At 40.1% G+C, this 288,358-nt stretch overlaps 5 protein-coding genes across 5 annotated transcripts; all 5 read left to right on the forward strand.

Annotated features, from left to right (window-relative positions):
* The first annotated feature begins 1,984 nt into the window (after positions 1–1,984).
* LOC145436551 (uncharacterized) lies at positions 1,985–48,949 on the forward strand. Its single transcript, XM_080313913.1, has 64 exons — positions 1,985–2,057; positions 2,725–2,850; positions 4,864–4,989; positions 5,067–5,192; positions 6,223–6,348; positions 6,426–6,551; positions 6,642–6,767; positions 6,845–6,970; positions 7,613–7,858; positions 7,930–8,052; positions 8,172–8,417; positions 8,996–9,241; positions 10,556–10,678; positions 10,808–11,053; positions 11,118–11,240; positions 11,381–11,626; positions 12,256–12,501; positions 12,566–12,688; positions 12,783–13,028; positions 13,092–13,214; positions 13,350–13,595; positions 13,660–13,782; positions 15,486–15,731; positions 15,796–15,918; positions 17,595–17,840; positions 17,905–18,027; positions 18,577–18,822; positions 18,887–19,009; positions 22,058–22,303; positions 22,368–22,490; positions 22,631–22,876; positions 29,698–29,820; positions 29,929–30,171; positions 30,243–30,488; positions 30,549–30,671; positions 30,802–31,047; positions 31,346–31,468; positions 31,597–31,842; positions 31,919–32,164; positions 32,233–32,478; positions 32,548–32,670; positions 32,868–32,990; positions 34,587–34,832; positions 35,150–35,395; positions 35,652–35,897; positions 35,962–36,084; positions 36,186–36,431; positions 36,517–36,639; positions 36,772–37,017; positions 37,085–37,207; positions 37,339–37,584; positions 37,649–37,894; positions 42,733–42,855; positions 42,986–43,231; positions 43,309–43,431; positions 44,444–44,689; positions 44,754–44,876; positions 44,991–45,236; positions 45,313–45,435; positions 45,554–45,799; positions 45,871–45,993; positions 46,131–46,253; positions 46,322–46,444; positions 48,584–48,949. The coding sequence occupies exons 1-64, from the start codon at positions 1,985–1,987 to the stop codon at positions 48,793–48,795; spliced, it is 11,619 nt and encodes a 3,872-aa protein (XP_080170039.1). The 3' UTR covers positions 48,796–48,949.
* Positions 48,950–48,968: 19 nt separating this feature from the next.
* Positions 48,969–80,604, forward strand: LOC145435027 (uncharacterized). The gene is made up of 21 exons (XM_080312302.1): positions 48,969–49,103; positions 52,689–52,902; positions 54,206–54,335; positions 55,842–55,969; positions 56,188–56,361; positions 59,256–59,345; positions 68,839–68,948; positions 70,117–70,239; positions 71,176–71,254; positions 71,573–71,691; positions 73,387–73,596; positions 73,967–74,092; positions 74,358–74,492; positions 76,543–76,652; positions 76,992–77,088; positions 77,872–77,982; positions 78,278–78,404; positions 78,477–78,637; positions 78,742–78,912; positions 79,343–79,493; positions 80,133–80,604. The coding sequence occupies exons 1-20, from the start codon at positions 49,002–49,004 to the stop codon at positions 79,466–79,468; spliced, it is 2,643 nt and encodes an 880-aa protein (XP_080168428.1). The 5' UTR covers positions 48,969–49,001; the 3' UTR covers positions 79,469–79,493; positions 80,133–80,604.
* A 15,549-nt stretch (positions 80,605–96,153) lies between these two features.
* LOC145435051 (perlucin-like protein) lies at positions 96,154–171,818 on the forward strand. The gene is made up of 7 exons (XM_080312333.1): positions 96,154–96,449; positions 101,237–101,298; positions 114,811–114,953; positions 137,897–138,006; positions 144,233–144,354; positions 169,267–169,409; positions 169,785–171,818. The coding sequence occupies exons 2-7, from the start codon at positions 101,241–101,243 to the stop codon at positions 169,938–169,940; spliced, it is 732 nt and encodes a 243-aa protein (XP_080168459.1). The 5' UTR covers positions 96,154–96,449; positions 101,237–101,240; the 3' UTR covers positions 169,941–171,818.
* A 12,188-nt stretch (positions 171,819–184,006) lies between these two features.
* Positions 184,007–199,272, forward strand: LOC145436552 (uncharacterized). Its single transcript, XM_080313914.1, has 13 exons — positions 184,007–184,019; positions 184,096–184,221; positions 184,299–184,424; positions 184,501–184,626; positions 184,703–184,834; positions 184,912–185,031; positions 185,108–185,317; positions 185,512–185,637; positions 185,714–185,839; positions 185,916–186,065; positions 186,117–186,242; positions 186,313–186,438; positions 197,880–199,272. The coding sequence occupies exons 1-13, from the start codon at positions 184,007–184,009 to the stop codon at positions 198,197–198,199; spliced, it is 1,827 nt and encodes a 608-aa protein (XP_080170040.1). The 3' UTR covers positions 198,200–199,272.
* Positions 199,273–208,392: 9,120 nt separating this feature from the next.
* LOC145435019 (uncharacterized) lies at positions 208,393–267,769 on the forward strand. The gene is made up of 29 exons (XM_080312284.1): positions 208,393–208,633; positions 226,496–226,741; positions 229,316–229,561; positions 229,632–229,754; positions 229,871–230,116; positions 230,190–230,312; positions 230,452–230,697; positions 231,040–231,159; positions 232,130–232,600; positions 238,867–238,979; positions 240,313–240,526; positions 240,816–240,945; positions 241,863–241,993; positions 244,005–244,244; positions 245,493–245,582; positions 246,038–246,150; positions 249,442–249,567; positions 253,950–254,028; positions 254,099–254,217; positions 255,655–255,882; positions 257,803–257,928; positions 257,991–258,125; positions 259,662–259,771; positions 260,138–260,234; positions 261,308–261,418; positions 262,965–263,091; positions 263,155–263,315; positions 265,625–265,795; positions 266,209–267,769. Exons 2-29 carry the CDS (start codon positions 226,498–226,500, stop codon positions 266,356–266,358), a joined length of 4,590 nt encoding a protein of 1,529 aa, XP_080168410.1. The 5' UTR covers positions 208,393–208,633; positions 226,496–226,497; the 3' UTR covers positions 266,359–267,769.
* The last annotated feature ends 20,589 nt before the right edge of the window (positions 267,770–288,358 follow it).

Here is a 288,358-nt window from a genome sequence, read left to right on the forward strand (position 1 = left end):
AACTCCGCTTCCACTGGTTGGAATTGAACCAAATTTTGTGTTACGATCGTTGATATACGCTGTTCTTTTGAATTCTCTACTAGTTGCTGCCGATTACCTCTGACGAGTGTCAACCGAAAATATTCTTGTTCATTTCAGTATGAATATACTATTCAATTGTATAATGAAGTTCTGTATCTCCAAGAAGCTTTTAAAATAGTAGTTTTAGGGTGACCTGTAAGTTTTTATATCTAAAAAGTTATATGGCACTTCACTATATTGCTGAATACTTGAAATTCGAACATGCCGTCGCGGGCCGCACAAAATGCTCTCGCGGGCCGCGTGTTTAAGTTGATTTTGATTTTGAAAGTCCAACGGTCCGCAAAATATTTTTTGAAATTTTACCGGTCCACGAGGTGAAAAAGGTTGAGAACCACTGGCCTAAAGGACTATGAGTACTAGGGACGGTGCGAACCCCAGAAAGTTCAGGTTTGGGTGAACGCGAACCTTTTTGAAAGGTTCCGTGAGATCGCGAACGTGAACCTATGACGTCATGTGACGTCATATTGCTTATCCTAACCCTAAATGTCAGTGAAGCGATATACAAGTGACGACTAAGGAGACAATATGCCACAATGCTGAAGTAGCTACATGCTGACTTTTTAAACGTCAACAAATCTATCTATATTAGAGCAATCAAATGATTTAATATTCGAATAAAACCAATGTCTTCCGTGTCTTTGCCAACAATTTCGACGAGGACTTGCAATGGACAATAAGCTGTTTCTACGCCAGACCGGACAATGTACTCGGCGCCTGGCTATTGCTACATTGATATGGAGCCATGTGTAAAACGGGCTTCTCGTGTAGGCTACCTATAATATTCCTTTTCTGCGAAGAATGTTTGTGACCACTTGACTGATCCGAACGATCGGTGCACTGGTTGGATTGATTTACCAGTAGACGCTATCGATGTTGCTGCGATTAGACTGAACAAATGTTTCAACATCAAAGCTCCATATTACATAACATTCATAAACACGCAAATATACCAACAATAAGCAAAGTAAGCGACGCTATTATAATTGCCTTCTTGAGATTTTGGACTTGCCGAACATGATTGAGATCTCGAGCTTTGTATTAATTGATTCGTTTTCAATGCAAGCTACGTAAATACGCTATTTACATTATAGCTTATACGTCATACGACCAATACAACAACCATATACTCTGGCGTAGTTGAAGTCAGATTTGTTGAAATCCCATAATAGAAGTAGTCAGGATGAAGATTTGGTAGCGTTCGCAATTGTGTGGCAAAAAGTGATTGGTCTCTATTTCATGACGAGAATGCTAGTACGCTTGTCCTGGGGCCACATATTTTTTTGATTTTAACGCCTTCATTAGAATAATATCTAACGCGCCGCATACGTAATATCGTAACCATTCCAGTCGAAATATCGTATAACGATGATATAGAAACAAGCCTGGCTCCTACGCAATGTTACCTCTAATTTTTCACGAATCTGCGCAAACACACCAACTCACTGCGCGGTCTCTTGGACAACAATACGTGATGACAGACGTGCGTACCTCAATTCAAGCCACATGATTTATTGATATAATCAAATTACAGCATTCGTGTCGCAGCTGTGGAACCTACATTTAGACATCGTTCATATATGGGGGGCTCATTTTGCAAAGGTCGCTACTATATTAAAATCGGAAATGAGGTCGCATTGAATCGCGACTGATTTAACGCCCTACACTGCACAGTGGCCGCATTCCACGATTAACGTTTGCAAAGCCCTGTTGAGAAACTATTATGCGCACATTGCGCAGCAATGAATTGAAATTCGCAGGCATACACAATAGCACACTGTCCAATTTCGAACTACAATTAAAAAGACTAACACGAAAATCACTCACGAATTATTCTAAACACGGGAATGCGACGCTCATGGGCGCAAATACAATATATTTTAGAGAAGAGGGACTTGCTAGTCCCATGGAGACAGGAGATGGTGTTTCTCAGGGCACTCGGGTTGAAATCGACGTTTCTACCGAGATGGAATCGCTTTGTCGGATTACGAATTACTGATTATAAATTATTGATGTACATTTGTTTATCTGAAATGCTCTTCAGTTTGGTCAGATAGGCATCAGTGCCTTCTGTGAAAGACATAGTGATAATTCGGACAGATTTGGTTTTTATGATACAGTGAGAATATCAAGTAAAGATGGATCCCGTCTACGCATGGTAGATTTTTTACATTAGACATCGATGCATTCTATCTATCAATTTCGTTGATGTAAATAATTGATTGTTTGACTAAGGACATTTAGCAGACTTTCCACAGTTAGCGTGTTTCTTTCTTACTATCGAGTGATAGAGTGCAAAGCCAGAGTAGTGTGTCACTAAAAATTCAAAAACTGAAAGCTCAACCAAATACGTTATATTGAAGCGAAACATTTCATTACATGAAACAGGTTCACATTGCAAAACCTAACAAGGTTCGTTTGTGAATGCGAACCTCCAAATTCTCAAGGTTCACACACAGAACGCGAACGTGAGTTTCACGCTCACCCCATCCCTACTGGCTCCACTGTGAACATCTGAACTATGCAAAGATAAATGCACCGATGTGGTTCAAAGGGTCAAATGAAGAGGCTCAAATCGAGCCACAAGAGATTGTGTCACAGGCCGCTCTTTCGGCGCCCCTGATATAATATAAATTGCATTTTCAGACAAAGACGAATGTGCGTTGAACACACATAACTGCGATCGTTCCACAGCTATCTGCACCAACACAGACGGATCTTTCACTTGTGCCTGTATTAACGGCTATGCTGGAGATGGGGTGACTTGCACAGGTTATTCCACTACAGTGGTTCCCAACCTTTTTCGACTCATCGCCCCCTTAGAAATCCCAACACACTAATTTTCGCCCCACCCCTATATTTACGGCTCCGAAGTAGAGGACATATAAACGGAAAATTTATACACCAAACTCTGATCGCTGTTGAATTTACTAACATATGGTCATTTTCCGAGGCGGTAGGTGCCCAAAAAACTGGTTTCCACGTCTACTTTCCGGTGCGTTGACCTTTTTTCGTTTCATATGTAGAATAAACCGTCTTCGCGTGCATTCGTGGCCGGTTTAATTAAATATATCTAATTGAACGTTGTAACATTTTTGCCCCCCAGTCGCCCCCTCTGGTATATTCGACCCTTGTTTCTCAAAGTCGCCCATTGGGGGCGATATCGTCCACGTTGGGATTTGGGAACCACTGTTTTATTACATTCTCTCTCCCAAAAATGGGCCTACCAATTACATGACGTTTCAGATAAAAACGAGTGTGTTCTAAGAATCAAGCCTGGTGCACACATCCCGTAAGATTTGCCGTGATATAATATATCCAATTGTCTATAGCACATATCTTGAGTCAATATTGAAAAGAACTAAACCGCAATCAGGCAATTCAGACATTTGTTTTGCAAATTCACTTTGTTATCCATCCGATCTCTGTTACAGCCCGTCGTGACGTGATTGCTAAACACCGGTGGCGATATGGACGAACGGATATTAACACCTATTAACTCAACAATTCCCTACCTTTTTATGGTCGCGGTCAAATTTCCAATTTGAAAATATTCCGTGGTCCATCTCTAAACTGGAAAACTGTAGTTGTGTATCTGTAACTCGGTAGCCGTGCGTTGATGCCTGTTTCCGGTTAGCGCATCGAGTGCCATGCCCCAAATTTGATGTATTATATATTCCTGTTCATTCCATTTTTTAAAACTTTCTTGTCGACATGGGACACACTGAAAACTGCATGAATCATCTACCCTTGAAGAAGTTGTTCCAAAAGAGGGAGATGATGACTTAGACAGACAGGGGTGATTAAAGGGCGAAAACGCACGAGGTTGACGAAAGAGGGGGGGGGGGGCATCACAATGCTCAGTCAGTCATGTTTAACTAACTGATTGGTTTCTTGCTTAGGTGAATATATAATCGATAGACGTTGGTAGAAAAGCGTTATTGATTGACTCATCGCAGGCTGCGAAAGGTGAAAAGATCAAATCTGCGAAACTTGCTTTACATAAGGATACACCAGTGGTTCTTAAAGTGTAGGAAGTGACCCCAACATATTTCGCATACGGCGATCGTTTGCCGTTTGTAATATTTCCGATTTTCAAGTCGAAGTTTGCGCTTCACGCGGACTTCTTCGGGTGTTCAAAGTCTATTGTTTTAGGTAAGATAGTCAAAAAATGAACGTATGAAAGGTTGTGACGATATGTATTGATCATAGTAATGTAACCATTCCAACTGTATCACAAGAGTCATTTTGACGTCATAGTAAGATGTGTCTGACATTTCGTTTCTACTGAAACCTTCAACTAACCCAGGTAATTGGTGCCCGGCAGACAGGGTAAAATGAAGAGAGAAAAAGTTGGTATCCAACATGCTGAGGTGGAATCACCGATATCAAAGTAACGTTATCCAGCTGGTCACAAGCGAGTAAAACAGATAGAAAAAATAAACCTGTAAAAGCCCTATTCCTATAAGGGTGGACTATTTCTTCAATATTTATTGCTTGGTTTTGTGAAATCAATTGGAAAATTCGAGATATTGGGGGGTTCTTGAGCTTGAAAAACTTTTGTAGGTAGCTGCAGATGCACGTTTCGAAACTACTTATTTGAGTACTTTTAACATCATCATTTCCACTTCTACTTCACGTAGTTTTGAAATCCCTTGACAATTGCTACCTTTACTTGTAATTGAGTAGAAATTTGGGGCTATATTTCGACTTCCACTGGAGTAGAAACACTGACTTTATGACTTTATTGACGACCTCTGTTGGAGTCTTAAAAAACCTTTCCAGATCAAGATGAGTGTACGTTAGATACCGATAATTGTGCCGAAAATACCGCAACATGTAGCAATACCGCTGGGACGTACACGTGCGGTTGTAATGATGGATATAATGGGGATGGAGTGACTTGTCAAGGTTTGCTTGAAATATGCGGTACCTTAATCTTCGCAGATGCCGTTTTATACCATGGAAATCTTGAATTATCTATTCAGATGTAGATGAGTGTGCGTCCGATTCAGATAACTGTGCCGAAAACACTGCTACCTGTACCAATATCGATGGTTCGTTCACTTGTGATTGTAATCAAGGCTATTCCGGAGATGGAGTGAATTGCCAAGGTTTGCTTTATCATGTCATATTCTTTCCTTGATATATGGAGTTACGTAGTATTCTAGTCATTAGTCATCTTGAAGAGTGTGTATTCGAATCTGATAGCTGCTGTGCTCCAAATATTGCCACCGGTAACAATCTTGCTCGGGACTGCTGAGCTTGTAATGTAATGGTCGCGAGTTATTATGATTTTGACGATTGTCAGTAAACCTTGGACGGGTATGAATGCAACAGACGGTTTTCATGTCGACATGACTAACTGACTATGGTTACCTGGCTTTTTTTATACATGGATACATGGTAATCAATTTTTGAAACAATTATTGCAACTTAATATGCTATAATTATCAGGACCCCAGAAGTATCCGAACCGTATTTTCATACCTATTGCACGACGGACGAATGGAACTGTACGCTTTGAAACAATTTGACACCTATTCGTTGGCTAATATTTGGTAATTGGAGAGAACGCACGAACCGTGATCGTATAGAATTCCCAGGCGTGTCTGCAATGTGCAATGTGCAATCGTACATGCATGACTTCGAAGATATCATCCATTTATATCTCGGCCGTCCAATGTTCCACTCAAGTCACGAAGCAAAACAATCTAATCCTAGCGTCCACGGACCCCGCTCGCTTGACTAGGTTTTTAGGTCCAGTATGCTGGGGGAAAAGTCAGATCTGTGATATCTTAATGGCTATACGGGCTACAGCTTCAGCCTCAAACAATTTCTAGCATGTTTTCTGTATATGGCATATGGGAGGAAAGTGTAGATAGGATATTTATTATGCAAGCGGTACAAAGTGTACTTATGTGTTGTAACTAGTTACGTGCTATGCCATAACATTGACCCCAGAAACACAATCAATTCATGAGTACTTTCAGATCTGGTCATAGTAGTCAAGAAAACTACTCTAGCAGAAGTAGAAATAGAGACGCAAAATCTAATCTAGCAAGAGCTGAAGCAAAAAAATTCAAAGGACATTGGGACAATTCCATTCGTTCCATCAGTTGAAGTCCGAAACTATCTTTTCAGATGTAAATGAGTGTGCGTCAGGTACAGATAATTGTGCCGAAAACACATCAACATGTAGCAATACCGTTGGCTCGTACATATGCAGCTGTACTTATGGATATACTGGAGATGGACAGACTTGTCATGGTATGCTTGATTAGTGTCTTGAATATTTCTTGGCAGATGTCTTTATATACAATTAAGCTTTATTATTATCTTTTCAGATGTGGATGAGTGTGCAATAGATACAGATAATTGTGCCGAAAACACATCAATATGTAGCAATACCATTGGCTCGTTCATATGCAGTTGTATTGATGGCTATACTGGAGATGGAGAGAACTGTCAAGGTTTGCTTGATTAGTGTCTTGATTTTTACTTCGCAGATGTAGGCTATTTATATACAATCGAGCTTTTTTGCTTTATCATTATCTTTTCAGATGTAGATGAGTGCGTATTAGATACGCATAACTGTGCCGAAAACACTGCAACGTGCACTAATACCAATGGTTCGTACACATGCGATTGCAATGACGGTTATTCTGGAGATGGAATGATTTGTGAAGGTTTATTTGAATTAAGTCTTTCTTCTTTCTACGCAGATGTTGTTGTATGCAATTGGCCTTTTATATTGGCTTTTTAGATGTAGATGAGTGTGCGTTACATACGGATAAATGTACCGAGAACACTGCAACATGTAGCAATACTGTTGGCTCGTACACTTGCAGCTGTAATGATGGCTATTCCGGGGATGGAGTGACTTGTCAAGGTCAGCTTATATTTTGTCTGCTATGGTAGCGATCGAGACATCGGCATGGATTTTGGAATGTGTGAGTAGTGTAGCTGACATCTGAAGCAATACCATTGGTTGATGTGATTGTAAGGATGGTTATTCCGGGGATGGAGTGAATTGTCAAGGTGTGTTTGTGCATGAATCGTGCCATACTAGTGATGTGGCGTGAAATTTCCTTGTTAGGTCTCTATGGCTGACCACAATTTCTTCCAGCGCCTGAAAATCAGCAGCGTCACTATGAACATGTGTACGACACTTCCAGTGTTTTGAAAACGATTTAGAAATTTCATACGATGTATTCGATATTCTCAAGCTCTTCAGAACGTAACCCAAATTTGAGTTATATCTCACGAATCGCATGAAATATTATTTTAATGTTACGTTTTCGTCAGCTTGTATAAAATAGAGATGTTGCGGACAAAGTATGTCCGAAAAACTTTCACCTTTCAATGAAACATGCTTTTTTTTGGCGTGATTACTGTCACTGAAATTTCACCAAATCCTCGACTTACATTCACTAGAACAATTCGTCAAATTAGTGTTCGGTATTTTATATGGTATTTTGTGGAATAATTCACATTGTAATATATTCATTTTAGTTTTCTCAACTTGTTTTAGATGTAGACGAATGTTTAGAAGGATTTCATAACTGTCATTTCAACGCGACTTGTGGCAACACCGATGGTTCCTTTCATTGCGATTGTGTTGTGGGTTATACCGGAGATGGTGAATCGTGTACTGACATTGACGAATGCGTGGAAGATTTTCACGATTGCCATTATAATGCAACATGTTCCAATGATGAAGGATCCTACATTTGCGAATGCGACAGTGGATATTCGGGAAATGGGAAATCTTGTACAGGTATCATAAATGTCCATTGTCCATTTAAGAATTTGTTATACCTCATTCATTGCGTAATCTAATTTTCTCAGATATCGATGAATGCGGCAACAATATGCATAATTGCCATTCAAACGCCATTTGCTTCAACGACGACGGATTATTTGTTTGTGTATGTGACCCTGGATTCACTGGAAGTGGGCAATCATGTGATGGTAAATTTTTGAATCACGTCACAACTTCGTTATACCAATTTCTAAAATTTTGTTCAATATTTTATAATGCATTTAATGGAATAATTTGCATATGTAATTATTCATATAAATTTTCTCAGATGTAGACGAATGTTTAGAAGGACTTCATAACTGTCATTTCAACGCAACTTGCGGCAACACTGATGGCTCCTTTCTTTGCGATTGTATTGTTGGTTATACCGGAGATGGCGAATCGTGTGCAGACATTGACGAATGCGTCTTCGATTTTCACGACTGCCATGGTAACGCAACATGTACCAATGATGAAGGATCCTACATTTGTGAATGCGAAAGTGGATATTCTGGAAATGGGAAATCATGCACAGGTATCATAAATGATCATTTACATGTACGGAATATATATTTCATTTCGTATACTGATTTCCCCAGACATCAATGAATGTTTCAACAACTTACTGTTATGTTATTGATCTTGTTTGAACAATAACTCGTACGACGAGGTTGCAATATGGAATCACTAAATCAGTATATAGAATAACTTCGTTACAGGCGACACGACCCAGAGTGCATTTAAACGAAAGGCGAGTAGACAACAGAACACAGGGTATAAATACGAAGCACGACACACGAGGAAATAATGATTGGCGGTAATTACTAATCCTAGACAAATAAAAACAAACGATACCAACGTAAAATGCACGAACGTAACACTTACACAATTGTCATTCAAATGCCACCTGCGTCAATGACGATTAATTTTTTTTTGTGTATGTGACCTAGGATTCACTGGAAACGGGGAATCATGTCATGGTAAATTGCTGTAAATGACGTGAAGTTTGGTTGAAACAATTCATCAATGTATTATTCAATATTTCTTAATGTATATATTGCAATGATTTGTATCCGTATATATTCCTGTTACATTTTTTCAATTTGTTTTTAGATGTAGACGAATGTTTAGAAGGAATCCAAAACTGTCATAACAACGCAACTTGTGGCAACACTGATGGCTCTTTTCTTTGCGAATGTACTGTTGGTTATACCGGGGATGGTGAATCGTGTACTGACATTGACGAATGCGTGTTAGATTTTCACGATTGTCATGGTAATGCAACATGTACCAATGATGAAGGATCCTACATTTGTGAATGCGACACTGGATATTCGGGAAATGGGAAATCTTGTACAGGTATCATAAATGTAGGGTTACCATATTTTGGAATCGGGAAGCGGGGACCCTATATTAACCCATAAAAGTTTGTTTCCCGAAATGAAAACAGCTGATTTTGAAATATTTATTGGAAATCTTTTTGTGTTGTCTAAAAAAACGTGATCAATTTGACTCGACCCTGAATGATCCGCCCGAACGACCTCATTACCTATTTCGCGTTACCTATCCCGACTTTCAGTTTATCCTATCAATTACACTAGATCAGGGGCGGGCAACTTCTCTTGTCGGCGGGCCGGATATAGGAAAATTAGGTACTTGGCGGGCCGGATTGCTGAATCGATACATTATTCGCCCATTTATCCACATATACAAGGACTGCATCGTATTTAATGAATGTATTGTAACGACAGCAATATTACTTCATCTCGCCGATAGTGACGAAGACAATGTGCATTTGAGAATAGCATTGTCATACAGGCGCCGCCATGCCTGCTACTATCTGATCAATCCACACACGGTGCAATCCTTAACTAAGATTTCAAGGCATTTGATGAGCCCCGTACCCCAGATATACCAATATACCAATTCATTAGGGTTGAGTAGGTGTCGAGATAGCGTCGTTGTTCAGCTGTGTGGCCTAGTTAATCTCGAAATTGGATTCATGCGGACCGAGTCCTCTACGAAATTTGAAAAGTGGCCCGCGACCCGTTTTGAGTTGGCCACCCCTTGCATAAGCACAGTCTTACAAAAGCCTAAAAGTGTGCCGTGCTACAAGTCGGCGGTTACGGAATAAAAAATAAGAAATACCAGTCTGGTGTAAATGACTATTGGAGTCGACAAATACCATGATTGCCACAAATGACATTAGGGTTGAGTACATCGTAAATGCCGATAACGCAAGCGTTCTCGCATCGACGAACTTACGCGTCAGCTCCACTCTCGCACGCTGCGCAGTGCACATGCACGTATATAATAACATACAGTCACTAAGATTTGACGTAGTAAGCAAGCAGTGGGGAATCTCGGCAGATTGGGGCCGCAGGTCACATTATCATGTAAGACGGAAAACTGACCGCGGGCCAGACAAAATCCCTTCGCGGGCCGGATCCGGCCCGTGGGCTGTTTGTTGCCTGCCCTTGCACTAGATGTTAAAGCTGTGAAGGAGGACGAGTTTCTAAGAAGGAAAACATTTAGGCGTTATCGGAAGACATTTTGGATTTCCTGAAATAGGAGAACAAATCCTCCTAAAGGCGGACATATAGTAACCCTACATAATTGTCCATTTAGGAGTTTATTATATATATCAGTGATTGCGTATTCTGATTTCCTCAGATATCGATGAATGCGCCAGTAACTTGCACAATTGTCATTCAAATGCCACCTGCATCGATGAGGATGGATTCTTTGTCTGTGTATGTGACCTCGGATTCACCGGAAGTGGGGATTCATGTGATGGTAAATTGTGAATGGCGTCACAATTTCGTTGTAACAATTTATCATCTTTCGTTCCACACTTTAATATGTATATAGAGTGGAATATTATGCATTTGAAATATTCATACAATTTTTCTCAATTTGTTTTAGATGTAGACGAGTGTTTAGAGCGTCTTCATAACTGCCATTTCAACGCAACTTGCGGCAACACCGATGGCTCATTTATTTGCGAATGTGATAATGGTTTTACTGGAGAGGGTGAGTCGTGTACCGACATTGACGAATGCATCGAAGGTTTTCACGAATGCCATGGTAATGCAACATGTGACAATGCCGAAGGTTCTTACATTTGTGAATGCGACGGTGGATATTCGGGAAATGGTAGATCATGTACAGGTATTATAAATGACCATTAACGTACATGTAATATGTATTTTACTGCGTATCCTGATTTCCTCAGATATCAATGAATGTTTCAACAACTTACACAATTGTCATTCAAATGCAACCTGCATCAATGACGATAGATTCTTTGTCTGTGTATGTGACCTAGGATTCACTGGAAATGGGGAATTATGCGATGGTAAATTGCAGTGAATGATGTCATGATGTAAACGTTGGTTAAAACAACTCATCCATTTATTGTTCAATATTTCTTATTGTATATATTGCAATGATTTGTATCCGTAAATATTCTTATTAATTTTTTTCAATTCCTTTTAGATGTAGACGAATGTTTGGAAGGACTCCAAAATTGTCATTACAACGCTACTTGCGGCAACACTGATGGTTCCTTTCTTTGCGAATGTATTGTTGGTTTCACCGGAGATGGTGAATCGTGTACAGACATTGACGAATGCGTGTTAGATATACACAATTGTCATGGTAATGCAACATGTACGAATGATGAAGGATTCTACATTTGTGAATGCGACACTGGATATTCGGGAAATGGAAAATCTTGTACAGGTATCATAAAACTCATAAAAGTTAGTTCACTGAAATTGAAAACAGCTGATCTTGAAATATTTACTGGAAATGTTGTTGTGTTGACCGTAATAAATGTGATCTCTTTGACTCGACCCCGAATGACCCACTCAAACGACCTCATTGCCTATTTCGGTACATTTATGCCGATTTTCAGTTCACCCTGTCAATTAGCCTAACTGTCAAAGCTGTAAGGGAGGACGAATTGCCAAAAAGGAGAACATTTTAGCGTCCTCGGAGGACATTTTCGATTTCCCAAAAAAGGACGACAAATCCTCCTGAAGGCGGACCTATGGCAACCCTACATAACTGCTCATCTTTGAATTTGTTATACATCAGTCATTGCGTACTCTGATGTCATCAGATATCGATGAATGCGCCAAGAATTTGCATAATTGCCATGCAAACGCCATTTGTATCAACGACGATGGATTCTTCGTTTGTGTATGTGACCTCGTATTCACCGGAAGTCGGCAATCATGTGATGATAAATTGTGAATGACGTCAAATCTTCGCTATGCCAATTCATCAATTTCTGTTCAATATTTCATAACTATTTAGTGGAATATTTTGAATATGTATATATTCATACTATTCTCAACTTGTTTTAGATGTAGATGAGTGTTTCGAAGAACTTCGTAACTGTCATTATAACGCAACCTGCAGTAACACAGCTGGCTCCTCACTTTGTGAATGTATGGTTGGTTATACCGGAGATGGGGAATCGTGTATAGACATTGACGAATGCGTCGAAGATTTTAATGAATGCCACTTCAATGCAACGTGTTCCAATAATGAAGGTTCATACATTTGCGAATGCGACAGTGGATATTCAGGAAACGGGAAATCCTGTACAGGTAGCACAAAAGACCATTTAGGTATATGTATTTAATATTTCATTCCGCATCCTGATTTCCTCAGATATCAATGAATGTTTCAACAATTTACACAATTGTCATACAAACGCCACTTGCGTAAACGAGGATGGATTTTTTGTTTGTGTATGTGACCTAGGGTTCACTGGAAATGGGAAATCATGTGATGGTAAGTTATTGTAGATGACGTACACGTTCGGTTGTATTCAGTGGAATAATTTGCATCTGTAAATATTCATATTATTTTTCTCAAATTGTTTTAGATGTAGACGAGTGTTTAGAAGGACTTCATAACTGCCATTTCAACGCAACTTGCGGAAACATCGATGGCTCTTTTATTTGCGAATGTGATAATGGTTATAGTGGGGAGGGTGAATCGTGTATCGATATTGACGAATGCATCGAAGGTTTTCACGAATGTAATGGTAATGCAACATGTGACAATTCTGAAGGTTCTTACATTTGTGGATGCAACAGTGGATATTCGGGCAACGGGAAATCATGTACAGGTATCATATATGACCATTTACGTATATGTAATACATATTTCATACCGTACCTGGTTTTCTCAGATATCAATGAATGTTCTTACAATTTACACAATTGTCATTCCAATGCAACCTGCATTAATGACGATGGATTCTTCATCTGTGTATGTGACCTAGGATTCACTGGAAATGGGGAGTTATGCGATGGTAAATTGCACTAAATGATGTAAACGTTGGTTAAAACAACTCATCCATTTATTGTTCAATATTTCTTCTTTTTGTATATATTGCAATAATTTGTATCCGTAAATATTCTTATTAATTTTTTTCAATTTGTTTTAGATGTAGACGAATGTTTGGAAGGACTCCAAAACTGTCATTACAACGCTACTTGCGGCAATACCGATGGATCCTTTCATTGCGATTGTATTGTTGGTTACACCGGAGATGGCGAATCGTGTACAGACATTGACGAATGCTTGTTAGATTTTAACGATTGCCATATTAATGCAACATGTTCCAATGGTGAAGGTTCTTACATTTGTGAATGCGACAGTGGATATTCGGGAAATGGAAAATCTTGTACAGGTCGCGTAAATGACCATTTAGGTATATGTAATATATATTTCCTTCCGAATCCTGATTTTCTCAGATATCAATGAATGTTCCAACAATTTACATAATTGTTATTCGAATGCGACCTGCGTCAATGATGATGGGTTCTTTGTCTGTGTATGTGACCTGGGGTTCAGTGGAAATGGGGAATCATGTGATGGTAAGTTGTTGTAGATGACTGCACGATTGGATGTAACAATTCATCTATTTACCGTTCAATATTTATTAAAGCATATTTAGAGCTGTGTTTCTAACCTTTTGTCGGTCGTGGCTCGTCTTCCGGTTCAAAAATGTCTGTGGTCTGTGGTCCTCTTCTCAGCATCGTAATAATGCTCAAAATAATTCAGGAATTTTGCTCTTGTAATGTCGGCAGTTATCCAGTCGCGAGTTATCATGCTTTAGAAAATTTTCGGCAAGATGGGACTATAGGGTGAATTGAAAACAAAACAAAAAATTGAAAATATTTTTTGTCACATCGATGTGACTGGGGTTACCTTGATAAGGCGTATATACAACAACAATAAAACAATTCTTACGTTAGTATCAGGTAGTTTGAAATAACGCATGATCCGTTCTCATGACATTTTCGTGCGTGCCTGTAATATGCGTGTACAATTTTCTAGTTCATTATGAACGTACGATGTTCCGATCAAGTCACGAAGGACAACAATCAAATCCCCGAATCCAAGGAACCCGAGAGCGCGACTGCGGTTTAGGTTCATAATGGTGGTGAATAAGCATAACTGTGATTACAAAACGATTATTGGCCTGTTTCATAACATTTCCAATGTTGTTGCGGTGAATTGGATACGGGAGAGAGGTGTAAAAAGAACTTTCAACATTTAAAGTGCGCATATGCCTTAGCTACTATGCCAAAATATACCATCCAGTGATACAATCAAATCATTTGGCTCTTACATTTGGGTACAATGTACATGTACAATGGTTTCCAATTAATGAATTCAATGCTAGAAAATTTTTAGCCTGACTCCACAGATTAATGCACTGCGCTAAATCAGCGATTCGTTACAATTCGTTATGGTGGTGACGCATATTTTCTCAGGAAGTCGAGAACAGACCATAAATAGCAATTTTTAGGGCTATTTTCATGTTGCAGTAAAATGTCCAACCGCAGTAGGGTGCACGCACATACATCAAATAAACTTCAGTACCGACCTTACCAAATACCCGTTTAACGTTATATTCACATGAAATATGAGCCTGCCGGAATACCAGGTTACTCCTGCATTAACTTCCAGTTATTATATAATCGTTGCTGTTTTCTGAATATCTCTGCGGCCCACCTTAGTATGCCTCTGCTGCACACCGGGTGAACACCCCTGAATAAGTGGTATAATTTGTTTCGATAAATACTCTGAATTTTTTTCTCAACACGTTTTAGATGTTAACGAGTGTTTAGAAGGACTTCATAACTGTCATTATAACGCACCCTGCAGCAACACCAATGGCTCTTTTCTTTGTGAATGTATTGTTGGTTATACCGGAGATGGTGAATCGTGTACAGATATTGACGAATGCATGGAATATGTACACGAATGCCATATTAATGCAACATGTTCCAATGACGAAGGTTCTTACATTTGTGAATGCGACAGTGGCTATTCGGGAAACGGGAAATCATGTACAGGTATCATAAATGACACTTGACGTATATGTAATATCTATTTCATTCCGTATCATGCTTTCTTCAGATATCAATGAATGCTCAAACAATTTACATAATTGTCATTCGAATGCCACCTGCATCAATGGCGATTGATTCAATGATTTTTAATGTATTTAGTGAAATAATTGGTATGTGTACGTGTAAATATCGATTTTAAATTTCTCGACTTATTTTAGATGTAGACGAATGCTCCGACGGACTTCATACCTGTCACTACAACGCAACCTGTGGCAACACCGATGGTTCTTTTTTGTGTGAATGCGATGTTGGTTATATCGGAGATGGTGAATCGTGTACAGACATTGACGAATGCGTCGAAGATTTTCACGAATGCCATAATAATGCAACATGTTCCAATGATGAAGGTTCTTACGTGTGTGAATGCGACAGTGGATATTCGGGAAACGGGAAATCATGTATAGGTGTCATGACTGAACATTTACGCACATGCAGTATGTATTTCATTCCGGATCCTGATTTCTTCAGATATCAATGAATGTTCTAACAATTTACACAATTGTCATTCGAATGCCACCTGCATCAATGACGATGGATTCTTTGTCTGTGCATGTGACCTCGGGTTCACTGGAAATGGGGAATCATGTGATGGTAACTTGGAAATGACGTTAATGTTACGTTATAATAAGATCAATTTTTTAACTAAAGCAAGAAAATTTTGATATTTTTTTACCTTAGAAAACCTAATTTTCAAAATTTGGACCCCACGTATGTAAACTAGGTGTTTTCGCACATAATGTTAGAATATTATTACTTATTCCCATTTCCGTCTGTTCTTGCGAAGTAGTTTGGCCTGAAAAAACATTTCACTTAAAAACTGACAAATTGTTACATGAAAGAACTTCATTTTAACGAGATCAGGACCTATGAATTTTGCAGTAGTCGCATCAATCATTGCGGTAGAAATAATTAAAATTTGTTGTAGTACAACGGAAGATACTTTCCTGCGTTCTCGGGTAGAAAGTGTCTGTCCTTACTAAGTAGCTTGACAAGAATGGAGAAAAAAAGTTCAACAGCAGCAGTTGTTGGCTGGCAACACTAAAGTTGTACTTACGCTGCTGGTGCCATATCGTGTTGCTTCTCCTGACAATGTTGGCAACATCACAATTTTTCATAATGCGCTTCTTGATGTAAGAAGGAATGTCCACGCAGTCTTGCATCAGTTCATGTCAACCTATTTGTTTCATTCATCATATGTTTATGATTCGCAATGAGCAGACAATGGGTCGTCAACAATAAAGTAGGCTAGAAGATGTCAAATGTCAAATGATAAGCTCACCGACTGTGAAAATATATACGATATAAACGAAATGCAGGTTGCAAAATAATTTTGACTTTGTAGACAATTTTGACATTTTTTGACCTATTGCTACAATTTTGACAAAATTTAAGTTTTTTTGAGATGTCTGAAAAAATCGTCCTAGTTATAAAAACTCATCTAATTGCGCTGGTCTACAAATTTCAAAAAAAAAAAATTGGGTAAAAATTTTGATGTTTGAGTTAGGCTAATTTTTTGTTGCTGAATCAAATTCTGAGCTCAAAATTGCTCTATCACGCTGTGCATCTTTCCCAAATTCCTAGATTGTTCAAATTTTGGTTTTTTTTTACTGGGTTTTCGTCAATGGCATACCAGCAACTGATCAATGTATTCATTGAAATAATTTTTGATCGAACCTTGGCCGTTGTAGCACAGAGTGAGTGGCAAATTTTTCGGTAAACTTTTTTTTTATTTGAGCACTATATCTTTTTTCAACGAGGACCGGTTCTCGACTCTCGAAAATATATGTGAATGCATTCATATATTAGATCGTAGCAGATATTTTCTTCATACATCTCGCTTGATTTTTAAGTTGCGTTTGTGTAGCTTCTACCATCGTTTTCCTTAAACATCTAACCTACCAACTTAATCATCTAAAGATTTTGTGAGAGCACCCAGGTCTGTAGTAAAAGCAAAATTTGTGAGCAACTACATTACAATAGTCATATGTATCAAAGAGAAGAAAATTATACGCTCTGGTAAATGATCCGAACGTATGAGCATAAGCATTCTTTGAGACACTAAACATATCACAGGATGTCGGCTTATCCAAAGAACCAAACTACTTATCATAAACTTATCATATCACTACTTTCATGAACGTGCTGAGCATCCCTTATCTGCTCATTGTAGAGCAAGTAACGCGTATTAATTCACCCCAGTTCAATGTATGTAGTGGAATAATTTGTATACCTACATATTCCTAGTATTTTCTCTCAACTTGATTTAGATGTACAGGAATGTTCAGAACGACTTCATAACTGTCATTATAACGCAACATGCAGCAACACCGATGGCTCCTTTCTTTGTGAATGTATGGCTGGTTATACCGGAGATGGTGAATCGTGTACAGACATTGACGAATGCGTCGAAGATTTTCACGAATGCCACTTTAATGCAACGTGTTCCAATGATGAAGGTTCTTACATTTGTGAATGCGACAGTGGATATTCGGGAAACGGGAAATCATGTACAGGTTTCATAAATGACCATCTACGTATGTGTATTATATATTTCATTCCGTACTCTGAATTCCTCAGATATCAATGAATGTTCCAACAATTTACACAATTGTCATTCGAATGCCACTTGCATCAATGACGATGGAGTCTTTGTCTGTGTATGCGACCTCGGGTTCACTGGAAATGGAGAAATATGTGATGGTAAATTGCTGTAAATGTCATAAACGTTGTATTATTCGATGTATTTTGTGAAATAATTTGTAGCAGTTGATATTATTAACAATATTTTTCTCAACTTGCTTAAGATGTAGACGAAGGTCTAGATTCTAGAAGGAATTCATAACTGTCATTACAACGCAACTTGTGGCAACACCGATAGTTCCTTTATTGTGAATGTATTGTTGGTTATACCGGAGATGGTGAATTGTGTGCAGACATCGACGAATGCGTGGAATATTTACACGAATGCCATATTAATGCAACATGTTCCAATGATGAATAATTTTACTTTTATGAATGCGATGTTGGCTCTACGGGAATTGGGAAATCTTGTACATGTATCATAAATGATCATTTGCGGATTTGTTAGGATTCACCGGAGATGCGCGAATCATGCAATGATAAATTAGAAATGACGTCAACGTTGTCGTTATAACCTTTCATCAAATTATTGTTCAATGTTTTTTAACGTATTCAGTGGAATCATTTTCATTTGTAAATATTCATAGTCTTTTTCTCTACTTGTTTTAGATGTAGACGAGTGTTTAGAAGGACTTCATGACTGCCATTTCAACGAAACTTGCAGCAACACCGATGGTTCCTTTCGTTGCGAATGTATTATTGGTTATACTGGAGATGGGGATTCGTGTACCGACATTGACGAATGCGTCGAAGGTTTCCACGAATGCCATGTTAATGCAACATGTTCCGATTCTGAAGGTTCTTACATTTGTGAGTGCGGCAGTGGATATTCGGGAAATGGGAAATTATGTTCAGGTATCATAAATGGTCATTTAAGTATTTGTAATATATATTTCATTCGGTATCTTGATTTCTTCAGATATCAATGAATGTTCCAACAACTTACACAATTGTCATTCGAATGCTACCTGCATCAATGACGATGGAATCTTTGTCTGTGTATGCGACCTGGGATTCACTGGAAATGGGCAATCATGTGATGGTAAATTGTTGTAAATCACGAAACGTTTGGTTATAACAATTCATCTAATTACGATGGTCTACAAATTTCAACATAATTGTGCCACAATTGTGATAAATGATCCAGGCTAATTCTTGGTTGCTAAATCCAATTCCAAGCTCAAAATTGCTCTATCATGTCAGGATTTGTCACTGTGAAATTTTTCGAATTCATTTAATTAATAAAATGTTGTCTTTTTTCGTGAGCTTTCGTTGGTCGACTGCAACTGATGAAAATCTTTATTGAAATACTATTTTCTGATATAACCTGAGTAACTGAGTTTTTGGTAACACAGAGTAACTGAGCTTTTGGTAAACTTTAACTTAATTTAAAAATTCACAAGTCGCCGCAAAATAATCGGTTTGTTCTCGAACACAACCAAGCCACCAATCAAAAGTCTTTCATCGGCAAACACTTACCGCAAGATCCAACGTATGCTGTCAATTATAGTGAGGACAAATTCTATATTTTGGGAAAGGGTCGTAATTTATTACATTTGTCTGTTCTTTAATCCACTGTGCGTCAACCTAGTCTATGCAAACGGAAGAATTCGTGTATCATTTAAAATTGCATACTAACTTGTTTTGTTTCGTACTCTCCGTGCTTGAGCTATAGTTCTCTCGTTTTTGGAATTTTATATTTTATCCAGTGTGACGTCATGATGAGCGATGCTCATTGTTGGTAAACATAGTTCTTTGAATGCTCGCGTTATTGCTAACGGTATCCTCTGATGAGTGTCAGCCGAAGAGCGTCGGGAATAAATTTGAATATAATATTCAAATGAGTTTCAATTTTTTGCTTCGCATTTTTTTCGCAGCGCGATTGGTTTTTACAATGCGTTCTTGTAGCTCCATAATTAGTTACCATCGTTATCCATACACATCAACCTGCAGACTTAATCGTCTAATGATTTTAGTCATAGCACCCAGATCGTTATTAGAAAGTAAAATTTGTGAATATTGACATTACATAATTCGTAAATAAAGTAGAAGAAATTATACGTCGTGGCAAGTGATCCAATTGTATGGTCGTATAAGCTTGCTTTGAAACATTAAACGTCACAGGATGTCTGCTTATCCCAAGTACTAAACAGACGTCTTATCATGCTTGATGGACGTGCTGACGATCTTTTATCTGCTTATCGTACAGCTAGTTAACGCGTGCTAATTCACCCCAGTCTGGATGTCACATTAAATCGGAATCGAGAATAGCTGTTTCTGAACTAATCGTCTTGTAAAAGATCTTTGGTGTATTGCCTTGATATTAAAGGACTTTTTTGCCTTTTCCAATACCATCTATATGAATGTAGATTGCCCAGTGCTCATCACCCCTGAGAACGAAGACTAAAGTACTTTTTACGCCACAATGGAAGTAAATATGCATCGATTCTAAAAAGTTCGATTCGACTCTATAGGATATTATGTGATAATCGAAAAGACGTACCAAAACATTATGGGTGCGTTAGAAACGCTGAAGTACAGTGATTATTACTGGAGATCATGTATATACCTAAAAATTATGATCGTTATGTTCGGACAACAAGGGGTATAGGGCTGATCCCAACACCCTTATTTTCTTTATTGCTGATATAACAAAGCTAAGGCTGTGTAGTGGGTAATTTCTAGTGATGTTCGTTAAACGATTTCGACTCTTTGTCTTCGTTTCGCATGGTCAAACAATCCCAGTAAGTGGGATTATAGTAACTTATATTCCAAGGCAGATTCTGATTTCCAGAAATATTTTAGCATGAACCAGGGGTGGCCAGCAGTCTGCATTGCGAACCGAGTAGAACTAGAAGTAAAGACGAAATGCTTTACTAAATTACAAGTAGCATTCGAAATACATTAAAAAACTACTTCAAGTGGAAGTCTAAAATGATAGATCTTAAAGTCAGTATTGTATGAAAGTCTTTTTTAGGGGAAGGGGCTCGCATAGCCTATTTATAGCAGTTACTTGGAGCTGACTACTTTCGAAATCACAATATGTATCTCTCCGACTAACGCAAAGTAACTAATGACACAACCCATAGGTAGAATATTCGCAAATATATTCATTTGCCGTGAAACAGGGACTATTTGGCGAGGTTCTTTTGATCATTCAACTTATAAAAGTGATACAATTTATCCCTTTAACTACTTTGTACTTTTCAAAATCTTAGTTTTTAAAGTAGTCGGTTGGCCGGACAACCTGTTCATATCGAGTGGGAAGTAGTCTAAAAAGTTACCAAATTGAGGGAGTAGTTCAAGTAGCAAAATCTACTTGGATACCCCAAAAAGTAAAAGTATTTCATAAATAATTTATTTCCGAAACGAGACGTGATATAAAAAATATTACCTGATTCAAATTCGGTACCCCCATAAATTAGGCAAGAATGACCCAAAAAGAGCCTGTCGCAATAATAATGCAGATCAATGGATCTATGCCGCCGGTTCAAGGCAAGTTTCGCGTCGTTCCGCCAAATCTATTAGAGTTACATGTCTAAATTCCAAAATGCATGAAGCTGGACATTTTTCCATTAATTATAAAAATGAAGCACAAAAATTCAAATCGACTTGGCTGTTTGGAAAATATCCATCTGCGTGGTGCCATAATAGAGAGTTCATTGCCTACTTTCAATGGTGCAAATGTTGCAAGAAACTGCTTAAAAGTAGCATGCAAGTCGGTTTACAAGCTATAATATGTGAAAGCTGCAGAGACTTTTCAATAAACTTCGTAAAATTCCAGCAACGAAATTAAGTGACACTTGGCAGTATAAACAAGGGTCAAGGCTATAGAACAGTGCTTCTCAACCGGTGGGTCGCTAAGCTACTTCAGGTGGGCCGCGAAGACGTTCTAACTGTTACACGTTCGTATTCAATTTTCCAACTATTCTAGACACTTTATATTTTCAAGATTAGAAGAGTTAATGCACATTCTCCTCCTCCAAATTAACTTTTCCTCCAAATTAAATTGATTTGCGCCCATAAGCGCCACAAGCCATGTTGCCGTGATCACAATAATTCGTAAATCAAATTTCCCAACTTGATTTAGATGTAGACGAATGTTCAGAAGCACTTCATAACTGTCATCATAACGCAACTTGCGGGAACATCGATGGCTCCTTTCTTTGTGAATGTATGGTTGGTTATACCGGAGACGGTGAATCGTGTATAGACGTTGATGAATGCGCAGAAGATTTTAACGATTGCCATAATAATGCAACGTGTTCCAATGATGGAGGTTCTTACATTTGTGAATGCGACAGTGGATATTCCGGAAACGGGAAATCATGTACAGGTATCATAAATGACCATTTACGTATATGTATTCTATATTTTATTCCGTATTCTCATTCCCTCAGATATCAATGAATGTTACAATGATTTGCACAATTGTCATTCGAATGCCACCTGCATCAATGACGATGGATTCTTTGTCTGCGTATGTAACCTTGGGTTCACTGGAAATGGGGAATCATGCGATGGTAAATTGCTGTAAACGACATCAATGTTCGGTTGAAAGAATTCATCTATTTATTGTTCAATATGTTATAATATTCAATGTATTTAGTGGAATTTTTCGTTTGTGGTAATATTCTCATTATTTTTTATCAATCTTTTTTAGATGTAGACGAATGTTCAGAAGGAATGCATAACTGTCATTACAACGCAACCTGTGGCAACACCAATGGTTCCTTCATTTGTCGATGCAATGTTGGTCATACGGGAGATGGTGAATCGTGTGCAGACATTGACGAATGCGTCGAAGGTTTTCATGAATGCCATATTAACGCAACATGTGACAATTCTGAGGGTTCTTACATATGTGCATGCAACAGTGGATATTCAGGAAATGGGAAATCATGTACAGGTATCATAAATGGCCATTCAAGTATATGTATATGTAAACTTTCATTCCTTATTTTGATTATGTTTCAATACAACATCCATTGTGATAAAATATTTATTGATCTCGAAGACTTTTCGGGTGCCCCTTTTCAAGAGCTAACGGCACACTATAGGGATTTAAACAGAATGAAAAGAAAAATCAAAAACGCGAAAAAAAACGTAACAATCAGAATTGTATACCATGAAGTCCGCAATTAAACAATGGTAACAATAACGAACGTTGAAATGTGATGTACGATAGTAACAGCCCCATTTGAAAATAAACAATTACAAACACGAATTAGAATAAACTATTGGGAATTTGGTAAGTTATAGAGAAAATCTATTTGTCTACATAAATAGGCATGGTCAACTGCATAATGGGTATTTCTAATACTTTTAAATGAAAAAGGATCTGCCTCGCGCAATTACCGTGAACATCTGTTCACTATGGTTTTGAGCGCAAGAAGGGTTTTCACTTAAATGTTGACCGATCAACGAGGCGTATGATTGATAATCGCCATAAGAGTCAGTTTTTGCAGCTAATTTACATTGGCGTTCGAACTCCGGATGGTCATTTGGATTTGCACAACTTTCTGAGCGAATCAATTAAGGGATGTATTGCGTTATCCGTTCAAACAGTCTTTGTGATGAACGTCCTACATACCTATTATCACAGTGGCACTTATATTCGTAGACGACGTTACTTGCAATAAAGGCAGGCACTACATCCTTTCGAAAGTTTGGCTGAAGCGATTTGGGTTTATACACCTAATACGCAATAACACTATTGTAACAACGGTGAACTCCCGATTTGATTAATTTTTCGAAACGATTAGACACGTTGCCCATAGCCGAGGTAGGTGTAAAAATGCCGGGCATTTTTCTGGTTCGTATCTGGGAGCATCAGAGTAGATGTTAGGTTGCGTTTTCGCCGCTTCGGGCGGAAAGAATCCCAACGGATATAATGGCCAGTGAACGTACGCTTCCTAGACACTAGTGGCTCTCAACCTTTTTGTGTTCGCGGACCCCTTTTGTACCGTGACGGACCCCGCGGACCCCATCAAATTTTAGTTCAAATTTAGCTCAATTATAGTGCAACCGTCATCCGTCTTGTGCGAGTATCAACTCAAGGCTAGTGATAAACAGTAACAATATGACCGTTCGTGGAAACCATATCATACTATCTGTATAAATATGGATAGACTTTTATTATTTTGAAGAGACTTCTGCAGCTGTATTTCTTATTTCTTGAAATTTATGGCCGTGTCTTGAAAATTCACGCCTTCGATTTGGTACAAACGAGTGATGAAAATCTATTTCCACAAAGGTAGCTGGCGGCGAATGTAATATTAACGCCTGACGCTTCTGACGACATATTTGAGCATATATGTGACACCAAAATTGAGAAACGGATTTTTCAATGCAGTTATCACTTTCAGACTAGTCATTTCTATATAGCAGTTCATCTTCAAGATACTCTGGAATAGCGGTTATGTATATCACAGGAGAAAATAGATTCCGTGATGAGGTTTCAATCCCTTATTTTGAGACAGAATAGAGAAAAAAACTATATTTATCAATCCTCAACAAAACATCTTTAAACATATAATATGTTTGTATCAGTAGGCTATTGGCAACTTGGAAATTAAAATAAGTTTGCACCAGGGGTGTCAAACATACAGCTCGCCAGATTTTATCCGGCCCGCGAAGCCATTCCGAGTAGATCGAAAAATGTTTGTATTATCCAGCACATTTGTCACAAATGTTGATTTGTTTGGACGAAAATACTTCCGGTAAATATTCCCCCAAGACAGCAAATGTCCAGTCTGTTCGCAGGCCACATGATAATCACCAGACTACGGTGTTTTGGATTCACACTTGTTACCACTATAGGAACAAATCAGTGACAGTGACACCCAATTTCGAAAAGGCAAAAAGTGCACACTGAGTTGAGTTTTATGGAATAATATGCCAAAAAGTTATTCACACAAGCGAAAACGTCAATGCCGGACCGGTATATGACGTTTATATGGATAATATATTATTTACCTAAAAATTATAATTCAAATATCAGTGCCTGGTCGCGCTGCTGTATCTTTCTGACTTAAAAGGTCCCCGGAATGTAGAGAAACCCGAATCGTGACCTAATAAGAATGCAACAAATTCGAAAGTCCGCGTTTACAGTTTAATCTCTTGTATTCCTCACAGCGCATACACAAAACACAGCTAACGACTGATTAAGACTTAAGCAAAGGAAGCATAGAAATAAGTGAACTTGTATCGTCGTTACCGTCACTGTTTTAGCATCGGTTCATAAGTATATTCAACCGACCAATCATCATAGTCAATTCACTTGTTCGCGAATAAAGGTGTTGCTACTTGCTAGAATAAAGCCCCTACGATCCGTGATGCAATTGTTGCATTTCTACCAACACTTGTTCTTACCTAATTTGGGGGCGCTGAATCCGAATCTGACCTTAGTTTTTTTCTGCAAGGTCTGGATTTTTTGCAAATTGAGATTTTTTATTTTATTTTTACTAAATTCAAATTTTCTGAAAAATTACATGATTTGTCAAATGACGTTCTTGCTTATAGTCGAATAACCAACCTCAAAATAATAATAGGTTCCCAGAAATTATTGTGTTACCACTAGCAATTGTATTTACAGACAATTAGGCACCAAATGTTTGAAAAAATGTAACAAAAAACATTTTTGCTGGTAAAATACATGTAATAAGCGAGTTTTTGTTGCAAAATGACATTGAAAAGAATGATGACAATCCAGAGTATAAACTTAAAGCTATCGATGAAAAGATGCAAAAAATTCAATTATTCTACAGCCCCGGAAAAAATTTCCTCTTATAACTTCTGCGTTTGTACGCTTTTTGAGGACAGTCACGTTTGATGCCCCAACAATAATCCGCCATCATATGTCGATCCCACCGACCTTGGTAGCGTTCTTCCACTGTCATGTGATCCTGGTGGAAACGCTCTCCCTGTTCATCACTGACAACCCCAAGGTTTTCAGGGAATTTGTCCAGGTGGCTGTACAGGAAATGTACTTTTATGCTCATGTTGCATCCTAAATCACGAAACCCTGAGATCATCTTGGATACAAGTGTTTCATAGTTTGGAGCCTTTCTGTTGCCAAGAAAGTTCTTTATAACATCTACAAAAGATAGCCATGCAGCTTTCTCCTTGAAGAAGATGACGAAAGGATTCATTGTCAGGATTTAGAGCTTTAACAAACTGTGTCATGAGACCTAGTTTGATGTGCAGGGGCGGAAAAACAATTTTGTCTCTGCTTACGATTGGGTTGTGTGTTACATTAGGCATGCCAGCTTGAAATGTTTCACGTAAGGGCCACTCCTTCTGTGTCCAATGTTTTTCACGTGCTCTGCTGTCCCACATGCATAGATAACATGGAAATTTAGTTTATCCTTTTTGCTGACCTAGCAGAAAACTTTTGAGGTCAACACAAATGATCCAGTTGTGCTCATGATATCTGAGCAAACCCATAACAGCTTTAATGTCATCATGCCGTTCCTTCAAGACAGTGGAGTGACCAACTGGAACAGCTCCATAAACATTTCCATTGTGTAAAAGGACACACTTGAGGCTGCGCTTGAAACTGTCCAAAAACAATCGCCATTCTCCTGGATCATACGAGGAGATACCCAATTGTCCGAGAAGACCAGGTATATCGTTGCAAAATACCAGCTTATTTTCCTCTGAAAAATAGGGAAGAAAGAGTTCTTCTCTTTTTCGAAAATAGGATACCTTTACAGATTGATCCAGAACCTGTTTTTCCTCGAGTCTGGAGGCTAAGAGCTCAGCTGCTTGCTTGGACAAATCTAAATCACGTACTAAGTCATTCAGTTCTGATTGATTAAACTGCTGAACAGCTACTCTGGTTTCACAAGAAGAGTGTTCAGGTTCAGATCCTGTATCTGTTCTTTTATACTCCATTTCCATAACCTCTTCCCTTTGCGATTCAGTTTCCTCATGTTCAGAAAATGTAAAACCACTAAAGACTGGAGTAGGGAATCTATCAGAGTGCGGAACAGGTCGTATAGCCGATGGTATACTTGGATAAGAAAGCATTTGTCGGCTCTTCCTGCCAACACCTTTTGTATTAACCATGCAAAAGTAGCAGTCAGTCGTGTGATCTTGGGGTTCACGCCACACCATTGGAATGGCAAAAGGCAGACTCTTCCGCTTTCCTTTTGTCCAGTCTCTGAGCATTTCTTCGCAGTTATGGCACACAACATGTGGAGACCATTTCTTATCTTGATCGCCAAGATGGATGCCAAAGTAAGCTCTGTAGGCACGCTTCACGAACGATGTTATATTTCGTCTTTGACGAGAAAGCGTGTACACACCACATATATAACAAAATGAATCAGGTTTATTTTTGCATTTAATTCTACTAGAACAGGGGTTCTCAACCCGCGGCCCGCGGGCCGCATGCAACCCGCAGACCATTATTTTGCGGCCCGCGACATCTTTCATTATAAACGCAATTACTTATGACACGGTATTTTTACAAATTAATTTTGTCTTAATACTTAGCACTTTTATCGCACCGTCTCTCTTTCATTTGATTACTCATTCTTGAAAGCAGCAGTGGTTCTCAAACTGGAGGATGCGCTGCCTTGGGGGCCTGAAAGCATCTGAGGGGGGGCGAAGATGCGGTCAACTGAATAAAAAAATTTGCTCTATGCGCAATTTATCTCCGTTTCCTAGTTATTTCTCGGTGTATAGTCAGAATTTCATATTTGAGAATTCTCTCATCAACAGCCATAACCTTCCTAGCCATCGAACTAGCCGTTTGTGTTGCTAGCATCCTGGTTGCATTTTGTTATATGACGATAAGGGGGCACTAAATTTTACCTAACAAAAACGGGGGCGTGTCTAAAATAGTTTGAGAATCCCTGCTTTAATGTGTTCTCGTTTCTTGATGTATGCTCGACTTAAGATTGGTATTGATTTGAATCGGTATTCGACTGGACTCTCTTTCAAGAGAATTCCGCAACGTAGTAGGCCTACATTTTTAAAGAGTGTTAGACTCAGTGCAAACGTTTGTTGAGATTGCCGATGCCCCGATAACCAGACTTCTTCACATATCACTCAGAGCTCAATGTGATTATGGCCTCCGTAACGCAAAAGTTACCGCAATTTTATACTTGCTCTCTCACGCATTGAAACAGAGAGTTCGGTTCTCTGGTGGAAGGGTTTGAAGTTGAATATACCGACTTGGTATCGAATGCAATGCACGCTCCGTGAAGTGATTTACTTGCGCCGCAAGAAGATAGGCCTACATAGTCTTACAACAAGCAGCAGCTGTAAACTTACGAACGCTGTCCATTAATGCTTTAGAATGCATAAAAACGCACTACATGGCCGTATACGACTGGTAAATGGGCTACATTAGCCTAAATTTAACATTAGCCCACAAATACATGTAAATATTTTTCTGCGGCCCGCAGCGTCTTCTGCTGTTAAAATGCGGCCCGTTATACAAGGGAAGTTGAGAACCCCTGTACTAGAAGAAGCCATGACCAAATCTGAAAAAAGTTCAGAATCGAAAGAAAGTCTGGTGATAACACAACCAAAAAGAATAAAAAACCATGGTTCTAATTAAGGCTACCAGCAGACGAGTGTAAAATAAAGCTTATAGAATATCCTACAGCATCTATCCGCAATACCTCACTATAATCAAGTTGCCTAACTTCTTCAAATGCCCTTAAACAGCAGTAGGCTACAACTTAAAAGAGCTGAAAGCTTCTATCTGAAACACTGGTACTGTACCATAGTACAGTCAACGCACACACAAATAGCCTAACTTTGAAAACCTGAGTAGCAGTAAAACATGCTGTTGAGCAAGCAGGCCTGCGAAAATACTCCTCCACCATGTGCAAGTCAGTCAGCAATGACCAGCAAATGTTCACAATGGTTCAGATGATGTATACAAAAAGAAAAAGGGCTGGATAGATAAAAAGTGTTCGATGCAGATCAGATTTATGCACTAAATATGTGCCACAAACGAAAAAATTAAATTGTCGATTGCATGAAAACTAGAGCATGCATAAAGAAACTGATTGCAGATTTGAAATCAGCATCCTAAAATTGTGTAGAATCAGTTAAAAAATGTCATGCAACAAGAAACGAAAAAAGATTTGTTGACCTTGGTAATATGGTGTTCAAGTGAAAAGCGAAGCGTGCGACCCGCAAGCATTTGGAATGTTTGAATCTGGCCTGCAACGTAATTTGAGTTTGACACCTCTAGTTTACACAGCAGGATGTTTAATCTCATAAGGGTATTCTGTTGATGTGCTTACTGAAGCATTAGCAGATTGAAGTGGAACTGTTTCGTGATTTCCCTAATTTAAAAAAGTTACAAATTTGTTTCCAATCATTTTGCAAATTTAGAGGTCTCGCAGACCCCGGTTGAGAACCACTGCTATACACATACGTCAAAAACATTGTCCTGATCCCTCGACCAACACGTCTAAAATGGAAGGGGTGAATCAGTTTCTTTCTCCACAGTACATTGTAGAGCCGGGCGGAGACAATTCAATTTTTGAAAGAAAATATTACACTATTACACTCTCTTAAAAGCGACAAAGGTGTCATCGATTTGCCTGAACATCAAGTCGTTGACGCTAAATTTAATGCAGCTAGTAGCAAGTAATATAAAAGTCTTCGAGTTCAATAAATATTTTATTACAATTAATGTTTTATTGAAAAGCATCTTCAAGTTCTGTACCACGAACCAACTATTCATCCTGATTACTTCAGATATCAATGAGTGCTCCAGCAATTTACACAATTGTAATTCGCATGCCACCTGCATTAATGACGATGGCTTCTTTGTATGTGTATGTGACCCCGGATTCACCGGAAATGGAAAATCATGTGATGGTAAATTGTTATAATATTACATCAACTTATTTGTCAATACTTTATAGTATTTTTAGTGAAATAAGTTGTATGTGTAATAATAAATATTATATTCTCGACTTATTTTAGATGTAGACGAGTGCTTAGAGTTTCATAAGTGTCATTTCAACGCTACCTGCGACAACACCGATGGCTCCTTTATTTGTAAATGTGATAACGGATTTACTGGAGATGGTGAATCGTGTGCCGACATTGACGAATGCGTCGAAGATTTTCACGAATGCCATGTTAATGCAACATGCGACAATGGTGAAGGTTCTTACATTTGTGTGTGCGACAGTGGATATTCAGGAAACGGGAAATCTTGTACAGGTGTCATAAATGTCCATTTTTAAGCCAACGGGTTGAAATATATAATCCATTGCGCATTCAAATTTCATCAGATAACGATGAATGCTCCAGCAAATTACACAACTGCCATACAAACTCCACTTGCATCAACGCCGATGGCTCTTTTCTGTGCGAATGCGATGTTGGTTATTCCGGAGATGGTGAATCGTGTACAGACATTGACGAATGCATAGGGGATTATCACGAATGCCACATTAATGCAACCTGCTCCAATAACGAAGGTTCTTACATTTGTCAATGCGACAGTGGATATTCGGGAAATGGAAAATCTTGCTCTGGTATCATAAATGACCACTTGTGGATTTGTATATAATTTATTGCATATCTTCATTTTCAAGATATCAATGAATGTTGCAGCAATTCACACAATTGTCATACAAACGCCACTTGCGTCAACAACGACGGATTCTTTGTTTGTGTATGTGACCTCGGATTCACCGGAAATGGAGAATTATGTGATGGTAATTTGTAAATGATGTAAACGTTTTGTCATAACAATTAATCAAATAATTTCAAATATTTCATAGTAGTTTTAATCGAATACTAATTTGAATGTGTAGTGATAAATATTATTTTCTCAACTTATTTTAGATGTGGACGAGTGCTTAGAAGGATTTCATAACTGTCATTTGAACGCAACCTGCGGCAACACCGATGGTTCTTTTTTGTGTGAATGCGATATTGGTTATATCGGAGATGGTGAATCGTGTACAGACATTGACGAATGCGTCGAAGATTTTCACGAATGCCATATAAATGCAACATGTTCCAATTATGGAGGTTCTTACATTTGTAAATGCGACGGTGGATATTCGGGAAACGGGAAATCATGTATAGGTATCATAAATGACCATTTACATATATGCAATAGATATTTCATTCCGTAATATTATTTATTAAAATGTTAACTTTCGTTAGTGAACTATCGTTGGCCGATTGCAACTCATCAAAATTGTTATTGAAATACTATTTGATGAACCCTGGGCTCTTGTAGCACAGAGCGAAAGTGTTCTCGGTAAACTTAAATTTTGTGCTTTTCAATATTTCTGCAACGAGGACCTGGTTCGACTTTCAATATTATATGTGGATGCATTCATTATTATTCGTAATTCATTGCGCATCCTGATCTTTTCAGATATCAATGAATGTTTCAGCAATTTACACAATTGCCATACAAACGCCACTTGCATCAACGAAGAAGGACTCTTTGTTTGTGCATGTGACTTCGGATTTATCGGAAACGGGGAATCATGTGATGGTAAATTGCAAATGAAGTCGAATATTCGTTATGACAATGCGTCAAATTTTTGTTCCATATATAATATATATTTTGTGGAATAATTTGCACGTGTAAATATTCAAATCAAATTTCTCAACTTGTTTTAGATCTGGACGAATGTTTGGAAGGAATTCATAACTGCCATTACAACGCCACTTGCGTAAACATCGATGGATCATTTCGTTGCGAATGCGATATTGGTTATACTGGAGATGGTGAATCGTGTGCAGATATTGACGAATGCATGGAAGATTTTATTGAATGTCATTTTAATGCAACATGTTCCAATGGTGAAGGATCGTACAATTGTCAATGCGACAGTGGATATTCTGGAAATGGGAAATCTTGTACAGGTATGATAAATGACCATTTACAATTTTTTTACATCTAAATAATTTCGTATCCGGATATACTTATCACTTGTTTCAGACGTAGACGAATGTTTAGAAGTATTTCATAACTGCCATTACAACGCATCTTGCGGCAACATCGATGGTTCCTTTCTTTGCGAATGCATTGTTGGTTATACCGGAGATGGTGAATCGTGTACAGACATTGACGAATGCGCCGAAGGTTTCCACGAATGCCATGTTAATGCAACATGTTACAATGCTGAAGGTTCTTACATTTGTGATTGCGACAGTGGATATTCGGGGAATGGGAAATCTTGTACAGGTGTATTAATGTCCATTTAAGGCAACGGGTTACATATATATAATTATTACGTATCCTGATTTCTTCAGATGTTGATGAATGCTCAAGCAAATTACACAACTGCCATACAAACGCCACTTGCATCAACGCCGAGGGCTCTTTTCTGTGCCAATGCGATGTTGGTTATACCGGAGATAGTGAATCTTGTACAGACATTAACGAATGCATGGGGGATTTTCACGAATGCCATATTAATGCAACATGCTCCAACAACGAAGGTTCTTACATTTGTCAATGCAACAGTGGATATTCGGGAAATGGGACATTTTGCTCAGGTATCACAAATGAACCCTTTTTGAATTGTATGATTTGTTATAATTCATTGCGTACCCTCATTTTTTAAGATATCAATGAATGTTCAGGCAATTTACACAATTGCCATGCAAACGCCACTTGCATCAACCACGATGGATTCTTCGTTTGTGTATGTGACCTGGGATTCACCGGAAAAGGAGAATCATGTGATGGTAAATTGGAAATGACGGAGACTTTCCGTTATAACAATTTATCTAAATATTTTGAAATGTATTATAGTATTATTAGTGGAATAATTTGTAAATGTAATAATTGGGGCTAGTTTTTATTGCACTGAAGTCGTGAGTAAGTTGTGCCTATTTTTACCAAAAGTTGCAGCAAAAAGTCACATTTCTACTGATTTTTTCAGATATCAATGAATGTTTCAGCGATTTACACAATTGCCATGCAAACGCCACTTGCATGAACGACGACGGATTCTTTGTTTGCGTGTGTGACACAGGGTTCACCGGAAATGGGGAATCATGTGATGGTAAATTGTAAATGACGTCGAAATTTCGTTATGACAATGCATCTAATTTTTGTTCCATATATCATAATATATTTAGTGCAGTAGTTCCCAAACTTTTTTCACCCACGTACCATTTCGAGGTTTTCTGCTGTGCTTGCGTACCACTTCAACAATAGTTACGCCATTAAGAAATATCAAGTGAAAATCGAGTGCGTCTCACGAATGAAAGTCATTTCTCGTACGTTCGGGCAATTCCAATAAATTTTCACTCTATCGACAGTCCTAATGGGTGGTCAAGAAATATAACACTATGCAACAAAGTGATCATGAATAATTTTGTACCCAAGTTTTTCGAAGACACCTGTTCCGACGCGTCACTGAAGTGAACGCGTGATGCTTTGTCAGGTGTCGGATCCTGTCTGCTATACACTAAATCTGGCTCGGACTATAGTCAAACCGTTGCGTATCAATCCTCTTCTGATCACAAATTCAAGCAGTCCAACCGAATAATACGGAACAGCTTGTTCAGAATAAGATATGTAAATGGCAAGATTCGCAAGATTGCTTGCTCGTCCGATAACAGTTGAATGGAGAAAGAAATAGCAGCAACAGAGCAATATAAAGGTAAACGAAAACGGACGATGCAACAATTCAATCAACCAATCATTAAATCAAACGAAACAATTAAGAGTTGTAGATGAGACTAACGGAATGAAAATAAAGGACAATTGAATTAAACTGATTCACTAAAACATCCAAACTGATTAACTAAAACATGACTCGTCAAAACACACCCCCACTTGACCGACTATGATCGGTCAACAGATTCTTCTATCATCCTAATTCCAACGATGAACGAATAGATGGAGATTCGAGAGAATACAGCTGCTCGGTCCTATATCATCGTGTCGTCGTGCTTCCACTTTTGCAGATTTCTACGCAGCGTTTTGTCGGTCGACACCAATCTTGAATGGGCCTCTCGGTAATTGAATTTGAAATCGGACAAATTCCGTCTGTTTGAATTCACCATTGTGGTTGATCCGTTCCAACCCAGTAGGCAATAATGAGTCTGTCTCGGAATGCCGGGGTGGAGGCGTCAACCGTTGAAACCATACACTTGGAGTAGGGCAATGGTTCTACAAAAACGTGCAGCAATTTGTGGTGGGGTTTCCCACAGCCAGTGACGGCACAACGCTCCTTGCATTGATGGAAGTGTTCCGGGTGACCTTTGTGTCCTTTCGGTGCCATGCATCTAAAACACACTTTCCCGGGCTTCAAAACCAAGTTCACTAAAACATCCAAACTGATCAACTAAAACATGACTCGTCAAAACAACACCCTCTCCATCAGTTACGCCTGTTAATCTGATCACGTGGGCTGAGAATGGATAAATATTTGACAGTAATATCTGAAACTACTAATATTTTCGACGAAATTCTTTCACGAGATTGACAAAAATAAACACCTCAACTATAATAACTCCCTTTGGTAAAAAAAAACAGAATCTACTCGCGTTCCACCTGGAAGACCTTCGCGTGCCACAGGTTGGGAACCATTGATTTAGGGGAATAATTTACACGTGTAAATATTCAAATGAAATTCCTCAACTTGTTTTAGATCGGGACGAATGTTTGGAAGGAATTCATAACTGCCATTATAACGCCACTTGCGTAAACATCGATGGATCATTTCATTGCGAATGCAATATTGGTTACACCGGAGATGGTGAATCGTGTACAGATATTGACGAATGCGTGGAAGATTTTATCGACTGTCATATTAATGCAATATGTTCCAATGATGAAGGATCTTACAGTTGTGAATGCGACAGGGGATATTCGGGAAATGCAAAATCCTGTACAGGTATCATAAATGACAATTCACAAATTTGATTATCTAATTCATTTCGTATCCTGATGTGCTTTTCACGATTTGTCATATATCGACGAACATTTCTACAATTTACACTATTGTTATTCCAACGCTACTTGTCACAACGACGACGGATTCTTTGTTTGTTTATGCTAATTCAGATTCACTTAAAGTGGGGAATCTTGAGACGGTAAATTGTGAAGTCAACGTGTCGCTATAACACTTCATCAATTTCTGTTCAAACTTCATGACGCATTTATTGGAGTAATTGACAAATGCAAATAATCGTTTTTTTCAACTTGTTTTAGATGTAGACGAATGTTTAGAAGGACTTCATAACTGTCATTACAACGCAACTTGCGGTAACACCGATGGTTCCTTTATATGCGAATGTGTTGCTGGATATACTGGAGATGGTGACTCGTGTGCAGACATTGACGAATGCGCCGAAGGTTACCACGAATGCCATGTTAATGCAATGTGTTCCAATGACGAAGGTTCTTACATTTGTGAATGCAGCAGTGGATATACTGGTAATGGCAAATATTGCACAGGTATAACATGAATATGAGCATTTACGAAGCTGTTATTTAGAATTGTAGCCACTTGCATAAACAATAACGGTTTCTTTATTTGTGAATGTGACCTTGGATTCAACGGAAAAGGGGAATCATGTGATGGTAATAGTACATTACGTGTACGTTTACTAGTAACGAATCATCAAGTCTTTGTTCAATATCATTTATTGCATTTATCGTGGAATAATTTGCATGTGTAAATACTCATATTATTTTTCTAAATTTGCATTAGATGTTGACGAATGTGTAGAAGAACTTCATAACTGTCATGATAACGCATCTTGTGGCAACACCCATGGTTCCTTCCTTTGCGTATGTGATGCTGGTTATACCGGAGATGGTGAATCATGTACAGACATTGACGAATGCGCCGAAGGTTTTCACGGATGCCATATCAATGCAACATGTTCCAACGTTGAAGGATCTTACATTTGTGAATGCGACAGTGGGTACTCTGGAAACGGGGAATCTTGTACAGGTTTGATAAATGACCATCTACGAATCTGTTAAAACTAATTTATTGTGTATCCCGATTTCGTCAGATATCAATGAATGTAACAACGATTTACACAATTGTGATTCCAACGCCACTTGCCATAACGTCGACGGATTCTATGTTTGTGTATGCGACCTCGGATTCACCGAAAGCGGAGAATTATGTGAAGGTAAATTGTTAATGGCGTCCACTTTCCATTACATCAATTCATCAATTTTTGCTCAATATTTTATAATGTATTTGTAATATAATAATTCGCATATGCTTTAGATGTAGACGAATGTGCGGAAGGACTTCATAAGTGTCATTGCAACGCATCTTGTGGCAACACCGATGGTTCTTTCCTTTGCGAGTGTGATATTGGTTATACTGGAGATGGTAAATCGTGTACAGACATTGACGAATGCGTGGCAGATGTTCACCAATGCCATATTAACGCAACATGTTTCAATGATGAAGGTGCTTACATTTGTGAATGCGACAGTGGATATTCTGGTAATGGCAAATATTGTACAGGTATATCATGTACGGCTAATTCTTTCCATTTGAATTTCCGAATCTCTTATATAGAATAATTCATTTCGTATCCTGATTTTTTCAGATATCAATGAATGTTATAACAATTTACACAATTGCCATACAAACGCCACTTGCATCAACCACGATGGCTTCTTCGTTTGTGTATGTGACGTCGGATTCACTGGAAATGGAGAATCATGTGATGGTATAAATCGTAAATGACGTCAACCTTTCAATATAAAAATTGGTCAAATTATTGTTCAATATATTATACTGTAATTAGTGCAATATTCTGCATATAAAACATATACATACGATTTTCCTTAACTTATTTTAGATGTTGGCGAGTGTTTAGAAGGAATTAATAACTGCCATCACAACGCCAGTTGTGTGAACACCGATGGCTCATTTTTTTGCGAATGCGATGTTGGTTACACCGGAAATGGTGAATCGTGTACCGACATTGACGAATGTGTGGACGATTATCACGAATGCCATATGAATGCAACGTGTTCCAATGATGAAGGTTCTTACAATTGTAAATGCGACAGTGGTTATGCGGGAAACGGGAAATCTTGTACAGGTATCATTAATGATCATTTACGAATATGTTTTTTTTCTTGATTCATTGCGTATTCTCATTTTTTCAGATATCAATGAATGTGTCAGTAATTTACACAATTGCCATACCAACGCTACTTGCATCAACGATAATCCATTCTTTTTTTGTGTGTGTGACCTCGGATTCACTGGAAAAGGGGAATCATGTGATGGTAAATAGTAAATTATGTCAACATTCAGTTGTAACAAATCATCAAGTCATTGTTCAATATCATTTAATGTATTTATAGTGGAATAATATGCATGTGTAAATATTCATATTATTTGTCTAAACTTGCTTTAGATGTTGACGAATGTATGGGAGGACTTCATAACTGTCATTACAACGCATCTTGTTGCAACACCCATGGTTCCTTCCTCTGCCAATGTGATGTTGGTTATACCGGAGGCGGTGAATCGTGTAGAGACATTGACGAATGCGCCGAAGGTTTTCACGGCTGCCATATTAATGCAATGTGTTCCAATGATGAAGGTTCTTACGTCTGTGAATGCGACAGTGGATATTCGGGGAACGGGAAATCTTGTACAGGTATCATTAATGACCATTTACGAATATGTCATATATATTCCATTCCCTTACCTGATTTCGTCAGATATCAACGAATGCTCCACTAATTTACACACTTGTCATACAAACGCAACTTGCATCAACGAAGATGGATTCTTTGCTTGCGAATGTGTCGTTGGTTATACTGGAGATGGTGAATCGTGTACGGACATTGACGAATGCGTAGGAGATTTTCACGAATGCCATTTCAATGCAACATGTACCAATGATGAAGGATCTTACATTTGTGAATGTGACAGTGGATATTCGGGAAATGGGAAATTTTGTACAGGTAGGGCAGGGCTGCGGGTACGGCAGGACCGAAACAGTACTTCGTTAGCCGCCCGCACCCCCACAAAATGCGATGGTCTCGGGCCCCCACATGATCAAAAACTAAAATTCTGGGCGGCTCGCCCCCCCCCCCCATCCCGAATGCCGTTCACGGAGAGCTTTTTTACCATCAACAGAAAGGCACGTTTTACTGTTATGGAGAGAAATACAGTGATTGCCGTTAGTTGCGCACTGCGCGAAAAAAATTCATACTATTGATTGACTTTTATCTATAATATTGGCAATTGCATATACTGCTAATAATTTTTCATCGTCGCCCGGTCCACGTGCTCAGATTTACTGGTAAAGCTGAGAATGGCGGTGGCCTCAGATAGCAATCGCGAGACTATTCCACGCCTGTCGCCTACGGACAATCAGCAATAGGCTAGGGCAGTGGTTCCCAACCGGTGTGCCGCGGCACACTAGTGTGCCGATTGGACTGCTCAGGTGTGCCGCGAGCAAATGTGGCAAACTATGTCGAAGTATAACAAAAATCCATATTTTGAGTGTGTCATCATTGGTTTTTCTATTGAATTTACCCGGTCAAGACACGTGATGCCAGTGTTGGGATCAAGTCACTACCTTCGAGTCACGAGTCATTTCGAGTCATTGCACATTTGACTCGAGTCAAGTCAAGTCAATCGAATTTCGAAGGTGACTCGAGTCAAGTCAAGTCACTCGATTTTTGTAGGTGACTCGAGTCAAGTCGAGTCAAGTCAAGTCAAGTCAAGTCACGAGTCAAGTCACAATTCAAGTCAAGTTGCATTTTCGAAGTATGAGACATGATTACGTCATTACGATTTGCTAGTTGTCTGAAATATTGATTGAGTGGTCATTGATTCTGAAGCGATGAACGAATATAGAGTTAAATATACACGCAAGAAGGAGCTGTATCGCTCACATATCCGTAGAACTGTTAAACTACGTACGTAATTATAGCCTCAGTTTATAGTTATATACCTGCCAAAATAGAGAAACGAATTGATAAGATGCAATCCATTACGCATTTACATATTGATATGATACAATTCGAGCCTGCGCCAATGGTTGAGGGGAATATAAACTATATGCAAATTCAATTTCAATAAAACAAGAGGTTTGGCTAAGGTAAGAACAAAGAAAAGAAATGGACATTTTGCTATTAAATTACTTTACTACTAGTTTACGACACCGTAAGCTGTAAGCTTTGATCACTTCGTTTGTGGTCTATTTATTATAGAGAGAACAATGGGGGCTCAGTAAAACACACCATCATTGGTCGCTCTCACGGGTGACACCAACGTTTCGCGAACAATTCGAACATATAGATACAGTTGTTCCCAACCTTTTTCGACTCATCGCCCCCTTTTCAAGCTCAAGGCCGATCATCGCCCCCCAGATTTTGTGAACCGAAAAATCAGTATACAATCTGTAGTCATCGGCGGGTTGACTAAAAAAAAAAAAAGATCAACTTGTCGGATCGTAGTCGAATTTTACACTTTTGCAACCAAATTTCCGTGGGTTGACCAGAAAAAAAGGTCATTTCTCCGGATTGACTCCAAAATAGCCGTTTTAACGCGTCATCGCTCCCTTCGCTATTTTCGCCCCCTGTCGCCCCCTTTGTCCATTTTCGCCCCCCTATCGCCCCCTTCGTCATTTTCACCCCCTGGGAGGCGATATCGCCCACTTTGGGAACCACTGATATAGAAGATACAGTGATATTTATCGACACCGATTACTTGGTGACTTGAAATTGACTCGTGAATTTTGCTCCGAGTCACGAGTCAATCCACATTTTTGACACGCCGAGTCAAGTCAAGTCAAGTCATTTTAGCAAACTGACTTGAGTCAAGTCAAGTCATACGAAAAAGGTGACTTGAGTCATCCCAACACTGCGTGATGCACAATTCGATGCAGTGAACAGATATAAGGATGTCGAGGCGACCGTAGTTACGGTATCTCAATCTAGTACAGGGGTGGGCAAACTTTTGAGCTCGCGGGCCGCATTCAACATCTAAATCCATTCGCGGGCCGCACTATAAAAAATTGGGATTATAAAGCAAAACGCAATATTGGTATTTGATAATATAGTGAGGACATGGAGATAATATATGTGGTTATTTAAAACAAACGAAACATTGCTTTGATGATATCGTACTCGCGTCAGAAACATAGTGGCGAGATTTCATCGGCTAGTCGACCTCAATAACCAATTTGTCAAAACTTTAGAGATGAAAGTCGGTTAGAACCGGATTGAAATTTAAGTCTGTGAGCAGCGATCTGTTCATAGATTTACCAATTCCACTTTTGGCTCAGTTCCAGGACACACAATGCTAACAGCATCATAACCATGTTAGCTTCAAACACACTTCTACTATGTGTAGATAAAATATAGATACCCCAATTCTACGCATACCGAGAACGAATCTACCTAAGACACGCGCAAATCGTTTTTATAAGCACATCACTGAGATAATTAAAACTGTAGTGGCCAATCTGAAATCCCACTCGTGATCCGAATTATGTCAATCTCGTTTAGGATTTCTCTGATGTTTAGCAGTTAAAACCTCTCAAACTGTGTGGGGCTTGAGATCGAGCTGTCGCGCAAGAAATTAAACATAAAAGTTATAATAGGAAGTATTTACCTTAGAACAGTGGTTCTCAAACTTGTTAAGCCCCCCCCCCCCCCCTTTATGATGGTGAAACGCAAACCTAACGGATAGTTTGATGGCATGGAAGGTTACGACTGTGAAGGAGAGATTTTTAACTATGAAATTCATACTAAATACAGAGCAATGATTATGAATTGGATTACAATCGCGCGGAGCGCTAAAATTTTTTCAGTTGAGCTCAGCTTCGCGCCCCCTTCAGATGCCTTCACGCCCCCAAGGAGGGGGTGCACCCCAGTTTGGTAACCATTGTCGTAAAATTATAATGGTGAAATATACTAAGAAAAACTTTAATCAAGTCCCTACATTAATTCGATATTTAGTATATATTTTATCAATATTAAAAAAAAGTTTCTTTAGACTCTCGCGGGCCGCACAGAACGGTGTTGCGGGCCGCATGCGGGCCGTAGTTTGCCCACCCCTGATCTAGTATCTCAATCTGACATCCCCATTAGGTCATGGATTGGGTCTTTCTCTGGGCCCTTTATTCTAAAGACGCTATGAGCACAGCCACGTATATGGACGGAGATTCTGATAAATCTGCGACGCTTCTTAACTTGCTACAGCACTGCCATGAATCAAACTGGCGCCTCCGCCGTCAGTGGGTGTGATCCGCTAGTTTCACATAGTAGCATTTAGGACGGTGATAGCTAAACTCGGGCAATCGAACCGTGATATTGAGGTGTGGCCGAAGTGTTCACCTTTTACTTGTCACCCATCAGAACCCGAGGCAGAACAGGGACATGACGAAGGTTGATGACCTTTTTCTGTGTCTATTTGTTGTCGTATTCTTGTCATGTCTTCGTCATCGATGTTCATTTTACACCATACCGATATTCCTAATATTGATTCCTGAGATGCCAACTTATAGCACGGCCCACTTTTTGTAAGACACTGCTTTTGCAGATCGCAGGACGAGTAGAAGCCTAAATAAACCCCCAACACCTAGGAAGGCATTATCACCATCGAGAAATGAACTCATTTGGAAGTGATGTTCACGTTTACAAATTACAATTGCCAACATAGCCATTCACATTGCGATTGTTAAGATGTTGCAGGCGACAAATATGAGAATTGAGAAATAAAGTTGATCTGATTATATCAGTTACAATTTGTGAGATCTCCACAGAGATAAAAGAAAACTCAAGCAGAGAAAACTTGAGTGCTCCGAAAAGGTAGAAGTACTTCGTCAGTGACCACCTCTGTAAGACTATGGCTGCTGCTATACGCATTTTTATAGTTTGCCTGTGCCGTAAGCCAAATGAGTTCAGAATCACTGAGCTAGTGTGCCGCGAACTAATAATTATTTTCAAAGTGTGCCGAGAGGTCAAAAAGGTTGAGAACCACTGGGCTAGGGTAACTATGTATCTACTGCATTGGAGGATTTGTCCATTTTTTTCGGGATATCGAAAATATCCCTCAATGACGCCTAAATATCCTCTTTTTTGGAATTCGTGTTCATTTACAGTTTTGGCAGCCAGGCTAATGGACAGGACAGGCACAAAGTACAAAACGCCATAAATGACGCGAAATCTGCAGTGTAGGTGTTCGAGCTGGTGCTCAGGGAGTAGAACTAGAAAATGGCGTTTTCATAGACGATAGGATTTCCCGTAAAAATCTTCGAATCGGCAGTTTTTAAGTCCGGTAATCTAACTTTTGTGATTTGGAAAAGGCGTCCCACTTTCCGGATCGCAAAATATGGCGACACTACAATAGGCTATATATAGTGATGTTTTCGGGCAACATATGGATGCAATTTTCGGCCATGGTTTTATTTGGTAACACACTTCGGAAAGTAGCATGTTGGCCGAAAATTCAAAAGTCTTGATGTGTCGTGGAGAAGTGATGGCTGACGCTGAAATGCTTATTTTCCTCAAAAATGATACGTACCCCTATTTCTTTCACGGGACACTGCGGGTATCCATATTAAACAGTAGACAAATGACTAAACTAAATCGCGCGATGCGCGATGAAAATATTGAAGTTGTTCGATATCACCCACAAAATGTTCTATAATTTATGTTGATGTTCGAAATAATTGCCCCACCCAATCGGGGGGTTCGGGGTGCGGCGGTTACCATCCTGGGCACGTGATAAATTACCACTTATGAATTTGTTATATCTAATTCGTTGCGTAAGCCAATTTCTTCAGATATCAATGAATGTTCCAACAATTTACACAATTGTGATTCTAACGCCACTTGTCGCAACGACGACGGATTCTTTGGTTGTGTATGTGACCTCGGATTCACCGGGAGTGGGGAATTATGTGAAGGTAAATTATAAATGACGTAGAATTTTTCGTTACAACAATTCATCAATTTTGCCCATTATTTTATAATGTATTTATAATATAATAATTTGCAAATGTAAATATCCATATTATATTCCATATCTTGTTTTAGATGTAGACGAATGTGTGGAAGGATTTCATAAGTGTCATTACAACGCATCTTGTGGCAACACCGATGGTTCCTTTCTTTGCGAATGTGTTGTTGGTTTTACCGGGGATGGTGAATCGTGTACAGACATTGACGAATGCGTGGATGATTTTCACGAATGCCACATTAATGCGACATGTTCCAACGATGAAGGCTCTTACATTTGTGAATGCGAGACTGGATATTCTGGTAATGGCAAATACTGTACAGGTATATCACGCTTGACCAATTATGTCCATTTACGAATCTGCTAAATATAATTCATTCCGTATCCTGATTTTTCTCAGATATCAATGAGTGTTACGGCAATTCACACAATTGCCATACAAACGCCACTTGCATCAACGACGACGGATTCTTTATCTGTGTATGTGACGTCGGATTCACCGGAAATGGACACTCATGTTATGGTAAATTGTAAATCAGGACAACTTTTGGTTATGACAATTCATCAATTTGTTTTAAATATTTTATAATGTATTTAGTGGAATAATTCACAGTATGAATATTGGGGTTGTACATAATTTGAAATATCTCAAAAATGATGCGTATTCTATGCGTATCATTTTATAGACGGCTATGCGCCCGTGATAAGCTCACAGGACATACGTTAAGATTTGACTACAAGCGCTTGAAAGTAGCTGCGACAGAGTGGGACTGCCAGCGAGCATAGAACGGCGGAAGTTTAGTCACGAAATCACGGCTATTCATTGAAAATCAGTAGGGTGATTTTTTTACCTACAAAACGGGAAAAAAGTTGAGTTTGTGAACAATTTTGACACTCATTGACCTAACGCTACACTTTTAACAAAATTTTGAATTTTTTAGACTTGTCAAAAAAAATCGCCGTAGTAATCAGCAATGATTAAATGATCACAACCGCACTTACGAATTTTCTGCTTCGCGTTCGTGTTGGCCTGCACCATCGTGATGATTTGACGACGGCCATTTAGTCTGCATTACCTTTTTTTTACTCCTCAATGCTATCCGTGGATGCTGAGCGCCAAACAAGATAGCCGTGGATACCAGTTTTCGAGTCTTTGGTCTGTTTTTTGTTCGTCATGTATTTCGTAACTCAACATTTCCTTAATAAATCCTAAATCATGCTCTGCGGACCAACCTGCAACGAGCTTACAGAATCACCGCCGTTAGCAGACTCCTTGAACAGCTGATCAGCAAGCCGCCACCGTCGTGATCAGTCAAACATAGCCGATTAGCCAATCAAGCGCCGTGATTTCGTGATTATTAGTCTAGTTCTATGGTCGGTTCAAATCTCAACGACTTTCCTGTGGACTTATTACAGGCTCATTGATTTTTCTATGGAATCTATAGAATGAGAAATGGATACGCATCAATTTAACATTTTCGAAATTTTCTACAACTATAGTGAATATTCATATCAATTTTATCAACTGGTTTCAGATCTAGACGAATGTTTAGAAGAAATTCATAACTGTCACTCCAACGCTACTTGCGTGAATACTGATGGCTCCTTTCTTTGCGAATGCGATGTTGGTTATACCGGAGATGGTCAATCGTGTACCGACATTGACGAATGCATGGATGTTGTTCACGAATGCCATATTAATGCAACATGTTTCAATGATGAAGGTTCTTACATTTGTAAATGTGACAGTGGCTATTCGGGAAGCGGGAAATCTTGCACAGGTATCATAAATTACCACATATGAATTTGTTACATATAATCCATTGTGCATTCTGCTTTTTTCAGATATCAATGAATGTTCCATCAATTTGCACAATTGCCATACTAATGCCACTTGCATCAACGAAGAGGGCTTCTTTCGTTGTGTATGTGACCTCGGATTCACCGGAAGTGGGATATCATGTGATGGTAAATTGTAAATGTCGTAAACATATCGCTATAAAAACCCAATATCTTATCATGACTTTAGTGGAATATTTTGCAGATATAAATAATCATACAATTTTTCTTAACTTGTTTCAGATGTAGACGAATGTTTAGAAGGACTTGATGACTGCCATCACAACGCAACTTGCGGCAACACCGATGGCTTCTTTATTTGTGATTGTATTGTTGGTTATTCCGGAGATGGTGAATCGTGTAAAGATATTGACGAATGCTTGCAAGATATTCACGAATGTCATGTCAATGCAACATGTCTCAATGATGAAGGTTCTTACATGTGTGAATGCGACAATGGATATTCTGGTAATGGCAAATATTGTGCAGGTATATCACGTATGACGAATTATGACCATTTACGAATATGTTATATTTAATTCATTGCGTATCCCGATTTTGTCAGATATCAATGACTGTTCCAGCAATTTACACGACTGCCATACAAACGCCACTTGTATCAACGACGGAGGATTCTTTGTTTGTGTATGTGACCTCGGATTCACTGGAAATGGGGAATCATGTGATGGTAAATTGTAAATGAAACAGTTCATCAAATTTTTGTTGCATATTTTATAATTTAGTGTAATAGTTTTAGTGCAATCATTTCCACGTGTATTTATTTTATTTTTCCCAACTTGCTTTAGATGTAGACGAATGTTCGGAAGGACTTCATAACTGTCATTACAACGCAACTTGCGTCAACACCAATGGCTCCTTTACTTGTGATTGTAATGATGGTTATACTGGAGATGGTGAATCGTGTTCAGACATTGACGAATGCATGGAATGTTTTCACGAATGTCATTTTAATGCTACATGTTCCAATGTTGAAGGTTCCTATATTTGTGAATGCGATAGTGGATATTTGGGAAATGGGAAATACTGTACAGGTATCATGAATGACTAGTGACCACATATAAATTTGTTACGTATAACTCATTGCGTATCCTGATTTCTCTAGATATTAACGAATGTTCCAGCAATTTACACAATTGCCATAAAAACGCCACTTGCGTCAACGACGAAGGATTCTTTGTTTGTGTATGTGACTTTGGATTCACCGGGAATGGGGAATCATGTGATGGTAAATTGTAAATGACGGGAACGTTTCGTTGTAACAATTCATTAATCTCTTTTTCAAGTATCATGTAGCATAAATCAGTTCTTGTCAACTTGTTTCTGATTTGTCTACCCATTTAAAGTTTACTAAAATTTCATCAGATGTCGATGAATGCTCAGAAGACTTGCATGACTGTCATTATCATGCAACATGCTCAAATAGCAAAGGCTCTTTTCTGTGCGAATGTGACGATGGATATACCGAAAATGAGGTGAACTGTACGGGTCAGTATCAATAAACCTGTATGCAAGTCCGTCACAACTGCAACTAGTCTTCACGAATATCTGTTTAGATGTTGATGAATGTTCGGAACAAGCGCATGATTGCCATCTGAACTCAACATGCATCAACGAGGAAGGAACTTACATGTGCAAGTGCAACTCAGGATATACTGGGGACGGCAAGATTTGTACAGGTGTGCTGGATACGTTTGTAGTCATACTTATAATAATTGTTGCCACTAACATATGAATGCATTGAATGGTACTGGACTACAGAACGTAGCAACAACAAGAGAGGATCTTACCTTCAGTTTGGCTATATATGACTTGAATATTCGCTGTAATTGATGCACTTGTCCGAAAATTGGTAATGGCAGTGGATATACGAATGTTCGTCTATTTCGCACATTACCCTACTTGTTGCAGTATGTTTCTTATCATAATATTGATATCGGCGGGTGTTTTCCAACCTGCGTTTGCGTATATATACATTATCAGGCCCAGGCCGAATCATTAACCGGTGTCTGGTTAGATTCACATTTGTGCAAAACCATTGTTTTCCTATAATGAAAGCTAGGTGTATGTGATTGCGATACATAACACAGCTGTAACGCAATGTCCCGTACATTGCACAGTACAGTTTTTTTTTTCGGAGTCAGATACATGAAATTTTTAGATTCGATTTGCGAAGTTTAAAGTAATGAATTGTAAATACCAAACTATATCTGCACATGTACTAGTATAAGAACGAATCGATTTAAAGTTGAATTCCACGCCAGAATGTATATTTGGAAATTCCAACTCTCGATATCAATGAATGCACGGAAGGATGATACAACTGCTATCTCACAGCATCTTGCGTCAACAACGTTTCCTTCCTTTGGCTATATATTGTAGACGGGACAGGGTGCAAATGTTTCGAAATTGATTAAATTACATCTAACCAGCAAATGAAACGTTTACAGCAGTGGTACGCGTACCACTAGTGGTACGCGAAGGTGTTCCAGGTGGTACGCGAGTAGATTCTGTTGTTTTTTTTTCGACCGAAGGGAGTTAGTTCAGGTGGGGTTGATTTTGAAGCATGTCAAAATATGTCAACATTTTGTCAAAATTGTTTACACAGCCAAAATATTTCTGACTCTTTCAATTCGTTTTAATCGTAGATTTTGCACTGTAGGTGAACTTATCATTCTATATTTTACAACTTGTAGCCTACTTTATAGGCCTACCGTTATAGACGGCCCATTGTCTGCTTATCGTGAATCATAAACGGTCAAACGAAACAAATAGGTTGACAATTGACATGGTGTTATGGTAAACGTAGCGCAATATCCTAACTGAAGTAAGACTGCTTGGGCATTGCATGGTTCTTATATCAAGAAGCGCAAAATTGTGATGTAGACAGCATTGTCACAATGAAGCAGCACGGTGTGTCACCAGCAGTGTACGCACAACTTCAGTGTTGTCAACCAACAACTGCTGCTGTTGAACGTTCTTTCCCCATTCTTGACAAGCTACTTAGTAAGGACAGACGCGTTCTACCCCAGAATGTAGAAAAGTATCTTTCGTTGTACTACAACAAGTTTTAATTACATATACCATAATACGTGGTGGGACTACTGGGATTCTTCATGGCGCCAGATATCGTTAAAACAAAGTTTTATCATGTGAATATTTGTCAGTTTCTAAGTCAAAAACGCCATTTCAGGCCAAACTACTTCGTAAGGACATACTCTCCCATCCAGAAATGAATATAAGAAGTACAAATTTAACATCATGTGCAAAAACACATACTTTGCATACGTGAGGTCAAAATTTGCTCGAAATTAAGTTTCTTCGGTCAAAATCCTCCATTTTTTGGGTAAAAAATCGCCATAGCTATTACACTCACTTAGGTCAAATACGTGATTATGACGTCATAAATGGTGGAAACATTTTTGACCGCCTACGGCGCGCGTAACTTATGTAGGTGGTACGCGAGCACTGCATAAAACCTCGTCATGGTACGTGGGTGGGAATAGGTTGGGAAACACTGGTTTACAGCGATGACCTTATGTGCAAATCGGAATTGGTTTTATGATTATGAATCTGACTTTTCCTATAAACTAGGCGTTAATTAGTAAATCACATCATTGCGGGAGCACGATCACTTTTACAAGTCATTTAATCGATATAGCATGTAACACCTATACGGAACATGCTGGAATTGATGCTATTTCTGACATTCACTCATTAGCCTTAGGCGGCTTTACTGGAATCTTTAGCACTGCGGTCTACTAATATTACCATCACGATTGGCAAAATTGAGATAACTACTATTGCCGCAACTACAGAACGTGAGACTGAAACTACCACTACGGTTCAAGTATCGACACCAACAACAGTTACTTCCACGACGGCAAGTTATACAACAACCAAACCGTTGAAAGTTATCACAACCACAGGATCAAATCCTACCAACTCATCATCGCAGCCCAACAATACCACAGGCAAGTGCCTCAATTACGGGATCAATAATAATTGTAAAAGTGCTGATTATTGTTGATGGCTTTTCTGCAACGCATTCCTTGAAACGACCTTTTTCGGTTGTAAAATGCCGAAAAAGGATGCAGTATTGTTCTGTCTAACTTCGCACATCGCCAATGTGGTTTGATTTCCCACTCCGAAGAGTTCCCTGACATATCGTGATAAACTTAGAATACCACCTACACATTAGATATTGGCAATTTATTTTCTTCAGGAACGATTGGAATGCAGTTTTCAATGACATTGGCGGCCGAGACTTGCACCGAGGAGATTTCAAATATCAATAGCGAGGAATATGCTAGGGCATTTAGCATATTTACTGAAATAGTAAGTATCGAAAAGACTTCATTCCGTATGCCTTGTGTGCATTTGTGCAGAACACGTGCGTCACGCGATGTGAAAAGCTCACCCTTAACTCATCCACTTAAGATTGATGCTGATCGATCAAAGGCCAATAATTCTGCCATCGGCAAACATCTGTTGGATAATCCGATTTGTGCGGATAATTATCGAGACGACCGATTTCGAATCGTAGGTCGAGGTCGTTCACAATTCCATTTGTGTGCCTTGGAATCAACTTTTATCAAAATACACCAACCAAAACTCTGTCAACAAAAGGAGTTCGTGTATCACCTAAAAATAGTACATTGAACGTTCTCTCATTCGAAATTTCATGCTGGTGACGTCATATTTTGTGATACGATTGTTGATATACAATGTTCTTTCCAATTCTCTACTAGTTGCTGACGATTACCCCTGACGAGTGTCAGCCGAAAATATTCGGGTTCATTTCAATTTGAATATACTATTTAATTGTATATTGAAGTTCTGTACCTCCAAGAAGCTCTTCATTTGTATAGTTGCTTCACCAGCATATAGGCCACTTTTTTCACCTGCCCTCAAGTGATCATATTCATTCATCAATTAGTGACTGAACGATATAATTCTTGTTCATTTAAACCGGGGGCTCTTAAAGTATGAGTCGCGAGCGCAACACTGTGATCTTACAATATTTTTGTAATATTTGCTGAATTTATTGTCACAAAAACATGTTCTTCGCGCTTCGCGCGACCTAATATGGGTGCCGTGTGCGGGTATGCCTATGCATGGTCATTTTATTGGGTACCATATTCATTAAGCGAGACACGAAGAAATGTGGTTACGGCAATATGAAAATGTGGCGACCTTTTTATCAGACAGATTGCTTCGATGTCATAATGAGATCTGAGATGTATCTGTCTCTGGGAATCTTTAGCTTGTGCGGGTAATCCTCGGCCAGAGTAGAGGGAGGGAAACGACAGAACCGTAACCGTGGCACTCCTTAATATAAATAATTTATAATAGTCATTCCAAATGTATTCAGAAATTGTGAAAGAACGGTATATTCCTACAGTATAGTATCGTCAGCGGAAACATTTGGGTCTAGGGCAGGGGTGGGCAAACGTTTGAGCTCGCGGGACGCATTCAACATCTGAATCCATTCGCGGGCCGCACTATATAAAATGAGATTAAAAAAACCAAAACGCAAAATTGGTATTTGATTATATAGTGAGAACATGGAGATAATATAAGTGCTTATTTATAACAAACCAAACATTGCTTTGATGATATATCGTACACGCATCACAAAGATAGTGGCGAGATTTCATGGACTCGTCCACCTCAATAACCAATTTTTTAAAACTATATACAGAGGAAAGTCGGTTGTCCCAATTCTTACAACAGGATTGGAATTTAAATCTGTGAGCAGCGATCTGTTTATAAATTTACTAATTTCACTTTTGGTTCGGTTCCAGGACACGCAATGCTCACAGAATCATAACCATGTTAGCTTCAAACAGGCATCTGTGTAGATAAAATATAAATGCCCAAATTCTACGCACGCAGAGAACGAATCTACCTAAGGCACGCGCGAATAGGTTTTTATAAGCACTTCACTGCAATAATTAAAACTGGAGTGGCCAATCTGAAATCCCACTTGTGATCCGAATTATGTCAATCTCGTTGAGGATTTCTGTGATGTTTAGCAGTTGAAACCTCTCAAACTGTGTGGGACTTGAGATCGGGCTGTCGCGCTAGAAATTAAACATAAAAACAATATAGGGAGTATTTATCTTAGAACAGTGTTTCTCAAACTTTTTAAGACACGCCGCCTACCCTTATGATGGTGAAAGATTTCGCGCTCCCTTATCGTCATATCACAAAATGCAACCAGGTTGCTATCAAACCTAACGGATAGTTTGATGGCATGGAAGGTTCCAACTATGGAGCAGAGATTTTTAAATGTGAAAGTCAGACTTATTACAGAGCAACAATTATGACATTGTTGGTAAATCGCGCAGAGCGCGAAAAAAAATCTTTTTCAGTTGAGCTCAGCTTCGCGCCCCACTTATGATTCTTTCACGCCCCCCAGTTTGAAAACCACTGTCTTAGAATTATCATGGTGAAATACACTAAGAAATAGTTTAATTAAGTCCCTGCATTATTTCGATTTTTAGTACGCATTTTATCAATATTAAAAAAAAGTTTATTTAGACTCTCGCGGCCGCAAAGAACGGTGTTGCGGGCCGCATGCGGCCCGCGGGCTGTAGTTTGCCCACCCCTGCTCTAGCGTGTGCACCGTGAAAACTTATACCACCGGCATTTCGGGGCCGATCAGTACCGCGCCAGGACACATGAAGAGAAAAATAGAGAGAGAGAGAGACATGCTGAATTGCTGAGAAAAATAGTGCACCCCAATTTGAAATCGTTTTGGTCACATATAGGCTATGTATCAAAGAACTGTGTTGCGTACAACTTGTTTTCTGCAGCTCTCTATTCCATACATGCCCGTGAAACGTAGAACACTAACATTGAAGAAGCATGTATTTCAATATGTGAGGCTTGAGTCGCGAGATGTTAACAAAACTAAAATTTGGGCCGTGGTCTAAAGATTTTAAGAACCAGTGAGTTAAACCCACTAGTTTCAACGTGTCAGCGTCAATTACGCTATGTGGGTGAAACGTAAAGGCAGGGTGTTCGGGTCTAATCATTGGTAATCTTCCATACTATCGACCACAAATAATAAATGCGACTGACCAAAATGAAACGATGCTAAATATGAAAGAGCCGGGCTAATGTAATAACTATTGGCTCTCAATAAGATTTTCAAACCTTGAACTTCTGCAGATTATTTGAATATTGATGATTTCTTCACTGTTGAAATTGATAATTAGCCTAAAACTCCTTAATATTGTAACTTTGTTAACCATGTCCTTCTGTTCTGTTCATCTCTCATTTTCTTAAAGGGGCACTGCGCTCTAAAAATGATGTGGTCTCAAATTGAAGGGCCAACCGAAGAAGCATTTTTGGCCACAGCCATTTACCTCAGAACGCCACCGTAATGGAGCTGCAATTTATTGAAATTTCCACAGGACCTTCACGCTCCAGCTGCCGCGGCTGATTTACCCGTTTCATGGCACGATGTCTTCACCGTCGCACTTGCTCGACGCGATTAGGCAGTCAAGCAGACAACGAATTTTAGATAGTTGTCAGCCGATAATATGGAGGATAATGTCTACGTTTCGTTATCTGTGTGACATGCCTTATCGCGTCGAGCAAGTGCGACGATGAAGACATCGTGCCATGTAACGGGTTAAGCAGTCGCGGCAGCTGGAGCGTGAAGATCCTGTGGAAATTTCAATAAATAGCTGCTCCATTACGGTGGCGTTCTGAAGGAAATGGCTGCGGCCAAAAATTTTTGTTCGTTTTGCCCTTCAATTTGAGACCAAATCATCTTTAGAGCGCAGTTGCCCTTTGTTGAATTCGTTTTGCCTATTACTATCCTTTCTGAGAAGTTGATGAGCAAATATGTACTATTAGTGTTAGTTTCTATCGATATAAATTTAGTGACCCTATTTTATTGTCGGTTAGATTTTAGCAATGGGAGATTTTCTGGCAATACCTATACTGGGAGTCAACAGATTGCAGTTTGAATGCGGGAGCATTATCGGATCGGGCGTCATGAACTTGCCAAATGATGCGACGCAGGACTCGACAACAGTTTCGAACGATTTCAACAACGCCATTCGAAATAATGCGATCCCGGAAATCACGAGATATGGTGTCGCTGGTTTGGACATCACCGGTGAGAATGATTGTACCAAAGTTAACCCTAGTTTTGCCAACCCGACATGGGGTAAATTGTGGGACGTTAGCATTAGTGCTAATAATTCCGAGTCAATTAGTAAAATTCTTAGCGTTTTTCCGTAAAGATTTATATTATCGACAAGAAAGATACCCTCGATGCTTTTTTCTTAACTTGGAAGCCTTGAAACCTCAATGTCGTAATAGCAAACATTGAGTCGTATATTCATATTGAAATGAACCCGAATATTTTCGGCCGACACTCATTAGGTTTAATCGTCAGCAATTAGTAGAGAATGGAAGAGAACATCGTATATCAACAATCGTATCACAAAATAGTACGACACCAGCATGAAATTTAGAATACAAGAGCGTTCAATTTTAGATGGTACACAAACTCTTTTTATTGACGCAGTCTTTGCTGGTGTATTTTGATAAAAGTCGATTCCAAGGCACCGAAATCTATGGCCATTAGCTAATCTCTGTTAGATAATCCCGCTTGTGCGAAAAATTATCGAGACGACAGATTTCGTTTGGTTGGGAGGGCCGTTCACACTCTCATATGTGTGCATTGGAGTCCGATTTGATCGAAATACACAATCCAAGGCTGTGTGAACAAAAAGAGTTCGTGCACCATCCGAAAATAGTACATTGAACGCTATCGTGTTCGTAATTTCATGTTGGTGACGCCATATTTTCTGAGACGATTGCTGATATACGATGTTCTTTTCCATTCTCTACTATTCAATTGTGTATTGCGGTTCTGTACCTCCAAGAAGCTGTTAAAATATAGCAAACATGTAGTACAAAGCTATGTATGTTAGTGTAAATTACATTTCTGTGAGGTCGTGTCAAACCACACCATTCTTGAGAGAAGCAATGACATAGGTAAGGAATAAAAATACAAGATGATCTTCACGTAGTGTAGATCTGATAATAAATTATTTGTATTCGCAACGATGGTACAGTATATTATGTTAACTTTACACATTCTCCATATAGTCTTGTGACGTCCTAATCAGTGATACCCGAAAAATGAATCCTACAACTGCTGTTGTGGCAACTTGGTCAAACTATGTTCAACCAGCCAAAATATGCAACGAGATTAGGATATTATATTATATTCTCTGGCTTCTCGCATCATCCGATTTGAATTATGAATCATACTCACTCAGAAGCATCGGGTAAATTCAACAGCGACCATCCTCTTCAACAGACATCAACAATCTTTAGGATACGTCTCAAATTTGGTACATAACTTAATGGCATCAATGTCATATTACCAGCTAATATCGTGCTAACAGATGTGAACGAATGCATTACGGGTGACGACGATTGCCATCCGTACGCCGACTGCACCAACCGTGACCCGGGATTTCTATGCAAATGTAAAGTCGGATACGTGGACAGGGGGACCGCCGACTCAGGCAAAAGGTATTTTCCACACTTTCATCAAACGACTCGTGTCGCTCTTCTTGGACCGGCAATACCTTTCTGTCAACTTGCTGATATTTTCGTTTAAGTCATCTTGCTGTGGATACACACACGTTCACTGAAATTAATTTACCATTTTGATATGAACCAGGGGTGTCAAAGTCAACTTGTGTCGCGGGCCGGATTCAAACTTTCAAGTCAAATGATTCTAAAATGTTACCTCAAAATCCATGCCCTTGTTTTTTTCTCACTTGAATACGTTATTAACAAGCTTCTACACGAGATAATATATTACATTATATTATTATTAAGAGACTCTATTCTAGCAACACCTTTATCCGCAAACAATGGAATTGACAAAAGTAGGATGATTTGCCGGTTGAATACAGTTATAAACCCCTAAAACAGGGGCTCTATCGGCGATATAAGTTTGCATAGTTATGTGCTCACTTTGTTCTAGTCGTAATCTGGCGCTAGCGCAGGATATGCGCTGTGAGTAATGCAAGAGATTCAACTGTAATCGCGGATGTCAGAATTTGGTCCATCAGAATTAAATCGAGATCCGGGTTTCTGCGGAGGCCGGCTACCTTTCAAGTCAAGCCGAATACAGCTGTCTGACATCAAATATTTGGATTATATTTTGTGACTATTTTATTTTCCATGTAACCTGCGTATAACGGTTTCGGATTACTTTTTAGTCCATTTTTTTCAAAAACCTATCACCTCAGTGTGCACATTTTATATTTCTGGAATTGGGTGTCAATGCCAGCGACTTGGTTCCTAATGGTGACTCGAGTGAAACCGTAACCCCGCTGTTAGGTGGTCATAATGTAGCCTATGAACAATTGAACATGAACATACTCGACATTTTCTGTTCTGAGAGTTTAATTGATGGAAATATTTCTTCCTAAAAATCAAGCGTTTTCTCGAAATTGCCTCGCGGACAGGATGAAATCGTATGACGGGCCGGATGCGGCCCGCGGGCCGTATCTTTGACACCCCCGATGTTAACGATGATTTACTAGCACCAGAGTGGGAATAAGGTCTGGTTTGAACTAGGTATCGATTCCAAGACGGATATTGTTAGGAATGATCGATTCCAATAATGAATATCATTTGTTCATCGAAATTATGCTCCTTGCGAATAGGAATTATTCGGTCCACAAGGTTATTATTTCGGGTGAAAATTTCCTTTTGAAAATAGGCACCTGTATACTCGACACGAAGCCCAAGATTACACACTGAATCAAGTACCTCGAGTGCCCAATTTCGTCAGGAATTGTAAAACAAATATCTCTTTTGCAACAGAATCACTCGACCAAGTGAAATCACCCTACATACACTTGACAGATTCAGGATCGAATGTTTCAATAAATATTTTCAATCAATTCTATAACACTAATTCCATGCTGCTATCAATCGAAACCACATTATAGTGGCGAATAGCACTGCCAAAGTCGTGAGTCTATAGTCATGGTAAACCTTTTACCGATGTTTCGTTCATAGCTGCGAAGAGCCATGCCTTTGGTTTGGTGACCCATACTGCAAGAATAATGGGTCCTGTATACAACAGACGGACACCATTGATGCAACCTGTATTTGTACAATAGAATTCACGGGATCTCGATGTGAAGGTAAGTTATGCCATCTGCATGCAGACGCACACATTACTTTACCTCCTGCTCATGATTAGGTCATTAGTCAACTCAACCGGACTAGATGTGAAATAAAAGCTCCTGGTTCCAAATCAGCAAATGGGATCTCATTGTAATCAATGATTCTGCTATGTTACTCTAAATCAGCGCTTGATGAAAACTGATCATTGCTAAATGCAGACTGCTTCCTGTTTCAGATGTGCGTAACGAAACATCCGTGGTGCAGAACGTGACCTCGCTGCCAGAAAATGTTACAAGTGTTTTCACATCAATGTCAATGGCAAATACTGACGAATCTAATTCAACGACAGCGGATGCAACTATTGATCGAAATAGCACGAACGTACTGACCTCGTCGCCTTCTCAACCATGTTAGTTTAGAGATTTGACTCTAATTTACTCAAAAATAGATTTGTTATTGATGAATACAACTAAATAGGTCGTAGAAATCATTGATGATAAATTAGTACTTGTAGTTGTGATTCCGTGACATATTTTCCATTTCAAATAGAAATTGGAAATAAATTATATTACATTTAGGAACGTGAGTAGACTTAGTCGCTGATGACAGCTGTCATATTTGCAAGGCTTTATTTCTTCGCGGTCTGCGCAGAATGGGTAATAATTCCATGATGTAGGTCCGGAATTTGCTTATAATATGCTGTTTTCGTGATACGGATGCTACATTGAAGTTGTATATGGCAATTTCAGACTTGGCAGTGATGCAAATCTAACCGGACTAAACCCTAAATTATACAAAACTAATCATCGAAGTAGGAGCAGTGACGTGCGGTCCAATGAGGCAGGTGAGGCAGTGCCTCACCTGTCGTCTGGATGAGTAAGTGAAAATTGTGAAACCCCTCCATGAGTCGATGATTATATTGATGTTACACATCGATGTTCATAAATAACTAAATTGGAACATTTTTTTCACCAAACATCATCAATTTGCATAATTATAATTCCCAAATACAGCGCGAAAGGAGAGGTGAGGCACCGGTGAGGCACGGGCGGGTCGTGCCTCACCTGCAACAATGCAATTCCTCATAAATAGCTCGGAATTCTTAATAACTGGAATCAATGAAATGCTATAGTCACACTGATTCCGAAAATCTTAATATTAACAGTGTCAGAGCACCAGAACCCCTAAAAATCGCCAAGGAAGGTGACCTTTGCCTTTATTACAGACAATGCCATCGTTGAGAAACAATGGCTAGGTGAGGCACAAACGAATCTGCTTCATGCACTATTCGCTAACAATTGGACAATCGTAACCGAGTGAAACGCGCTACTGATTTCGGAATCCAACAGTCTTGTAGGATTGAAGCGACGGCCAATGCGTAATGGGAAGCCAATACATTCCCTTACTTATTATGTAGCTGCTATGTATTTTGCACCCATAGCTACGTTAAATTGTGGTATGCGATAGCTATTTGCATAGGCTGCATTGTCGTTGTTTGTGTCCTTTATGCTGTGTTCGACTGCAATCCCTTTAACCGTTAATTGTGGTATGTGATTGTGATAGCCATACATACAAAGCCTGCGTTGTTGTTTGTGTTAGTGGTGCCACTCCCAAACACTAGATCTAGTGTATTTTGACTTGACCTAGTGCATTTTCTTTCGAAATTCAGCAAATCTAGTGTTTTTTTACTGAATATAATTTGTAACTGATGTTTTTTTTTCATGTTCTTCGAATAATTTATAACAGAAGGCCTACTTGAAAAGATAGTAAATATTATTTGTCTAAACATGCCCATTTGGCACAATAGCGACCAGTCCTACATGAATTATAGAATGTGAAATTGCAACGGCTACCAGGGGCGTAGACAGGGGGGGTAGAATTGAAGAACGTTCTACCCCCTTCCAGGCTCGATTCTATCCCGAAAATCCCAAGTAAACGCTACTGCAATAACAACATTTCTTCACGATATCGCCTAATTTCAATTTGCTACGCGCCGCGCCGATTGCCGACGATGATTACATGCCTTTTTCTCGTCGATCTCTCGTCTACGGAAGCGCGTCTATGCAAGCGTGAAAGGGGCATTGTTACATTTTTCTCTCGGCGAGTCAAGCTTAATCCCTTTATTCTGAATGCAGTCGTCGAGCAATAATAACATTTGTCGCGTCGTTCACGCGTTGGTTTTCTCATCAACAGTTCATTGTAAACGATAAAGAACATTAATAACATGAAAATAACAACTTATAACTGAATGAAATAATCTTTTAAAGCAATAGCATCTGATTCGTGCTTTGCCGAACTCAAGCCTGTTCGCAAAACAGCGTGAAGACACAATACATTCGATTCGCATTTTATTTTTGACGCCATTGTTGTGCCTTGTCTTGACCTCAATGACCATCTATACGTCATACTAGATTATGCCTTTCGTGATCGGTATCCCACCGGGACGCATTCAGCCTTCAATAGCCGCGCCGAAACTTGTTTGCGATTACCTCACTTTGCGAATAAGTCATTATTCACACGCCGGTACAATTAGTATATGCGCCATGTTCGAAATGAATGGAATTGAAACGCCGAGCAGACGTTACTCTTACACGCGAATTGAATCATGTCAAAATTCATGAAGATATAACTGATTCTGCGCTGTTTAGATTGTTCGTGTGAAATGTTGTTCTTGTATTGTTTCAAGGTCGATTACTTATTTGAATGCGAATAAGATCTCCTGCACTGTCACAGGCTGAGCGCGTGCGCATCGTAATATGATCCCGTGCAAATTGTTGATTGCTAACTCGCTTTCAGTAATTAGATCCACCAATTAGTTACGCTCTCTAAAGCGTACGGGATACAGAAGTCGCTATCGCTAAAGGTATGACGCATAGAGGCTCATTCTGCCCCCTTTATTCAGTTCTACCCCCTTTTTATCACGGCTGGCTACGCCCCTGACGGCTACCACTGTGCAAAGAAAATGCTCTCTATACCCGCTGCTGTTGTTATTCACATTTCAAGTCTCTTCACGTGCGTGTTGTTCTTTTGTATGTGTGTGGGGGGCGGCGTGCCTCACCAGCCGTGAACCTCACCGCACGTCACTGGGTAGGAGTGTAAGTAGACTGAAAACTTAAGTAGCACGGGCAGGCAGAATCCACTTGAATACTCCTTATAAAAAGTATATCGTAACGGACCTCTTCTGTAACGAACAAGAGTTATGTATGTTGGACATACCTCATAGCAGTTCTCTAAAATGGTGGTGTGTATTTATTATAGATTACTAACTTACGTATTTCTCACGACAAGTTTCTATATTTCCAGTATTTTGTGATGTCACACAGCTCATAAAGAACTACACGTTTGTACCGACACAGCCTGGTATTGTGTCTTATTCAGAGGACCGCTGCACAAGTGAGTATCATTTATTTAACCTTGATCTCAGCAATGGATATCACTTCTTTATCAACTGTTAGCTCACTGCAATAAAGCAGATGGAATATCATGATTAGAGCCCGACCGATTATCGGCTCGCCGATAATATCGAGTCGATATCACGGTTGGAGAGAAATATCGGTATCGGCCATTGGAGGTAAAAAAATATCGGCCATTTTCGTGACGTCACAACATGGTGGCAGTGAGTCAGAGAAGATGTGAAGTCGGTAAATTATAAAAATAAATGGTCAAGCTGCATATAGTGCATACTGCATACAGGGCAGTAGGCGTGCCTATGTGAAAAATATTATAGATCACTAACCACCGTTATGCCCCACTGACTTCGTGGGAATCCCCCTGCAGTGATCGATCACCAAAGACAGAGAGCAGCGGGTAACCCTAAAAGGAGGGAACGCGGAAACTGCGGAAAACGCGGAACTCGCGGAAATGGCCCCTAAAACGCGGAAACTGCGGAAAATGCGGGAAACCTCGATTCCTAAAGCGCTGAAACAGAGGAAAACGCGGAACAGTCGGTCATTGACCTCTATTGATCACAAAGTAGGCACTAAAACGAGGAAACAGCGGAAAAGGCGGAACGCGGGACAGTCGATCATTGACATTTGTAGATCTCACAGAGGAACTCTTAAGTCTAAAACGACGAAACAGCGGGACACCAATTTTAGATTAGGGTTAGGTTAGGGTTAGGGGAGGTGGGATATTAGGGTTAGGGGTTAGGGTTAGCTTAGGATTAGGTTAGGGTATGGCGCGCTATGGCACGCTAACTTGGTATGGACTATACGCCTCCTTCCCTCTAGGGTCCGCAACCGAGAGTCGACGAATACGTTGGCCAGCACTTTATTGTACAACATAAACTCGAACAGACTAAGGATAAAACATTGGATAAAATAAACAGCGTTGGTCGTGAAGCGTCGGTAGATCGTCAGATAAAAAGCCGGCGTGCATCTAACGAAGATCTTCTTTAAATAGTCGGAATGCAGACACCGTCGCGCACAATGATCAGCAATGATTGGTAATCGTTCGTCCGACGTCGAGAGGGTATGTGCGGTACACCAATCCGCCATAAGGGTCCCCCCGCTTGGAAAAGCTTTAGGTACCGGATGAGAGCGATTCAGATCGAGGAAAAAAATCATTAGAACGGAGTGAAATAGCATAGCAACCAAGCATGTATAATACACACATCGAATAACAACACATGTTCAGTACATACCGAAGGGTTATAAACAGTGAGACACAACAGAGCGGTAAAATAAAATTCAAATCTGCATTTCAAACACTGGTGCGAGTACGAAATTTTGCAAGTGACTGGGTGTTCTGACAACACGACCACTATTCGTAATCGTTGTAGTTTGAGATTCGGGAAGGGTTGCGTTTTGAGCGGTATCATTAGATTGGCAGTTTTCAAAACATTGCAAGGGCAACCGACCCGGAATCAAACGATCAGTTGAGGCGTCATAAGGACCTTTACTACTCTCGATAGTAAAACACTTCGGAGTGCGCTTCAACACTTTGTGCGGACCAGTATAAACGGGGTCAAGTGATCGTCGTGAGCCGTCAATCCTTAGAAAAACGTGGGTGCAAGTGGTTAAATTATTGGGAACTTGTGATTTTGGGTTACAGTGGAAATTAGTGGAGGTTTGACCAATGGTCGAAAAGAATCGTCTCATATTGCTCACGAAGGTGGGATTGTCGGTGCTATTCCTACACGGAACGGGATCAACTAATTGACCAGGCAAGCGTAATGAAGTACCATAAGTCAATTCGGAAGACGAGTACCCTAAATCCTCTTTTATTGCACAACGCAACCCCAAGAGTACTAAGCCTAAATTATGATACCAGTCGGAGGGGCTCTCCTTTGTGCGCAACGCGTCTTTCAACGTGCGGTTAAATCTTTCGACCATTGAATTTTGCTCAGGTTTACGGGCTAGGGTCGTAATATGATGAATTCCGAGCAATTGCATAAGTTGGGACCATTCGCTAGACGTAAATTGGCTACCTCGATCAGTTATAAGTTTCCAGGGTGCGCCGAATCTAGATATATAGCCGAGGTTAAAAGCGTCAATGACTGTCTGGGTGCGCATATCACACATAGGGATACACTCCGGCCAACGAGAAAATCTATCAATGCACATCAATAAATATGAAAAACCGCAACTGTTAGGCAAAGAAAGGATATCAACATTTACGGTATGAAAACGTTCAGAGGCCACTGGAAGGTTGGTTATTGGCGTTCGAGTATGTCGGGTTATCTTCGAGCGCTGACACGGAAGACACTGTCGAACAAACTCGGTTATGTGCCGCTTCATATGAGGCCATACGTACCGGTCCGTTATCAGCTTCGTAGTCGCTCTAATGCTAGGATGAGAAATGTTGTGAAGTCCGTTGAGCACTGCGTCGCGCAAAGAATGCGGTACGAACGGGCGATGTTTGCCAGGCAGCGACCTGTCGAAAATAACGGGGCCAAATGACCCTTCAACTGTTACCTCCACAAGATCCAAAGAATGTTCGTCGGAGTTAGACAGTAGATCTCGCAATTCGTCGTCGTCTTTCTGGGCGTCAAACAGCATCTGTGGAGAGATCGGTACGGTATCCGGGAAAACCACATTGACTTCTAATCTTGAAAGAGTGTCGGCGGCAGTGTTCAGCGACCCCTTGATGTGGCGGACGTCGCTCGTAAACTCCGTGATAAACCTTAATTGTCTTGATTGGCGCGCAATGAGTCTTTCAGTAGGGTTCTGCAACGCTTTGACAAGACCATCATTATCTGTGACTAGTTGAAATTTCCTGCCCTTCAATTGAACGTGAAAATGTTTAATAGCAGAATACGCTCCCAAGAGCTCGCGATCGAATGCTGAATACGTTCGTTGGGTACGATTAAGGGTCTTCGAATAAAACCCAAGAGGTGACCATATACCTTTGTGTTGCTGTTGCAGAACTGCACCCATTCCTACTTCACTTGCATCCACGACTAGAGAGAGGTCCGAGTCATGAATAGGATGGACAAGTAATGCATTACCCGATAGATCAGATTTGATGCGGTCGAATGCTGACAATGCGGAGTCCGACCATACAATACGTCTGCGTTTGTTGGATGATTGATTTGCTATATCGTAGAGCGGCTTCAATATAGTTGCGCAGTCTTTCACAAATCGATGATAGTAACACACAAGTCCAAGAAAGGATCGTAGTTGCTTTACGTTATCTGGGCGAGGGTAATTTGTTATCACATCAACCTTTGCAGGCAGGGGACGGATTCCTTCGAGACCAACTAAATGTCCAAGGAATTCTATCTCCTTTTTACCAAATTCGCACTTGTCAACGTTAATAACGAGACCAAATTCACGTAGTTTCGAAAACAGTGTTCTGAGCGTCGTCAAATGTTCCTGTTCAGTGAGGGTGGCAATTAAAATGTCATCTAAAAACACGAAAATATGTTCGATTCCGGATGTAACCTCAGAGATAAAACGGCTAAAAGTGCTGCATGAATTCGTCAAGCCGAACGGCATGGTAGTTGGTTGAAACAGTCCTTCAGGGCAAACAAACGCGGCCTTCTCTTGGTCCTGTGGATGGAGAGGAATCTGACGGTACGCTTTCTGTAAATCAATCTTGCTGAATATGCTGCAACCGTGCAATTCGTTAGTGAAGTCTCGTAAAAAGGGGACTGCCCATCGATCTTTGATTGTTTGATTGTTTAACTTACGGTAATCGACGCAAATCCTAATATCGTCTTCACCTTTAGGAACAACGGTAATAGGTGACGCATACGGCGATTTTGAACGGACAATGTCTCCGGACGCTAAAAGCTCGTCCAATCGATCCCTTACCTTTCGTCTCAAATACGGCTGTAATGGGCGACAACGCGAACGAACAGGACCACCAGTAGTTAATATCCGGTGTATAGTGCCATGCTTACCACGTAGGGACGCAATCTTCGGTGTGGTCAAATCTTTGAATTCCTTCAAGATATCGGCATATGGTTGCTTATGGTGGGGTGAGACTAAGTTGAGGCCGAAAACAGACGCAGGTTTCTTCCTACCTCTCACGAGAGTGTTCGAATTTGGGTCCAACATTACGTTATTTCTAATATCGACTACAAAAGAGAACTCCTCCAGGAAATCAGCTCCTATTATCGCAATTTTTGTATCAGCTACGTAGAATACAAAATCATACGTGTGCCCGTTTGAGAGTCGGATCTTGCGAGATTTCGTACCACGAGTCGGGATAGCGGTGCCGTTCGTTGCATACAGGTTTGGTCCACGGTCTTTGTTACGACGATCTTGCCATGTGCTGGGCATGAGTGAAACGGATGCGCCTGTATCTACTAAGAAATGAGTTCCAGAAATTTCGTCCTGTACATGTAATAGAGACACATTATGAGAGTTGTGCAAAACAACCAATGGATCTGTACGACGTGGACGAAATCCTACGCCGTACCTCTGTCTAAAAAAGGACGGGCAGATTCGTAGTGAACACCACCAGGGCGACAATTTCGTGCACGATCACCAAACCGTTCGTGATAATAGCAGAGACCGCATTCCCGGCTTCGCGGAGGGACGTCGGTACGCCAGTCACTACGAGGAACGGGATTTCGATGCCTAGGGTCAGTATGCACGTCTTCAAATCGAGGGTGGTGACGAGTCGTCGCACTAGCGGCAGAGGTTGGCCGTGGATGCACATGGACAGGGAGTGTATCCCGTACAGGCGGTCGAGATTGAAGCTGTCTAACTTCACGATTCAGGCTTGAAATTTATCTTCGCATCTTATACAAGTCAGCGTTACCGGGCCCTTGGTGATTAGTATGATGAGACCCACGGGCGTAGATATTGTCAGCTCGTACAGCCAATTCATCCGCGGTATCAGTTACGTGTGATGATAGAATATTGGCCAAGGAATCAGGCAAGTGGTGCAGGAAGGCTTCCCGGAGGTAGCAATCGACACCAGGCCCTCCATGGGACATTCCCGTCGCACTCCTCAGCTTCTTGAGTATCTCTGACGGTTTCAAACCACGGCAGCGTCCACTACATAGCTCTTGAACACGATCTCGTAGCGGGACAGTGTATTCATCTAGCAGGATTTGGCGTAAAATTACAAAGCAATCGGGGTTCTCGATGCCAGGAAGCCGTATTCGGATAGATTCAAGTTGATTTCCATCAAGGCAGCGCAAAACGTAGTTGTACCGGGCAACATCATCGTCGACACCATAAGACTGGAATCCAGCTTCTGCAGACACAAACCAGGACTCCGGTGCATGCGACCAAAAGTGCACCACAGGCATAGCTCCCCGCAGATGGGCGTTGAAAGGCTGGGCAGCAAGCTCCTGTCGTTCATCTTGCACGGCACGTCGTCGGCGACTTCTTGTAGACATCACGTTGAGCTATAATCGCGTCGTCTTCAAGAATGAATGCGTTTGGATCACGTCAGGCGGTAGATCACGTCAGGCTTTGATCACGTCAGGCTTTGATCACGTCGGGGTCACCAAAAGTATGGCGCGCTATGGCACGCTAACTGGGTATGGACTATACGCCGCGTTCCCTCTAGGGTCCGCAACAGAGAGTCGGCGACTTCTTGTAGACATCACGTCGGGGTCACCAATAATATGGCGCGCTATGGCACGCTAACTTGGTATGGACTATACGCCGCGTTCCCTCTAGGGTCCGCAACCGAGAGTCGGCGAATACGTTGGCCAGCACTTTATTGTACAACATAAACTCGAACAGACTAAGGATAAAACATTGGATAAAATAAACAGCGTTGGTCGTGAAGCGTCGGTAGATCGTCAGATAAAAAGCCGGCGTGCATCTAACGAAGATCTTCTTTAAATAGTCGGAATGCAGACACCGTCGCGCACAATGATCAGCAATGATTTTTTTCCAATAGTCTCCCTCCTGTGTTTGATGACTTTTTCATACCTGCTAAACATGTCCATTCCCATTACACGAGATCTTCGTCTAAAGGAAACGTCTACTTACCCCAACCCAATAGCAACCTAACTAAGAGATCTATCGACTACTCGGGACCTATCATCTGGAATGCATTACCATCACATATCCGTGAATTGCCTTATAATAGATTCAAAAAAGCCCTACTTGATCACCTCTTGTCGTTACACTAACACTGTTGCCCTACCTCGCCCAGACATTGCTTCATTGATCATTTGCTACCATTGTTTAATTTTTTTCTATTTTCCTTTCGTAACTAAACATTTTTTTACAGCCAGACTGTTCTGAGTCAAGTGTACCTGTTTGATGCTGGTGTGATCAGACTAGATGACCTTCACGGTCTTATCGATCATTCCTATCTAATACCGAATACTGTGCACGCATATTTTCTGTACCACCATCACTGCCGTTTGTTATGTATTTTGGTTCGATGAAAATAAAGACTCTCTCTCTCTCTCTCTCTAATCATTCGTCCGACGTCGAGAGGGTATGTGCGGTACACCAATCCGCCATAAGGGTTATGATTAGGGTTAGGTTAGGATTAGGGTTAGGGGAGGTGGGATATGACTCATTCCATTATAATTTAGCAAATTTTCTGACATTTGTAATGCATACCCTCAGAATTGTCCAATATTTACAAATGTTGTTCTTTTTTTAATTCTGGGTGCATTAAAAAAAATTAGATTGAAAAATTTCCAGCGGTTCAAAAGATAATGCAATTCAAAATTATCATGTCACTAGGTGGCGCTGCACGCAAAATTCTCAAAAATCCATATTTTTTGCTGTAATGATGGTGGAGAATCACTTAAAATGTCTAATTATACAATTTTGGGGCCAAGGAATTCAAAAAAATCAACATTTTCGCTCTAAACTCGAAGAAAAAAAAGTTACGGACAAAACAAAATTGGGGGGGAGCGCACTTGAAAATCCATGTAGGCTACCGTTTACAGAAAAAAAAATTATTGCAAAATGTACTCTGAAGCAGTGTGATTGATAAACAATTGGAATTTTAAATTAATCTCTATTCCTCAAGGAAATCACGAAAAAAAATTATCTTTGCTTTAATTGATTGCTTATTATAGTAGTTACGGTGAGCAGATATGCACTGCTGCCCACCACAACTACTATTATAATCAATCACTCAAAGCAAAGATATTTTTTTTTCGTGATTTCCATGAGGAATAGAGATTAATTTAAAAATCCAATTGTTTATCGATCACACTGCTTCAGAGTACATTTTGCAATAATTTTTTTTTCTGTAAACGGTAGCCTACATGGATTTTCAAGTCCGCTCCCCCCCAATTTTGTTTTGTCCGTAACTTTTTTTTCTTCGAGTTTAGAGCGAAAATGTTGATTTTTTTTAATTCCTTGGCCCCAAAATTGTATAATTAGACATTTTAAGTGATTCTCCACCATCATTACAGCAAAAAATATGGATTTTTGAGAATTTTGCGTGCAGCGCCACCTAGTGACATGATAATTTTGAATTGCATTATATTTTTAACCGCTGGAAATTTTTCAATCCAATTTTTTTTAATGTACTCAGAATTCAAAAAAGAACAACATTTGTAAATATTGGACAATTCTGAGGGTATGCATTACAGCCCCTGTTAAGTTATAATGGAATTCGCCATATTAGGGTTAGGGTTAGCTTAGGATTAGGGTTAGGTTAGGATTAGGGGAGGTGGGATATTAGGGTTGAGGGAGGTGGGATATTAAGGTTAGGGGAGGTGGAATATTAGGGTTAGGGGAGGTGGGATATTAGGGTTAGGGGAGGTGGGATATTAGGGTTAGCTTAGGATTAGGGTTAGGGGAGGTGGCATATTAGGGTTGAGGGAGAGGGTGATATTAGGGTTGAGGAAGAGGGGGATGTTAGGGTTGGATATCATGTCCCTAACCCTCTTCTCCAACCCTAATATCACCCCTCTCCCCAACCCTAACATCCCCCTCTCTCCAACCCTAATATCCCACCTCCCCTAACCTAATCATAACCCTAACCTAACCCTAATCCTAAGCTAACCCTAACCCTAATATCCCACCTCCCCTAACCCTAATATCCCACCTCCCCTAACCATAATATTCCACCTCCCCTAACCCTAATCCTAACCTAACCCTAATCATAACCCTAACCTAACCCTAATCCTAAGCTAACCCTTAACCCATAACCCTAATATCCCACCTCCCCTAACCCTAATATCCCACCTCCCCTAACCCTAATCTAAAATTGGTGTCCCGCAGTTTCGTCGTTTTAGACTTTAGAGTTCTCTATGAGATCTACAAATGTCAATGATCGACTGTCCCGCGTTCCGCCTTTTCCGCTGTTTCCTCGTTTTAGTGCCTACTGTGTGATCTATAAAGGTCAATGACCGACTGTTCCGCGTTCCGCGTTTTCCTCTTGTTTCAGCGCTTTAGGAATCGAGGTTTCCCGCTTTTTCCGCAGTTTCCGCGTTTTAGGGGCCGTTTCCGCGAGTTCCGCGTTTTCCGCAGTTTCCGCGTTCCCTCCTTTTAGGGTTACCCGAGAGCAGCTGGATGGATAGTCGTCTGCAGAAGATCTCAATCACTAAGAGAAATGACAACTTCAATCATGCTGGCGTCGCGTCGAAACATTTCTCTGAAGATAGTGCTATTGGTTCGGTACCAACAGCGAGAATTATACCAGTAATGTATGAAGTCGTCTGACTGAGGCCTACGGGGCCACCATGATAGGAAATATGCGAGCATAGAGGGCAAGAAAATCAAGCAACCGTAGAGTAAAGCCAATAATTGCTACGAAAATTTTTGATTCCATGATGGCATTGGCCAATTCTGGCAAACGAGCGTGAAATATTGATCAATTGATTGTTGAAATGCTGGTCATGGTCAAGACCCAAGGGGGATGGGTGGAGCAGTTGCAGACGTGGACAATGTGTGTTGTTTTGCACATTTTCTTCAGCTATTTGTTATTGATGTGCTGAAGGCTCCTGGTGCACTGCCAGAAGAATATCAATATTTGGTGGAACCATTGAAGGAAAGATCCCCTGCAAGGAAGCGGTGGAACCGAAATGAAGAAAGATTTACAATTGCTGTGTCACTGACTATGGTACCAAGTGAAAGACTGCTCACTGTGTTTAGTACTATATACATCATTTATTAAGACCACAGAAGTGCACTCCTTGGAGAAAGGGCCGAGAAATTGTGCTTCGTGAACTGTAATCTGCAACTGCTGGACTGGTGCTTTTGATATATTTTTATAGCTCCTAGATCATTTATTTCATGTTCAAGCATATCAATGGCTGTCAAGTTGTTGAAATGAATGCTCTGAGGTGTTAAATATGGGTCTTGAGCTAGATTCCATATCTTTTGAATATCGGCTGAATATATCGGGGTTATCGGTGAAGGTACTGGATATCGGTCTTATCGGTATCGGCTCAGAAATCCAATATCGGTCGGGCTCTAATCATGATATTGTCAATCCATATGATACTGCATTTTGCGACATTTTAAAATATAGCTATGAAGTTGGAGTTTGTTCTTAGACAACAAAAATCTACCTGCGGCCTCGATAGTATGCTCATCGGAAGCAGTTTATCAACTTGAATCCTTGAAGAAAGCTGAATGTAAATCGGTAGACGCCATCATTTACGAGGTGAGAGACTGAATTGTATTTATGCTTCTTTGCGTGCATCTGGTCTGAATTTAAAGTGCTACTCTTGAATTTCAACGATTTCTGATGCCGGAAAATTATAGTAGTAATACGGGATGTTGTTCACGTGAGGTTCACGTTCGCGTTATGTTTGTGAACCTTAGAAATTAAGAGGTCCACGTACACAAACACGAACCATTCTGTACTGTGAACCTTTTTTCATATATTACAATTATTCATGTCATTATAACATCTTTAGTTGAAATTCTTTGCATTTCAACTTCGGACCACTCTATGCATGGCGCTGGCAGCATAAAAAATCATCACTAAACGAGCATGCACCTTGCTAATCTCAAATATTTTACTTGCTTTGTTACAAAAGTTCGCTCGAAATATTTAGCTTTCCGTTTGTGGATATTTAGTGACTCTCTGCTGTGAGCTTGACCCGTAACAACACAACATTAAGAACGAAATATTCTACATTTGAGAAGTCACCGAATGATGCTTATTCAAATAATCAGTAAAATTTACATTAAGAATAAATCGTTGTCTAATGTGGAAAAAATCTAGCAGGCGTACGGGATCTCTCTTGATTTGATATGTTTATCGTAGCATAAAAACCAAATTCGTGCGATTGGGGTGTATGCTACTGTATAATTTGTTTATGGGGTATTATCGGTTGCAAGCATAGAAACGCTTTTACAGTCTGCCCACTACCAATGTATCAATAGTCAGATGCCGAATACATGGTCCGGTCTGGGCTAGACCGTTAAGGCGTAAGCTTATGTTCAGTTGTTGTTGTTGTTTATTAAACAAAAATATTTGGCGCTTTTCGCCTGATGGACTTTTTTGTTCCCTTGTAAGTCCTCGTCGTAATTGCTGGCAAAGCGACGGAATATATTGATTTTATTATAGCATTTATCGCTCCGGTTGATACATTTGGTGACGTTTAAAAAGACAATATAACGTCACATGACGTCCAAAGGTTTACGTTCGCGTTCGCACAAAACCTTTCAAAAAGGTTCGCGTTCACACGAACCTGAACCTTTCAGGGGTTTGCACCATCCCTCTCAGTAATCAATAATGTTCGCAGAATTCAATTACCAGTATCCATATGTAGTTTTGAGTTCATTCAGACCCATTGTGTGCGAATTATTCTGTCATGTTTCAGCCTTACACCAATTCAACACTCTCGATGCTGGAGTTCGCGACCGCCAATATTGCTGCGCTTGACGATGAAGATGTCCAGGATATCGCCGATTATCTCGTCAACATATCTGATATTGATACCAAGGTTCGTTATTGACTGTACGCTGTCAGCGACAGACATCGAGCATGTCCACTGTCTACATTTAAGACGAAATACAAGCAGATTCTGTTGCATGAATACTATCCTGCTTGAGATTACCCGACCACGACATATCGATTTCGCCTAACGACACATAGGCTACCACATCTTTTTCATTGCTCGATTTTTTAATGTATGAATTGAGGACTATTCCAAGATTTTTTTCGAACTTCTATCTTTTCACTTTATCGGAATCTTGTGATGTTTTGAACTGAAGTAGATTGATTGGTACAACAAGCGTAAATATTAAACAGGCGCCCAGGGTTGTAATGACTCGAGTCACAATTTTCTGATGACTCGACTTGACTCGAGTCATTTTCTCAAAATACGGAAATGACTCGACTCAACACGAATCAATACGTGTATTGACTCGACTTGGACTCGAGTCATTGCGCATGACTCGAGACTCAGACGGCCAACACCGACATTTCATTGTAATTTCAAAGAATAGGTGAGTAACCACCTTATTGGGATTTCGTCTATTGGTACTGGTACTTGAAAATCCGAACAGAAACTATTAAAAGTGAGGAAAATTAATATATTACAAATGCAAACCTTTCGATATCAACAAACGGAGTTATAACAGTGGGTTTAACAAGACTTTACTGGAAACTAGGCGGTCAACACAATGACTTGGACTTGGACTCGAGGTATTATCCCATGACTCGGACTCGAACCTCTGCTCCATGACTTGGACTAGGACTTGACTCGGTGGCGAATTGAAAATGGCTCGACTTGACTCGATTCAAAACTATTAAAGTGAGATTGATTTGGTTACAACCCTGCTTGCGCCCAGTACGTGTTTATTATGCTTCGGCAGTCTATGTAACGGGTGTAATGTTATGTACTCTGTCTTTTAACGCTATTGTTTACTATGCTTAGTTTTCTGAAGAGCAAGTCGGAGAGGCAACGGCTGTTTGCAGTCATCTTGTAGAACATTACAGAGGAGCAGCTGTGGCACGTGAGTATAGGATAAGTATAGTATTAATTGGTAATAGAACGGTAGTCACTGAACTTTTTGATCACTCATTTTTGTTATAAATGACAATGCCTTTCGTTGATAATTCAAGTAGACGTTGAAGGTAAACTATTGACCAAAACGAATTTGGCTGAATTAAATTTCAATGACAATTTCATGTGAGCCCCTTCCAACCCCTTGTTCGAACCCCATCAGCGATTGTCTGATATTACTTTTATAATTTCTGATATTATTCATTTTGAGTGACTACGTCTCCCAATAGAAAATTGTATTAATGTTTTCAATTTTACGCTGCTACAGCTACGGATTTCGGGAAAGAAAAACAAAACTTGGTTCGATCCCTGGCGAAGATATCAAGAAAACTGATCCGTGCTAATTCGTCCAGAACCTCGATATTTACTCCCGACATAAATGTGGAGGTAAATCAAGTAGCGTGTGCTTTGCACATTTGCAGTGTCCGATAGAAAATTAGATGCCAATGGACTGTTTCGATGACAAACTGGCGCTTCTTCGTTTCACGATCATGACAAGCCAGAGTCCCTCATGACACCAACAAATGCTTCCCATGAACACGCAAAAAAAATTCATAAACGTCTAAATAATTTCTATTATTTTTGCCTTTGGAGAGACGGACATAAGGGTTGGAGGAGGGGGGATATTAGGGTTGGGGGAAAGGGGGGATATTAGGGTTGGCGATGGGTTAGGGCAGAGGTCTCAAACACGCAGCCCGCGGGCCGCATGCGGCCCGCCAGAGCATTTTGTGCGGCCCGCGACGGCATTTGGGAATTCCAACTATTGAATAATATATTCAAGGGCCATATATATTTTTGAGGTATAAGAACTTGAATTTCACGCTAAAACTACTATACAAATCACTGAAATCTCAACAAACATCACTATCACATCACTTTTAAAAGCTACCATGCGGCAGAAGATCAGCTAATACGTCACATTTCTAATTCATGATGATAAAACCATAGTTTCCTATAGGGCGTGGACACGGCGACAATGAACGGTTCGCTGCATTTGGGTTACGTCACACTTTCCATTTGACCAAAGGCCACTTTGCAGCTATATTTGACCGGCTTGCCGAGCGCTACATTTGATAAAAGGATATCGATGGAAAGCTGCTGATGTACTGATCACGAAAATATAACTTTCATTCTGCTGATAGTTCTGGAACCCTCCAAAATCAACCTCTAATTTTGTATTGTGATGCAACAATGCTGTCTGGCTCTTTCTTCTTAGCTTCACTCTCGTTTTGCCAGACAGAATGGTTACGTCACACTGCCAAACTCGGATCACAATGCAGAAATTCGATGCTTATTTTGCGGGGTTCCAGCCTGACAATCCCATCAAATGACCGTAAACTTGCCTTTGGTCAAATGGAAAGTATGACGTAACCGAAATGCAGGGAGCCGTTCAATCTCGCTGTGTCCACACCATATAGGACACTATGATAAAACGTGATGACCCGTTGAGGATTCGTGAGTGAAATTTGTGATTTGGTTTGGAGCGACCTTTTCGTAAAATTATTCGATTTCGGATTGGCTGTGTGATTAAATAAATATGACTCGAGTCAACCCGACAGTGTTTCGACGTCATGATGCATCCTCTCGCATGATGTCTATAACTCATTAATTAAAAAGATTATGCCCGGCACAAAAACATTTTATTCAAACATTTGAAAATGTGATTTTTTCCGTGTCAAGCGTGAAAAGTACAATAGTAAATTACATTTCCGCGAAGTTTGTGGAATGCCCGTATCCAAAATCTCGTCAAATAAGGCCTACTTGGAAATTATACATTGAATATCCCTATTATTGATGCTTCGGCCCGCGGCGTCATCAAAAACTAGGAAATTGGCCCGCGAGAACATTTGAGTTTGAGACCTCTGGGTTAGGGTATCCTTAGATTAGGGTTGGGGAGAGGGGGGATATTAGTGTTGGCGGTGGACTCGGGTATCCTAAGATTAGAGTTGGGAGAGGGGATGATATGATATATATAGATGGGCAGTTTCTAAATATATCATGGGAAGCATATGCAACAACATATTGCAGTAGTTATGATATCTCATAGAAGACATTGGTTTGAATTCCTTGTGTTTTACGCAGGTTGTCGACAATTCCGATGCTTCGTCGCCTTATACATTCAACGCAAGCTTTTACGAAAATCGTACTTCATACGTTCCGCTATTTCCGATAATGATCGTCATACCTGTGGATGCACTCAACCAAGTCCGAACTGACATGTCGAGTTTGCGAATCGTATCTGTTGCGTTTCGGACAAGCACTCTTTTTCCTTCTAATAGAACTACGGACTGGGTAAGTGAGAATTGATAGAATTTGCTGCGACTGAGGCTTGGTGATCGTTTAAATGTGCAATTTAAATGCAAGGCGCAGACCTTATGAAGAGAGTTATACTTTCGAAATCAGCGGTTCTCAAACTTTTGATACACGCCCTCCTTCATGATAGTAAAAATTGTCGCGCCCCTTATCGTCATATTAAATGAAGGTTTTGATGTCGGTTTTAATGGGATATACCAGCAGTTGCCAAATATGAGAGAGATAATGAAGATTCTTTGAGTTTGTCGCGTTTTATATCTATGGAGTAATTATGTCCTTTCCATCGAATACTTTCTTCAGACCAAATGTTACATGACAATATCACATCAAGACTAAATATGTTCAACAGGTTATATCCAGCAGTATTGGAAATTCGACGCATGCCGTAGACGGACTATCCTTGAATGATTCTGTCGTTATCAGAAGCAATATGATCGATGAGGAGCCAGGGTTGGCTCGAATCGGCAATTTCAAGGTACGTTTTGTATAGATTATAGCCATAGACGTAGCAATATAAAAAGCCGGGAAGGACTGTGCGGAAATATGAGAAGAGTGAAATATTTTTAAGAATGATGCGACGTTACATATCCATCCATAGTGAGCGAGAACGATGTCACAATAGACATATCCTTCCGGGCTTCTCTTGGCTATGTCAGTGGTTGCAACGGATATAATCTAAAACTGTGCGTTGATTTTGAATTTCACAATATTTAGATACGATACGAACCCTTTTCCAACAGAGACTTGAAACAGTTCTTGATTGCGTGTTTTGGGATTTCGAAATCAGCGATTGGTCGAATGAAGGCTGTGCCTTGGTACCCGGATCACCCGCTACCTGTCAATGTGATCACTTGACGAATTTTGCGATACTCGTGGTAAGTTTTTCATGAAAAAGTTCGTGCTAACCAAGTTCGGCTTACTCCTGTTAAAAATATCTTAATTTGAAAGAAATTCATCGACTGAAGGTAGGTCTGTGTTTATTTACTGAGGTGATTATACGATATGCATACAATAAATTGCTGTGGGAACTAGATCGTTATCATGCATAGTTGAACTAAATACTATCCGTTGCTATAAGTTTGACTGGGGATGCGAAAACTTTTTAGCTCACGGGCTGCATTCAACATTTGAGTCCGTTCGCGGGCCGCACTATATAAAATCGGGATACTAAGCCAGCATTAGATATCACTATTCGATTAAATAGTGACCGACGACATAGAAATAATATATTTATGTATATTTATTAGTGATGGTGTGAGCCTTTGAAACGTTCAGGTTCGTGTGAACGCGAACCTTTTTGAAAGATCCTGTGTGAACGCAAACGTGAACCTCATGACGTCACGGGATGTCATATTGCTAAGTCCAACTCTACATTTCGGTGAAGTGATAGCCTTGCGATACCTAGCGACGACTCGGGCCATATAATGCCACGATGCCGAAGTACATATTGACGTTTTAAACGTCCACAGATGTACCAAGTATCAAATGGGGCAATCAATTGATATATTAATCCCAGAAAATCAATATCTTCCGTCGCTATGCCAACAATTTCGACGAGGACCTTCAAGGAAATATAAGCTCACGCCTTAACGGTCTAGGCCAGATTAGACAATGCATTCGGCTGAGTACTGCTACGTTGATATTGAGCAGAGTGTAAAACGGGTTGCTATACTTGCTACCGATATTATCGCATTAACCAGTTATACAGCAGTAGCCAATCGCACGGATTTGGTTTTTATGAAACACTAAACATATGAAATCAAGATTGCATCCGTACGCCTGCTAGATTTGTACATCAGACAACGATATCAATTTCATTGATAGGTTGAATAAGCATCATTCGCTGACTACTCACATCTGTAGTGTGTTTCGCTCTTGATGTTGTGTGATTGCGGGTCAAGCTCACAGCCAAGAGTCACTAAATATTTACAAACGGAAAGCTGGATATTTCGAGCAAACTTTTGTAGAAAAGCTGGCGAAATTTTTGATATGGTCAAGGTGCATGCTGTTTAGTGTTGATTTTTTATGCTTCCAGCGCCATTCCATAGAGTGGCCCGTAGTTGAAATGCAGTAAATTTCAACCAAAGAAGTTATATCGAAGTGAAAATTGTGATTTATGAAAAAGGTTCACAGCGCAGATGCAGAACCTATCACGGTTCGTTTGTGAACGTGGATCTCTGAATTTCTGAGGTTCGCACACAGAACGGGATCGTGAACTTCACGTTAACACCACCCCTAATATTTATATTTAAAAATGAACCAAACATTGATTTGATGATAATGCACACGCGTCAGAAACATCGACGAAAATTTATAAGAGGGCTGTCCTCATTGTCAAAATTAGGGATGACTGACTGTCATTCACGTTTCACTGTCTGTGATGTCTAGCATTGAAACCTTTCAAAATGCATCGGCCTCGAGGTCGCGCTATGACGCCTCAATGAAATAAAAAAAATACTATGGTAAGAAAATTAACTTATCATTGTCATATTGAAATATGCTATGAAAAAGTTTAATCAAGTACCCACAGTAATTTGATTTTAAGTACGCATTTTATCAATATTTTTGCAACGTTTATTTAGACATTTTGAGGCAGTAGTTTGCCCACCCCCGAGTGAGACTATATAGGCCTGTCAGTGGAAATATAAATCTCTAAAACATCTGTTCTTAAAGAGCGTCTTGGAGGCTGTTCAATTGTACATCTGCTCTTGTAGTTTTATGGTCAAATTATGAGAATAGCTGTAACTTTCTGCATACGTCACTGGTTTTGCTCTCCAGCAGATGGTTTATTCGAGATCGAGATCTCCGGTTTTCGAAACAAGTGGTGTAAGCTTTAAGCTACGGTGAAATACGTCGTAGAAATAAAGCTAATATCAATTCAAAGAATTCACAATATGTGACTTATTATAATATTGATATTTACAGAGTCGAACTGAGCTGACCGTGGACGTTGCACTCAGCCTGGTGACTTACATTGGTGCGGGAATATCTATATGCGGGCTGCTATGCACTCTTGTTATTATTTGTTTTTCAGAGTAAGAGCTTCACTATTTCACATTATTCTGATTTTTGGAAAATATCAGTAATGCGACGAATATCAAATCCGGCGAAGAACAAACTTACTCCTAAATCCGAATCCTAAACTGAAATCCTAGCAGAATCTGCCCAAACTCTCCCATTGGAGCCGAATCGAAATCCACAATTAATCACATATTGGCCGATTATATTATACGTCCGTTACTCCAACAATCATGCTCAATATTTATATTTAGACCTACTGCAACCGATGCATGTTGTATTTTAGCCAACAATATTTGATCGGATGTCATTCGAGCCCGTTTACAAATAACTCGTTGAATCATGTATTTTAACAGGAGATTCCGGAGGAAATACCAGATGAAGATTCTCGGAAACATATGTCTGTGTTTCGCCGCTGCTCTGATCATGTTCACATCTGGCATCAGCTCGCAGGTAGCCCACACAATCACAATACCATAATTTCAGTTTATAGTTCCATCCTCGTTCCCAAGTATTTTGATGTAAATTTAAGCTTTGAAATCTGAGTGCTGTAATTCATCCATCAACAATACAGTATGTCCCACTGTGAAAAAAACGATCTGATAAAAGCAAGTGTATGAATCAGTTCTTGTGGTACACAATTTGAACGTTGAAAAGAGCAATACGTTTTTTTATTCCGAGTACTTTCCCACAAAGATGGCGCAATAGTTCACGACCTGGTACGTGTCAGAGAATTAAGAGTTTGGTCATTATATCCGGAATGCCCTGCCTTCATCGCTTCATGCCTTTCTCAGATGATATTTATGGAGGTGGTCATAAACAAATTACGCCTGCTTTTCGGAGTATTCGGGTAGGTTTAGCCTACTTGCGCTGCTTACTAAAGTGGTTATGTTTCAAAATTCTAAAATATCCTAAATATATGTGTCTGGCATTTTCTGTGTCACAGTACTAAACAGCGCAAGATTAAATTCCAGGAGAAAACCCTTTGTTTGCCAAGATAATACAGTGGTTCTCATCCTTTTTGTCCTCGCGGACCCCCTCAAGTTTTAGTCCACTGATATAGAATATTGCGCGGTTTCTGCTGCCGATATCTCAACAAATTCCAATAACGCACATAGCGAGTAACCTAAAAAATATTTTCACGCCCAAATTTGTATCTTCAAGCTTTGTCGGGATGTAAATTCTATTAAAAATGGATATCCTGTGTTATCCATCATAGAGTGTTGTTGTTGACAGGTGAACACTGTCAATTGTACCATTTTGACGTTATTCATGCATTTCCTCTTCTTGGCGGCATGGTTTTGGACATCTGTGTACAGTTACAAAATTTACAAAGACCTCGCTCAGGTAGGGAGAGTTGATGTCAATTCTTGTAATATATATAGCCTACTTAACTTCCTTTCTATTAGACTTTCGCAATTTGTGGCATAATGTCGTATTTATGACGTTCAATTTGTTCGCAAACATTCTCAAATCCAGCTGAAAAATGCATCCACACGGCAGAAAGGTGGCAGTAAACATTAATTCCTCTCTTCTCATGTAAATACCGAAATGTTAATAATTAACCAATTTGGTTAAGTTAAGCTATCTGACTGTCGTATTATTCGGGAATGCCATATTGCATGCACTTTATGTCTTTTAGGTCTTGCATTCAGTGGGACAAAGCTTCAAACTGCGTTACGCCGCATGTTTTGCGTATGGTGTTCCTTTCATGATAGTGCTTCTGAATGCAAGCATAGCTCTTGGACACGTTGATGGCAACATTTCAGGTATGTCTACATTTATTCAAGGAATAAATATATATGATCTGTGGATAATTATCTGTGAACATTATGTTTTAGGTAATGGCACAGCAGTGTCTTCGTACAGAGCACAAAATGTTTGTTGGCTCCGGCACTATTCCTTGTATTTTGGATTTTTACTGCCTGTTTCTGTGCTGATGCTGTTCAATGTGGTGGTGTTTATCAAAGTGATCCCGCAAATCAGCTGCTTAAGGGCGCAGGTATGTGCTTATACGTGTTTAAATTATAAACGTTAATTATGGGAGATTACGGTGGTAAATAATTGTATATTTGTTTGTGGAAAACTCTGGTTAACTGTCATCAGATTCAATCGACAAAAGCAAAAAGAACAATGACGCAGAACGTTGTCACCTCCGTATGTCTAGCCACGACAATGGGTCTGTCTTGGATCTTTGCGTATGTTATGCTGTTATCGGACGACCCGACTTTTTTAACTACGATGAGCTGGCTATTCACCATAACCAATTCCTTTCAAGTAAGTGCTTTCTTCGGAATTTAATCTCTACAATGAGTAATGCCAACAACGTAGGCTAACTGTTGATCATTACCGATATGAGGATATAGCAAATATTGTTTATTTAGTATTCGTGGTGTTTTGAGTGTACTTTGGGCAAGGCAGGCCCAAATCCGCAACCGATAGTAGGTGCGGAACTTAGCACTACGTTGCACATGTAGCCACAGGATAGCAGAGACTGCATGAAGCAGTTGTTAGTGAGTATGAAAATTATGTATGTCAAGGACTAAAGTACTCATTTTTGTTTCCACATTAAGCGCACCTATGCAATGATACGCGCTCAAATAGGTTTGCCGTACCACACTTTTTACTAAAGTGTTACTCAGGTTATCATTTCATAGCGAGATTTACAATTCTCCAACTGCATCACGAATTGAATTTACGTATACAGGGAATTTTCATTTTCTACGCGACTGTCGTCAGAACAGGCGAACTTGAACAAATCTACGGGCCCGTCAAGAGACGATTCTCGAATGTATCAATGGTATCGACAGGGTTATCATCCGCTGGTGATTAATGTTGATGCATCTATCAAAACCACGGTGTGTGATGCTTTATTTAGCAATTCTTACGCAACTTCTTAACTATTACGTGAATGCGATACGACCGTACCGAGACATTTCCGATATACAGTCCCACTAACGGACATTGGATGATGGAAACTCCTGTTGTTGCAAGGTGAATGCTGGAATATAGATGGTTCCAGGTCCAGAATAAATAGAAGTTAGTTTTATCTTCGTGCCACGACACCAGAACTTTAAATGGTACACATGATAGTATAAGCAGTAAGCACGCTGGGACGACATTGAGATTTATACATGAATTCACTTTCAATTGTAGGTTATTTTTATCTCCGAGGCTGCTGAAATCGAAATATGTTTGCTTTTTGAGTAGGTCTTCTATGCTTGTGTTACTTCCTGAAGTGGTTTTGTTTTTCCGCAACTTCCACACGCAACTCCCAAAGGCTAAGTAGAAATTACATCTTGGATAGGTGCGTCTCATATTTATATTATGCGGTCTCTGTCGCCCTTTAATTGTATTGCAGGTTTTTGTTAATGAGCTTGGATTTGCAACAGTAACTCACCATGATGGAAAAAACGTGAAAGCTGTTGCCTAAATAAAGTTAATCAATCGTCGTCTCCAAATACAGTTTATTAAATGTAATCTACTATTATTTTTAGGTTTGGCCGAAAATTCCCCACCATCTTTAAATAATACGTAGCGGTCATCCTCTATTTCTCGCCACTGCTGCAGCTCTCCAGAAGATAAGACGCCTAGGGGAACCTTGTCGACGCTACATGATTGCATAACAACCGACTGATGTATATAAAAGACATATATTTCTTACAGTGAAGCGTATAGTATTTCAATTTTAAAATTCGTAAGCCTTAGATAATGTTCTCTATTATTAACTATATAGTCCATTGTATTCTACCGCTTTGAAAATAAAGTTCTTAAGGCGTATGTTTTTATTCTAAATCCAAGACCACAACTGTCACGATGAGCACGCTATGTACAGTGTGGTCTTATCATTGTTCAAGTCAAGTGTTATAATATTCATGGAAAATATTTTTGATTAGAATGAGTCTGTTGTATGTGCTTTCAATATTAACGCTGGTTGTGTGAACAGAATAAATGAAGCCGAGGAATGCAGCCTGATTGCTCAATCTTTACGTGTAATATATATGTAGCGATCCATTCATATAGATTAAGATTAGTGAAGCACTGAATTTACCGAGGATTCCGCAGACGAGGAGCGTCTAATGAACCTAACATGATTTACTTATTTGGAAAAAGTTATTTGTAGTTTTATAACGTTTTTGGGGAGTTATGTTACTGCGGGCGATTCATGTTTGTTCAAGTGGCTTCAATAATTAGGAGCCATATCTCTACACGCTAGATGACGCATGCTTTACTGTTTTTCTTGGTAATGACAGAGGGAACAATTTGGATAACGCTGTCATGAGATGGGTTGCCATTGTACGTACATTCATAACGCACAAGTGACTATCCCATTCATTTGCAATGATAACGCATGCAATTGAGATTCTCATTGAATCGATTATGTTCCCCGCAGTCGTGGTTGTTCCTTTTTCGCGATCGGTCGCTGTTCAGAGTAATACTCGACATTTACAGTTTTGTTGTCTTGTCAGAAAAATACGCCTACGCCTATCTTTTAGGTCCATTTCTAAACAGACAAATAAAGCACGCACTCGACTGTAACACCAAATAATCTTGGAAAACGAATACAAATACAGTATATACCAGAGCTGGGCAAAATGCGGCCCGCGAAACTATTCTGTGCGGTCCGCGAGAGGTTGCTTGGAATTCAAAACATAAAACTTGCTATTTGAATGACTAAAACCATAGGCTGTATCAACTCAACAGGAAATTCGTTTACCTTGAAGACGTTCAATGTTATGCCACGATTACGGTGCCCACGTACCTCACATGCGTAATCTAGATTCAAAATAAAAGCAGTGCGGAATAGTATGAGTAGCAATTAAAGTCACAAGAAATCACTCTTTCCATACAGTTTAGTCCAAACCTTCTTTGTTGCCATTGTCAGAGTACGCATTATACGGTATGTGTTTCAAATTGTTACGTGATACGTTTCCAAATCCCTAATTCATAGAACAAGTCAATCAGTGCTGCGAACACTATATGACTCATCATATCTATCACTCATAAAGGATTACCGGGCATGCCAAAAATCAACAACCGAAAACTGAATTTCAAAGACGATTTAGACTTTAGACCAGTGCTCTTCAACGTTTTTCGACGTGGTACACCCTTTTAACGTTTTCTCAAAACTGGTACACCCCTGTTCATTAGGGGTCTTCAAAAATGACTTTTTTTCTCTCAAATCGTACTGGCTACTTGATAAAATTGTTAGGTTACCTAACTTGAGCCTACACACCAAATTTGGTTCAATTCCGACCAGTAGCCGCATTGCTACGGGGGAAGAAAGTTTCTATTTATTATATAAAAATAAATAACGATAAATTTGAAATTTTTCTGTTCACCCCATGAAAGTATAAGGGTGTCTATAAAAACGATGTTCTTCAAATTTGGTTCAATTACAACCAGTAGAAGCGGAGTTATTGCCGTCAAAAAAATTGGATTTGAATAATATAGTATTTGGTCACAGAGTCTACTCGCAGCCAGTTAGGCCGCCCGCCACGCAAATTGGAATTTATTTCGTGTCAGCCCCAAAACAGCATGACATTACGAACGATAATCAACCTAAATGTAACAGTATTGGGGAGAGAGTAGGTACAGAAGCGATAATTCAGATCAGTGATGATAGCAGGCGCACCAGCCTACTGCGTATCAGGCCTGCCCCACACCACACACAGTCGATAGTAGCACATGGGCTGCAAGGTGGCGAGATAGCGCAGTGGTATAATCCGCGGCTGCATCACCAATGGGCGCGGGCTCGAGTCCGACCGAGGTGGGCCGTGCTATAAGTCGGCAGTTACGGAAAATAAGAAGAATATCGGCCTGGTGTAAATGACCATAGTAGGCTAGTCGACAATCCCCATGAATACCCCAAAACAAACAACAAACATGGGCTGCAAGAGATGTGAGTAACCAAAGATCGTATGCCGCTATGCACACTTGCACAGTCTAGTGTCGCTAATTTGCATCACTAATAACAAAATACTAAATTACAAATGTATGGCGAAATATCGGACATAAAATCGGCATTTTAAAACAAAAGGGTTTCGATTTCAACATGGAAGCTGTTTCGACCCTGACTGGCTACGTCACTTCATTTATGTGCATTGCGGTATTTATTAACGTCGGGTAGAAAGTATCGATTCAAGCAGTCTGAGCTATCACGGCGGTTTGCCCAAAAATCACCACAAGACAAATGACTAGCTGAACACATGTTTGCTGCATACTTTCCAACACCAAACGGAACCATTGGTCTGTTGCCGACGGCTAACTGAATAGGAGAAATATTTGCTTATATGACATCACAATCAAGCTGTGTACAGTATTACCCTTGAGATAACCTAGTCCTATATTGCTCATTAACCTGTGCGTCAACCTGTACTGACCCATAAACCTGCCTTTGTGATAGCTAGCCATCGGCTCATTGTAATTCGGATCTGGTACACCCCTGTACACCCCATCCGAGTGGTACACCCTTAGCAAATTCTGGTACACTCTAGGGTGTACGACAACCCCGGTTGAAGAGCACTGCTTTAGACCACTAAATATTTGTATATTGGAGTGAGGGGTAAGCCCGTTCTTTAGTTTTTGCCGGGCATGTCGCCGAGATTGAGGACTTTAATTAATGTCGGCCTTATGACAAAAACACGAAACACTGGGTCAGGGGGGGGGCGAAATTCAGAAAAACTGAAAGCTTCACTCAACATCAACGCTATTTAAGCTGAACACGGCTCGGTAAGGCGACGACTAGGAAAATAAACTTTGCGCTGTTGCATATACATTTCAGTGCAGTGGTTCTCTAATTGGGAGGCATGAGGCATCAGAATTCGGCGCGAAGCTCAAGTTTATTGAAATTTTTTCGCGCTCCGCGCGATTTACCCCCAGCTTACAGTTGTTCCTCTGTATGTTCTCCGACTTTGATATTTCATAATTCATTCGTCAACATTCAAAAACTTCCATGCCATCAAACTATCCGTAGGGAAAGCTAGCATTCTGGTTGCACTTTTTATTATTTTGTGATATCATGATAAGGAGGCGCGTAATTTTTCACTATCATGAAGGGATGTGTGCCGGAAATAGTTTGAGAACCACTGTGATATAGTCCTAATGGAAGAACGTGGATAGGGGTTTGAAGAGAGTTAAAAATGTTTCATGTTCAACATTTGTTTCGAATCATGACGGCAAATAAATATTTCTTAAATAACCTTCACTTTCTCATTACCCGACATGAAAACATTCACTGAGCAGCATTTATTAACAATATAATTTAGAAATAAAATTAAAATATGCTGGAGAATATAGCTAAAGATTTTCACTCGGCCCGCCAACGTATTTTCTACTTCTCATTTGGCCCGCGGATGAAAATAATTGCCAACCCTGGTATATACGGTATCAGGATTCATCGACAATCACATAAATGGAGGTCAATTGTATTGCTTTCGCTAGCAATCTTCTGTCGTTAACTTTTTCTCCCGTCTGTGCTTTCGTCCTACCGCCCAAATTGTCCTTCATAAAGCGGTTCGTTCATTCAACTGATTGCAGCACCTGAACAGCCAACACCGTGATATACGCTGGAAAATTATGGCTGGTGACAATTCGATATGCCATCCGACAGTGGTGTTGTGGTTTCACTCAAGTCACCATCAGCAAGGAAGAGCCGTCATTTACGCCTAATTCCAAGAAGGCAAAAAATGCACACCCAATTCCAAGTTTTACGGAAAAATGGATAAAAAGCAGTTATTCACAGAAGTGAAACCGCCATAGTGAGAAACCGGTATATGCAAGTTACAAGGAGAATATTATTGTTACACAAAACTATAAATCAAATATCAGCGAACGCACTCCCAATTTCGCTTATGACTTAACAGCATCTCTGCATATGGAGAAAAACGATCGCGATATAATAGCAATGAACCAGCATTAATATATCTCTCGTATTACTCATAACGCGTACACATGAGGTATATCGTCCTTGAAGCTACTATTTTTGCAGTTTATATTACCGTGTTTAGCCGGTATAATGTTAATTTTGCAAATTCCATTGTTAGCCAATAAAGGTGTTGAGTAGAACCCTGTGATCCATTATAATATAATATATTATTGTATAGGCTTAATAATTGAGTATTCAAGCCATAAACAACGGTATGGAATTTCAATCATTTGAATGGTCCGGCCCGCGAGCGGTCAGATGGTATGAATCCGGCTCGCGACGTAATTTAGTTTAACACCCTTGGCATATGTCTTTTGGTGTATCGTGACACGGTATTGGCTGGCACCTAAACGCTTATTACTATAAATTAGGGCAGCTTTTACAACAAAAATCAATTCAAAACAAACATATTTAAAACAAGGCCCTTGTTTAAAACATGCTTTTTATTGATTTTTTTCACGCCATGACGTCACGAATATTCAATTGTGACGCCATAGTAGATTGACATTGACAATTGAAAATATAGGGTAAATATAGCTCTTTTGACGAAATATCTGTACTATAACCCATTTCGATGAATGTCGGCTAAATCGTGTGGTTATTGTCTGTAGGCTCATAAACCATGTTTTTTGGAAAGTATTTCCACAATTATGGCATAATTTTACAACCTGAAAAAACACAATTTAGTTTTTCTTTAAAGCCTTTATTTAAAACGCTTGTTTTAAACAAAGTGTTACAAACAACCATTTGTTTCAAATGCAACGCTACTACAAATTATGTATGCTTTTTTTTTTTAGGGGGAGACGTATGAATTTCAAAATCAAGCTATCCGGAAATAATTTTCAGGTTAATTAGATCTCTCGATAATACTCTATCACTTATGTTGGTTTACGACAGGGGCGGGCAACATACGGCCCGCGGGCCGGATCCGGCCCACGAAGAGCTTTTTTTCCGGCCCGCGGACAGTTTTCCGTCTTACATGATAATGTGGCCCGCAGCCCCAGTATTCAGAGATTCCCCACTACTTGCGTAAACGTCAAATTTTAGTGACTGTATGTTATTATACACATGTATGCGCACTGCGCAGTGAGCGAGGGTGGTGCTTACTCGTAAGTTAGTCGAAGCGAGAAGACTTGCATTATCGGCATTTACGATGTACTCAACTCTAATTTCGTGTGTTCTAATCATGGTGTTTGTCGACTACAATTGTTATTTACACAAGGCCGATATTTCATATTTTTGATTCCGTAACCGTCGACTTGTAGCACGGCACACTTCTAGGCTTTTGTAAGACATCGCTTATGCCAGGGGTCGCCAACTCGAAACGGGTCGCTGGCCACTTTCAAATTTCGTGGAGGGCCGCATGAATTCAATATCGAGATAAAATAGGCCACACAGTTGAACAACCACGCTATATCTCGTCACCTACTAAACCAGGGTGGCCAACCTACGGCCGTAGAAGGGAAATTTGTGCGGCTGTGGACAATTAATTCAATCAGAACCGTATGTGTTGACGGTTGTCGACATGCAATTTGAATTCTCCAATTGAGTCTCGATTTTTTTGAGATATCCTAATTAATCTAAAATTTTCCTGGCGCTGGGCGCGATTCAATGTGACTTCGTTCATCGATTTTAATATAGTGGCGTCCTTTGCAATCATAGCCCCTCAGTACAGACGTGAACAGCAGAGGAAAATGATGCGCCTCATACAGAAGTACCAACTCGCAGTCTTGTACTCCTCACTATACGGACAATCTTGATGGTAAGTCAAGAAATAACAGCATGCAACAAAGTGACTAATTACAATTGGCACAACCGTAGATGCATCATCATTTATATATGTTCCTAAATTTTCGAAAAACACACCCTCCATCAAATTTAAAGTTGAATCTGATGACATGGGATGAGAAGTAAAATGAAAAACACTATTATTTATGACGAAATTCATAGATGAATCAAAAAATAGTTTCGCGCTTCGCGCGATTATGTACGGCTCATAACATGACCACTCCAGTCACCAGTGACCACTCACGTAGTCGGTGCGTATAGTAAGCCTATGTGATTAAATAGATAAGTCCGGAGTTCACCGGAAAAGGACATAGAGACTTTAATATGTGTATTTGGCGCCCAGATAGTTCATTACGACTATATGCCCTGGAATGCGACCGTAGGCTACATGAGTAGTCGAAATGTGGCCGTGAATGGCAAAAAGGTTGGCCACCCCTGTACTAAACCCTAATGAAGAGATATCTTGGTGAATTTGTGGTACCGAGCTTATCCAACGCCTTGAAATCTTAATTAAGGATTGCACCGTGTTGATCGATCAGAGAGAAGCAAACATAGTGGTGCCTGTATGACAATGGTGTTCTCAAATCCACATTGTCCTCTTCATTATTGGCGAGAAATGGATTTGAAGTTTCATTGCTGTCGTTAAAATACATTCATTAAATACGATTTATTCCTTGTAGATCTGGATAAATGAGCGAATAACGTTTCGATTCAGCAATCCGGCCCGTCAAGTATGTAATTTTCCTATATCTGGCCCGCCGACTGGAGAAGTTGCCCGCCCCTGGCTTACGACATACTTTTTGAGTCCCATGCGAGCTCGCTTCCCACCCTATTGGGAAATTTGGGATGCGGCAGTTGTGGCCCTGGCAAGAATGCAAATCGTTGGGTGCGATGAATTGACCTCAATAAAAATGGGCAATTGGTACATTATGACGTAACAAGCAAATGACTCATCTTTTTTAAAGAGAGTTTGTTATTTCATTAGGCCTTTTCAGCGCAATCCATATATTGTCTTCTAATATAGCTTCTAAGGTGCACAATGAATGTGATCGTGAGTAATCGTGATTACTTTTCCAATGCAATCGTAATCGTAATCGACTACTTCCTGATTTTGCTGTAATCGTAATCGTAATCGTAATCGCGTCATTCAGAAGTAATCGTAATTGCAATCGATTACGTTTATGAAGTAATCACCCCATGTCTGCCCCCAATACGAAAGATAGCCTAAGGAATTTCGGGGCTGTTTTCACGTAGTACCAACATTTAATTTTCAGAAAAGCCATGTAATACCCACAATTTTCGTTGCGCTTCGCGCACAATAGATTTGGTCTGTCAAATATGATTCAACGGAAGTATCGCTGAATATAATTTAGATACCGGGTTGCGTGGTTCCGTTCACACCGCATTGTTGCCTATACCAAATATTTCATCACAGTAAGTATGCCCCCCCATAACGTTTGAAACTATCGTTTCGCAATCTAGTAATAACCTATTATACCTAGCAGCCCATGACGTGTCCTAATCTGAAAAAGTGGACTTTGACTTTTTTAACGTTAGACCTATTTTAGCAGACCACCGTTGAAACTTTTTGGACAAATGACATGAAATATATTTTCCGCTTTTTAGAAGTATAATTTGTATTTTTCTTTCAATTACGAGTAATATACGTTGAGTTCTAATCATAGTTTCAGTTTTTTGTCTGGAAAATATTCATGTTGAAGTATAAAAGCAAGTATAGTCATGCCTTATATTTTCCGAAAATAAAGCTATACTCTACATGGCAATTTCACGATCTGCCATATTTTTAATTAACGTATACTAATTGCGCAAGTGTTAAAGACGTATCTGACACTACTTCTCCGTTTTGCTTTTCGACTGAATTAGGGGACTTATAATATGGGGGAGGGCGCCATGCCATATTCTCTAAAACGGGGTGTTGGAGTAACCAAAGAATTAGTATCGCATTCCATATCAATACTATCAGTTGCATCCCATAATACGGACTACTGCTTATTCTGTCAAAAATTGATACCTCCTGGGATACATCAATATGAATCAAGCTCTATACACCTTCCGCATACCTCAATTTGCAGCTTTTGACAGTCCATGCGAACGAATTACGACCGTTTTCAAAACTCCTTACTTACTTGAGTAGATTTAAAGTCAGTAAATTCTACTTCTACTTCAAGTAGTTTTGGGCTGCTTACGAACGAAATACCTCTACTCGTACTTGAGTAAATTTTTTCGTCGCTTCTTCTACTTCTACTTGAGCACCTCTGGACTCGAGTACAAGTCGAGTCAATACAAAAATTGAATCCTTTGCTTGAGCATTGCATCACGCTACAGACGGAACAATAAACTAGACCAGGGGTCACCAACCCGGTGCCCGCGGGCACGAGGTAGCCCGCGAGGACTAGATGAGTAGCCCGCGCGCCCATTCTGAAAATAGGTGGAATAGCAGCATTTACTAATATTCGTCAGATTATTACCAGCGAGCTTTTATATATATAGATTGATTGATTCAGCTATTCTTGTTTAAAACACACTAACATGTAACTTACATATATAAACACTTAAAAATATCTTCAATTACAATTAGTAATATATAGATGTATGTTATAGAATCACCAGAAATTCAAGATACGGCGCATTGCCTATACAGGCGACATGACGGAATGCCGTTCACGGTCTTCTTGAAATGGTGGAGGGTTCCGTTACGATAGCTTGACGACCAGGACAATGCCGAAGTAGTAAACAATATTACTATGCGGAGTCAGTACTAGCAGATTTGCAATATCTGTATACCCATAACGTATTGCATCTTTTGGCACAGCTTGTTTCTATTACACTCAACGCAGTTTAATATACCATGTTTCTAACTTTCTGTAATCGTTGCTGCTGTCCGGTATAATGAAATCTTGTCATTTCTGGATGCTGAACAGTTGGAGATTGAAATTGTAACACTGCAAAATCACCCCCACCTCAGTCTGCAGCAAACGTTTGGTGCATTGTTGATACGGAAAAGTACAGTGGTGTATGCGCAGCAGCTATGAAGGTTGCAAGCGTCTATGGTTCAACTTATCGTTGTGAATCAGCCTTTTCAGATATGAACGTCATCCAAAAACAAACACAAAACACGGTTAATTAATGCACATCTGGAACACTAGCTCAGAATTGCAGTGTCAAGTTAGATACCAGAGTACAGCGCACTAGTTGATATCATACAATGCCAGGCTTCCCACTGACTGTTATAGAAACAGATAACATGATGTCCAGTCATGCCCAGTGCTATGAATATCAAAGCGGAAATTCAGTGTGGCGCGGGTAAACGACGGGAGTAAATAGTGGCCCGCCGCTTCAATCATTACGTAAAAGTAGCCCTCGGTTACAAAAAGGTTGGTGACCCCTGAACTAGACTGATTTAAAATCCATTTTCAGATGCGTGCCATTGAAAAATGATACTTCTTTTCGGATTGATTTGCGGGCATCATTGCACGAATAACCGTCTTGTTTTCTTATAAATATCCCATGCACTGATGAAAGGATGCACATTGCAAATACCGCGTGCATGCATTGCATTAAGCCATCGACGAATGTCTAAGTTTGAACAGGTCAAGTGTCCAAATAAGTGCGAAAAATATAGTAAATATCCAATTCAGTTCTTTAAAACACATACGTTTCTTATAGTTGGTGAAGGAGGCATAACCATATTGTACACATGAGTATGTCATATTTCGTTTACAAAGTATCTGCGATATTAATATCTGCCAGATAAGATGATAATAACAACAACAACAACAGCAACAACAACAACAAATAAATAAGAATTTAAAACAGTTTGCGCCAATTTTTTTTTATCGCGGACTTCGTGTAACTACAAATAAACACACGGCTATTTCCGATAGAAACGTGAAGCAGGAGTGAGAAATAGGAAAATTGCGTGGCCCGCGGAATGACTTCATAATTTAGCTAACAGTCTGGTGTGCTTTAATAAAGCTTAAGGAACGATGGGCCAAAGCCCAAAATTACTAAACTATGCATATGGTGATTTCGCACGTGAATTTAATAGACGAAATTTTGTCGGTTGGTATTTATAAGCCTTGCCATTGACGTTCGAGATCTTATGAGATCATGGATTTGCATAAGCCTAGTGGCGGAGTGTGCAATGATTTGGAAAGGTGCCTTACTTGACGACTCACGGGGCGGAAATAAGCACTGCTTTCGCGCATTTCGAAATTATTCCCGTAACACTCCGATTCGCTACTGCAGTTTACAACGTCATCATTTGGTCGGGGAGCATTTTGGAGCTAAAGTAGCATAGGGGCAGTTTTTTTAGTTCAAATCTGAGGAAGAGGTCATATTAACCCTTCTCATGGTTACGATAATGCAGTGTGATTTGATATCGACTGAACTTTTTTCTATATTCATTCCTTATTTACAATTTCATTCAATTTTCGAATTTTTGCGAGTTCGGTAATTCTAATTCTATTCTAATTTGGAAAAAATGTGTAGCTCTAATTCTAATTCTGATCTAATTCGGAACAGCTGGAAATTCTCTAGTTGTCCAAGTCTGCCTGAAAGTGCTGACTTACATCCCACGCTATGCTGGAAATCTGATCAATTCATCTTTTTCCACCCACTGTGTATGCCATGTTATTTTAAGTCAGAGATCATCAACACGCGGCCCACCATCTGATTTCAGATTCCTGAAGAACGTTAAGTAAATTATTTTGAGATGTTGAAATGGATTTCTGCTTCAATGCATTGTTTTTGCTGTTGTTGTTTCACAATAAGCTTTTCACCTGTTCTGATCATGATATTTTTGCTGTATTTGTATATTTTAAATATAATATTGCTTTTTTGTTGGTACTATGCCTGTCGACCGCATTAGACACCACAGCGTTTTACCGACGTAACGTTTTGACGACATGGCTGCTAAAGTATGTGGCCTATTTTTATCTCAATAGTGCAGTCTTGTGGTCCGCAGACTCTACGAAATTTGGAAAGTGGCCCGGGACCCGCTTTGAGTTGATGAACCCTGCCTCAAGTGAATATGGTCTGCTCCATCCATTGCCCATCTATGTCGTACAACTGCAGCTTATCTGGACGGTATAATAGGTATTTTTTTAAATCCGGGTGTTCTAGTAAACAGAGGATTAGATCGCATTCCCATATCAATGCTATCATTTTCATCCCACGATGCGGAGGAATGCTTAATTGCTTATGCTGTCGAAAATTTATACCTACTGAAATGCATCAATATGAATCAAGCTCTCCATCTTTCGCATCGCTCAAATTTCTGCTTTTGACTGTCCACAATATATAAACATTGTAAATATAAATACTTCTACACATAAAAAGAACAAATCTATCTAACGCACTCGCGAATTGTTTTTTGGAGCATAGCACTAAAAGTAGTAAATTTTCTCGTATTGCCAATTTAAAATCATACTTGTTGTCCGAATTGAATCATTGACGTTTCACTTTCTGTAATTTTTATCAATCATTGTTACCTTTCCAAGCGCATGGGACGTGGGGTCGGGCTATCATGTCATCAATAAAATAAAAATTACTTATCGTTATCGTGTTGAAATATATTAAGATAAATTTAATCCAGTATCCAGAGAAATTTGATTTTTAGTACGCATTTTATGTATATTTCTACGTTCCTTGATGCTTTCCCGGACCTTACAAAACGGTGTTGTGTGCCGCATATGCGGCACGCGGCCGTAGTTTGCCCACCCCTGGCTCAGACGAACAAATTCAGAGTTATGATGTTTTCGCAGAATGAATATGGCTGAGTGCTTTTCTATTATGCATCTATTGCCATCCCAGCGTATGTTACTATCAATGTTTAGACAATTACCGAGGAACGAGGGATGAATAATTTTAGTTTGCGCTGTAGAATTTAGAATCGCTTCATACTTTGTGATTATGCCGATAGAAGCTCGAAAATTCAACCAAAGCGTCTACCAACTGCGTGGTCTGTGACGGCCTGCTGACGAAGCACTTTAACCATATTTAGAAATTCACTTGCTCACTTATACCCTGTGACACTGCTTCTTATGTTGACAGCAGGATCAATAGCTGTATTTCCCATTTTATTTACTACTGAATTTCGTCCTACCACATTTAATCTACAACTTTTTTTGTAATATCCTCTCGTAAGGTAGCACTACAGCTAACGAAGTAAAGGTTTCAATGTCCGTGTATTCCATATACTGATAAATAGGCCGTAAATATTCTCTATCAGTCGCTGACTTGACATGACCAAAGTTGTTTCCTTTGTATAGTAACATCGTATTCAATATCGCAAACTTGGTAGACTGTTTCGCCACTAATGTTTACACAGTAAATGGCAGGGATTGGGCGACCCGATATCATGTTGCGATTCCCAAGAATTACTTTTAAAATAACTTTGAATCCTATATACGTGAAAATTGAGAGGGGTATTATTCGCAGGGATTTTGGAAGTTAACAGTAAGGAATGTGGCAGGATTACACTATACGTTTTGCTTGTTGGTGATGCCTTGATTTGTATGATTCAGGCCTACTTGACTATATATCGCCGGAGCATATGGGCCTACCTTTGAAATGCATTTCAAAACAAGCAGTTGCAGCACCTGTATATATGTGATAAGGATCAGAAGCCAATTGCGAGATTAATAAAGTCAACGCCATCAGTTTTTATGCTATTTAACACGTTTCAGTAACAACTTTTAAAATATATATCACGTTCTGTATCCATACTCAATGGGCATATTTTTGAGTTACTCGAATATACCGCAGTACCTTGTACCTTGGAAAACGATTACGAGTAAACGGTATCAGGATTTATCATACATCACTAGTTAAACTATAAAGGTCAGTTATTCTTGTTTTCAAAATAAATCTTCTGTCGCAGTCAAAACCCTGATTTATTCAGTAAATAATGACCGCGATGCGATCTACGCAATGTGAAGTCACAACCCCATTGTTTTGGATGTAAATAACAATTACTGATAGGATGCGCGATTTCGCGTTTGTAAACATCATACTGTTCTGCTTGACACGTTCGTATTCCGGAATTGTCGCGCCATCTCACTTGTGCTCATTGGACCTTGAATTGCGTTCCCAAGTATTGATGCGACACCATATTGTCAGTGGCATAAATTCCGATTTATATTGATTTGCTTGAACGGGAACCTTTTATATTCAAATATATTTATCGCCGTCGGACGGACTGATAACGCCAAATCAATTTTGAATAATGGAACCGTTTGAAGATTTGATACAATAATTTGACTGCTTGGCTTCATATTCATGGGTACTGGTCCGGTATGAAAACGTCATTAAACGGTGTTAAGGCTGTACTTGTACGTCCATCACTACTGACATGTAGTAAAGTGCCTTCTAGTACGACTATGACGTCTTAGATACGGATTGATTGTGACGTCAGATGATTCCGCATACTCACTCAAAAGGGTGATTCGGTGCCTATTAATTTCTGTGCATTCAGACTTCGAAAGTTGTCTTAGGTTTTAAGAAAGTGTCCAAATAAATCCTAACAATTCACTAAATGTCGATCTAAGACCCTAAACAAATGCACAAATGAGTCCGTCAAATTTCGATGATAAAGATAAATAGCCAACATTACTGATATATGCCTAATATGTTGATAACCCAACATATGAATATGCTGACCTCGCACATGCATATATTTGACAAAATTTGATCAATAACCTGAACAGTTATCGCACTTTGCGCGATACATTTGTATAGCCGGTGTCAGATTTTATTGATAAGTCTGGTCAGCGCCGTTACCACTACATGATGATGGTTGTTGAAACTACTACAAATCTTATGCGCGGCTCACGGCTTCACCGAGTTCAATATATTTCGTCCTATTGTCAAATAGTTTGCATAACTGTTACAGTGTAATGAATCGTCACGAGACGGCTCACAGAGAGGAAGTATGTACCGCTTCATCGCATTTGGCATAAATTCCCATATCACTTTAATTCGCTTATTGCAGTTGTCGACGCTATAGATTGATTGGGCATCGGCTTGAAGCGAGAGTAATTTAAACAGTTTTTGTAGTTTTGTTAGTAGGAGCGAGGTAAGGGGTTATCTGATTCGGAGGTTTCTCTGGGCCCCTCATCGCCGATCTCACTACTACGGTTGTGCATTGAAAAGCCCAGACCGAAAGTGAGCCGTGCTACAAGTCGGCAGCTGAGACGACGCTGGGGACGCGCGCTGGTGAGAGTGAGTGAAGATTGATAGTGAGAAGAGAATGAACGCGATAAGCGCCACTGTGATGTATCAATAATAATATTAATAATATTAATCTGATTCTAATCTATGTTACATAAATTTCACAAGTAGTAGGAGCACAGCAGAGATGAGCGGATTTGAAATTTCTATGTCCTAATCCAATCCAAATCCGAAGCTTCAAATCCAAATCCAAATCCTAATCGATAACTTTTTCGTATTCCAGTCCATGTTCAATCCTAATCCGATTCCAACTGGAAATTCAGAAAAAATACCAATTTATGCAATGGAGGGATTCGAAAATTTTCTTTCACAACCAACGACTCACTTGATACAAGATAACTTAGTAACCATAAGTACATTATTAACTGATCTGGAAAAAGTATGTCGCCATTCGCCACACGACATTTCAATCTCCCAGAAAATAGATAAATCCAATCCAAATCCTAATCTATTCTGAAAAAAAATCTCTAATCCAAATCCAATCCAAATCCGACAAAATTTCACAAATCCTGTTTTTCAAAACCTAATCCTAATCCATGCTCATCTCTGGAGCACAGCTCAGACATATGGTAAATCATCAGAATGTCTTACAAAGTAATATATTGTTACAGCTGCATTGTCATGGTGTTGTTTTATTCACGACATTGGCTCTTATCGCTCATAAGGTTATTTGCGCCAAACACGGTAATTGCATTAACGCAATGTCTTTTGCGGTCTTGCTTCCTTTTTCTGGTCTTTAGCTGCCATCTTTCAAGAGTTCGGCTCTCTCTTCCTCTGGGCTTTTCAAGGCGCTGTATTTACAGCGGGATCGGCGATGAGGTGTGTTAGAGGTTGTATGGTCTACTTATCATGAATTATAGTCTATCGAGTACAATAATTAGACCAGTGGTTCTCAAACTGAGGCCCGCAGTCTATTTGAGGTCCTCGAGACAATTATTTAGTACCGCGAAGTATACGTCAAAATAATTCAGACAATCCAGAAAGAAATTTGGAATAAGAGGAATTTCAGAAAACCTATTTTTAAATCAAAGTCGATGGTGTCTCGACATTTTATCGGTAATCAACATTAAGTAAAGTATTTTCTGTGACAGACATTGACAAAATTCGCGCTTCACGCGGCAATAAATAACTGCACAGTGCACACTGATTTTAGTAACTATGGTTAGTGCTTATTAAGCCGATAATTACTAGGTCATTGAAAAGGAATTGAAAAAAAAGTGATAAATTATCCATAGTCAAAATAGGGGTCTGAAGGATTGTCCCACAGAGATTCGGTTGATCGCCATACCATGGCCAAGGCCACCGTTTTCGTGGTTTCGATGTGAAAATTAACTTTTTGAATTGGATTCACAATATTTCAGTGGTGATCGAACTGGGTCACGAAAGCTATACAAATGGGTCACAACCGAGCCAGTGCAATCGTTCAACACAGCAGTGGGTAATGGGTATGCTACAGCCAATAATTGATATGCGGAAATATTGCCTGATCTTAAAAAAAAATGTTCAACCTTGCGAGTCGGCCTGATGTCATGGTACGAATTGTGTAACATTTGATTGGTATTAAGTAGTCGATTTCGCTCTGCCCTAGAAATTACTTTGTTGTTTCTACTCGACACCAAAAACAACGTCGTAACTTATCTTATTGTGACAGGCGGATTTTAATGAGTTCCGTACGCCAGCGATCGACCATACCATTATTAATTAGCTCAAAAATAATACGTTTGGAAGGAAGATCGTTAGTAGGTGCGGAATATCGGTTGGATCGCTGCATGCTCGGATTACAAGTTCGAAGTCAAATTCCTTAAACGAAGTGCTTCCCAGCCGGTGGGTCGCGGAGCTGTTTCAGGTGGGTCGCCAAGCATTTCGAAATGTTACAGTTTCCAATTCAATTTGCCAATTATCCCTAACCCCTTATCTTCTCAAGATTCGACGAACAAATATACGTTCCTCTCTAAATTACTATTGCGTCCATCAGCACCTCGAGCCATGTTCCCGTGCTCACAATAATTCGTCAGTCAGATTTTCGCGACAGTCAATTTGATTAGAGCGTGGAATTGGACAGTGCGTTATTGTGTATGCCTCAGAATTGGAATTCATTCTTTCCTCCAATGGCTTTGCGAACGTTGATTTGTATATGTAGCAACCCGAAACGATTTATCCTCATTTTCAGCAAAAAAATGCTGTGACTCAATCTAGCAGTCCTGACAATTTGAATCCTATGGGACAAACGCGACCCACAGAAAAGAGACATTCCTATGAAACGTAGTGGGTGTGGGGTTCGAAGCCTAGACTAATAAGAGGATCGTGATTGAAAATGGATGGAGGATCACCGGATTAAAGTTTACTGAATACTCCGCAATGTGAAATTAGCATATACTATACAAAATCCGGAGTGTAAAAGTCTTTAGTGCATCGGGATAGTGTAGTTTTCTATCTACTTTACAAAATTCATACGATTTTTCTTGTTGCGTTCCGGGATAAAATGTAATTTTTCTTGCTTTTCCATTTTTTAATTTTATTTTTTATTATTTTCAGTTATCAGGCAAACTATGCCTTTAATACTTACTTTTTTACTGGTGGAAAATCTACACTTCCTGTACTTTAGTAGAAATTTGGTGATAATAAAATGTGTGAAGGTACTTTTTTATTGCTCTTGATGAGAGGTGTCAGTTCCATAAACTTATCCAACAGCATCAGGTATTGGTGAAGAAGAAAGCTAGGCACTAATCTAGTAGAGAACCACTCAAATTGGTATTTCCTAATACCTCATTCCCATAGGTGAAATTGCAAACCTTGATCTCAGCTAGGGGAAGAACATTAACGTTACGCAACTCGGGACTATTATTTCGAGCGATCCAACTTATTTGCCACTTGCGAACTCGCGCTTGCACTCATTAGGTGATCATCTGTTATGTTTGCTAACTGAAATAATCAATCATAGTGTAATGCCTAAGTGAGTTTTAGTCATATTCAAGCGTGTTTACATTTCTACTAAATTTATACACTGAATCTTGTACAGTAGATAGAAGAGGAAAACTATTACCATAAGGTAAGCGAAAAGTACGTAAATTTCGATGTCATACAAATACCACGAACTGTGCTACTTGTACTTCTTCAGAGTACTCAATTAGGTTACCGCGATGAAAAATAGCAAAAATGTATCGAAAATTTGACTTTTGAAAATGGAAAATGCGTGAGCTCGACTAACTTTTTATGTAGACCGAAATCGCTACTTCTATACATTAATTCAAAGTATTTTTCAGTCATCGCAGCACCGCTCATATTGCACGCTATCTATTTATTTCACGGATAACGAATTACTCCTACTTTTATCAGACGATACTTTCCTAGGGTTTGCCTACTAACAGTACTTAGTTTAGACTAATAAAAGTATAGTGATTGAATTAGATGGAGGATCACAGGATTATAGTTTACAGAAACTCCACAATTCTATGTGACGTCCTCTGATACCAACAACCTTCGAACTATTCGCCGCCTCATAAACACTTGAGTAGGCCTACATTTAATGCGTGTGGGGAAAACCTACTTAAATTTTGATATGCATTTAGTTTCCAACTCTGAAAGCAAGCTTAGTCTATGGTTTTTTGTACATCGAAATTTAAGCGAGGTGAATTTTTCGATTAGTTTCTGTTTTCAGTATACTTGACAAGATTCTGTGTAGGAGTTTAATAGAAGTAGTTAGTTACGAAATTATGTGTGCTATCTTCAAAATCGGTAAGGAACAACATCAAAATCATCACAAAACAATATCGACTTTTGCGTGACTGCTGTTATGCGTTTTACTACGTTACTATGCGCACCTGCTTACAGCCGTTCAGACGTGGGCTTTCTACTATAATCGCACCTAACATTATAGCAGCACCCGTCGCAGCTTACATTATTACGCTATAAGACCTCGCCGCCGTTTCACTGTCGGTTTAATTACCCTTATTCCAGTGACATGAAAAGGATTGAATCGTATGAAATGTGGTGACTACAAGAATGGAACCTACAACCTAGATACTCGCCTAAACCTAGGGGATCGCGTACCTGCAGCGAAAGTGTTCGTTTAATTTTAGCGCCCAGAATCGCGCGCCTGCGGCTAGTCCGTTGGTATTTTAGTACTGATTTAATTACCCTTATACTCGACATGCAAAAATTATGCAGGCAGAATGAAGTCCTATTCAGTTTATACTGCGAGCTGATAATAAGTCTTAAAATGTGGAGACCTCGGAAATCGAAACCGCGATCTGTCTGCCCTCAAAATCGCATTTTATATTAATTAATTAGAGATGATGTTGCTGCCCAATCACTATGATATATCATCATAAAAACTGCGCCTACTTCAACGTTGATGAGTGTTTTCTGGGAGCTCATATCATCTGCGAAGATACAAAGTCGGAGCTCTCGTGAACATAGATAGTCTTCAATTGGCCTAAAATCATGCGTAGTTGATCGCGCAGAATGTATGTAGAATTTTAATATAAATTCCCACAAAACCACGCATAGTTCGGTGTTGATGAGTGTCATATTGCTCTAGTGTTCCCGTGAACATAGATAGTCTTAAATACACATACAATCATGCGAAGTTGATCGTGCGAAATGTGCGTAGAATTTCAATATATCATCATAAAAACCGCGCTTAGTTCAACGTTGATGAGTGTTATTTGAGAGCTCATATTATCCGCTAATTATTTCTCGAAAGCAAGTTCTTATCATGTCTTGTTGATTTACGGAAGCGACTTAATGATTAATACCTAAGAATGATTTAATTAGGGATATCTCGACTCATGCGGATTAGTAATTTTTAAAAATTAAAATATAGTGTATCGGAACTTCGTGAATTTTTCGTAATGATTAATACCTAAAAATAATTTACTTAACGACATCTCGACTCATGTGGATTAGTAATTTAAAAAAACAGCGTAGAATTTTAATACATCATCAAAAAATCGCGCCTAGTTCAACGTTGATGAGTGTTATCTGAGAGCTCGCATTATCCGCGAAAATACACAGTCCTAAATACACATAATAGAATATCTGGCGAATATAGTCTAGCATAGACATCCTAGTTTTCGAAATTTGCTCATAAATACACACGGCAGTAGTCTAGCGGTGATCGATGAACATAAATACACACGGCGATAGTCTAGCGGTGAGCGATGAACGTAAATAGCCTGAGGGTGCGCAATAAAAGTCGATACCCCTGCTACTGGGATGATTGGAATCCTCAAAATAGTCGGTTCAACAGCCATAGTACATAGATATTTACTCAAAGGAGCTATATTCACCGTATATTTTCAATTGTCAATGTCAACTCACTATGATGTCACAATTGAATTTTCGTGACGTCATTACTTGAAAAATAAAAATAAAATAAAAATGTTTTAAACTAGGGCCTTGTTTTGAACAAGTTTGTTTTAAATGCAATCCTACTTATAAGCCGTTCGGTTCTTTGGATAAGCAAACATCCTGTGGCATTTAATGTTTCAAAGCAAGCTTACACGAACATTCATTTGGATCATTTGTCAGAGCTTACAGTTTTCTTTCACTCTATATACGAATATTGTAATGTTATTGTTCCCAAAGTTTACGTATCACGAACAAGGATGGTGCTATCACGAAAATCATTGGCCGATTAAGTCTGTACGTCAGAGATGTCAGGAAAACGATGGTAATTAAGTATGGATCTACAGAAAGGAAACGTAAAACCAACCGTGATGTATAAAGATGATATCCACATATATTCTGGAAAGCCGACGCGTGGTCCTCATTGGACAAAGATTGAGAACCACAAAATTGAAGTTCATCGAACACTCTGTAATTCCGTGTTATAACAGTCCAGGTTTCATCGAAAATTATTTTTATATTGATCTGTTACTGGTATACGCTCACCGAAAGTTCACTAATGAGAGTCAAAATTTGAATAGTTTAAGAAATTAGGCAAAATCCACAGCGAAAAATCCTGACGTGATAGAGCAATTTTCAGCTCGGAATTGGATTCAGCAACCAGAAATTAGCCTGAATCAGTCATCAAAATATTTGTCGCAATTTTTATTTTTAAAATTTGTAGACCAGTGTAATAGCATAAGAACATATCTCTGCGAATAACTAAATATTGTCAGCACCAGGTGACGCAGGACAGATTGTTCCAGATCGACCTTAGACCTGAATTCATATGTTATAAATCAGTGGTTGTCTACCTGTGGGCTATGGCCTTCTCGGGCACATGAACCTTTTTCAGGGGCAAAAAAATATGAAAAATAAATTTACTATCTCTAAGTCATTCCACTATAAATGTAAGTCCAATTTTTCAGGTAAAATGACATTTACTACATGTTTCATCGAGTTGAAAAGAATAGTAGGGCCCGATTTGAGAAACGGTTAAGAATTGCTACTCCAAATGCTACGCTTTAATGACTTTAATTACAAAAACAAGGACGCATAGCATTGGGCACTGTTTCGCTGGGAAGCAATATTGTGATATATAAGCAGATTTGTCACCGATCTGTTTATCGTTTTGCAACTGATTTTGTCGTCCTATATATATACTGATTGGTCTAGTAATCTAGATTCAGGAAAAGAAATTATAAATTTAATGATAGTTTTCAATTCTCCTGTTGCTTTTCACAGAACTATGATGGGGAAAGTTTCAACACAGTGGATCTTCTTCACATTATTTTGTATTACACTGGGTAAGCTTATTTATATTATGCCATAAAATCTTACATGAAACTTTTTGTAGGTGACAATCACATAGATTGGGCAACTATCAGTGACCTATAATTATATACTTGGTTGGATATGTCTATAAAATATTACTAATATTGGAATTTATCTTCTTATTTCTACATATCCAGTCAACCGGTGATGATAGGATCCTGGAAAGCTCCATATTCGCGTGAATAGAATTTAAGCAAATCAAAGAGAGAACCATACTTGAAATACTCGTATAGCATGTTTTTAAATCACTTCTTTGGATTTTGCGCAATACTTCATTCAAGTTGCAGTAAAAAGTTGCTTGAAAAATAGAAAAAGTTGCATTATATGATACTACAAACAGCTTAAAATATCATGCTACATAAATTCTGAGTGTAACGGAAGCTCCCGCCAGCTCTAAAATGGTGCCAAAGTTGCTAAATCTTGCCGTACTAATGAGGATTAGCAAGGCTGGAAGTTATCGGAATTCGGAAATGCCGAACCTATATTTATTTACATTCATTTAATACGAGCGTTGCTGTTGAATTTCTTTAGTCAATTGTGCGAAGCGAGACGGTAGCCTATTGCAAATGCTTCTCTCAGAAGCGTATCGATATGCTCGATAGATTTACATTTTTTGCATGTAATTTCCCTGGTCCAATAGGTATGTTGTGGGCATGTGAACAAGAATGCTGAATTTCTGACTGAGATTTCTGTCTTTAGGAATGCTGAAAACGATACGCAAAGTTAAAAATAATTTTTGATTGTTTAACTTCTGTCTTTTGAACCAAGTCTGATCGTAGTTCAATAACTTCACTAAGAGAAAACCGTAACTTCTAATTTAAATAGCATATACCACCTGAGCTATCGCGACTGCTTCTATATAGGCCTTGATTAAAGAGCGAAATCGCGAGCTCAATTGTGACAATTCACCCTGTTTAACGACAAAAGGAATCATAATCAACCGTGAATTATCAAATGTCATTATATTTGACAAATTTGGCGAGGTTTAGCCAATATCAATTGAATATAAATATGCATCGCACATGAACTCCAGACACACGAACTGAAAATATTATGTGTCATGGAATTGACTTGACATGGAAAAATTTAGGATCATTCGACGTTACTCAAGTTACTTTAACAATTCGCGTGACTTGACTCACAACTTAAATTGATATATATTGAAATGAATTGGGTAGACTGATTTTTCATGAGATCGATGTCAGCGCGTAACTCATCCCTTGGTTAGGGATATGCTTAAGGTGGGTTCTGGCTCAGGTTCTGGTTCTGGTTAATTTGGGGGCTATAACGTTACATGCTCAAATGTCACATCATCAACTGTCAGTTTTCATTGCGTCGCATAGTAGTAGTTACACCATCTATTATGGTGAAAATAATTAAAAAAAATTGTAGTACAACGACAGACACGTTCCTACATTCTCGGGTAGAAGGTGTCTGTCCTTACTAAGTAGCTTGCCAAGAATGGAGAAAGAGCGTTCAACAGCAGCTGTTGTTGGCTGTCAACGCCGAAGCTGTGCGTACACAGCTGGTGACACACCTTAGTAGGACTTTATTGCTACTAAAATGTTGAAATTTACTTTTTTCAGTGGGTCAGTGGTCTTGGTGAGTGGTGTCAGTTTCATCTATATCCTACGAAAAGCTACTTGAGTACTTTACGGGCTCACATCATCTCAAATAATATATTCTAAACATGTTTGGATAGCGAGGAGTTGTAATTATAGGTGAAAGGGAAAAATTTTATCTAAAACTGAAACTGTCAAGTACCGATAAAGTAGTCTAGAGTATTTTTTATGTTTATTCAGCTCAACGAATATCTTCATATTGGCCTGCTTACTACATTTTAAAGATTTTCTACACTAGAAAAATCACTGTAACATGATAAGTATATTATAATTAATCTTATCAGCGCGGCATAGTACATTCGAGTAAATTCCTGTAATTAGCTTATGTTTATGAAATTACTTGAATCCGAATTTTATCTAAAACTGAAACTGTCGAGTATCGGTAAAAGTAGTCTTAAACCGTAGTCACTTTTTACGTGGAGGGAGTCGATAGCGAAGTACTCGTGCATTTTGTAGTACTCAAGTATAGGTTTTTATCTGCTTGCACTATACTTAATCAAGTGATTAACTATTTACACTGCATCTACTTCTATTTCTGAGTTTTCGGCTTTCAGGTAAACTATACCTTCAATATTTACTTTTTAACTCACTCAGAAATCATCACTTCTTGTACTTTACTAGAAATTTACTGCTGCTAAATGTTGAAATGTACTGTTTTCAGTGGTCTTGATGAGTGGTGCTAGTTTCATCTCTATCCTACGACGCATTTTCGCGCTGCAGAATGACTTATCGCAATAAAAATAACAAAAATACTTCGAGAATTTGCGAACTCTCACTGCGCAATATTTGAGTTTTACGAAGTACCCTTCAAAGTGAGCCCACATCTTGGATATTATCCAAAACCACATAAAATTTCGCTCCAAGCGAGGAATCCTTTAGAATAAGGTAGAAGTAGTCATTTCCGAGTAAGTAAAACGTTAGTACTCTAGATCTATTTCTGTTTAATACTGTAGCTATCATGAAGTTGATGTACTCCAATATCATAAGGACTTGAGAGTATTTGGTGCATGTAGGCAAAAAACCTACTTGGGTATTCTCAAGAAGTACGAGTACTTCTATGCTTAACAACTCTGAAAGCTAGCGCAGTTTGTGGCATTTGTATGCAATCGAAATTAGCGTGCTTCTCACTTACCTTATGTTATTAGTTTTCCTTTTCTATCTACTTTACAAGATTCAGTGTAGAAGTTTAGTGAAAGTGTAAGAGTTTAGCAAAAGTAGTTTTTGATGGTAGCACTTGTCAAGGTAATACAAACGTAACCTCAAACTACTCTAAAATATAAAGTCCTAAAAGTAGGTAGTTTCTCCTGAAAAACAGATAAGTAGAAGTGTAAATAATCTACAAACATAACCACCTATATTGGTTACTTTTTAATCCCTAATTGTACTTGTATTCCAGCAATATTACGAATCGTTGAGTATCGAGCGATTGCCTCTATCATACTTGCGGAAAATAGGGATTTAGTACTCGAGTATCAAATTAGAGTAAATTGAGTAAACTTGAGAGGTTATTAGTGATTCTGCTGGAATTTATATGAAGGGAAGTCCTGATAAAACCTTGATTATTTCAGAAAAGAATAGAGGGCTTCTTTCGATATTTTGATAGTCTCCGTCGTACTGTCGGATGTCATGAAATTGTATACATGCCATCTAGTACTACGCAAAATTTCAAGGCTGTTACTCAATGGTTCTGTTAGTAATTATATGGAATGTGTGGGAATCGAATTGGAGCGTAAAGTATGCTCCTATGGCATAGAGCCCTTCGAAATGAGTCCACATACCTCGTAAAATTCCACTCCAAGCGCTGCGGCTTACCTCAAGCGAACAAGTATTTCGTACTTTAGGAGTCAAATCATCTTTCTTATGATAAATTAACATAGAGAGAATTAATCAGAAAATTTTGTAGAGTACCGTAGGCATCGATACATTGAGTGAAATGGGCTTCCTTATCTTAAATTGAAACGGACAGAATAAAGCGAAACAATTTGCAGAGTCTCGTAGGCTTCAAGACATAGCTCAGGCTGAGATCACAGCCTAATAACGAGGGCTTCGGGTGGGATGTTATAGGAAGCAAGACGAATCATTGTGTTGAAAGTGTTGAAACTTAATTACATCTGTAATTCCGCCATTAGAGTTGACTATGCATAGGTACGTGCTACGCTCCCGCAAACAGATTCACGCGAAGTCGGTATAGAACTGCGTTCGTTTTAAAGGCGTTCCATCATGAAATGTGTGATGAAATTTGATATGTTCCATTTTCATAATGTCCCACACCTGTGAACCAATTTTCAAGTTGCGCATTCAATGTTAAGCATTGCGCATTCGTTATTATACAAATTATGCATCTATATTAATTCCCTATTCAAACAAACGGCAATGTCGCAGCAGGATACCGGTAGTGTACAACAGAGCCTCCACAGTATGGAGAACATGCATATGTTGCAAGTGGGATGTATCATTTGGAATCAAACACAGTGTCGTAACAGATATTTGCCATATACCACATCAAAAATTGAGCTATGATGTGGAGGTCGCGTCGAGTAAGTGCGATGGTGAAGATATCGCGCCAGAGAATTCGCAACGGGTCAAGTATCAATGACGCGCGGCCACGTTAACGAGATAGTGTAATCATAGTGTCCTATATGGTGTCGACACAGGCAAATCTCACGCCTCAGTGAAATTGTATCACGTCACAATTTGCATTTGGCTACAGGCAATTTGACGGTCATTTTTGACCGGCTTGCCGAGCATTAAATTTGGTAAAACAGGTATCAATCGAAAGCTGACTCTGCACTGATTACGAAAATATAAATTTTATTCCGCTCGTGGCCCTGGAACTCCCACAATCAGCCTCGAATTTTTCATTGTTATGGAGATTGGCATTGGGACGCAACAATGCTGTCTGGCGAAACGAGAGAGTAGCTCAAGAGAAAAAGAGCCAGCCAGCATTGTTCAGCATTGTTACGTCCCAATGCCAATCTTCATAACAATCAAAAATTCGAGGCTGATTGCGGGAGTTCCAGGGCCACGAGCGGAATAAAATTTATATCTTCGTAATCAGTGCAGAGTCAGCTTTCGATTGAAACCCGTTTTACCAAATTTAATGCTCGACAAGCCGGTCAAAAATGACCGTCAAATTCCTGTAGCCAAATGGAAATTGTGACGTGATACAATTTCACTGAGGCGTGAGATTTGCTTGTGTCGACACCATATAGGACACTATGGTGTAATGGTCATGCGTCCGGCTTCTCGAGCGGTAGGTCGTGAGTTCGATCCCCGGCCGGGTCATACCAAAGACTCGAAAATTGGTATCCGCAGCTATCCTGCTAGGCGCTCAGCAATCACCGATAGCATGGAGGAGAAAAAATGGGGGCGCAGACTAGATGACCTCACGGGGCCGTATCGCAACTCCGTCGTCAAAGCATCTCGATGGTGCAGGCGAAAAAAAGAATATAATATCTCTAGTTGGTCTTATACAAAATTCATATATTTGAAGCTCCAGTACATTGAGTTTCTGAAGAAAATGGCTGCAGCCAAAAATCAATTTTCGATATGTGCTTCAATTAGAGACAACATCATTTTCAGAGCGCCGTACCCTTTTAAATGATGTCGCCACTCACCGTATTTGCTTAGTATAGCATAATATACCTTCGTTTTGGGACGCCTCAAGTATTTTGATCATGGGCCTATCGAATGATTCTTTTACATAGAATTTCTCTGGATATCTACACAGTGTACTGTAGCACTGTTAAAGGGGCACTGCGCTCTAAATATGATGTGGTCTCAAATTGAATAGAAAAACGAACCAAAATTTTGGCCGCATCCATTTCCTTCAGAACGCCACCGTAACGGAGCTGCAATTTATTGAAATTTCCACAGGGCCAGCTGCTCAACCCGTTACGGGAACGATGTCTTCATCATCGCAGTTGCTCGACGCAATAAGGCAGTCAGCGAAGAGAACGAAACTTAGACATACTTCCTTCATAACATTGGCTGACAAGCATCTAAAGTTCGTTCTCTGCGTGACTGCCTTATCGCGTCGAGCAAGTGCGACGTTGAAGACATCGTGCCATGTAACGGGTGAAGCAGCCGCGGCAGCTGGAGCATGAAGGTCCTATGGAAATTTCAATAAATTGCAGCTTCATTACGGTGGCGTTCTGAAGGAAATGGCTGTGGCTAAATTTTTATTTTCGTTTCTCCCTTCAATTTGAGACCACATCATTTTTAGAGGGCAGAGCCCCTTTAATTAGATAACATAATACAAATCTCTTAATGTGTCTGCACTCCTAAAACCTTTATCAACAATGAGAAGCATTTCCACGTACTTCTCTGATCTATCGAGAATAACAACACGTGAATCAAAGCGGTTCGTCATGAACATGCACATCACTTATACATATTAGCCAGAGTAAGTAGATTCCACCATATTATTCATATTAAAATACATAGTTATTCACCAACTTATCTTGACATGAGCAATGAGCACAATTAGATTTCCTTCATGCAATTAGTAAATGACTATTAATAGCATATGGTATCAATATACAGCGCAGACTTGCACAACTCAATAATTCTAGTTGCCTAATTTCACTCAAGTAGTGCAAAATCTCATTAATCTAATTCTAATATAATTTGGTGAATGTTTCGATACTTCATCATTTTAATTTTAATCTTATTCATTATTCTTCTGAAAATGCCTCATTGTCCGCGGCATTTTGCAGTTAACTATCAATAATACCCCTCTCGCGCGACATCAGGTGCAGCGGAAAGACATTTTAGCCGTGTCGTACGAACGCTAACCATTCTCATTCATATTCATATCAACTAAACTTGAATTTTGCTGTATTCCTTTGTCATGCATAATTTCTGTCAATTTTCTAGTTTTTGCAAATTGACTATGTCTAATCTAATTAGGTAAAAACTGCTAAAATTCTAATATAATTCAATCTTGAAGAGCTGAAAAATTTCTAGTTGAATGGAACAGTGTACATCAGTGGTTCTAGAAGGGCACTCAAGGAGAACGTGAAGCTGCGGTCAACTGAAATTTTTTCATGCTCCGCGCGATTAGCCTCCAATTCATGGTTATCGCTCTGTGTATTTCATGTTTATGACAGCATATCAAAGTCATCCGTGAGGAATAAAAGAACTGACCAGTCCAATGTCGTGCAACTCATCAAAATTTCATCAACGCCACCGAATTCCAGTAACTCTAACTGATTACGTCTGACGTGAGTGTAGGCCTACTTCATGAGAGAGATGATATTCGGCCAATTGGCGCCACATCAATTGAATTCTTCTCGCAACTGCAGCTTGACGTCTTCAATTGTTCTGTTAGGGTGGCCTTTTGAATAGCATGAAACTTATCAACGATGACAAAAAGTAGTAATAATCCTCTAAATCCCCTGATGAGCCTCAGCACGAAGTTGGTGTTCTCCTGAACAAACCATATGCCTTTACCGTTTGCCAGGGATTCGACTTTTGCACAGCTTTTTCGAGAATACTGAAATTGAAAAGCATGTGATCATATGCACTTAATAAAAAGGCACAACCACCAGTTTACATTGGACATTTTACCAAAATCAAATTTCCAAGTAATTGAAACCTAGGTCAACGGCAAAACAAGACGCACACATTACATAACTTTATCTGCAAGTGAGGTTTCATCACTAGATCTACAAATACATGATATCTTCAGATGAAATTACTATAAAGAATTAGATCACATCCTCATGGTCTGATCCTACGGCACATCCAATTGCTAGATCGACAATAGGTAATCCATATCTACTCACACCGCTGGTACTGTGGTAAACTTGACAACATGAACATGACACAATTCACAGAAATGTTGAAAATATACATAAACGAATTACCCTGCCGTAAATCAATGTGCTCCCTCTTAATTCCATTTTGCACCAAAAACATGTCAAGTATAGGGCTTGTATCAAGGTATATAACGGCACATATTTTTCGATTCAAAACACTCTTCGAGTGGACTATTTTCAATTCAATTACAATATTTATAGGGTGAGATACCTATGGTACCATAGCCAAATCAAGCAAATAGTTGGATCAACTAATCACTTAACAACAGAAATACGCCTGCATGTATATAGACTGTAAATCAGAGGTCACAAACACGCGGCCCGCCAGAGCATTTTGGGCGGCCCGCAACGACAATTTAGATTTTTATTAATTTGACAATATCCAAGGTCAAGGTGTTTGCGCAGTAAAATGACCTTTTTAATCATCGGATATATTTCTCCTAAGGGGGGAATTTTGGCTCAAATTTCGGCCAAGGGAGGCACGAGATGAAAAAGGTTGGGAACCACTGTCCTATACCAAGATCTTCTTAGAGCTACAAGCCTTCAATATACAGAAATTCTTGATTTACATCCTACATTATGGTGCAACCTGCTAAATACACCTATTTTATGCTTACTTCCTGATTTACACCCAAATCTGTCATACACATAGACCAGGGTTGTCTATAATTTAGAAAATCTCGTTCTAGTTGTTGATTTTAAAAAATACCGTAGTTCTAGAATACTATATTATTTTGTGAGTTGAATAAACAGTCAATTGATTTACCATAAATTATAAGATATTCATAATATTAAGCAGATATTCAATATTACGAGAAAAATGAACACTGGTAGGACAATTACATTTAATGAAATATAGGGATTTTAAATTTTGGTTCAGACTTTGTGAGATTAATTATTATGTTTTAAATAAGCATTGAAATCACGTTATGTAGCTTATAACTGTGAACGTCTTTTGTACAACAAGCCAATTATTTTCATCAAAAACACAAGATAATTGATTATTTAGCAAAGATAATGAGACATTCACAATATCAAGCAAATTTTCAATATTATGAGAATAACTCGCCAATAATCAACAGCGGCGTAGTGGCCGTCGCAACGCGCCACATGTATAATAGCGGAAGCCATATATTACCTCGTACATGCTTCAACTGTGATAAATAACGTAATCATTTGCAACTTCTTCATAGGCTAGGTAGGGTTACGTAATTGTTCCAAATCGCGGGTGGTAATGGCGCGACAAATGTTTGATAGCGAGCGGCGGGGCGGTGCGACGCGACAATTTTTTGATATAGCGAGCGCGCGGGCGGCGAGGGGACGTCTCGTGCAGACATGGGGTAATCGCGATTAGTAATCGTAATCGATTACATGCGAAAAAATTCCGAAGTAATCGTAATCGTAATTGTCTACTTCCAATATTCAATCGATTTCATTGTGAAAGAACGATTACCAGTATTGAGAGAACAAACGTCTGATTTTCAAATGCCGCTACTCATTATTACGTTAAAAGTAGCCTATTAGACTTGCTCGTCTTTGCGTAAGAAGTATCCACACATTGTAAATAGATATTCGATGTACATTAGTGTGATTGTAAGAACACTCGCCGTGCTCTATATCGGGTTATCAATACATTTCAGACGCTACTACCTCGCAGCAGGATAATTAATCACCTCTCTGGCTAGTTTAAAATAGCAACTTTTGTATGGATGTTTGGCTATGCTTAGTAAAACGCAGTTTGACCGTTGCTGCTTGGCGAGCAGTAGGTCTATGTGGTACGAACGTACACCAGACAAAGGTTTGGAATTTTGTACTCGTAAAAAAAACATTATGGTTTCCACAACAAAACATTAAAAATCAACAGCTGCTGATATATATACCATAACCGAGCCGTTTTCTGCCGTGTCTCGTACTGGTAGCTTGCATTACATTTTCTGTATTAAATTGAAGGCAGAATTTGATGTTCACCTTCTCTTATTCTCATATTATTCTACTTAAAACGGGCGCCACTCGCTATTTCACAATTCCCTTACTGAACATTTGTACCTGCTGCCATATAGCCATCGGCTTATATACTATGTTAGTGTGGGTTGTAGCTAGAATCAGGATCAAAACAGAAAAATCGCCCTCGACTCCTCACGGTAGTCAATTTTCAAGTTGAAGATTTAATTTGGTCAATAATATTGGAAATTGCATTATAATGCATTTTTAATCCTATCTGAGCACCCGATGGTCAGATTTACCTGAAGAGAAAGTGGCGCGTAATTCATAATTGTAACATCTGTTATTTTGCAATAAATACTTTAGTGTATGTGGTTAATTTGTGACCTCGCCGGTCTGTTATATATTCAAAAAATATTGTCGTGGACCAAACGTAGCAGACCAAAAGAAAAACGTTCGTGAGACACACACACATATTGCCATGTCTAATGCTCTGTGGCATTGGAATCGTGGGCTCAGATTGGAAGGACCCGATAGTTAGTCACACCCACCCAGCGCGGCTATTGACAATGGATACATACCCCAAGTTTCGGCCAATGTCTTTCTTTAGTAGCGCACTTCGTGGAGTCGCATGTTGCCCGAAAGTGCATATGTCTTTTGGTGTGTCGGGGCGCGGTATTAACTGGCACCAAAATGTCTATTACTATATGCAGCACCGTAACTGCCGCACCCCAAACCCCCCAATTGGGGGGGAGCGAGCTGGGTGGGGGGCCCAAAATTATTTCGTGAATTAGCATAAATCATAGAGTATTTTTTGAAAATTTATGCAATTTTTCAAAATTTTTTCGCGCTGCGCGCGAATTCACGTAGCCATTTATCTTTCTTATTGGGTATTGGGCCATTACCGCGCCACGACCCACCAAGACATACAATCAAGTTTTAGGCCATATAACATGCGACTCCAAGAAGTGTGCCAGAACGATTGGCAGCGAGAAAAGCTTGGCCGAAAAGGTCTATGCCCTTATGCAGATCAAAGACTTCGCTATATATACAAAATACATATAGGTTTAATTGTCCATAGGCGCCTAAATGACTGGCGCCGAATGTTCATGTCTTTGCAATCTGAACCTCACAAGACAAATGCCATCCCGCTGGGAAAAATTTTATGCCAGTGAAGAAATACCAATTTGAAATCGTGTGGTTCTCTTAGTTTAGAAGCCTACGTTTGGGCGGTTCTATATTTTCTGATATAGCAGACTGGAAGTCACGAAATAACATCATGTAACGAAGTCATATCAACGGTTCCGCCCGCCCGAAGATGTTTAATCATTATTTACGGGCCCTCCCGTTTTCAAGACACTTCACTCAGCTCTACAGGTAAATCTAATTACGTGAGTAGAGAAGACAATAAATTGATAGCATATTATATATGCAGTCGCCGATCTGATTTACCGATTTTATCATAAATTATCGAAAATTTTCGCGCTTGGCGCTGGCTCTCAATACAGTACGGGTAATTTCGTGACAAACGTGAACAACGTGATAGGGGGTCGTTTTATCACCCTATGGGAGCCCAAGACCCACGTTCTTGGGGGCCTGACGAGGTGCTGTTTCGTTCCTGCGAACGGGTATACGCCCGAAGATGTTTAATTATTATTGAGTGGTCCTACCATTTCAAACACACCTCACTCAGCTCTACCGGCAAATCTGATTACGTGAGTAGAGAGGACAATATATTGATAGCATATTATGTATGCAGTCGCCGACCTGATTGACCGATTTTATCATAAATTATCGAAAATTTTCGCGCTTGGCGCTGGCTCACAATACAGGACGGGTAATTTCGTGACAAACGCGAACAACGTGATGGGGGGGGGCGTTTTATCACCCTATAGGAGCCCAAGACCCACGTTTTTGGGGGCCTGACGAGGTGCTGTTTTGTTCCTGCCAACGGGTATACGCCCGAAGATGTTTAATTATTATTGAGTGGTCCTACCTTTTCAAACACACCTCACTAAGCTCTACCGGCAAATCTGATTACGTGAGCAGAGAGAAGATAAAAATTGATAACAATGTATGCAATTCCCGATCATACTGACCGATGAAATCATGAATACTAGAAATTTTGCGCGCTTCGCGCGCTAAGGCGACTAAAGCTGATCCACTAAAGAAACACCCAATGAAAATGATGAATAGTGGTAAACAGTGTATCGCCGGAGGGGGGTCTGGGGGGCGAAGCCCCCCAGACGTTCGGTCTATAACACTATGGGGGGCCCAAGACCAAAGTTTTTGGGGGGGGGCTGACGAAGTGCTGTTACGGCCCTGACTATATGAATTATGCATGCTTTATTTATTGAGGGGGAGACGTATGCATTTCAAAATCAAGCTATCTAGATACATTTAAATCGCAAAGTTCAAAGAGAATTTTCAAGTTAATGTACTCTCGCAAATACTCTATAATTTATGTTGGTTTACGAAATACTTTGAGTCTCCTCCGACCACGCTCCGCACCCTATTGGGGAATTTGGTGTGCGACAGTTATGGACCCTGCAAGAATGCAAATCGTTGGGGGCGATAAATCGTCCTCTATAAAATAGGAACGGGTACATTATGACGTAACAAGCAAATGTCGCATCTTTTTAAATGAAAGTTGTTATCTCATTAGGCCTTTTCAGCGCAATTCATGTATTGTCTTCCAATATAACTACTAAGATGCAAAATAAATGTAATCGTGAGTAATCGTGATCACTTTTCCAATGTAATCGTAATATAATAATTCCTGATTTTGCTGTAATCGTAATCGCAATCGCATGATTCAGAAATAATCGTAATCGCAATCGATCACATTTATGAAGTAATCACCGCATGTCTGGTCTCGTGTTGCACATAACCAACTCGAGTTATGAGTCATAGGTGCTGTCACGCAATTCACATCGTCAACGTATAAATAAAATTCTAAAATTTCTAGTCAGCGCAATTCACAATTCGCAATTTCTTGGTAGTTTGTTAGCTATGGGGTCAAATCTAACTAATATGCATAACAATCATGTTGGACATATTCAATCTAAATCGAGCAATAACCGGGCTTCGGGTCCCAACGCAATCATGTTGCGCAATAATGATCAGCGTCAGTCGTCTGGAACCATGTAGTGTAGTCTATCGTGCAACCACAACCTCTCTCTTATTGTAACCACACCCATATTTTTACTGTGTTCTGATTGGCTATGAGATATCACGTGACCAAATACTCAGATACGCAAATACGCAGATTGGCCCGCGTATAATGACAGCTTCGACATATTATCATAGCCGGGAACGGCGAAAAAGGACCAAGCCACCCACATATTCCTCTAAAATCTTTTTATTATTTTAAAGCATAGAATGTTTCATGGTAGATTCATTTATATTGAAATTTTTATTCGCTATTCGCACGAATTCATGCCGCTACATCTCTTCCATTCTGTAGCTCTTCCGCTTCACATGTAGACTGATTTTTCATGAGATCGATGTCAGTGTGCAAGTCATCTCTTAGTTACGGATATGCTTAAGCTGGGTTAATGCTCAGGTTCTGGTTCTGGTTAATTTGGGGGCTATAATATTACATGCTCAAATGTCACGTGATCAACTGTCAGTTTTCGTTACGTCGCATGCGTCGGACGAGCACTTTGTCATCTATAAATGATCTGGTATAAATAAGCTATGTATATTTTTTTAAGGATATGGCCATATAGGCACACCTGACATGTATCTCAAGTTAATACTAATAATTCATCGTCATGAATGTTTTGCTGTAACTGATATGACCTGTCGTTTGAATGCAGCTGTTGAAAATTACGTAACCAGCGCATTATACATTGACACACCCTTGCAAATTTGATAAGTCCCACGCAGGTATTTTCAAAATGCATGGAACTGTTTGATACAGAAAAAACCGTTCGTAAGTTGGTCGATACAGATCATCCCAGAGCTTAGGAAGAATCAAAATTTAGGCTTGACAATTGTAACGACTAACACAAAAATAATCCAGCAGTATACTAAGATTCAATCTATATATCACAGAGATATAATTTTAACTTTTGATTCGTTTCCGCTAATTCAGGTATTTCATGTCCACAAGGCTGGAAGAAAAATTATTCGAGATGTTACTATTTTTCGACTGACGAATTGTCGTGGGAAAATGCACAGCAAAGTTGTCAAAATTTGGGAGCGAATCTTGTTACGATCGACAACGCTGACGAACATGTAATTATGCATTAGAATGTGTTGATGCTGTATTACTAATTGAATTCACAAATCGTGCCATTTATCGTGTAGTTCCAATGAGAATTCTTTCTTAAATTTCTGTAATTCGTCTTGATTATAATGTTCATGGATGAAAAGTACAAGTATTCTAAGCATGAAATGCCATTGCAGTCGACAAACACCATGAATACCGCAAACAATTTAATCATACACGTTGGCGGACCAAAAACAATGTTTTACGGCGAAGGCGACGACGTTCTTCGATTACTACTATATCGTATACACAGAAAGGCTTTTGTCCATGAAACTGGATAATACCTTGTTATATTTAAACGATATCTTACCTCGTGTCGCAGTTTTGGTGTGCTGACACCGAATAGAACTATTCCGTACGACATTTTTCGTTAATACAATAATAAAGGGTGGAGAACACCGCTTGTATCTGCGTGTGAGCATAAATATATGGTATAAATTCTATCTCCACTTGAATACATTAGCTCAGTGCTTTTCAACCTTTTTGATATCCATTCACACTTTTTTTTTGTAAAATAAATTTCATTCGCACAAACTGCAAAAAGAAAATGAAGGTGATTAACAACATTTTGTTCAGATGAGCAACAAATTGGCTGCTATGTAGCTTAAGCTATCAAGTGTCTCATTAAAAAAGGCAACTTTTTTCGCTCGTTTGGATAGCAACCATTTCACTAAAACCTTTATCGGCCAAACAAGTTGTTGGCTTTTGTACAAGAACGTCTACTGGTGCTTGGATGGCCAGGTCTTAAAATCTGTTCGGCACTCCTATCCAAAATACAGCGTATTTTTCGCGAGTGCAAAATGCTTTCTGGTAGAATCATTTTTGAGAGCTGGCACAGAAGGTAACGTAGGCTCCAGTTTGTCGAAAGCATGCAAAACCCACATGTTTGTGTTGAGGCTTTCGCCTTATGACTTGGTCAGTAAAATCAAAAACGTCCAAGGAGAGTAGGCACATTAGAGCTCGCGTCCTTATGTACCTTGATGCAACTTGTGTTCTGTTTTTCTATCGATTTTACATTTTCTGTCTCGCGAGTAAACGAGAAGAGCAAATAACCTCACGATACTGTGTGTTATGCTATTCAGCTCAATCTAACCGGAGAATTCATAACAGTTTAATTACATTAAAGCAGCTTTTAGACCAGTGGATCTCCACCTTTGTCACCTCGCGGCCGGTAAACTTTGATAAAATATTTGGCGGACCGGTGAACTTTCAAAAATTGAAATCATCCCAAAACGTTACTTATACAGCCGTTTTCCAAGCATTTGGGGATGGAGAGTGTCCATTTTGAAGTTTTTGATAGTACTTAATTATGTCCATATGATTTTACGGTAGTGATTCTTCCGAATCGATGTATAAAATTGCCTTGCTCAGAAAAACTCGCCGAACGTCGTGGATTTAACGATCTAACTCGATAATATACTTCTATTCGACAATAGCGAGAGAAGAAGTGCTTAGGAGCCGAACCTCGAACCTAGTACCATATCGCGCTACCTTGCTCATTGTCCACTACCAGCAGACGTAGCTACTCTGGCTACTCCGAATACACTTTCCCGAACTAAAACCCCTGACAACAGCTGAACCTGGCCGCCAACGTTCCCTTTCATTTTTCATGGGTCTTCGTGCACTCACCAACCAACTGCGCGGCCCCTTGGACAACAGTGCGTAACGACTAAAAAAGTCATTACTTCATCGGCCTTTTTGTGCGCGGCACACGGTATTCTGTGCGCGGCGAGTTTGTCAGCAGTGCACCTCCGCGCACGCGCGCAGCTTAGAGGCAACATTGCTGGCCATCCACAAAATCAGGGCCAAAAAAACCCTTTGTCAGCCCCTCCCACAAAATGTTTGTCTTGGGCCACCCGGTAGGTGACAATCCAAATTTCTGGTGGGTGTCGCCCCCAAGACCCCACAGTTGGATGGATGTTTTAACCAGTACTTCTTAGCACATTCATTCTATTCAGTGTAGGCAGAGAGTATATGTCATCCATAATCGAGCCAAGTGTGAAAATTTGCTATAATTCGTGACTGAATCGATGAATTATATTGGTAATCGTATATATATTGTCATAAATTCTTTGTCCTCTCCGAAGTATGAGATTTTCCGGTGGAGCTGAGTAAGGTGTCGTCTTGGAAAATTTAGGGCAGGTAATAAATACTTGAACATATTCGGGCGGGCCTGTTGCAACAATTACCTAATTGCATGTTATTGTTTTGTGACCTGCTGTCTGTTATATAGTGATTAGATATTCAAATCGCCCAAGCATTCTAAAATAAAAGACGCTAACGATTCCAAATCGCTATTTCTGCACTGGTAAATAATTTTTCCATGACGGTATGGCATTTGTCCTGTGGAGTACAAATTGCCAGGAGAGCGAGATTCGGCACCAGCCATTTAGGCGCCGATGGAAAATTAGACATATTTATGTCGAAGTTTTCGGTCAACAACGGGCACTGCCGAATTTTTGCACACTATTTGGGTCCTATGTTAGCCTACACTTTATCATGTGTCTGACGCCAAAATGCCCATTGCTATATATCGTGCGTATTTCTTGGAGGACTAGGACCCAATAATGAAGACATTTCGTGGTACTAAATCGAGCAAAGCGCGAGAAAAATGTTTGATAAAGTTCCAATAATTAGGCTACTCTGTCCATTCACGAAATAATTTTGGACCCTTTCAAGCTCGGTCCCGCTCGAATTGAAAGGTTTGGGGTGCGGCAGTTACTGTCCCGCACAAAGCGAACGCAAACTGCGCGGTTTAGTGAGTCAGCTTGTACTGGTCGCTTGCATGTCATCAAATGACACGGCTTTAACTTCAAGTCAAACCAAACATGTTTCCAGACCTAATGTTACCGCAAGAAGTTCTGAATCTGTTCAAAATTTGATGTTTTGGCTATTTCATCAATGGACAAGCCTTCAACATATTGCATCTTGAAATTAAGGTCTAAAATTGTAATACACCTGGCGGACCAGCAGAAAAGTCGTCTCGGACCGGCACCGGTCCACGAACCGGCGGCTGAGAACCGCTGTTTTAGTCTACCACCAAAATCCGAGTTTTCGTGGCATCATGAAAAAGAATTCATTACAGTAGTATGCTACGATTTTTCGGACATGTATGACATAGAGAGTGCGCACACCACAATCCTACCCAACACAGCTCTAAAAACATATCTGGCGCACGCGAATTCAAATAAGTGTGATTAAAGTCTTCTACTTGTCGCATTTGTACTATAGTCTAATCAGATTTATTTGAATTATTCCACGTAAAAAAATTTAACAATCGTTCACGATTTTCATTCGCACTCAATCCGGATTTTTCATTCGCACGACCATCGTCAATCAAACTGCAATTTTTTCATTCTCAAAAGTGCGAAGTGCGAACCGTCACACAGGTTGATAAGGAATGCATTAGCTAATTACTGTGTGAGCACCCCTACTGAATTGCCGACTCATAGCGAAGACCACGATTTTTGTTGATAACATAAGTTCGAGTTAAGAAATTAAAACCCATCATCAGCTAGTTTTAACCCGATATCAAATCGCATTACGCATATATTTATGAATACAACGAAAGTCGTCGATCGTATGTTGACAGTATGAAAGTATCACTCAAATAAGTTCTCACTTTGCGAAATATTCACGCAAATATGTAACCACTTACTTATCAATTAACTGTTATGCCTCAATTACCTTGAAAAGTGTCATTTGTAATACTTGCAGTCGTACGAGCAGTCGTACGTCTCCTAGTTCCTGCAATAAACCAAGTCAACAAAATCGGATGCAACCGCTCTGCGTGTCATGCGCATTAAAGATAAAATTGTGCTTCAAAAGAAGCAAATATCGCATTTGAGCCGCACATTCATTAACCCTTTCGCTACTACAACTTACAACCGCTATAAACCCTGTCTTCACTTGACGTATTGCTGACCTCTGGCCAGTGTTGGGATCAAGTCACTACCTTCGAGTCACGAGTCATCTCGAGTCATTGCAGATTTTGACTCGAGTCAAGTCAAGTCAATCGATTTTCGAAGGTGACTCGAGTCAAGTCAAGTCACTCGATTTTTGGAGGTGACTCGAGTCAAGTCGAGTCAAGTCAAGTCAAGTTACGAGTCAAGTCACAATTCAAGTCAAATTGAATTTTCGACGTATGAGTCGTGATTCAAAGTCATGACATTTTGCCAGCTGCGTGAAAGACAGAATAATTGCCCATTTAGCTTGAATCAAATAACGAATATAAAGTTAAATATCCAAGCAAAAAGGCGATGTATCGCACACGCACACGTAGAACTGCTAATAAAATACGTGATTAACTAATAGTTACATGCTACAGTCTGTTATTATCAGCCAAAATAGAGTATCGAATACGAAGCTTCGAGAAATTTGAACAAATTGATATGGTACAATACACTATACCAGGGGTCACCAACCTGGTGCCCGCGGGCACCAGGTAGCCCGCGAAGACTAGATGAGTAGACCGCGAGCCCATTCTAAAAATAGGTGGAATAGCAGCATTTACCATTATTCGTCAGATTATTACCAGTGAGCATTAAATATATAGATTGATTGATTCAGCAATTCTTGTTTAAAACAAACTAACATGTAACTTACATATATAAACACTTAAAAATATCTTCAATTACAATTAGTAATATATAGATGTATGTGATAGAATCACCAGAAATTCAAGATACGGCGCATTGTCTATACAGGTGACATGGCGGAGTGCCGTCCACGGTCTTCTTGAAATGGTGGGGGGTTCCGTTACGATAGCTCGACGACCAGGACAATGCCAAAGTAGTAAACAATATTACTATTCGGAGTCAGATAGCCGTGAAGTACTAGCATATTTTCAATATCTGTATACCCATAACGTATTGCATCTTTTGGCACAGCTTGTGTCTGTTACACTCAACGCAGTTTATTATACCATGTTTCTAACTTTATGCAATCGTTGCTGCTGTCCGGTATCATGAAATCTTGTCATTTCTGGATGCTGAACAGTAGGAGATTGAAATTGTAACACTGCAAAATGACCCCCACCTCACTCTGCAGCAAACGTTTGGTGCATTGTTGATTCGGAAAAGTACAGTGGTGTATGTGCAGCAGCTATATGAAGGTTGCAAGCGTCTATGGTTCAACTTATCGTTGTGAATCAGCCTTTTCGGACATGAACTTCATCAAAAACAAAAACAAAACACGCTTAATTATTGCACATCTGGAACATTCACTCAGAATTGCAGTGTCAAGTTAAATACCAGAGTACAGCGCACTATTTGATATCATACAATGCCAGGCTTCCCACTGACTGCTATAGAAACAGATAACATGATGTCCAGTCCTGCCCAGTACTATGAATATCAAAGCGGAAATTCAGTATGGTACGGGTAAACGGCGGGAGTAAATAGTAGCCCGCCGCTTCAATCATTACGCAAAAGTAGCCCTCGGTTGCAAAAAGGTTGGTGACCCCTGCACTATACCCATCTACACACATCCGTGAAAGTATAAGCGCATAAACTATATTCATTCGATTTAAATCATAGAGGAGGTTTGGTAAAGGTGAACACTGCCCAATGTAAGCGCTGAGTCGACTAAGAAACAGAGATACGTTTCTATTACTCTACTACTACTACGACAACGTAAGCCAGGGGTTCTCAACTTCCGTTGTATAACGGGCCGCATTTAAACAGTTAATGACGCTGCGGGCCGCAGAACATTATTACAATGTATTTTTGGGCTACTATTAAATTTGGGCTTCTGTAGCCTATCTACCAACCGTATATGGGTATTTAGGACATTTTTATGAATTCTAAAGCATTGATGGACGGCGTTCATGAGTTTGCAGTTGCTGTTTTTTTGTGAGAATAAGTATCTTCCATCGGCGTAAGTAACTCCCTTCATGGAGCGTGCATTGCATTCATGGAGCGTGCAAGTCAGTATATGCACCTTCGAACTCTTCCACTAGAGAACCAAACTCTCTGTTTCAATGCGTGAGCGAGCAAGCATTAAATTACTGTCACTTTTTCGGTACTGAGGCAATTATCACTTTAAGCTCGTAAATATATAAGAAGTCTGGCGTTCGGGGTCATTTCTGAGCAAACCAATCAACCCTTCACCTTTCATTCCATAGTTACAAAAGTCCCGTTCTATTTTCTTGTTTCTGTTCAAATCATTCGCGGTGAGTGAAACACTCTATAAAAGTGTACTACGAAGCGGGGTCCCCTTGAACCAGAGTCCAGCCGAATAGCGATTCAAAACAAGAACAGTCTAAACTCGAGCGTATATCAAGAATCCAGAACACATCAAAGAATGAGTAGAAACAGAGACGGTGCAGAAACAGAGACGGTGCGATAAGAGAGCCAAGTAGCTAAATTGATATGCAACAATACCGTCCCCCTAATAATTGCGTTCATGATGAAAGATGTCGCGGGCCGCAAAAAGAACGTCTGCGGGCCGCGGGTTGAGAACCCCTGACGTAAGCCGTGATCATTTCGTTTGCGGTCAATTTATTTGTGATGTAACAAAAAAAGGACCAGTGAAATGTACACTAAGTGAATGCCTAGTTCATGGAAAACTGAACCCATTCTAGTTGCCTTGGGTCGACTTGGCCTAGTTGCTCTCACAAGTGTCAGCGCCGCATCGCGAATAATCTGAACGTAGACATGATACAAGGATTTAGTCGACACAGTTTGCTTATTGATGACTTGAAATTGACTCGAAAATTTTGCTCCGAGTCACGAGTCAATCCACATTTTTGAAGCGTCGAGTCAAGTCAAGTCAAGTCATTTTTGCAAAGTGACTCGAGTCAAGTCAAGTCATACGAAAAAGTTGACTCGAGTCTGACTCGAGTCAAGTCATGACTCGAGTCATCCCAACACTGCCTCTGGCAGATATATCAACCTATCATTAAGTCATCAAAATGTGGAAAATACTTTCTCATTACCAATGTTAGTCTTGTTGAAATTCATCACGAGAAACAACGCATACAAAGGACAGTAAAAAGTGAGAAAACCAGTCACAGGAAATACTTAAAACGAAACATGAATTTAATGTCAGTTCCGGATCAGTTGTAAAAGTTGCAAAAAACTCGTCGCATAAATCTAAAATACACAGTTTGAATGGGGACTTCCAATCTTATGAGTTCCAAAAATGAAACAATGACTACATACAAGCTCTAATAAAATATTGCTCAGAACATCAGGCGTAATATTGCGAATAGAAACAGTACGGAACACTCAATATTGATTTAATACTAGTCCCTTGTAAGTTGCAAATAATCACAGACCATAGAAAAGACAGTTCAACTTTCATGAGGTACCTAACATTGATTTATTGCAAGCTCCTAGTCAGTTGAAAACGTCGCACAGACCATACAAGCATTCGTCGAACATTAATTTAATACCAGCTGATAATCAATTGATAAGTTGCACAAGCTCAAAAATTATCCTTACATTTAATAATATAACATTTCGGGTACAGCTGAATACAGACGGACGACCCTAAATTTCCATGACTGAAACGAATTTGCATTATACTGCGTATTTTTAATCTGCTCTATTGATCAATTTTTCAACACTACGCATCAGCTTCCGTGTAAACCTAAACTGCTCGCACTTTCATTAGGCGCCCCCTTCATGCTCGTGAATGCCCCAGAGGGGCTGGCGCCCACATTGTGAACCACTGGTCTAATCCATGAAATGCAAATTCTGTGATTGCTTGAAGGATCTGGGAAATGGAATCCAAACGTAGATATATATGTCTGTATTTTGCACTGTTCGCTGTCAATAACTAAATATTTTATATAAATCATAAGTAATAGCACTGATGTTTTCGGCCATATCTTTCCTAGTTGCCGGTCACTTGAGCATGCGAGACACGAGCATGTGACTGTATAACCCATTTTTAACAAGAACCCTAACCCGACCACATCCTATCTTAACTTCAAGACACTCAATTATTGCATGCTATTAAGTTACATGTTGACATGTCTACGAACCATAGGTGGTCAGTAGCGCAGTACTTCTACTTTTTGATTTTGCCTTCTCGCACTACTTGTAAGGGAGTTATGATGTTACACTACTTCTACCTCTACCTGAGAGTTTTAACGTAAAAATAGGCGGCGTAGAACACACACTGATTTACTTACTTGTGAACCACCAATCCAACCTCTACTCAAGTAGTAATTCCGGCGTTACTTCTACTTCTACTTGAGTAGCGACGGTGAATACTTTTATCACCTTTTCTACGAACCATCTTTCCTGGATGTTGGAATACCCACAGGGATTTTGTGTCCATTATAGGGATTTCAATCTATTTACTACAATCTATACTCTAGAAGTATTTTAATCTACCCATGCAATCTTCTCTCTACTTGCTTCAGGGCAATATTTGGAAACTAAAGGACTGTAAGAACGTCGGAGGAATGATATACAATATGTTATACTACTCTGAAATCGATATTGGATACCTGACCAATATTCCTCTAATTTCTGGCGATTAGTCACACCATGTAGAACTACTTTATGTAGCGACCCCGTTTCGGCGTATAATCATAGCAGTAATGGGTGTAGAGGCCTTTGTTGACAGTGCAGGCAAGTGTTTATTCAAACAACATCACCTAAACTAGGCGTACACATCAACACATCGGACGTACGGCAGGCAGTCCGCTCGCCGAGACATTCCAACCCGAAAAGAGGAATCGTTCGTTACAGCATCCTTTACAGCGGTAATATTGGTCACCCCGGCAGTAGCAAGCAGGGCTGCAACATGACCTCTCACTAAACTTCAGAAGTTCCCAATCAGGCACTCTCACACAATCCAATACATTCGAGAAACACGATCAAAAAGCAGTAACATCACAATCGGCAAGACATCGAACAAGTTCACTTATACCCACATGACTGCAATACAGAACACTAATACAGAATACCAACACCATATAACGATATTTCGGTCTGTAACTGCAACAACCATCAAAGCCATCATTACACGGACAACCACAAAACACTGCCGACCCGTCCATCCCATCCTTACAGGGAAAACTACAACGCACGGCTCATCAATCCCATCATTAGCCTACATGGAGAACTGCAACACACGGACACACATGAAGCGTCGACGAAGGACAAAGCCATCCCAAACGTCAAGGATACAACGCTATAATTCCGATGGGCATAGATCGTCCTCATCCGAGAGTGCCCAAAAGTTCCGCCGACAACACAGTCCATGCAAAACAAGTGGCTTGAGCAGTCTTCAACCAGCATAGCAAAGCACTCCTCCATAGAGTTATCTCTCTTCATGTCATTGCCGAAATCCAATCTAATAAGACACCGCCCGTACCGTGGTCCTGGCGTGTTCGCCATTGTAGAAGACCTCCTAATATAGCCGATGCTCAATAGTTTTTAGACAGCTTAATTTCTGCGTCCTCACGGTCGCCAGTTAAGACAAGAAGAAGCATGCATTGTCATGGGTCCACCAAGTGTCCATTTCACATAGTCGGTGCTAGACACTTGGCGGCCATATAAATAACAGTACAATGACAATAGCAACTAGCAATAACCACATAGCTTACACCCCGGGGACGCGGGGACGTTCTTGGGCTCGGAACTTCGTCTCTTTGAAAAAAACGGCCGCCTGCTCAAATGACACACTCAATCAATACGGCGGGCTTGCAACACCACAAGTCTACGCGGTTATAATGTTATATTAATACGACACAAGAAACTCATAACAGTAGGGTTACCATATGTCCTTCTTTGGGAGAATTTGTCCTCCATTTTCAAGTTTTTGAAAATGACCTCCGAGGACACCTAAATATCCTCATTTTTGAGATTGAGATTTTGTCCTCTTTTTTCAGTATTTTTGGTCAAATTTATAGCCAAATTCGACTGAGATGCCATAAAGCCGCATCGAAGTGATGCTCTGGCGAGTATTTTGGTCGCTGGCGAGAATATTAAGCTTTTTTATTCAACCCCCTGCTAGATTGAAAGAAAATACAGTATTCTGGTCACTGCCGAGAAAGTTGACCTTTTTTTAAACCATTTTTCAATAATTTCCACCGGTATTCTAACTTTGAATATTTCGAAAAACTGTCCTCCTTTCCCGATTCGAAAATATGTTAACCCTACATAACAGCGATGCTCACGGACACATATAAAGGAACCCAGACGATCCACAAATCTCCTATCCGATACATGCACAATGCACAGCAAACTGTAACGAAACCCCACGCACACTTACCCATCAGCCCAGAACCTAGTCCAGCAGCAGCCTTGCCATCTACAAGCGAGTACGAACTACCAACGGGACAACATCACTCCCTAGATCAGAGGTTCCCAACCCGCAGCCCGCGGGCAACATGCGGCCCGCGACATCCTTCATTATAAACGCAATACTGACACGGTATTTTTACAAATTAATTTAGGTGCTTAGCTCTTTCATTGCATTGCCTCTCTTTCGTTTAATTACTCATTCTTGAGAGCAGTGGTTCTCAAACTGGAGGACACGCGCCCTTGGGGGCCTGAAAGCATCTGAAGGGGGCGTGAAGCTGCGATCAACTGAAAAAAATTTCCGCTGCGCGCAATTTATCTCCGATTCTTAGTTATTTCTCGGTGTATAGTCAGAATTTCATATGAAAATTCTCTCATCAACAGCCATAACCTTCCATGCCATCGATTAAGCCGTTTGTATTGCTAGCATTCTGGTTGCATGTGGTTATATGACGATAAGGGGGCACTAAATTTTCCCTATCAAAATCGGGGACGTGTCTAAAATAGTTTGAGAACCACTGCTTTAATGTGTTCTCGTTTCTTGATGTATGCTCGACTTCAGATTGTTATTGTTTTGAATCGGTATTTAACTGGACGATAGTTCAAGAGAATTCCGCTACGAAGTAGGCTTACACTTTTAAAGAGTGTGACTCACTGCGAACGGTTGTTGGGATTGCCGACGATGTTACAGATGCATCGTTCAAAATTGATTGGAATATCGCTAAACCCAAGAAATCTGCTATAGAAGGTGTTATTTCAATAAAACCTCAACATTATGTGCTGTTTCCAGAACTTAGTAGCAAGGGACAACATCACCCGACAAATTGCGAAGATACAGTCGTCTGATTCAATCGTGACCAGACGAGAAACATTAATGTCAGTCGATCTTTTATCGCATGTTCTGAAACACGTTGCCGCGTAGACTACTTTAACCCAGCCTCGGACGAATCCACCGATATCGCATATCTAATTGTCTCGTTGAATTTTATCAGAGTGGACATATATGCAGAGGAAATGCAGGCTGGGCAAACGTGGGGAGGGGACCAGCAAAAATATCAACTTGACAAAGCTGACATCTGTAATTATTGCTGCAGGGCCCCAGGCTGGGAAGGAAAGAAAAAGGGTTGATTGGTTTGCTCAGAAATGGCCCCGATCACCAGACTTTATCACGCAGAGCTCAATGTGATAATGGCCTCCGTACCGCAAAAGTTGCCGTAATATTATACTTGCTCTGTCCCGCATTGAAATAGAGAGTTCGGTTCTCTGGTGGAAGGGTTTGAAGTTGATTATACCGACTTGGTATCGAATGCAATGCACGCTCCATGAAGGGATTTACTTGCGCCGCAAGAAGATACATAGTCTCACAACAAGCAGCAGCAGCAAACTTACGAACGCTGTCCATTAATGCTTTAGAATACATGCCCGTATACGACTGGTAAATAGGAACCATTAGCCTAAATTTGACAGCAGCCCACAAGTACCTGTAAATATTTTTCTGTGGCCAGCAGCGTCTTCTGCTGTTAAAATGCGGCCCGTTATACAAGGTAAGTTGAGAACCCCTGCATATATAGTCGCATAGCACCGTCAGTGACTATAGGCCACGCCCCAGCCAACTATCCGCGCAGAGATTCCGAACGGTACATCCCCCTCAAGCCTAGAAATACTGGGCCAACTACATACTACTTCACGCCCTAACTGCCTAATACCACCACTACTTCATGCTGCTGCGCTCGACTACTAATACTTCCCGCAACCAAACACAGAGACATGCTCGCTCGCATCCATCTTCAGCCACGCTCTCGACCAACTCTCTACTCAACCAAGTCAGCACTCGGTCTCCGGCGAGTTCAGCCATACCACTCGCAACATAATTTCTAAACGGCAAATACAGAACATTCTGGAAACCTTAAGTTTCCGCATTCAATAGGTTGGATGATAAGTGCGAAATCTGCATGCTGGAGGACCACTGGAACAAACTCAGAATGTTATTTAATAACAACCGAGTGGAATTTACTGCTGTAACACTCACACAAAAGACAATGCAAATGCTTTGATCTTTACACAGCAATCTTGTATATTTACGAGAAGCGCCTGTCCGCGAATATTTACAGGCATGTATCCGAGTAACACAATTCTTGAAAAGTCCAGGCATTGTAACTCGAAGATTCGGTTTCATCACGTGGATGGAGACTATAATAGAGAGAATCTGACCTGGGCAAAGTGTGGCCCGCGGAGCTATTCTGAACGGTCCGCGTGCTCGTTCTTGGAATTTAAAACATAAAACCTACTTTTTAATATTCCTGCGTGGATTAAAACCATAAGCTGTATAAATTGAGCCGGAACCGAAATTGGCGTTCTTTGGAGCCTGTTCTAGTGTTCATTATTTTGCCGTGATTACGCAGCCTACGTTCCTCGCAAGCTCGCATGCGTGATCCAGAGTCAAAATAAAGCCAATGTAGCAGAGTATGTCGTAACAATTAAAGTCATAATAATACACTCGATTCATATAGTTTAGTTCAAACCTTCTTTATTGCCATTGTCAAATTACGCATTACAAGGTCTGAGCTTCAAATTGTTTCGTGATAGGTTGCGTTTCGAAATAACTATATCGTAAAACAAGTCAATCAGTGCTGGTTTTTACTATGAGACACCATCATCCATAAAGGATGGACTGGCATGACAAAAAAGAACGCCAAAAGCTGACATGAAAAGACGGTATGGAGCACTAAACACAGGGCCGCATCCCAAACCCTCCAATTGGAGTGGGCCCGAGCTCGACGGGGCCCAAAATTATTTCATAAATTACCATATATTAGTACTTTTCATGTATTTATAAAACTTTTATCAAATTTTCTTCGCGCTTGGCGTGATTTATTACGGCAAGATGTCTACCGAAAATAACGCATAGTTCATAGAGATCAGCATTTTGGCGTTGGTGATTGTCGCGTCGCGACACACCAAGACGTTGACAATGACGTTTCGGCTAACATGTGACTCTGCGAAGTGTGCTGCCAAAAAGCTCGACGGCGAGGAAACCTTGACCAATAGTACCGCCTCATGTTGGCCGAAACCGATAGATATATGTCGATTCCACCAAGCCACAACTGTTCGGAAGGCAGCAATCAAATACAATAAGCTGTGTAGTATCCCCAAATTCCTTTTAATGTCTTAAAAGAAAAACCTGGATTAAAGAGAATTCAAAATGTATTATGTTTAACATTGCTTCGAATTATGACCGAAAATAAATATTTAGACGTCTTTTTCTCATTACCTAATATCAACGCATCCACTGAGCAGCATTAATTAACACTGTAATTCACCGCTTTCTATTCAGAACTAAAATAAATACTCATTTGGCCCGAGGAGAAAAATAATAGCCCATCCCTGATCAAAAGGATAATAAGCTCAGTTATGTCAAACTGAACAATTTTTCGTCTCCACTGCTTCTGTAATAATGTATCCCACTCGTCTGTACTCTTTGCTTTAACAAGATCTTCCGCATATCCCTCTCCTCTATCATTATCAAATTCATCATACATATCTGTTACTCACCACCATTAAACTATACACACCAAATTAAAGTTAATGATAGTAGGAGTAATGGCTACTACAAAATCTCCTGAAAAATTATATTCACCTTTAAAAGAAAAGCAAGTAGTCGGATCCTTAAATTATCAGATCTATTAAGCATTCTCGCTGTATAATGCTATGATTATTTCGGGGAAAAGTAATAAATTACAGAGTTTGCGGCTGAGCAGCTAAAATCCAAATCGCCGTGCAAACCCTATATAACCTAATGAATGTCAACGATGCCTGCTGATATCGACAATAACATTTGATTACCAGTGCACTACTGACAAAGCTCGGAAAACATAGCGTTAATAGCGTCTTTTACCCCTAGTCTAGGTCATAAGGGATAGGTCTCAAACTCAAACGTGCTCGCGGGCCAATTTCCCAGTTTTTGATGACGCCGCGGGCCGCAGCATCAATAATAGGGATATTCAATGTATAATTTCCAAGTAGGCCTTTTTGACGGGACCTTGCGGACAGGAATTTCACGACCATCGTGAAATTGTAATTTACTATCGTATAGACTACTATTCACGCTTGACACCAGAAAATCACATTTTCAACTATTTGAATAAAATTGTTGTTGTGCCGGGCATCATTTTTTATATTAAGGAGTTATAGACATCATGGTAGAGCTTACGTTGTGTAACAGGCCGCATTTCAACAGCAAAACACGCTGCGGGCCGCAGGACATTATTACCTTGTATTTATGGGCTACTATTGAATTTAGGCTACTGTAACCTATTTACCAGTCGTATACGAGCATTTAGTACACTTTTATGCATTCTTAGGTGTTAATTGAGAGCGTTCGTAAATTTGCGGTTGCTGGTTTTTGTGAGAATATGTTTCTTCCAGCATTCGTTGCCGATTCGGTATATGCACCTTTAAACTAACTCTTGTCCCATACAACCGAACTGTATGTTTAAATGCGTGAGCGAGAAAGTTTAAAATTACGGTTACTTTTTCGCGACAGAGGTCATTACCACTTTGAGCTATCAGTGGCAGACATGGGGTAATCGCGATTAGTAATCGTAATCGATTACGACGATTACAGCATTTTCAAGTAATCGTAATCGCAATCGATTACATTCGAAAAAATTCCAAAGTAATCGTAATCGTAATCGACTACTTCCCATATCTAATCGATTTCTTTGTGAAAGAACGATTACTTTTAATTTGTACAAGGACTACGACATAAACTGAACATTCGTGAACACGGATAACAAGGAAGGTTCGTGATAGCACAAACGATAGCTCATTATTACGTCAGAAGCAGCCTATTAGCTTTGTGCGTCATTGCGTAAGAAGTATCTACAGTAAATAGATATTCGATGTACGTATACGTCGTACATAGTGTGATTGTAAGAACACCCGCCGTACTGTATAACAGGTTATCAACACGTTCCACACGCTATCACCTCGCAGCAGTATAATTTATCTCCGCTCTGCCTAGCCTAAAATAGTAACCTATGTGTTGTTTGGTTAGGCTTATGCTTAGGTAAACGCAATTTGACCGTTGCTGCTTTGTGAGCAGTAGGCCTATCTAATACGTGTGCACACCGGACAAAGATTTGAAATTTTGTGCTCGTCAAATAAAACATTGCGGTTTCCACAACGAAGCAGTAAAAATTAACAGCTGGTGATATATATATGAAAACCAAGCCGTTTTTGCCAAAGTTGAAGATTGAATTTCCTCAGTCAAATTAGTAATTGCATAATATTATTATTAATTTTTATTCCTATCTCAGCCCCCGAGGGTCAGATTTACCTTGTTTACCTTTGTTTGAGGTAATCATGGTGTTGGTCGACTACAACTGTCATTTACACCAGGCCGATTTTCTGCATTTCTGATTCCGTATCTGCCGACTTGTAAAACTGCCCACTTCTAGGCCTTTTGTAAGACACCGCTTACGCGGATGAGGCGGCGAGGAGGAGCCTAGATAAACCTCCAACACATAGGACGGAATTCTGAAGTCGGACTCGAACTCGCAACCCACTGGTATTGCAACCGTGAATTATACCACTGCGCTATCTCGCCACACAATTACTTTCCTGTGGAGCTGGGGGCACGTAATTATAACCCCTGGTATCTTGTTATAATTACTTCAGTTCATGTTGTTAATTCGTGACCTCCAGCTTGTTATAAAATCAAAAGATATTGTAGTGGCTCAAACGTAGCAGACTAAAAGAAAAACTTTCGCACAAACAAATTGTCATGTCTTTGTATCTGACTGCATGCCTAGCAACTGAAATTGTAAATTACTAGGGTCAGTGGCCACATTAACTACAATAGGACTTGAAAACATTTTCATCATGGGCAAAAAAGCATTCAATCCGTCAATGTGGCCGTTGAACTTAACAATCAACTCAAATGATCCATTGGTTTGATAGTTGGATAACGTTGTAAAACGTGCTGTAACACCACACTTGCACTTAATGAAGTCTTAAGATGAGCAGACTTAAATTTGAGTGCCGATCCGAACGCATTTGAGTGTGAGCATACATTTTGGCGTGACTTGAGTAACGAAATCGTTGCTGAGTAGAGAATTGCTATTCGACAGCAAAGGACTTGGCCTCACCCCTTAATTATAAACTCCAGATTCCAAGTCAAGCAAGTGTAATTTTTGAATATCAATTTATTGTTTGTTATAGATAGATTTTTTTTTTATTTTTGTTGGATTTTCAAACGTCAATGGGAGCCGCAAGTAGGCTAGCTGGAGGCCGCACGTCGCTCGCTGAGCCGCGGTTGAGAATCACTGATCTAGAGATGATTTTCAAGTTAATTAGATCTCTCGAAAATACTCTATAACTTATGTTGGTTTACGAAATACTTGTTGAGTCCCCTTCGAGCTCGCTCTCCACCCTGTTGGGAAATTTTGGGTGCGACAGTTATGGACTTGGCTAGTATGCAAATCGTTGGACGCGATAATTGACCTCTATGAAAAAAGGGCAATGGGTACATTACGACGTAACAAGCAAATGACGCATCTTATTTAAAGGGAGTTTGTTATCTCATTAAGCCTTTTCAGCGCAATCCATATATTGTATTCCAACATAGCTTCTAAGATGCAAAATAAATGTAATCGTGAGTAATCGTGATTACTTTTCCAATGTAATCGTAATCGTAATCGACTACTTCCTGATTTTGCTGTAATCGTAATCGTAATCGTAATCGCGTCATTCAGAAGTAATCGTAATCGCAATCGATTACATTCATGAAGTAATCACCCCATGTCTGATCAGTGGTACGAGACGAAATCAGGCGTTCGGGATCATTTCTGAGCAAACCAATCAACCCTTTATCCTTCTTTACATGGCTGGAGCCCTGCACCAAGAGTTACAGAAGTCAGCTTGGTCAAGTTGATGATTTACGCTGGTCCCCTCCCAATGTTCGACCTGCCAGCATTTCCTGTGCAAATATGTCCACTCTGATCAAATGCACCCAGATAATTAGCTATGCAAGGTCTGTGGAGTCGGTGGATTTGTCCAATTTTACGTGGCTAAAGTGAGTCTACACCCGGCAACGTGTTCGAGAACATGCGGTAAAAGATCGACTGACATTGCTGCTACTCTGGTCACGGTTGAATCAGATAACAGATAACAGAGAAATCTGTGAGGTGATGTTGTCCATGCAGCAACGATTCGGAAACAGCGAATATTCGCACAGTATGTTAAAGTTTTATTGAATTAACACCTTCTCTGGCATATTTCTCGGGTTTCGCGATATACCAAGCAATTTTGAACGATGCATCGTCAGCAATTTTAACAACTTCTCTAAATATGGATTTCCGGCTTGACAACTAGCTGGTAACGTTTACTAAGATCAGGCGATATGTATAACTATACAGAAAAAACTGCCCTGGTATCATTTTAAGCTACTACGCTTCGTTACGACAACTTCTTCGACAAATATGACACATTAGTTTTCCATTTATATTTGAGAAAGCAGATTCATTCTTCCACGCAGAGTTACAAACCCAGTTTTCGCCGTTTAATTTCCCGTTCCTTGTTATTGTTTCAGTTCAAACCATTCGCAGTGAGTGAAACACACTTTAAAAGTGTACTACACTACAGCGGAATTCTCTTGGAACAAGTGTCCAGCCGAATACCGATTTAATACAATAACAATCAACTCGAGCATATATCAAGAAACTAGAACACAACAAAGAATGAGTAGTCAATGACAATTACAAACACAATTAATATGTAACAATACAGTGACTGTAGTAATTGCGTTCATAATGAAAGAAGTCGCGGGCCGCAAAATAACCGTCTGCGACCCGCGGGTTGAGAACCCTTGTGCTAGAGCAGGACTTCTCAACCTGGGGGGCGCGGGAGGCTCTCAGGGGGGGGGGCGAGAAGATTTTGTCAATGTCTGTATAAATTGTGGCTAAACATGTGTTTCACAACCATTCTGAAGATACGATTATTGAAGATTAAACTTAATTCGTATTCTAGAAAGCTCGCCAAACTCAAACTCCAGCAGTCGCCCTCAACGGAGTATAGGCTGACTTCAACTTCATTTGAGCAAATTTTTGATATTCTTTGAAGATTTAGTGAAATTCCTACGTGCAAGTCATTCATTACTCTGTAGCTTTGACAGTAGCCTAAATCTCTGCGCGCTAGGTAGCTGTTGTTGATAGCTGGCGAACTGCACTGCCTAACACAGACTTAGATGCAATATAGGTTGCCCGGTTTCGCCCTCAATTTGGCTATAAATCAACACAATTCAATTCATTTCCAAAACTGATGAAATTTGGCTTGGCAGGACAGAACGACGCCGTGCTCTTTGTAGTCACTACCAGCATCAGGATTATTCTCAGTGCAACCTACCTTGAAATTAATTGATGTCCTTTTCAATGTTTTTTTTGTTATTTTCAAACAAGTTTGGGGAGGTTTGTCAGCAATGTAAAAGACTAAACAACTGGAATGCGGATTCAAAACTGGCGTAAGATATACCTTATGTGTACTATTAGATCAGGGGTGGGCACCCCGTACGGCCGCATACGGCCGTAGAAGGGGATTTGTGCGACCGTCGACGCCTAATTCAATTGGTATCTGTTAACAGCCGTAGACATCCAAATTGCAATTACGAATTCACTCCCGAATTTTCGAGAGATTTTATTTAATCTTGAAATTTTCTTCGCGCTCCGCGCAATTCAACAAGAATTCATTTTTCGATTTTAATGCAGTAGCGCCCTTTTTAATTGGAGCAGCAATGGGAATCCTCAAGAAATAACAATTCATTCGCGGCTCATATGCACTCCCAGCAACTATTCATAACATTGCCACTCGCGATTTCGGTGCGTACAATAGGCCGTTGTGAAAAGTAGAATTGTCCGGAGTTCACCGGGAATGAATATGGACACTTGGACAGTTTACCATAGGTATTTTGCGTCCAGATCGTTCATTGCGGCCATACCCTGGAATGCGGCCTTAGGCTACGTAAGTAATTGAAATGCGGCCATGATTAGCAGGAAGGTCGCCCACCTCGATATTTGATGATGTGCTCTTTGTGCCATGATGATAAATGGAAGGGGGGTCAGGGGGCGCGATTTTTTTTGACCATCGCCAAGGGGGGCGCGTGCAAAAAAAGGTTGAGAACCGCTGTGCTAGAGGATGCATCATGACATTTGAAAACTGTCGGGTTAGAATATTACAGCTAGTGGACCTTTGACGTGCCACAATTTTATGTAGAATGTTTGAAAATCTACTGAAGATTGATCTGATATCAGAAAATTTTAGCGGTGTAGCCTCATTCTGGTTTTGATATAGTCGTGATAAGTATCGGCTATTGTTATTGTCATTGCCAAAGTCAAATTAAATAAGCGTTAGATCAGGGGTCGCCAACTCAAAATAGGTCGCGGGCCACTTTTCCAAATTCCTGGAGGCCGCGGGCCGCATGACATCAATATCGATATAAAAGTAGGCAACGCAGTTCAACAACCACGTCTGATAACTCTACGTTATTACAACGCTGTGCTTTCTAACATAGGCGACGGTTATAGTCACCACAAAAGAACTAATATTTTATTGAACAAACACAAATACAACAAAAGGTATCATGATCATCAATGTCATTATATTTTGGGCTATGAGCTGTACACGATACCTGACAATGACAACACTCTTGAGCCGCTAAAACAGGGGTGGCCAACATTTTTGTAATTCACGGCCGCATTTCGCGTACTCATGTAGCCTGCGGCCGCATACCGGTGGTTAGTCGTGATAAACTAGCTGGGGCCAAATACCCACGTTATCATGTCCATGTCCATTGCCGGTACACTCCGAACTAATCTATATGCACATATCGGCTTACTATGCGCACCAAATCGTTAGTAGTTACGTTGTAAATAGCCACAGAGAACCAATCTGTGGTCGCGCGAAGCGCGAAAAATTTTCCATGTTCATGAGTGAATTTCGTCAATAAATATTAGTATAGTTTCACATATTACTATAAAATATTTATCCTTTCTCGGCCAATGTGATCAGATTCCCAGATACAGCTGATGCAGGGGGTATCTGCGAAAACTTAGGGTTGCTATTACAAGTGTCGACAGCCGCATAATTTTCCTTCTACTGCTGCAGATTGGCCACCCATGGATTGAAGAATCAATATTGGGGTTAGCTATACACGGTAGGCCTACTTGCTAGACAACTATCTCCTCGTAAAGCATTGTCTTTTGGAGCGCCCGAAGTCGTTTTGCAGGCGTCTCGGTCTTGGCAGTGGTGGGCCATTGCACGTCAAGGCAATATGCCCATTCGTACCAGCAAATTCTTCATCCATGGAATGATATTACCATGCCGAAGCCGTATCAACTAGTGAGTAATAGTGATAGTGGGCACATAGAATGGCTCACTTTGAAAAACAACAACATTATGTTTCAACTGAAATCAATTCTAGCGTTTCAACATGATTTACTAAGCGTTTTTCTGAATTTTTTTCAAATCAGGTCGCGGGCCGCAAAATAGGACCTCGCGGGCCGCGTGTTGGAGACCCCTGCGTTAGATCTTGCATTCGATTATTATTGGACCATATCAATAACAAATATAAATATAATCATTATTGAACCGTAGTAATAGCATTTCTTCTTACCTTTTTTAGTTATCGTACCCACTGTGCTTCCAATGAGATTTCTTGTAGCCCCTGTCCATTTTCAACACAATTCCTTATGTTACCTATTTTAAAATCAGAAAGCCCATCCATATTAAAACGCGCGAAGCGCGAAGAATATTTTCCAGTTGAATAAATTGGTCAAGAAAATATTCCACAGCATATTGGCCTAATTACACAATGCATCTCGTACACCAAGATGTGGTGCCTCGTACCCCGATGGGGTCTACGGAAACTGGTTTAGAGTCCCTGGAATAGAAATGCCCAATCGGCGAAGAACTCATTGGTGTTACAGCTGTAGAGCGTACTGCTACCTTACTCGCCAATAATAACATGGATAAAGAGAACAAACAACACCCAGCATGTCACCAACTATACATCACGCGGTCATAGAATACCGGTGGTTGCCATACTGACCTGATTAGATAGATAGCTATATACCCTACGCAACGCAAGCTACGACCTTTTGATATATTACTATTCCCAATGACAGTTTCATAGATCCTTGCATCCGTAGGATTACCAAGTCACCGCTCCGAGTCGCGAGTCCTTCTCTGATTTTAACCTTTGATCCAACTCAACTAGATTTATTTTTATTTAATCACCCTGTCAATTCGAATCCGAAATCCAGTAATTTTACGAGAAGGTCGCACCAAGCCAAATCACAATTTTCAGTCACGAATCATCAACGGGTAATGTGTAGGGCTGGGCAAAATCGAGTACCTGAGTGATTCGATTCTGAATCACGTAAAATGCTTCGAGTCGAGTCGAGTATTCGAGTATCACTCATTATGACGTCACAACAGAATGTACTATGTCAAAGTTCAAATATGTCCCTTTTATGCCACCACGAAGAACATAATGCCAGGTATCCGTCACATTAACGATACTTCGGTATTTTTTCGTCCATACCGATTTCATTGCACTTCTTGACAATGTTGTGGGATGGTCATGACTTCGGAAATGCGTTATTTCCAGTAACGTTCGTAGCTTTGTACTATGTCTCTTATGCTGCGACACGGCCAATCAAGGTTTCAAGGCTTCAACAAAGGAAAATAGTATCAAAACAATAATTCTAGTTAGCAAATTAACTTTCAGTTGCGAGGAGCGTATAATTTCAGTACTCGAAAAAATCGTCTTTTACTACTCGACTCGAATCATTAAAATTAATACTCGATTCAGATTCGAGTACTCGAATCATTGTGCCCAGCCCTAGTAATGTGTTATCATCATGAAATAGAAATTCTACGCAATAGCTGATCTTCTACCGCATGGTAGCTTTTAAAAGTGATGTGATAGTGAAATTCTTTGAGATTTCAATGATTTTTATAGTAGTGTTAGCGTGGACTTTAAGTTCTTATATCTAAAAAGATATATGGAACTGGAATATATTGTTATATACTTGAAATTCCAAAATGCCGTCGCGGACCGCACAAAATGCTCTCGCGGGTCGCATGCGGCCCGTGGGCCGCGTGTTTGAGACCTCAGTCTTAAGGTGAGAAATCTTCAACGGTAAACGTTATTCAAATTCCATCGTTATGTGATCACAAGATACACTTCACCGGTAAGGCTTGAATCAATTCGAACTTTCGTTGACAACAGTAAACAACATCCGTTGTACCATGACATCACAATTACTGCACGGAGTGCACGCGCAAGTGCTCACAAACCTGACAAGGCCAGACAGTGAAGAAGACATGTTGAAGTCACGTGATAATTTGCGAAATTTGATTGGTTAAGAACGCTACCCCCAATCTGTTCGGCTGCCGATGGAAAGAAGGACAATCCATATTTTGAATTCGAGAGCAATCAAGTTTTGTACATCAAAGGTACCGCCTCACCAATAGTGAGAAAATGGCTGCAATCCCTTCTCTACTTCACTATCTTCGTTTGTCCGGCATTAAATATGCATAGTTTTGTTGATTGGGACATAGATTCTCAGTACCTGCTCATGCCATTTCAGAATTATTTATGGGCGAATAAACGTGGGGAGCACTCGCTATGGATTGGACTGTATGACCGCGACCAAGAAGGAACGTTCGTATGGGTTGATGGATCGCCAGCCTCATACAGGTAAAATGCGCGAACGTAGGCCTATGCTATGCGAACGTTTTCCCGAATGGGTTTGAAATCATGGATTTAGCTTTGTAGATCATCCAATGATGAATTTGTTATATGAATTGTCCTTGTTGAACATGGTGTGTTACATACTCAAATAACAATTCGAAGGTATATTATGTCTGCATGTGCATATATAACAAACAGGTGACTTCGCAGCCGTATGCATATCCATGATGCGTGAGCCGCATATAAAAAATCGTAGCTTAAAAGAGCAACAACACAAAAATTAAAAAATACGGATTTATCACGTCACAATGAAATGTAGAATATCAAATGAAGTTTTACTCCACAAATCGGTCGTTGTTGGGTAACTCGTGTCAAAGATTTGGTATTTGGCTTAGTATTGACGCTTCACGTTACTGTTCTGTTTTCCTTCTCATAATTTATTTTATTCCTATTGTCACTCGACGATATGTTCTTGGCCAAACTCTGCAGATATTGCCAGCCTTAAACAATATTATTGGAAGAGCCGCATTCACTGTTATTAGCCCGGAAATGATTGTAACATGCGCTGGGGTCACTGTTAGAAAAATTCAGGCAAATTTAGCCGTTTTAGAATGGGCAACAGTTTTACCTGCTCCAGTAACCTTTGATACTACAATATTATGGTAAATTACGCTACTAGTAAATCCTGGTCTTCTTGATGACCAAAATTCTTGCAAGTAAATCTAGTACCGGCCCTCTTGATGTTCAGAATTCTGGTAAATTACGCAACTAGTAAATCTAGTGCTGGTCCTCTTGATAACCAGAATTCTGGTAAATTACGCTAATGATGAATCTAGTACTGGTCATCTTGATAACCAGAATTCAGGTAAATCACGATAGTAGTAAATCCAGTACTGGTGCTCTTGATAACCAGAATTCTGGTAAATTACGCTACTGGTAAATCTAGTACTGGTCCTCTTGATAACCACAATTCTGTAAAATTACGCTACTAGGACATCTGGTACTGAAGTCACAGTCAACCTACTTAAGCATTTATTGGCAGTTTTCTGACGCCCTTCTCGTCCGTCTGTGAATTAATGATATGTTGCAGCTCAAAGCATTTATTTTAACGATTTTGAATTGTTAGTCATTGCTAGTGCGATTCATTTTTGACATGTCAAAATAAGTCTGAAATTTTGTCAAAATTGTGAAGTTATGCCAAAAAAGTCAAAATTGTTTACGAAGTCAACTATTTTTGCAACCTGCATTACGTTTGTATTGTTAGATATTTGCACTGGCGGTGAACTTATCATTTTACATTTCTCAGCTTGTGGCCTACTTTATAGACCAGGGGTGGGTAAACTTTTGAGCTCGCGGGCCGCATTCAACATCCGAATTCATTTGCGGGCCGCAATATATAAAATTGGGATTATGAACCAAAACGCAATATTGGTGATTGATTATATAGTGAGCACATGGAGATAATATATATGGGTATTTAAAACAATCCAAACATTGCTTTGATGATATCGTATACACGCATCAGAAACAGTGGCGAGATTTCATTGGCTGGTCGACCTCAATAACCAATTTGTCAAACTCTAGAGATGAAAGTCGGTTGTCCCGATTCTTGGAACAGGATTGAAATTTAAATCTTTGAGCAGCGATCTGTTTATAGATCTACTAATTCCACTTCTGGTTCAGTTCCAGGACACACAATGCTGACAACATCATAACCATGTTAGCTTCAGACACATTTCTACTATGTGTTGATGAAATATAAATACCGTAATTATACGGAAACAGAGAACGAATCTGTCTAAGACACGCGCGAGCTATCCAAAAAGCTGTCTATTCGCTGGTCCTACCAGCATATCCCCGGCTTACCTTTAGACCTATTTCTGCAGCATCGTTCTGGACTTTGACAGCAATTACGGGTAGATCCATTTTGCTATAAGAATCTAACAAGTGTAAAACATAAACAGCTGATTCAGTCATTCCTTAGAACAGGGGTGTCATACATGCGGCCCACCAAACGATTTCACCCGGCCCACGAAGCAATTATGAGAAGATTGAAAAATGCTTGTATTATGCAGCACATTTCTAACAAATGTTGATAAATAGCCTACTTCCATTAAATAATCTACAAAACAGCAGGTGTCGAACATATTCATACCCCCATCCAAGATTAGTTTTGCAGTTCCATTCTGGTTATCATAAGGAACAATGGGGCTGTTCCACTTGATTTTGAACACGCGGTGACGACAAAGGTAACTCGACCCAAATATGTTTTCTTGCTATATGCTTTACTATGGAAATGGGCCAAACATGGACCCAATTTCGTCTCTTGGCGTACAACGATATAAATCATTCATTTGGATATCAAATAGCGGTTTTGATTATGAGCTCTCCATTGGATTCATGATATCCATGAACATTGTCGGATATTGAAAGCATGGCGTCATTTTTGTACATCCAACTGAGAGACTTGGAATTAGGCTTAGTTGTAAGACAACTATCTCATATGACTTCAACAAAACAGGACTACTGTCGGTTGCTCACTACCTAGACTTATTATACGTATCTGATTATCTGATACATATTATGTTGGTAGCACAATGGACTTTTCTACAACCTTTAAGATTTTCAAGTAAAAACTCGATGATCAAAAATGACCAGGCTCACAAGTTCATTTTTGTGTTTTACAATTCTTTTATCTTGGATATGATGATACTATTTGTATCAATTGGGTTTACACTATAGTATTTAGCTTTTTGTCTTGATGCAGTCCCATAAATGGATTTTTCAAATATCGTGTTGGAATTCCTCCCTAAGAATGATGTAATGGTGTAATAATGAGCATGCATAAATACGTTGCTTAGAATGTTATATTCCAAAGTTTATGTGCTTACTATACCATTCATTTTCGGAGTCTTGCAAGAAAATATTTAAGAACCTTTGCTTTATAAGACTACATACGCTTTTCAACTTCAGTTTATAACCGTTCCATTTTATTCAGCATGATAATTGCAACAATACAACTGGTACATCGTTTAATTGTCAATGATCAGAGAGGATGAGATCCAGTTGGCAATATTGGTATTATAACTGCAACAATACAACTGGTACATCGTTTAATTGTCGATCTTCAGAGAGGATGAGATTTAATTGGTATTATTAGTACTTCATCATTTAAAAATGCCAACAGATAGTGATGAGATTAAAAGATAGAAAGGTATTGGAACGACATGAAGTCTTTTAACCAGACAGCTATTTGACCAAGGTCATAATATATCTAGAGAGGGTTTCTGTTGAGTACAGACCAATCTGGTGTAGTTTTGATCGCCAAATGGCGAAAATGATAATGATGAAATCATTGCAGTTGGTGATAAAGATAGAATCATAATATCAGCACTTCCATCACGAGGACACGACGCCCAGAAATAGCATCATTTCCGTCGGCAAACAGCTATTTGATATCCATATGGATGATTTATATTGATATGGATACCTTCACCATCCTCGTTGTACGTCAAGAGACGAAATTAGGTCAATGCTTAGTCCAGTCCCATAGTAAAGATAGCAACAAAACAGCTTTGGGTCGGGTTACCTTTGTCGCCACCGCTATTCGGTGGGATTGACATCAAATTACGTGCGCGAAAAATGGGCACCAGAGCAGTGTTGTAAACAAGTCTCAATTTTATAGCTTTGACTCGAGTCAAGTCCATTCACCACCGAGTCAAGTCCGAGTCCAAGTCATCGAGCAGAGCGTCGAGTCCGAGTCATGGTATTATGACTCGAGTACGATTCGAAGTCATTGTGTTAGCTGTTCAGTTTGCAGTTAAAGCAGGGCCGGATCCGGCCCGTCGACAGTTTCCCGTCTTACTTGAGAATGTGGCCTACGGTCGCAGTCTGCCGAAATTCCCCACTGCTTGCTTACTATGTCAAATTTTAGTGACTGTCTGTTAAATTATGCGTGTTTGAGTGGCATCCAATAGTGGAGCTTATGGGTAAGTTCGTCGAAGCGAGAAGATTTGCATTATCGGCATTATCGGCACCCTAATGAATTGATATTTTGGTAAATTTGGGGTAACAGGCTTATCCAATGCCTTGAAATCTTAATTAGAGATTGCACAATGTGTTAATTGATCAGAGAGAAGCAGACAGGACGGTGTCTGTATGAAAATGATGTTCTCAAATCCACATTGTATTCGAGATTCGTCATTATCGGCGGGAAATGGATTTGAAGTGACATTGCTGTCGTTGAAATACCTTCCTTAAATACGATTCATTCCTTGTATATGTGAATAAATGGGCGACAAATGTATTCATTCAGCAATCCGGCAAGCCACGTACCCAATTTTTCTATATCCGGCCTGCCAGCTCGAGAAGATGCCCGCCCCTGAGGTAAAGTGTTGTTATACCCACTTTTTATAACTCTGTCTGGTGATATCGAATGGTTTGCATTTATAATAGACTAATTTTCCTCACTTCTGTAGTACCAATACCCATAGACGATATGACAATGGGGTGGTTACTTTACTATTCTTCGAAATTACAATGAAATGTCGGTCTCGAACGTCTGAATCTCGAGTCAAATGACTTGGTTCGAGTCCTGCCCAATGACTCGAGTCCAAGTCGAATCAATTCACAGAATGACTCGGGTCGAGTCGAGTCATTTCCGTATTTTGGGAAAATGATTCTAGTCTAGTCGAGTCATCAGAAAATCGTGACTGGAGTCTGGCTCGAGTCATCACAACCCTGACACTGAGTTCATAGCTTTATGAATGGACTGACATGGATTCACAGAAGCGAAAGCACCAATGCTAACCATTATATGCGGGTTTTACGCGGATAATATCACAGTTCACAAGGAATCCGTTGACGCACTGCTGTAATACTTCGGCTCAAAAGATCCCCTGCCTCCAGAGTACCCGAATGGTGATTAATAATGAACCAAATTACAACGTCCGCTTTTACATCTCAATCTCGTGTATTCCTCTCAGCGCAATCGCAAGGCTAACGCCAGTAACGAGATAGCGCAGTGGTATAATCCGCGGCTGCAACACCAATGGGTGCGGGTCGAGTCCGACCTAGGTCGACTTCCGAATTCCGATACCTAAGTGTTGGAGGTTTACCTAGGCTCCTCCTCGCCACCTCATCCGCGTCATCGGTGTCTTACAAAAAGCCTAGAGGTGGGCCGTGCTATAAGTCGGCAGTTACGGAAATTAAGAAGATTATCGGCCTGGTGTAAATGACCATAGTAGTAGACAAACACCATGAATACCTCAAAACAAACAAACAAGGCTAACACCACATAACGACTCGAACGAAGAGAGCATAGAAATATGCCAAGTCATATCGGCGCTAGAACCACACCAACGTAATTCTCCAAATTCTGAATTGCGAATAACCGTGCTTCGAGAATAGAGCCCCGACGATCCGCAATATACTGTAATAAACGATTATGTATAAGTATATAGACTAATATAGTATTCAAGTAAAAACAATGGTATGGGTTTATAGATAACAGTTTTGAATTACTTGACTGGTCCGGCGCGCGAGCGGCCAAAATGTTTGAATTCGGCCCGCGACCCAAGTTGAGTTTGACACCCCTGCCTTAGAATACTAAAAACTGCAATTATATACTACGACAAGAGCAAAATAACATCGGACAAAGTGGTGTCATTGTTATGCTTTTTATGTGTTAGCAATGAAACTAGAAATTTGTTCGCCACTTGCATAAGCGTCCTTGACATGCCTACATTTGAACTTCAGTACCAGAATACCTGGCAATCCACCTCACAATCAGGAATGTAGTTTAATATGTCTCAATGTAAATTTGTAATCGGGAATGTCACTTGCCATACACGCATGGTCATGAAGAAAAATAACAATCATATTGGATTGATAAATTATAAGCAATTATAAGCGGACATGGATTTTAAGATTTTGGTAAGGGTGGTTTCGAATCGCAGACAAAGAAATGACGGATCTGCAATAAGCAAAATTATTATGAACGTTTCGCCACTATATTGGTAAATGAGATACGAATTCAGTGTCAATTTAAAAAACTATCCGAGAGCCACATAATATGACCAAATGGGACGTTTGTGGCTCGCGAGCAATGGGTTACCGACCCCACACCCCGCCCGTTATAGTCATCATATATAAGTCATCTACGATGAATCTCATCACGGAGAGCTATTGTAGCTGAATACAGCAATAGAATCAATATCGCTGTGTATTTCAGGTCCTGGCACGATGGCGAGCCTAATTCCCAAAATGAAGATTGCGGCGAGCTTCGTCTTAGTCACAATGGGCAAATGAACGATTATGATTGTATCGAAACCGAATTCTACATTTGTGAAAAAGGTGGACCCGTTTTCAAGTATATTGATCACTACAGCGATTAGCGTTACCTAAATACTGATAATTCTTACCTAAAAAATCAAAATTTTGACAAAAAAATTAGACCTAACGTATGCAAATTAGGTGTTTTCCAGCATAATATTACATTGTACTACTTATCGTCATTTCTGGTTGGACCTGTCAGTCCTTTCGAAGTAGTTTGCCCTGAAATAACTTTTTTTACTCAAAAACTCACAAATGTGTACATGACAAAACTTTATTCTAACAACATCTGGCCATATGAAGAATTCCATTAGGTAGGCTACAACACCACGTATTATGGAGAAAATAATTTAAAAATGTTGTAGTACAACGAAAGATACTTTCCTACATTCTCGGGTAGAAAGTGTCTGTCCGTACTAAGTAGCTTGCCAAAAATGGTGAAAAAACTTTCAACAGCAGCAGTTGTTGGCTGACAACACTGAAGTTGTGCGAACATTGCTGGTGACACACCGTGTTGCTTCATTCTGACAATGGTGTCTATATCAGAATTTTTCATAATGCGCTTCTTGATATAAGAATCATGCAATGCCCACGCATTCTTGCTTCATTTAGGATACTGCGGTACGTTGAGCATAACACCATGTCAACCTATTTGTTTCAATTGACCGTTTATGATTAACAATGAGCAGACAATGGGCCGTCTACAACGGTATAGACTTATAAAGCCGTAAAATGTAAAATGCCAAGTTCACCGACAGTGCAAAATCTGCGATACAAACGAAATGCAGGTTGCAAAAACATCTTGATCTAGGAAACAATTTTGGCAGTTTTTGACCTAACGCTACACTTTTGACAAAATTTTGACTTTTTTCGACAAGTCAAAAAATCACCCTATATATCGCGTTACCGAATGCACATACAACTCCTACGCAAAACATCAAAAATACCCAAAACACGATCTGGAACTGAAATATAAAATCCAGCAACGCAATGCATTGTAACATAGTCCTTCAAGTATGCTGGCCTAATTAATGTTTGAATTAGCCTGCTGCGTCTTGGAACCAACTACGGATACATTAGTTCAGTGGTTTCAACTTCTTTTGGTCATGCATCGTTTTCAGTTTCGAAACTGTTCTAGGGTCCATCTCTAAGACTAGAGCAGGAACTATCAAGCTTTTTCTTGGCATTGACCCACTTCCTGAGTTGCAAATGTTCTGAAGCGTCCTTTTTAGCCTAGAGCAGTGGTTCTTAACCCTTTTTCCTCCAGCGCCCCTTTCGAGAAATTGCCGTGCTCTAGCGCCGCCTCTCCCCCCGCAACAATTTATTTGAAACATGTTTTAAGCCAGTGGTTTTTAACATTATTCTCTCCAGCGCCCCTTTCAAAAATTATCGTACGCCAGCGCCCCCCTCCCCCACCACCTCATATTGTAAGGACTGTAAGAAAGTCAATTGGTAAGAGGGAGGGCCGTAACAGCACTTCGTCAATCCCCCTAAACACACGATTGTCTTGCGCACCCATAGCGTGATAAACCAAACTCATGAGGGCTTCGCTCCCAAGAACCCCGTCGCGTGGTTTCGATGGTCAGCAAAGTTTATGTGGCCTGATTGCCATAGAGCCAAATTTTTCTATAATGCATGAATAAAATAGGTTGTAATTGCATTTATATGTCCTTATAAACTTTTTATCCTCTCAGCCCACGTAATCGGATTTACCAGTAGCGCTGAGTGAGCTGTTGTATTGGAAAATGAAGGCCACGTAATGAATAATTGAAAATATTCGGGCGTGCCCGTTGGTACAATTAAATTGTTACATGTTATTTTGTTACATCTTGTCCGCTATATAGTCAAAAGACATTGAAGCGCATAAACGTATTAAACTAAAGTATGTACACGATTTGAAATTGTTATTTCTTCACTGGCAAATCGTTTTCTCTGATGGATGTTATTTGTACTGTGGGGTGCAGCTTGCGACTACATGATAATTCGGCACGAGCTATTTAAGCACCTATGGACGATTAAACTTATATACATCTAAGTTTACGCTCAACATAAATGCAATCGTCTTCGGCTAAGGTTTTCCCGCTGACCATCTTTTTGACACACTTCTCGGAGTCCCATATTCACGGGAACTTCATATGTCTTCGTGCATTTTGGCGTGGTAATGGGCGACACCAAAATGCGTATTTCTATTTTCGATAATTATGCGTATTCTTCGGTGGGGAGTCGCCAAAACATGATGTTTAATTTATGTTCATTCACCGAAATAATTTAGGGCACCCTTCGAGCTAACCGATTGGGGGTTTGGGTTGCAGCAGTTTCGGTCTTGGTAAGAGGTTAAAGTTCAGTCGGTCTTTTTGGCACTTTGGTATTGTAAATATTTCGCGATTTAATCGCGCTCGAGGACCATTCGACTATAATAAACCATATAATAATTGTGTGTGGGTCAAATCCAGGTTGTTATAACAACAATCGGGTACGGGCTCACACCCTGTGGTTCGAACTTGTTATGTTCGTGTATTTACGTTGGTATCGTTTCACTCTATTTTGTCTAGTAATTAATAATATACCATAGCAACAATGCAGCGTATGTAGCAACAAGCAACTTGAAGAAGTAGTGCCCGTGAGGAATAACATACACTAGTTGTCGTTTCGTAGCTGTTCGTCAATATTTTTGTACAATTTTTTCTCTGTGTTGCTGCATTGTCTCATTGTAATTGTATGTTATTCCTCAAGGACAAGACAAAAGTCTTGACCAGCAAAAGAATGTAATTCAAGATGTCCTGAATGAATATTAAATCATTTCCGACTGCATCACGACAAACGCTTGAATCAACATAGGTGATAATAACACAAAGAACTATACCAAATAAATTGAAGCTTTGAAGAACTGATCTTCGGAGCTATATTGTACCTGGTTGGGCCCACATAACACATTCTGAACATACAGGTTTGTGATGACTAGTTTATTTACCTGCTCCCAGAAGAGCAAGAGCACTAATGCAATTGCAAGCACATCCGACCAGGTAATGCTCTGATTTAGATTAAGTTTTGTAAGTACACAATCTTTGGTCGTCTTGCTTCTGACATGTTTGCAAAATTATTGTTCAAAACTTACCATAAACTACACTCGTTACTATAATACTCTATGCTGTTACAGTTTACAAACTCGCTAATCCGCAATGCGGTTGCGGAATCACCGCCGTTAGTAGACCCCTTGATCAAATAGAAGGACTTAATCAACCAGTCAAAGCCGCCGTAATCATAGAAGGAGAAGGCGATTCGCCAATCAGCGCCTCAATTTCGTGCTTGCTGGTTCGCCTACTCGCCATTCCATGCTCGGTGGCCCGCCAACTGTTCGGCAGCTACTCTCAGGCGGTTTTGGCGAAATGGATAGGATTTGTAGAACGTCCATGCCGGTGACTTCATAATCAGTGATTAACTGTTGATATACTAAGTTATTTTGAAGTCTCTACTAGTAGCTGACGCGTGTCGGCCGAAAATATTAGGTTATATTCCAATATGAATATAGATTATAGAGCAGTGATTTTCAATCCTTTTGAGCTTCATTCGCACTTTTTTGAAAAATAAATTTCATTCGCACAAACTATAACCGAAAATTGTTAAACAAAACTAAGATGAAAATACAACATTTATTCGTTCAGATGTGCAACAAATTGGCTATACTATGTATCTAAAGCTATCAAGTGTCTCATTAAAAAGGCTACTATTTTCACTCGTTTTGATTCAACTATTTCACTAAATCCATTCTCGGCCAAACAAGTTGTTGGGTTTTGTACAAGAACGTCTATACTAGTGCTTGGATGGCCAGGTCTTAAAATCTGTTCTGCCATCCTATGCAAAATACAACGTATTTTTCATGAGTGAAAATGCTTGCTATAAGAAATTGTTTTCGAGAGCTGACAAAAAGGTCTAGGAGGTTCCAGTGCGTGAAAACCCACTTGTTTGTGTTGAGGCTGTTGCCTTATGTCTTGGAAAATAAGGTCCAAACGATCAAGGAGAGTAGGCACATCAGAGCTCGGTATACCTTATGATTAGAGCCCGACCGATTATCGGCTCGCCGATAATATCGAGTCGATATCACGCTTGGAGAGAAATATCGGTATCGGCCATTGAAGGTAAAAAAATATCGGCTATTTTGGTGACGTCACAACATGGCGGCAGAGAGTCAAGAGAAGTCGATAAAAGACGTGAGGACGGTCAATTATAAAAATAAATGGCCAAGCTGCATATAGTGCATACTGCATACAGGGTAGTAGGCGTGTATATCTGAAAAATATTATAGATAACTAACCACCGTTATGCCCCACTGACTTCGTGGGAATCCCCCTGCAGTAATCGATCACCAAAGACAGAGAGCAGCTGGATGGATAGTTGTCTGCAGAAGATTTCAATCAGTATAAGAAATGAGAACTTCAATCATGCTGGACTGACCCTCGTAATGATAGAGAAAAGCGTCGCGTCGAAACATTTCCCGGTTCGGTACTAACAGAGCTAATTATACCGGTAATGTATGAAATCGTCTGACTGAGGCCTGCGGCTGCGGCGCCACCATGATAGGAAATATGCGAGCATAGAGGGCAAGAAAATCAAGCAAACGTGGAGTAAAGCCAATAATTGATACGAAAATTTTTGATTCTATGATGACATTGGCCAATTCTGACTAAAGAGTGTAAAATATTGATCAATTGATTGTTGAAATGCTGGTCAAGGCCCATGGGGGATGGGTGGAGCAGTTGCAGACGTGGACAATTTGAGTTGTTTTGCACATTCTCTTCAGCTATTTGTTAATAATGTGCTGAAGGCTCCAGGTGCATTGTCAGAAGAATATCAATATTTGGTTAAACCATTGAAGGAAAGATCCCCTGCAAGGGAGCGGTGGAACCGAAATGAAGAAAGATTTCCTGCTGTGCCACTAACTATGCTACCAAGTGAAAGACTGCTCACTGTGTTTAGTACTATATACATCATCTATGGATGGAAGACCGCAGAAGTTCACTCCTTGGAGAAAGGGCCGAGAAATTGTGCTTCGTGAACTGTAATCTGCAACTGCTGGATTGGTGTTTTTGATACATTTTTATAGCTCCTTGATCATTTATTTCATGTTCAAGCATATCAATGGCTGTAAAGTTGTTGAAAGAAATGCTCTTGAGGTGTTAAATATGGGCCTTGAGCTAGATTCCATATCTTTTGAATATCGGTTCAATATATCGGGGTTATCGGTGGAGGTACTGGATATCGGTCTTATCGGTATCGGCTCAGAAATCCAATATCGGTCGGGCTCTACTTATGATACGTTGCTCGAACTTCCGTTTTTCGATTTCCCATTTTCTGTCTCGCGAGTATGTGGGAAAAGCAAATAAACTCACGATACTCTGTGTTCTGCTATTTAGCTCGATCTACCTTGAGAATTCATAACAGTTTAATAACGTCAGCTATTTAGACTACGACCAAAATCTTAGTTTTTGTGGCATCTCGCGACCCGAGCCTCGCCCATGAAAAGGAATTCATTTTTAAAACTGTAGTAGTTTGCTAGGATTTTACGGACATGTGTTACATACAGAAAGGGCACACCACAATTCTATCCAACACAGCTCTACAAAATATGTCTGACGCACGCGATTTCGAATTAGGGTGAATTAAATTCCTCTGCGTGTCGCAATTGTACTACTGTCTACTCAGATTGCAAGAACGGGACTATTCCGTACCGACGACGAAGCATATCCATATCGAATGGTTTGACCAGCATTGGTCATTTTGTGGCCAAGGTTTTGTCGACGCTTATGTTTGTGGCACCGCATTTTATCAGGGGTTTGTTTGCCAAAACTTTACGTTTTCATGTGACCCGACTCAGAAGGGGTTGGCCTCGAAATGAATGAGTCTTACAGACCTGAACTCGATCGTTGCACATCTTCATCCCAACAGTCTTCGACCATGTTTTCCAGAAAAACCAATCAAACAAATCTTATGAATTCCAATGATAAAGCCATATTTTCTGCGTGTCTCGCTTATTGGCTACAGTACCCAACACCGTGACATTAGATTTGTAAAAACTATCGCCGGATTGTTTGCAATAAATTCAACAAATATTGCATACATATTAACAGATCGCTCTGGCACCGTGTCTACCCAAAATTATACCATTTGCGGTCCATACTTTAATAACCCTTGAAGGGGTAAAAATTTGCGTTACAGTAACTTGCAAATGTGAGTCTGTAATGATGGTATTTACTACTATCCTCGTGCCTCGCACTAATCGAACAGTTATTACTGCACGAAAGTATTGACTATCGAAAAGAGAGCAGAAAGTCAATTTGACGTCATTTTTTCAGCCTGTCGCAGGATCAGACGGGCTGATATACTGTATGTCTGCCACTACACCAGCTTCCAAACCAGGCTTTTGGTTACGTAATAATCATAGTGCGAAAATATTAACTCACTACGGTTTGTGAGAGCTACGATTAGTGGTGCGTCGTAAGTTTAAACAAGTTTTTACAATTGCGCCGCAAAAAGTTACCTTGCCCTTGAATTTCCTATTGGGTTTATTTGAATTATTCCAGGTCAGAAAAATTAACAGCTATTATTCACGAGTTTCATTCGCACTCATCCGGGATTTTCATTCGCACCATTCGCACCACCTTCGTCATTCGCACCGCAATTTTTTTCATTCGCACAACTGCGAACCGTCACATAGGTTGAAAAGCACTGCTATAGAGTATTATTCATATGAAAACGACTTTCCTGTGAGATTCATGCAGACACATCGATGATTTTTACTAATCCAATGTGTTTCGAATGAATAACTTTCATTAAATTTTTTTCTTCTCATAAGTTATATTATTTACTCGGGAACATTTTGGTTTATTTTATGCTGTTGGAAGGTAGACTAACTATCAAGTTCAGAAAATGGTATTTCAATGGCAACTGCTTGAAACTCGTTTCAATTGTTTTAAACGTTCTCGTGACTCTCCGATGGTACTCAGAACTTCGTTTCCATTGTATCAGTGCTCTGATATCCTATTGCAGTGGTTCTTAACCTTTACTAACTCGCGGAACACTTACGCCTTCGCGGCACCCTAAATTTTCGATTAGTCATAAAACAAAAATCTACCACAACACACATCTAACTACTCATAAATACGTTACAATAGATTTTTGGTACGCAAATTGAACTGTGCCTCAACGGAATGTTACAAGTACACAACCAATGCAATATGATTTCCACACAAAACGGAAACATTATAATGAATATTCATGCAAATCGGTTGTTACCTTTGAGATAGCCTATCAGTCAAGTAATGCGAAGCTGCACCATAGAAAATACCATCGCATGCCTCGATCGAAACGCAAGCGTGATACCAATTGCTTGATTACAAATTAGCTTATGAATATTGGACATGGAATCGGCAATTCAGCAAGACTTGGCTTCGATTTCGAATCCTCACCTCACCTGCATACGCCAAAGCACACGACGTAGCACCACGACGGTCACAATTCCACAAATGTTCGGGCCTAATTTTGTGTGCAGCCTATTATGATGGTCAAGGCGGGCGTATCATCACATATCATATTTATTAGTTTTGGGTGTCTTGACCTCCTGTGGAACCCCTGAGCTTAGCTGGTGGAACCCTTGGTGTTCCGTGGAAGACTGGTTAAGAAATCACTGTCCTGTTAGTGGTGTTGATTACTTTTGCTTGAATGAAGAATCCCACGCATCCTGTAGTAGTGACCAGAATATGTTATGACTAAGAACAAATATGGCAAGATATTGTTTCCAATAGAAACAATACAAGAGTTTGATAATCTCTTTCGTCGGTACCATTACCACCTAACTCCCACCATACACCAGTGTCATGAATGTCCGAATTAGAGGGGAGATTGTCATTTACCAAGAGTCATTACTGAAATTTCTTACATTGTGCTGACGACATCAGAAACACTTTAAGCCAGGGGTGGGCGATTATTTTCCTCCGCGGGACAAATGAGAAGTAGAAAACACGTTGACGGGCCAAGTGAAATTTTTTAGTTATATTCTCCAGCGTATTTTAATTTTATTTCTAAATTACATTGTTAATAAATGCTGCTCAGTGAATGTGTTGATTTTAGGTAATGAAAAAGTGACGTTTCATTAAAATAATATATATTTGCCGTCATGATTCGAAACAATGTCAAACATGATAAATTTGTAACTCTCTGTGTTTCTCAAAGTTTTTTAGGCACGCCTTCCACTATGATAGCGAAAGATTTCGCGCCCCCTTATCATATCACAAAATATTAAAAAGTGCAACCGGAATGCTAGCAATCCCAACGGATAGTTTCATGGTATGGAAGGTTATGGCTGTAGATGAGAGAGGACTGAAATATCAAAGTCGGACAACAGACGGAACAATAACTATAAGCTGGGGGTTAATTGCGCCGAGCGCGAAAAATTATTCAATAGACTTCGGCTTCGCGCCCCCCGCCTTCTGATGCTTTCACGACCCCCAGTTCGAGAACCATACTGCTCTGAAATGTATATGCAATGATACAAAGCTTATTTTCCTTGTCGCTTCCTTCCGAGCAGTGTGCAGTGTTTCGTGTTTTTATCTTAAGACCGACTTTAATTATAATCCTTAATCTCTGCGTGATGCTCGGCAAAAACGCGAAGGACGGATTTACCCCAGACTCCAGTATAAACATATTCATTCTAGTCCGTGACGCACCTGGCCTTACAGGCGAAAAGCGTCACTCATCTTTTCATCAATAATAATAATAATAGTATAAACATATTTAGTACTCTTAAGTCTAAATCTTTGAATTTCAGTTTTCGCCTTTTTTTGGAATGAACAATAATCCTTTATGACAGTGATAGATAGGTGATTGATCTGATGAGTCATATTGTAATCGCGAGCACTGTTTGACTTGTTTTAAGAATTAGGGATTTCGAAATGTATCACGTAACAATTTGAAACACATACCGTATAATGCGTACTGTGACAATGGCAACAAAGAAGGTTTAAAGTTTAAACTAAACTATATGGAAAGAGTGATTTCTTTAGTGTCTTTAATCGCTACTCATACTTTGCCACATTGCCCTTATTTAGAATCCGGATTACGCATGCGAGGTACGTGGGCAGCGTGATCGTGGCATATTGTTGAGCAGGCTTCAAAGTACACGAATTTCCTGTTCAGTTGATTCAGCCTATGGTTTTAGTCATTCATAAAGCAAGTTTTATGTTTTGAATTCCAAGCAACATTTCGCGGACCGCACAGAATAGCTTCGCGGGTCGCAGTTGGCCTGCGGGCCGCACTTTGCCCAGGCTGCTGTAAGCTGTGATTGTGGAAGTTTAAAAGTTGTTTTGTTATGATTCAGGATCAGGATCACTGGAATAGTCTGTGATTACGTGTACGCTTTGCCTTAAGTAAAATCATACTATGGGCTAAAATTCATTTTAGTGATGAAACAGAGCTTGCGAGTCTTGGCTGGTTGTGTGTGTTTTGAAATGACTTATTGCATTATGAAGGTAGCCGACCCCTGGGCTAGGCATAATGTGGGAGGGTTAAGGCTCTGTTTCATATTGGCGTTATAATGTCACGTGCTAAAGTGACGCATGATCAACTGTTGCTTTTCATTGCGTCTCAAGCTCATACATATCTCGGACAAGCGCTCCGTCATCCATGAATTATCTAGTAAATAGCTTATATATTTTTTGAATGACACAACCGTATAGTTGCAACCGTATACGTGGATCTCTAGTATATATTTTAGTACTTAGACATAATGCTTGCTTGTTACTGACATGCCGGGTCGTTGAAACGTGAATGCTGAAAAGTATGTGCAGCTGGTGAACAGAAATTCTGAAAATGTTAATAATCTCTACCCATCTACCGATATTTGTTAATCGCAATCACATATTTCTACAATACATGGGTTCTTCTAATCAACAAAAACGGTCTTTGAGTTGATCGATACAGATGGCCCAAGGATTTGGGACGAACTGATGTTCAGCTGATTCAGATAAAGTGACCAACACAAAGGTTTGCAACCTTTTTTGCTCTGCGTACCGGTTTCAAAATGAAATTTGTTTTGTTATTGAATGTTCCGTAACACCATGTCAACCACTTTGTTTCATTTAACTGTTTATGATTCACAATGAGCAGACAATGGGCCGTCTACAACGATGGGCTATAAAGTAGGCTATAAAGTTCACACACAGTGCAAAATCTACGATACAAACGAAATGCAGAGGTCAAAAAGATAGTGATCCAGTCAGAAGATAGTGATCCAGCCAGAAAAACTCCGATAATATCATCTACTCACAAGTTGTTGAATATTGATTGACAAAACAAACAGGAAATTAAAAACTCAAACATCAGGCCCAACCCATTAATCCATTAATGTAACTATATTGATGTCATGGTGGAAGAGGACAAGGCTCCCCGTTACTTTGTGAAAAAGTACTGATCCAGCTCCGATGCAATTACGGCAATATCAGAAAAAGTTCTGATTCAGCTGCAATCCGGCTCCGGCCAGAAATGAGAAAATCCGGCCGGATATCCAATCCGATTTCGGTCTATGCCCCGCTCTAGTAGACACTAGCGATGTTCAAGCGCTTGCAGCAACAGAGATAATATATTCCAACATCAACGTTTCATGTTACGTAACATTCATAAACTCAATAATATTGCAAGAATGAGCAAATTACTGACAAGATAGTACGAGCTGTGGTGGCCCTAGGATTGGAGGGGGGCTGGGCGAAACATTCAGGGGGGCCCATATATCTAAAAACGCAGCTTGCGGGGGGCTCCGCCACCCAGACCCCCCCCTCCTCTCAATACAACTATTATATATATTGCATGTATACAGACTCCGTCATACTCTATAGCAGGGGTTCTCAACTTTCGTTGTATAACGGGCCGCATTTCAACAACAAATGAAGCTGCGGGCCGCAGAACATTATTACCTTGTATTTTTGGGCTACTTTAAATCTGGGCTTCTGTAGCCTATCTACCAATCGTATACGGACATTTAGGACATTTTTATGAATTCTAATGCATGGATGGGCGGCGATCGTAAGTTTGCAGTTGCTGTATTTTTGTGAGAATAAGTATCTTCCAGCGGCGCAAGTAATTCCCTTCATGGAGCGTGCATTGCATTCGTTACCAAGTCGTTATATGCACTTTCGAACTCTTCCACCAGAGAACCGAACTCCCTGTTTCTAAGCGTGAGCGAGCAAGCATTAAATTACTGTCACGTTTTCGGTACTGAGGCAATTATCACTTTAAGCTCGCAAATATATGAGAAGAAGTCTGGCGTTCGGGGTCATTTCTGAGCAAACCAATCAACCCTTCTTCTTTCATTCCATAGTTACAAAAGTCAGCTTTATCAAGTTGATGTTTTTCGCTGGCCCTCCCCATTTTTGCCCCGCCAGCATTTCGTCTGCAAATATGCCCATTCTGATAAATGTACCCAGATAATTAGCTCTGCAATGTATGTGTAGCCAGTGGATTAGTCCAATGCGAGGCTAGAATAGTCTTCGCGGCAATGTGTTTCAGAACATGCGGTAAAAGATCGACTGACATTGCTGTTACTCATCTGGCCACGGTTGAATCAGACAACTGTAGCGTCGAAATTTGTCAGGTGATGTTGTCCTTGGTGCTAAGCGCCGGAAATAGCGAATATTCCCACAGTATGTTAAAGTTTAATTGAAATACACCTTCTCCAGCAGATTTCTTTGGTTTAGCGATATTCCAATCAATTTTGAACGATGCGTCTGTGACGTCGTCGGCAATTTTTCGTTTTTTCTAAGATCAGATGATATGTATAACTCCAGAAGAAACTGTCTTGGTACCATTGTAAGCTTCAACCCTTCTTTACTACAAGTGTTCTTCGACAAATATGACACATTGGTTTTCCGTTAATATCCGAGAAAGCAAATTCATTGTTGCGCGCAGAGTTACAAACCCAGTTTTCGACGTTTAATGTCCCGTTCCTTGTTCTTGTTTCTGTCCAAATCATTCGGGGTGAGTGGAGCACTATTTAAAAGTGTACTACGAAGCGGGGTCCCTTGAACCAGAGTCCAGCCGAATAGCGATTCAAAGCAATAACAGTCTAAACTCGAGCGTATATCAAGAATCCAGAACACATCAAAGAATGAGTAATTAAATGAAACAGAGACGGTGCGATAAGAGAGCCAGGTAGCTAAATTGATATGTAACAATACCGTGCCACTAATAATTGCGTTCATGATGAAAGATGTCGCGGGCCGCAAAATGAACGTCTGCGGGCCGCACGCGGCCCGCGGGTTGAGAACCCCTGCTCTATAGCAGTGGTTCTTAACCTTTTTCATACCGTTACCCCCAAGAAGAAAATGACAGGATGCAATTACCCTGTTTCAAAAAAATAGCAAATTACAGCCAACACTCATAGTGACGTCATAATGTACACTGAAATGCCTTTTAAAAATATCAAGTCAGTGGGTAGGCTGATGGTGGTTTTTAGTTATCCAATGGTCACATCTAGGAAAAGGGGAGGATAATAGACAGCATCTCATGCAATTGTAAATTGCAAACTTATTTTGATATTTCGTTTTGATCGATACCATTGCAGAAAATCCTATTTCACGGCAACAAGTTGAAGGAAATTCAATCAGAAAGTTCAATGCCATTATGACGAAGATTGGTTTTTCATTTGGAAGGCGAACCCAAAAGGTTCCAATATCTTCCCCTCGTTTCTTCGGAGGCATTTTGATGATGTCAGACTTAACTTTTCTGACTAGACTAGATCACTACACCTTTCAACACTAATACCTATATTTCTATACGATATTTTTATTGCATTATAGGTGTAAAACTTTCAATTTTCCAGCATACGTAACAATACATGATCCGCACTACTACAAAATAAATTGGACTTACCTAGCACTATACTAAACTATATTCGACCCTGCTATTCATAATCACTATTGGTTCTGGTTACTATGATATCACAGCAGGCATGGTGTGTTGAGTGAAACGAAATATATAGCCTACAAGCTGGCTAAAATATATGTAGGAAGCCTACATTCATATTTCCGTTTGAAAAGATTTCAATGCAGCGGTATAAGTTTATAAGAATTATGTCAATTTGAATTACCCCCCGAAAATTGGTAAATTACCCCTTTGGGGGTAATTACCCCCAGGTTAAGAACCACTGCTCTATAGAATGTTTATGCTGTATGTAACTATGTACTATAAAATCAATCACAAAGTCAACAGGCAACTGTGTCATTCAAGTTCAAGATGTGATTTTCATGCGTGAAACTAATCACAAATAGAGTGGTAATGGAAACTCAAAAATAACAAGTTTATACTTTTTCAAGGAAACTATGACAGTATTGCAATGACTCGAGTCGTAATATTTTGGTGACTCGACTTGGCTCAGATCAAAATATAGAAATAGGATTGACATTTGACTCGGTAACAATCCTGAATGAGGACCAAGAGCTAATCGATCACTAGGGTGACCAAACAATGAAGTTGATAGAACACGTAGGCTACATAGAATTGAAACTTCCAATGAATGAAGAAACTACTATGACCGGACAATTGAATTGATGCATTTAGTACTTCAAAAAAGTAGAAATCAAAATGATGATAGGAAATATGACACCAAAAGTAAAAAAGAACAACTAAATGGAATCTATCATATGGGTACAAAATGATATTGGCCTGGTGTAAACTTACCAAAGCACTCGAGACATCATGATTCATGAAGACTCAAAACAACAACAACAACAACAAACAACAATGACATCCCTTCTCTGACAAGATGACTCAACCAAGAGGAGTGAATGGTCACACCAAGAATTATTACTGGATCACTCAACAAGGATTAACTCATGGACTATATTTCTACAGCGAAAGAAAAATTATTTATTTGTAACAGCAAACACAGCATAAATACCTGCAGAAAAGAACAAATATCGGTATATTACAAATCATCATTTGTCCCAGAAGTTACCTAACCAAGACATAGCATGTTTATGGTAAATTTTACATTTAATGCTTGCAATGGTACCAGTTATAAAACAGCTTAGCCATACCACCTCGTCTAAACGTCTAAAGATAGAATAGAAAAAGCTCTTGAACCTGACAATAAAATGAGGTAAGGGGTCAGAACCAGGCTCATAATAATTTTCAAAATCAAGTCATACACAGCGTCAAATTAAAATATTGTTGGCGCAACAGTGTCCACACAAAGATTGCGAATGCCAGTTTCAAGTGAAACTAAACATTATCCAAACCGCCCACTTCTGCCTACAATTGAGGCTACATTGCTGTCACAACTTTGAAATTATATATTCAATAAAAACTCATTTTTCCGCATTCTATGTTATAATTAGAGCCCGACCGATATTGGATTTCTGAGCCGATACCGATAAGACCGAAATCCGGTACCTCCACTGATAACCCCGATATATTCAGCCGATATTCAAAAGATATGGAATCTAGCTCAAGGGCCATATTTAACACCTCAGAGCATTTATTTCAGCAACTTTACAGCCATTGACATGCTTGAAGATGAAATAAATGATCTAGGGCAGGGGTGTCAAACATACGGCCCGCGGGCCGCATCCGGCCCGCCAGACGATTTCATCCGGCCCGCGAAGCAATTTTGAGTAGATTGAGAAATTCTTGTATGTAACAAATGTTTAGATTTCTTGCAGGAAGTACTTTCATTAAATATTCCCTCAAGGCAGCAAATGCCGGGCATGTTCATAGGCCACATTATAGCCATCCGGCTATGCGGTTGTGCTTTCACGCTCTGTAATTCAAGAAGGCAAAAAGTGCACACTGAGTTCAGAGTTTTATGAGAAATGGACCGAATAATAGCTATTAGCAGAAGTGAAAACGCCAATGCGGAACTAGTTATATGCAATTTACATGGAAATATATTAGTTACACAAATATATATGACCGCACCGCACTGCTGTGTCACTTCCCATCCAATATAGGACCCCGACTTGCGATCTAACAATAATAACCCAAATTCATACGCCCGCGTTTACCGTTAAATATCTTGGGCTAACGGCAGATTACGACTACAGCAAAGGGAGCATAGAAATATGCCGACTTATATCGTCGTTAGCGCCACTATTTTATCGGCTCTTAACTAATTTCAACCGGACAATCATCGTATTTTGGTCAATGCAATTGTTCGCGAATAAAGGTGTTGCGACTTGCTGGATTAGAACCCCTATGATCCGTGCATTATCTATATGCTTGATAATAAAGCATTCAAGTGAAAAGCCAGGACATGGGGTAACATTTGGGAATCAGTTGACTAATCCGGCCCGCGGGCGATTTGAAGGCTTGAATCCGGCCCGCGACGCAATTTGAGTTTGACACCCCTGATCTAGGGGCTATAAAAATATATCAAAAGCACCAATCCAGCAGTTGCAGATTACAGTTCACGGAGCACAATTTCTCGGCCCTTTCTCCAAGGAGTGAACTTCTGTGGTCTTCCATAAATGATGTATATAGTACTACACCCTGTGAGCAGTCTTTCACTTGGTACCATAGTTAGTGGCACAGCAAGAATTGGAAATCTTTCTTCATTTCGCTTCCACCGTTCTCTTGCAGGGGATCTTTCCTTCAATGGTTTCACCAAATATTGATATTAATATTGATATTCTTCTGGCAGTGCACCTGGAGCCATCAGCACATCATTAACAAAGAGCTGAAGAGAATTTGCAAAACAACTCAAATTGTCCAAGTCTGCAACTGCTCCACCCATCCCCCTCGGGCCTTGACCATGACCAGCATTTCAACAATCAATTGATCAATATTTTACGCTCTTTTGTCAGAATTGGCCAATGTCATCACGGAATCAAAAATTTTCGTATCAATTATTGGCTTTACTCCACGTTTGCTTGATTTTCTTGCCCTCTATGCTCGAATATTTCCTATCATGGTGGCGCCGCAGGCCTCCGTCAGACGACTTCATACATTACTGGTATAATTAGCTCTGTTGGTACCGAGCCAATAGCACTATCTTCAGAGAAATGTTTCGACGCGACGCTTTTCTCTATCATCACGAGGGTCAGTCCAGCATGATTGAAGTTCTCATTTCTCTTACTGATTGAAATCTTCTGCAGACAACTATCCATCCAGCTGCTCTCTGTCTTTTCTTTGGTGATCGATTACTGCAGGGGGGTTCCCACGAAGTCAGTGGGGCATAACGGTGGTTAGTTATCTATAATATTTTTCAGATAGGCACGCCTACTGCCCTGTATGCAGTATGCACTTTATGCAGCTTAGCCATTTATTTTTATAATTTACCGTCCTCAAGTCTTCTATCGACTTCTCTGACCGCTGCCACCATGTTGCGACGTCACGAAAATGGCCGATATTTTTTAAACTAAAATGACCGATACCGATATTTCTCTCCAAGCGTGATATCGACTCGATATTATCGGCGAGCCGATAATCGGTCGGGCTCTTGTTATAATAGCTTCGATATGACGACCAGTGATGAAAATTTTCAATTTGACAGAAATGAGAGGGATACTCCAATGATTTTCATTAGCAATGACTTTAAACTTGAGTGCCATACACTAAAAAGCTAAATTGTAACTTGAATGATATATTAGATCAGTGGTCGGGAACCTATGACTCGCGAGTCATATATGGCTCTTTTGGACATAAGATATGGCTCTTTGCGAAATTTTCAATTTTGTGCCTAATTTATCAATATTGCAGCAACTTGTTATTAAATCTTCAGCACGAGAAGTATAATTATTCTTGTGAATTATGAACATGTTCTTGATAGGTTAATACAGTGACGTATTGAGGGTTAGGGGCTCGGACCCCTTTTCAAAATCCTCAAATTTAAGTTGCTGTCTCGGCGGCGACCAATGTCACTCGCAGATTCGATGTAGCCGATACGAAATCTTGAATTGCACGATGCAATAATTGATTGAATTGAAAGAGTGGGATACATGGCTGCGCCTGCATCCCAATGCAGTTTTCAAATATACATTGTCTTTCTGATCTCCGGCGAAAAATATACTGCGATTACATACTCATAGCACCCCTCCCCCCGTACGTCTCGCCCCCCTCCCCACCCAATCTCAGGCCCACCACTCTCAGTGCGAAACCAATAAAATATATATTACTTGCAAAAAATCTATGTAGCTCAAGTTTTGCATACTCATAATTCAAATAAGGCAACCAGCATGATTTGTACGAGTTTTTACTGAGTAATACGGTGCAAATGCCGAATCCCATGTAATGATGTCGAATTTGCGCTACTATGACGTCACAATTATTCAATTGTAATGTATTAGTAGATTGACATGTATGGCTCTTTGGGAGATAAAATGCAAAATATCGGGTCAATATGGCTCTTCGGACGAAAAAGGTTCCCGACCACTGTATTAGATCAACTTCTACAAGATAGCTCATGTACAGCCCTACAAAAAATTGTATCAATTTTACGATTGAATGAGCCCGAAAAGTTTGTTTGTTTATGCACCAACTTGAAAAGCTGGATATTGAATTTAAAAACTTGAAATTGTTTTTTTTATTTATTTATTTTAGTACTACTGACATGGAGTTAGCCTATTACTGAAAATGAATGAGATGCACCAGTCACTGAAAATATATACTTCTTGTATACAATGTAGTAGTTTATTGTCAATGTTATTGTAATTTTAAAACACTGAGAAAAAGGTGTAGAATATTATTTAAAAAATATCATGAAAGTGATAATCATTCACGACAAAATTTTCGCACAAATCTCTTCTAACTAAAAATTAGAGGAAAAAGGAGTAGCAGCCGGGTCTTCAAAATTATGTGAATAGTGCGATACCAAAATCTGCAAGGATTCTGGGCTGGGGCTCAAAAAGCATGGTAATAAACCAGGTCGCCTTCAAGAGAATTCAGAAGCTTTTCATCTAATTACAAAACGAATATAGTACGGTACTCAAAACAAAGTATGCACTTCTAATCGGTGCAAACATTTGGTCATCGACCCCTCTTTACGACAACATATTCCACATTGGTGCATGGATTTCCATGGTTATTCGCAATATGATAACTATAAATTGCGTAAATGTAGGAGGGGTTCCCTCATAAAATCGAAGTAAGCCCTTTTAACGTGCACAGAAATTTGATGATCGACAACAGTTTACGGTATTATATTCTACATGGGTATATATATTTTCACGGTTATTCGCAAAATGATAACTAAATTGCGTAAATGTAGAAGGGCTCCCCCGCATCAAATCGAAGTAAGCTCGTACAACGCGTGCAGAATTTAATGATCGACAACTGTTTACGGTACCATATTCTACATGGGTACATATCTTTTCACGGTTATTCGAAAAATGATAACTAAAAAATGAGAATTATGACCCCTTTTTACGGTACTGTACCATATTCTTCATGAATACAAGGATTTCCACGGTTATTCAGAAAATGGTAATAGTTGGAAAAAAGCGCGTAAACCGGAGAAATAGTTGAAAAAAAAAATGCGCGTAAACCGAAGAAATAGTTGAAAAAAAAGCGCGTAAACCGAGGAGGGGGGGGGGTCGAAAGTGCGTAGATCAACCAGGGGGCCCTGGGCGACCGCCCACCTCGCCCACCCCAAAAGCCACCACTGAGTACGTGGCGATGTTGTATTTTAAGATTCACCGCAGTATGAATTGCCACAGCTTTGGAGACAGATTTCTAAATATTTTGTATAAAATTATCCATTTAAACAGCTCGGATGCTCTAATTCTAACCCCAATTTCTTTGTATTTTCCAAATGTCAGCGATGTAGGTTGCCTAATCATCGGAGACGGAACGTAAAATAGATACTGGAATATTTGCAAATCACAACAAAGCTCATGGCATGTAAAACTAGTGTGATAACGCCAGAGGTGGTCAAAGTAGTCAAGGAAGCTACTCAAGTAAAAGTAGAAGTAGTGACGAAAAAATCTACTCAAGTACGAGTAGAAGTACTTCTTCCATACGCAACCTAAAACTACTTGAAGCAAAAGTAGCATTTATTGACTTTAAATCTACTCAAGTAAGAAAGTAGTTGTTAAAATGATCGTAATTCGTTCGCATGGATTGTCTAAAGCTGCAAATTGAGCTATGCGAAAAGTGCAGAGCTTGATTCATATTGATGCATACCGGGAGTGATGCATTTTTCGACAGCATAGGCATTCGCCCGCATCATGGGATGAAAATAACAGTATTGATAACGAAATGCGATAGTAATCCTCTGTTTACTCCAGTGGTTCTTAACCATGCCTCCAGCGCCCTCCAGGGGGCACTGGCGATTTTGAAGGCGGTGGAAACGCTCAGAGGGCGATACGGGAGGCGCTGAAGAGAAATGGCTTCGTCGTAGATGAAGTGGTAGTAGGACATATTCTAAATGAGTATTCAGAACAAATTAACATTCCACAAAACATGTCAAATCCCGAAATTAGTTGTCGCGCTATGCGACAATGTTTGCTACATGTTTTCAGAAATGTAGTGGGATATTATAATTGATATAAAACGAATTGCGCGTACTTTTAGATCGCCAATTTCCCGTTATGTAAAACACTGCCGTCACGTTTGCTAGGGTTATTTTCAACAAAATGTTTCGCATTATGTATTATATCCCGCAGCGCACAGCGTGTGAAAATCAAAGAAGGAGGCACTGTACATCACTTTTGATAGTAAGAGCCCCTTGTACATAAAATAAGTTTTGAAGCTTTGTGCACGAATTGAATAACTAAATATATTTGTATTTGAGAGCTACAAAATTAAATCGTCATAATATTTCTTCATCGTATCATAAAGGATGATACTATCTCGTGTTTTGGTTCACAACCTCACATGAACGCTATATAATATGAGTTGCTTTGTTTGGAATACATTCATGTTAAAATTAATAACTGGGTACAGTACTAAATGCAATGTGACCAGATATATGCATCCCATTCTCAGTTGACTTAGTTATAGTTACTCAAAGCACTAAGACAAAATCCAATACCATTAATTTCCCAATTTTGCCAATCGCCGATGTGAATTCGGGAGGGTTCGAACCACACGGTATGAGACCGTACCCGATTGTTGTTATTACAACCTTGGTTTGACCCACTATATCAGCAGTAATTTAGAAGTATCATCTACGAAATTGCATAAAACAAAGATATTTTTCCATTGTGGTCTATCTTAGAATTCAATTTTATATCGGTACTATCACTAGGGAGTTTGCGACTGCGGATAAGATGTCCGATTCCTCCAGCAACGTGTGGATCGTACTCATCATAGCTTCATTAGCAAACATCACGGTGTCCATTCTTTTATCAGAGAGAACCAGATTTATTGCAGTTCCTATGCATTGTAGTTCCACCGTTAAATGTACCGCAACGTTATGTTACCGACGAATACTTCGAGATTTTAGAAGTCAAAGCTATTTACGATGATTTGCGTTATCGCAGGTCTGACTTCGCCTGCTTGTGCCTCACCTGTCCCTTGCCCCTCCTTTCACGCCTATTGCGTAATTTTGGGAGTAAAATGTTCATATTTTACTTATTCATGAACATCGATAGAAAATACCTATCAACCAGACTACAAATCCATCAGTAATTCCTTACAGCAGGGTTGTAACCAAATCACAAGGTTCCGAGTCACAAGTCAATCTCACTTTTATAGTTTTGACTCAAGTCAAGTCGAGTCATTTTCAATTCACCACCGAGTCAAGTTGGAGTCCAAGTCAGTTAGTAGAGGATTGGGTCCGAGTCATAGTGTTGTGACTCGAGTCCGAGTCCGGGTCATTGTGTTCACTGTTTTCGGTTCAATCCACTTTTTTAAATTCTGCTCGAGTGATATAAAATGGCTCGCATTCATTATATCGTAATTTTGCTCAGTCCTAACAGTTTCTGGTCCTATTTTCCAAGTATCAAGACTGATAGACGAAATACCAATAATGTGGTGATTTTCCTATTCGTCGAAGTTACAACGAAATCTCTGTCTTGGCCGTCCTGGTCTCGAGTCATATGACGTGGTTACAAGTAGAGTCAATACACAAATTGAGTCGAGTCAAGTCATTTTACGCATTTGAAAAAATGACCCGAGTCAAGTCGAGTCACCAAAAAATCATGACCCGAGTCGGACTCGATTCTAGTCAGGACTCAAATCATTACAAACCTGCCATACAGCACCAAAAGACGTCTACATATGTCAACGTCTGTTGGAAATCTGAATGCTGATTGTCTTAAGCTTCGAGAATTATCATATGGCTCTCGCTGAAATACAATTAAATAGACGTAACTTGCAAAAGATCCGTGTAACTCAAGTTTCGCATACTCAAATAAGGCAACCAGCATGATTAGTACAAGTTTTTACATGTGAAGCAGCAGGAAATGATGGCGGAACAACGCGCACAGCACAAAGAAGATATGGCACAGCGAAAGCTGCAGCATGAGGAGGCCATATCGCAATTAGTGCAGAGGTTGAGTCCCGGTGCGTCAACATATGAAGCTACCGCTCTCAAGTTTGATTTATTTGTAAAATCAAAGGAGAAATGGGACCAGTATCTGCAACGATTCAACCATCACCTAGCAATTTACGGCATTTCCAACATGGAAAAAAAGAGCGTGTCTACTCTCATGGGTCGGACCTGAAACGTACTCGCTCCTACGTAATTCGTTTGGTGCTGCTGATGACAGTGCGCAAACCTTCGACGCGTTGACTGAGAAGTTGTCTACACACTTCAAGGACTACATTCATGTACAAGCAGCCAGGTACGAATTTTACAATTGTAAAATGCAACCGGGACAGTCGTATGCCGATTGGATCGCATCTCTACGCGGAATCTCCAAGGATTGTAACTTCACATGCTCAAGAGAAGGCTGTGATCAGAGCTACGTTGATGAGCTAATGCGCGACCTCATCATTAAAGAAACGCGGCCCGCGGGTGTGAGACGGCATTGTCTAACACAAACCAATCCATCCCTTGACGACGTTCACAAAGTAGCCGCATCATATGTTTGAACGCTGGAAACTGATAGGGTTATCCAAGGCGAGAGTAGCGGTAAAGACACTTCCATCGTCAACAAAATGACGGGAAGTTATCAGAAGGGGAGAGAATCTTCCAAATCCAACCAAGGCAACTTCCCGGAAAGCGCCTGATCGTCAGTGTCGCGAATGGCCCAAAAGTTCTGAAAACTTTGAACGGATTCACTTGGACTTCGCAGGTTCAATAAAAAATAAAATGTTTCTTGTCATCGTCGATGCGCATTCGAAATATCCTTTCGTTAAAGTAATGAATGTCTGATCTACCACAACCGTGTGTGTAATCAACGCTTTGAGGGAAGTCTTCTCTATCGAAGGCTTGCCCGTAACAATCGTCACGGATGGCGGAACGCAATTCACATCGAATGAATTCGATACGTTTTGTTCGAATTTGGCAATCAGCCTTATCGTATCACGGTCTTTTCACCCTGCCTCGAACAGGGAAGCGGAGCGTTTCGTCCAGACTTTACAAGTGGATTGATAAAAAATTGCGATGGGGAAAAGGATCTCAACTTCCCGCGCGCTCCAAACACTTCTCGCTACGTACCGATGTGCACCGCACCCGAGCATAGACTGGAACACGCCTGCTGAGATTCAGCATGGTCGGCAGCCGCGTAATTTGTTAAGGTTGTGCTCACCCTTCGATAAATCGAAACCCGTTACGCCTGGACAATCAGTCACTCATTTCGAGATTGGTTCCTCCGTTTACGCGCTCAGTTACCGACGCGGACCAAAGTGGGTTGCTGGTGTGGTGACGGAATACTGGGGCGTGTTGTGTACATTGTAAAAACAGATCATGGGTATTGCAGAAGGCACAAAAACCAACTCCAACCCCACTTAATTTCAGCTGGTCATGATACAGCCACACAGGAAGTTGCTCAGCCTCGACAACCACAAGCTGAGCAACCATTGGTCAGGAATAGGGCACAACGTCCTGCAGCTAGTCGTGCGCGAACGTCGGGCAGACGTTATACGGTTAGAATAAGGAAGCAAACTGATTTCTATCGGCCAACGTAAAGTACCTTGTACCCTTCTTACAGGGGAGGACTGTTATGTTCGTGCATTTTACGTTGGTATCGTTTGTCTCTTATTTGTCTAGGATTAGTAATTACCGCCAATCATTATTTCCTCGTGTGTCGTGCTTTGTATTTATACCTTATGTTCTGTTGTCTACTGGTCTTTCGTTTAACTCGGGGGTTCTCAGCCCTTTCTTGGCCGTGGCCCATTTTCTGGTTTGAAAATGTGCTGTGGCTCACCTCTTAGTCTTAGAGTCATAATCTTGTTCAATGCGTGGTAATCGACTGCACCGATTTGCCTATTTATCTAAAATATGCGCATCTTTTCTCTTAATTTACTGATAATATTTAAATGTGGACCTCTAGGGATATGAAATCGAGCGAAGCGCGACGAAAATTTTCGGCTTGAATAAATATCCTCCAACAAACGACAAACGAAATAACATTGGGGGTTTAGGTGCGGCAGTTACGGCTCTGGTAGATTATAGGCTAAAACTCACGTGTATAATATGATCGCCCCCTGCTCCATTCGCGTCGCGAAACACAATGATCAAATCCCCTTATCAACTGTGTGATTGGGGTTTTAGTTCCACTATTGTAGGGAATAATATAATCATTCTAGGCAAGCTACTAACAATTCATTAATGAATGGAGTGCTGGTACTACAGATAATTGGAGAAAGAGTTTTTTAATGTGCATACTGTACAATGTACGTTGTATCTCTTGTACCAAACCAACCGAAGTTGCGATGTCAGAATATTCAATCCAGTGATACAAATATTCATGTGACTCTTACATTATGTTCAATGATTTCCAGGCCGGACATTTTAAACCGACTGCAAAGAATAATGCGCTCCGCGAAATCCTCAATCCATTACGATTCGTTGCGGTGGTGTAGTATACCTTCACCAGAAGTTACTAATAATTTTCAAATACGCCTATTTTTGTCTTAATATGTTACGATCTGCCGCAGTACAGTAAATCTATACATCAATTACACTTCATTCCGAGTTTATTGCATACCCTTTCAACGGCATACGACATGTGACCCTGTCGGAATACTTGGTTACTTCAGCATTACCTTCCAGTTATCATATACTCGAAATTACTTTAGTTGAGCAACTGTTAGCACTGGTAGCCGTAGGTCGTCATAGCCACTGGAAAAAGTCGCCGTTTGTCCCTCCCGTTTTCGGCTTGTACATGCTGACTCCATACGTGTCACTGCGTCTCCTCAGAGTCGGATCAAAAGTTTATGTATATATTTCTAGCGTTTAACATAACAAATATAACTAAATTTACTTAATATTCTAATATTTTCTAAATAGCTTTGTGGCCCACCTCAAAATGCTCTGTGGCCCACCAGTGGGCCATGGCTCACCCTTTGAGAACCCCTGGTTCAACTGCACTCTGGATCGTGTCGCCTGTCTTAAAGTTATTCTGCTGTATAATATACTGATTTCATATTGCAACCTCGTCGTATGAATTTTTGTTCAAACAAGATCAAGAACATAACACTATGTATTGTAAAAAATTTAAAATGACTTTGAATTTGTTCTACAGTGATGTCACGAATTTTCAATTTTGACGTAATAGGTAATTAACGTGTATGGCTCTTCGGGAGTTGCAATGGAAAATATAGGGCCAAATATGACTCTTTGGACGAAGAAAGTTCCTGACCCCTTTGCTGGCAGAACATTGAAATCAGATTCGAAATCAGCGCGAAATTCCATCTAATATCATAGACTCACGATCTTCTTTCAAATATAGAGTGAAATATTGTCGACCAGTGTTATTCTTGCTATATTGAGATTCTGTACCGATGGGATATAATGTCAACTTACGAATGTAATGCTAATTTGTTGTGTATTGATCCATTCAGGTGTTTCATGTCCACAAGGTTGGGTGGAATTCAATTCGAGATGTCACTATTTTCCGACTGAACAAATGTCGTGGGATAACGCGCAGGAAAGTTGTCAAAACATGGGATCAAATCTTGTTACTATCGACGATCTTGAAGAACAAGTAATAAGTGCAGTTTGGTAACGTGAATTGAACTGAAACATTACTGTAAAACTTAACCAAAATGTACCTCTTTTAAAATGTCGTTGGTAGCAAACGATAAGGACTCTGCGCATAGATCGAACAGATTGAGAATCAAATTTTAAGTAAAATAATTTGTCACTCTTGAAACTAAACCTCGATTATTTGTGACTTCTCTGAATAATCAAACAAATGTGTTTTCACTCACTTATTGATCGACTACTTCCTGATGTTTCTTCAACTACGTGTGCTTTGCAATAATTGTAGAAACTTCGCATGCATGTAAATTAAAAACCTTAAATCACTTTGCTATATAAATTATAGATAAATTATTAGCATAATTTCTTACTATTCCAGAATTATTTGTGGACGAACGGAGGCTTAAATAACGTGTGGATTGGGTTGAATGATCGCGACGAAAAAGGCACGTTCGTATGGGTTGATGGATCTCCATTTGTATACAGGTTTTGCATATGCATTTATTTATTATCTCCACGCCTTATTCGTATGTGACTGTATATTAGGGTTGTCCAAAATTTGGAAAATCTTAAAAAGTCCCGGTGATTGTGTCTCATTCTATAGATTATTGATAAAAAAACAACAATTAGCCTGAAAGAAGCTTACAGAAATGCCGTTAAGAATTCGGGCAAAGCGTTTGAAAGTAGCTGCTCAAGAATGGGCGTGCCACCGACCATAGAACGGCGAGAAGACTAGTAATCAAATCACCACGGCTCTTGATTGGCTAATCGGCTATGCTTCAATGATCGCGGCAGCAGCAGCTTGCTGATTAGGTTTTCAAGAAGTCTGCTACCGGCGGGGATTCTGAGTGCGCATTGTTAGTATTTTGGCAGGTGATGATTCAAGATTAATTCAGGACATGTTGAGTTACGAAATACATGACGAACAAACAACACCTGCTTCACAAAACCTTTTACAGCATGACTGCTTTATTGTGAAGGAAGTGGCTGTCGCCTACATGCCGTGTTTTCATCGAGGAAAAGCAATGGCGCTTATGCAAGTGTCGAACGAATTCCCCGTTTAAGCAGGGATCCATCATCAGTGTGGAGTATTGGCGTTGGTGTGCTAGTATACGCATCAATCACTCGGCACTATGCATCCATCCAGGGTAACCGTTTATTGTTGATGGCCGTATAGCCTTACATAAATAAGCACCAAGTTTAATGGTACACCAAATATCGCTACACTATGATATAATGCAGAAACATACAAATATTCAATCATTTACTATCTAAATAAACGTCTCAATGCAACCAATTTAAGCCTGACAAATTACTGCACTACACACATCTTGCTAAGAACATGAGGCCGAAGGAAATAAACAGACAAGTATTGAGTACAGAAAATCACTTAAGCATGACACCCATTGTTACGTTTGAACGTGGCTAACAATCGGTGAATACAAATATAAAGCTTGACTATGACACTATACTTTGTGTGATCTTATTGGACCCAAGTTGTAGTATATAGTTGAAGTTTTGAAGGTTGTAGGGTTCGACTGAATCGGCCGGTTATGCTTGGCAGTTATACTTACAGCAAATTGAATTCACTTATGAGAGTTGTCAAAGTCCTCAATGATGCTGCAGAAAAGATGTGTAAGGTAAGCACAGGCTATGCAGGATATGATATCCAATCTATGCTGGATACTATATGCAGCATAGTCTGTGCTTTTCTTCACACCTCTTTTCAGCGGGATCAATAAGGACTTTGACATACCATATCCAGCATAACCTGTGCGAGTGTGCGTACATTACCACCTCTTTTCTGCGTTATCAATATTTACTTTAACAACGCCTACAAGTGCATTCAATTTGCTGTAAGCATCTGATAAGTGCCAAGCATAACCGGCTGATTCCGCCGATCCCTAGAACCTTCAAAACTTCAACTACATACTACAACTTGGGTCCAATAAGATCACACAAAGTACAATGTTATTGTTAAGCTTTATATATTTGTATTCACTGATGATGGATCCGTACTGAAACGGTGAATTCACTCAACACTTGCATAAGCGCCTTTGCTTTCTCTCGATGAAAACACGGCATGTAGGCTTCAGCCGTTTCCTACACAATAAAGCAGTCATGCTGTAAAAGCTTCTGTGAAGCAGGTGTTGTTTGTTCATCATGTATTTTGTAACTCAACATGTCCTGAATTAATCTTAAATCACCACCTGCCAAAATACTAACAATGCGCACTCAGAATCCCCGCCGGTAGCAGACTTCTTGAACACCTAATCAGCAAGCTGCTGCTGCCGTGATCATTGAAGCATAGCCGATTAGCCAATCAAGAGCCGTGGTTATTTGATTACTAGTCTTCTTGCCGTTCTATGGTTCGTGGCACGCCCATTCTTGAGCAGCTACTTTCAAACGCTTTGCCCGAAATCTTAACGGCATTTCTGTAAGCTTCTTTCAGGCTAATTGTTGTTTTTCATCAATAATCTATAGAATGAGACACAATCACGGGGACTTTTTGAGATTTTCCAAATTTTGGACAACCCTACTGTATATGATGATTTAGATTTGTAGATGGTCCCATTAGTCACTTTTTCTAAATCGTCGCAATTCATTATGAGGTGTTAAAGATCCTATACTTAGAGTCACTTCAAAATTATTTCATGATTGTATGCCAGACGTAGAACCGCGACAATATTTATATATATATATATATATATATCGATATGTCGGCATTACTATTGATGATAAACTCAGTTGGTCTGATCATACCATGATACCAACCAGATAAAAACTAAAATCTCGCGTGTGTCGGGGCTCTCTATCGTCGTGATAATAATTCCTTTCCAAATGTCAGATAAGTCTACTATGCTTTAATTCACTGCTATTTCATTTATGGCAGTGGTTTCCAACCTCTTCCCACCCACGTACCATGTCGAGGTTTTACGCAGTGCTCGCACCACCTACAAGCTACACCATGTATGACGTCATCATCACGTATTTGACCTATGCGAGGTGTAATTAACAAATTCTATTAAACTAGGCATTATCAGCCAGGATTGACGGAATGCATGGCATTGCATTGAAATATTGACATCACATCTGGTCTAGGCCAGTGGTTCTCAACCGGGGTCCGCGAAGCATCCAAATTTGCGAAATGGTTGATAAACTATTTTGTATATTCTTATTTAGAGAAATCACAAGGGAGTTTCGCTCTATCGAATGTTAACAAGGAATGACAGCTTTGTTCCGCTTCGCTGAGGCTGGAATCCGAATAGTTTTACGGAAGCGACTTTGGATTGCTGGCAATCCATAAGTTATCTTACAGAGTGAAGAATTCCCCGAATCTGGTCTTAATCGATATCTACTGTCGCAATGATTCCGAAAATTTGTGGGCACGTGTGGAACATTTTCCCATCGGCTATCCGACAGTCGACGATCATGTCCAGTGTCCGCATTCAAGTCGAAATACAAGCAATTCCTTATAAATGAGTACTAGTCCACCCTCAAGATGACCGGACCACAACCTCGCCTATCGATCTCCCCTTCTGTGGCATGCCACCTCATTTTTGTCGCCTGCTTTTTTTATATTATCTTCCTTTACTTTTCATTCAGCGTACATGCCTCCTCGTTACATCGACTAGGGCCTAGGCCAAGGTGGGTGTCTGATTTCAAACACTACTCCAAGTCATTTCGATACATTTCTATCTTTCATTGAATCGCAATTTTGTGGTGTGTTGAACTGACAAAAATTGCTAATAATCCGAACGAACGAAATACGGCCAAGTCTCCAGAACCTGACCAAAAATCACCCTCAACATCTGAAATCTGCATTGTTCAGAACAATCGGCTGACCGCAAGACAATAACCACAACAACGACCCGTTTCGGCTCTCTGATTGTTGAAACAATGCCGATATTTCAGACAAGGAGAGCAAATTCAGCGTGGCTCCAGTGCTGGATCCTATTTTAATTTAATTTTCGGAATCGGTGCGACAGTAGCTTTGATCAAGACCGGATTCAGCAAATTCTGCGCTCTGGACGATAGATTTCGGATTGCCAGAAATCATACGGTTTCTGCCGCGATTCAATCTAGTATGTAGCCTCAGCGAAGCGGATCAAAGCAGAAAAATCGGTCGTTGCCATTCCATGTTTACATTCGATAGTCGCTCCATAACTGCTAAAACATCTGGACCCACATCAACAGAATGACCATCTGCGATGAAATATTCTACTGTGCAAACTCATTTTAAATATCAATAACCTAAACATACTGCCGTTTAGAGATTTTTTTGGGGGGGTTTGGAAAAATCTGTTTGCAAAAACCATATTCTCCAGTGATATACATAACCGCTATTCCAGAATAACTTCAAGATGAGTTGCTAGATAGAAATCACCAGGCTGAACGTTACATGTTCATTAAAAATCTCTTTCTCAATTTATATTTTGCGATTTGCGATCATACGCGAACGCGTCGTCGGAAGCGTTGCGCGGTATTATTACATTCGCCACCATCTTCGTGGAAATGGAATTTCGGCCCTCGTTCATATCAAATCGACGGCGCCAATTTTTGAGACTCGACAGCGTATTTCAAATATGCAGCTAGAGAGTTCGCTTTGAAATAATCCAGGTTTTCCCAATTTCTACATAAATATTATGATGCTATTTTCACGAAAAATCAGTTAAAATGTGCTCAAGACAGATAACGGTTGCAAAATAATTGAGCTAAATGTGTGCTAAAATTTGAAGGGTTCGCGGGGGTCCGTGACGTTGCAAAAGTGGTCTGCAAAGACAAAAAGGTTGAGAACCACTGGTCTAGACTAAGAGTATACTGATAAGACCAGTCATCCATTATACAGGTATTGTTATTTGAAATTTCGAAAAGCACGCATACAATGCATCAAACAATATCATAAAGTTGTGAAGGATGAATTAAATCGCAAAGCCTTGTTGCACATGGGTGCAGCAATCGTAACATTTTCGTTGCTTTACTTCAGTTATTGGGGCAGTAACCAACCATATCTAATAGAAGATGTGGAAGATTGCGTCCAGCTATATTATAACGACAATGGGAAGTGGCATGATAATTCTTGTGGCAAAACTGCATTGTACATATGTGAAAAAGGTAAATACGAGGTATACATCAGTTTGTTGCAGTGGTTTTCAATCAATCGGTGGCGACCCAGAGTGGTCTTTGACGTGTTTTCTGGGATCGCAATAGCGCTGACCTTGTTGTAGTCTGCTTCCCAAATAGGCGGTGAGTATAGGCCTGAGCGAAGCTGCCGACCTTTCATTATTGATCATGATCAGCATACCAAATTTAGAGAAGGGTCCGTGATCCCGGATCCCTGAATATTTTTAAATGGGAAACTGTGTGGTGACGACATAATTATGTTTTCGGAACGCTGGGTTATATAGTTTGCACAAAGGACATAGTTCGTGTTTATTGCGGATTAATTATTAATAACAGAAGACTGTGACCGTGCTGGTCGACCTACTTGTCCAAATCATCATGAAACCGGATGGATTGTTTCCATAATAGTCGCAATTTTACTCGTCGTTTATAAAGTGAGTAGTATCGAAAAGCGCATTTTACTTTTTGCTATCATCAAGCTCAACAAGTATATGTCGGTCGGTATGATTGATTATAACGGCTAACATGATTTTGCTTTCTAGCTAAAATGGTGACTATTAGCCCTAGGCCGCTCAGGTTGGGGTCCCAACGACCCCAGGCGAACAAAAACGTGAGCCATATTTTTATGTGCGGTCGGCCAGACATGTAATCCTCAATGGTGTTATACACTATCATTCGGAATAAAGCATTAGCTGATTATCGCTAATACCTCGCCGCAATAGGCTATTGATTGCGGCGGGGATGGGGGGGGGGGGGGTTGACCCTATATCGTCATTCGTGTAATTCGGGAACTTTTAAATGGGTAGACAGTAGGGTTCAAAAAGGGAAGATGCATCCTTATAACGTCATGCAAGAGGTTATTAGACAGCTGTATTACGAAATTTGTAAGAAAAAAAAGCATATTAACTGATGGGGTCCAATTTGACCCCACCTGAGTCATCGGTAAGTACTTACCATAGGTAGTCAAGTAGAGGTAAAAGTAACTTTTCATAAGTATGTAGAAAAGTAAGTATCTTAGGCCTAGTTTTTAATATCAGCATCAATGTTATAATATTTTCTTCCTTTCAAAACATCACAAGAAAAGAAAAGATAGGAAGGCGTCGAAACGACTTGGAGTAGTCTTTGAAATCGGACACCCACCAGGGTCTAGGCCAGTGGTTCCCAACCTTTTTCGACCCATCGCCCCCTTTTCAAGCTCAAAACCGATCATCGCCCCCCAAATTTTGTGTACCGAAAAATGGGCATACAAACTGTAATCACCGGCGGGTTGACCAAAAAAAGGTCACATTTCCGGCTCGATGTCGACGAATGTGATACTTTTGCAACTAAATTTCCGTGGGTTGACTGAAAAAAAAAGGTCAGCCGTTTCGACGCGTCATCGCCCCCGTTGGGAACCACTGGTCTAGGCGATGAGAAGAAGTGGTATGCACAGCATTCTGAATGAGAAGTAAAGTGACTACATAAAGTTGAATCAAGCGGAAGTATATGACTTTGTCATGAATTTGAATTTGCCAAAGGAATCTGCTCATATTGTAGGTTCTAGATTCTAAGCTAAACGTATGCTTGGCGCTGCTATACCAATTCTGCTTGGTATATGCATTGTGATGGTGAATGCACACGCTTTTTGCCTCCGAACCCACTTTAGTCTATTGTGTTGATGCTAAAGGTCTCATCGAGACATTGGGAACTGTGAATCGCTCCTCTTCTTTTATGCATCAAGCCTAAAAGCTGATATGTCACACAATACAAATCAATGTGCTTCTATCACTGTAGCTCGTACAACTGGCATCGAGGGGTCATACGAGAATATGAAACCTTTGATTTCACATTTGGAATATAGTACGCAAACTACTCATACAAGGAAAGTTTCCTTTAATTTTGAACTCATAAATATGCCACTGGTTCAACGGTCTAGACTAGAACTACAAGGTATCCTTGTTTTGTGTGTGCATGGAACAGTAAAGATCATTGAATTAAACGTAAGTGGCCGATATGACGGTATCTTACACCAGGCTTTATAATGTTTTAGAGCCAGCTCTTATCGACAGATCTAATGTTGTCCTTCCACCATTATATACTAAACTGTATCTCATGAAAAAGTTTTTAAAAGCTGTGATCAAAGAGAGTGCACGTTGTAAATACATTCACGAAAGGTTTCCTCACTTGAGTGCCGTTAAAGTTAAAGTGGGTGTATTTGTTGGACCTCAAATCAGAACACTCACCAAAACCCACCTATTTCTTATTAGGAAGGCGAATTTGGGAAATATATACATGACTCTCGTTCATTGAAGTTGCATCTAAATTTCTTGGAAATATTTCTGGAGGGTTCAGTTCAAGATAGTAAAACCTCAAATCCAATAAATTTAGCTGAGAGTTTTGTAGGATGTGTTTCGTATCATATATGGACCTAAACGGGCATAAGCACCCGCAATACAGCCGTTTTTGAATAAAATATTCATTCGATTTTTGCGAAAAATTTTGACGTGATGTGTCAATTCTGATGGCAAATTGTGAATCGCATCGATAAATTAGGTAATCTCAATTAATCGTTCTTAAAACACAATAAAAAAGTTGAAAAATGTTGCCTAGTGTTATTATATATGTGTCATCGACGTCAGCATTGAACAAAAAGTTATGCTGAGCAATACCTGCCAGAATCTACAAAAACCCATATCATACTTATGCGAATTCGTTATACATCAACTCATCTTTACGCATAATCTCAGACACTTGAGTATCAAATTTTATTGAAAATCTCATCACAGGCGCAGCCCGGATAATGAATGAGTAGCCTAGGAATGGCAGTTGTGTCGCAAAAAGTGATAATCTATTTATACGGATGAACTTGTCCCGATACCAAATCGTCTTTGTCCAAAATGACTTTGATGGATGAAAATACTGTGTCATGGTAACATGAGATAAATAAGATTCAACTGTCAGCATAAATTGTCTCATCGGTTGCACTTACGGCCCCATTGATTTAAACTGTCTTTTCAGGAGTAGACGAGTGTACGTTGGACAGACACAATTGCGATCGTTTCACAGCTACCTGCATCAATACTGACGCATCTTTCACATGTGCTTGTGACAACGGTTATACTGGGAACGGTGTCACTTGTGAAGGTTTGTCTAGTTCAGCGATCCTCAACCTTATTCGTCGTGGTACACCCTCTTCACGTTTACTCAAAACTCGTACACCCTTGATCGCATAATACACCGATTCCGTATAGTGAGCTGCAATATGATAATATATATAGCATAAGGCCGTATTCCAGCGGCGAGTCGTCGCGGCTCACCTGGACGACAAATACTCATGTGAAATTGGATACAGGAAATTTCGCACCGTAGTGGGCCCTTGTGGTGTTTTGTGCCAAGACCAAGGTTGCATTTCAAACAAATGGTTGTTTAAAACACTTTCTTTACAACATGTATTAAACAGTGTTTTAAACAAAAGCCCATTAAATTTTTTTTTGAAGTTGTTAAGTCATACCATAATTGTGTAAATACTTTCCAAAAGACATGTTTCATCGGCCAACGGACAATTACCAACCGATATAGCCGACGTATACGATATGGGATAGTTGGAACCCTCAAAATAGTCGGTGCAACAGCTATAGCACGAAGATATTTCGTCATAGGAGCTATATTTACCTTATATTTTCAATTGTCAATATTAATCCATTATGACGTCATACTTGAATATTCGTGACTTCATGACCTAAAGAAACAAAACAAAAAAACAACATGAAAATTGTTTTAAACAAGGGCCTTGGTTTAAACATGTTTGTGTTAAATTGACTTTTGCTTTAAATGCAACCCTAGCCATCACTGATTTCTTGAAATACACCTGCGTATGAAAGTTTCTAATCGGATTAGCAGAACATTCCCGCAGTCTTACCATATCTGCACCAAAATCGCGAGTATAAATGTCAGGAAAAGCTGTTGGGATTAGATTTCTAGTAGTGCCGAGCGCTATAATTATTTAAACATCTTGAATGAATTTCGTCGATAATGTTGGAAGCTTCATATATTACTGTCAAAATTTATAGTTTGAAAGCTACCATAAACTCATGTCCCAGAGCACGAAAATTCTATCCTTGATAACATATTTTGTTCGTGGTTCACAAGGCCGGAAACGGCGACACGCGCCCATTAAAACTCGTCATTAATAATTATAATAATACTGTCAAAATTCTATTCATTTTAAAATCACGTAATCAAATTACCTGGTAGAGCTGATGGCTAGGGTGTCTTCGAAAAATTTGGGATCAAAATTATTGATGATTCATCTTCCCGTTTTTAATAATAACTTTGTTGTATGTTGATATTGTTTGACCTCCCATCGGGATTGTCGGTATAGTCAAAATATATTGGAATCGCCCAAACGTACCAGAACAACCTTCATTTGTGAGATGTCAATGATTCCAACTTATTGGTATTTATTTTATCGGGCGCATCATTTTCCTCTGTGGTTCGCATTTGTGCGGTAGGGGTCGGATTGAAAGGACACTATTATATTAAAAATTACAAATCCCAGTCTCCCTGAATAACGCGTAAAGCGACGGCCTCTAACACAAGCTTATTTAATTTTGTGTAGAAGATTGGATAAATATGGTTTTCCGGCTGCATGCGGCGGTACCTCCGCAGGTTGGCCACTTCTGGTTTAATCGAAAATAGGATGAACGAGGCTGTAACATACAGGAAATGCTAAATACTCACCAGGGTTCGAGGTTACTGGACCAACATCTAACACGGTGACGACGACGACCTTACCACGATTACGACGGCTTCAAAGAACTCAAAATCCACCCCACCCGAACTAACCACTCCTTTCGGTCGAGAAAAAAAACAGAATCTACTCGCGTACCACCTGGAGTACCTTCGCGTACCACTAGCAGGAACCAGGGATTTATTCAAAGACAGTTTTAGACTAAATTTAAAAATCAGATGCATGTAGTAAGTCCCAAGAAGTTGCATCGATGACCCTATGGTGTGCTCAAGATCCGTGTTTTTGTTGTGCGGAAGGGGTTAAAAAAATGTTGTTTCGAACCTGGTTGCAACACACAGCCAGATAACCGCACCGACCCAACAGCATGATAGCAGGGCTCTCAAAGATCCGACCGTTCGACCAGACAAGGTTCACCAGATGGTTTCATCCAACCAGTGAAGAAATCTGTTGCACACCCAAGCAATCACCAGAGCTCAACAGAGATTGTTCGCATACCCAAGCAATCACCAGAGCTCAACAGAGATTGTTCAATTCATAACCTATGTTCCAGCCCACTACTGTATACATTTGATAGGCGAAGCTTTTCTAGTGAGACGTCATATTGATTGACAATGTGTTCGCTGTTCCTATGTCATTGCAAAATTCGCTAGTGGGCGCTAAAGAGTGTCCCTTATTTGAGTAACGGAAATATGGTAACCATATCCTGGATCAGTGCTTTTCAACCTGTGTGACGGTTCGCACTTGTACGAATGAAAATCCGGTTCAAGTGCGAATGAAAATCGTGAATAATTGTTAATTTTTCTGGCGTGGAATAATTCAAATAAGCCTAATAGGAAATTTAAGGTCAGTGTAACTTTTGTTGTGGCGACGCAAATGTAAAAACTTGTTTAACTTACAACGCACCACTAATCGTAGCTCTCACAAGCCGTAGTGAATTAATATTTTCGCACTATAACTATTACGAAGCAATAAAAAACAGTCTGCCGTTGCTTAAGTCTCACAAAAATGCTGAATCTACACCAGTGCCCAATTAATTGGAGATTTGTAAATTTTATCATAACATCGAGCCGATGCTTACATTTACAGTAAATACAAAATATGTAATGACTTTAAATGGAAGGTTCAACAGAACTCAACTTTGGAACAACGCCAACTATTTGAGAATACCTGGAGTATCATATCATAGTGATGCGACACGAATTTTGGACGCATGACAGTCACCTGAAGCATGAAAAAATACTCTGTAGTTGTTAAACTCTCACAATGTCACAAAATACTGGTAATCTATATACTATTTGAAGAGATTCTTGGAGGTACAGAACTTCAGTATACAATTGAATAGTATATTCATATTGAAATGAACCCGAATATTTTCGGCTGCCACTCGTCAGGGTAATAGTCAGCAACTAGTAGAGAATTGTATCAATAATGTTCTTTACAATTCTCTACTAGTTGCTGACGATTACTCCTGACGAGTGTCAGCCGAAAATATTCGGGTTCATTTCAATATGAATATACTATTCAATAATCTATAGTAGTGCGCTATCAATTTTAGGTTTGAAAAGTGAACCACGACACAGATACGATGCTTACATTTACAGTAAATACACACTATTTTGCGACTTAAACTGGATGGGATAACACGATTGAACTTTGGATCAAAGCCCACTATTTGAGAATCCCTACAGTATCATATCATAGTCAAAAAATACCGGCACGAAATTCCAAACATCGGTCAATAAGGGATATGGAACATTCATCTAAATTCAATAAATTGTGTGAAATATGGCCTGACAAGCTACATATGATAATTAACATCACATCGAGTGAATTTAGCAAAATAATAGAATCATTCTGCTACGAGTATTGAAGATTTCACTATGATTCATTACAAAATTTGTACTTGTATCTCCTGCAATATCAATCCCTTTACCAGATGCAGTGGAATCATGAAATATCAATTGAAAGTAGACGTTATGGTCATTATTAGGGCCTGGTATACTTTCCTACCCACGACGAAAGCTGTTCCTGTTGTGAATAATATCTCAAATGTATATATTAGAAATATTCGGCCATACCTGCTTCATCTGGAATGTTATTTTCTCGTGGAACAGTCTGTTTTCTTTCCAGTGAGAGAGTCTTGCTTTTGCAGGCTCTCAACTCGGTTCTGTGCGCTCTTTGGAAAAAACCAGTGCTGCTGTTTCTGGAATCGGAAGCAGTAGCCAACATTATGTCAGATACCGTAGTCTACCACATGTTATGATACAAGGCTGGCATAAGAATGCAATTTTCTCTCACCTTACGTGTATAAATGTAGACGATCAGCGATTTCAGCAGTAAATCAACAATAAACCGGTAATGCATTCACTTCCTTGCCGGAAATCATACTCATAAACTATTTAATGTATGTTAAATGGTTGTAGCTGACATCCTGCCACAATACAAATAACTGAAAATACGGTACTGTTGTTATGTACACCGAAACAGATCAGGCGAAATAACATAGACGTCATTCGTACGTTTGAAGGAAGCCAGTCAGCTCTTGCCTCCGTATACAACATGCAATTTCTTCGAAACAACAAGATACCTCGCAAGCTATAAATAAGTATATGCTGTTTAGTTTCACCCAGTGCCCCTGTCGGTCACAATTCTGATCGGGTATTTACAATGCAATAAAGTACGCAATTACTCATACAAGAAGTGTCGCCTGTGCTACCTGCCAGATACAGAGAGTGACAAGAAATTTCAAATCAGTCACGCATCGATGATCATTGATGACGTTACATAGAGTGGGCCTTTCCAAAGATATTAGTATTTACATGACATTCGCTAGTTATTTTCGAAATAAAACTAGGACCCATGCCCAGTGTACAAACAAGACAACGAATATAGTTATAATGAAGGCCGTAAATGAAAAATAGACGGTTCGATAGACCAATTCGAGTTTTCACTGTTCACAGCCGTATAGTGAAACCAAACATAGTAACGATATGTAATGGATCCAATGAACTTATCAAATGTGAACGAATATAATCGCAACGAAATTATTCGCGTTTAGATGTCACCCAAGATTATCCTTTTTACATTTTTTAGACATATCCTTGCAACAATAAAATCGGAACCTGATCGGCACCATCCTGCATGGTTCTTTTATGGTTGGGTGTCTGCTGGGTTGGCAGGAAAAAAATCGTGTTTTTTCTAATTTTATACTGCGCATAAATAACTAATTGAATTTGAAGAACCCTCATGTCATTCTCAGTCATTCTATCAATATTAAAATGGCATGATGCGAAATGTTTGTTTGTCAAAAAAGCAGGCCCAAAAATTGTACTTTGCACAGCGTAAATACATATTCTGCTGTATCAATTGGTCATTCTACCAAGATTACAGAGGAGTATAAAACTATAAAATTTGTCCTTGAAAGGCCTAACTACAATACTCATATGCGTTTTTTTTTCCTTTGACTGGTAAATGGATAATTTTCCGCTGAGTCAACAAAGTGGGTACACCTAGTAACCCTATATCAAACGAGAAGCTTAAATCTGGTATCTGGTATATTCGAATACCGATGAAAGATTCCAATTTCACATTAGGAAGTAATTCACCACATGTAATTTCTCCTAAGACGTAGTAAATAAAACTTTTTAGTTGATCATAAAGCACCCAACCACAATCAGTTGATCCGAAAATTCGTATCTGCATATCGAACACTTGAGCACAAACAAGAGCACAAAAAATCACTTCCTGTTATGACATTTTGATATATTTCCTGATCGTCTTGTTGATTACCAAGAGGAGAGGTTCTACCAAAACATCAGAACAACAAAGGAAAGATGTCAGAGCAGATTGGGATGAACAATTGAACATATTATGTCAGACCATTGCCGGAACCCTTCAAGAAACTGCATTAACAGCTTACAAGCGAAAATCATACAAAAAAACAATTATGATTTAAAATATATCTATAATATTATGTTCCAACTGATTATTTGAAATTTATAATAGATGGTTGACGTAAAACTGATTGAAATAATGCCACGTTATTTGAGTATCTTGGTAGATACTTATGTACATGACTGGAGTTTATTTATGCATATGATATCCGTGAACATCTGTAACTACGATAAATCTATTACTCCTAAAGACAGTGCTGTTGCTATATTTCGATTTTAAAGAGTCTTCTGTGTGTAAAAATAACAAGTAAATTGATTTTCTAAACTTTATAGTACGACTGAGCCGATTTTATATCTAGTCATTACCGAGAAAATGGGAGATTTTGGTCAAAATACCCCCATGGGTTATCTCTACAGCAAGAGCCAATTTGAAAAAAACTAAGGTGATATTCGGAATCAGTGCTGCCCATCAGAATCCTCAAAACCACTCTTACATTGCCTTCTTAAAAATATGTGTTGACCAGTGGTATCTTTTCAGATGTAGATGAATGTGCAGTAGATACAGATAATTGTGCCGAAAACACCGCAACATGTACCAATACCGTCGGGTCGTTCACATGCAGCTGTAATGATGGATATTCTGGGGATGGGATGACTTGTCAAGGTTTGATTGAATTACGTCCAATTTTTTCCTTAATAGATATATTGATATTACTATTGAAGTGTTAAATGATATATATAGATGTGGATGAGTGTGCATGGAGTACAGATAATTGTGCTGAAAACACCGCAAGATGTACTAATACCGTCGGGTCGTTCGCATGCAGCTGCACTGATGGATATTATGGGGATGGAATGACTTGTCAAGGTTTGAGTGAATTGCATCCGACTTTTTCTTTTCTGATGATGTTGCATATTATTGAATCCTTGAATTATCTTTTCAGATGTAGATGAATGTGCAGTAGATACAGATAATTGTGTCGAAAACACAGCAACATGTACCAATACCGTCGGGTCGTTCACATGCAGCTGCAATGATGGATATTATGGGGATGGAATGACTTGTCAAGGTTTGAGTGAATTGCATCCGACTTTTTTCTTTTCTGATGATGTTGCATATTATTGAATCCTTGAATTATCTTTTTAGATGTAGATGAATGTGCAGTAGATACAGATAACTGTGCCGAAAACACCGCAACATGTACCAATACCGTCGGATCGTTCACATGCGTCTGCAATGATGGATATTCTGGGGATGGAATGACTTGTCAAGGTTTGATTGAATTACGTCCAATTTTTTCCCTGATAAATATTGATATTACTATTGAAATGGTAAATGATGTTTATAGATGTGGATGAGTGTGCATCAAGTACAGATAATTGTGCCGAAAACACCGCAACATGTACCAATACCGTCGGATCGTTCACATGCGTCTGCAATGATGGATATTCTGGGGATGGAATGACTTGTCAAGGTTTGATTGAACTACGTCCAATTTTTTTCCTAATTAACATTGATATTACTATTGAAGTGGTAAATGATGTTTATAGATGTGGATGAGTGTGCATCAAGTACAGATAATTGTGCTGAAAACACCGCAACATGTACTAATACCATCGGGTCGTTCACATGCAGCTGCAATGATGGATATTATGGGGATGGAATGAATTGTCAAGGTTTGAGTGAATTGCATCCGACTTTTTTCTTTTCTGATGATGTTGCATATTATTGAATCCTTGAATTATCTTTACAGATGTAGATGAATGTGCAGTAGATACAGATAATTGTGCCAAAAACACAGCAACATGTACCAATGCCGTAGGCTCGTTCACATGCAGCTGCAATGATGGATATTCTGGAGATGGAATGACGTGTCAAGGTTTGATTGAATTACGTCCGATTTCTTTTCTAATGGATGTCGTTATTACTATTCATGTGGTAATTGTTGTTTATAGATATGGATGAGTGTGCATCAAGCACAGATAGTTGTGCCGAAAACACCGCAACATGTACCAATACCGTCGGATCGTTCACATGCGTCTGTAATGATGGATATACTGGGGATGGAATGACTTGTCAAGGTTTGATTGAATTTCGTCTAATTATTTTCTTAATGGATGTTGATATTACTATTGCAGTGGTAAATGTTGTTTATAGATGTGGATGAGTGTGCCTCAAGTACAGATAATTGTGCCGAAAACACCGCAACATGTACCAATACCGTCGGATCGTTCACATGCGTCTGCAATGATGGATATTCTGGGGATGGAATGACTTGTCAAGGTTTGATTGGATTACGTCCAATTTTTTTCCTAATAAATATTGATGTTACTATTGAAGTGGTAAATGATGTTTATAGATGTGGATGAGTGTGCATCAAGTACAGATAATTGTGCCGAAAACACCGCAACATGTACCAATACCGTCGGATCGTTCACATGCGTCTGCAATGATGGATATTCTGGGGATGGAATGACTTGTCAAGGTTTGATTGAATTACGTCCAATTTTTCTCCTAATAAATATTGATATTCCTATTGAAGTGGTAAATGATGTTTATAGATGTGGATGAGTGTGCATCAAGTACAGATAATTGTGCCGAAAACACCGCAACATGTACCAATACCGTCGGATCGTTCACATGCGTCTGCAATGATGGAAATTCTGGGGATGGAATGACTTGTCAAGGTTTGATTGAATTAAGTCCAATTTTTTTCCTAATAAATATTGATATTACTATTGAAGTGGTAAATGATGTTTATAGATGTGGATGAGTGTGCATCAAGCACAGATAATTGTGCTGTAAACACCGCAACATGTACTAATACCGTCGGGTCGTTCACTTGCAGCTGCAATGATGGATATTCTGGAGATGGAATGACGTGTCAAGGTTTGATTGAATTACGTCCGATTTTTTCCTAATGGATGTTGTTATTACTATTGAAGTGTTAAATGTTGTTTATAGATATGGATGAGTGTGCATCAAGTACAGATAATTGTGCTGAAAACACCGCAACATGTACTAATACCGTCGGGTCGTTCACTTGCAGCTGCAATGATGGATATTATGGGGATGGAATGACGTGTCAAGGTTTTCTTCGAATTACGTCTCTACACAGGTTTCTGTGGCATACAATTGAATTCATAAACGATGTTTATAGATGTAGATGAGTGCGCACTAAGTTCAGATAATTGTGCCGAAAACACAGCAATATGTATCGATACCGTCGGATCGTTCACGTGCGGATGTAAAGACGGGTATTCCGGGGATGGAGTGACTTGTCAAGGTTTGCTTGAAATCAGGGCATAATTTGGTATGTAATGGTAATTTTCCATACTCCATTCTCGCCCCAATCTTTCCATACCCAACATAACAATTTTTCATAACACTTGCCCAACCTCTCAAGTGATATTCTATTTTTTGTGTGTGGAAATATTCTGGCGTTTATATTCTATTTGTTTTAGCTGCAATTATCCATTTAATCAGCCCTGATTCACCAATTATATCCCCAGTTTCTTTTCTCATCTGTCGTCAGCGATGTAGTTTGCCTAATCATCGAAAACGGAACATGTAATATAGGCCTATAGGGACAGAATTACTTGGAAATGCCAACAGAATGTCATAACATTTAAATCTAGTGTGGTAACGCACCCAAAAACGCATCTACAAAATGGGAAGTGATCGCCCGGCGTATTAAACGCTTTCGATACCAAAATATTGCTCCAAAAGTTACACAATTTTCGCATTCCAGCTGCAGACTCATTAATCATTTTATTGCCGCGCAATAACCCTCTCACTACTGCAGGTTACAACCGCTATTAACGCTGTCGCAACCTGAGTCTATGTTGCTGTCTGGCAAACATATTGACCCTGATGTTGCAATGAATCACAATTTGACAATATGTTTACATGATCGTATTAGTTATAATATGGAATGTGATTGTCACATTCCACAGTTATAATAAAATCCACCACGATTATACCTATAAAATATCTGCTAAATGCAGACAGACAGCCATGTAAAATGCATGGAACGACACATTGATTTCAGTGGAACATAGATTTCTTCTTCCAGAGACAAGTTTGATACAACTATTCCAGTTCTTGAGAAGAGTATACCATTTCTATTGAATTGGAATTGCGAAAAAATCTGGTTTATCAATCAAGTCCGTGCCCTGGCGGGTACAATAGGGTCAAGGCAACGCAGAGCAACCATCTTCATTCGGAGCCAAACTGTCAGGCCGTGTTATTTTTGGCACTAACCAAAATAAAATAAAATAGCTTATTTTTGGCATATTTCAGATGTTGTTCCCGACAATTTTGGCATCGCCATAAATTAACATTTACAGGCTCATCAAACAGCATGAATTGAATCCGAATTGAAAACGATGTTAGAGACTAAATTTATCAGGCACAAAGCCGAGTGCTTCATCAATAACTATCCTCAATAGTCGATTCACTATGTGTGCACACTGCACAACTACCGACATTCACAGAGATCACACTACTTATGATAGCAATTCAAAAGGGATTCTGATACGTTTTGATTAAAGCCTTTACTAGTGACATTAATAATCAATATATTACGAAAAACTATCCGCCCGACGATGGAAAATTACGGAAGGACTGACTGAATGTATATCTACATTTGTAATGTATGTATTGTAGGCCTACGTATAGATCTGTATGTCTTGGGCACCATGTCGGTTCATTGATGAAACTATGTCCCTATTGGAACACTGATGTGTATCGTGATTGGACATTATTATTACTTGATTACAATTACTTAATTGTGTTGTACTGCGTCGAGTAAACGACGATAGTCATTCGTTTTCTGTTGCCCTGCACGTCAGGACCTTCTGTTATGTTCTCATGAATAAAGTCTTGAGTTAGTACATTACATGGCGTTGTCGGCAGGACCTATCTAAAAGAAAGGCCACATAAATTATCATAGATGGCTACGAGAGGAAAACAAATGGAGGAACGGCTCGAACACTTGATTGGAGAATCAGCGAAACGCGAAAAACAAAGAGAAGATGAGTTGAAGAGATTGGAAGATCACCACAAAGAGGTGTTGCAGCGCATGGAAGCTGATCACAAAGATGTCATTGCATCTTACATGAGCACGTTTGATGCAACACACGGATACTGGCAGCTCCAGCGAGAGAAGGACTCGCAATTGCTCACTACGTTCATGACTCCTTGGAGAACATTTAAATTTCTGCGCGCACCAATGGGCTTAGTTTCAACGGGAGATGAATACTGTCACAGAGGGGACGAAGCACTGAGAGGGCACCAGGATGTCGCAAAAGTCGTTGACGATATTCTCGTTCATTCCGAAGACTTCAAGTCACACGTCCATCGAGTATGGAGTTTGTTGCAGCGGTGTCGTGAAAATAAAATAACGCTGAACCGTAAAAAGACAAGATTCGCAAAAAGCGAAGTCAAATTTGTTGGATTCATTATATCCAAGGACGGAATATCTGTGGATCCTGATAAAGTGACAGCGATTACAGAATTTCCTGCTCCAACCAATATCACAGAATTACGTAGCTTCATGGGAATGGTGAATCAACTGGGGGAATTTTCGAAGGAGATAAGCACAGTGGCAGAGCCTCTTCGCTGTCTACTCAAAACGAGAAATGAATTCATCTGGTCAAGCGTACAGGCCGACGCATTTCGGAAGATGAAAGCAGCATTGACCAGGGTTGTAACAAAGTCACAAGGCTCCGAGTCACAAGTCAATCTCACGTTTATGGTTTTGACTCGAGTTAAGTCGAGTCATTATCAATTCACCACCGAGTCAAGTCCGAGTCCAAGTCATCGAGCAAAGGGCCGAGTCCGAGTCATGGTATTATGACTCGAGTCAGAGGCCAAGTCATTGTTTTGACTGCTATGTTTCCAGTTGAAGTCTTGTTAAACCCACTTTGTATAACTCTGTTTGGTGATGTCGAATGAATCGCATTTATAATATACTAATTTTCCTCACTTTTAGCAGTTTCTGGTCGCATTTTCAAGTACCAGTACCAATAGACGAAATCACAATAGTGTGGTTATTTTACTATTCTTCGAAATTACAATGAAATGTCGGTCTTGGCCGACTGAGTCTCGAGTCATATGACTTGGTTCGAGTCATACGCAATGACTCGAGTCGAGTCGAGTCATTTTCATATTTTGATAAAATGACTCGAGTCAAGTCGAGTCATCTGAAAATCGTGACTCGAGTCATGACTCGAGTCATTACAACCCTGGCATTGACTAATACACCTGTATTAGCAACATTCGATCCAAATTTGCCCGCGAGTTTGCAAACAGATGCATCCAGGACACGAGGTTTGGGATACGCTCTATTACAGTTGCATTGTGACACATGGAGACTGGTTCAATGCGGCTCCCGGTTTCTAAGTGAGACAGAATCGCGACATGCAATGGTAGAGCTGGAACTTCTTGCAGTTGTATGGACAGCACGCAAATGCAAACTATTTCTGACAGGATTGCAGCATTTTGAAGTGGTTGTCGACCATCAGCCGCTAGTTTCCATTCTAAATGCTCAAACGTTGGATTCCATCGAGAACCCTCGACTTCAGCGACTGAAAGAGAAGTTATCTGCATTTGTATTTACGACGTCATGGAGGAAAGGAAAACTTCATGCCATTCCTGATGCATTGTTAAGGGCGCCAGTGCAAGACCCAACAAGAGAGGATCAAGCAGCGGAAAGAGACGACGCCGCTTGCATGGCATGCCATCTCACCATCAAGAGCCAAATTTTCAGAAGCGAGCAAGCGGGTGGATCGTTGAACGCACTAAAAGACCCGGTCTTATCGCGCATGAGACAAGTTGCACTCACTGACAATAATTATCAGTCATCAATCGAGATTATCCGAAAGGGGTTCCCTGCTAAATGCAAAAACGCACCTACTGCCGTGCAGCCGTATTGGAAGATACGGAATGATCTAAGTATAGACGATGGCTTGGTTCTATACAATGCACGAATTGTAGTCCCGTGTGGATTTAAAGGAGAAGCGCTTGCACGATTGCATGATGCTCATCAAGGCATAGTCAGAATGAAGAGGCGGGCAAGACAAACTTTATACTGGCCAGAGATGAGCACTGACATAGAGAATGTGGTACAGTCATGTGGGAGATGCCAGGAATATTTGCCAAGTTTACCAAAAGATCCAATGGAAATTGAGCTATCACCTAGTAGAGTTTTCGAAGATGTCTCAACCGACCTATTTTCATATCGCGGAAAGAAATACCTCGTGTACACCGATAGGTACTCCGGTTGGCCGAGCATCTGTGAATGGGACAAGGATCCAACCTCTCGTCAGGTAATCAGAGTAATTCGCAAATTCTTTTCCGACACAGGTGTTCCAGTGCGTTTACGAAGCGACGGAGGACCGCAATTCTCTTCGAATGACTTCAGAAAATTCATGGACCGATGTAGTGTTAATCATGTTTTATCGACGCCGCATTACGCGTAATGAAATGGTCTTGCGGAGGCTGCCGTTAAGTCCATGAAATATCTTTTGGCTAAAACGTCGCCCAATGGGGATATTTTTTCAGATTCATTTCAGCGAGGTTTGCTAGAGTGGAGAAACACGCCAAGACTGGACGGACGTTCTCCGGCACAAATTCTTTTCGGACGCCCACTTCGCACTTGTTTACCGGCACATCACAAGCTGTTTGCACCATTGTGGCATAAACTAGCTCGAGATTGTGATTCCAAAGCAGCGTCTGTGAGGACGTACAATGAGTATCATTATAACAGAGATGCACATCCGTTGTCGCCATTCAAAATAGGAACTTCCGTTCGAATTCGAAACCAGATCACCAAACGTTGGCATCATCGCGGTATCATTGTTGCCATTGGTAAGTTTCGGGATTACTTGGTTAAACTGAGTAGAGGGCGGATATGGTGGCGAAATCGACGATTTCTGAAAATAGATCACGTTTCGCCAACCACAGAGGAGGGAGAGAAGTGGAAGATGGATGCTAACCACAATCAACCACGTCGAAGTTCGCGCAATCGACGATGCCCTGAACGTTATGTCGCGGGTGAAAGAGGGGAGATGATGTGTATCGTGATTGGACATTATTATTACTTGATTACAATTACTGAATTGTGTTGTACTGCGTCGAGTAAACGACGATAGTCATTCGTTTTCTGTTGTCCTGCACGTCAGGACCTTCTGTTATGTTCGCATGAATAAAGTCTTAAGTTAGTACATTACAAACACGTGACAGGCAGTGCTTATTTTTGACATTTTCAGATTTTATTTTTGACAGTATATTTGGTATCGCGAGTAAAAACCGAATAGACAACGGTGTAGGAGAGTCAATTCACCGAATACATAACCGAGTAGGCCTACTTATGGAATATGTGATCAGAATAGTCGATTTGATATGCGTGCACAATTACTTGCATTCCCACAGACCGCAATACCACTTGCTACACGTTTGACACATTTCGATCACAGCCCTTCACTCCCTTACCAATGATTAGAAATTACGATTTGCCTTATTATTCAATATTTTCAACCGACAAGAAAAAAAAAAACAGTAAAGTACTGAATGTTTGTAGGCCTGTTTTATGGTACGTATTGATTGGGGCAACTTCTTGGCGACCGAGGCATTTTGCTCTTTGTAAGTGTGTGTAATCAATTGGTAATTGATGAAACTATATCCATATGGTCTATTAGTGCTTCTTCCGCCATATGCTGACATTTTCATTAACAAGTTAGAAGTAAATGGAATCATATACACGCATTGAGCCAAATGCACCTCGGTAGCATGTGTCGGCTGCATCAGATAACCAAATGCACGCACCGTGACAACAGGAAAATTCCTAGTCATTGCACTGCATCTAAAAATTACGGCTCTCCTCCACGAATTACAAAATATGATAATTATCACGAAAAACCTGCTGTTGCAAGTAAGGATCATCTTCTTCCTAATCGCTCGATGTCTTTTACTACTTGGATTGATCAATACACAGTATATCGTCGATCCGGATTTCAGTACTCCACTTTTTGGGCTCGATCCTAAGATTGTCATTCGCATTACATAGATCCCTTAGACCAGGGGTTCTCAAAGGGCGGCATACAGCGCATTTTGAGTTGGGTCACAAGGCTATTTAGAAAATTTTAGAATTAATGCAAGTTTATTGAATTAATGCAAGTTTATTTTTATTTGTTATCTTGAACGCTAGAAATTGATTCATAAACTTTTCATCCGACTTTGATGAGACGTAGTGGCACGTATAGAGTCAGCATGTACAAGTCGAAAACGGGAGGGACAAACGGCGGCTTTTTCCACTTGCCATGGCATGACAACTTACGGCTAACAGCAACTAAAGTAATTTCGAGTATATGATACCTGGACGGTAATGCTGAAGTACCAAGGTATTCCGGCAGGGTCATATGACGTATGCCGTTGAAAGTGGGTGCAATAAACTCGAAATGAAGTGTAATTGATGTATTGATTTACCGTACATCGGCAGGTCGTATTATTGTAAGACAAAAAAACCATAATTAAAAATTATTAGCAACTTCTGGTGAAGGTATACTGCACCACCGCAACGAATCGTGATGGATTGAGGATTTAGCGGAGCGCATTAATCTTTGGAGTCGGTTTAAAATGACCGTCCTAGAAATCATTGAACATAATGTTAGAGTCACATGAATTGACTGTATCATTTGATTGAATATTCTGACAACTTCAGTTGGTTCGGAGCAAGACGTACAATGTACATTGTACAGTATGCATATTATAAAACTATTTCCCCATTTCTCTGTAGTACTAGCACCCCATTCAATAATGAATTGTTTGGAGCTGGCCCAGAATGATTATATTATTCCCCACAATAGTGGAACTAAAACCCTAATCACACAGTGGATGCGGGGACTTGATCCTTGTGTTTCGCGACGCGAATGGAGCAGCGGACGATCATAATACACACAGGAGTTTTAGCTCATGATCTACGAGGGCCGAAGCTGCAACACCCAAACCCCCCATTGGGAGAGCTCGAAGGGGCCAAAAATTATTCAATCTAAAATGAACTTGCGGGCCAATTTCTTAGTTTTTGATGACGCCGCGGGTCGCAGCATCAATAATAGGGATATTCAATGTATAATTTCCAAGTAGGCCTTATTTGACGTGACCTTGCAGTTGCACACAGGCATTCCACAAACATCGTGAAAATGTAATTCACTATCGTACTATTCACGCTTGACACGAAAAAAAAAAATCAGTCACGAATCATCACCGGGTCATGTTTTATCTGCATGAACTAGAAATGTGACGCAATAACTGATCTTCTACCTCACGGTAGCTTTCAAAAGTGATGTGATAATGAAGTTTGTTGATATTTCACTGATTTTTATAGTAGTTTTAGGGTGAACTTAAGTTCTCATATCTAAAAAGATATATTACACATGAATGCATTGTTGAATACTTGAAATTCGAAAATGCCGTCGCAGACCGCACAAAATGTTCTCGCGGGCCGTATGCGGCCCACGGGCAGCGTGTTTGAGACCTCTGGGCTAGATATATCAACAAAATAACTCGTATATTAACTGACATGAGTATGACAAATATTAATCAGAAATATTGCAAGATATAGTAGGCCAATTTGGCGGAACAGCAGAAATGCGAATCCTTTTACCGAGTATCAATGATTGTAATTTCATTCACATACATTGCAGACATTGCAGACACAGACGATAGATGGTTTGAGCATATCCCATGTTTCGTTACCAATACATACATTAATGATTGCACTAATAAATGATGTCAATGCCATAACCACAACACGCCAATATTCGGCGAGGGATAAGGACAGTCTTCAGTGGTTTCGAATTACATATATCAATGGGTCTGTAGCACGCATTACGTTCAGACCTCAAATAACTTGACAAGTATCACACTGTTCACTGCCACTAATGCGACATTTTAGGCCACAGAAAAGGTAACGTGAGCATTTAGGCGTGGGATCGACTCCAATTTTACAAGTCTACTGCAAACAAGCAATTAATCTGACTGAACTGTTATCCGAAACACCATTTGACTACCAATACGCATCTATCCGAGCATTTGAAAAGAGAAGAACTTCATTCATATTCCCTATCATCGCTGTAATCTTGAAAATACAGTTCGCCGACACGGCGGAATATAATTCAAGCTTAAGGGTGCAGTAGGGTTGTTCAAAATTTGGAAAATGTTTGTAATACTGCGTATCCATGGCTTATTCTGTAGATTAATGTTAAAAACAATAATGGGCCTGAAAGAAGCTTGCAGGAAAGCCGGTAAGATTTGTCTAAATGCGTTTGAAAGTAGCCGTCGACGAGTGATCGGGGAATAAATGAAGTGGGCGGGAAAACACAAGCCAATAATCTTGATTGGTTGAAGCCAGTAATAATAAGCTACTGATTGGCTGAAAGACCGACTTTGTGAACACTGCTGGTAGCGATTTCTGTCTGCTGTTGTGCAGTCGTTTCTGTTGGTGGCATTGCAGACATGATATATTGCCTTCATGAATGTTGTCATCGAGAGTCCATAGTACAACATTGCAACCCCCTAACTTATTATCTAGCCGCAGAATGTGTAGAGCACTAAATATTTATGTACTGCAGTCAGAAGTTAACCCGCCAGTTTTTGACGAGCATGTCGCCGAGATTAGGGATTTTAATTAATGTCGGTCTTATGACAAAACCACGAACACTCGGTTAAGGGTGGGCGAAGTTACGACAAACTGTAAGTTTCGTTCAACATGAAGGCTATTTAAGCTGTACACTTTTCGGAAGGCACAGCGACCAAGAAAATAAGCTTTGTACTACTGCATATACATTTCAGTGTACCATATTACGTGGTTCTCGAACTGGATGGGGGGGGGGGGGGCATGAAAGCATCAGAAGGGAGTCGCGAAGCCAAATTTTAATGGATTTTTTTTTTCGCATTCTGCTCGATATACCCCCAGCTCATAGTTATTGCTCCGCGTATTGTCCTAGTTTGATATTTCAGAATTCTCTCATCAACAGCCCATGTTCCATGCCACCAAACTATCCGTTGGGATTGCTAGCATTCTGGTTACACTTTTTATTATTTTTGGATATCTTGATGAGGGGGCGCGAAATTATTCACTATCATAAAGGGAGGCGTGCCTGAAAATTTTCGCAGCCACTGTTTTAGAGTGTTAATAGAAGAATTTGGCTGGAGGTTTAAAGAGGGGTAAAATGTATCATGTTAACATTGTTTCGAATCATGACGGCAAATACATATTTTTTAATTAACCGTCACTTTCTCATTACTCAACATAAACCCATTAACTTCAATTAACTGCAATTTGGAAATAAAATTTAATTACGCTAGAGCAGTGCTTTTCAACCAGTGTGACGGTTCGCACTTGTGCGAATGAAAAAAATTGCAGTGCGAATGACGAAAGTGGTGCGAATGAAAATCCGGATCAAGTGCGAATGAAAATGGTGAATGATTGGTAATTTTTCTAACTTGGAATAATTCAAATAAACCTAGTAGGAAATTTAAGGTCAGTGTAACTTTTGCCGACGCAATTGTGAAAACTTTACGGCGTACCACTAATCGTAGCTCTCACAAGCCTGGCGGGTGTGGTGGCCGACATACAGTAAGTATATCAGCCCGTCTGAGCCTGCGACAGACTGAAAAATGACGTAAAATTGACTGTTTCTTTCGCTAAAAAATCATCATATTTACGTAATGACTGTTCGATTAGCGCGCGGCAAGAAGATACTAGTAAATACCAACATACAGACTCAAATTTGCAAGTTGCTGTAACGAAAATTTTCACCACTTCAAGGGTAATTAAAGTATAAACCACAAAGGGTATAATTTTGGGTTTACACGGTGACGAGCTATCTGGTAATATGTGTGTAATATTTGTTGAATTTATTGCAAAAAATCCAGCGATAGTTTTTACATATCCATGGTCAATGTGTTTGGGTACTGTAGCCAATAAGCGAGCCAAGCAGAAAGTATGGCTTTATCATGAGAATTCATGATAAGATTTGTACGACTGGTTCTTTTAAAAACATGTGTCGTCTTCAAAAATGGCGACTACCGTAATGTATTAATCTGACTTCTGATTTTCAGCTGACAGCAAACAAGAACACCAAGTGGATCAATATCTTATTTGTGACGTTAAAAAAACACTCGTTTTCCTGAAATGACAAAACAGAAACGATAAACAAAGCAGAACTACGACAAAACAAAACAGGCGACCGCCCCCGCGTCACTCGACATATTGAGCCCTGCGCCATACCATGTGCAGGGTGCACTACGAAATAATCAAGGTGGTGAACGATGAGCCATAAAGAAAAAAACCACATCGACAACATGGTCGAAGACCGTTGGGAGCAACTAGTATATAGGGGTGTGCAACGAGCGAGTTGAGGTCTATGATTCACTTCGAGGCCAACGTCTTCTGCGTCGGGACACATGAAGATGTAAAGTTTTGGCCAACAAACCGCTCATAAAATGCGATGCCAAAAATATAAGCGGCGACAAATGACCGATGCTGAATGGCCAAACCTTTCGATATGGATGGGCTATGCTCCGTTGTCGGCGCAGGATAGTCCCGTTCTTGCAATCTGAGTAAACAGTAGTACCATTGCGACATGCGGATAAATTTAAGTTGCCTAATTTGAAAGCGCGTTCGTTAGACATGTTTCGTAGAGCTAATATTGGATAGAATTGTGGTGTGCGCGTTCTGTATGTCATAGATGTCTGTAAATATGTAGCATACAACTGTAATATTAAAAATGAATTCCTTTTCATGGATGAAGCTCGGTTCGCGAGATGCCACAAAACTACGATTTTGGTGGTAGTCTAGAAGCTGCTTTACCATTATTAAACTGATATGAATTCCCAAGTTAGATTGAGCTAGAATTCTCAAGTTAGATTGAACTACAGAGCAGAACACACAGTATCGTGAGTTAATTTGCTCTTCTCATATACTCGCGAGACAGAAGTTGGAGCAACGTATCATAAGGTTGCTAGCTCTAATGTGGTCACTCTCCTTGATCATTTTGCTACTTATGTTCCAAGACATAAGACGAAAGTCCCAACACGAACGTATGGGTTTTTCGCCCTTTCGACAAACTTGAGGCTGCTGGACCTTTGTGGCCGCTTTCAAAAGGATTTCTGCCAGCAAGTATTTTCCTTCGCGAATAAAGTACGATGTATTATGGATAGGATGCAAAACAGATTTTAAGACCTGGCCATCCAAGCACTAGTAGACGTTTCTGTACATAACCCAACAACTTTTTCGGCCGAGAAGGGGTTCAGTGAAATAGTTGAAACCAAAAGGAGCGAAAAAAGTTGCCCTTTTGATGTGGCATTTGATAGGTAAGCTACAAATAGCCGATTTGTTACATCTGAACAAAATGTTGTTAAGAATCTTCTTTTTGTATAGCAATTTTCGATTAGTTTGTACGAATGAAATTTATCTTACAAAAAAACGTGCGAATGGAGCTCATAAAGGTTGAAAAGCACTGCGCTAGAGCATATAGCCAAAAATTTTCGCTCGGCCGCCAACGTCTTTCCACTTTAAAGTTAGGCCCGCGGAGGAAAATTATTGCCCAACCCTGTTCTTGGTAGTTCGAAGTTCCGGTAGTTCTAGTGTTGAGGAATTTGGTTAAATAACTGGTATTTGAATGTGTGAATATTGATATTATAAATCTCGGCTTGCTTTAGATGTGGACGAATGTTCTGAAGAACTGCATACCTGTCACTACAACGCAACTTGTGGCAACTACGACGGCTCTTTCAGTTGCGAGTGTGATACTGGTTATGCCGGGGATGGTAAATCGTGTACCGACATTGACGAATGCGTGGAAGATTTTCATGAATGCCACTTCAATGCAACATGTTTCAATGATGAAGGTTCTTACATTTGTGAATGCGACAGTGGCTATTCGGGAAATGGGATGTCATGTACAGGTGTTATTACTGACCATTGTCGTATTTGTTCTATATATTTCATTGCGTATCCTGATTTCATCAGATGTCAATGAATGTTCCAATAATTCACACAATTGCCATTCGAATGCCACCTGCATCAATGACAATGCATTTTTCGTTTGTCGATGTAACCTCGGATTCACCGGAAATGGAGAATTGTGTGATGGTAAATTATCCAAGACGTAGACGGTTTTTTCCAACCGAACCACAAAATAATAATAATATTTAAATGTATTTAATGGAATACTTGGTATTTCAATGTCTGAAATTCAGACTCTTAATATTCACCATATACTTCTCGAATTCTTTTAGATGTAGAGGAATGTTCTGAAGGACTTCATACATGCCACTACAACGCAACTTGTAGCAACAACGACGGCTCTTTCAGTTGCGAGTGCGATACTGGTTATGCCGGGGATGGTAAATCGTGTACCGACATTGACGAATGCGTGGAAGATTTTCATGAATGCCACTTCAATGCAACATGTTTCAATGATGAAGGTTCTTACATTTGTGAATGCGACAGTGGCTATTCGGGAAATGGGATGTCATGTACAGGTGTTATTACTGACCATTGTCGTATTTGTTCTATATATTTCATTGCGTATCCTGATTTCATCAGATGTCAATGAATGTTCCAATAATTCACACAATTGCCATTCGAATGCCACCTGCATCAATGACAATGCATTTTTCGTTTGTCGATGTAACCTCGGATTCACCGGAAATGGAGAATTGTGTGATGGTAAATTATCCAAGACGTAGACGGTTTTTTCCAACCGAACCACAAAATAATAATAATATTTAAATGTATTTAATGGAATACTTGGTATTTCAATGTCTGAAATTCAGACTCTTAATATTCACCATATACTTCTCGAATTCTTTTAGATGTAGAGGAATGTTCTGAAGGACTTCATACATGCCACTACAACGCAACTTGTAGCAACAACGACGGCTCTTTCAGTTGCGAGTGCGATACTGGTTATGCCGGGGATGGTAAATCGTGTACCGACATTGACGAATGCGTGGAAGAGTTTCACGATTGCCATTTCAATGCAACATGTTCCAATGATGAAGGTTCTTACATTTGTGAATGCGACAGTGGCTATTCAGGAAATGGGATGTCATGTACAGGTGTTATAACAGACCATTGTCGTATTTATTCTATATATTTCATTGCGTATCCTGATTTCATCAGATGTCAATGAATGTTCCAATAATTTACACAACTGTCATTCGAATGCCACTTGCATCAACGACGATGGATTTTTCGTTTGTCGATGTAACCTCGGATTCACCGGAAATGGAGAATTGTGTGATGGTAAATTATCCAAGACGTCAACGGTTTCTTCGAACCAAACCAACAAAATATTAATATTATTTAAATGTATTTAATGGAATACTTGGTATTTCAATGTCTGAAATTCAGACTCTTAATATTCACCATATACTTCTCGACTTACTTTAGATGTAGACGAATGTTCTGAAGGACTTTATACATGCCACTACAACGCAACTTGCAGCAACAACGACGGCTCTTTCAGTTGCGAGTGTGATACTGGTTATGCCGGGGATGGTAAATCGTGTACCGACATTGACGAATGCGTGGAAGAGTTTCACGATTGCCATTTCAATGCAACATGTTCCAATGATGAAGGTTCTTACATCTGTGAATGCGACGGTGGCTATTCTGGAAATGGGAAATCTTGTACAGGTCTCATAAATCACCATTGTCGTATTTGTTCTATATATTTCATTGCGTATCCTGATTTCATCAGATGTCAATGAATGTTCCAATAATTTACACAATTGCCATTCGAATGCCACCTGCATCAATGACGATGGATTTTTCGTTTGTCGATGTAACCTCGGATTCACCGGGAATGGAGAATTGTGTGATGGTAAATTATCCAAGACGTAGACGGTTTTTTCGAACCGAACCAACAAAATAATCTTATTTAAATGTATTTAATGGAATACTTGGTATTTCAATGTCTGAAATCCAGACTCTTAATATTCACCATAAACTTCTCCACTTCTTTTAGATGTAGACGAATGTTCTGAAGGACTTCATACATGCCACTATAACGCAACTTGTAGCAACAACGACGGCTCTTTCAGTTGCGAGTGTGATACTGGTTATGCCGGGGATGGTAAATCGTGTACCGACATTGACGAATGCATGGAAGAGTTTCACGGTTGCCATTTCAATGCAACATGTTCCAATGATGAAGGATCTTACATCTGTGAATGCGACAGTGGCTATTCTGGAAATGGGAAATCTTGTACAGGTCTCATAAATGACCATTAAATTACATGGAATATTTTAATTCCGTATCCGTATTTGTTCAGATATCAATGAATGTTCCAACAATATACATAATTGTCATTCGAATGCCTCCTGCATCAACGAAGACGGATTTTTCGTTTGTCGATGTGACCTCGGATTCGCCGGAACTGGAGAATTGTGTGATGGTAAATTTTTCAAGACATCGACGTTTTTTCATAACAAACCAACAAAATATTGTTCAATGTTTTGTTTTAATGTATTTAATGGAATCTGTGGTATTTGAATGTTTGAATATTTAGTATATATTTCTCGACTTCTTTTAGATGTAGACGAATGTTCTGAAGGACTTCATACATGCCACTACAACGCAACTTGTAGCAACAACGACGGCTCTTTCAGTTGCGAGTGTGATACTGGTTATGCCGGGGATGGTAAATCGTGTACCGACATTGACGAATGCGTGGAAGAGTTTCACGATTGCCATTTCAATGCAACATGTTCCAATGATGAAGGTTCTTACATCTGTGAATGCGACGGTGGCTATTCTGGAAATGGGAAATCTTGTACAGGTCTCATAAATCACCATTGTCGTATTTGTTCTATATATTTCATTGCGTATCCTGATTTCATCAGATGTCAATGAATGTTCCAATAATTTACACAATTGCCATTCGAATGCCAACTGCATCAACGACGATGGATTTTTCGTTTGTCGATGTAACCTCGGATTCACCGGAAATGGAGAATTGTGTGATGGTAAATTATCCAACACGTGGACGGTTTTTTCGAACCGAACCAACAAAATAATATTATTTAAATGTATTTAATGGAATACTTGGTATTTCAATGTCTGAAATTCAGACTCTTAATATTCACCATAAACTTCTCCACTTCTTTTAGATGCAGACGAATGTTCTGAAGGACTTCATACATGCCACTATAACGCAACTTGTAGCAACAACGACGGCACTTTCAGTTGCGAGTGTGATACTGGTTATGCCGGGGATGGTAAATCGTGTACCGACATTGACGAATGCGTGGAACATTTTCATGAATGCCACTTCAATGCAACATGTTTCAATGATGAAGGTTCTTACATTTGTGAATGCGACAGTGGCTATTCGGGAAATGGGATGTCATGTACAGGTGTTATTACTGACCATTGTCGTATTTGATCTATATATTTCATTGCGTATCCTGATTTCATCAGATGTCAATGAATGTTCCAATAATTCACACAATTGCCATTCGAATGCCACCTGCATCAATGACAATGCATTTTTCGTTTGTCGATGTAACCTCGGATTCACCGGAAATGGAGAATTGTGTGATGGTAAATTATCCAAGACGTAGACGGTTTTTTCCAACCGAACCACAAAATAATAATAATATTTAAATGTATTTAATGGAATACTTGGTATTTCAATGTCTGAAATTCAGACTCTTAATATTCACCATATACTTCTCGAATTCTTTTAGATGTAGAGGAATGTTCTGAAGGACTTCATACATGCCACTACAACGCAACTTGTAGCAACAACGACGGCTCTTTCAGTTGCGAGTGCGATACTGGTTATGCCGGGGATGGTAAATCGTGTACCGACATTGACGAATGCGTGGAAGAGTTTCACGATTGCCATTTCAATGCAACATGTTCCAATGATGAAGGTTCTTACATTTGTGAATGCGACAGTGGCTATTCAGGAAATGGGATGTCATGTACAGGTGTTATAACAGACCATTGTCGTATTTATTCTATATATTTCATTGCGTATCCTGATTTCATCAGATGTCAATGAATGTTCCAATAATTTACACAACTGTCATTCGAATGCCACTTGCATCAACGACGATGGATTTTTCGTTTGTCGATGTAACCTCGGATTCACCGGAAATGGAGAATTGTGTGATGGTAAATTATCCAAGACGTCAACGGTTTCTTCGAACCAAACCAACAAAATATTAATATTATTTAAATGTATTTAATGGAATACTTGGTATTTCAATGTCTGAAATTCAGACTCTTAATATTCACCATATACTTCTCGACTTACTTTAGATGTAGACGAATGTTCTGAAGGACTTCATACATGCCACTATAACGCAACTTGTAGCAACAACGACGGCTCTTTCAGTTGCGAGTGTGATACTGGTTATGCCGGGGATGTATTTAATGGAATACTTGGTATTTCAATGTCTGAAATTCAGACTCTTAATATTCACCATATACTTCTCGAATTCTTTTAGATGTAGAGGAATGTTCTGAAGGACTTCATACATGCCACTACAACGCAACTTGTAGCAACAACGACGGCTCTTTCAGTTGCGAGTGCGATACTGGTTATGCCGGGGATGGTAAATCGTGTACCGACATTGACGAATGCGTGGAAGAGTTTCACGATTGCCATTTCAATGCAACATGTTCCAATGATGAAGGTTCTTACATTTGTGAATGCGACAGTGGCTATTCAGGAAATGGGATGTCATGTACAGGTGTTATAACAGACCATTGTCGTATTTATTCTATATATTTCATTGCGTATCCTGATTTCATCAGATGTCAATGAATGTTCCAATAATTTACACAACTGTCATTCGAATGCCACTTGCATCAACGAAGATGGATTTTTCGTTTGTCGATGTAACCTCGGATTCACCGGAACTGGAGAATTGTGTGATGGTAAATTTTTCAAGACATCGACGTTTTTTCATAACAAACCAACAAAATATTGTTCAATGTTTTGTTTTAATGTATTTAATGGAATCTGTGGTATTTGAATGTTTGAATATTTAGTATATATTTCTCGACTTCTTTTAGATGTAGACGAATGTTCTGAAGGACTTCATACATGCCACTACAACGCAACTTGTAGCAACAACGACGGCTCCTTCAGTTGCGAGTGCGATACCGGTTATGCCGGGGATGGTAAATCGTGTACCGACATTGACGAATGCGTGGAAGAGTTTCACGATTGCCATTTCAATGCAACATGTTCCAATGATGAAGGATCTTACATCTGTGAATGCGACAGTGGCTATTCTGGAAATGGGAAATCTTGTACAGGTCTCATAAATGACCATTAAATTACATGGAATATTTTCATTCCGTATCCGTATTTGTTCAGATACCAATGAATGTTCCAACAATATACATAATTGTCATTTGAATGCCTCCTGCATCAACGAAGATGGATTTTTCGTTTGTCGATGTGACCCCGGATTCTACGGAACTGGAGAATTGTGTGATGGTAAATTTTTCAAGACATCGACGTTTTTTCATAACAAACCAACAAAATATTGTTCAATGTTTTGTTTTAATGTATTTAATGGAATCTGTGGCATTTGAATGTCTGAATATTTAGTATATATTTCTCGACTTCTTTTAGATGTAGACGAATGTTCTGAAGGACTTCATACATGCCACTACAACGCAACTTGTAGCAACAACGACGGCTCTTTCAGTTGCGAGTGTGATACTGGTTATGCCGGGGATGGTAAATCGTGTACCGACATTGACGAATGCGTGGAAGAGTTTCACGATTGCCATTTCAATGCAACATGTTCCAATGATGAAGGTTCTTACATCTGTGAATGCGACGGTGGCTATTCTGGAAATGGGAAATCTTGTACAGGTCTCATAAATCACCATTGTCGTATTTGTTCTATATATTTCATTGCGTATCCTGATTTCATCAGATGTCAATGAATGTTCCAATAATTTACACAATTGCCATTCGAATGCCAACTGCATCAACGACGATGGATTTTTCGTTTGTCGATGTAACCTCGGATTCACCGGAAATGGAGAATTGTGTGATGGTAAATTATCCAACACGTAGACGGTTTTTTCGAACCGAACCAACAAAATAATATTATTTAAATGTATTTAATGGAATACTTGGTATTTCAATGTCTGAAATTCAGACTCTTAATATTCACCATAAACTTCTCCACTTCTTTTAGATGTAGACGAATGTTCTGAAGGACTTCATACATGCCACTATAACGCAACTTGTAGCAACAACGACGGCACTTTCAGTTGCGAGTGTGATACTGGTTATGCCGGGGATGGTAAATCGTGTACCGACATTGACGAATGCGTGGAAGAGTTTCACGATTGCCATTTCAATGCAACGTGTTCCAATGATGAAGGATCTTACATCTGTGAATGCGACAGTGGCTATTCTGGAAATGGGAAATCTTGTACAGGTCTCATAAATGACCATTAAATTACATGGAATATTTTCATTCCTTGTCCGTATTTGTTCAGATATCAATGAATGTTCCAACAATATACATAATTGTCATTCGAATGCCTCCTGCATCAACGAAGATGGATTTTTCGTTTGTCGATGTGACCTCGGATTCTATGGAACTGGAGAATTGTGTGATGGTAAATTTTTCAAGACATCGACGTTTTTTCATAACAAACCAACAAAATATTGTTCAATGTTTTGTTTTAATTTATTTAATGGAATCTGTGGTATTTGAATGTCTGAATATTTAGTATATATTACTCGACTTCTTTTAGATGTAGACGAATGTTCTGAAGGACTTCATACATGCCACTACAACGCAACTTGTAGCAACAACGACGGCTCTTTCAGTTGCGAGTGTGATACTGGTTATGCCGGGGATGGCAAATCGTGTACCGACATTGACGAATGCGTGGAAGAGATTCACGATTGCCATTTCAATGCAACATGTTCCAATTATGAAGGATCTTACATCTGTGAATGCGACAGTGGCTATTCTGGAAATGGGAAATCTTGTACAGGTCTCATAAATGACCATTATATTACATGGAATATTTTCATTCCGTATCCGTATTTGTTCAGATATCAATGAATGTTCCAATAATTTACACAATTGCCATTCGAATGCCACCTGCATCAACGACGATGGATTTTTCGTTTGTCGATGTAACCTCGGATTCACCGGAAATGGAGAATTGTGTGATGGTAAATTTTTCAAGACATCGACGTTTTTTCATAACAAACCAACAAAATATTGTTCAATGTTTTGTTTTAATGTATTTAATGGAATCTGTGGTATTTGAATGTTTGAATATTTAGTATATATTTCTCGACTTCTTTTAGATGTAGACGAATGTTCTGAAGGACTTCATACATGCCACTACAACGCAACTTGTAGCAACAACGACGGCTCTTTCAGTTGCGAGTGCGATACCGGTTATGCCGGGGATGGTAAATCGTGTACCGACATTGACGAATGCGTGGAAGAGTTTTACGATTGCCATTTCAATGCAACATGTTCCAATGATGAAGGATCTTACATCTGTGAATGCGACAGTGGCTATTCTGGAAATGGGAAATCTTGTACAGGTCTCATAAATGACCATTAAATTACATGGAATATTTTCATTCCGTATCCGTATTTGTTCAGAAACCAATGAATGTTCCAACAATATACATAATTGTCATTCGAATGCCTCCTGCATCAACGAAGATGGATTTTTCGTTTGTCGATGTGACCTCGGATTCACCGGAACTGGAGAATTGTGTGATGGTAAATTTTTCAAGACATCGACGTTTTTTCATAACAAACCAACAAAATATTGTTCAATGTTTTGTTTTAATGTATTTAATGGAATCTGTGGTATTTGAATGTCTGAATATTTAGTATATATTTCTCGACTTCTTTTAGATGTAGACGAATGTTCTGAAGGACTTCATACATGCCACTACAACGCAACTTGTAGCAACAACGACGGCTCTTTCAGTTGCGAGTGTGATACTGGTTATGCCGGGGATGGTAAATCGTGTACCGATATTGACGAATGCGTGGAAGAGTTTCACGGTTGCCATTTCAATGCAACATGTTCCAATGATGAAGGATCTTACATCTGTGAATGCGACAGTGGCTATTCTGGAAATGGGAAATCTTGTACAGGTCTCATAAATGACCATTAAATTACATGGAATATTTTCATTCCGTATCCGTATTTGTTCAGATATCAATGAATGTTCCAACAATATACATAATTGTCATTCGAATGCCTCCTGCATCAACGAAGATGGATTTTTCGTTTGTCGATGTGACCTCGGATTCTACGGAACTGGAGAATTGTGTGATGGTAAATTTTTCAAGACATCGCCGTTTTTTCATAACAAACCAACAAAATATTGTTCAATGTTTTGTTTTAATGTATTTAATGGAATCTGTGGTATTTGAATGTCTTAACATTTAGTATATATTTCTCGACTTCTTTTAGATGTAGACGAATGTTCTGAAGGACTTCATACATGCCACTACAACGCAACTTGTAGCAACAACGACGGCTCTTTCAGTTGCGAGTGTGATACTGGTTATGCCGGGGATGGTAAATCGTGTACCGACATTGACGAATGCGTGGAAGAGTTTCACGATTGCCATTTCAATGCAACATGTTCCAATGATGAAGGATCTTACATCTGTGAATGCGACAGTGGCTATTCTGGAAATGGGAAATCTTGTACAGGTCTCATGAATGACCGTTAAATTACATGGAATATTTTCATTCCGTATCCGTATTTGTTCAGATATCAATGAATGTTCCAACAATATACATAATTGTCATTCGAATGCCTCCTGCATCAACGAAGATGGATTTTTCGTTTGTCGATGTGACCTCGGATTCACCGGAACTGGAGAATTGTGTGATGGTAAATTTTTCAAGACATCGACGTTTTTTCATAACAAACCAACAAAATATTGTTCAATGTTTTGTTTTAATGTATTTAATGGAATCTGTGGTATTTGAATGTCTGAATATTTAGTATATATTTCTCGACTTCTTTTAGATGTAGACGAATGTTCTGAAGGACTTCATACATGCCACTACAACGCAACTTGTAGCAACAACGACGGCTCTTTCAGTTGCGAGTGTGATACTGGTTATGCCGGGGATGGCAAATCGTGTACCGACATTGACGAATGCGTGGAAGAGTTTCACGATTGCCATTGCAATGCAACATGTTCCAATGATGAAGGATCTTACATCTGTGAATGCGACAGTGGCTATTCTGGAAATGGGAAATCTTGTACAGGTCTCATGAATGACCATTAAATTACATGGAATATTTTCATTCGGTATCCGTATTTGTTCAGATATCAATGAATGTTCCAACAATATACATAATTGTCATTCGAATGCCTCCTGCATCAACGAAGATGGATTTTTCGTTTGTCGATGTGACCTAGGATTCACCGGAACTGGAGAATTGTGTGATGGTAAATTTTTCAAGACATCGACGTTTTTTCATAACAAACCAACAAAATATTGTTCAATGTTTTGTTTTAATGTATTTAATGGAATCTGTAGTATTTGAATGTCTGAATATTTAGTATATATTTCTCGACTTCTTTTAGATGTAGACGAATGTTCTGAAGGACTTCATGCATGCCACTACAACGCAACTTGTAGCAACAACGACGGCTCATTCAGTTGTGAGTGCGATACTGGTTATGCCGGGGATGGTAAATCGTGTACCGACATTGACGAATGCGTGGAAGAGTTTCACGATTGCCATTTCAATGCAACATGTTCCAATGATGAAGGTTCTTACATCTGTGAATGCGACGGTGGCTATTCTGGAAATGGGAAATCTTGTACAGGTCTCATAATACACCATTGTCGTGTTTGTTCTATATATTTTATTGCGTATCCTGATTTCATCAGATGTCAATGAATGTTCCAATAATTTACACAATTGCCATTCGAATGCCACCTGCATCAATGACGATGGATTTTTCGTTTGTCGATGTAACCTCGGATTCACCGGAAATGGAGAATTGTGTGATGGTAAATTATTCAAGACGTAGACGGTTTTTTCGAACCGAACCAACAAAATAATATTATTTAAATGTATTTAATGGAATACTTGGTATTTCAATGTCTGAAATTCAGACTCTTAATATTCACCATAAACTTCTCCACTTCTTTTAGATGTAGACGAATGTTCTGAAGGACTTCATACATGCCACTACAACGCAACTTGTAGCAACAACGACGGCTCTTTCAGTTGCGAGTGCGATACTGGTTATGCCGGGGACGGTAAATCGTGTACCGACATTGACGAATGCGTGGAAGATTCTCACGATTGCCACTCCAATGCAACATGTTCCAATGAGGAAGGGTCTTACATTTGTGAATGCGACAGTGGCTTTTCGGGAAATGGGAAATCTTGTGCAGGTATCATTGATGGCCTTTTCAAGTATATAGGACAGTGGTCCCCAACCTGAGCGGAATTCTGCTGGGGAATAGACGCATTTGGTAAACCTTATATAGTCTACATACCTTATATAGTCTACATATTTTCCGAGACAAACGAGCAGTTACCACTTCCAGTTATCTGGTCTGGATAGGATGTATCGAAAATATATTGCGTGTTGTTAACAATAACTCATTTCAACTCTGGATAACACATCATGTCGTTACATGCGCATTCACCACGTCCAGTTTGACGTGATATAACGCTTTCGCCAATTTTTTAGGGTACCGGTATCGGTTAACAATACCTTTAATGTTGCAGTTATAGGCATATGTCTTTCGTTCTTCTGTGGTTGAGTGTCTTGTGTACCAGGGCTTTCGTCTGTGGTTGAGTGTCTTGTGTACTAGGACAAGCAAATAGCAGATCTGTAATGACAGAAGTTAAAAGGAAATACCGTACGGCGTTAGTTTTGGGTAGTTGCGAATAAAGACTGGGAAAAAAACTGAAGCGGGGATTGAACACCAAAGGGTTGGGAACCACTGATATAGAATATATACTTATTTCCGTACCATGATTTCTTCAGATATCACTGAATGTTTCAACAATAATAATAATGGTCATTTCAACGCCACTTGCATCAATGACGATGGATTCTTTGTTTGTGTGTGTTGTTGAAAATGATTGTGTTATAATGCTTGAGACATTGTTAGACTGCTGTAAATAATGGTGTCTGCTATGTCTGCTGCTGTACCCTTCGATAGCACTCAATACGACTGGTTGCTGGGCTTTGATTAACATAAAAGTAAGCTAGTGTATCCGAATACCATGGCAATAAACAGAGTTAACGTAGGTACAGCGAAAAGAAGCGACACCACACCCAACTAGTACGAATGAGATTAATATCATCATCATCATCATTGGTTTATTAGCAATTTTATCAGTTCAATATACCACAAAAAATGCGATACAATGAAGAGACAGGAAGATGTCGAAGCGACAAGGAGTAGCCTATGGAATCTGACACCCACCTTGGCCTAGGCGATGTAAAGAGGAGGCATGCACACTGAATGAAAGTAAAGAAGATAGTATAGAAAAAGAAAGCGACAAGAAATAGGGCGGCATGTCATGGGAAGCGAGATCGATAGTCATGGGAAGCGAGATCGATAGGTCAGTCGTGGTCCGGTAATCTTGAGGATGGACTGTATTTATTTAGTAGTAGTTGCTTGTATTTCGACTTGAATGTGGACATTCTCGTCGACTGTCGGATGGCCGGCGGGATACTGTTCCACACATCAGATCCGGCATATTTGATAGAGCGATGATCTTTTCGGTCGATCATATGGTATTTGGACGACGTGGACGCGCGTGTGTTGTACTTGTGCGCTTTTGATTCCGAGGTAAAGAAGTTATTGAAATATTCGGGGCAACGACCGCAGTGGAACTGATACATAAACTTGGCGATTTCTAGTTTCCGCATATCTTCTATGTTTAGGACGCCGAATCTCTTCAGCAGCGACTTGTTCGATGGGCAGCCAGGCCCCGTTGGGGCCCTAGCTATGATTTGGAGTACTTTATGTTGTAGTTTTTGCAGTGGCTTGAGTGCAGTTTTACTGGCAGCCCCCCAACAGAGGATGCCATAGTGTAATAGTCCCGATGTGAAGGCAATCAGAAGCAATCAGTATAAACACCCACTAATGGTTAAAAGGAACTGAATCACCTCACCACACCATGGTTTGAAGAGTTAATCCTTTGAAACCGGCTGTCTAGTATATAGTTGTACTGATCTTCGTACTAAAGAAAACCCGATCGAGGTTTTTCAAAACCAAGCCTAGCGAGGTATGCTGCGGATATGCCTCATGATCTTACTGACGTGAAAATTAAGCAATCTCTCGCCAATCAACATGTTAGCTATGTGCGTAGACTCAGCTATCGCTCGAATGCTGGAATCAAGATGAGTTCGAATGCTGGAATCAAGATGAGTACATCAGTACTGCTTTGCTTAGCTTCTACTATCTTACCGACAGTACTTGGAATCGGATTTGTGCAGTTTAGAACAAGGATCTATAATCCACCGCCGACACGCTGCTTTGAATGTAATAGATTCGGACATAAAGCAAAATATTGCCGCGGAAGGAAGAGGTGCACGAAATGTGGCAAAGACCACGCTTACGAAAACTTCGATAATCAGAGCTCCTTTTGTGTCAACTGCAAACTACCGCACTCTGCGGGTTAGGAAGGATGTCCTGGATATAAAGAGGAGAGTACGATCCAGTCCATTATGGCAAATTCCAAATTCGATTATTGGACAGCTCGACAAATGCGTCATAGAGTCAGGGATACAGTGGCGTGCAGCAACAAGTCACGACACAAGAAGGTCAAGCACGATATCCTACCACTGATACGGCATGGAGGCGAACAACAAAACTACCACGGAAATTCCGACAAATACACACGCAACACGCTTCAACTGATGGAAGTCATATTACAATCCTGACCAAAGCATTTTTTTCACTTTCACTGCCAAATTCATAAAAAATATATTATTCGCCCTCGAGGCTGGAAAGGAGTTATGCATTGAATCCATTGTTGAGGAATCCGCGGGAATCAATCTCGGTGCAATTATTCCGGTGCAATTATTCCTATACCAAGAGAAACCGAACAAGCTACTGTATTAGACTTATCTGTTGATACATCTGTTGATACCAGATACAAGTTTCTCATACAGCGACAAAAAAAACTGCGCAATCGTGAAAAGGGCAAAAAATGGGCTCCAAAGGATCATTCAGGTGAAAATAGTCAACATATGGAGACGGGTGATAAGTAATCAAGATGCCTTTATATTTCATCCAGTGGAATTGTAGAGGTATTTACAGAATGTTGAACGAATTGAAATTTTTTTCAAGGGATTAGGTAACGAAACCAGACGTGATAGCCATTCAGGAAACGCATCTTGTTCCTAGATACAACCCTACGATTCATGGCTATGTGCTGATCAGAAGGACCGAGACATTCATGTAGGCGGCGTTTGTTTATTTATAAAACGTCAATTACCATATGACGTCTTTGTTTATTTATAAAACGTCAATTACCATATATGGAGATACCCTTTGACGATGTGTCGCCGATTGAATCTCTAATTGTAGAGATCGGAGGAATCAGAATTATGAATTTATACATTCCTCCGAACAGACGCATATCACGCTCTAGCATGGAACGCTGCTTTATGCACCTTGATTCTAGCAGTATTATTATTGGTGATACGAACGCTCATCAACCGCTGTGGGGGGCGAGGCGCATCACACCGATTACATCTGGTTGGTTCGAAAAACCTGGTAGTCATAAATATGAGCGTGTAACAATTTCTCATCCAACAATGGGTCAAGCATCACTTTTGGACTTGTCATCTCGTGCAATCTGATGTAACGGACCACTTGTTCGGGAGCGACCACTATTCAGTACTCACGAAGCTAGCACATTATGAACACTCGACCGTAAGTCACTATAGCTCATGGTCCCCGAGAAAAACAGATTGGAAACAGTTCCAACATGATTGTTCAAGGAATCTGGAAAACATTGATCAAACCCACCACTATTTGGCGGCGGAAAAAAAGACCGAAGCTATCTTAAAGGCTGCTTGTTCTAATATCACTACCAGTAAACCGATTAACAGAAAACTGTCGGTTCCTTGGCGGAACACAACGTGTGCCAGATACATGCGTCTCAAGCGAGCAGCATAGCAGAAAATGAAAAGAACGTTTCGAGAGAACGATGACGTAATTTTCAAAAAAAAAATAGGCAGCAGAGAGAAAAGCAATCTTGGAAGCAAAACAGTCTCATTGGCGAGATTTTTGTGATTCAATAGCAATTCTAACATATCAAAAGTGTGGCGCGTAGTGAAATCCATGTCCGGATCACGTTCTTCGAACCAAATACATCATTTAAAAGCAGGCGACAGGGTGATAACCGATGAAATTGACAAAGCAAACGAGTCGGCCAAGTAATTCTACAGTGTTAGTAGTGATGGAAACCTGGACGACGAATTTAGATCTACCAGAACTACATTCGCAATAGATCATATACAACCGATACTACAACAACCGCGAGAATGTTTAATACAGAGTTCAACATGACCGAGTTGCTGACGGTAATAGAAAAACGTATATCGACATCACCCGGCGCCGACATGATATGCCATCAGATGTTCACTAACACGAATGCAAAAAGTAGAGAGACCGTCCTCGCAGTGATAAATAATGCGTGGGTGAACAGATGGTGCCCTGACGAGTAAAAACACTCGATAGTGGTACCAATACAGCAAAACGGTAAACCGATCAGTGAAGCGTGATGGATGAAACATTCCACGACTGATTGCATCCTGCTACTGCACGTGCACGATGAAATATATATCTTGGCTAATCTGCTATGCTTCAATGATCACGACGCTGGCGGCTTGTTGATCAGCTGGTCAAGGAGTCGGCTGACGGCGGTGATTCTGTAAGTGCATTATAGGTTGGTCCGCAACTGATGATTTAGGATTCATTCAGAACATGTTGAGATGCGAAATACATGATGAACTATAAGAAAAGCTGCTTCACAATATCTTCAAATACATGACTGGATGGCTTATTGTGAAGGTAACCGTTGTAGCCTGTATGCCTTGATTACATTGATGGAAAGCACAAAAACACGCGGAAAAATACTGCAAAGGCGCTTATGCAAGTGGCAAACGAATTTCTAGTTTCAGAGGGGATGTACCATCATTGAATACAAATATAAAGCTTGACATTGGCACTACTTTGTCTGATCTTATTAGGCTGTTGTCGTGGTACATAATTGAAGTCTTGAATGCTGTAAGGGCTGGATGAATCAGTCATTTATGCTTGGCACTTGTCAGATTCTTGCAGCATAATGAATCATACCCGCAAGTGCTGTCAAAGTCCTCAATGATGCCGGGCAAAGGTCTAAAGATAAGCACAGACTGTGCTGGTGGGACCAACAAAAAGACAGTTTGCTTGCATTGCTTAGCATGCCCTTAATGAATGTTAGATCATTACCGGCTGCATCCCGACTAATGCTTGAATCAAACCAGACATGAACATAAAAGGATGGATTGAAGCGGTGTGGTAGTTACACTCTTCTTCAGAAAACCAATGTAAGCTACCTGGTCGGCCCACATATCTTCTGAGCATACAGGATTGAGTCCAGCATCCATCTCACATGTTATGCTGCACCGGTTTGGTGTTGTCTAATATGTCTTCTTACCTGCACCCAGAAAAGCAGGACCACTTGGCGTAATCTCAAGCATATCATATAGGTATTTCTTGGATCTATACTTAGTTCTTTAAGTTCATAATCATTCGCTATTTCACATCTGTCATGCATGTAAGAGGCCATGTTGCTCTAAACCTATCGTTACTTATAGTTTTAACACTAAAACATTCAATGACCAGATGTCTCATTTTATTGTTAAATCTCCAATGTACAATGCGCTTACATAATCATTGCCGTTAGAGATCTAATTGGACTAATAGAAGCACATAATCAGCAAGCCGCTGTGGTCGTGATCATTCAAGCATAGCTGAATAACCAATCAAGAGACGTGATTTCGTGATTACTAGTCTTCTCGCCGTTCTATGGTCGCTAACACGCCCACTCTACGGCAGCTACTTCCAAAGGCATTTAGACAAATGTTAACGACTTTACTATGAGCTTATTGCAGGTTCATTAGCGTTTTTTTATCAATAATCTACAGAATGAGACATGGATACGCATCTTTTATGAGATTTTCCAAATTATGGACAACCCTAATGGACATGCAGTTAACCCTAGGTATTTTGCGTCCTGATCATTCATTGCGGCTATGCCCTGGAATGCGGTCTTAGGCTACATAAGTAATCGAAATGCGGTCATGATTAACAGGAAGGTTGCCTACCTCTGTATTAGATGATGTGCTCTTTTTGACATGACGATAAATGTAAGGGGGTCAGGGGCGCGATTTTTTTGACCATCGCCAAGGGGGGTGCGTGTCAAAAAAGGTTGAGAACCGCTGGTCTAATGTCATATCACAGTTCTCTAATAATCTAAGACGAATTGTAGGCGAACGCAAGCCAGCAATCACGGTGTCTCGAACAACTTCCTTCTGATGCTCGTCGGAATTCACAGCAGCGAACATGCAATCTTTTAGCCAGAGTTAGCAATTTTAGCGAAAAATCGATGACGCACCTGACGAGAGGTTGCTAAGAGGTGTCTGGAGTAGATCAAGTTATTCTTCTTCTTTTAGAGCAGTGATTCCCAACCGCGGCCCTCAGCTAGCCTTCTTGCGGCCCCCACAAAAATATTGAGAAATCGATTTATGAAAAAAAATTATATTTATAAAACACTCTTGCTTGGCTTGGAGTCTGGAGTTTTCAATTAGGATTGCAGGAAAGTGTGTGTAGACTGCTAAGATTACGTCACTGCTGTTTCAATGCAATGTGCCCTAACTTTCTAGTTGAAGGGGCAGTACCTATAGATATAGGTATTGAGAGGACCGTAACTGCCGCATCCCAAGCCCCCCAATTGGGGGGAGCGAGCTCGAAGGGGGGCCGAAATTATTCAGTGAATTAGCATAAATTATAGATTACAATTGGGGGAGCGAGCTCGAAGGGGGGCCGAAATTATTTAGTGAATTAGCGTAAATTATGGAGTATTTTATGAAATTTTATGCAACTTTTTCAAAGATTTTTCGCGCTGCGCGCGATTTCAAGTTTCTAAGTACCCTAATTATTCGGTACTCTTCGACAAAGATAAAATACGCATAGATTTATAGAAGTAGGCATATCGGCGTTGGCCATTACCGCACCACGACACCCGAAGACACCCTAAAGTTTTAGGCCATGTAACATGCGACTCCAAGAAGCGTGTCAGAATGATCGGCAGCGAGAAAGCCTTGGACGAAAATGACTGCCCTTACGCTGACCGAAAACTTCGTTATGTATATCCAAAGTACATATAGGCATAATTGACCATAGGCTCCTAAATGACATGCGCCGAATGTTCCTGTCTTGGCAATCTGAACGTCACGAGACAAATAGTCTACCATCCCGCAGGGAAAAATTATATGCCAGTGAAGAACTACCAATTTGAAATCGTGGGCATCTTTTAGTTTGGTATGTTTGGGCGATTCTATATTTCTTGATATAGCAGACTGGAGATCACGAAATAACAAACAACATCATGTAACGAAGTCGTACCAACGGGTTCGCCCGTCCGAATATGTTCAATTATTATTTACGGGCCCTACAGTTTGCAAGACACCTCACTCAGCTCTACCGGTAAATCTGATCACGTGAGCAGAGAGGACAAGTAATTAATAGCAATATATATGCAATTGCCGATCTTATAGACCTATTTTATTTTGAATTATCGAAAATTTTCGCGCTCCACGCGGGCTCACTAAGCGGGGATCCTGATTTCGTGGCAGAAGCGAACAACGGCACGGGGGGGGGGGGCGGTTTATCGCCCTATGGGAGCTCAAGACCTAAGTGTTTTGGGGGGCCTGACGAAGTGCTGTTTCGTTCCTGCCAACAGGTAGCCCGGAGCTGTTAAATTATTATTGAGTGGTCCTACCTTTTCAAACATAACTCACTCGGCTCAACCGGCCACAAACATAACTCACTCGGCTCAACCGGCAAATCTGATTACGTGAGCAGAGAGAGGATAAAAATTGATACCAAGATATATGCAATTCCCGAATATATTGACCGATTCGATCATTAATTTTATATATTTTTCGCGCTTCGCGCGATTAGTCGAGAAAAGCTGCCTAAAACGGACACCCGATTTAGATGATAAATAGCGGTAAACAGCCATCTAACCTGAGAAGGTCTGGAGCTTCGAAGTTCTGTTTATCACCCTATGGGGGGCCCTGTTTATCACCCTATGGGGGGCCCAAGAGAAACGTTTATTTTTTTTGGGGGGGGGGGGGCTGACGAAGTGCTGTGACTCACGATTGAATACGTGGAGATGCGTTCTGCTTAGCCGGCAAAAAGCAGCATAATTTGTAGTTCTATAGCTTGCGACCCAAGCGTCCTAATAATTTGATATGTCGGTGTTTATCGAAAGCAAGTGTCGCACTGATTCCAAAAATACGAATTGAAATCTCGCCAGGGCAATAAAACTACTCCGAAATAGCCAGCAAAGGTTGGTTGTTCTGAACAACGGGAGCGCGGCAACACAATGGCCAATGGCGTCAAGCGAATGATCGGAACAATGCCAATTTTCATATTTTGGGTTCCTTTCATTGCCTTGGTATTCGTGCGGCCGCGGCCGTACTCTGAAATTCTAAATTTGGCCCTGCCACCGAGAAAGGTTGGGAACCACTGTTGTAGAGCTTTCATAGCCATAGCGTCTCATACGTAACGAGGTGTTCTACAAGTGCGAACACATCCTGCGATATGTATCCTATAGAATAGCCAATTTATCAATAGTCACATCAGCCGGAGGGTCAGAAGTGGATCGATTGGGAGCCGTCGAGTTTAAAGCGGAAGTCTGCGCGGCAACTAAGAAATTACCCAAACATCTTCTCCCAATGATTGAATAACTTCTGCGAGTTAGCCGAGCTAGGCATCACTTCCCGAGCTAGGCATCACTTCCAAAACTTGCACACATATGTACTTTTCTTGAGACAACGCCATGTTGAGATAACCACTGATGTTAATAAAATTGTTGTACCCTTCGGTAGAACTCAATACGATCGGTTCGGTTCCTAGGCATGTATTAACATAAAAGTAAGCTAGTCTATCTGAATACAACATGGCAATAAAACATAGTTAACGTAGCTACAGCGACACCGCACCCATCTAGTACGAATGAGATGAATAGTCCCCGACGTGAAGGTAATCAGAAGCAATCAGTATAAACACCCACTAGCGGTCAAAATGAACTGAATCACCACACTAGTGTTTGAAGTGTTAAGGAATGTTGATTGTTGAGTTGTGCCGTCATAATTCCGGGTATAATTTCTGGCGAATGTGCTTACCTCGTGGTTCGGTTTTAGTGTTTCAAGACCTCGCTCGCTGTTTGAACGGGTACGCTGTTATATACACTGCTGTGTGTGCTGGACTGGTGTTCGTCAAATATTAGGAATAAGAATCTCAAGCCGCAGGTAGATGTTGTAGATTCTGAATTTTATGATAGGTTATGCGCTCTTGCTAATCTGCTGAACAGTCACGATGTCGCTCTTGCTAATCTGCTGAACAGTCACGATGTCATCTGCTACAATATGGATAAGTTGAATTGCGGTAGAATGTGTAATTGGCCAACGTCGGAGATACAAGTTAAAGGTGAATTAATAACCCACGATTTATGGAAATACGTTGCAGAAAAAGACGTAGAGAATGCATCCAGGTCTAAGAAGACTGGAGCCGCCGGAATAATACTGCGTAATCTTGATGGCTCTGTGTTGCCGGCTGTAGGCTACCGGAAGAGCATCATAGTGATCCGAAGAAAATATGGGAGGATCTGGAAAAGTTCGATGATGTTTCTATCACTGAAACGACTTCAACGGATACGAATGTTATTGAAAAGATTCCAGAATGTCAATTGCTGTTTCAAAGAATGGCTTGTATGGTTCATGCCGTTAGTGGTAGTGACCAGGTTTTCGAAGTGATAAAGCATTTACCGTCCAGTTTCGAAGTGACGCGTTCGTATCTTGTGAACGAAATACAAAGTAAACCGGGTTATTCGTTGGAAGATTAAGCTACTGTCGCACTAATTCCGAAAATATCAATCAAAATATGGTCAGGCTCCGTATACTTTTAAATGAAAAATCACCCTAAACATCTAAAATCCGCATTGTTCAGAACAATCGGATGACCGCAAAACAATGACCAATTGCGGATTGTTCGAACAATCCGATAAGTCAGACTCGGCGGGCGAATTCTAAGTGGTTCAGTGCCTGATCACTAGGGCAAGTTTTTGCAACGTTTGCAACTTTTTTTTACAGCTTCCGGTAGCTTCCTAAATACTCGTAAGATATGTAGAATGCTGTTTCAAGCTGTTTGAAGGAATGTTATAGTGCAACTTTTATCCATTTTTTTCATGCAACTTTTTGCAACTTTCTCGATTTTTCATGAAAGTATTTTCGATTCTGGTGAAATACACGGCAAAATTCGACTGAAACAGCGTAAATCAGCACAGAAGTAGACTTTTACGGGTATTTTGGGAGCTGAGCCGGAAAATTGACTTTTTTATTTTAGTCAACCGAGCAAAATGTGGTCAAAATGCAACTTCTGCAACTTCTTTCAAAAATAAATGCAACTTTCCAAGGATTTAACTGACGCAAAAACTTGCCCTACTGATCACATTTTCATTTACCTTTTCGGCGTCAGTGTGACAGTAGCTTTCGATCATGACCAGATTCGGTAAATTCTGAGCTCTGGAAGACGACTTTTGGATTGACAGAAATCCTACAGTAGCTGCCGTAAATCCTACAGTAGCTGCCGTAAAATAAGTCTGAGTAAAAGCTTTAGCGAAGCGGAACGAAGCTGCAAAATCGGTTGTTGCCATTCCATGTTTAGTTGTTTACATTCTATAGTTTCACCCATGGAAAGTAGAAACCTGGGTATGCCGCATCGTGGTTATAGCGATGGCTTTCGTTCGTGTGAGTAAGCAATATCTGATGTTTACGTTTCTTTTCCTGCCTCGACACAGACTGTCCGTTATCTGTAACAGTGGCAGTGGTGCGACCAGTAATATGAGTTGCATTTCTGAGATGTTTATTGAAGTGACACCCTTTCGTGTGGGAATTGAATTATGTGATGGTAAAGTCATATATGCTGAGGGAATTGGGACCCTTCGTATGGCGATGTATGAAAATGGCGAGAGAACTGGTATTGCCGATTACCAAAACGCACTTATGTCTCCGACTTATCAACAACAGTTTTCCATGAGTGTCGCTGTTGATAATCCCAAATATGAAGACGCTTTTGATTCGGATGGTATTCGCATTTTTTATAGAGATGCAGGGCTCAATGTTGCTACTGGCAGTGTCGTGGACAGTTTGTATGTGCTTGATTTTCGTCCATGTAGCGAAAAAGAAATGCGCTGTTCTATGCATTCGTACTGATAATGATGGCCAATATATCAGTAATGAATATGAATCTTGGCTTAAAGAGAAAGGAATACGGCGTTGCTGAACGTCTTGATAGAGTACTATGTGAATGAGCTATTGTTATGATTCATGGATCGCAGGTACCACCGCATCTATGGCCTGAAGCGATTATGACCGCTAATTATTTGACGAACAGAAGTAGTACTGCTGCTTTGGATTGTAAAACACCGCTTGAAATGTACCGCGGCACCAAACTTTCAGTCTCAATATTGTCGCATCCAGCAACTGGTTTGCCCTTGGCACAGAGTCCAGAGGCCTGAAAAATGCCTTGCACTCTGAGCATTGAGATTTATGGAGGGAAGCTGCGCGAGAAGATACAAAATCAATGCATGATTTGAAAGTGTGAGTGTTGGTCAAATCTCGTGCTGATGCAAAGATACTTGGATGTAAATGGTTACTGAAATATAAGTATGACGAGAATGGACATGTGAACCGTGCGAAAGCACGTCTCGTGGCACTTGGAAACAGTAGTCGAATATGTGGAAGAGATTATGAGAAAAAGTTTGCACAGGTGCATGCAAGCTCATTTCGTGTCTTCATTGCTATAGCGAATAAGAATAGTTTGCAAATTCATCACATGGATGTTGAAACTGCATTTTTCCATGAGAAACTGAATGAAACAGCGTATATGAAACAGCCTGAAGGATTTATAGTAAAGGGGAAGGAGAATATGGTGTGTTTGCTGAAGAAATCAAATCATGGGTTGAAGCAATCACCGCGTTGTTGGAACCAAGTTCTTCATGAGAAATTGACTGGGATGGGATTCGAACAAACTGTATCCGACCCATTTATAACTTGTAGATCCATTGGAACATGATATGGCGAAATTATTCATTTGACGGTGTATCTCATTTTTTTTTTGGGAATGCGTTTGAAGCAAGGATATGATTACATATGTATTGGGTAAGATAGTTTCGCTCATTTGGTGTTTGAAAGATTCCGAATGTCTGACTGTCGACCGACATCTACTCCGATGGGTCCTGGTGCAAAACTAGAAAAGTCGAAGTCAACTGATACAAAGTTTGATGTATCTACGTGTCCTGACTTAGACCCAATATCCAATGACCAGGAACGCAGAACGCCGAGTCCAATACTACTTTAATATTAGCGAGACGTACAACTAACAGCAACTCGGCAATTAAGGAATGACCATACCCACGACAGCGGGTGCAATATAAGGCAGCGTAATGATTACATCAACAATGATTACTAACACCACACTACGGAAGTCTGCTCTATCTGGCACTTTATACCAGATCTGATATTGCGTTTGTTGTGGCGAAACTGGGTCAATATAGCAGTGATCCGACTGTGTACCATTGGCAGATGATAAATCATTTGTTACGATATATTCGTGGAACTGTTGATTATGGGATACCTTACAAGCGTTAGCCGAATTCAATCATGGATTATGCAGATGCTGATTTTGGTGAAGATCGAAATGACAGAAAGTCAACGTCTGGATACGTAATAATGAAAAACAATGGTCCTATTGCATGGAGATATAAAAAACAAACCGTGACGGCCCAGTCAACTGCTTGCTGAAGCCGAATTTCTAGCGTGGAACCTTGTCGCTCGAGAAACTGCTTGGTTTCGTCAGTTCCATGAAGAAATGGGAAGAAAGATTGATGGACCAGTCACACTATATGAAGATAATCAAAGTGCTATTGCTATGTGCAAGAATCCTGTCAACCACCAAGCAAATAAACACATTGCAATAAAATTTGGTTTTATCAAATATGAGCCTGATGGTAATAGAATTCAAATTAGTTATGTACCAAGTGCTGTTAAATTGGCCGATATCCTGTCAAAGCCTTTACGTCGACAACCCTTCTGTTACCTGAGAGATAATATTGGTCTGTTACATGAGAGATAGTATTGGTGTTAGTCAAATGCAAGCATGATGATCAATAAAAAATTTCCAAAGAGTGTTGAAAATCATGATTTTATAATGCTTGAGATATTGTTGAACCGTTGGAAATAATGTTGGCTGCTATACAAGTGTTTGAAGTGTTAAGCAGTGGTTCTAAACCGGGGGTCCGCGGACCCCTGGAGGTCCGGGACACCTCTAAATTTGCAAGATGATGATGGATAACAATTTTTATTTCGTTTTTAAATTAGGGAAAGCATAAGGCATTTTTCCTCCACAACTGGTAAAACCTCATTACTCACATCAGAATAATCTTCTGACATGAAATATCTTACTGTAAAAATTCATTTTTATTGCTGTTTAAAGACGTTTTGTTGGGGTCTGTGGAAAAAAATAAAAATATGGATTCAAAGTTGTCGGTGTCATCAAATTAGTGAACAGTCGTTTAAAATAAATACTCCTCAATTTTTTTTCCAATGAAGGGATTGAAACCTCGCCACGAAATCCACTTATCCTGTTATATACATATCCACTCGCATTGACTTAAAAGGCTAAAAAAGCCAAGAAATGACAGTGGATCGAGCTGAAAGTCGACGGCAAAAGAACCGACGAAAGCCTGGAAAATAACGAGACTGAGAGAGTGCAAGAGAATTTGAACATGAAGAAATGCCTCGAAATGTGTAAAATATATCTTGTCGTGGAGAACAAAGCCGTAAGATGGGCTTTAAGCACCAGCGTTGTGTATTGTAATATTAATATTATTATTACTAGTTTGGTTGTATTAAGGCTAAATATTCAACCTAAATAATCAACCTAACTCCTGAACTGACGCGCCACTGCTGTGGATGCCTGCCAAACGATCGGGATATATCGCACCTGGGCGTATCCGCCGTCGGAACAAGCGTATGACGCAAGAGGACTCGTCAACTCCGAACACACAAGAAGAGCACCATAGAGGAGATATTTCTCAACATGGCGACTGTGCGGCATCGAAGTGTGGCTCACAAACCAGCTCTGCAGCAAATGAACAAAAAGAAGAGACACAGATGGAGTAAAGAAGGGTATAAAGAAATAATGAGATGTTACTGCTAGCTAAACTTGAAAACTCGCCAGGAGTAACCGAAGGAACTTTTCAAAAATGGAAAGAGAGGACAAACAACTTTCCAACCATGACTGCCAATACCCTGGCAACTATGAGACGCTGTGTAATCACAAAATTATCAGAACAAGAACTCGCAGAAATCGAGAGCGAAGTTTGTAACAAAAACATAGCAAATTTTGAGGCACTAGAGCTTCAATTCGGCCAAGATGACCTGATTCCGCTACCACCACTTGGCAACCTGAACATCACAGAAGTAGAATTACAAAACACCACCAACAACACCTAACGATGATGATATGGACACGTAATTAGAATTGGAGATCAAAAATCAAATCATCGACCAAATGAACTCCACATTGGATATAAATAACAGTGAATTTACCTGACATACAAATTACAAAGAAACTGAAAACTGATATTGCAGTAGCAAACAAAATCTTGACAAAAACCATACTATCTGTAATTCTAAATGAAAAAGATGGAGAAAGGCCGCGATGTCCCAACAACAATCAACAACCTCATTTTTAGCACTGCAGCAGTTGACAACAATCAACAAACTCATTTATAGCACTGCATCAGTTATCTCAGAAAAGCACTGCAAAGACCAAGACATGTCAATAAAAAAGGGGAAGCCTTAAACCAGCTTGGCAACGTAGAATTGAAAAAAAAATAGCAAAGCTAAGGTGTGCTGTTGCGATACTCTCAGAACTAAAAAAAGGTAATGTTACCCGCAAAGTAAAAAATAAAGTAAAAATAATAGAACTGGAGCACTAAACAAAACTGCAGTCAACAGAAAAAAGTGGCAATGCTGCAAGAAGATTTAAAAATGAGAATATGCGCGAAAGCGCAACGGCCACTGCAGATGTGGAATCATTTTGGAAGAAAATATGGGAAACCAAAAAATAGCACAACTCAAATGCAAATTGGATAAAATACCTCCACACTGACCACCTACAAAACCAGAACAACAATGGTCAGAAATCGCAAAACAAGAAATCAAGGAGGCCTTAAAAAGTGCACTGAACTGGAAAGCAGCTGGTCCTGACCAGATCAAAACACTGACCAAAATCATGGCAAAACGAAGCTACAAGCAACTAGAATATCTTCTTCCGCCTGAGCAGAAAAGATGCAAGGAAGGCGCCCTTGGCTGTAAGAATCACCTGCTCCTTGACAAAACCATTTTTGAAAACTGCAAGAGGGGACACACTATAACCTCAGCATGGCATGGATAGACCACAAAAAAGCTGCCGACTCAGTCCCTCACACATAGATACTGAACAAATGCGTATGTACAAAATGAATCCGATCATCATTAGATTTATTGAAGACTCGATGAAAAATTGGCATACAAAATGTTGATCAAACATGACCAAGGTGAAATAGTACCCTGTACACTTCAGATCCGCAATGGAATATTTCAAGGCGACTCATTCTAGCTACTTCTAGTCTGCCTCAGCTTAGCTCCACTCAGTGAGTTGCTGAGAAAACATGAAACAGGATACGTGATGAAAAAAGCAAAAAACTCTGAAGGTCAAAAGATTCATCCATCACCTTTTGTTCATGGATGATCTGAAACTGCATGCGAAATCCGATGCGGACCTGAATACCGAAATGTAAATTGTTCATTAGTTATTGTAAGATATAAAAATGACATTTGGCATGGATAAATGCTCAAAACTTACCATACGACGTGGAACAGCCACCAGCACTGGCGACATGAAATTCAAAATGGGCGAAACCATAACGGAATTGAATGCCGAAGCTCTATATAAATATCTAGGGATATCTGAAAGCGATAACATTAAACATACTGCAATGAAATCAATTATAAAAAAGAATAGATTAGCAGGCTCGAGTCAATTTTAAAAACTGAACTCAATTCCAAAACAAAATCAATGCCATAAACAGTCTTGCAGTGCCTGTCTTGAGATATAGCTTTGGTGTGGTGAACTGGTGCAAAGATGAAATAAGAAAATTGAACACAAAGACGAGAAAACTGATGACAATGCACCACATGCATCACCCAAAATCTAATACACAAGGACTTGTACATCCCCAGAAAAAAGGTGGTCGATAACTATAGGAAATTGAACAAACTTTCAAAACAAAAATCATTGGCTTGTCACAGTACATTAACAACAGCGATAACATTTACTGCAAACTCATTGCACAGGAAGACAAACAGCGCAAAACAAAATCTCTCAGCTATCCACACGACAAGTAGCCTACGTTACGTCAGAGGAGTCAACATCGAAACAGCTAATCTATACAATGCTGAAAACACTGTTGCCAAACCCACAACAATAGCAAAAGCAGAACGAGTGCAATACAAAAATGCAACACTCAAAATGAGAGAAACGATATTGGAACCGATGCCTCTTCATATACATCACAAGAAGTTGACTTCACATCCCCACGTAAACAAGCTTTCATGGACCTGGCTATCCAACTCTGGCCTGAAACCGGCAAGCGAAGGATTCATTTTCGCAAAACTCACGAGACATATCCAACAGATTTCGGGTAGATTTCGGGTAACGTTCGATTCGACACGATCCAGAAGATCACGTTATTGGGCACTGTGCAGTGTGAATATTCTTCGGAAGGCCTTGAATGCACCAGTGGACTAAAATTACACTTGTGAATCACAGTATACTTTATGTAATTTCGATTCTTCATTTTCAATCATCTCTACCTCTGCTCTGTACCCCTTGCCGATTCTTCGTCTACTGCAATTCTGTAATCTGACTTCTCCATGCATTGCGTAGAAATAATAATTTGGCTGTATTACGGAAATTTTGAAAATTTACTCCAATCTCGCCATTTTCCTTTGAGGGCAGGTTGCTCCTCAGATTATGTGTGCATTTTCCAGTTTTACTGTGAATAAAGAATAATAATAATAACATAACCACTATTCCAGAATAACTTCAAGATGATATGCTAGATAAATATGAGTAGGCTGGACGTGATATGTTCATGAAAAATATGTTTCTTCATTATGGTTCCATAAATGTTGCGACCACACCAAAAGTGTCGACGGAAGCGTTACTCATTAATATTGCATTAGCCTCCATCTACCTTTGTGGAAAGAAATTTTCGGCACTCGTTGATATCAAGTCGAAGACGCGGACTTTCAACACCACAGCTGCAAAATTAGCTTCGAAATAATAAAAGCCTACCCAATTTCTACATAAATAGTATGATGTTATTTTCAAGAAAAGACATTTTGTTACTGTTTATCACAAGCCTACAGTTCATATTTGCACAAGAAAGATGACGGTCGCACCATAATTGAGCCATATTTGAATTAAAACTTGCGGGGGTCCGCGAAGGTCCGTCATGGTGAAAAGGGGTCCGCGCAGCCAAAAAGGTTGAGAACTATTGTATTAAGGAATATTGAATGCGTGAAGTTATGTGTTGATAATTCCGGGTATAATCTCTGGCGAATGTGCTCACCTCGTGGTTCGGTTTTAGTGTTTCAAGACGTCGCTCGCTGTTTGAACAGGTACGCTGTTATATACTCTGCTGTGTGTGTTGGACTGGTCTTTGTCAAGTCTAAGGAATAAGAATCTCAAGCCGCAGGTAGAACGGTGTAGATTCTGAATTTTATCCTATGTGACCTCGGGATATAATTTTTAAATCGTAATAACAATTCATCAACATATATGTTTTTGGTATATGCATGTGACAATATTCATATTGTAAATCTCGGCTTATTTTAGATATGGACGAATGTTCCGAGGGACTTCATACCTGTCACTACAACGCAACTTGTGGCAACACCGATGGCTCATTTCTTTGTGAATGTATGGCTGGTTATGCCGGAGATGGTGAATCGTGTACAGACATTGACGAATGCGTGGAAGATTTTCACGAATGCCACTTCAATGCAACGTGTTCCAATAATGAAGGTTCTTACATTTGTGAATGCGACACTGGATATTCCGGAAACGGGAAATCATGTACAGGTATCATAAATGAGCATTTACGTAGCCTATATATAATATATGTTTCATTATATATCAGAACTGGGCAAAGTGCGGCCCTCGAGTCAAATGCAGCCCGCAGAGCTATTCTGAGTGGCCCGCGAACGGTTACTTTGAATTCAAAACATAAAACCTACTTTCCACTGTTGCTGAGTGGACTGTAACCTAAACTGAACCCAAAATTCGTTTACTTGCAAGCCTGTTCGATAATAAGACGCGATTAAGCAGCCTACTTATATCGCATACGTAATCCAGATTCAATATCAAGTCAATGTAGCAAATTTCGCCGTAACAAATGAAGTCACAAGAAGCCACCAAACCTTCTCTTTTGCCATTGTCACATTACGCATTACACGGTCTGTGCTTCAAAGTGTTACTACGTTTCAAAATCCCTAATTCGTAAAGGTGCCCACGACTAATATTAGTCATCATGAGTACCATATCTGCCCCACCGCAAACCTCCCAATTGGAGGGTCCGAAATTATTTCGTAAATTATCATAAATTACAGAGCGTTTTGGAAAATTCATGCAACTTTTTCCAATTTTTTTTTGCGGTCGGCGCGATTTCAAGTTGCCAAATGTCTTTATTTTAGGGTACTCTTTCCCCAAGGAAAAATACGCAAGATTTATAGAAATGGGCATATCGGCGTTGGTCATTACCACGCCACGATGCACCGAGACATATAAAGTTTTAGGCCATGTAACATGCCACTCCAAAAAGTGTGCCAGCACGATCGCCAGCGAGAAAACCTTTTGCCGAAAAGGATTGCCCTAATGCTGAACGAAAACTTCGTTATATATACAAAATACATATAGGTTTGATTGTCCATAGGTGCCTAAATAACTGACGCCGAATATCTTGGCATTCTGAATCTCACAAGACATACCATCCCGCATGGAAAAATTATATGCCAGTGAAGAAATACCAATTTGAAATCGCGTTCGTCTTAAAGTTTAGTGGCCTACGTCTGGGCGATTCTATATTTTTTGATATAGCAGACAGGAGGTCATGGAATAACATCATGTTACAGAGTCATGCCAACAGGCCCTACAGTTTCCAAGTCATCTCACTCAGCTCTACCGGTAATTCTGATTATGTGAGCTGAGAGGACAAGAAATTTTTAGCGATAGATATGCAATTCCCGATCCTATTGACCGATTTTACTATGTTTTTGCGCCTCGCGCCGGCTCGCTGGGCAGTACGGCTAAATTCCTGGCAAAAGCGAACAACGTGATTGGGGGTGGGTTTATCACCCTATGGGAGCCGCAGAATCCAGTTTTTTGGGGCCTGACGAAGTGCTGTCTCGTTCCTGCCAACGGGTATACGCCCGAAGATGTTTTATTATTATAGAGAGGTCCTACCTTTTCAAACACACCTCACTCAGCTCTACCTGTAAATCTGATTACGTGAGCAGAGAGAGGATAGAAATTGATAGCAATATATATGTAATTCCCGATCATATTGACCAATTCGATCATGAATTATATAAATATTTCGCGCCTCGCGCGTTTAGACGAGAAAAGCTGACTCAGCAAACGCCCCCAACGTAGATGATAAGTAGCGGTAAACAGTGTATAGCCTGAGTGGGGTCTGGGAGCCTCATCCTCCAGAACTTTTGTTTATCATCATATGGGGGGCAAGACCAACGTTTTTAGGGGGCTGACGAAGTGCTGTTACGTCCCTGGTCATCATCACCCATAAGTATGAACTAGCATGTCAAAAAAAGAAAGCCAAAAGCTGAAATTCGAAGAAGGTTAGGAGGACTAAACATTTGTTTATAGGAGTCAGGGAACTGTCTTTGTAGTAGTTAGAGCCGAGCAGGTCGCCGTGTTTATGGAGTATAATTTAAGTGAGTCTTATGACAAAAATACGAACACATACACTCGGTCAAAGGAGGGTGAATTTCCGAATAACAACAAAACTATTTAGCAAAGCCGCACACTGCTCCGAAGGGAGCGACGAAGACAATAAGCTTTGTAGTATCTCGAATACATTTTAGTCTTTTGATAGGAAAACGCGGATAGGGGTTTAAATACAGTTTAAAATGTATCATGTTTTACATTGTTTCGAAATGTGACGGCAAATAAAAAAATAGTTTTTTGGTAATTAAACCTCATTTTCTCATTCCCTAATATCAACACAGCAACACATCAACACAGCAGCGTTTATTACCAGTGTCAATTTACAAATAAAGTAAATACGCTGGAGAATACGGCTAAATTATTTGACTCGGCCCGCCAACTTATTTTCTGCTTCTCATTAATTGCCCACCCCTGTTCTACATCCTAATTTCTTCAGATATCAATGAATGTTACAACAATATACATGATTGTCATTCTAATAATTCTAATGCCACCTGCATCAATGGATTCATTGTCATTGCATATGCCCTCGGGTTCATTGGAAATGGGGACTCATGTGATGGTAAATTGTTGTAAATGACGTAAATGTTTCGTTATAACAATACATCAAAATATTATTTAATGTTTGATGGTATTTTCTGTTGAAGAATTTGTATGTGCCATTATAAATCATATTTTCTCAACTTCTTTTAGATGTAGACGAGTGTAAAGAAGAAATTCGTAACTGTTATTCTAACGCAACTTGCGGCAACACGGATGGCTCGTTTCGCTGCGATTGTGACGTGGGTTTTACTGAAAATGGCGAATCGTGTACAGACATTGACGAATGTGTCGAAGGTATTCAACAATGCCATACTAATGCAACATGTTACAATCATGAAGGTTCTTACAATTGCGAATGCGACACTGGGTATTCTGGAAACGGGAAATCGTGTACAGGTATTATAAAGGACCATATATGAATATCTAATGAAGGCATGTACCTCATTCGATATCCCGATTGCTTCAGATATCAATGAATGTTTCAACAATATACACAATTGCCATTTGTATGCCACCTGCATCAACAACGATGGCTTCTTTATTTGCGAATGCGATCCCGGATTTGCGGGAAGTGGGGAATCCTGCGATGGTAAATTTAAAATGAGAACGAGAACGCAAATCTTTGAAATATTTTTGAATATCGTAAAATGTATTCCTCGGAATACCTTTCTGAATATTTAAAGTATTTTTCACGACATATCTTAGATGTGGATGAATGTTCGGAAGCACATCTTATCTGTCATTACAACGCCACATGCACGAACACTGAGGGCTCGTTCCTTTGCGAATGTGGTGCCGGATATACCGGAGATGGGGAATCGTGTGACGATATCGATGAATGCGTCGATGAATTTCATGAATGCCATTCTAATGCCACATGTACCAACGATGACGGATATTACATTTGTGAATGCGACACCGGATATTCTGGAAATGGGAAATCTTGTACAGGTATCATAAATGACTATTGACCATAGGAGTTTGTAATACACATTTCATTGCGTACGTATCCTGATTTCTACAGATATCAATGAATGCTCAAACAATCTACATAATTGTAACTCCAATGCCACCTGCATTAACAATGACGGATTCTTTGTCTGTGTATGTGACGTTGGATTTACAGGAAACGGGGAATTATGTTCAGGTTAGTTGTAAATGACGTAATCATTCTTTAATAATGATAGTTTATGCTTATGACATATTGTATGGAATAGTTGTAAGTCAGTTTAGTTAAGATTCATCCCAGTGTTAAATATTCAAATTTTGAATATTCACCATTCTAGATGTTGATGAATGTTTGGAGGGGTATCAACTCTGTGACATCAACGCAAATTGCCTCAACACTGATGGATCTTTCTTTTGTGAATGTGATATTGGATATACAGGAAACGGAGAATCGTGTACGGATATTGATGAATGCGTCGAAATTGTTAATGATTGCCATTTTAATGCAATATGTTCCGACCATATCGGATCCTACGTGTGTGAATGTAACATCGGTTATAGTGGGGATGGAAAACTATGTCAAGGTTTGTTATGCATTAAATTGCCTGCAATTATACTGTCTTGCATCACGTGAAGCGGGAAAACCTTGGCTAAAACATAAATCCAATCTTTTCAATTTGAAAAGGGTTTAGTCCAGGGGTTGCTAACCTTCCTTTTTACCTATCCCTTGCTAGAATGAGTTGCTAGCATTGAGTCGCTTTTCTATCAGCAAAATTCACTGAACGTTTTGATATTTTCGTCTCCTTCTTCGACAAAATCTCCTCCATGCGGGGAAGGGGGTTGAATCACTACCGTCCTGAATTTTAACCAAGCATCTTCTGATACTTTATATCTAAATATAATCTAAATTTTGGTATGGGCTGCAGATATCGACGAGTGCTCTGAGTCACATAATTGCCACTTGAATGCATCTTGCGTCAATGGGGAAGGATTCTACATATGTGGATGTGACTTCGGATTTAGTGGAGATGGCATTAATTGTACAGGTGACTGACACTGTTGAATGTTGATTAATTCTTAAACTATCCAAAACTACGGATTATATTGAATCGATGACTGGTCATGTAAGTATTGGAAACATAAACTGTATTCACGTATAGTGGGACAGGAGTGGCAGATTAGCCTTATGATGTATTTTGATTTTCTTTTATTTGTACAAGTATTGATAGTTCTGAATACATTTGTGGTATTTGATTTGTGCTGAGCTAGAAATCGTTGCTGTTTCTTCTCCATAGCTAACACCATTGTCCGCTGACTAGGTACCTTCTATTAAGTTTTGATGTTGTCACAAAGATATTGAAATCACCGAATTCACGAAAACAATATGCAGAGCTGGTAGTGGGAATGTTATTGACAACGGCGAGGTCGAGAAGCTATACTCTAATGAACGATGACATCTCCATTGCCACGAGCCTAAAATATGGTATAGTTTTCAGTCTACATTATATTCATGATAACATGGCGCAATGCAGGGTGGACGGAATTTGAACTACGGACAGTTTTCTCTTTCCTATGTCGAAGATATTTCCACCACCTTCTTCGCCACATTTTCAAATTCATTTATGTATGATGCAGCTTCTATAGAACCTGGTTCAACTACTATCTTCGTTACGGCCGAAAAACCCACCGCCGCCATTGACACTAAAGTCCCTGTTTACGAGACAACGAACATTTCTGATCCCACCACTCATTTTTCCACTGTTATCACCGGTGTTGAAACGACTACATTTGAAACCACTCATCCTGAACGAGTTTTAGGCAATCTCGGTGATGCTACTAAAGTTATTGTTACGAGAACATCATTATATGACCTCACCGAATAACACACTCCCTGCTACAATAGAAACAACGGCTCCGTTCACCACCAAAACATACCTGTTGTAACAACGCCCACTGAAAGTGAAGCGGATATTACTTCATCGAGATTGACAACAATAGCGGTATTTATTGTTCTAGCAACCGAATCGGATGAATCAACCACTGTCATCAGTTTACAATCAACCACAGCCAACCTGAAGGAATCAACCGCTACAGATACTATTCGTGAATCCACCCTGACATCAGTTACGCAGGGAACATCTGCGCCTGTGACTATTCCAACGGCAGAACTAGAATCTACTACTATCCCTACCATGAAATCAACCAGTGAGAGTACTATTCCTATAACATCCACGCCTGAAGGCGTTTCTACGACTCCTGCCACCACCACCACTGAAAGAACAACAAAATACACGGCAACTTCGACAACTGTAATCTTGACCACTACTAACCTGGCATCTACAACAGATTCACAAACTTCTACCACCATCACATCATCAGTAGCACAGTCAACTGTCACTACTATGTCAACGTCTTTACCAATCACAACAATGTATAGTGTTTTCAACCAAACATCAGCCACGACAGAAGATGAAGCTCCTGAACCAGGTATGATTGTTATTCAATGTATATTTCCCATCTTCTCCCACTGATACAATAAATGAAATTTGACTGCGGTGTACCGAATATGGCCATATAGCAGAGGTCTCAAACTCAAATGCTCACGGGCCCATTTCCTGCTTTTTTGATTGCGCCGCGGGCCGCAGCACCAATACCGAGGGATTCAATCTATTTTCAAGTAGACCTTATTTGACGGAACCTTGCAGACTGACATTCCCCACATAGCGTGAAAATGTGATTCACTATTGTGAATTCACGCCTAGCATGAAAAAAAGATTAATTCAAGATACTTGAATTAAATTGTTGCTATACTTGGCATAGTAGTTGTATATTTAGATGTAGACACCATGTAAGAGTAGGCTACACCTGCTTCAGGACATCGTAAAAGCTGTCACGCTAAAATTTTGTTGCTAATAGCGGGCATTTGGCGTAGTGTCACAATTATAGGTAGAATATTTTAGAATTTAAAAAAGATTGATTTGATATCAGATCATTGGAGCAGTGCAGCGTAATCCGGGTTTCGGACATACTCCCGATAACTATAGGCTATTACATGATCATGTCATTACCAAAGTCAAATTAAATCGGCGTTAGATTTACCTTCGAATATTGGAACAGATCTATAACAAATTGAATATATAGATTACTCTGCCATAGCAATAGAAATGTACATTGTTTCACTGGTATTCATTGGTGTTACAGCTGTGCAGCGTATATTATGAAGAGACTTTATACTCGCCGCATTTAATTAGCGATAATAACCAGGATAAATATACCCAAGATGACACAGGATGTAACTAACTACACATCAAGATTTCTAAATACGCTACACATCACAAACTATAAGACCTTTTGATATATTACCATTACCCATGCCAGTTTGATAGTTTGTTGTGTCTGTGGTTGTACCAAGCCACGGCGTTCCGAGTCACAATAAGTTCTCTGATTGTAACGTTTGACGCGACTCAGCTAGAGTCATTTTCATTTTCACACATCAAGTCCGAGTTCGAGTAATTCTACAAAAGGTCTTGCCCAGGTTCAAATCACAATTTTCATTCACGAGTCATCAACGGGCCATATTTTACCATCATAAACAAGTATGGGAACGCAGTATAGTTGACTTTCCATTGCGTGGTAACTTTTGAAAGTGGTGTAATATTGAAGATTGATGAGTAGTTTCAGGCTTCTGGAGTAGTTTTAGAGCGAATTTCCAGTTCTCAAATTGAGAAAAGATGCTTAGCAGTTTAATATTTTGACAAGTATTCGAAATCCAAATTACCATCGCGGGCCGCACAAATGGTCTCGCGGGCCGCATGTTTCAAACCCCTGCCCTATAGCAATCAGAAGACATATAGTGAACCATATGGACTTTTATATTGTATTGGCATCGGTGTCCAACTTCGACACTAGGTTTCTTTTTTCATTTCCCTGCATTCACCTATTACACTGTGCTGCGGTAATTTTGAGGTTACTAAAGTAGCCTATTGACGGTTCTTAGTGTACTTTTTGATGAAGAATCCAAAACCTTTATCCGTTTTCTTCAATCAGGTCCATTGTTTTGGCAAATTGCATTTGAATTTGTGAAAAGTGAAAACCCGGGTTTTCAGCGTTATGCGATTGAGATTTGAGACGTCATAAAAAGGATTTAGCGATGAAATTTTTATGAAAAGTTTAGAAAATATTCCAATTATGACGAAGATCTTTCCATAGTATGCTGTCAAGATGTTTCAGGATTAATATCAGCTCTGGGCATAGTCTGCAGTTCAGCAGAACGGCGATTGTTTTTGGACCCAACGTTTTAGAGCAGGGGTGTCAAACTCATCTGATCTCGCGGGCCGGATTCAACACTTCAGATCGCTCGCGGCCAGCATCAAAATTCTTCAATCCCAAAATGCCTAAAATTCCATGCTCTTGATTTTCATTTGTATTACGTTATATTACGGATCGTAGGGGTACTATTCTAGCTGCACCTTTATTCGCAAACAGGGGAATTTACAATAATACGATGATTGGCCGGCTGAATACAGTAATAAACCAATATAACAGTGGTTCTAATGATATGATATAAGTTGGCACAGTCCTATGATCCATTCGTTTTTGCGATATATTGGCATCAACGTTGTGAAGAATGTAAAAGGTTTACCTGTAAACGCGGACGTTGGATTTCGCTTCATATTATTATATATCGATTTGGAGTTCTCCCGAGGCTGGCGACCTCTATTCTATGTCTCATGTAACCTGCATATAAGGGTTTCGCATTGGCGTTTTCGCTTATGTGAATAACTAGTTTTTGGTCAGTGAAATGCATTCGCATTTTTTTTGCCTTTTCGGAATTGGGTTTCAATGTCAGCGAACTGCTCTTAATGGTGACTAGACAACACAACACCGCATTCGGGTGGTTATAATGTGGCCTACATACATACTCGACATGTGCTGTCTTGAAGGACTATTTATTGAAAGTATTTATTACTAAAAAACATTTTTTAGAAATGTGATGGATAACATACGCATTTTTCAATCTTCTCAGAATTGCTTCGCGGGCCGGATGCGGTCCGCCGGTCGTATGTTTGACACCCCTGCATTAGAGTTTGAAGGCAGTAGTACTAAATAGTGACATTGGTTCTGTTGCTGTTGGACAATTGGACATTCAGTGAAGCTCACTGAATGCTATGAAGACATTCAATTCCTTTTGAAGCCTCTTCAGTATAGCCAATAAAATGGGATTTCAGTATAGCCAATAAAAATGGGATATGTGGTTGATTTCGATACTTCTTGAATCGCCGGCCGGTTACACTAAACATCCATATTTGTGTCTGAGGAACCTGAGGACTGATGATCACCACTACTCACAAATTAGCTGGCCCCACAGAACAAGTTTTACACCGTTTTCAAAACTGTCAAATCTGCTTACTTAGTTGATCCGCAAAATATTCTTTCGTAACCTCTCCGCATTAAACTTGGTCTCATAAAACACTATACCTGGGCACTTGAGAAATTTGGCAATTTGGCAACAAATTAAATTCCCCCGCAGATTACTGTTGACAATTACTACTGACAATTTTATCACTAAGCGAGTGAGATTTGAAAAAAGTTATTTTTGAACTACCCTACTGTTGGTGCTTAAAGAGGGATCAACATATAACTCCCCACACGTAGGAAAATCTTTGAAGGGACATTTTTGTCGGCATTAATCCTTGGTATCTTATATTGTTGTTGCATTTATCGTCGGAATATCATCATATTCCGCACAACGCTTTCTTTGTTAAGCTATTTTCAACACTTCGTTTTCATTTCACTCTTCGTACATTGATGTTGGCAGGGATTTAGCATTTAAAGCACATTTGTGATGGCAAGTGTTTACTTGTCTATAGTGTAACACATAGGCGCCTACTTTCATTTTTGCATGGGTTGGCGGCCGGCGCGTAGCCAGGGGGTGTCGAAATCCCCCCTCCTTTTGAAACGCAAAACCCCGTTCTTTTGAAATGACCATTCTGATGCTAATATTATCAGTATTACGTGCGGCCACGACCAATTAGCGAGATTCGTCTGTGCACCCATATCGCACAGTGTAACGCGACGCGATCTCCCGCCGAGATCATTGTAAATTAGGTCATCGATGGCTGAGCGCTCGGCATTCATCGCTGGGCTGGGCAGTAACACGGCGCAACAATTCTGGAACACGAAAGGCACATAAGAATGATGATTAAAAACGCGCTTGGCCAATCAGTAATTATCCTGTGCCGCCAATACAATGGGTTTGTACTTGGTATTGAGTAGCTCGCATCGCGACAATTTGTTGCTGATTATAACATCGATTTTGACTGCATTACTGCATTTCCCGATTACGTTCGCAAAGCATAATGGCATTAATATTATGGGCGCTGGAATAAATTCCAAATAGCAGGCGCACACAATAAAACACTGTTCAGCTTTGCGCTCCGAAACTATTTATGACAACAATGGTTCACAAAATATTTTAAACGCGGCTTGCGGCCCTCATCGATGCAAATAATGGAATTTAATTTGTAGAAGGTGAACGTATATTTGGTCGTCAAATAGCGATAGATGCTGTTTCTCAGATGGCGCGATGAATTCTACGTTTCTACCGATGAGGTCGAATGTGTACATCTGATAAGGATCGTTAGTTTGCTGAAATCAGCATCAGTACCCTGTGCGAGATACATAGTAGTGGTCAATTTTATCGGACTGTACAATCGGCCGGCAAGGTTGGGCTGATAAAGAAATTGCAGACATGCCGCACACCCGCAATAGTTACAATTACATGGTCCGCTACACCAAAACACGCAGATTCGGCAATAGCAACGAGAACAAATTGTTTGGACGCCGGCATAAATTTTAATCAAAAAGATACATAGACACAAACAATGTCACACTCAAAGATCGTTACTGTTCGGCGAAATTGTTTCTGCGGACGGTAGTAGGCCTGCATGCGGACTTGCTGAATCAAACCACAGACGATAGTGCACAACTGCACAATGCACCTACTGCACATGTGATATCGATGACCCATTTCGCATACAACTGATTTTCGCTAATTTGCATAACTTAGCATCGATAATACAAATTAGTGAATTGGCATTTCAAAAGGACGGGATTTCTAGTTATGAATGAGAAACTCCCTGGCTACGCACTTAGGGTTTTAATACCGACAGCGCGCTAGTTTAATATCAGCCCGAAGCCTACGGCCTACGTAGGCTCCGATCAGCCAGTCGAATTTGATCGAAAAATGGTGCGTTTTTAATTATACACGTGCTATTGCAGCAAAGGCAAGATGGGCGCATGCCGCGACCTTAACAATAGAAATACAAATCCCAAAGGTTTAAAATTCGATACGTGATATCGTTGCGCTCGATAGAGTCCGTCCAGCAATGAAGTTTATCGGAAGATAGAAGGTTCCCGTTCAAACTAAGCAGACAAATTCAGAATTTGCGCCGCCGAGAATCTCGTGTTGCATCAATATTTGACAACGTAACTCAACGCCATGCACTGCACGATGCGCAGTATTAATATCAAATCAAACACTGACAAGTGACACTGAGGGATTACGAGTGTATAAAGCAGACAAGACTTAGTAACCAACAGATGATAGCAAACAGGAATGCGCGCATCTAATCAGTAATTCCACCACCTACGTACAGCACAACGGGGTTCCGACTTCCGAGACTGACATCGCGACAATTGTTAGCTCATTATAATTACGTTTGAGCAGCATCGTTGCATTTCCCGATAAAAGTTGTCAAAGCCTTGTTAGAGTAATGAATATGCGCAGGAATGGCTTTCAATTCGCGGGCACCGGGCAGCGGGCATACACTAACACACTGGTCTATTTCGCGCTCCAAGCCTCCAATTAGAGACTATCACGGAATTTTGTAAACGAATATGGGCGCATAGGCCTAATACTATTTAATTAAAGTAGAATGTAAATTCGCTCGTCTGGTCGATAGAGAAAATCGTGTTTCTCAGCGCAATCGTGTCGAAATCGACGTCGTAAACGAGGGTCCTTCGATTGTCTGACTACTAATCACGGATTACAATTAATTGGGGCGTTTTAAGCACAAGTTCGTCGTCGCCGACGAAGCTGAGTTCTCCATTATTCGCGCGCGTATCGGTTAATGGTAAATAATTGGTATTTACGCGCCATCACGGACTCGCTAATTGACAGCGCTGATGATTTGAAATCGTAGACGGCGGCCGTTTGATCTTATTGTATGGGGTGGCCGCCACCCCATAAATGTGTCATGGGGTCGCTGCGCCACCCCACCAACCCGTAACTCGGCGCCTATGGTGTAACATATTAACCTCTACCTTTATCTGTTAGGTTGGGCACACTTGGACAAAATTATGCTTTCTTGGTTAGTTCTAAGTGCCTTTATGTCAACTGTGTTGCTATATTTTTGTAATATATAAAACGTCTGCCATTGCAGAAACCACGAATTCAAATAAAAATACCATCTTGCAAAATGGACGACATGCATGACCAATTAAGCTATCACAGAAATTAGTTTCTTTGTGTACAATAATGACCTAAGCTAGCATAATTGAATATGTGATGTCAACAAAACTTGACCTGGTTGACAAAAACTGCTTGCATTTCTGACGTCAGCGCCACAAATTGATTCAGAAACAGTTAAAACATCTTTGACCTTCGAAAATAATATTCAAACGCAGCACAGCGTTATAGGTGGATATGTAAGACTAGCTATATTTCCTTGCTTATCGATTTATTTCCGCAGCCATCACGCAGATGGAGTTTGAGATGACCTTGGCAGTTGAAACCTGTACCGAAGAGATACGCAACAGGACAAGCGGAGAATTTACGAAGGCCGTCGAACTTTTCACCTCTATAGTGAGTGACACTGCCATACATATTATGGTTTATAGCATCATACTATTTGATTAAAACTGCAAGAAACTACAACATAATAAAGAATGCTGCGTACCGAATTAAAAACAAATATTTCAGCAGAAAATTATTTTGTTAAAATGCTAATATTGATAATGATGATATTATTAAATAGCAGTCGTGGACTAAGAATAAAGTTGTAAAGGCAAAATGTCTTCTAGTTTGTCTAAAACCATTTTGGCGGGTTATCATGAAATAAAGCTTAGAAGTCACTACTTAAGTATTTAACCCCGGAGTTTTGTAACGATGACGCCAAGTTGAAGCTTCATCGTACCATTTGTCCATGATGTATTATCGGTTAAATATAAATATATAATATCCCATCCCATCAAAACTAGTTTATGTATAATTCGAATAGTGGAAATAATAGCAAACAAGTTGATACAAATAGTAGGATTGAAGAAATTGACCAGGACGTATCCTTGTCAACTACCCGGTATAAATCCGCAAACACATGAATGCGATTTTGCGACAAGCATCAGATGGTCAAATGTACGCTACCACGAGGACATTTTGACGTACATACATTCACTTTCAAAATGGTATTCAGCAATTGTGACCAATTAAGATACAAAATGTATCGAACTCAATTCAAAAGAAATAACCTCAATAATTTGAATTTGAACATCATAGCATAAACATAATAACTCAGATGAACAACTGTCTGAGAAAGTAGAGACAGACAACTTATACAATGCATTGAAGAAAAAAAGTGGATTGTTGTCGCTAACACCTACTGACCACGCTTTCGTATTTTAAACTCGATTCAATAGGGAAGCGAGTGGCGCAGTTGGTTAAGCGCCAGCGTCACGACACCAATGGTAGTGGTTCGAATCCCGGTTCGGACCAACTTCTATGTGTCGGAGGTTTTTCTGGGCTCCTCATCGCCGACCTCACTGCATAGTGCATATGCAGTGTCGTACGAAAAGCCCAGATGTTGGTGAGCCGCGCCAAAAAAGTCGGCAGCACAGACGAAGATATACGGGCGCATGAAAATCGAGGGAGAACGATGGTGAAAGAGTGCGAGCGTGAAAAGTCGCCCGGAAGATGACGAAAAATCAAAGACAATGAAATGTTACACATGTTACTGTCGTGGCGCACATAGCCTGAAAAGGCGATAAGCGCCACTGTGTTGTGCAAATAATAATAATAATAATACTCGATTCAATAGAAATTTGTATTTGAAATGTAGTTGATAGTAAGTATTGTACTTCCATGTATGTGCATGTGCATACACTTCAATATCCTGATAATGACGTTTTCCATTATCGCTAAGATTGGATCTATTGGAGCCGTCCTCAGTCTCCCCATCATAGGAGTCGACCAATTAGAGTTTCGTTGTGGAAGTATCATTGGATCCGGTCGAATGCAATTACCAGACAACGTCACGGATGACTCGATTCAAGTTTCAAAAAAGTTCAATAGCGTTATTCAAAGTAATTCCGTACAGGAGGTAGCGCAATACGGAATCTCGGCAATGGCTGTATCAGGTAATGTCTATTCAATTATTTGTTTTACCTAGAAATACTTTTTTGTAAGTGAAAGTGTTTTGATGCAAGCTGTTTCTTGGTATGGTATGATTTAATAATGTAGCAGCCGACAAAAACAAAATTTGAACCTTAATAGTTTTAATATGCATACATATCAATAGTTGTGGTGAACAATCACAATTCAAAATTATTTCTTTAACATAACTTGTAAAGGTGTCTATCCCCATGAAGCCAATATAGGCATGACATTACTTGGTACTGAGTACTAAATTACACATTCGATTCATAGATGTTGACGAATGCAAAACCGGGGACAATAATTGCGATGAGAATGCAGTCTGCTTCAATCGTGATCCAGGGTTTATTTGCAACTGTCACATTGGATACAGAGACAAGGATAAAGCGAATCCTGGAACGAGGTATTAGACGCAAATGTTGACTTCCTGCTGCTGAAGGAATTAGAAGCACCATTGTTAAGGAGAAAAATTGCTCATAACTAGCAGTTACCAATTTACCATTGCAACGCCGACCAGAAATTATACAATTACACTAGTAAATCTGAAAATGATAATTATGACTCCAAGCTATGCGTAAGTTAACTTCGAAGTAGCTTCTCTGTCATGCACTTTGATGTGACCAAAATGACGTAAATTCCTATTCTGGCTCGTGATTGGACTCACGGACTATCCTTTACCGAGCACAAACAGATAATCGAATAATCAATTACCTGATTTCATTTCGTCATTATCATCATTCATCCAATCCGGATGCCAATCACCTTTATGAAAGTATCCCGTGCAAAAGAAATAATGAGCATAAAACCGAGGCACACTAACCCATAACTTCCACGTATCCATGTATAAGCTTTATTCGGTATAAAGGTTGAGAATTGGATACAACAATATGCCTACATCAATATTGCTACACTTATTCACTCCAAGCTTTTTCATATTCTCTCACTAGAAGCGATTGTCAGTAATTGGGACAATTTCAAAATGATGGATGTGATCTACGATTGATCGATTTGGTCTTTATGACTTAAGAAAAAACTAAATGCACAGGACACATGAAAGTAGCACTCTTTTACAGTAATTTTATCACGCGGCTAGATACGGGCATAAATATAACAGTGGCTACTTAAAAATTACGATTTTAATTGTTGAAAATCTGCACATAAAGAAAGCAGGAACATGAGGGACTTAAACATATACCGGAACTTGATGTATAGGCTCGATCTGAATAACAATATGCATCCTCCACTACTTCCCATGATAATACTACCTAATTGCCTTAGAATGTGTCAACGTTTTTAATTAATATACAACATCTTATGCAGATGTGAGTTGCTCTGTGACTTTGACGGTGGGCCGTACTGTCTCAATAATGGTTCGTGTTCGATCATAAGAGACTGGGAACCATCATGCATTTGCACGGCACAATTTTCAGGAGAGCGATGCGAATATGAAGGTGACACTTTATGTTATTTTATCTTTCTTCAGTATTATAGTAGGTCTATTGGGGTAGGTTATTAAATTCCTTTATGGTCTTGAGTTACTGACCTGATCACGTCTCGAAAATAAATCAGGAGACCGTGATGGATTGTCCTAAATAGCAACTGTGAGAAATACCTGGCATTCCTCAGACACTGTCAGACTTGAAATCCGAATATAGTATATACAATGCCATCATCTACAATACCAAGCTTCCTGCGGCCGCCCGATACAAATTGCAGCAAGATTTCAGCACGATGGGAAATTTGAAGCCGATTTGCTTTTCAAGTCAAAATGTCAAACTTTTATATGTTCATCGGTCAGTATATACTCGATATATCTGTCGATCGATTAGATCCAACCATAAGAACTAACCTGATTTACTATCTCAATATTTCTTTGCATCAGTTATTCCGATAGGGTTTCTGTCTCCAACGTGCCTTTATTCTAACACTCCATCGTGTCTCTATCAGTGGTTGGGATCAAGTGACTACCTTCGAGTCACAAGTCATCTCGAGTCAAGTCAAGTCACGAGTCAAGTCACAATTCGAGTCAAGTTGTCTTTTCCGAAGTACGATGCATGATTAAGTCATTGCATTTTGCTAATTGATTGAAATATACAGACTGACTCGCCATTTCTTTTTAAATCGAGGAGCGGATATGGAGTTTAAACATACAGAAAGACGTTATATAGCTCACGCATGCGTAGAGCTCCTAAATTACGTAATGTATGCCCGCCGTCTCAGATGGTTGAAACAAATTGCTATGATGCATCACCAAACTTCATATCCATGGGATACAATTTAACGCTGCGACCATGGTTGTCGAGTGATATAAACTTATGAAATATATTCGAATTCAATTTAAATAATACAGGGGGGTTGATTAAGATGAGCACCGAATATCAATCTAGGGCTGGGCAAAATCGAGTACCCGAGTGATTCGATTCTGAAGCACGTAATATGCTTCGAGCAATCGAGTATCACTCATTATGACGCCATAACAGAATGTGATATGTCTAAGTTCAAATATGTACCGTTGATGCCACTATAGAGATTGTGCAATCTCTATAATGCCACCACATAGAATATAATGCCAGTTATCCATATCATAAAATATGCTTGGGTATTTTACGACCATACCGATTTCATTCCACTTGGTGACAATGTTGTGGGATGATCATGACTTCGGAAATGTACTACGTCCAGTAACCTTCGTAGTTTTGTACCATATGTTCGTATGCTACGATACCGCAATAGGGTTATGTGGCTTCAACAGTGAAAATTAGTATCGAAACTATAATTCTCGTTGATAAATTAACTTTCAGTGCTGAGAAGCGTATAATTTCAGTACTCGAAAAATCGTATTTTACTACTCGACTCGAATCATTGGAATTATTACTCGATTCAGATTCGAGTACTCGGGTCATTGTGCCCAGCCCTATCAATGACCAATCTTTAGAGCAAAGATAGATTCTCTGCTAATATAAATATATTACTTCCCTACTAGTTAAGGACATCATACGGACACGGTATAATCACTTCGTTCACGGTCAATTTATATTTGTGATAGAACAATGGAGGTTCAGTAATGAATTAAATAGGTCGCTCTCGCAGGTCATTCCAGCGTATTGAGAAGAATCCGAACATATGCGAGATACCGTGGTTTTTATCGACACCGATTACTTGATGACATGAAATTGACTCGTTGCTCCGAGTCACGAATCAATCCACATTTCTGAAACTACGACTCAAGTCAAGTCGAAGTCGCAGGAAAAAGGTGACTTCGAGTCAAGTAATGACTCGAGTCATCCCAACACTGGTCTCTATAGCATTTCTTGTGTTGAATTTGTGTCTCGGTTCATGTGGGATTTTACCATGCAATGAATTTGTCGATATTCACATTTACTTCTATCCTCAATGCAAGAAAGATGAAATTTTGTGTTGAATTTTCAGGTTGATTACCATGTCCCTGCTACTATTTTACAGGTATTTCAAATGAAACGATCTCGATCGAAACGCAAAATGGGACGGCAACTCCAGTCTTCAATACGACCTCTCTGCCAAATACAACAACTTTCGTGTTCAGTGCTGTATCTTCGACTGCGACTGCGTTCAATTCATCCTGGAATGTTACAAACACTCTAACGTCGAATGAGATGGAAGTCACCAACAGAAAGTCGGAGCTTACGACTACATATGAAACAACGACGGAGTATGTCAACAGGGGTATGTTTATAAGCTGCTTTGACATGATGGACTTTTCTACGAGAAATTAATACTCAGCTGGAATAGTATCTTACTTCTTTAAGATTCATTTATTGACTCTTCACTAATTTTACTTTTACATTGGCATTAGCTTAGGGTTACCATATTTTGGAAATCTGAAAAGAGAACACTTTTTCAGAATTGTCAGACTTGCTAAACTGGAGGTGAATTCTCAAAAATGGTAAATTTCTCCCATATGGTGGTCGGTTGACTAAAATACCCGCTGGAACGTCACTTCGGTGCTGATTTACGACATCTCAGTCGAATTTTGCTATAAATATGACCAAAATTCTCAAAAAAGACGACAAAATCTCAAACAAGAAATCAAAAGGGCGTCCTCCGAGGACACTTTCAAAAACGTCAAAAAATAGGACAAATCCTCTTAAAAGAGGACGTATGGTAACCCTACATTAGCTTTTATAGTCTGCCGTGATGATCTATCGCCACCGATGCCAAACAATACTGGGGACATGTCAAATGTCAAACTTTCTAATCGATCTTATTTTAAAAAGGATCTAAAAATTTGAGTCCATTTATTAGCAAACTCCATTATTGGTGAAGCATTAGCTGCAAGGTGTGTCCAAGACATTGAATTGCGTAATGGTGAAGCATCCTGCTTCTTGATCGGTAGGTCGTGCGTTCGATCCCCGGCCGGGTCAGACCAAAGACCTGGATTAGTAACACTGGTATCCATGACTTCCCTGCTTGGCGCTCATCCATTACTGGGATAGTATGGAGGGGTGGTGCATGACTTAGAAAGCCGTGAAGGCTATATCTGCACTTCCTTGTCCAGCGGCATATGCACATCATGCACGCATGGTATGCATATCCACAGATCGTGTGTATGTGTATCATGAGTCGGTGTATATGCCGCAAAAAACATCCAGGACAAAAATAAACTACGTCCTTTCCTTTCGTCCTATAACATTACCTTTGAGCAGACTTTGTGTAATATGCATTATTGCTCGATCTCAGTATGTCACCTGGTAATGAAAACCCAAAATGCCAATACAAAATTACCACTCCCGTATTGGTAGCGATTTGAAGTTCTAATAGCAGTTCCTAATATCAACTCTTGTTCGCTATTATCTGCAGAATGTCAGTGTGGAATCGAGCTTATCGATTCTACACCTCTGGGTTTGTGAAATAGCGGAGTTCGCATGGGACTTGTATCTGTATTTGGTACCCGATATCTTGTCATGTTTTCAGACACTTGCAGCATTGAGCAGTCCGTGGCAAATTACACTTTCCCTCCGACGCAGCCTGGCATCGTTTCGTACTCTGAAGAGACATGCCCAAGTATGTACCAATGCATTGCTTACGGTTCTGGCATATTTTGGATTCACGACCCATATGATCCTCGTGCGTATCGCGATGAAATGAGAAGCCTGGTGGTTGCCCTATCCAGAAAATGGATATATTTCCAATCGACATACACCAAATGTGTACTTACTAATCACTTCGTTGGTATTAGATTTGATTGTTTCACATGCACATGTAAGATATGGCAGCGTAGCTTTGAGCAGACATTCCTACCAACAGCCATGCAAAGAATTATTAAAGATAGTCTCATAGAAACGTTGCCAATTAGATTAAGAAAAAGTCTTTTGAAACTCTTGAAATACGGTATACACTGTGATCGTAAATACCTAACCTTAGTTTCACAGTCAGCTCGTTGCAAGCATATCTTTCCATAAAATACCTATTGGCAGACATTGGAAAATTACTCGATCAATATCTATATATCTTTCCAGATAACGAGAATCAACCTCTTGCCTCAATTATGTGTTCTCTTCGTGAAGACTCCTACGACGAGGATTCCATACGAGTATCCAAATGTAAAGCAATAGAGACTATTTTGGTGGAGGTAATGCTGGTGGATTTTATAGTTTCAGTAAAGGTTATAAGTGACTTGCTGGATTTCTGGTGCAGATTTCAGGCATATACCGTAATTTTCCATGTATAATCCGCAGAATTTACACGATTTTTTGCCCTAAAATCGGGGGGTGCGTATTATACATGGGAACAACACGCTTGAAAAACATCTCCCTAGATAAAAAACTTGAAATCACACCTTTCTTCGTGTTTGTTTCCAACCGCGCATCACTTTCAGCCATCGCGGGTAGTAATTCGTATTATAGAGTGTGACGCGCTGCCAATTAAGGGAAGCGCGTTGCTAATTAACGAGAGCCGTGTGCACCATCACGCGATCTCCTGCTGAGTCGGTTTGCCGTTTGTACGCGAGCGAAATGAGGTCGGTAATAGACACTCGCGCGCGGCAATTCTCGCCAAATCATCACGTCAACGACAGGCCCGAACAATCGCATATACAAGAGGCCATGTGCGCAAGATATAATCGCTTGCGTAATCAGTCGCATCTCCAATAGACCTGTTGCGCATGACATAACCGTTAGCCTAGGTGCAATCGCATCTGCAATAGGCATCATGCTCAAGATGTCGGTTCGTTGGCCTAAACCAGTGGTTCTTAACCTTGCCTCCAGCGCCCCCCAAGGGGCGCTGGCGATTTTGAAGGGGGCGGAAACGCTCAGGGGGCGATATGGGGGGCGCTGGGCTCAGGGGGGCGGTATGGGGGGCGCTGGAGAAAAATGGCTTTGCAGTAGATGATGTGGTGGTAGGGCATATCCCTAATGAGTATTCAGAGTAAATTACCACCGAAAACTTCGTTATATATAGCCTACAAAAGACATATAGGTTTAATTGTCCATGGGCGCCTAAATTACTGGCACCGAATGTTTCTGTCTTGGCAATCTGAACCCCAAAAGACGAATTCCATCTGGCAGGGAAAAATTATATGCAAGTGAAGAAATACCACTCTGAAATAGTGTGCGTCTTTTAGTTTAGTACGATTGGGCGACAGGGATATCTAAAACTAGATATTCCTGTTGGGCGATATCCCTGTTGGGTGATTCTATATTTTTTGATATTGCATACAGGAGGTCACGAAATAACATCATGCAACGAAGTCAAAGCAACGGGCTCGCCCGCCCGAATATGTTTAATTATCAGTTACGGTCCCTACAGTTTCCAAGACACCTCACAATGTTCGCTCTAAGTTTTGATGAGTCTGCGTACAGTCTACGCTGACCCTTGGACAACAGTGCGTAACGACTAAAAAAAGGTCATAACTTCGGATTTGTTGTGCGCAACGTAGATTTTCTGTGCGCAGAGACCGTGCACTGCGCACGTGCGCAGCTTAGAGGGAACATTACACCTCACTCAGCTCTACTGGTAAATCTGGTAACGTGAGCATAGAGGACAAGAAATTGATAGCAATATATATGCAATTCCCGATCTTACTGTCCGATTTTATTATGAATTATCGAAAGTTTTCGCGCTTCGCACTGCTGGCTCGCTAAACAGTACAGCTGATTCCTGGCAAAAGCGAACGACGTGATGGGGGGGGGGGGCGGTCGGTTTATCACCCTATGGGATCCCAAGACCCAAGTTTTTTCGGGGGCCTGACGAAGTGCTGTTTCGTTCCTGCCAACGGGTATACGCCCGAAGATGTATAATTATTATTGAGGGGTCCTACCTTTTCAATCACACATCACTCAGCTTTACCGGTAAATCTGTTTACGCGAGCAGAGAGAGGATAAAAATTGATCTCAATATACATGTAATTCCCGATCATATTGACCAATTCAATCATTAATTAGTGAAATTTTTCGCGCTTCGCGCGTCTAGGCGAGAATAGCTGCCTCAGTCACCCAATGTAGATGACTATAGTTTCAACAAATAGCGGATAGCCGAAGGGGGTCTGGGGCGAACCCACCCGGAAGTTTGGTTTATCACCCGATGGGGGGCCCAAGACCAACGGTTTTTTTGGGGGGGGGGCTGACGAAGTGCTGTTACGGCCATGGTAACGAATTAATTGTACCTATGGGCATGCCCAAATATGTTTAATTTTTAATTACGTGCCCTTTATTTTCCCATACAACAGCTCATTCAGCGCTACTGGTAAATCTGATTACGTGGGCTGAGAGGATATAAAGTTTATAGCGACTTATATATGTAATTACCACCTATTCATTCATGCATTATAGAAAACTTTGGTACCCAGGGCGACCAGGCCACACAAACTTTGCTGACCATCTAAATCACGCCACGGGGTTCTTGGGGGCAAAGCCTTCAGAAGTTTGGTTTATCACGCTATGGGTGCGCAAGGCAATCGTTTTTAAGGGGTTGACGAAGTGCTGTCACGGCCCTCCCTCTTATTCATTGTCTTTATTACATTCCTTACAATATGAGTGTGGGGGGCGCTGGAGCACGATAATATTTGAAAGGGGGCGCTGGAGGAAAAAAGGTTAAGAACCACTGACCTAAACTAACTCGCCGCTGGCCTCGCAGGCTTTGGCTGCTATCTACTATCGTTTAGCTTTAGAGACAATACCGTTAATTGTATAATGATTAGCGATCGTTGTGTAATGATTGTTCAAGAGTGACATCTCGGAACTATTCCTGTACTGAAATGAAGGGTGCGTACTATACATGGGTACAGGCTTTTTCCCAGAATTTACATGCTATTTTAGGGGTGCGTATTATACATGAGGGCGTACTATACTTGGAAAATTACGGTATTAGCCGACTTTATATCTTCAGATCCAACTCCAAGTCTTGTTTCGAATAGAAGATACAAATCCAAGTTTATATCAAAATGTAGGATCAATTTAGGATCGCGTCCAACTGCGTTAACGACTGGAGTTAGCTAAAAAGTTGCATGAAAATTTAAAATTGTGGCAATTTCATGTCAAGTACAAATCCGAATCCAACTTCAAAACAATTTAAATTCCATATCCTATACTAATTCGGCCTCTCTTCGAACGCATGCCGTTGCATTTTAGCGCCTGCCTTTTTATATTTTCTTCTGTTGCTTTTCATTCAGTGTGCTGTCTAGGCTCACGACGATGTCTGCTTTTAAAGACTACTCCATATTTTTTCGACACCATCCTATATCTTTTTATTATATCGCACTCTTGTGGCGTTTTTGAAATGATAAATACATTGATAAAATGATGATGATGATGTAATTCATCAAATCAGTTTTATTTTCAAATCTAAATTTATGATATGATCGAATAGCGTTGAATATAATAACTGGCATCTTTTATTTTACCATCTTGTACTCTATCTTTTTCAGGAATATACCAACACGACATTGGAAACACTGGAGTTCGCCACAGCAAACATCGAGGCATTGGACGAGAAATTGGTCGAAGACGTAGCGGAACTTCTGAAAACGATATCCGACGACGATGAAACAGTGGTGAGCGATCGGGCTACATAGCGATAGGGTAACAACTCGTCAGTACCAAATTAATGGTGTAGCGACTTTACCCCATACTGCTTCCTATGACAGTAATGGTAGTGATTCATCGTGTTGTATTTCTTTCTTTCATGTCTGGCCATGTTGACGAGTGCAGTCTGTTCTGCTCAACCGCACGTATTCGGTAATAAAATCTCTGGGGCAGTTGTTGGGTCGCGAGGGTCATCACAACAACATAATGAAGTCTTTTCGAGTACTCAAATAGGACTCGCTTACTTCCGCTTTTTTATTACAAAGGTCTATTGGTCTTGTGTACAGTCTACTTCGACTGTTGTTTTTACTTCCACTTCACATTCTTTAGTCAAGTTATTATTTTTAATTATGTATTTATAGTATACTTAATATTAGTTGCACACGTGATAACAGAATAATTGAATAATCTACCGTAATATTCGTGAAGGGAGCTCATTAGTGTATTTGATTGCATGGGCGGATTTTCAAATGAACTGAAGTTATTCGTTTATTGTTTGGCAGAAAGGACGGGTAGGTTTAAATAAACATGATAAATTTGCAAGGATCTTTAGTACAGGATGCACGGTAACCCTATATAACTTTACTATAACACAAGAAATGAATTGGAATTCTAGTTGCAAGAAGACACGGCAACCCGATTGAGCTTTATGGAAAATTTTTCGACCGTATTTTGGTTAAAACCAAGGATTATGTACCTTAAGTGTAATGAAATTGGCTTGTTACTGCGTGTAATTACTTTCGAAGAGAAAGCGGTTCAGTGTGTTGGATATTCAACACGACATGCGACTGGCTCTTTCCATCACCAAACAGCAACTAAAACATTGTCGGAGCAAAAACAAGCTCAACCATCATATTATACTGAATATGTAACTTCCAACAAATGCAACATCATTATTATTGTATGTCGGAGGTATCAAACACACAGCCCGCGAGAACATTTTGTTCGGCTCGCAACGGCATTTTGGATTTTCAATTACATTGATATTCAACTGCCCACATAGTTTTAGATTTGAGAACTTAAAGTTCACTCTAGAACAACTCCAAACTTCAATATCAGAACACTTTAAATTGCTACCATGTGGTGGAAGATCAGCTATTATGTCACATTTCTAGTTCTTGATGATAAAACATGTCCCGTTGATGATTCGTGACTGAAAATTGTGATATGGACTTGAGCGTGTCCGCTCGTAAAATTACCTCGAATTCAGACTGACTACCGGGTGATAAAATGATGATAACTTGATTTGAGTCGGGCTGAACGCTAAAATCAGAGGACTTGTGACTGGGAACGCCGTTACCTTGTACGATCACGGACGAAACAAACCATTAATCTGTCATGGGGAATAGTGAGATATCAGAAGCTCGTAGCTTGCGTTGCGTAGCGTGTGTAGCTATGTAATCATGTCAGTATGGAAACCATTGACATTCTATTGCGCCCATGATCTATAGTTAGTTACATCCTGGGTGATCTTTGGTCACCTTATCCATGTTATTATCGCCGTTGGCGAATAAGGTGGGATTCTTCGGCGATCGGACATATCTATTCCATGGGTCCTTAACTAGGGGTCGATGGATGCCTTGGGGTACGAAGCACTACATCAGGGAGTATGAGATGCATTGTGGAATTAGGTCTATATACTATCTAGAACTTAAATCAGGGTTGGGCAAACTACGGCGCGCGGGCCGCATGCGGCCCGCAGCAATGTTTTGTGCGGCCCGCGAGAGTCTCAAGAAACTTTTTAAAAATATTGATGAAATGCGTACTAAAAATCTACAGGGACTTAATTAAACTTTTTTTGAATATATTTTACAATGTTAATTCTAAAGTAAATACTTCCTATATTACTTTTTTATGTTTAATTTCTGGCGCGACAGCCCGACCTCAAGGCCAACGCATTTTGAAAGGTTTGAACTGCAAAACATTACAGAACTCCTAAACGATATTGATATAATTTGGATCACGAGTGTGATTTCAGATTGGCCATACTCCAGGGCAGAAACGTTTATTAATTTTAGTACTGTGCTTGGAGATACGATTCGCCGGTGTATTAGTTAGATTCGTTCTCTGTATGCGTAAAACAGGGGTGGCCAACCTGCGGCCGTAGAAGGAAATTTGTGCGGTCGTGGACACGCAATTCAATTAGTACCGGTATGTGTAGGCAGCCGTCGACATGCAAATTGAAATTACTAATTCACTCCCAAATTTTTGAGGGATTTTAATTAATCTTGACATTTTTTGGCGCTCCCCGCAATTCAACATAACTTAATTTTTCGATTCTAATATAGTAGCGCCCTTCTAAATCTGAGCAGGAATCGGAATCGTGTGCTCCTGACGAAAGAAATTTTTTATGGTACATTTGGACGATTTCAATATATTTCCACTACCGATAAAATCGACAATACTGATCGGAGGTCAAGAAATAACAGCATGCAACGAAGTGCATGACTAATGACAATTGGCTCACCCGAAGATGCATTATCATTTCTAACTTGCCCTCAACTTTCGAAAGCACACCCTCTATGAACCCTACCGGTGAATCTGATCACATGGGCTGAAAAATTCTAAATAATTGACAGTAATATGTGATACTGCTACTGTTAATTATATTCTTCATTCGGGATTCTGAAGATTTTAATTTGTCTTGAGATTTTCTTCGCGCTGCGCGCGATTCTAATTCACTTCATTTTTCGATTTTTATATATTAGCGCTCTTTACCATCAGAGCCCCACAGTACAAATGCGAAAAGCAGAGGAAAATGTTGCGCATCATATAGAAATACCAACTTCAAATCGTGTGCTCCTCACTATACCGACCATCTGATGGGAGGTCAAGAAATAACAACATGCAACAAAATGACTAACAGCAAGGAGCCGACCCGGAGATGCGTCATCATTTATAACTTGCCCTAAATTCTCGAAAACACCCCCTCCATCAACTCTACCGGTGAATCTGATCACATGGGCTGGGAAAAGATCAAGGTTGATAGTACTATGTAAAACTACTAATATTAATGACGAAATTCATTAGTGAATCTGGAATTTTTTTCGCGCTTCGCGCGAATATTAATATTTCCTGACCATTTTCAGTGCCCAGTCGTGATTTCGGGTCGTATAGTAAGCCTATATCATTAAATAGACGAGTCCGGAGTTCACCGGAAATAGACATAGACACTGTAACATGGTTATTTGGCGCCCAGCTCGTTCGTCACGAATATGCCCAGGAATGCGGCTGCAGGCTACATGATTAGCCGAAATGCGACCGTGAATGGCCAAAAAGTTGGCCACCCCTGGCGTAAAAGTAGGCTATATTTTATCTGCACATAGTAGAAGCGTGTTTGAAGCTAACATGGTTTTGATGCTGTCAGCATTTTGTGTTGGGAACTGACCCAAAAGTGGAATTAGCAAATCTATGAACAGATAGCTGCTCACCGATTTAAATTTCAATCCCTTTTCTAAGAATTGGGACAACTGACTTTAATGCCTATAGTTTTGAAAAATTGGTTTTTGAGGTCAACCAGCCTATAAAGTCCCGCCACTGTTTCTAACGCCTGTACGATTTCGTCAAAGCAATGTTTGGTTGGTTTTAAATACGCATATAGATTATCTCCATGTCCTCGCTATATAATCAAATACCAATATTGTGTTTTGGTTTATAATCCCAATTTTATATAGTGCGGCCCGCGAATGGATCCAGATGTTGAATGCGGCCCGCGAGCTCAAAAGTTTGCCCACCCCTGACTTAAATTATTTTGCAAACCATGAAAGAGTGGAATCATTTCGGGCTAATTTATTCAACTGAAAAATATTCTTCGCGCTACCCGCGATTTTATGTGAATAGGCTTTTTGGTTGTTCCCATCATAACTGGTGTTGAAAATGGACAAGGATACGGGAAATCTTATTGAAAGCACAAGGGGTATGATCGCTGAAAAGGTCAAGAAACACTGCTATTAATATGACACAATAAATATGACATTTAAATTGTTATCGATCTATTCCAATCGAAGGCAAATCTACCGCTGATTTAATTTGACTGTGATAATGACATGAAAATTAGCCTACTATCAGGGCTATACCAGATAGCCGGATTAGGCTACATTGCTCAAATGCTCTGATATCAGAACAATCTTTGGTAACTTCAAACATATTCTACCTATAATTGTGGAACGTCAAATGTCCGCTATCGCGGGCACTGCAAGGGTTTCGTGTACATCGGCACGATGCCGTATTTCGTCAGCCGATCACTGGGTATAGCAATCGTCTGGTCACAGTTTGTTTGTATAATATGATATGGGCCTACAATGAGAGAGATTCATCGGCCTATCATTTTCCGTTTATGACTTTATTTCAGTTTACGGCGAAGCAAATAGTTGAAGCAACTTCAGTTGTGAGTTCTCTGACGGAGCATTATGTTGAAACAACTGTTGAAAGTACGTTTTAAACAGCGCATATTTTTTGGTTTGCGTGCTTTGATAATAAGTGACCATTCCGGATTTTCAGCGACGGACCGTGCCACTGAAAAACAAGACTTAGTGCAGTCGATAACGAAGATATCACGGAAACTCACATCGGAAAACACCTCCACAATCTCGATATATACGCCAGACATTAATGTTGAGGTTGGTAAAAAGACACCGCCGGCAATCCCTAGCATTACTAAGTAGTAGGCCCTATCTCTTCCCGTTCAATTAGTCCGTGGAACTACGATGCATCTATCAACCCTGTGATTTCAAGATCTCATTAACGACCTCACATGGTTACAAGTACACGGCTGTTATAACTCAGCCCCGCCCATTTGATAATTACGGTGAATCATAAAAATGCTGTGTATAGACTACAGCTGTGACGTGTTACGACATAGGCTTTTCATTACGTGCATCGACGAAAATAACCATATCAATTCCAGCATTTTAATCATCGTTGGTAATGGCGAAAGAGAAAATTATGTACGTATATATGCCTCTTCATTTGTATTTGTTATTGTTGTATAACGTAAGGAAATGCCTATACGCCTATTTCATGGTATTGACCGGGGATTTTTATCATCTAATAAAATTGTTGGTAGATAATTTGACTCGGGAGTATTCACTTTTCACCCACTTGCTGAAATGTAAAAATTAGGGATTGGTTAGGGTTAGCGAAAACGTGGGTATGTAAAGGGTCGATTCATTGGTTTGAGTGAAAGAATGTTGTATATTTAGCGAAAAATTGAAAATATCGTCTGGGCCAGTGGTTCTCAACCTGCCGGTCCACCAAATATATCAGAATTTTAAATCTCAATTCTAAAATCAAAGAAGTTTTCCGCTAGTTCATTAGTTTGAGAAATGAAACATCACAATTTGAATTGATAGAGCCGTTTGAAACGTATTTTTCTACGTGGTGTCGCAATAGGGTTTACGGTGTACTTTAGGAGCATCCTATAACTCGTTTCGGACACGTTATGCGTTAAAGCTGCGGAGATTCAACACACTTCGTTGAATTCTGTCAGCGCATTAACCAACACTCGATAATAGAACAAAGGCTATATCAAATAGCAACGTCGTATTTCTTTCAAAAGATACCTGGCAGTCACTATCAAATTGGTGGATTTTAACAGGACTTCGCGAGCGTGGTCTCGATAAAACCACGTTTAAATATATAATATAAAAGGGCAGCATTAAATTAAGTTTCCAATATCTTTCATGTGAGTAGCATGTATTAGTCGTAATAAAATTTATTTTTAATTTTGATTTTCTAGGTTTGCTAATCCGCAACATTTGTTTCGAAGCTTTACCTGTCCACGGGGTCAAAACTTTTCAGAGTCACCGGACTTAGTTACAAATCACTCAAGTGACAGAATTGTTGGTTTTTCAGTGAAACGTTGAGAACTGCAGTTCCCATCATTTGGCAATCGTGAATGACACGATACATTTCCGCGTTCCAATTGTGGCAATCGACCGTAACCCAAATTCCTAACCCTGACTACTAAATTATTAGGTCGAATACTTAATTATCTATAGGTGAAATTCACTGGTAAAGCAATCTAAATAGCACTGTATTTGCACTCATATATTCAGGTGGTCGACATTATCGAAGACGAGAACGTGGAAGCTCCAGCTGAGTACATATTTAAAGCTAGTTTTTACGAAGATAAGGGCTCAACGGTCGCGTCAAGCCCCATGGCAATTTCAATTCCTCCTGGAACTCTTAGTCAAGCGAAATCGCTGATGAAATCGCCATTGCGAATCGTAACTGTCGCGTTTCGATCCAGTGCTCTCTTCCCATCAAATAGAACAACGGAATGGGTGAGTCGGTATAGTATGTTATTAAGTGGGGGTTAGTAGGCTATCTGAGTACTCATACTTTTTTGAGGTAATCGAGTACATTATGCGCACTTTTACTACTCAGATCGATGTACTTTTTGTCGACTTCCACTTTTAACGATCACTTATTGAAGCTAGAGCTAAAGCTTGGGCCGGGGTTTTGGCTTAGGTTTACTTTTGTTACGGTCTAGAACAGTGGTTCCTAACCCTTTTCGACCCATCGTCCCCTTATCAAGCTCGACACAAATTCTCGCCCCCCCCCCCATATTTACAGATCCAAAAACGGGGCATATCAACGAGAAATTCATTCACAAAAGTCTGACCGCTGGTGAATTGACTAAAAAATAAAGGGCATTTTTCCGAGCAGGTGCTCGTATAGTCAGTTACATCCTGCGCCATCTTTGGTCTGTTTATTCATGTTAAAGGTGGCGAGTAAGGTAGTGGTACGCTTCACCGCTATAACAGTAATGGATTCCTCGGCGATTGGACTGTTCTTTTACCATGTCACATTAATAATTATATCCATGTTGTTATTGATCCGTTCCGATATTCGAAGGTAAATCTAACTTCGATGCATGCACATCACGATGCATGTTTTTGTTTACACTAGCATGGCGCCTTCAACTAATTATTTTGACAAACTATGCCAACTAATTTTTTGCGTGCCAGGTGGCTTCTTAATAATTCCCTCATGTTTGCCCACTTACTCAGGTTCGGCTTCTGGGTTTGTAGTATCGAATGAACGCAATGTCTTCTCTTGGCCTCCGGTGAGGGAAGTAAATCGAACTTCCACCGTGTTTGTGGAATGCCCGTCTGCAAGGTCCCGTCCAATAAGACCTACTTGGAAATACATTAAATAACCCTGTTATTGTTGCTGCGGCCCGCGAAGCCATCAAAAACCAATAAATTGGCCCGCGAACATGTTTGAATTTGAGACCTCTACTTTAGTCTATGAGTATGAAACCTTCTGGTGCGGAACCATCACACACCGGCTATGGTTTCTGCCCAAGACAACACGAACACTTACGACATTCCGGTACACATGCGATGCCGTAAACTGCATTACCAATGAGATCGGCCGCGGTAAGACCTTGACCACCAAAAAACACCGCACGTTGGGCGAATCCCTCGATGTTTTTATCTGCATCTGCAGACTGCAGGCACCGAAAGGGCCGGAAGCCCAGTGTATATTCTGTATATAGTAATGAAATGGCCCGTATGATGCTGAATTGTGTTTAAACCCCTATGGGGGCTCTGGACCAGCGTTTGGGGGCATACCGTGGCAAAGAGCTGTTTTGATCCAGGCTACAGGGGGTTCGAGAAAATTTCACGAAATTTCAAGGTGTACGAGCGATAAAAAGTTTAAGAAACACTACCCTAATTTATGGCTTGGTTTGCACTGCAGTTACAGGTATTTTGAACGACTCGCTCTCATGACACACGTTATTGTTTTGACACACTATTTTTGTCGGGTGCTCAATTATTATTTTTATTTTATCTCTACTTTCACCCATAACATGTTTCTATTGCTCCCCCTCTCATATTACCGTTATAGATATACAATCCATACATAATCCAAATATATATATCGGTAGGCAAATATTGAGCAATATAATATTTTTTTAATATTTCAATATCGTCAGGGAATGTAGTATGGATACATGTCAATTGTCTATATATTTATAATGACAGTAATTTAACCATTTTACTTCAACACTCCTGAATAGATATGTTTTCTATGGATGTTGTCGTTCGATGATAATCTGTATTCGAATGTCTACTAAATAAATTTCCCGCTACTGAACACGTAAGTTGTAACAACACTCAACGGCGTGCAGTTTATTATTATTTTTTCTCTAAAAAATATGTTGAACCGTAAAGCTACGTGATTTGTATCCACAGGTAATAGCGACTACCCTCGGAAATGCGACTTACACTTTGGAAGGGATTAAACTTGAAGTTCCAGTTGCGATAGTATTCAATTATATCAAAGAAGAGAGTGGTGTGAAACGACCTAATAGCTTTACGGTGAGAATGGCTGCTGGTTTTAAATCGTGAACAGCTTTTGAAACGAGAAATACGATTTTAAGAAAATCGTCACAGAACACGAATGCGTCTTCTGGGATTTTGAAATCGGAGACTGGTCGTCGAAAGGATGCGTGTCAATGCCGGGACTTCCGGCCAGTTGTGAGTGCGATCATCTGACGAATTTCGCAATCCTAGTGGTAAGCTACACTTCTAACTTACGTAATTGTGTTGGTAATAATGTGAATATGGGGTGGGGACGGATCGGTATAAGTTTTGTCGATGAATTCCTCTCATTCATTAGTCCGCGTATATTGGCCTCTTGCGATTGGGGTAGATAGTTTGTATATCGATTGATTCCGCATTTATGGTAGATATAGATCATGAAATATCCACATTTCCATGTGGTCTTGGACAATAACTTTCATATGGTACTATACAAAACGACTATTTCGACTTGATCCAATTCCGAATCAACTATATTACTTGAAGTAGCATTATAGTCTATAGACCAGACCAGTGCTCTACTACCATTTCGTCATATGATACTCACTTTATAAATTATCAGAATAAGGGACACATCTATATTGAGAATGTAACTGAAATCTTTGCAATACAGAAGAAACAAACATTTTGATTTATTGCAGTGAGATTTGTATCCATGTTTAAATAAGCATAATCGTGGTAATTGTTTAGCTCACTACCAGAAAGACCAACTAGGAGTTCCTGGTTAAAAACCATGGTAAAAAATCGTTCGCATACATTCATTCAGTAAAATCGGAATCAATTTCGAATAGTCGCCTTGGAAATTTGAAATGCTGGTGCTGGGTACATTGACTGGCTAATTATCAATTGGTCTCGTTGTTTTACATCTTATTACAAGGCATTGATAAATTGAGGCCAGCTGTACAAATTACCATATTGCAAAAATAAACTACTGAAAACTAACCATCATCGACTAACGCGCATACATTCTTAGCCAATAGAGTGTGTATTACCACCCGATTACCACCCCTGATATACGGGTGCGAATATACACCCACGGCACACGAAAGCAGAACCTACCTCATACTTAAACCGGCGTATAAATCGAGTACAACATCTTAATCCACATTATGATGCACGGAGGAACGTAGGAAAGTATGCAAGTAGTATTTATGACCGTGTTATAATTCTGAGTTAGATTCTGTTTTCGTGTGCCCTTGTAACAGACCTCCTTCAGCACGGCTGCCACACCCTTTGGCTGTGAATACACAGAATACACACTAGTTTTGCTAAGAGTGTACTACAAAACTTCAGCTACAGCGGTCAAAGTCATCAAGATACGCACCACGGTCCTCCCGGGTAATTGTCTAGCTGTTGTAACATCAGAATATGCGAAAGACGAAACGCTTTCTTCAGCAGGAAGTGTGTTCACAGTTTCGGTTACATATTACACCACTAGATGCCCAGCATCATCGCGAGACACATTAGCAGTTCCGGAGTACAGGGCTATATTGACCATCTCCGGTAACGACTGAAGTTTCTTTTGTGAACTATATAATTCATATAGCACAATAAAAATTGAATCCAATGCATCTCATCTATATGTGATTCTCTAATCAGTGTACTGTACAGTATATGTGTTAATACGTCATTGCACTCCACTTCTGCCTTATCTTGATTCCCTCATTGTGTCACTGCCCTAGCCATAGTCCAGTTCGTTATACATTTTCACGACCGCTTTCTGTTCGTAGAGTCGTTCCGAAATTGCTGTGGATGTAGCTCTTAGTCTCGTTACCTACATCGGGTCCGGACTTTCGATTGCCGGCCTGATATTTACTTTCATCACCATTTGCCGTTCAAGGTAAGGTATCTTCCATACGAAGTTCTCATTCGGATACAGACGTTTATTGACAGGTTTGTTGCGAGATTGAAGGTACTCAGCATTGGTATAAATCGCAAATACAATTGATTAGTATATTCATATTGAAATGAACCCGAATGTTTTCGACTGACACTCGTCAGGGGTAATCGTCAGCAACCCATGACGAGTGTCAGCCGAAAATATTCGGGTTCATTTCAATATGAATATACTATTCAATTGTATATTTAAGTTCTGTACCTCCAAGAAGCTCTTGAATTACTGCTGTATATTATAATCTAATGCACATGTCATGTATCTTACTGAGAATACTATGTCATTAAATATGAACTATATGTTACATTTCAGAAACAATCGCAGGAGATACCAAATGCAAATCGTTGCGAATATCTGCGTCTGTTTAGCCGTCGCCCTTTTATTGTTTGTTACTGGAGTGGATTCACAGGTTTCTTTCATTCGCAGTCTGTTGTTTTTCGTTATGACCATTTGTAGCAGGGATTTCTCAACTCAAACACTACCTACTGTTAACACAAGGTCATTCAACTCCGCGCTGGTAAGGTAATCCGCACACACGGTACGCAGCTCGTGTAGTGACGGGGAGAGCTTAGATCAGTGGTTCTCAACCTTTTTGTCTTCACGGACCCCCCGCTTTAATTCAAATTTAGATCTAGATCTAGTGATACAGTACAATCACCTTTATTGAAAATACCACCTAACTATTTATATAGAAATTGGGAACAATTTTCTTATTCAGAAGCTAATTCTGTGGCTGCGTTTCTTGAAATACGCGACCGTGTCTCGAATATCTGCGCCGTCGATTTGATAGGAACGACTGCCGAAAATCCATTTCCACAGAGATAGCTGGTGGCGAATGTAATAGTCACGAATAACGTTTCCGACGACACCTTTGGGTATGTTCGAAACATATATGGCACCAATATAACGTCCAGCCTAGTCATATCTATCTAGCAGCTCATCTTCAAGTTATTCTGGAACAGCGGTTATGTATATCACAGAAAAAATTGATTTCTATAAACCTATTCGCTCCAAAACCTAAATAAAACATCTCTAAACAGCAATATGTTTGTATCAGTAGGCTATTGGCAATTAAAATGAGTTTGCACAGCACAATATTTCATCTCAGACAGCCAATCCGTTTATGTGAGTCCTGAAGTTTTAGCAGTTATGAAGCGAAAGTGCTTCATGATTTCTCTAATTTGAAACAAAATACAAATTAGGTCTGTAAATTTGGAGGTTTCTTGGACCCCCTGAAAATGCTTCGCGGACCCCCGGTTGAGAACCACTGGCTTAGATCATAAGGCATAAGATAATTTACTAGCTTTCAGTGGAGGTCAGAACAATCGTGTGTTTCATTTTAGCTCAAAGCACAACATATTTTTGGATCATACTCGTTCGCATAAAACGCGGCTATTTCCACCTCTCTTTATGCGGCATGCATTTCGAGATTCAAAAATACTGATAAATGATTTTCTCGAGCAACTTGAGCTTGCTTTGCAGGTCGATACCTTACAGTGCACGATAGTAACCGCATTTCTGCAGTATTTCTTCCTGACGACTTGGTTTTGGACAGGCGTTTACAGTTACACCATCTATCGGGATATTGTACAGGTAAGAGGTATTTACAGTTCGCGAAACAAGCCTTGCTATTACACTCTGCTGTTTCGTGATCTTGCGTGCAACTGACAAATACAAAATTGCATATGTTGTGTATAGTGTATGTCAAATCTTATGTGCCTATGCTACTCGTCATGCAAAGGACTTATAATTTGGTTTTTCACCGAGAAGATAGCGTCCGGCCGATCCCCGGCCGGATCAGACCAAGGACCTCATTAGCAACCCTGGTATCCATGACTTCCCCGCTTGGCGCTCATGCATTACTGGGATACCATGGAGGGGTGCTACAAGACCTGGAGAGCCGTACAGGGCTGTATCCAGGCCTTCCCTTTCCAGCGGCATTTGTACGTCATCTAGACATGATATGCATATGTAGTTGTGGACAGATCGTGTGTTTGTATATCATGAGTCGGTATATATGCCGCAAAAAGCACCAAAAACGAAAATTAACTACGTCCTTTCCTTTTGTTCGAGAAATCGGCTTTCGTTTCCCGACTCCAAGCATTACAACTGACTCTGATTTGAGTATTCTAATCGATTCCGATTGGGCTTGGGCCCACCGTAGGGTTATCGATGCAAATTCTGGGGAGCTTACTATATGCATCTGGTTTCTGTATGCCTCTGGAAGTTAAATTTTCCTCATGAATTCTGCCAATAATATTGGTTCATCCATATCCAAATTTTACTATATAATTTTGATCCTCTCTCCGCCCTCATGATCAGAGTTAGCGGTGGAGCTGGTAGAGGATGATGACTTCGAAAATGGAAGGAGCGTAATTATACATCGTTAAGTCATGTTCATGTCACACCAATTAAATTATTTATCAGCTTACTGCCGATGCGCACCACCGAGCTGTATAAACGCCGCACATGCGGTGATCTCCAACCTTTACGGTCGCGACTCCATTTCCAATTTCAAAAGGTTCCTCGGTCAAGTTCAAGATTTGAAGTCGATTACTAGAAAAGGGTCAGCACCATTGCTCAGAGATAACGGTTTATTTTTTAAGCTGATTATGTTCAACATCTTCGCGACCCCCAGGTTTAGAACCACTATCTTTGACTAAAGTATCTAAACGGCCTTAACCGGCTCTAGGAATACACCGTTTTCAAATCACGTTGCGTACAATTAGACTTGTTTCAGTAAATGAAGTTAATTTTATTTATTTTTGATTGCAGTTTTTGCGAGGGTGGTGGTCTCCATATTGAATTAAATATATGTGATACTAATCGCGAACGGCGCCAAGACAAATTTCATGTAGTATAATCTGGCAAAATTATTATTGTTTAGGTTAATTTGCGTAAAAATGATGAGCTTACTTCAAGCCGTCAAAATTCCGGACATTTAGGCATATTTTAGAATTTCCGCGTGGACGTAATTTGAACAGTGAAATTCTGGACATGCCCTGGATAATCCGGACATATGGCAACCCTATGTAAATAGGAGTAAATCATATAATGCCGCCTCAATTTTTGAAGTCTTCCACATTTTTTCATTCTTTGAATTCGCTGTTCAAAGAGTTGGCATATCTTATTCGAACAGGTTATGGCGTCATTGAGGTCAAAGCTCAAGATTCATCTCGCAGCGTGTGTTGCGTACGGAGTTCCATTTGTGATCGTATTACTCAACTCGGGGATAACGCTTGGCCATATCGACCGAAGCGACGCAGGTATTTTGCCGCAATATTCGTAACAGCTATGTGATAAAGTCAATCATCAGTCGTTTCGTTTAGGTAACAAAACGTCGGAGTCGTCATACAGAGCTGGGAATTTTTGTTGGCTGCGACATTTCTCACTTTACTTTGGGTTTCTGTTGCCAGTCGGTTTATTGCTACTCTTCAACATATTAGTTTACTGCATCGTAATTCCAAAAATCAGCTGCAAAATGGCCCAGGTGAGCAACGAAGGTCTTCTGCACTACAAGCTTATTAATCAACATACGCTAACTGATCAATTTTTTAAATGATCTTCTATGATATTCTGTCTATATATGATATTCGCAATATTATTGAAATTAACTGTCCATAAGAATTATATACGTCATCTCGGTGCGACTGCAACACGTTGTAAAATATTGGTGTCAGTCAGTAAGTTGTCCAATTGGAATACTCTTTCACTGTGCAATGGATCTCAGTATCCGGCGCCTCTGTTAAAGTGACGGTAAATCGATCAGGAAATACTTGACGTCTTCCCGCGTCCCTCCATGATAACAGAAGGTAGAAGTGGATGAAGTTAAAAATATACCCACATGATGATGAAGGCAAAACCTAAGCAATACCAAAGTACCTAACTGTTTTCGAGTATTCCTCACCCATCACCTGTGTGAATAGGTATATTGCACATTGTAATGTGGCTAGCGTAGCTGCTTCACTAATGCAATCAACCAGGGTTGGTATGAACGTGAGGTTCACGTTTGGGTTCTGTGTGTGAACTTCAGAAATTCAGAGGATCACGTTCACAAACGAACCGTGGTAGGTTCTGCACTATGAACCATTTTCATAATTTTCGCTTCTTTATAACATATTTTGTTGAAATTTGTTGCATTTCAACTACGGGTCACTATGCATGGCGCTGGCAGCATACAAAAACACTAAACTAGCATGCACCTTGACAATCTCAGAAATTTTACTTGCTTGGTTAAAAAAGTTTGCGCGAATATTTAGCGAGTCTCCTGCTGCGAGCTTCACCCTCAATCACATAAGATCAATTGCGAAATACTATGAAATGTAAACATGGAATGGCAACGACCGATTTTGGAGCTTTGTTCCGCTTCGCTAAGGCTGGATTCAGAATTGTTTTGCGTAAGCGATTGTAGGATTTCTGGCAATCCAAAAGTTATCTGGTCTTGATCAAAAGCTACTGTCGCACTGATTCCAAAAATATAAATAAAAATATGGTTAGTCTTCAGACTTTTACGAAAAATCGCCCACAACATCTGAAATTGGCATTGTTCAGAACAATCGGATAACCGCAAAACAATGAACATAACATAACAATGACCCGTTGCGGCTCTCCGATTGTTCTGACAGTGCCGATATTTCAGAGTTGGAGGGCGGATTCTAGGTGGATCAGTGCCTGATCATTTTTAAAATTATATGTTCGAAATCGGAGCGACAGTAGCTTTCGATCAAGACCAGACTCAGTAAATTCTGCCTCTGGAAGATAATAACATTTGGATTGCCCGAAATCCTACAGTCGCTTACGCAAAACATTTCTGAATCCGCAGCCTCAGCGAAGAGGAACGAGGCCGAATATCGGTCGTTGCCATTCCATGTTACATTCTATAGAAATACACTACATGTAGGTAGTCGGCGAATGATGCTTATTCAAGACTATAGTCCGAAATTTGAAAAATCTTAAAAAGACTCCGTAATTTTGTCTCATTCTATAGATTATTGATAAATAACAACAATTAGCCTGAAAGAAGCTTACAGGAAAGCCGTTGAGATTTCGGGCAAAGCGTTTGAAAGTAGCTCCATGGTCGGCGGCACGCCCATTCTTGAGCAGCTGCTTTCAAACGCTTTGCCCGAAATCTTAACAACTTTCCTGTAAGCTTATTTCAGGCTCATTGTTGCTTTTTATCAATATTCTGTAGAATGAGACACAATCACGAAGTCTTTTTAAGATTTCCAAATTTTGGATAACCCTGTCGGAGAAATTGATATCGTTGTCCGATGTAAAAAATCTAGCAGGCGTTCGGTATATATTTTGATTTGATATGTTGTTACTATCATAAAAAACAAATCCGTGCGATTGGGGTGTTGGCTACTGCTGTATAGAAACCCGTTTTACACTCTGCTCAATATCAACGTGGCTAAACTCAGACGCCGAATACATTGTCCGGTCTGACCTAGACCGTTAAGGCGTAAGCCTAAATTTCTTTGCAAGCCCCCGTCGATATTATTGGCAAATCGATGGAAGATATTGATTTTATGGGATCATTATATCATTTGATAGCCCAATTGATACATCGACGTTCAAAACGTCAATATGTAATTCGTCATTGTGGCATTATGTGAGTCGGATCGTCGCTGAGTATCATGTAGCCTACATAAATATAGGCCATCACTTCACTGAAATGTGCGGTTGGAATTAGCAATATGACGTCACGTGACGTCATGGGGTTCACGTTCGGGTTCACACAGAACCCGAACCTTTCAGAGGTTCACATTGTCCCAACAATCTACTTCCTTCTCTTTGAAGATTAAATCAACTAAAAAGAAGAGGACTTTACGACAACACATCATCACCTCAGTTTGTTTGGCGACTACCATGGGTCTTTCTTGGATTTTCGGATATGTGATGCTCGTCTCAGAAGATCCGACATTTCTCAACGCAATGAGTTGGCTCTTCACTTTGACGAACTCCTTCCAGGTAAAAGAAATCAGACACGAATGTGTATTTCTATTTCAAAACGTGATTGATTGTTATTTCCTAGTCAGTTGAATTCACTTCTATCATCTTGAGTTCACAGCCGTGCAAGATGGTGCGTTGTGATGAACAGATAAAACAATGTGAAAACGTTCTGGTACGATCAGTAAATATAGCAATATCACATCTAACTCGACCTACTTGTAATACTAGTTTGTATATGGCCGATCTAAGATTGCTCAATCGTCATCTTTTGTCCGTCTTTCTCTCTCTTCCGACCCAAAAATGACATTCATAAACCATCGGGTAATGAAGATGCGAATAATTCGTGGTTGGAGGTGTTTGGTAGCGCGTTGTCCACATAAGTCAGAATATATTGCTACCAGGAACTATCAAAACTTCGTTTTATTCATCAGGGAGTCTTCATGTTCTACATCACCGCTATCAGAACCGGTGAATTTCAGAAAGTCTACGCCCCCGTCGTCAGAAGACTCTCAACGGTATCCGTGTTATCAACGGGACTTTCTTCGATGGACGACAGAAGCGAAACAGGCAAGGCAGAATAGTCTCGAGTGTCATTTGGCCAGTTGCTGTATAGTAATTGCCAATATGTAGGATAACATTTGGTTCAAATATTCACGGAAATAAACTGTCACTTGTTAGAATTAGCGAAATGTAATGGTACATGAATGACATTACTGCAATGGGAAGCAATAAAATTGGAAATGTGTTCAGGTAGTTTCAAATGATGCCGTCGATTGCCTACACAAGTGTAACTCATTTGACAACAAATCTGAAAAGTTAGTGCTTTGTAAAGGTAGACCTGCATTTGGCCTGCTAGAAGTATTTGAGTTTCGACCAGTATATGAAATTCCGTATACATTTCCATAGGCAATATTTCTTCAGCAGTCATCTTTTTCTTTGTGCCTAGTGAATGCGAGCTTCTATTTTAAAGCGACCGATTTCTTTTCTAGAGTGACCGCTGCTGGTTGTTGGCTGGAGGATGAACTGGATTCCCCATCACACTCAATTCGCGGTTTTCGTATAATTGATTTTGTAAAAATTGGATTTGTGTAGTCGTCAAATCTGTGCGTTTCTATATGTATACCGAAGTTTCGAGATTGCGTATATAATACATCGAACATAGCACAAAATGTAAGATATATGGTATTATAATTATATAATCATAATTATCAATTTTTGCTCTTTCATGATGATTATTGATAAGTGTATATACCAGTTTGACTGCGAATAAATAATAATAATATTAATATTAAAATATACCAACAGACTTCCTCTTCATGTGGTTCTGGGAGCTTCATGTTGAAAGAGAATCAACCAATTTCTGATTCGTATCCACTTATTTGCTACACCCAACACACGATTCGACACACTTAGTCAACCAATATAAGTATGACGGGTTGAGGTGCTTGGGAACTATATATGGCCTACTGCACCAAACCCAAGTGCTGTATATATCCACACTCGATTAGCGTGCTCCTTTATAGTTGTCCCAGTGTTAGGAATACATATTTAACTGGTAGCAAGGTGCATGTGTTTGTGAGCATTTCTACAATGTCTCTAGGCCAAGCCTGGGCAAAGTGCGGCCCGCGAAAGGTTGCTTGGAATTCATAACATTAAACCTGTTGTTTGAATGTTGATGCGTGAACTAAAACCATAGGCTATATCAACTAAACAGGAAATTCGTTTACTTTGCAGCCTGTTCATTAATATGGCACGATTACGCTGCCTACGTACCCCGCATGCGTAATCCAGATGCAAAATAAAGGCAATGTGGCAAAGTATAAGTAACAATTATATTCACAAGAAATCACTATTTCCATATAGTTTCCCTCAAACCTTCTTTGTTGCCATTTTCACATTACGCATTATACGGATAGGTCACGTGCTTTAAAATGATACGTGAGGCGTTTCCAAATCCCTAATTCGAAAAACAAGTCAATTAGTGCTCGCGATTACTATATGACTCATCATATCTATCACCCATAGAGGATGAACAGACATTTCAAAAAGAGAAAGCCGAAACCTGGAATTCAAAGAAGGTTTAGAACACCAAATATTTGTATGCTGGAGTTAGGGGTAAACCCGTCCTTTTAGTTTTTGCCGAGCACGAAACACTCGGTCGAAGGACGACGAATTTAAGAAAATCTGCAAACTTCGCTCAACATCAAGGCTATTTGAGCTGCACACTGTTCGGAATGCAGCAACTAAGACAAGCTTTGTACTATCCCATACACATTTTTGTGCAGTGGCTCTCGAACTGAGTGGCGTGTATGCATCTGAAAAAAGGCGCGAAGCTGAAGTTGAATAGGAGAATTTTTCGCGCTCCGCGCGATTTAACCCTAGCTTATAGTTTATTGCTCTGCTTATTGTCCGACTTTGATATTACAGAATTCTCTCATCAGCAACCATAACCTTCCATGCCATCAAACTATCCGTCGGGATGCTAGCATGCTGGTGGCTCTTTTTAATATGTTGTGATATCATGATAGGGGTGTGGGCGCGACATTGTTCACTATCATAAAGGGGAGAGTGTCTAAAAAGTTTGAGAACCACTGGTTTAGTGTCTTAATAAAAGAACGGGGATAGGGTTCTAAAGATAGTTAAAATTGTACCATGTTTAATATTGTTTCGAATCATGACGGCAAATAGATTTTCTTTTTAATGAACCGCAACTTTCTCATTACCTAACATCAACGCAATCACTCAGCAGCATTTATTAACAATGTGATTTGAAAATAAAATTAAAATACCTACGTTGGATGTTATAGCTAAATTTTTCACTCGGCCCGCCAACGTATTTTCTAATTTTCATTTGGCCCGCGGGGGAAAATAATTGCCCACCCCTGCTAGACTCTAGGCACATGGTTCAGTTGTGCTGTATATCCTTCGAATAGCTTCGCAGCGAGTTGGAGCGATGGCAGTAAAGCAAGAAATGCTCCACAGTTCTGTTACGTTTCATGTTGTGCAGAAGCCATCGTCGTGATGAGCAATTCTATATAGCCTACGTGTCCGTTAAATTTGCAATGCAGTCTGTCTGAAGTCGCATAAGTATTGAGGATGCCCTTCTTGATAGTCCCAGTGGCTACGAGATCTGATGTGCTGCGTGTATTCGCTCGTAGCGATTTTCGCGTTCATTCGTCTTACATTCCTTACTATTTCTTTTTCTTGGAAGTGTCTGGAGAAGGCACACGCGTAAATTATTTTCAATGAAATCTGATCTTCATAATGCTCGTGCCCGAAATATCTTGGTCAGAAGTCAGAACTGTAAGTGGAGGGGAAGAGCAAAAGACTCCACGCATTGGACATTGCCGAATACGACTTTACCATACTGCACCAGTCTCTTAATTCCTGCTTATCATTTTATAAATGTACATTGTACTTAAGCTAAACACTGAAGATTGCAGTAGTGCTAATCAAGTAGCCTTCGCAGCTGACACTGTAACTGATCAAACTAACCTGTGATCTGCAGTAGACTACGGATTAACTCAAGTCACCGAGACAGCGGGGAGACAGAAATTCCCCACAGGTAATGTAGATGCGGCTAAACGTCACACCAGTGGTTCTAAACCTTTACTGAACCACGGAACACTTGGGCTAATCTTCAAGCCTTCGCGGAGTCAGGACTGTAACTGCTACACCCCAAACCTCTCAATATTTCGCGAATTAGTATAAATTATGGAGTATTTTTCTTTGGAAATGCATGCAACTTTTCCAAATTTTTTTTTTCAAAAATGGAGATGTACCGCCAGTGCCGGAACGATATTGTACAATTATGCATTTATTAGTGAGTTATATACTCAAATAAATGATTAAGCTGTAAATAAATGAGCAAAAGACTAAACCGAAACGTGCACTTGTCACTTGTCACTACACAAAAGTCTCTGTCAGTATGAACGCAAGTCATGCGTGACGGTATGAGCCATAACCAGGGGTCTTTAAATTGAACTTAAGTACAATTTAGCAAAAATAGCTTATTTTATACTCAACCAGAATTTTAAATTATACTAAATTATACTTTTATGAAAAATGGCTTTCCTGGCGTAGGAGGGTACCATACTGAGACTTTTATGTGAAAAGAAGCTCGTGTTTTGCGTTACTCCACCTGCCGGTGTTTCAAGTTTAATGATCTAACCAAAAATCACACAAGTTTCTGCAGCTCTTGAAACTGTTTTGCATGAAGGCAGCCTTCGAGCGAGAAATCGGTCAGGCTCTCCCGTTAGTCATCCTTTTCAATTCCGATGGCGGAAAAATCCGCCTCCACTGGTGCCGTCGTTGGAAACACGGTCGAGAGCGTTCCGCAGAAGTCCTTTAGGGTGGGCAGGTGGATGTTCATACCCTCGAGGACACCCCAAGCGTCCCTGAATCTGCTGTCAGGGCCTCCTCCAACGTAATGCGGAAATTGTCATGGTCTCTGTAAAAGTCCCGCAGTTGAGCGTGCTCCGTCTCGACATCCTCGAGTTTTTCTTCGACCCAACCAGCTGCTCGAAGACGTCCTGACTGTTCGCGAACCAAGTCACAGACAGCTGAACGACGCAACTTAACCAGTTCTTTCGGGAGCGTCGGTGGTATCTCGTTGTTTTTGATATCCGCGTTGTTTGCCAGGAGATCACAGACGCCATGAAGTAGGGTGCAAACCAGAAGGCCGACTCCCCTTTGAACAGTTTTCTTTGTAGCCTCCGAGATTTCATCAAGTTTGGCCTGCGCAAAAAGTCCTAAGTCGAGGATGAACTCCTGAACATTTGTCATGGAAACAGAAACTGATTCCACTCTGACGTATTCTAATTCACCCTGGAAGCCATCCTCCTCACGAAGCTCTGTAGTTGCTGAACACAAGTCCTTCAGGTTGTCACGCAACTGCATCAGCTTGGCGTGCTGCTCGGTGACCAGAGTTTTCTTGCCTTGCAGGGACTTGACCACTTTCAGGACATCTCCGGCGACAACGTCAAGAGCGACAACGTAAATCCACCACTCTGGCGGTGGGCGTGCAAGAGGATTTTTTCATCGAGATACTGAAGCACGCGTATCTTGTTCGCAACAAACCATCCGGTCACTCTCTTCATTGAAGCCCACCGAGTGTCGACAAAGCGTGGGCATGTTGTTTGCATCTCAGTCTGGAGCTTCTGCTGTCGGCGCAGAAATCCGATCAAGCTGTTCATTTGAGTAATGAAAGTTTCATTGGCAAGCTTCGAGTAGGCCTTTTGCACAACCAAGTCGAGTTGGTGTAGTCCGCACCAGAAGTGGAAAATATCTTGTGAAACTTCCTTTTGAAGCAGAGTTCCAACACCACCGACGTGGCCTGTCATTGTCGGTTCATCGTCGCTAGTAAACCCTAACAGCTTGGTCCTCCAATCCGAACACAAAATCTCAAGAACAGAGGTCAACAGTTGACAAATTTGTTTGGCAGTTTTCGCTCCAAACACAGGAACAGCAATCACGTGAAAGTTGTGAATATCACCATCCTTGGTTGAATACAATCGAATGCGAATATCCAAGTAATTTGTACTCCACTTGTTACCACAATCGACGGCAACTGAAAATGCCCAGGACTGTTCCAACATATCTTTGAGACCCTGCAAGTTCACAGCCGCGATAATTCGAACGACGTTTGTACAATACCCTTCACTGCAGACCGTATAGAATGCCAGACCCGTCTCTTCCTTGACTGAAGCCACGAATTTGCAAGCCTGTTGAAACGACGCTTCGTCACGAATGAATTTCATCACCCATTGGAACATTCGCCCCGACTTGAATTCAGCAAGAAACACAAAATCGTCTACATCACATCGTTTGAAAATACTCAGAGCACGTTCTTGAGTGGTCCCTTCATGATCGTTGTGGTGGAAAAGCAGCTCCCCGATTATCTGCCCCACTATTTCTTTGCAAATCTTGATCTTCAAACTACCCTCTCCTTCGAAATGAGCTTTCAGAGTACTCCTAGTGTCCTGTTTGTTGTCGAAGTAAGTCAGCTTCAGTTCCTTTGAAAGTGTACTGTACTCGTTCCATCGTGCCTTGTGCTGGCTCTCCAAATGTGACCTGTAGTTCACTGTACGAAATGGTAGAGACTGGCTCTCTTCGCGCCAACGTTTTCTTCGCGACCAAAGAAGATCGAAAAACTGCACGCAACGGACTTGACTTGCCCCGTTTCAGCATCTCGTGATGTAATCTTGAGCCCATATTCTTCCAAGTGTTTTTCTTGAAACGGCGTCTTTGGTGGCATTGCTTCTAAAAAGGAGACACACACAGGCTACGCCGAAAGAACCCCAGTGCGGTGCGGCATCTGCGCCCCCGCCGCTGCCGGTCTCCCCACCCAACCGCCAGGCAGCACCTGTGGGAGCCAACAGGGCCCGAACGGAAGCGATAAACCCGCCAATGCGTTTCTTAGAGACTCCGGTGACTGACAAACACCGAAAAAAGGTAAACAAAAAAATCCTTATTTTATACTCGACAGAAATTTTATTTTATACTAAATTGTACTTTTGAGACCCAAAAGTACAATTTAAAGTGGCCTGGCCATAACCATACAGATATCACATTTGAGTTGATTATATTTCTAAGGCGCAATTGCGCCTGAGAGCTATTACTTGAATCTTGCAATGCTTCTTTAAGGCCACGTATTGATATAGTGAATCTAAGAGCCTCGGTATGTGATCGACACTTTCTACCAGACGATATTTATAACGGCTGAAACTTCTGAGAAACGTCGGCTGAAGTTCGTAAAGGTACCTTGCTTTAATCTGCTAAAAATCGTGTCACTCAGTTTTCCACGGTCCCATCAACTCAGGTGAAGGCCGACTAGCTGAATAAGATGGTCGTCTCTAAAAGACGGAAAAGCGGAAATTAGCTTTCAGGGATAACAAAGACGCAAGCAACAAAATGAGGTGGCATGTGGCGGAGGGCGAGGTCGATGTTAGGTCGTGGTCCGGTAATCCTGAAGACTGAGTAACCATTTAGAAGAAATTGCTTGTATTTCGACTTGAATGTGGACATGCTCAACGACTGTCGGATAGCCGGCGAGATGCTGTTCCACAATTGGGGTCCGGCATACTTGATAGAGCAATGCGTTTTCTTGTATTCAGTCCTGATCATATGGTAGTTGTTCTTCGTTGACGCGCGTGTGCTGTAGCCTACTTGTGCGCTTTTGTCTCCGATGTGAAGTAGTCGTTGAAATTTGAGGGACATTCACCGCAATGGAACTGATACATAAACTTTGCAATATCAATGATATGGATGATCCGATGTTGACGTTTTTGCAGTGGGTCAATTGCATTCTTGCAGGCAGCACCCCAACAAAGAATTCCGTATTGTAACTTTGATAGGAATAGAGTGTTGAAGAGTATCAACAGCACGCTGACTGGCAGAGTGTAGCTAAGGCGGCGAAATAGACCACATACCTTCGGTAGTTGTGGTTTGAGTGATTGTATGTGACTCTTCCATCATCGTATATATATCATTGATCATCATCGTATATATATCATTGATATCACCAAGTAGAGTTATAAAAAATGGGTTTAACTGGAATCTGAGCTGTCGATATAACAATACCATGACTCGAACTCGATCCTCTGCGCGCCCTGTAGCCTATCGAATCGGTGTCCTGTACTCACGCACATCTTCATTTTTTATTATTTTTCAATAAATTACTTCAACTTCGAGAATTGTTGCTGCTCACATGTTACATTAGGTAGAACGTACCGATATTTCAGTAGGGCTGCTCGCTGACTTGGACTCGGTGGTGAATTGAAAATGATTCGACTTGACTCGAGTCAAAACTGTAAAAGTGAGATTGACTTGTGACTCGGAGCTTTGTGACTTGGTTACAACCCTGATGCGAGTACTTGGATATCATCCGTGAGTTTCAAAATTAAGTGAAGTAAACCTGACTTGAACTACCGAGACGATAACCCTTTGCTCCAACACTTGGACTCAGACGTAACTTGGTGTTTAGTCAAAAATGGTCATTGTAGGCCTAATGGTTAACTATAATTTTAAGTAATATCGACTTGCGACTCGGAACTATCTGCGAAGGTAATAATATTTATCAAGCTTATCCAACAACTTCTAGACCTATATGAACTCACATTACATATTAAAGATATTATGACGGTTGGAACTGTTGAAAAGAAAAAGGAATGAGTGCGGGCTATCTTGACTAGGAAACATCCTTATACGTCGATAGCAATATATAAACACATATATTACCAGTGAATTCGGCCCATTGAACTCGGCCTTCTGTGAACTCGGTCACCCTCATGATTTCTTCGCGGGCCGTATGTTTGACACCCCTGATCTAAGCCCAAAACTACCTTTCTAGTGTAAGCAGTTATCAAGATATGGCTTAACTGGCTATTTTGGGCTCGTTCCGTGAAAATGCACGAACACTAGAGGCTATGCGAACCTGAAACTATGATTAGAGGCTGTGCGAACCTGAAACTATGATATAATTTATTCATTTACGATTTGGCACCTAATATCCGAGCGAGATAGTGTAATGGTTATGTGTCCGGCTTCTCGAGCGGTAGGTCGTGGGTTCGATCCCCGGCCGGGTCATACCAAAGACTCGAAAATTGGTATCCGCAGCTATCCTGCCAGGCGCTCAGCAATCACGGATAGCATGGAGGACAAAAAAACGGGGGCGCAGACTAGATGACCTCATGGTGCCGTATCGCAACTCCGTCGCCAAAGCATCTCGATGGTGCAGGCGAAAAATAATATCATATATCTCTCTCCATCAAAAACACTGTTCTTGAATTCAAGATTTTTCATTTTTCACTCCATCCTATGTGATATGACTCATTTCTTCCGTTCATTTTGTTCCCTGCAATCGCCGCGCCCGCGCGCTGATCAACCAGCCTCCAGCCGTGACACACGATGAGAAAGATCGATTCAGCAGCACGGTCGTCGGCGCGCGTTAACCAAGATTTTGTATCTATTTTCATTGAAGTCGTAGTTGGGGTTATTAGTTCTAACTTAATAAAATATTGAACTGCTGTAACATGTGCGTTATTCCACGCGATTTATTACTATGTACCAGCAAAGACACCGATCAGACAACCTGCGAGAATGTATTTTATTCGATTTCCGCCTCGTCGTTACTTTTCATCGCTGCTACCGGAACTGACGTTACCACCGTTTGACTTTGTACGACTGAGCAGTCAGCTATCTCTGACGTTGCTGCAGCCTCCATGATTTTCAACGTTTCTGACTTTCAACTTCATGACTGGTAAAGTTTCTGACTTTAGCGGTCGCTGCAACGACTTGTTGCAAGACACGCTGGTATAGTGCTTGATGGGAGTCGACGCTACAGCTACAGTTCCCGTTGAACGCTCTAGTCGACTGACTAATGACCGAGTAACTCTTGCAATCCTGATCACACACGCAGATCCAAGGAGCTTTCTTTAATAGCACAGAACAGCCAAATAGTAGTAATTAGTGGTCAGAAATTTGTAGATTTAGCAGGTTCAAATGATAATGCGGTGCAATAGGAAATAGAAAGAATAAATGAAGCGAAATGAAGCCAATTGTCTATCTCAGCGGTTCTCAACCTTTTTTGACATGCGCCCCCCTTGGCGATGGTCAAAAAAATCGCGCGCCCCCTGAACCCCCCCCCCCTTAAATTTATCGTCATGTCAAAAAGAGCACATCATCTAATATCGAGGTGGGCCACCTTCCTGCTAATCATGGCTGCATTTCGATTACTTATGTAGCCCAAGGCCGCATTCCAGGGCATAGCCGCAATGAACGATCTGGACGCAAAATAACTATGGGAAACTGTCCATATCCATTCCCGGTGAACTCCGGACTATTCTACTTTTCACAACGGCCTATTGTACGCACCGAAATCGCGAGTGGCAATGTTATGAATCGTTGCTGGGAGTGCATATTGTCGCGCAAGGCGCGAAAATTTTTCAGAGCCGCGAATGAATTGTTATTTCTTGAGGATTCCCATTCCTGCTCCAGTTAAAAAGGGCGCTACTGCAATAAAATTGAAAAATGAAGTCTTGTTGAATTGCGAGGAGCGCGAAGAAAATTTCAAGAATAAATAAAATCTCTCGAAAATACAAGAGTGAATTCGTAATTGCAATTTGCATGTCTACGGCTGCCAACACATACCAATTGAGTTAGGCGTCAACGGTCGCACAAATTCTCTTCTACGGCCGTATGCGGCCTGCCCACCCCTGATCTAATAGTATACATAAGGTATATCTTACGCCAGTTTTGAATCCGCATTCCAGTTGTTTAGTCTTTTACATTGCTGACAAACCTCCCTAAACTTGTTTGAAAATAACAAAAAAAACATTGAAAAGGACATCAATTAATTTAAAGGTAGTTTGCACTGAGAATAATCCTGATGCTGGTAGTGACTACAAAGAGCACGGCGTCGTTCTGTCCTGCCATGCTAAATTTGATCAGGTTTGGAAATGACTTAAATTGTGTTGATTTATAGTCAAATTGAGGGCGAAACCGGGCAACCTATATTGCATCTAAGTCTGTCTTAGGCAGTGCAGTTCGCCAGCTATCAACAACAGCTACCTAGCGCACGGAGATTTAGGCTACTGCCAAGGCTATAAAGTAATGAATGACTTGCACGTAGGAATTTCACTAAATCTTCAAAGAATATCAAAAATTTGCTCAAATGAAGTTGAAGTCAGCCTATACTCCGTTGAGTGCGACTGCTGGAGTTTGAGTTTGGCAAGCTTTCTGGCAAGCTTTCTAGAATACGAATTAGGTTCAATCTTCAATATAATCGTATCTTCAGAATGGTTGTGAACCACATGTTTAGTCACAATTTATACAGACATTGACAAAAATTTCTCGCGTCCCCCAGGTTGAGAACCCCTGGTCTATCTTAAGACTGAAGCGCGAGCGCGCCAACCTCAATATGCGAGCTCTGACAACACGTGCCTCGCAGACTACCTGAGCCGTCACAGTTGAGGTTCGGAGAGCGGCCTATTTATGCTTTCGCGCATGACGGAATTGGCACCCACAGATACACTATACTTGCTACCGATATTATCCACATTAACAAGTTATACAGCAGTAGCCAACACCCAATCGCACGGATTTGGTTTCTATGACTCAAACATATGAAATCAAGATTGACCCCGTATGCCTGCTAGATTTTTCACGACGCCGTATGCCTGGTAGATTTTTTACATCCGACCATAGTGTCCTATATGGTGTCGGCACAAGCAAATCGCACGGTTCAATGAAATTGTATCACGTCACAGTTTCCATTTGGCTACAGGCAATTTGACGGTGATTTTTGACCGGCTTGCCGAGCATTAAATTTGATGAATCGGATATCAATCGAAAGCTGACTCTGCACTGATTACGAAAATATAAATTTGATTCCGCTCGCGGCCCTGGAACCCCCACAATCAGCCCCCAATTATTCATTGTCGAGTAGATTGGCATTGTGACGCAACAATGCTGTCTGGCGAAACGAGAGACTAGCTCAAGAGCAAGGATGCGGCCGAGCGGCGAGAGTGGGATCAGCTGACGTCGCGGCAATAGCGATGTGCAAACGCGCCACAGAGAAACGCTGCGCTGTTGATACTTTTTCTATGCGTTTCGGTACAAGCTAGCACACACCAGCCTTTCCTTGACTTGTAAGGGTAGAACTGGGTCCACAGAATGTATTAGGGCCCTACCAATTTTCGCGCAATATCCTTCAGCTGATAAAGATATGTAGGCTACGTCTAAGTAGTCTACATTGGATATGTCAGATTATTATGATATCGATTGCCTTAGCCCGCTTGTTGCGTAGGGCTCCAGAGACACGTCGCGCTGTTGATGGCGGGTGTCGATACTTTCTATAGTCGCTTTTATGGTTAAGTGTGAGCAAGGAGCATTGAGCATGAGCATACATTACAAGCTTTTATTTGATACGTATGGGTAGGACTTGGTCCGCGAATGCAGCAGGTAAAATGTTGATTGTTGAATAAAGTTTAACAGCAGGAGTGTCGAATTAAACTGGTATCGCTGTCCGGATTCAATCCGTTACTAGAAAGCTTGCGGGCCATGCCTGCCAAATGATTCCAAAATGTTACCACCAAATTCATACCTTTGTTTTTCTCTGGAATATATCTGATATCACGATAAACGTTGACGTTGGAATTTGGTTTAGCATTTTTCAATCACCAAATAGTTTTTTTGAATGCCGGGGACCTTTTGCGTCAAAAGTAATACAGTGGTATCACATATATTTGAATTATATTCATTCTGTAGCCTGTATATATATTCCTAATGTAACTTACGTAAAACGGATTTGCAGTATTTTTTTCGCATCTGTGAATAACTGAATGTCCACTGTCCATTCGGCTCAACAGAGTTTGCACTTTTTCGCCTTCTCGGAATTTGGCAAGGTCACCGACGTGGTGCTTATGGGGACTAGAGTGAAAACTCAACACTGTAGTTGTATTACTACAATATGATATATTTACATTATCTAAATTTGCTGTCTTGAGTGAATCTTATTACTTGAAAGTATATTTTTCTCACTAGAAATATCTCTAACAGCTGAAGGATTGCGCGAAAATTGGTAGGGACCAAATACATTCTGTGGACCCAGTTCTACCATTACAAGTCAAGGAAAGGCTGGTGTGTGCTCGCTTTTAGCGAAGCGCATAGAAAAAGTATCAACAGCGCCACGCATCTCTGGAGCCCTACGCAACAAGCGGGCTAAGGCAATCGATATCATAATAATCTGACATATCCAATGTAGACTACTTAGACGTAGCCTACCTATCTCTATCAGCTGAAGGATATTGCGCGAAAATTGGTAGGGCCCTAATACATTCCGTGGACCCAGTTCTACCCTTACAAGTCAAGGAAAGGCTGGTGTGTGCTCGCTTGTACCGAAACGCATAGAAAAAGTATCAACAGCGCAGCGTTTCTCTGTGGCGCGGTTGCACATTGCTATTGCCGCGACGTCAGCTGATCCCACTCTCGCCGCTCGGCTGCATCCTTGCTCTTGAGCTAGTCTCTCGTTTCGCCAGACATCATTGTTGCGTCACACTGCCAATCTACTCGACAATGAATAATTTGGAGCAGATTGTGGGGGTTCCAGGGCCATGAGTGGAATAAAATTTATATTTTCGCAAGCAGTACAGCGTCAGCTTTCGATTGATACCCGATTCATCAAATTTAATGCTCGGCAAGTCGGTCAAAAATCACCGTCAAATTGCCTGTAGCCAAATGGAAACTGTGACGTGATACAATTTCATTGAACCGTGCGATTTGCTTGTGTCGACACCATATAGGACACTATGATCCGACAACGACATCAATTTCATTGATCGGTTGAATAAGCATCATTCGCTAACTATACCTACATGTAGTGTATTTTGCTCTTGATGTTTTGTGATTGCGGGTCAAGCTCGCAGCAGAGAGTCACTAAATATTAACAAATAGAAAGCTGGATATTTCGATCAAACTTTTGTAACAAAAAAAGTAAAATTGTTGAGGCTGTCAAAGTGCATGCTGGTTTATTGTTGGTTCATTCATGCTGCCAAAGCCATTGATGCAGTGGCACGCAGTTGAAATGCAATAAAATTTACCCAAAGATGTTATAATAAAGAGAAATTGATGATGTATGAAAAAGGTTCACAGTGCAGAACCTACCAAGGTTCGTTTATATGAACGCGAACCTTTAAATTTCTGAGGCTCACATACAGAACGCGAACGTGAACCTCACGTTTACGACATCCCCAAAGTTATCCACGTATCGTAGCAATCCGTATTTCGCTATTTCTGTAAAATTCCCAGCAGTGTTGTTTGAGATACTGGCAATAGATAAAATTGTAATGTGGCGACACCATGCGGCACCACAACTGTGGTCATCGAAGCGTACAGTGCTTTCTCTAATTATTCATGTCGCTTCAAAGCCGTTTCATTGTGCGGTGTTCAGTTCGCTCAAGGGCTGCTTACAATAACCTTGTTACCCGCTTAATTGGTGACCGCGTGAGCCAGAGATTTATGGATAGTTTACGCAGCAAGAAGAAGACCGAGAATCAGACAGGTTTAGACACACCAGCGGAGAACGCAGTGGCTATCAATCTTCCTTCATTTTGTGCCGCGCACCTGGTTTTGCCAGGCCAAGGTACAATTCCAGATTCGAAGAATCACAGCGGACAGTTGAAAGTTCTACTACGTGGTCTTCGCATTAGACCAAGAAACAGCAAGTCGACTCGTCTATATTTCAGAGCAACCTCCACAGGAGAACAAATACACAACAATAAAACATTGCCTTCTTGACACTTTCGACATTCCACAACAAGAGCGCGCTGCGTGACTAATCAGCATGGCGCGTTCGAGCAATCGAAAGACTTTTAGCACTCGTGGACAAACTGCTCTCTTTGACTAAGTGATCATCAACCGTGTTTACTATTCTAGCACTTCTTGCAGCACATACAGGAGGATATACGCCTCGCACTCGTCGAGCATAATATCACAAATCCTAGCAAGCAGACTTGCTATTGCACGCACGTAGAATAGATGCAGAATATGCGATTAACATTAGCAGCAGTACTTCTACGGGCATGTGCTACTATCACAACACTTTCGTCGATAAAGCACGCTAATGCTCTCCTTCCTATCAGGATAACACCACGGCCGGTTTGCCCTTGATGTCTGAAGCAACCGGTCAACATTCTAGTCATTTTTAGATCACGATGTCGATCCCCGTAAAAGTTTCCTTAAAGACACCGACGCGGAAGTTAGTGTTTCGACGCCTACAAGTTATGACCGCCGATTCAACGAGAAACGCGCTCCGTTGCTAGTGGCTAACGGCAACATAATAACCACGTAAGGTCTCACAAACCTGACGCTCAGCTTCCCGCTGTAACATTTAAATGGACCTTTGACGTCGCTCGCAACATAATAACCACGTAAGGTCTCACAAACCTGACGCTCAGCTTCCCGCGGGGACATTCAAATGGACCTTTGTTCTGGCCGACGTCGCTCGACCAGTCCTTGCAACCGACTTCCTGCCCGCTCATCCATTTGCTGATCTACCTGTACAACCAGATTCTCATTAACCCAAATCAGCGCAAAACCTACCCAGTGAGCAGGTACGCTCAGCCTGCACCACAGCTGAACACGATAGCTTCTCCGTGTGATCAGCTCCTTGCCACGCACCCTCAACTGTCCTTCAATACTGAGTTATCTAAGTCATCAACGAGACAGGGCAAGACAGATAAGCTATTCATATAGCGAAGTTCCAAAGAATCGCTATTGTCGATTCAGAGTTCCGACGAATGATAAATTTGAGGATGGTGGGACTTGTATCACTAGATGGCACCTCCTCGAAAGCCCCGTGATAGAAGTGCGTTTCCGCTTGGTGATCTCTTCCGCAGAACCTCGTCAGTGTGGTCTGAAAAATACCATTCACTTGCATTCGCAATTTTCAGAGCACCGTCTAGGTCAGTGATTCCCAACCGGATATCTGAGATCAGTGCTTCCTCGTCGGTGCTCGAGTAGTCGTAAAGCAATCGAGCTGTCACCTACTTCTGGGGCCGGCAATCTTTTTTGTTGGCAGTGTGCCAGCTTTCTTGATTGTTTTCAGTCATTTCCATCGATTTCTGCAATTGATGAATTTCGACGTCCACGATGAGGAGATGCTTGGAAATCTATTATTTGCCTCTGGAAGTCTCGAATTTCCATCCACTCGAAGGCTGACACGCTGCTTTCGGGCTTGATGAGAAACGCAATTAGTTATGAAAATGTTCAAAATCTTGCAATGTATTGCAAAATTCAGACGGTAGGATCTCTCATCACAAAATTGAGACGGTAGATCTCAGATCAATTTCAAATGCTGTCTAGGTAATCCACTTTCAAGTGTTGACTTGGTAATCCACTCAAGAATTCCTGCATTGAATGTATCGAAAAGTTCCAGTCTATACATCCCGTTTGCGGTTAACAAATTTAGCTATAAAACCTTTCCATGCCTCCACGGAGTTCAAACGAAGATTGTTTAGATGCGGGGGTGTGAGATTCAGAATTTTATAAAGGTGATTCATGGCTTCCCATGTTTAGCGACTTGTGGATAGCGGGGGTGATGGCGTCCCATGTTTAGCGACTTGTGGATATTTAGAGCTTTTCGATGCGGGCCATGAATCACCTTTATAAAATTCTGCCCCGTTTTTCGTAGCTAGGTACTGCCTTTTTCAGGGATTCTATATTCTATGCATATTCCTTGGAGGATTCCTCATGCTTTTCGAAATGTCGTTTCATGACTTACCTGCGACTTTGTAGCTATTTTGGGCTGTTCGATTTGGGCCATGTATTATCACCTTCATGAAAATGCTGCTGTTTTTCGTAGCTAGATACTGCCTTTTTCATGGATTCTATATTCTATGCATATTCCTTGGAAGGATTCCTCGTGCTTATTTTTAAAATGTCGTTTTATGACATCACAACCCAATGCACACATAGTTTGGATCTTCCGGGAAAAATTCTGAAATCTGTCGCCCAGGATTGTTAGATTGATCTGATCTCTAATTTACGTCTTTAATAGAGGTTATTAAACCGCATACTGTAAACTGCTGGAACAGCCAGACACGAGGAAGCATAGCGGAAACGTCATTTATCGGTATTGCATTTGGCACAGGCACAGTATATATAGAGCATGTATTTGGCACAGGATATATAGAGCATGGCTGTTGCGTAACAAATCATGTTGGTCATTGATGTGATCTAACAATGGTTGCACTTTCTTCAGGTGATATCATCAATGCATACTGCACGTGGCACAAATGGCGTCTTCTTAGCAAGATCCTTCTTTTTTTCCGGTTTTTGAAGATGTCCTCCGTTTCGGCAATTCTTCCTCCTTTACAGCTGGGATATAAGATAATGGAGAGATTCGCGCGGAAATGGGCATAAATGTCGTTAAATAGGATATTCGTGGTTCGATCGACGGTGACGACCTTCTTCAAATAGCGAAATCGACTGTTACACACAGAATTTTCATGCTTGATAGAAATGCTCCTTTCCTGTTTCCTGATTCCTAAATATGGTAACCCTATATATATGGCTATGACTACATGGCCACTCTCGCTGGTTCGGTTCATTGTCGGGGTTAGGCCTGATACCGCAGCCACACAGCGTACCGGAATCGAACAAAATGCACTCACTGTACCACAGAGTGTGAGCCCTTTGTACAAGATGCTTTTGAACTTTTTGGTCAAACGAATACTAGTCAGGATTTTTTTGTAATAGGAACATTAGAGTAACGGACGCTTTTTTCAATTATGTTACATTCAACGCATCACTACGCATATCACTCCGTAGCCAGACAATACTCGGAAATAAATTGCTGATACACTCAATCACCCCTCTATTTCCTGCATCCAACAGTGGGGAGTAAGTACCTTTTCAAGGATATTGAACACACGATTGAATGCACAGTGCACAATGAGCTCTTCGACTGTCTCCTCGGTATAGCGAATGGCCGTAACAAGGCGAGTGTAATGCAAATGTAGCGAATATTCTATCTGCTTGACAATATGATTACCTTGAAGCTACTGTGAACGTCATTACATACCTCATTCTCATCGTCAGAGGACTTCTGGAAATCAAAAAAATGTTAGGACTTAAATGTGTGTAAATGTGTTACACACAGCTGCTGTTATCCAATACTAACTTACAACTTGAAGATCCAATACTCAACTTACAACTTGAAGGAGATGCTATAAAGTCATGTCGATGAAACTGAACAGTGCACACTCTTTTGAGTTGATGAATATCTGTAACGCTCGTGTTCAAATAATTTTTCGTGTGTATGCCAGATTGCACATAGTTTTTTTTTCGGAATAGAAGGATTTTGCCATTACATACGTTATTGTCTTTCTCGCTATCCATTTCTGCTTCGCTTTCTTCTTCATCAGCCTATCTCCATAAACAGTAGTCTCCCTATAATACATTAATCAGAATCTTTCTGACGGCTGAATTATTTATAAATCTTTTACAGTGGACAACTATGAAGTAACGAGACGCATTTTTCAATTATATTACATTCAAGGCAGCGCTCTGTGTAGCCAGACACTGTACGTGTACGAACGATTCAGAAAAAAACATTGAGTATTTTGACACAGAAAAATTTTTGAATTTTATTGTACCGTAGAATAATTTTTGAATTCTATTGTACCGTATCCCGCTACAATTTCTTTCTTTAATCAAAAGAGAGTCATTAGTGCAGGTATGGGCCATTGAAAAGAATATTTAATCAGGGGCTCCAAACCTTTTTTACACTGCGGCCCATCGCAAATTTTGAAAAATCTATTTTGAGAAATTATGAAACGTTATTTTATTCAAAACTGGATAAACAAAAACCTTCAAAACTGGATAAACAAAAACCTGTTAACAGAATAATAAAATGTTTTGTGGTTTTGTGTTTTGAATACAACACACAACAAAAATGAGAGTACAATAATTAGCCATTACACATTGCTGAAAACCCAAACCCATAAGTCAAGATGATATAATTACGGAATTAGGGCTGCAGCAATGAGTCGACAATTCCATTAAGGTTATAAGGCATGGTGCGTTTAGATTTGGAAAAAAAGGGAAATTCGAGAACACTCCGCGACACGGCCCCGGGTTGGAAAACCCTGCAGCAATGAATAGCTTCAAGAATAATTATTATGCAATTACATACGTTGTTGTCTTTGTTGCGCTTTTTCTGCAGCAATATTCTTCCTCAGCCGAACTCCATAAGCCTATACAGTAGTCCCCCTATACCAGTGGTTCTTGAAGTATGGGTCGCGACCCAAACATAGGTCGCGAAGGGTATAATTTTGGGTCGCGACGGTACCAGAGCGGTCCTTTAATATGTATGTAATATTATTTGAGGTCATTGCAACAACAAAATATGTTCGCTTTTCGCGCGATTTACTGTAGTTGGTTTGAGCATATCAGAGGTCACTGAGTTTGGTACCATGGCCAATAAGCGAGACACGCGGAGAAGTCGCCACCACAACATGACTTGATCATGAAAATGTGCCGACCTTTGTATTAAACAAATTGGTTTGAATTCATGATGAGATTTTTTCAACATTGGTTTCTCTAAAAAACACCGTCGGAGACCTGGGACGCTTTAGTGTATAGTTGTACAACGAGCGGTTGCCGGTTTATGAGGCCAAAACCCGTCCACGCTTGGACACATGAATATATGGCGTTGGGCCAACATACGGCTGGGCAAAGTGCGGTGCCAAAAGTTCGGTGGCGATAATTGACCGTCGCTGGGTGGCCAAACCCTTCGTTATTGATATAATTGGTCGGCACCCAAATGCATTCATTTTGGTGTGTGTTGCTTGGGTCGCGAGATACCACCTAAAAGTCAGATTTGGGTCGCGGTCTAAAAAGTATAAGAACCACTGCCCTATACATTAGTCAGAATTACTTTGGCGGATGAGTATTTTATAAATCTTTTACATCAAGTAACGAGACGCATTTTCTAATTATATTACATCTAAGGCACCCATCGCTCTGTAGCCTGACACTGTACTCGCAGATCAATTGCTGATACCCCTTCTCCCCTATATTCCCTACAATCGACTGAATGGGAGTACCTTTTCAGGACATTGAACTCACAATTCAATGCACAATTCACAATAAGCTTTTTAACTGATTCTTTCCGGTATAGCGAATGTCAGTAACAAGGCGAGTCAATTTAGAAATGCTGCAAATATTCTATATGCTTGACGTTTAGTAGCTTCAAAGGTAATTATTTTGTCATAACATACCTCATTGTCATTCCCGTCGATTGCCGGCTCCGCCTCCTCTACCACCTCGTCTGTCCATAACGGACTGTCCAGACCGCACCGGTCTGAATTCCAAGTCTGGAGATTCTTCATTTTCATCAAACAAATGCAGTGCTAACAAACGGCAAAAACGATGATACAGGGAAACATGCATTCACACTGCACATAATTCGGTATCGGATAGGAATACTGCGATCGATTTAACCTTGGACGATTTCGAGTTGTATTTCTATGAGGTGCATCATTTTTCTCTGAAGGAAGTCGCATAGAATCGCGAGCTACGCGAAGAAAATTTCAGAGATTTATAATCTTGTACCGGCAAACTGGTGGATTTGAAATATTTTTTTATTACTCGTATGTAGACTAGAAAAGGTCCTTTTGATCGATTACCACATTAATTAGCCTCTTACCTACAATTCTGCTTTCAACTTATTCATAGAACTCGACTTTCCCATGGAATTTTGATTTGTGTAATACAAATGTCGGCAAAACTTTCGTGATCATATATTGTCGCAGCTTCGAATGCCGTATATGGACGATCATCAGGTGATGGCGCCACTTGATAACACGCGGACTTCAGATCTAAGGTACTGAAACTTTAAAACGAGCGATGCTGTTGAGCGATGCTGTTAACTTGATCATCGGTCCTTGGTAAAGGATACGCGTCTAGTAGAGTGTACCTGTTGACTAGCTTATAGTAGGGTTACCATACGTCCTCTTTTAAGAGGATTTGTCCTCTTTCGAAAGTGAAAATTTGGGTCAGATTTAGAGCAAATTGCGAGTGATATGCCGTAAATTAGCCACAACTGACGCTCCGGCGGGTATTTCGGAGTGAAAAACGGTTATTTTAGCTCTGAGCGGAAAAGATGACCACAAAGTGGGAAAAAATTCACCGGTTTTTGAGAATTTTTCTCAGGTTTTGCAAGTCTCAAATTTCTGAAGTGTCCTCGCAGACGGTTAACACAGTAGGCTTACCGTATTTGGGAAATCTAAAAAGAGGACAAATACGGTAAGCCTACTGTTGACCGTCTGCGAGAAGTCTATGACGTCCATAATCGATTTCCGCTTATACTAAAACATAACATTCGCTGGTAACTTATCAAACCCGCAGGTTCATCAACACGAGAAGCTTGCGTCATTGGCATTTACGCATGAACTATTTATTCCTATGCGGCGAGTGCAGGGTGCGGACTATACAGGGGGTGTATTGAGTGAAATTGCGGTACTGCTACTAGATTTTGTCCAGCCTTAAATATAGTAAAGCGCAGACCTTTTCTATGCGACGGACTCCTCTTTTTTCCTGATCTTTTGGTGTTGGAATTGGCAAATTCGTCGTTCAAAGTATCCCTAATTTCATCGCTGTCGACCGTGTGCGCTATACCTCTGCTATTCTTCATGGGCAACTTCGATACCCGCTCTGTAAGTGGTTCTGCTGGTGCATGGTCCGCATTCTCGTTCATACTGGAACGGAGATGATGGTGCACGTGGTCCGACGCCAGCACTGGCGAGGCATATCCTTTCGTGATAACCGCACTGGAAAAAAGGCAGGACGAAGAAAGCACACTTTATAAAAACTCTGGAATTTTCATCACCTGCAAACTGGATTAGAACTGGAATTAAAGCTGCGGATTTTTTTACCAAATTAAAGTAGAATTGGGATTAGAGCCATTTTTATCTGAATTAGATTAGAATTGAAATTATTGATTTCGTGAACTTGGAATTCAATCATTGTTAATTCTCATAGAGATGTGAATAGGAAATGTGCGCACAGCAAGCTCGGCTCATTTCGTAGTATAGGCCTAGAGATCTCCTGCAGAATTTACAGGAAAACCATGAATTAGATTAGAATTCATTTCATAGAACCATTTTACAATTAATTAAAGCAAAGAAACTCTTCACAAATTAGAATAAAATTGATATTGGAGCGGCGAAACTTTCGCTTCAATTAGTCTAATTAGACAACAAGAAATATCTAGTTGTCCAAGTCTGCAGAGTCTGAGATAGTGCGTCCAAAAGCTGTTAAAGAAGCACTGCGCTCTGAATATGACATTGTCACATATTGAAGTGGATATGGATATATTCAGAATGCATTCAAGCTAAACGCATGCCCATCCCTTATGTAGACCAAAGTTGAGACGTGTAAAATGAAAATGCCTAAAACACAGAACTTTCGGTGCCATGCGGCGTCTTTGCTGATACATGTTAAGCTTGCAGCAATGGTCTGACGTTGTTGGAATTCTATCCAGAAAAATGATGAGGTTTCTATGTTGGAATTCTATCCAGAAAAATGATGAGGTTTCTATGGCAAAAATGTCACAACGATCTTTGATATGGGATGAAATGTGATTGATAATTTTACTAGTGGTCGATGTACCAGCTCTTTTACTTGCGTCGGTATTCTGACATTGGTAGAGTTGATCACAGTACTCAGCATTGCAACTGTAATAGTAGTTGAAAAAGTGTCGCATACTGCTTGTAGTTATCATAGGTTGGTTACTTTTGTAATAGCAGGATTGCGACTGCATAATCAGTAGGGCGAAGCATTTCATTCAATAGGATATTGTAGTTCTGTATCTCCAAGAGTCTCCTCAAATACTGAAAGGCATCCGTCCGAGTCTTGTGTGTGATAATCTTCAATAATAAAATCGTATCATATTGGTCGTTCAAACCTTTCTCAATTCCTCGGTGACATTCCGCAGCCTGACATTCAGCTCAGTTTTCTTTCGACGGAGCTGTTTCAGCTCCTTCTTCGCTTCGACCAGCCTCCCTTTCACGTTTTCTT

Source organism: Botryllus schlosseri, chromosome 3, assembly GCF_051294905.1.
Source record: "Botryllus schlosseri isolate E-star chromosome 3, Bs_hap1, whole genome shotgun sequence".
Classification (NCBI taxonomy): Eukaryota; Metazoa; Chordata; class Ascidiacea; order Stolidobranchia; family Styelidae; genus Botryllus; species Botryllus schlosseri.

Excerpts from the sequence above, each read along its gene's own strand:
- LOC145436551 (XM_080313913.1), top strand. The coding sequence starts at position 1,985 with ATGGAGACAGGAGATGGTGTTTCTCAGGGCACTCGGGTTGAAATCGAC. Across the intron at positions 6,349-6,425 it reads AGATGGACAGACTTGTCATG|ATGTGGATGAGTGTGCAATA; the intron begins GTATGCTTGATT and ends TTATCTTTTCAG. Across the intron at positions 37,895-42,732 it reads AAATGGGAAATTTTGTACAG|ATATCAATGAATGTTCCAAC; the intron begins GTAGGGCAGGGC and ends CAATTTCTTCAG.
- LOC145435027 (XM_080312302.1), top strand. The coding sequence starts at position 49,002 with ATGCAGTTTTCAATGACATTGGCGGCCGAGACTTGCACCGAGGAGATT. Across the intron at positions 54,336-55,841 it reads ACCGCCGACTCAGGCAAAAG|CTGCGAAGAGCCATGCCTTT; the intron begins GTATTTTCCACA and ends TTTCGTTCATAG. Across the intron at positions 74,093-74,357 it reads CTCGAATCGGCAATTTCAAG|AGACTTGAAACAGTTCTTGA; the intron begins GTACGTTTTGTA and ends CTTTTCCAACAG.
- LOC145435051 (XM_080312333.1), top strand. The coding sequence starts at position 101,241 with ATGATGGGGAAAGTTTCAACACAGTGGATCTTCTTCACATTATTTTGT. Across the intron at positions 101,299-114,810 it reads ATTATTTTGTATTACACTGG|GTATTTCATGTCCACAAGGC; the intron begins GTAAGCTTATTT and ends CCGCTAATTCAG. Across the intron at positions 138,007-144,232 it reads GGATCGCCAGCCTCATACAG|GTCCTGGCACGATGGCGAGC; the intron begins GTAAAATGCGCG and ends TGTGTATTTCAG.
- LOC145436552 (XM_080313914.1), top strand. Across the intron at positions 185,032-185,107 it reads AGATGGAATGACGTGTCAAG|ATATGGATGAGTGTGCATCA; the intron begins GTTTGATTGAAT and ends TGTTGTTTATAG. Across the intron at positions 185,318-185,511 it reads TGTTGTTTATAGATGTGGAT|ATGTGGATGAGTGTGCATCA; the intron begins GAGTGTGCCTCA and ends TGATGTTTATAG.
- LOC145435019 (XM_080312284.1), top strand. The coding sequence starts at position 226,498 with ATGGACGAATGTTCCGAGGGACTTCATACCTGTCACTACAACGCAACT. Across the intron at positions 240,946-241,862 it reads AAAGCGAATCCTGGAACGAG|ATGTGAGTTGCTCTGTGACT; the intron begins GTATTAGACGCA and ends CATCTTATGCAG. Across the intron at positions 249,568-253,949 it reads CCGACGACGATGAAACAGTG|TTTACGGCGAAGCAAATAGT; the intron begins GTGAGCGATCGG and ends ACTTTATTTCAG.